Below are 218439 nucleotides of genomic sequence, written 5' to 3' on the forward strand. Positions count from 1 at the left end.
ACCACAGAGAGTCAGGGCCTCGGTTTAACGTCTCATCCGAAGGACGGTGCTCTTTAACAGTATAGTGTCCCCGTCACTATACTGGGGCATTAGGACCCACACAGACCACAGGGTGAGCACGATATGACCTTTAATGTAGTGTAATACAGCTGTTTGTGAATGTAAAAGTTCGGCAAAGTTTCCAATAACAAAGTGCACGACAAATAAGTTTATTGTCTCCTTAACGAAACAATAAATTCTGAACTGCTGAAACAAGTCGTCATCAATTACAGTGTCACTTCCTGTTACATATCTATGTAGGTTTGTAACAACTTTGCAAAATGCCAGCCTGTAGTCTTCATTGGCTGCCCGTGAACAACATCTACTTGACTTATCGTCCCTTAAACTGTGTAGTTGCAGCTGAGACTGGAAAAGTTTGGTTCATGTTGCCGACATGTGGAGATGCTTCAAAACTTCAAAACGACAAGGACTCAGGCTCGAATTAACACAGTAAAACCGACACCATTATTACTGTTCATATCACTGTGTAACAAGTGCTGAGGAAGATCCGGAGCTGAATTTCAGATATGTAATAGATGCTTTGTTTCCGACACAAGCGGTCGACCAATCACAACAGACTGGGCCATCTGACCAATCAGAGCAGAGGCAGCTCTCAGAAAGGAGGGGTTTAAAGAGACTGAATCTTCCAACAAACCATTTTCTGAAATGAGGTGATGTGCAATGTAAATGATGAAAATATGAAAGTGTTTATCGACCTTGGAAGCAAGTAGGAGACTCAAAAACAAAATGAGGAACCTTTAAAATAGCACGGGTACTTTAAAATCACTCTCTACTGGATACTTTTGTAATTTCTTTAAAATACTGGATTCATATCCTTAGAGATGCATCAATATAAGAATAATCTGGTTTATACTAGTAATTAGTTTCATGTTATGGCTGATATTAAAATTCTATATTCTAAATAAATTAAAAATAAAACACTACCAACTAAAATCAATGGTGAAAGTAAAATGTGTGAAATATTCTGTATTGCTGGTTCTATCCCAAGTCAACCATCCTAACAATTTCTTTTAATAATAATAATAACACATTCGGCTAATTTTGTGTGCTGACTTTGGTTGACAGATTTTTCTAGGGAGGATTCTCTAGATTAAAACTGAAAGCTATAACAGCGCTTAATGGCAACATGAAATAAATACCCCTTGAGAAGCACAAACACACAAAATACCTGACAAAGACACCTGATAGTCACATACCGAGAACTGTCATTAAACACACACACACACACACACACTGTGAATGAAGAGAACACCAACCTGGCCACTAAATCTAAAATGATGACTACACTGTGGCAAACAATCCAAAGGAAACTAGGTCTGAAGGATTTATACGAATCACTTTTTTCCAGAAACGTCAGATCTCATCCAGTAAACATGTTCTTGGCCAAATTAATGAGCAGATGTTCGTGTCAGAGAGTGCTTGAACTGTCTGTCGTCAATGGAGCAAATCATTCTCTCAGCCACATCTGGTTTACAAGCGTGTTAAATCACTGGCTCCCTGTGCTTATATTGACCACAGCCTCTCATTAGATAGTCATAACACTACACAGACTATGAGTTTAGTCATTTTAAACAGTTGCTTAGTCTTTAGTAGTTAAATGTCAAATGTTCCATGTCCATTAATATGAACTCAAAAGCTGTGCGAGTAATAATCATGACAAAATAAATAAAAAACCTCCTGAGACCCAGTATTTTTGCATGTCATTACATTGTTTAGACTGAGCATAAGAAACAAATGGGGGAAAATAAAACATTTTTGGAATATTTTTTTTTAAATTAATTTGTTATGCTATGTCCACTGTAGTGGACACCCAGACTCAGTTGTTAACTAAATTAAAAGACATGAAATGACATGTATAGGCAAAAACAATGGGATCTTTTTTCATTCGCCAATTAATTTTAAGCTTTCAGATTTTTTACGATTTTTTTTAACTTAAATGTAAAGATGATTCTCAACTATGTTATGAAAGATACAACGGAATGAATCGATATACCATTTTACTTTATGCAATATGTGGGTAAAATGGCCATAAATGGGAAGTCCCTTTCAATACAATCTAATTTGCATGTGGGGCAACATGTAATGAAAAAAGTGTAATAATGGGAGTCATAATTGGCAACATTTTCATTTCTAATATTTCATAGGAATATTAATATATAATTGTTTTCCCTATTCACTGTGACTTCTTGTGTCTCCCACAATGCCTGATAAACATGATTCAAGTCCTGTTGGACAGTGGACATGTATGAAATCAATGCCCTGTTTTGTAAAATAAAGTCATATTTTGATTAGAAACTCCACAATTTTTTTTATGAGATGTTGATTTATGACAAACAGTTAGCCTAGAAAATTTGTCAGATTTAAATGATAATTACAAAATATTATCATATTTCCATAGAGTGCTTAAATTTGATCACTAAATTAATGTCTGTCATTTTTAAAGACCAAGGAGAAGTTGTTGTCAAGGTGAAACCTCCAAACATTTGATATCTCTAAAAAAGCCCAGAATGTGCTCGTTTCAGGACATCCAGAATTAAAACTGTGACATGCATTTTGTCAGAGAAATTCACTTAAATATAATGTCCACTACAGTGGACAAAAGTCTATCAATGAGTCCAGGGAGGATAAATGACATTTTATGAAAACTACAATGCTCGAGGATGGGATTTGTTGAACATTGGAGTCAATGTTTTAGGGCGGCTACAACTGGCATGTGGAAATGTTGACCTTGTGTGTCAGAAATTTAAATATCATTCATTTAGCCTATAGATAAATAATAATATTGCCACTTACCTTCTCTTGGTGAAATGGGAATGGGTGGTCTTTTTTCACAAATCTCGAAAAAACTTGGGAACCAACGCCCACCAATTTTGAAAACAAGCGGGGCAATCTGACTGTGGTTGAAAGGAAGGATTTACATAAGTAGGCTAACGTTACAATAAATTAGTTCAGACTGAACTGTTCCTTGACATCCTTGGGTTCGCCAGCAGTTGTGTTTTGCTCCTTGTTGAGCGAACGATACAATGACTTCTTTGGCCACTTAATCTTCTGTCATAACGTTAGCGGTGTAAGTTACAGCAGAAAGAGAAAATCTTTCATAGACTGACAAAAAAAACAAAAAACTTTGATGCGTCAGAAACCGGTCACTTAACTCATTCACTGGGTACTATTAGCAGGAGTAAAAAATAATAATAAAAAAAAACTTCGCAAAGTAAACGTTTCGAATGTTTTGTGTCGAACCAGTAATTCGGAGAGCGCGTGATGAGTCGGTCATGAACGATTCGTTCATTTTGCATGTGATTTCGGCAAACATGCAATTTCGAAAGTTCGACGCTAGTCTCAAGGTGACCCATGATCTCTTGTCGTTTTTATAATTATACACATTTAATATACCTATATAGTTTAAAACATGATCTGTCGAAGAAGTTGAATCACTTTAATGAAAACATTTGCAAATAGTTTGTAAAAGGTCTCATCTCATTATGTTTGGACTGTGTTCTCGTTGCATTTACACTGTTTTGAACAGCAGATGTCAGCGTGATATCTCCAAAAAGTCACACCACTGTGACTCTGAATGCTTTGCTTGTTTTGCATGTCGGAACAATTTTGGCTGAGTAAATATAAGCTAACATTTAAAAAAAAATTTAAACTTTAAAAACGTGTCTGAACGGGTATTAACTTCTCGTTTATTGAACTGTAAAATAATACACACTGTTGTAGTTCTTAAAAATTTATGAGGGACATTACTAAAATCACTGCTCATAAACATTGCTCATCTTTATCTCTTTATTTTCACCATCTCTCTCTCAAAAAGGAAATGACCTCTTAAATAAATAAAAATAATTGCTTTATTAAATATGATCGGATGTCAGAAATGAGATGTTAGAATGCGCAAAAAAAAAAGGAAGAAAAAAAAGAAAGTAATTTGGGATGAAATCAGTCGGACTTTTATCTTAGAAAGTGTTCATCCAGAATCCTTCACTACCGGAAGTGCCGTGCAGGTGAAGCCTTTGGAAAAGATCCACCCATTACCATCAGGAGAATATGGATTGCTGCTAAATTGTGGATAAATACGGTTAGAGCAAGCCTCGGTATCACCATTATTCTGGATTTGTGTGTGTAATGAAGTATGCATAACTGCTGTGATAGCGTCATTCCTCTGTAGGGCGTGCAGCTCGCGCTTCTGCTCACTGAATACATTAAAAGGGGAAATGATTTTTTCCCCACTATATCTGTGTTATAAGACTGACAGTGTTTGTGTCTGCTGTAAATAGTCGCTGTCGAACTGCACTGATCATATGATCACACCGCGCAGCTGATCTGATGCTGATTTGCATTGATCGTTATGATGTGCTGGTTCCCATAGAAACAATGAAATCTATTGTAATATTAGCATTACAATTATTAAAAATATGCGTGTACTGTGTATTGATAGACTGAACAATGGTTTGACTTTTTTTAAAACATTTTTTCATATTTTTAAATGTAATGTTTAAATTGAGTCTAAAAGGCTGTTTGGTTCTATAGTGACAAAATGGATTCAATGAAGTTTGTATTTTTTCCTGGCCAATAACGGTTGAAATGTTGAGTAGCTTTTATTTTTAGTCAAGATTTTAAAATGTGTGAATAGTATAAAGAATAGTCTTCTTTCCCTGAGGAATATTTCTTTGAGTATAATGTGTGATGACTAGCCCCAGTCTCCTCTGTTTATCCTGTCAGTTCATGAAGCAGAAGAAGATGGGAGGCTGGAGTGTGTTTGTGAACGGCTGTGTTTGGGCCATTCTTCTCCTGGCTCTGTTTGGAGACTCACTAGCATCTGCGCCCGAGTTCGATCCCTACAAAGTTCTTGGAGTGTCCAGACACGCCAGCCAGGCCGAAATCAAGAAAGTGTACAAGAGACTCGCAAGGGAATGGTGAGTATTCAGTGCAGAGATCATTGTGGAGACCGAGCACAGACGTGCACTCTCTGAGTGCTGTGAATAAGGTTTTTTCATTTGATTCATAATTAGCATCCTTCTCTTTGATGATTATGTAACTCTCTCATGATGATGTCTGAATGAAAACAGCCACATTTGTTTAATTTCTTTTGTTCACATTTCTTTATCCATAGGCATCCAGACAAGAACAAAAGTCCAGGGGCAGAGGACATGTTTATCAAGATCACTAAATCTTACGAGGTACGATGGTTGCATTGTGTATGTAAGAAATAATATACAGTCAAAACAAAACTATTCAGGGTTTTATTATTTTTGCCATGTTACCTAATACATATGTATGCGTATCCATAAGAAATTATAATATTTCTAAAAGAAATCTCTTATGCTCACTAAGGCTTATTTTATTTTATTAAAACCACAGATTAAAAACAATAATATTGTGAATATTATTTAAAAATTGAGTAGGCTAAAGGTCTTTATTTGAATATATTTTCAAATGTAAATGAATCCTGTGATTAGGGGTGAGCAATATGACCAAATTCTTATTTCATGATATGAGAAATTGTATTTCACGATAATGATATATATCATTATATAGTTATGTTGTGTTATTTTATCTCATTTAAGTTATTAAAAATAAGAAAAAAAAATGTCAATGCAAATTAAAAACAATAAGACAAATACAATATAACACAAATATGAATCAAATGTAAAAATATATATATATATATATATATTGCATAGTCTTAAATAAAAATGTATTCTTATTAAAGTTTAAAAAAAAAGTTATTCAGTCAAGAGCAGCAAGTTATTTCTCTTTTGTTTGATTCACACAATCACATTAATGACACAGAGCAGCAGGGAGGAATATTAGGCTGCTGTCACTTTAAGACCAGATGCACGTCTCGATTATATTGCTACACATCTGATTTCCACCCAACTGTGTGCTTTCACTTTAGACATAACCAGCTGTGTTTACGTGAATACTCCACACGATGGGCATTTTGATATAATTGCGTGTCTATTCGACCATTCAAGCGCAATAAGACGTGAAAGAGAACTGAATTCGCAATCGCATGATTTATAGCAATTTGGCAGATCAGTAGTGTTTTCTGTAATGTATGTTTACACACACACCCAAATAAAATCTGCTCATTATAAAGACTTCTTTTAAGGGTTCACATGCAGTACGCTAACAACACGACCAAAAGTAGTTTTTGAGAGGTTTATGCATAAAATAAGCAGGAGATTACACAATTTTAAGTATTAAGCAACTGGTGTAATATTCATGTAAACATTCCAGTAACGATCATGCATATGATTCACTTTACATAGATTCTTTCCAACGAGGAGCGAAGGGCAAACTATGACCGTTTTGGTCAAATGGACGAGAATCAAAACTTTGCACGAGCGCCACAAGGCTTCAGACACTTTCATGACAGTTTCTACTTCGATGAGTCTTTCTTTCACTTTCCTCGGACGAGTCGAGATTTCACGGAGAGCAAGCACCTTCTTCACTTCAACCAATACATGAATGAGGTGCTGCCAGATAGTTTCAAGAGGCCCTACCTGATCAAGATCACGTCAGAGTGGTGCTTCACCTGCATTCACATTGAGCCCGTATGGAAGGACACAGTGCTGGAGCTGGAGCCATTAGGTAGGTTCAGGATCATCACCCTCACAGTTGATTCATGTGGAGTTGTGTGATATTCTAACACACATGAAGGCCAATTCACACTGCACCGATGGACGCCAACCAACGGCAACAATCATCAGATTACAGTACTTCAATTTTCAGACATTAAAGGAGTATTTCACTTCAAAATGAAAATTAGCCCATGATTCACTCATCCTCAAGCCATCCTAGGTGTATATGACATTCTTATTCAGACGAATACATATATAATAAGTATTATTAAAAAATATATTGGCTCTTCCGAGCTTTATAATGGCAGTGAATTGTAACCAGCAGTTTGAAGCTCAAAAAAGTGCATTCATCCATCATAAACGAACTGCACACGGCTCCGGGGGGTTAATAAAGTCCTTCTGAAGCAAAGCGATGAGTTTGTATAAGAAAAATATCAATATTTAGCATCTAATAATCTAGCTTACGGCCGTACGCAGTCTACTTGCGCCTAAAGCGCAACTCACGCAACTTGTGATGTCAGAAGTAGCGTAGTGCGTCATGGCGTAGCGTAAATATCAGCAGTACGGCGCATTACTCACATAAGTTACGCATAGACTTAAGTCGAATCCATATGTTCGTTTGGCCGGAAGCTAGTTATTTTACTTTATAAAGTTTTAAATATGAACATTTTTCTTACACAAACTCATCGCTTTGCTTCAGAAGGCCTTTATTAACCCATCGGAGCCATGGGTGGATTCACTTTTTTGAGCTTCAAACTGTTGGTTGCAATTCACTGCCATTTTCAAGCTTGGAAGTGCCAGGATATTTTTTTTATATAACTCCCGATTGTATTCGTCTGAAAGAAGAAAGTCATACACACCTAGAATGGCTTGATGGTGAGTAAATCATGAGGTAATTTTCATTTTAAAGTGAACTACTCCTTTAAACACTGAACATGCTCAGTCTGAAATCAAGAGCCGACCAAAGCCTACGGACAGCAGTAACAACACACTGATCTATTGTTGTTGGTCAGTGTCTGTCGGTGCAGTGTTAGTAATTAGCCTTAAGAATGCATAGCACACAAGTATTGAGTATTGAGTAGATGTTTTTTGTTTTTTTTATACTTATACTCTGAATATAACCTCTTGTTTCGATTTGAAGGGATTGGCATCGGTGTGGTGGATATTGGATATGAGAGACAGCTGGCTAACCATCTTGGTGCCCACCGCACACCTTCCATACTTGGTTTAATCAATGGCAAAGTCACTTTCTTCCACTACTCTGTGGCCAGGGAACACTTGAGACAGTTTGTGGAGAGCCTTCTGCCCCAGAAGCTTGTGGAGAAGGTAGGACTTGAGCTATATTTTTAATTATTCAGGTTGTCAGGTTCAACTGCTTAATACAAGCATTGGCTCTTGTTGCTACAAATATGGATTATAAATAAATACATTCAAATGAATGATACTAAAAAGAGTTAATAATTGAAGTTTTATTCAATTTGACTTCCCCTTTATCTTCTTTTCCTCTCCCTTTCCTTTCTATTTTATCGTTTCTTTTCCTTTTCTATTCATGTTCCTTTTCCTCTCTTTCCCTTTCAACTTTTTTCTTTCTCCCACTTTTCTTCTCTTTTTACTTTTTATTTATCCATCTCTGTTCATTTTTCATTTCCTTTTTCTTGCCTTTTCCCTTTCTTTCCTCTTTCCTCCCTTTCCTTTTGTCCCATTTCTTTTCCTTTCTATTTCGTTTGGCTTTACCCATTTCCTTCTTATTTTCCTTTCTTTTTCCCATTTATTTCCTATTTCCCTTTCCAATTCCATTTCCCTTTCCCTTTCTCATCCTTTTCCTCTTCCTCTCCCTTTCCCATTTCCCTTCTCTCTCTTTTACGGTTCCTTTTTCCCTTCATGTTCCTTTTCCTCCCTTTCCTTTCTATTTTATTGTTTCTTTTCCTTTTCTATTCATGTTCCCTTTCCTCTCTTTCCCTTTCAACTTTTTTCTTTCTCCCACTTTTCTTCTCTTTTTACTTTTTGTTTATCCATCTCTGTTCATTTTCCATTTCCTTTTTCTTGCCTTTTCCCTTTCTCTTCCTTTGCTTCCCCCTTTCCTTTCCTTTTCCCTTTCTTTCCTCTTTCCTCCCTTTCCTTTTGTCCCCTTTCTTTTCCTTTCTATTTAATTTGGCTTTACCCATTTCCTTCTCATTTTCCTTTCTTTTTCCCATTCATTTCCTATTTCCCTTTCCTTTTCCATTTCCCTTTCCCATTCTCATCCTTTTCCTCTCCCTTTCCCATTTCCTTCTCATTTTCCTTTCTTTTTCCCATTCATTTCCTATTTCCCTTTCCTTTTCCATTTCCCTTTCCCATTCTCATCCTTTTCCTCTCCCTTTCCCATTTCCCTTCTCTCTTTTACGTTTCCTTTTTCCCTTCATGTTCCTTTTCCTCTTTCCTTTTCCATTCCCTTTACTAATTTTCTTCCATCTCTTTTCACTTTCCCTTTCCCTGTCTTTTTTCTGCTTTCTTTTCCTTTCTTTCCATTTTCCCCTTTACATTACCCTTCCCACTTTTCCTTATCTCCTTATCCCTTTCCACTGCTTTTAAATTTTCCTTTCCCTTTTCTCTTTTCCTTTTTTTCACTTCCTGTTCCCTTTTCTCCCTTTCCTGTTTTTTTTTTCTTCTCCTTACCCTCTATCTATTCCTTTTATTTATTTTTCTATTCTTTTAAGGTGACGGATAACAGCTACCTCGAGTTTTTAAACAGTTGGCGTGAGGAGAATAAACCAAGAGTGATAATGTTTGATGTAGCATCTAATATCCCTCTTTTGTATAAGGTGAGTGTTTATTATATTAACTGTTTGAAATAGTCTGTCTTCTAAATCTATTTTCTTGACACAAGTTGTTATATACTCTTGTTCACAGCTCACCGCATTTGCCTATAAAGACTACGTGAGGTTTGGCTATGTGGATATGGGTCTGACCGAGACCTCCAAAGTTGTGCAGAGTTTCAACATCAACACGTATGCTCCCACCATGCTCCTGTTCAAAGAGAACACAGAGAAACCAGCTGATGTTATACAGGTGAAGCCCTGCTCCCCATTTCCTAACAGCCAATTGCAAGTCTTCTCACAGACTGTGTACCAGTTGTTGTTGTTTTGCTGGACAAGTCCTCTTCTGTTTTTACCCGTAGGCAAGAGGGATGAAAAAGCAGATAATTGACGAGTTTGTGTCCAATAATCGTTTTCTGCTGGTTCCGCGCCTGGTGAATCAGAAACTCTTTGATGAGCTGTGTCCAGTTAAACAGTTCCACCGTCGCAGGAAGTAAGAAATCTGACCTGTAATTGTAGCTGATGGACTTCTGTTTCTGTGAAAACTTCATCTCCTGTCTTTCTGGTCGACAGGTACTGTGTTCTTCTCGTTACTGGTGAAGGAGAGCAGTTTGTGTCTGTGAATGAGGCGTTCTTTGACTTTGCTTCCTCCAACACTAAAGAAGTCCTCAGGTTTGCTTATGTTTATCAGAGAAAACAGCAGCCTCTCTGTGACACCCTGCTCAAAAAGGACGACACAACCCCTCCACAGGTCAGTGACATTAATGTGCTTATACACGCATAATAGGCCTGTTGAGTCACCTTTTTTGATGCCATATGAATTTGGATCTTTTGTGCGTATGACTTCAGGTGATTCTCCTGGAGAGACGCAGCGCTGCTGGAAGGGTGTTGTATCGGACAGTGACGGGTGGATGGAATGGGAGTGATGATGATAAGCACCGCCTCCATGAGCTGCTTGAGATCCTGCAAAGAGACCCCTCCTACCTTACCCACGATGCCATGCTGCCTGAACTAAACAACGAGTTTGCGTCTGTAAGTCATACACAGTAATGAGGGGATAAGATTGTCTTTGTGACTTTGCCATTTCAACTCTGAGATTTAAGGATTTTAGAATATAGAGTTGAATCTCAAGATTTAATTACTAGAAATGATAATGAGAGAAATAATCAATGCAATCATATGTTTTTTTTTCTTTTTTTGTTCCAGATGTTTCTGATTCAGTGGATAAACACTGCATATGATTACCTCTCTCAATTTTACTTTGATCTTCTCTACTCTAACTGGTGAGCACAACCGTAGAATTCACAGTCCTGTTTAAATGCAGTTTCTTTCCTCTTTTCCAGTCAAACTTAAGCCTGTCATGAACCAGCCTCGTATTTCCACAGTTTTGGGGCCAGATTTACGAACAGCTTGCGCCAGCACAAACCCTCTTTTGGCGTCAGGATTTACTAAAGACACGCAGTGAAAAATTAGCGTTGAAAAGGCGTGGACAGTTATTTTTAAGGATGACCTTATTGCATATGCATTTGTTGGAGTTTCCTAGCCTGGTTAAAACCAGACCATTCTCAGTAGTAACTGAGTTATGGTCTGGCAAAGCTTCATTAATAACTCATTTCCAAAGGGGCGTCACCAACGGACGTCGCTCAAATGCCTCTGGGCGCAATTGGATAGACCTAAAACCAATCAGAGCGATCGTCATCGTGTAAAGCAATATGCTGCGTCCCAATTCGCCTAAGTTACACTACGCCATAAAAGTATGTACTCTTTTTGTGAAGAAAAGGTATTTACTTTTGAATGTGTAGCAAAAAAGTAGGCAAGCTTTGGGACATACTACTTCGTCATCTTTATCGGACAGATCTGTCGCATGCATCCTGTCACTTAAACTGCCCTGTCAATCATCTTGTCACAGTTAAAATCCTCTATTAAATCTAATTTAATTTCCTACCGTTTCAGAGAGAAATGTAGTAGCACGTTCATCTGCCAGTGGGTCTTTCATGGAGACTGTCCTCATGTTTTTGCAATTTGAATATAATAATGCATTTAAAAGTTGCTGCGCTTCACCAACGGACGTCGCTCAAATGCCTCTGGGTAGCTATTGGATAGACCTAAAACCAATCAGAGCGATCGTCATCGTGTAAAGCCCGCCTCAACGTTTCTGATTGGTGCCGCGATTTCGACGGATTAGAAATGGGCTTGAATGAGCTCTTTGCCAGACTACTTGCAGAGCAAATCTAAATTTGCTGGAAGTTGTCTGGGTTTTCCCAAGCTAGGAGTTTCCCTTTCAGAAGTAAAATTTATGGGAGGGGAGTATTTAAATGAATCACGCAAGGTGATTTACTAAGGTTTGCGCTCGTCAATTAACTAGTATTTGCACCCTTATTTAACACCCAAAAAAGCATGTTTTAAACCAGATACTAATATGTGCTGATGTTATTAGATTGCGTTCGTCATTATGGAAATGATCAGGTGTTATACATTTCATGCAAAAAAAAAAATTTATACAAATATTACAACAAATAAGAACAGACTCAACTAACTAATAATGGCATTTATCAGTCAGTCTTGTAGTCGCGGGGGTGTGGGGGTGGAGTGTCCTCGCCTATAGAGAGAAATGCAGATTGAGTTAAACGTCATGCAGTAAACGCAGTACTAATTTAGCTTCCGCATGAACGCTTGGATATGCGTCTAATGATAGCACACATTTATCTAGGTTACAGTAGAGCGAGAGGCCATGTGAAGTGGCTAAAGCTAGGCTACTACATGCATGTTTCAAATGATAAGCCATGTTTGAGATAGAGGCAAACATTTGTATGCACATTTTTGAGGTCCTCCTTTACCCTCTCGAAATGATCCCACACTTTGGATTTCCTGTCCAACATAATCACCACATGGACCAGCCGTGTTTACGATCTGACCGTCATGCACTGTGTGACTTCACCAACTCCTGTGGATTTTTTTCTGCAACCAACTGACCAATTAAAATTTGTTTGACCAAGCCTCTTCTCATCGATCAACGTTTGGTCAACTATTAGGGGGCAGCACTACTATTCTCATTGTTTTTTTCATTAGTTGTTTTTTATAAATGAGAAACCTAAGAGCTTACATCTAGTTCTGCTTCCCCCAGGCGTGAGATGATGCCCGTACTGTCTCTGATCTTCTCCGCTCTTTTCATCCTGTTTGGGACTGTAATCATTCAGGCTTTCAGGTAGGACTCCAGGTTTGGTTTGTTATATCCCAGTGCATTTCTAAGGAGAGTTGTATATTATATTTACCTGTTGTTGTTGTTTTTTTATGAACAGTGACTCTGGTGAAGAAAAACCAGCCAAACAAAAGACCACTGATTCACCAAAGACAGCGGAGAGCTCTCCAGGACCTGAGAGCACCTCAAGGTGTGAAATTGCTTGTTTGAGATTATATAATTTAATGGCAAAATTGCACAGTGACATAACATAACAGCATGTTATTTGAGCTCACAGTTTACACCTGGTATTAAGATGCGTTTTGGACGATCGTATCACAAGTGGATGAAGGAGACACATTCCCGTTTACACCTGGTGTTTTAAACAGTCTCTTTTGTTCACTTTCAACCACTTCTGTCCTGATTTCTGTGAGAGGAGGGTCTGTGCGTCGTCCACTTGTCATTCGATCAACTAAAACGCATCTTAATACCAGGTGTAAACAGGACCAAAGATGTGTTTAGCTGTTTATTAGACAAATTCCTAAGAGTTGGTTTTCCTGTTACAGTCGTCCACCTAAAAAGAATTTTGTGGAGGTGACGGAGCTGACGGACATCACCTACATGAGTAACCTAGTCAGGTTAAAGCCTGGGCACATCAACGTAGTGCTGATCCTCACTGATGCTTCTAAGCAAGTGCTGCTCAGGAAGTTTGCCAAAGAAGTATATTCATTCTCAGGGTGAGGCGTGTGTGTGTGTGTGTTTGTGAGAATGCTAAAACCTGTTTCTGGAGATCAACCTTCTTGCAGAGTTTAAGTTGTGATCCTTTCAACACTAACTTCCCAACTTGATGTGTTGCACATCTGCAAAACCAATTGTAGCATTCGTCATCTTCTTTCGAGCTTTAGACAACTGAGCCGAAGTTCAAAACTCAAAGATACATTCCTAATCTGAATTTGAATTGAACGCAGCATTAATTCTGACCCTGCTCTTGCACACGTGACTGTATTTTTCAATTAAGGGCTTCACACTAGAAAAAAAAACGAGTAGGAAGGCATAGGGTACGATTTAAAGGTGTGGAAATAGTTAGAGCTGTGTTTTCCTAAAGCATTGTAAGCCTTAGTAGATCTTGGAGAACACTGGTGCCAATGGTTTCTACAATCTACTTAGCCTTGCAATGCTGTTAGGAAATACAGCCCTGGTCATTTTGAAAACGCACAACTGGACCCATTATTCTAAAATTTTAATTGGTCAACTTAAGCCCAATCAAAAGGTGCATTACTTTTGCATCTTTCCTCTACTTCTTTGCAAAGCACAGTCACCATCTGAATTATGGATTTGCAGCATTCACTGAAGTATCATAAACTAGTGGTCTGTGCAAAGTTGATTTATTGAAGTCATGCTCCTTGCAAGATTTGTATCTTGCTCCCATAGAAAGTCTTATATTTTGTCCCTCCCATCTACATCTTTCACACTTCGTACTATTCCCAGCCCTCAGGGTGAGGTTTACACCTCCCTCTCCTGTATGATTCTGTCTCGTTCCAGGACCAAAGGAAATTCTTATTCAATATCCCACACGCACAATTGTTTAGACCTCACATTGTTGCATTTGGAACACCAGGCAAAAGAAAGGTGCCTTCCCTTGCTGCTTCATAAAATCGAAAAACATTAAGAATATCCAACCCAACACCTGAATTATTTTTATTTTTGTTGCTGAACACACGAATAACACAAACAACATACTGTACCTTTTATTTTATTTTTTTAGATATTTACAATTAGAGTCAGTACTTTCTCCCGTTACCCACGCACACATCAGTATCTTCCCTCCTGTGCTCACCATTTTGAAATTGAAAACCTGTGCGGCACTCTGTTGCATCGGGTCCAGCGGATCCCGAGATAGTCCCGCTGGATTGCAGACCTCAACCGTAAACCCGTTATGTAGTTATGAATCCCAGACAAAACCAGAAATTTAAATGACCTGCTTCTGACTAGTGTTGTCAAAAGTACCGACTTCGGTACCAAGTCGGTACTGAAATGTAAAAAATGTGACGATACCAGCATTTCCCTCTAGCATTTTGAACGCTGTTGAACGAATTCTTAAACACCTCTGATTGGCCATTGCGTTCACCGCTCAATATGTATGTCCCTGATTGGCCATTGTGTTGACGTGCTCAACATATATGTCTGTGATTGGCTACAATGATCAACGCTTCAAAAACGTTGTCTTCACTTACACAGATACACACAGATACATCAGTGGATATATTAGGTATCTGCTGATAGACGCCTGCTTTTAAAGGAGAACTTGGTAACTTTTTTAACTTAATAAAACTGTCTAGAAATCATTTGGATGGTTAAACAACCTGTTCTGGTGATATTGGTGACTTTCCCCGCTCCCCCCAGCGTTCCCAGGCGGAAAACCAACCTTGCAACTTGCGCACTGCCGTCCCGGCAAAGTGAAATTGGAAGTCTCGTGAGAAGCGAGAACTAGAACGAGAACGAGCGCGAAACACAAATTGCTTTACGGCAATTCGACATAAACACACACGCATGTATGATGTATTACCAGATTACCCACCTCGGTAGACATAGCTCCACACGATACAGTTGGCTTGCTCCGATCAAAACAAACGCACATGAGCAGCGGTAGAGAGGGGGAGGAGGCCGCCGCAAGTGAGTTTTTTACGACTGTGTTGTGAAATATACGCCCCCCCACAGCTGTAGGGGGAGCTCGTGGGGAAAACATGCGACAACAAAAGGGAAAATCAGCGAAGAAGTGACTAGAGTTCGCTAGAGTTACAGAGTTCTCCTTTAAAAGCTCCCGTGTGTAAGTGCTCGGTGAAGACAACGTTTTTGAAGAATTGATCTTAGTAGCCAATCACAAACATATATTTTGAGCGCGTGAACACAGTGGCCAACCAGAGGTGTTTAAGCATCCGCTCAACTGCTCTCAAAATGCTAGAGGAAAATGCTGGTATCATCACATTTTTTTTTATTTCAGTACCGACGTAGTACCAAAGTCGGTACTTTTGACAACAATACTTCTGACATTCAAAATATTCCAGTCATGCTGCGATCCGAACAACTCAATCCAGGATTCTCCGACCTCCACTTGGAACAACCTATGAAATGTCCTTTAGATATGATGTCAAATGACACTTCTCACTTTACAAGTTGGATCTCCGACCTTAAGTGTCGTTCCAGTGATCATTTTCAAATAAAAAGTTATTCCAACAAAAAGTATTCCAATTTCCAGTCATGCTGCACTCAACCTTGAACTTTCCCATCTCCACTTGGAACAACCAATGGAATGTCATTTGGATATGATGTCAAATGATGACTATTACAAATTCGATGTCAAAACTTAAGTAGTGTTCCAGTGGTCGTTTTCAAGTTAAAAAGTTGGACAATTCCTATTTCAGAGTCTGGAAAGTAGCATTAAATGCATTAAATGCTGAAAGAAAGTAGATCTCCAGTAGCTGTACTAAGCACCCCTGCTCTAAACGTAATTTTTGTAACAAACAAATCCAAAAAAAAGCTATCCCTACTTCCTCTTGCAGGTCTCAGACTCTTCACTACTCGTTTTTAAACGTGGACAAGCACAGCCAATGGATGGATTCACTCATGGAGTCGGCTCCTGATGCCAGGCCGTCAGACTGCTTGGACGAAGAGGAAGAGGAGGAGGACACCACCTCCAACAAATCAGACTACACTGGCCACGTCCTGGCGCTCAACGGCCACAAGAAGTACTTCTGCCTGTTCAGACCTGTGTTTACGGGGGAGGAAGCCGAATGCAGCAGGTGGTCCGACGAGGATGCGTCCACAGCCGGGCCAAGCAAACCCTCGAGGTCCCGGTCCAGTTCCCGACAGAAGGCCACCACTCTGGAGATCCACCACAAACTGGACCGACTGGGTCTGTGGATGGAGAGGCTCATGGAGGGAACTCTACCAAGACACTATGTTCCGGCCTGGCCCGGTCTGGACACCATAACGCCACAGAAATAAGACTCCCGCTTGTCCTCAGACCCATTGAAGGAGGCATGTTGTAGTGACGTGAAAGATGTTGAACTCTAGCTTTCAACATCTTTTCTATCCAAATGACTTGGTTATTATCTGATATTAAGTTATTCTGTAAAACGCACTGGTTATGAGTAGAGGTTTTCTTCATTTAGAGCACCATGTGCTCGTCTGCTGCTTTAGGGGTGAAACTCCTTTCCATCTGCAAAGTACACTGTCTTTTTGTTAGTATGGTTGTTTCATTACTGTAAAGATGCCAATATCCAGATAAAGCCACTCTGTGTAGCTTCCAACAGGGCTAAATGTGTCTTAACACAGCTGGGTATATGGCGGCTTCGGCCCATCCTTATGATTTTGTCCAGGACCTGGTGAATTCAAGCGATGGCCCTGGCTTCAGAAGCAGTTCGTAGTAAGGTAACCTTTCTGCCTTTTTTCCAGTCATTATTTGGAATATAGAAATAAGAAAAAATGTGTGTGTGGGGGGGGGGGTGGTTTAGTCAACCCATTCTCCTTATGCAAAATCTCTAACTACAAATTATCTAAACTGTGGTGCATGAAAAGGTCACTGTTGCGTTTTGAAAACTTGAGAAGATACTTAGGTTTTACTGCCATTTGTGCATGTGCTGCCTTTCCTCAAACTACATTCTTGTTTTTAATGTCATTTGCACTTTGATGACTTGCTTAGGATTCTTTAATTCATAAACGTAATAATATTTAAATAGAGGTTCTAACTGCATCTGAATTAACATAACCAGTTGAATCAGGTTACAAATGTCTCTAGATCATCAGTTGGCATTTTTGTTTTTTAAGAAAATGACTTTGTTGCACTTTTTTGTGGTTGATTTGCATATCATGTGCATTGTTTAAAAATAATAATAAAGTTTGAACTGTAGCCACATGTTTAGACTCGTATTTGTAACTCTATTGACTCTGTATTTATTGAAAAATAATAATAATTTGAAACTTTAAAGTATATAAATTATACATTCAACACATTATTAAACACCATTAATCCTCTTTCTAACTACACAGTAAAACTCTGAGGTACAAAGACTCTTCAAAACTCATTCCGAATGTTCACTTTCTTCATTATTAAGTCGTCTGGACCGAAAGACGCAGGCAGCAGTTCCTCAACGGTCATCTCCACGAAGGAACCGTCAGGTTTGGTCAAATACACGTCCCAGTTAGCACCAAACTGTATGTGAAAACAAAAAATAACATGTTTAATGAAACCTGAGTATGCTGCGTGTTTAATTAATGTGAAATACTGTGGTAAATGACACTTGCCTCCCTCATAAACTGCCTACAGCCTCCACAGGGGGAAATGAAGTGCTCGCACAAATCACTGAAAGAGCAGAAGACACTTACACTGATGCTGTATTATACTAAGAGAGCCATCTTCCAAATATGGAGCTAGTTCAAATGGTAACAGATGTTATAGTGCTTATATACAGCCACTAGAGGGCCTGTTGAATACAGTAGATGTTTACCTCGCAATAGCAATGGCTTTGAAATCCCTGTAGCCCTCAGATACAGCTTTAGAGATGGCAGTTCTCTCAGCACAGATTCCCAAGTTGAAGCATGCGTTTTCCACATTACAGCCTGATGTTGAGCAATAATGAAAACATCATGATTCATTTCGGTTTTTAGTAACATACAGTGGCCCCTGTGTAAAATTGTATGAATCAAAGGCCTGGGTTCACAGACAGGGCTTAGATTAAGACCTTAGTTCAATTAGGACATTTAAAGGAATAGTTCACTTAAAAATGAAAATTCTGTCATCATTTACTCAACCTCAAGTTGTTTCAAACCTGTATGAGTTTCTTCTGCTGAACACAAAGGAAGATATTTTGACAGATGTAAAAAAAAAAACTGTTTGTTTACTGACATTCTTCAAAATATCTTCCTTTGTGTTCAGCAGAAGAAAGAAAGTCATACAGGTTTGAAACAACTTGAGGTTGAGTAAATGATGACGGAATTTTCATTTTTAAGTGAACTGTTCCTTTAAGTAGCTTTTTTAAATGTGCCTTAGAAAAAAAATGAAGATGTGTCAGAGCAAGTTGCTTTCAGTACAAACAGTGCAAACATGCATTTTAGTCTTGGACTATAGGCTTAAACCTCGTCTGTGAAACTGGGCATGGTGTCCAAATATGTTACATCACACTGTAAACACACATGGGGTACATCTCGAACTCTTGTTTTGTACAGTTTTATTTCTATTGGCTGGTCAGAAGGGGGCCTGTCAGGTCAGGGGTCAACGTTTCTATCTACTTTCTGTTATGACAAAACTGTCCTTACTGCAGTGACTAACACATGGTCACTGAATAACACTGAGTGCTGTTTCACAGCAGATCAAGGCTGTGACAGTTGAACTGAGAGAGCAGTGATCAACTGTACTTAATCGAATCATTAGTTAGCGATAGCATTAGCTGTTTAGACCAACAGGGACATGTATGCTTAATAATTGTGCACTGGATTTGATATTAGGTTACAGTGGGGCTAAAGGTGCACAGAGGTCAAAGGTGCATTTTATTTTATTTTCCTCAACCACTAGATGGCAAAAAAAATTGTAAAAAAAAAATTGCCGTAGCACTTTCCACAAAACATTTGCTTTTTGAGATGCACTAGTTGATTCTGCGCTAATCTGATCTAATATTTGATGTTTTTTTATGTTATAAATTTAAGTAGCAAATGAGAATCGCTAAAATTATTGAATATATTTTGAGACAAAGGTCTTGTTAATGATTTTTAGTTTTGTTCAAGCTAATTAAACAAAGAAACAGTTTTCAATAATGGAAGAATATGCAAAAGTATGATATTTGGGTAAAAGGCACAATAATTAACATAATTAATAGCTGGCTGACATTTCCATTTGTTTAGATTTTTCCACACTTTTGATTCAGATGGTAAATCTCATGAGTTAAGTTGCGTGTCCACCTTATAGAGATAATCACCATATTTATAATGAAACCATCATATTAAAAAATATGATATTAATCATATCATAGAATAAAATATATATTTTTGCTTCTACTGTAAATCTATATTCAATGATTATGGTATCTCATTCAATGCTTTCATAATCTTTACTTTTTAAAATAATAATTTTGTTTCTGTATTTAAAAAATAAATTTGTTGACATTTCCATGACAGTAACAAAAATGAATTATTTTATCCAAATAAACAGAAAATAGTACGAACTTTGCTAATGTTCGCAAACATTTATTCAAAACAATAATGTGATTGTTTTGAATAAGTATTAACATATTATTTTAGCTTTAGTATTTGTATCAATATCAATATATAGCCTGCCTTATACATTTATAAGATTTTTAAACAAAATAAACCACTTTTATGCTTTATTTTCACACAAAACCTGTTGCTCACCTCATATTATTTCCAAAAAGTTTAGCAAGCGAGTGCAAAGTTTCCCGGGAAAAAGCAAAACATTTTGAGAGCGAACACAAAGTCTCTTCAGGGATTGAGAGAGAATGCAAAAAAGCATTGAAATTCTCCCCATCTCATTTTTCCCCATATTTGTGCCCTTTCACTGCCTAAAAACCATCTGAAAACGTATGCATTATGTATAATTTCACCTGCATATTATCCTCCACCAAGAAAATTTTTTTTCCATTATAATGTAGGCTACAAAACAATGGGTCTAGCAACAAGATAAACACTGCAACATTGGTGATAGTGTTATAATAGTGTCCTTTTATAATGCATTCCTCTAATGCAGCTCTTCTTTACTACAATCAATAACTGAGATGCAAGACGGTGAAAACTAGAAAATATCTGACTGCTGAATGTCACATGGACCAATCAAATTTGAGAGCTGGGTAATATTGACTAAATCATTAGTATTAAGTGTAATTCACGTGCCAGTGTAACCTGCCAATAGCCATCCTTCTGTTGGCATGTAATGGTAAAAAAATACACAAACTGGCCCTGCTGAAATGGTCTGATATTTGTACACCTTAATAACTTTTACAATTCAGGCATTCCCTCACCTGTGAAAATCGTCCCGTCGTGTGTCAGGAGCGCCGCCCCGACTCGAAACTTGCTGTAGGGGCAGTAGGCAAACTTCGTGGCCTCTAAGGACTTCCGAATCAACTCTTTTATCCCCAACAAGTTCCCATTCAACCCATTAACAAGCTCATGTCGCATCTTTTGGTCTCCCATGTTGCTATGCTGTGTGTGTAGAGTCTCTCTGTGGCTCAACAGACTTGACTGTGAATTAGTTTTTCTAGATCTGACATCCAATCCCCTTTCCCCAGATTTCCCACCTCCCCGATGTTCTGTGTTTGATGTGTGTGATACTGTCATGCTGAAAGGTTATGTAATTTCCAGTCAGAGTGACAGCGACCTTTTTTCGTAGCCACACCAAAACAGTGAGGATGAGGTATAAAGGTCACTGCCCAATAATACACTGACATTCCCAATGGAATTACGATGAAAAAGCATTCGCTTTTCACAACAGACTGCTGGAGATAAATAGGCCAACAGGGATAGTAGGCTGGGAAAATACTTGATTTATTTAGTTTATGGTCTCCTGCCTTGAAATAAAATTAAAAAGAGTTTAAATCAAGATAACCATTTAAGTTTGTTGGAATTTGATTTGGTGCCAATACAATCATGAATTTAACCACAAATGAAAGTCTGATATCCAAAACCCGTTCTATTAAATGTTTCTTGTTTGTTTGTTTTTCATTCATACATTTTAACTCCTCGTTTGAAAACGTAAAAGAATAAAACAACTTTTAATGATGGTATACATCTTATCTAATAGACATTGACCGGCGTACTCAGTATGCCGAGTCTTTTTGATGGTGTGGCAGTTCAACAACCTGTGGAAAAATAACATTCTAGCTGTTGTCATTTTCGATTATCCATTTGATCCAGGAGACGTAGTTGCGGACTTTGGTGTAGACTCCTGGGAAATAAGGGTTGGCACAGCTGATGCCCCAGGACACGATCCCCTCAAAATACCCATTACAGATGAGAGGCCCGCCAGAGTCGCCCTGCAGCCAAACACAGCACGATGTCACCACAGATCACACAGTGTTAAGCATTATACCATGCTGTTTGTTTTAGCAAAAATGTATTTGGTATGCACATTGTCCTCTCTCTCAGAGATTCACCTGGCAGGAGTCTTTGCCGCCCAGCGGGGAGCCGGCGCACACCATGTTGTCTGTGATTCTGTAGTAGTAGTAGTATTGACACTGAGGGATGATCTGGACGTCCACAGCACGCAGGACGGGGGACAGGTAATAACTGTAGACCTGAGTGACGCCCCAGCCGCTGACTATGCATATTGTGCCCCCTGGTATAGGAGCGAGTGAGGTTGGCATCACGGCTGGCTGAACGTTGGCATTGAGCTCTGCGGGCTTCTCCAGCTGGTGCACAGTTCCAAAAATGAAAGAAAATTTTAATATTACAAATTTCATATGTAACACCTATAAACATATAACTGCTTTCATCCAGATTCATTAATCCCCACTGTTACAAGGAGCGTTTTAGGAAGTCTTTTTTTCCAACCGCAATCAGATTATACAACCAGCATTATAAAAGATGATAGATTATATTCTAGGATTACTTGGTTGTATATAATCATAATGCTTTGCGAAATTGATATTGGAGAATAAGTCTTGTTGCTGTTGTGAATGTTGTTTAAGTTCTTAAAGTCTCCTCCAGCACACCCTCCCAACAATTCTTTCACAATTTGAGCCTGATGAATCTTGACATTGTCATCCTATGGCCATGATGTGCGTTTCTACATGGTTGTTTAAGAAATTAAAAGCTACACACTCCATCATTTAGGGTTAGATGAACTGTTGCCAATCATATAACATGCTAGAAACATAATAATCACTGCAATAATGATCAAATCATAGACTCTTAAGCATTTGCTTATTTAAATCCAAACAAAGTGTGTGTGTGTGTGTGTGTGTGTGTGTGTGTGTGTGTGTGTGTGTGTGTGTGTGTGTGTGTGTGTGTGTGTGTGTGTGTGTGTGTGTGTGTGTGTGTGTGTGTGTGTGTGTGTGTGTGTGTGTGTGTGTGTGTGTGTGTGTGTGTGTGTGTGTGTGTGTGTGTGTGTGTGTGTGTGTGTGTGTGTGTGTGTGTGTGTGTGTGTGTGTGTGTGTGTGTGTGTATAGTTGTAATCTAAATGATTCAACCCCCATTGCAAATCAGGTTTATTGGCAAAATTTACCAGCTGTTTGCTATGAACAAATAAAGCAAAAGTAATTGAAATAGCTCAACATTCTGTCTAATTCTGGCACACTGTACATTTAATTATGTATTATTAGTGTGCATTGTCCCTGTTAAATAAACCTGAAATAAAAATTTCCCCAAATTCAACTGAAATGACTTCCACAGTCTCAAAATTATTCAACCCCCTGAATAGAATCCCTCACAACAGCACAAATCTGCAAGACAGGTGTTGTCTCAAGCACACCTGATGCAACTAATCAAGGGCTCCATTAGTTGCACCAGGTGTGCTTAAGCTAGAACACATGAAATATCTGAACTGACTAGGTTTGTTGAGTGCCACGTTTGACTGCATGTTAGAAATTTGGCTAACATGAAAAAGTCAAAAGAATGGTCCAAAAGGTTAAGAGAAGATGTCATCACAAACAAGTGATGTTTGTGCCCTTCACAAACAAGGAACAGGATACAAAAAGATAGTGAAGGCACTAAATGTTCCTAGAACATTGGACGTTGGAAGCATAGTTCACAAGTTCAAAGTTAAAGGAACACTACCTGGACGGGGCAGAAAAATAAAGCTATCAACGGCTGCAACCAGATTTCTGAGAAGGCAGGTTCAGAAAAACCCTTGAGTGACTGCAAAAGACCTGCAGCAAGACTTGGTGGAAACAGGCACTGAGGTTTCAGCTGCACTGTAAGGCGCATACTAAACGCATGCCATCTCTCCAAGACGTACACCACTACTGACCCAGAAGAACAAGAAAAGTGCTCAAAATCGTATAAATAAGCCACAGAAGTTTTGGGATTCTGTTCTGTGGAGCGATGAAACAAAACTTCGGGCGTATGGATCAGTGGTATGTCTGGAGGTAGAAGAAGAATGAAGCATGTGCTGAAATGAACACTCTGTCTACAGTTCAGCATGGTGGTCCTCATGATGCTCTGCGGCTGCTTTGCATCCTCTGGCCCTGGAAACCTGCAGCGTGTGGAAGCCAAGATGGATTCACTGAAGTATCAGGAAATCCTAGGAGAAAACGTCATGCCGTCAGTGAGGAAGCTGAAGCTTGTTGGACCTTCCAACAGGACAATGATCTCAAGAATACCTAAAATTCCATCAAGGCTTGGTTGCAGAAGAAATCCTGGAAGAGTCTACAGTGGCCATCACAGTCACCTGACTTGAACCCCATAGAAAACCTCTGGTAGAATTTGAAGAAGGTGGTCAAACCAAGAATATTACTGAACTGGAGGCCATTTCTCATGAAAATTCCTCAGAAATGCTGCCAGAAGTTGGTGTCTGGTAATGCATCTCATTTGCAGAAGGTCATGACAGCAAAAGGTGTACTACTAAGTATTAAAGATACTTGCCATCAAGGGGTTGAATCATTTTGTGACTGCAGAAGTCATTAAAAGTTGCATTTTCAGTTGAATTTGGGGAAACCACTTAAAACGTGTTTTGTTGAGCTATTTGAAAGACTTTTGTTTGATTTGTTCATTGCAAACAGTTGAAATTTGATTTTGCCAATAAACCTGTTTTGCAACTGAGTTGAATAATTTTGAATAATAAAAAAAAAAAATTATATATCAACCCATATATAACAACCCAAACCAATGACTAGGATAAACAGACTTATTAACATAGATGCAATATATATATATTTTTTTTATGCTTAATGAACTTACTTTCAAGAGCATAATGTCACTATCAAATGTCCTGTAATTGTACATGTAATACACCAGGACTCTGGACACATTGAACATCTGCTCAAAGCCCTCTTTTTTGGAGAGGTCATGTTCACTCAAAACCACTTTGATTAAATAGCTCCTGCGAACAGATCAGACAGCAGAACCCAACAATATTACATCAGTAAACGTCAGTACAGTTAGTGTGAGGAGTTGTAGATATACTGTAGCATGTTTAGTTCCTTGTCAAGGTGAATTGTGATTGAAATACTCACGGTCTCCAGCAGTGGGCAGCAGTCACCACCCACTGCGGGTGTATGAGTGTTCCTCCGCAGTAATGATAGTTGTTGTACTGGACAGAGGCCTGGTACTTTATGGAATAGGGCTCAACCTCCTGTCCTCCAATGATTCTCTGCTGCAGTGAGCCTGTGAATGAGGAGAATAATGATAAAGTCAGACCTCATATGTGCTAGATAAACACTAAATGCCAGCGGCCTGTGCTCACCAACGTCTTTCAATAATGTATGCACAGAAAGCAACATCACGTTACACATGCATTAGATGAGACCGCAGTGAGTTGCTCAGGAAATGCAGTGCATTACCGTGAAGCGTCAAGGTGATGAGGAGCAAGGGGTATTCAAGGCATTTCTTCATGTTTGAGGGGTCTAGAACAGAGGGTGTTTAGAGGTCGGAAAACAAAAGGAGCACAATGCAGCTGTTGTATGGGAAAACAGCATCACGTTTTACATAATACATCAAATATTGAAATACTGTCAAAGCATATGTCAAACAAACAGGTTACCCTGCTGGAAAAAAAAAGTTAAAAGTAAAAGGTTTAGTTCAGCTGGTTTCAACTGGTTTAGCTGGTCCCTCAGCCTGGCTCAGGTGTGGTTTAGCTGGTTTAACTAAATGTTTTTAATAATTAATAAACAATTATTAAAATTGATATGATAATATTGAAAAATATGATATTATGATAACATATGATAAAATATGATAACAATTGTCATCAATCAATCATCATTTTAAAATGTCTTAATATGACATTATGTGTGATGTACACTTCTCTTATTAAGCAAAGATGCATTAAATTGATCAAAAGCGATAGTAAAGACATTTATAATGTTACAAAAGATTTCTATTTCAAATAAATGCTGTTCTTTTGAACTTTCCATTCATCAAAGTTTTAACATTGATAATGATAATAATAAATGTTTCTTGAGCAGCAAATCATCATATTAGAATGATCATGTGACACTGAAGACTGGAGTTATGATTCTGAAAATTGACAGGAATGAATTACAATTGAAAATATATTAAAATGGAAAACAGTTCAATTGTGATAATATTTCATTATTATTTCTGTTTTTACTGTAGTTTTAACTAAATAAATGCAGCCTTGGTAAGCAATGGAGATTTCTTAAGCAGAAAAGACTTCAAATTTATTTTATTACCAACCCCAAACTTTTGAATGGTATATAATATATGACGTTATATGTATGATATTTATGACGTTTCTTAGCTAAAACAGAAATGGACATAAAAACTCACCCTGAGCATCGAAAGTTCAATCCTGAGCAGCTAAATCCCACTAACTTCCTTCCGCACTACCTAACGTGAATATTATCTTTGCTTTTATAGTGTAACCACATCTGTCCCTTAGGCTTTATGGTCTTATTTGTACACTAACTCTACTCAAGAACAAAAACGATAACACGCAGGAACCAAAAGCTCAGTATCTACGATCGCCTCCTCTTGTTTGATGCTATCGTGTCTAAGACCGTGCTTTTGAATCAAACACATTGTGCTGCTCTCTAAGGGGAAAGCAAATATCTATAGACTCTCTCATTTGACAAAATGGTTTGTCAGAGAATAGAATATCAGGTGACGGCAAAATTGGGTGAAAAAGGCAATAGGGTGGTGTTAAACAAAGCATCTGCAACGAGGTCTTTCCACTATCCCTTGACTGTGTAAATGCACATCTGTATCCTCATGGGAGAAGCTCCACCTAGAAGAATGAGTTTGCCATCTATCTGAAGTCCCTCCTTGGATGTAATGAAAATGTGTTCTGATAGTGCATCATGGGATTTGATCAGAACATATGTTGATTTCTCTCCTCACATTGTTTAAAAATCAAATGAGATACCAAATATGAAATTCTTATAAGTGCTGCATTCTCTTTTATTGTGTGTAACTCATATTTTGTTCAGCCAGAACAATGTTATTGTTATTCTCTTTCCATTGAGATGGGTAGTTACAAAAGCATGGTGTGTATTTCTGAAACAAAATGCTTTTGTGAGGGACGCAGGGTAGGCAAATGTGCACGGCATCCTAAATAAAATCGGATGGACAACATGTTATGGAGTTGCTGGAAGAGAGGACAAGGAGGTTTACATTTTAGGTGTGGTCACAGTAGCAACATTTTGAAGGCAAAAAAGGTCCGTTGTCTGTTGTCAATAGTATAGCGATGTGTGAAGCGCAGCTTTAGGGAAATTTGAACCCTAAAATACGCATGTGCATGACGTCATCGTCTTCAGATATTCGCGTTTCTGTTGTTTACACGGAGACCGTTTTCAAAAACGTGCACTTTGAAACCCATTTTCAGGCACCCAAAACGCCGTTGTCGTGTAAACGAATGGCCAAAACGCATAACAAGTTGTACGTTTTTAGTTGAAAATGGTGTTGTGTAAACAACCCTTAGTTTTTCTTGTTTGACCGGCCTGTTTTATTTCATTGTCTGTTTCATGGTCGCTCTCCCGCTGCTCGTTTCTTTGATTGGTTTGGTTTTGTATATATTGAGCTTCTTTTCTGCCAGTCTTTTTTCTGTCTTTTTTTAGTTGTTTTTTCTGTTCATGTTTTTCTATCTCATCTCTGCATCAGTCAACTGTGGCACACGCTGTATTTTACTTTACTTTTGCAAAGGTCCCTTTAGGGGCTCCGTACTAACTTGCTCCAACCAAAGTGACTGAAACGCTTCCCAACTCACAAACTTTAATAGTGCAAGGATTTAAAACGGCAGAACTGATGACAAATGATAAGAGAATGTTATTTTCCTTTAGTGTGGATGCTAATATTCAATATTATTGTTATAGTTATCTTTATAATTAGGCTTTTAGAAGTTCTTATTTGAGACCTATAGGATTGGTTTTATGTTATAATAGAAATTACATTAGCAACACATTAGCATTTTTAACAAGGGTCTGACTAATTATCACATAGAGAGTTGGGGAGATTAAGCAGACATGTTAGATCTTAATACATGTCCATTACTCTCAAGCGGTCCACTGAGTACACATTATGTGTTATGAGAAGGTCAGAGAGGGCATCACTGCTGAAAGCCCAACTTGTTTCCTTGAATCAAACAATGTTTGATTCATAGTTCCCCATGAAAACTGAAATCAGAACTTGAGAAACCTGAGGAACAGTGTTGATGTGATGTCCTCACCCTATGTGGAGGGGTTTGGTAGATATAGTGTAGCCGACGGTCAGTACCGCTTCACGTGCTCCGTTATCCATGGCCATGCTGCTCTTCCTGGTGCTGTTGAAATTCGTCCCAGCCAACTGTAAGTACTGAACACTATCAGGAGCTCACCTTCTTCTTCTTGCCTGCAGATTTAGCTTTCTAACAAGGCAATAAAATGACTCTTCCAGTATTTAAGCTTAACTTTTACTCAGTATTTGGGTCGATAACATGATGTAAGTATTTGCTTGGAATCAAATACACCTTTGATATGATAAGCATGTTTATATGCTTTCTGAATTAAATTTCAGTTTGATACAGGGGCATTGAGTAAAAAAATGCCAGGATTATAGAACTGTCCTAATATCACAACAAAAAGGGTCTCACTAAATCATGTGATTTTTGAAAGGAAAAAAGAGTAGTTTGGAATAATCTTTTTTTAATATTTCCTTAAAAAAAACTGCTTATTAGTATTTTACATATACTTTTGTAATAGTGGAGGATCACTGAAGACGAGTAATGATGCTGAAAATTCAGCTTTGCATCAAAGGAATAAATTACATTTTAAAATTGAAAATATTTTCACAATATTACAGTTTTTACTATATTTTTGATCAGATAAATGCAGCCTTGGTGATCATAAGAGACTTCTTTCAAAAAAACGAATTTATATGACTGAGTGGCAAGGTCAACAAGTCTCTTAAAATATCAGATCATTTTACCTTTTTAAATATTAAGGTCAAACATCTTATATTTTAAGATACATATTTAAATACGACTCTAAATTATTACATTATTATCCACTCACGTGTTTAAGAAAATAGTTAATTACATCACATGACATCATTAGAGTCATTACATTTCACCTTTTTTTGAAAACGGTATAACATTTTTCAAAATCTTTATTTTTATTTTTATCATGGACATTCTTATTTTTCAATGAAATTACCCATTTGATATGCATTGATCATGCACCTTATCAAATACTGACTGTATGAATCAATCATATCATAAACCAACATTAGACGACATATCAATAATCAAATGAATTTCAGGCTGTATATTCTTTTCGACTTTATAGAATATCAAGCCTTGTATCCTTTCTTGGAAAGAAACTTGACCTTTATTTAACAGGGATACTCAGGGTGTCAAGCTTGATTTTGTCAGCTGTCAATTTGAACTCATTGTAAATGAGATTAGAGTTTTATTTCATTGCCCTTTCACTGTCACCTTGAGAGTTCGGAGCTATTTTAAATCTTTGTTTTATTGTTTTCCAGGTCTGGACTTTGTTCAGGGGCGCATTGTTGGCGGATATACCCCCTCGCCAAATTCAATCAAATACATAGTGTCGTTACAGAGCTCGAAAGGGCAGCACTTCTGTGGCGGATCTCTGGTCCACAAGTACTGGGTGCTTACAGCTGCCCATTGCAATATTGGGTGCGTGATTTTTAACTTTTATTTAAACAGATTCTCTGTCTAAACAAGCTTGTTATGAGACTTACAGGGTGTGTTAGCAGCAGAGCTGATGGCCAAGTCCGTGTGTGAGTCGAGAGGCAGAGTAAAGCAGACATGCGGTAACCTTGACCCGTCATCACCGTGTGGTAGTTAATGAATGCTGGCTTATCTGCCGCTTGGCATGGCTGAGCCCGCTAACAGGGACAAATACTGTCATTCAACTCATGTCCTCTGCAAAGAGTATCAAGAAATCAGATACCAAGCATATGTCTGGGATCTGGAAAGCTCTTTCTTTATATACAGTATTTACATTGTTTTGTAGTTCTGCGGTGGTGTTAGAATATCATTCAGAGGCTTGCGACTGTATTTGTGCTTGTCTTTAGGATGGATCGGATGATGTTGGTGGCTGGAGACTATACTCTGGGTGTTTATGAGGGGACAGAGCAATACTCCAAGCCTCTGTCGCTCATCACACACCCGCTGTACAACAGGAGCACCAATAATGCAGATATTATGCTCATAAAGGTATGCTCTTTGGCTACATCACTCTTAAGTGAGTGAGTGTATAACTATAAGAGAGTTGAGTTACTTGACACTGTCAAATGAGAACAAAACTTGAACTGAATCAAATTTGCTTTGTAATGGACAATTTTTACAACATCGACACTGTTATTGAACTGGATTGAATCAAATTATACTGACTAGAGGTAATAACGATTTGATTATGTTTACATTATTCATTCGATTATTTTCCTGTTTATTACTGTGAAGCTGCTTTGGAACAATATGTATTATATAAAGCGCTTTATAAATGAAGGTGACTTGACTTGAATCAGATTGGTCAATTATGGCAATTACAAAAATGTGACCCTGGATGACAAAACCAGTCACATGGGTAAATTCTTTGAAATTGAGATTTATACATCATATGAAAGCTGAATGAATAAGCTTTCCATTGATGTATGGTTTGTTAGTTATAGGAAAATATTTGGCAGATATAAAACTATTTGAAAATCTGGAATCTGAGGGTGCAAAAAAAAATCGGAACATTGAGAAAATCGCCTTTAAAGTTGTGCATTTATGTTCACGATTGTGCTGCATTCACTCACAAAAATAAATGTTTTATATATTTACGGTAGGAAATTTACAAAATATCTTCATGGAATATGATCTTTACTTAATAGCCTAATGATTTTTGGCATAAAATAAAAATTAATAATTTTGACCCATATGTATTGTTGGCTATTGCCACAAATATACCCATGCGACTTGTAATCCAGGGTCACATATTATTTATATGCTTGTAAATATTTTATTTTATATTAAATAGAGACAGTCTAACATAGTCAGACCATAAAGAAACAACATAGGGAAAACCATTAAAAGGGAAAAACTAAATAAACACATTAAAATGGTCAATCAGTCAGAATCAAGTATTCAACAACACCATATCAATTATTCAACAGTTAGTTCTGGTCCTTGAATGTGGTTATGTGGCTTTCCACAAGTGCTCGTTTGAGTCCAACAGCGCTGGAACAGTTTGTTACACTCCTGTCTGAGTTTGCATGTTCCAGTCACACTGCAGCAGGGCCATAAGTGGCGTCGTTGAGTCATTGACTGAGGTTAAGTGTGAAACTGCAGAGTCTCTGAGTGCTTATTTAAAATAACTAAATGTGACCATTAAAAAAGTGTGTTTATACTATAAATGTGTGTAGTATGAATGAGATCTGGACGTACTACAACTGTCATGTGATCTACCAGCATCAGCTGTGTCGCTTAACTGTCATTCACAAATCATCTCAATAGCCTCATGGGATATAAAGTGTCCATCAGATGTGCATTTCATAATCTTGCCAAAAGCAGTAGGTCAGTCTAGGCACTTTTCCACTACTGTTTTATTAACACTGTGAATTCAGACCTAAACTTCTTTTTTCACATATTGATTTGTTGACATTGACCTGATTGGTTGTAAGGTAGTGACGTCAGAAACACCAGAGATTTCAAACCGTGTTTTTGAGACTGTCTTTGGTTCACTGCAGTTTTAAGGAGAAAATACTCAGCAATGGTGTCGACTTATGAATTTGCACATGGTTTGTCTTAAAGCATATTAAAAACACCACATAGACATATAAACAAAATTAAAAGCTTGATTTCCACCAGAGAGGGGGACCTTAACCAATTTGTTCAAAATAACAGATTCACTATTGCTGTGTTGTGCGCAAATGCTGTATATTCTGCTGTAACGTTCTTTAGAAAGATATTCTTTGACAGGTCAAAAATAGATAAACAACTGGCAATTTTTCACACTTACATGCAATCAGATTTGATATGATAACGAATGCATATTTGGGGTGCTGTCCGAGGGGACAGTTTGGGCCCAAACCCAGAGTACTGCCCCCATCCTAGGATAGGAAAACTGTCATGGGAAAACTGCAAAACTGTAATGGGACAGAGGTGAGGGACGGCTATACATACAGGTCTCTTCTCGTGCTGATTGGATGACCTGAACATGCTCCTCCTGAACTTCATTTAATGTCGAGTTCTTGTTTAATGAAGCTTTTTAATGAACAAAGTTCAATATTAACATAACTAGTCACCAGGTCACCTTTTATATGCATTTACATTTATGCATTTGGCAGACGCTTTTATCCAAAGCGACTTACATTGCGTTATCCTATACATTTATACATAGGTATGTGCAATCCCCTGGGATCGAACCCACAACCTTGCGTTGTTAACGCAATGCTCTTACCACTGAGCTACAGGAAAGCTATGAAGATAAAGATATGCTTTGTAATAAATGGTATAACAGTTTGATGATGCAAGTTGTGCTTTCATACCAGCCCTGATCTGTAAATCTGTCTCTGGACGCTGGTTCTTTCAGCTCAGTGCGCCTATAGAGCTGAACAGGTATGTGTCGCTCGCCCCACTCCCCAAACAGAACACAGGGCTGCTGGCGGGCCGGATGTGCCGGGTCTCTGGATGGGGCTCCACGAGTCACAGCGGAGGACTGAACCCTCTCACCCTGCGTACGGTCAAGCTCCCCATCGTCTCCACCTCCAAGTGCAACAGCAGCGACTCCTTCAGCGGAAACATCACAGCAAGCATGATCTGCGCCGGCTCCAGAGCGGGAGGGAAAGATGCATGTAAGGTACTGTGATAACAACCAGCTCACATCCTTCACTATCCACCATTCAAGGCTTTACAGGGATGTTGGGATTGTGATGTTCCAGGGGGATTCCGGAGGGCCGCTGGTGTGTGATGGGCGGGTCTACGGCCTGGTCTCCTGGGGAAACGGCTGTGGAGATCCAAGGTTTCCAGGCGTGTACACGGCCGTGTCCCGCTTCCGCAGGTGGATTGACCAGACCATATACAGCCCATACTCACGGTGCCTGAAGTCCGTTGGTCTTTTCAGCAGGGAAGACTAAACTTCTGTGTGTTTCCATTCATGCAATGTGCAAAACAATATTCTTTAACTATGGGCACCTTCATCCTTGTGGACTTTTTTGAAAATAAAGTCTCCTAAAACATGCATTTCACATTCTCACTGGGTTATTTAATTTGTTCAATGCTTTTTTTTTGCTTTTTTTTGGGCTTTTTTTCATGAACATTTCCACTACATCTCAAATGATGTATTGTGTTGAACAGCATTCTGTGGTGGAAATGATGGATGGAAATATATTTTACAAATTTTCAAATAATGATTAATATTTTGTCTAGCTGAAACCTAATTTTAGCATTCATGTATCCTTAATACCTGTATAGTTTTTGCATAATTTGACAAAATAACAGCTTGCTTGGAAATGATGAACAATAGAAATACACAGTTTATAAATGGTAATTATCTTGGTTTTTCTTTCTTTATTTGGGGTAAAATTGTTTGTTGAGGTGGAAATGCTGAAAGAGCTTTTTTTCACTGTTTGTTCAGATCATCATAGTTTAAACTATAATAATTAATATTTTTTATGATAGATTTACATTATTCTAATATTGAAAGATTGTAGGGCTGGGACAAGAGTAAAATAAACTAAATTGAAAAAATGAATGAAAGCGTAGTAAAACTACTCTAGGTTTTAATCCAGCCTTCATATATAGCTAACTTTTGATAACAAACGTTCCCTGGGACTCTCTACCGTTCAAAAATTAATATTTTTAATCAGCAAGGAAACATTCAAATGCATCAAAAGTGACAGTACAGACATTTATAATGTTTATTTATACATTTTATTTAAATTTATAATGAAAAGATTTCTATTTCAAATAATTGAACTATATTCATCAAAGAATCCAGAATAAAAAGTGTCACGGTTTCTGCAAAAGTATGAAGCAGCACAACTGATAATAATCAGAAATGTTTCTTTATTATATTCATTATATTAGAATGATTTCTGAAGGATCATGTGACACTGAAGACTGATGCAGAAAATTCAGCTTTGCATCACAGGAATAAATTACATTTTAAAATAGTTTGAAATGCAAAAGAGTTCTTTTAAATTGTAATAATATTTAACAATATTACTGTTTTACTGTCTTTTTGATCAAACATGGTGCCTTAGTGAGCATAAGAGACTTTTTTCAAAAACATTTTTCAAAAATATACCAACCCCAAACTTTTAAATGGTAGTAGTTGAAAAGTACTAATAAATGGAAGCGAATGGATCTAAATGTGAAGGCCTCTTATGCTTACAAACTCTGAAATAGTGTGATGTAGGATCCCTTTCCTATCATTATGTGGGACAATTGCAAAAAACTTTATGTTGTGAATCTGAAGACTTATCAGTACATTTTAATATCAGTTAGTCCCCCTTTAAAATGCTTATTTGCATGGGAATAATTCCAAAAGATTTCACCAAAGGATATTAAATGCAGAAAAATTGCCATTTGTTAAACTCAAATGATGTGAATGGAAGCTATAAAAGGATTTGACGTTGCACTGTACATGTAACAAAGGATGTTTGCACATTTAATAGGAATGGGTGTGTCCACAATTACTCTTCTCTGGAGGAGGCTTTAGTTCCAGAAGCTTTTGGTTTCACTGCACACGACACCACATGTAAGATGATCTCTCCATGACAGGCCCCATGTGAACTACACACAATCATCCACAGCAGTTTATGTGTACCATATGAATACTCAGTTTCATAATAATACCTTTTATATGTATCCGGGGCATCATTTATTACATTATTAAAAACAATAGCTAACATGGAGCGTAAAGTTTAAACCAACCAACGATAAGGTCATTTGGGAAGAATGACGTTTTAGAGGGGGCTGCTAACGTGTGTATCTGATGGATCTCTGAATAGTGTTTCATGGGAAATAAAGTGCAGAACAGCACGTTCCCACAGGGAAAGCATTGTGAATGAATATGCCACGGAAAAATGAGCAAATATTAAAGAACAAGGAGTAATTTTGCGTGCCAGGCTCCATTTACTAAAATATTCAGCATGTGCAGAACTTGTGAATGATGTGATAATTACGACATTGTCCTATAAGTTGACCAGGATTCGTTTTATTATGTGAAATGAACCATAATATATTTAGGGTATATGGTTGCAATGTTGGGGGGGGGGGGGGGGGGGGGGTAATTCCAGTCATTCACTTTAGACATTCTGCTGACTATTTGCAACTCCATGTCAACTTATTTTCCTAACCCTGACACTTACTAATACTCTGAGAGTAGTTGCAAAGTTACTTATAGTTATGGAATATTGCCGTATTTATTATAAATGATTTATCCGTAAACATCTTTATTTTATTTATTTTTTAATTTACACTTGTAATCTTTAATCAAAATAACTTCCCCTCCGTCTTGCAGCAACATCTCCTCTCTGATGATGTGTTTACTGGCGTGAGGGCGGGGCAACCTGTCACTCACGAGATTCACCAATAGCAAACCACAACCATCCAATCAATTCCTGATGGACAATATCAAGCCCCGCCCTACATTTGCTCTTGTTCCAGAAGCTGTTTCACTCGGATACGTCACAATAGTGAAGAAAAGACTAGCACAACTTCCGATTCATACCAGCTTTAAAAGGGAATATGAAATGCAGCCTCTATCTTTTGATATTGACATCAGAGACTGCGATTCCAGTCACGCTCAGTTGAGAAGCTGTAGTCCATCAACACATCATTTCCAAGCACAAACTAAGCCTGTCTTCTTCATCTTTCCTCTCAATATTGAACTGTCTGAAGCCTTAGCGTTCAAACGACATCTCTGGAAAGAAATAGGCTGGTTTTTAGCAAACCAAGACTGAACTGTGTTCACCATTTCAGCTATTCAGATCAGACAGAACAGAACAAAATGGCCTCTCATTCACAGATGGGAGGAAGCAGTGCATCTCGCTTCTATGCATGGATATTTCTGCAGTGACGGCTCAGTCCTGGAAAGGTTATGACTATGCCCAGTGCAGAAGATTATGCTCTCAAAATCTTGGACAGAGGAACAAACCCCCTCAGCTCATATCCAAATTGTGCCAGTATGACTTCAACATCATTCCAGCATCTGATATTACAAAATGAAAACCTATGCACAGAGACATCCCATATTGCTTTCTCTTGTGATTCACAGGCATGTTTTAATATCATATTCTGTTTGCTCAGGCTTTGACTGAAAAGCATGTAATAATGATGAAATCACCAAGTAAAGAACAGGCTCAGAACATTTCGGCTCTTTCTACAACTAAGATATGAAGTCTTACAAAATGTAGATGCCATTTTGGAAGCAGATTAAAAGTGCGAAACACCTTGAATCAGGCCTAGCTCTGATTTGTTCTCTTTCTGACTCCTGATAAGTTTCACGAAAAGGTCTTTAAAATTTCACATTGAAGCTAAAGAGCATGATAGATAGATAGATAGATAGATAGATAGATAGATAGATAGATAGATAGATAGATAGATAGATAGATAGATAGATAGATAGATAGATAGATAGATAGAAGTCCCTGGATTTCTTTCCAAATCTTGGTGGTTCTTGACTTTATTCTGAGGGAGTTTTTTTGTCCAGGATATATTATGTTCTTGTTTTTAGCAATTTCGTCATTCTGTTCTATACTATTCAAAATGGAAAAATATTTTGTCAGTATATATGGCTTAACCAACATCCATGATGTCATTTTGTTACCAAGCATAAAACATAGGCCTATGTGTCAAGGTTAATATATCACACATTTTGAAAACATTTTAGGCTACTTGGGACACATATGTTTGAAAACTTTTTAATGATTTTTTTATTCAAGGTGAGAGTTATTTTATTGTTAGCCTACACAACGTTTTTAGAGTCATTAAAGCAGCAATTTTGTAAAGAATTATATAACCGTTTTCTCAAAATATATGAAATCAACATAAGAAATACAAGGGTTATGTGTTTAATATGTTGCCAATGTGCTTTAAACTAGAATTAAATATTAAAAGATCCTCTCGGATATATGTATTTGCAAATGACAAGTGGAAGCATCTTGTTCCATGGACAAATAGCTTGGAAATTTCCCAAGATTAATATTGGCGATGGCTGCAATGAAAGAGCTGGAGAGGAAGCCCGCGCCTCAGTGACGTTCATTCTCCATCAGGGATCTTTGTTTTGCATCGCTTCCCAATTTGCATTTGTTTCTCAGGTTTTCCATACGACGCTCCAGCCGCCGAAAAGCCCCGAGTGCGCAAAGGCGCATTCCAGCGTTGGGAAATTTGGAATAGTTAAAGCGGGCGCGAGCTGACAGAAGGAAATTACATGCGTTCGCCCCGCGTCCCAGACAACCAGTCGCGGAGACACGTGCCATAGAGGTAAACAGCTGAAAGATTCGCTCGACAAAATTCACCTCGCGCTATCGATTCAGAAGAAGATACAGTAGCCACGGTTAGTTCATACAGCATGTCGGATGTATTACCGTATAGCGAGGACAAAATGACTCATTATGGCAACGATGGGGACGAGGAACACCTTTCCTTCACCTGCCGCCTCCAAGACACCAACAACTTTTTCGGTGGCAACCAGAATAAACGACCACCAAAGCTCGGGCAGATCGGGAGAAGCAAAAGAGGTAACGCACAAAGTCTTTGTTTATTACACAAACAGATGATGCCAAATGCAATGTTGCGCTTGCCGATTATGCCTTTACTCACGGCATGATCAAGTGTCAAATGCTTAAACGCTCTGTTTGATGCTTCGGTTTTTGGATTCTGATACAGTGATGTATTGCGCCATTTCTGTTGTATTAAAATTCATGGCAACATGGAATCTCCGTCTTTGTGCCAGTGCATAGCGTGAGACAATAGCTGATCTGTGAGTTGGTCTCTCATCATCAACCCTTGTGTCTCTGTTCATTAACAGTCATTGAAGAAGAAAACGATGGCCAGGCACTGGACAAGAGCACAGAGAAATCCTCGTCGGCGTGAACGGACCCAAAGACTCCTAACCTCTCTGATGTGTATATCCAAAGACATTGTGAAGAGGCTCTCTCTCCCATCTGGCGACAAGCACTCCACACATTCTCCTTTCCCTAACTCCATTGTCCAGGGTTTACAGTGTGACGGGGCAGCGGACTGAACCGGCGGTCCGGAAGAATGGCCCAGGGGGGCTTGAAGGAATACTGTGTTTTCCAAACTATACTCCGAGATATGTGCAATGACAGGGTTCGGTCTCATTAAAGAGACTGGGCTCTACTTTTTTTTTCATTCTTTTTTTTATTCTAATGAAGCAATTTGATAGACTGAGCAAACGTTACCATTAACATCAAACCAGTATCTTCCCGCTTAACCCAGTAGCCTACTGGTGGTGTTAATGGTATACTAGCAATGTCCACCTTTTCTTCCACAGTGGACCTCCAAAGAGGTTTCACTATGTATGTAAAAAAACAAAACAAAGCTATTTATTAAATCTTTGGATACATATTTTGCAGTGTTGAAGGTTGAGCAAACGTTTTATATAGTAGACCGATGACGAGAAGTGACTTTTGCTTTGGATAAATGTTTTGTATGTAGCTTAACTGTGATTCTCGTGATCTGCTTCGTTTCATTTCATTCGTTTGATGTTCGGATTCAATCTGGAATGTCAGTTTAAAGACAGTAACCTTATAATCTTAAAGTATATTTACTGTAGATGTGCCAAATTATCCTGAGAGAAACATATATTTCTGTGCTTTCTTCACAGGTATATTAATATTGGGTGGTTATGTTTACAGGGCTCTTTCATACTTGTGATGTATTCTAGTCATGCATGACGAACCTCAAGACCTTAAGAACGTCTTCTTGAATATAACGTATTTATCTCACAGAACATTTCTACGGAATATCTGTTATAATAAAGATTTTGAGAAACATTCAAAGAGAACGTTTTTTTTTCTCTCTCCCCCTGACACATCTCTAATGCTCGGCTGAAATCTGTGCGTGTGCACAAATCCAGGGGACGTGACATTTCCGCCTCTGCCACAAGCTTTCAATGATTCATGGTTTGGGATTAGCATTGTCAAAGCGCACCATCTAAAATCCAGTCCGCTGAGATCAGGAGGAATCACGTGGCGTGTCAGAGCAAATATTATCTGCAAACTGTATGAGTGAGTTTCCCAGAGCTTCTCCTGCCAGTCTGGAGGTAAAACGCTGGCTGGATGGGCTGCCATGGCAACAGATTCACCTCCCATGAAATTTCCATTGTGTCCACCAGGGAAACCACAGCAGAGGATCTGACAATGAATATTCAATCCACATGTTTGGCTGCATTCGCAAGTAATATTGTATGCTGTGGCATGTCACACTTTTATTTGTCCTTGTTACATGTAGTTACTGTAGTAATAACGGTAACACCTCATTTTACAGTCCCGTTCCCCATGTACATACTACTTATTAATAACTGGGTAATAATAACTAGGTACTAACCCTGAACCTACCCCTAAACCTAACCTTAACCCATGTAGTTACTTTATATTAACCAGTTCTTTCTTAGGTAAGAACACTGCAAGTGCGCATACTGTAAAATAAAGTGCAGCCATAATAAATATAAATTATGCATAATTACATGTAACTAACCCTAAACCAAACCCCAAACCTAACCCTATAGTAAGTATTATTATTACTCAGTACTTAAATGCATAATTACACCATAACACAGACACCTATAAAATAAAGTCTAACCTTAGTAGCCTATCCCTGTACTAATGCACTATAGTAACCTTGATACAAGTGCCTTTTACCTATTTAGCACTATGCCAAAATTATAAACCAGCCTAAAAGGCATAAACGAGGACACTCGTACCAGTTGGAGATAGAGACATTTCCTAAAAAGCAAAGAGCAGTCTGAGGTTCTTCTATGAATTTGTGTGTTCAGATTGTGACATCATCATGCGTTTTAAAAATGTCACGAGCACCAGGGAACACCATCTCATCTCAGCTGAATAACGTTAGCTCATGCCAGAAGGCGTTATGCAATGCACAAGGGAGGCCGGCACAGTGTGGTGGCAAAGTCTGCCTGGTCCTGTGTTTGGTAGAGACATGCAAATAATCTGGCGCCTGCTGATTTGCATTTGGCTTCTATGTTTTGCTTTGGTTTCAGCGGGGGCTCCGGGTTTGGGTTTCATGGGAGCGAAGACAATATGACTCGAACATTTTCAAACGGATGCCTGCAGAGGGCTACATGATCAGAACAGGGAAATTTTGTGGTGAGATTGGAAATGAACTACAGAAGGTTTCTGGAGAGACTTGGTTGCTGTAATTAGTCTAGTATGAAAATCACTATTTGGAATGTTTGTTTTGCTGACGTAGTTTATTCAGAGGCTGATATAGACTTTCTCGTTTGTTTTCATGCTAATGGAGGTACTTCATTTACCTTGTTTGTTATCCGTTGCCATAATGCTGTCTGACCAGTGCTAATCAGTCAGTATCTAACCACCCAAAAAAGCCATTATTTTAAACACTACAGTCAAAGTCCTCAAAATAATTTAATAAAACAATAATTTAACTAATTTGGAAACAAGAAAATGAATAAATAATTAAATAAGTGAATAATTACACGTACATTTACATTATATACTGAAGGAGTGGATTCTGGAATCCACTGCTGCTTCAATGTATATCTAATGAGTGATTATAATCAAGGTAGTAATCAATATATATTTCCTTCTAAATATCAAATGAGTTTAATGACTTTGCTAGGCTTATGAGATTTTACTTTGTTATAGAAGTTACCATTGTGATTATTGAAATGTTCTTTCATGTATTCTTTAATGTCTGTATGAAATATCTGTTCAGTGACTGCGGGTCTAGCCCATGCTAGGAATACAGCAACAGTGCTTGCTTAATTAGCCCAACTTCCAGAAATGAAATGTGGACTAATTTTTTTGTTTTGAGAAAGGCCTTTAACATGTGTTACAACATATAAGGGTCATTGAAGTCTATAGTTTAAGGGACCATTTCTTTGTTAAAGCCTTATTTTCCAGTTATATTAAAGTGTCCTCCCCTTGAGAGAAATAACATATTATCTTGATGTTTTGACAAGCCTCTCCTGTTTATAGTTAGAGCCTGGCCAAATCCAACCATGGAAAAGCTGTGTGTCGGTGTGTGTGTTAGTCTTCTTGGTTACAGGTTAAGGAACAACTGCATTATTGGAGACTGACTGACTTGTTGTTCGGGACAGGCTGGAGCCCAGCAATCCAGATCTGCGACCTGGAAGGTCGCGACGTGCCTAACTTCAGGGTCCGAGTGTCAGCTGCATAATCGATGGAGATATGCCTCAGTCTATATGTATATGTGTAGAAATGACTATGTTTATCTATTTCTTAGCCAATGAGAATCATTCAACCTGAAGCAAGGACGTATCTTAGACCTTGGTGAAGGGTTTAATTGCTGTGATTTTTGTAACTGTAAGCGGGTTGGCCTACGAACTCTGAAACTGCAAACTATCTTCAGTAAAAGTTTTCTTTAATTTATTATAATTCTGACTCTTGTCTTAAATTGACTGCACTTCTGACCCCGGGTCTTAATTAATCATATATCTGGTCCTTGTGTCTTTAACTGTAAATCCCCTAACAATATATACCATAATATATCCCACTTGTTCCCTTGAGAGCTATATTGATTATGTGCTGTGGCTAAGTGGTTCTTCCCTCACTGTTGGGTTGGTTGTAGACACCAGTTCCACTCAGTCGCTTTCTCTTCTGTCAACTCCAGCCATCCTGGCATCAGAGGTTTTGTCCATCGAGCCACCAAACACCCCCGAACTCCTCCCAAGTCCTTCACCATCTACACTCCTCATGAGAGCACAAGAGTCTTCGGCCTCGAGCCCGGAAGATGGTATCGAGCCGCGCCGACCTGGGAGCGAAAGCGGCGGATCCTGCTGTTATTTCCGTCTGGAAAGCGCAGAAGACATCTTTCCCTCTCAGGTCCCTACAACCACAATCCACTTCCAAGTCCGTTCCAGTAATTTAAATCCCCGAGCCCATTCCAGTGAGTGAAATTAACCAGTCTATTCAAGTGAGAGAAATTCTCCAGTCTGTTCCTGTGAGAGAAATTCTCCAGTCCGTTCCTGTGAGAGAAATTCACCAATCTGATCCAGTGAGAGAAATTCCCCAGTCTGTTCCAGTGAGTCATCTTACCAAGTCTGTTCCAGTGAGAGAAATCCCAGCATCTGCTTCAGTCCCAGAGTCCAGTCACAAGCTTGTTCCAACCTCAGAGTTCAGTCCCGAGCCTGCTCCAGCCCCGACGTTCAGTGATAAGTCAATTCCAGCTCCAGAATCTGCTCCAACCCATGAGCCTGCTCCTGAGTCTGAGCCAAGTCCAAGGACTTCTAAAGTCTCAGCACCTCATTTAACCTCAACTCAAAGGAGGAAGCAGAGGAAGAAGAAACGGCCCTCTGCCAGTCCAGCCCCTGAACACAGCCCAGAGTTGGCTCCAGTCCCTGAGTTCAGCCTCATCCCAGATTTCAGTCACGAGTCCGCTCCAGCCCCAGAATTCAGTAATGAGTCCGCTCCAGCCTCAGAGTTCTGTAATGAGCCTGTTCAGGCCCCATAATCTACATTGGAGCCCACTCTAACCCCTGAATCAGCATCAGAGCCCACTCGTACCTGTGAGTTACCTTTAAATTTACTTCCAGTCCTTGAGTTTGTACGATAATTCCCCCCAAACAAAATGTCAGCTCCAGAGTACAGTCCGGTGAAAGATCCAGCCCCTGACTAGAGTCCAGTGAAGGCTCTCACCCCAGAGCTCAGCCCAGTACCTGCTCTACTGCCAGAATCCTCAGCTAACATGGCCATCATGCTAGAACCCAGCCAAATACTTCCAGCCCCAGAGGATTCAGAGACCCCTCTACCAATGTTGTTCTCCCTGTTACGACAGTGGCCATAATGTGTGTTTGGGCCGCACACTGCTCTCCCATTCATATCGAAGTGGAGGTATTCGTCCCAGTAATTCATGTTTGCCCAGAGACGACCAGGGAGGTCTTTCCAGAGTTTTCAGTTTGTCCCAGATATGACTATGAAGGTAATTTCCCAGTCTTCTGTCTAAATACGACCCCAGAGTTCGTTCCTAAGTTTCCTGTTTGTCCAGAGATGACTAGGGAGGTCATTTTTGAGTTATCAGTTTGTCCAGATGCGACTATGAAGGTTGTTTCCAAGTCTTCTGTCTGTCTAGATACGACCACGGAGGCCGTTCCCTAGTTCCGTTTTCCCAGATACGACCAAAGGGTCGTCCACTAATTTTCTATCAGCCCTAATACAACTAAGAAGGTCGTTCTCGAAATTCCTGTTTGCCCTAGTGCCAAAGCCACGGAGGCCAGTCCTTCATGGTCCCCTGAGCTACTGGCACCGGCCTGGTCCCCTGCTCCCCACTGGCCATCCTGTCTAGCAACACCATTCCACCATCTCCAACACTCTGCATCTGCGACAAATTAGACTGTTGTCCACTGCCATTCCTTCTACAACTACCCATTTCTCAGTTTCTCACCTGCTTACTTCAATTGTCTGCCAAACCTGCAAATAAACTTGTTAATTGGATTTTTCCTGTGTTGCATCCTTCTGTTTTTTTTTATTTAGTATATATTACATAATATATATTACATAAAAACAGCTATTGTTTTATTGCATTTATCATTACATTTAAATTATTAAATGAAGCAATGTATCTACATAATAAATTGTCATATAAAATGTTATATATGAATATATATAACACAGATATTGCTTTAAACACATATAACCCACAATAAAATATTGTTAAATTATTACATTTACATATATTATATATATATATGCTGTTTTAAACATTTCATAATATTGCCTAATACTGCATTTAAATCATTGTTAGTATATCGTTCAATCATACAATATACTTGTTAAATTATTGACATCAATGTGCGCAGTCTGTCACACTTCTCTGATCAACCTGATCAAGATCATCTGCTGGTTTTAATTGTATATCAGTGATACTGAAGTTGCAGTGGATTAGTTTAGAGGCTGCTTGTTATTTTGTAGGGAGTCTGAGTCAGAGAGGCTCACTCAGTATGTACACCATGAACACCAGAAGGCTACATACACTGTTGGCTGACTGGACTGTTTCCATGGTTACCATTACAGGTTTTTGCTCTCTTTGCTACTGCAAAGTCGTCAGTGGGAAGTGTACGAGAATGTTTCAGAGAGTGATTTTTGGTGCAGAGGCTTCAAAAGAAAGCATTCGGATAACAATTATGCTTTTTTTTCATGTGAATAATTGCCTGAAGCCCTCTGTGGAAATCTTTCAGTCTTGCCTACCGACAGTCTCTGGAAATGAAAATATGATGGCAAATATGATGTAACGGAGCTACAGCTGCTAATTAAAATATCAAAAATCATACTGCGTTCCTCTGATTGGCTTTCCGTGGAGGATGATGTAACCCTGGCCTATTGTGTAGTTCAGGCTCTGAGGAAAACAAGTTCAAATGCACCAGCCGTCTACGGCTAAACGCACACCACTAACAAACAGAAGCAAAGCCTCTCAATACTATAGAGGTCACTTCACAAGCTATTACATAGAGATCGTTTTCAGGATGGAGCAGAGTGGGCGCTTTGTCCCTCTGTGGCACGGAGCGACTGTGTAAAAGCCCTGGGCAACATGGCTGGTAACTGTGTAAGTCAAGCTCTTGAATAAAATATGTTGGCCCAGATTGAAATCCACCATTGGTCACTGGATTAGACCAACAAGTCTAAAAGACGTTGTCCCAAACAAACTATTAGAACATCGACTCTTTCACATCCTGATGGCAGGTATTGAAATAAAGCATTAAAACTTAATTTAGGGTGGTGAATCGAACGCCCCTTCTATTGTATTACTTCCCCTCATATTGAGTCCTTCAAATAAGAAACATTTCAGATTATTGTATTTACACTGTAGATTAGATAAATCAACATTCTAAAAGCCATTCCCATAATTTCTTCCAGATGAAAGGGCACCAATTAGCTATTGAGTATCAGTAGGCCTATTATAAAGAAACTAATGTATTATTAAGAATGTAATAAGGCAGTACTGGGAACATGTTATTGGAGAATGATTGCATGTCTACCGACACAATAAAGTACTCACCTCTGGTCATTCCAGTCAGAGCTCTGTACATGTTTGCCTCACTTTTACAGGCAAAACAAGTCAATGTTAGCATATCAATGTTCTTTTTGCAGTTTTATTCAACTAGCACGACTAGACATGTTTTTACGGAGCCTCTAAAGGGACATGGTGATGGAAAAAATATGAGATGGGAGGAAAATATATTTCAATGCTAGCAGACGTTTTGCGTTCCCACTAGAAACTTAGCTTCGCTTTTCATTCCCTTGCAAAAATGTTGTGTTCTTTGCGAGCATACGCAAAGTTTCTCGAGGGAATGGATATTTTTTCTTCCCATCTCATTTTACTGTATTTTTTTCCTTCACTATGTCCCTTTAGAGGACAAAATTAAAAAAGATATCCCATAATTTACTCAGCACAATCTGAGTTATTTAAAAAAAAATCCAAGCTTTATAATGGGAGTAAATAAACCCTGAGATTTTGAAGGCCAAAAAGGCTTGAGTTTGTTACCCAGCTACTCCCATAGATATCATATAATAAAGGCTAGATGTCTCGTGCGCGCTGCTGGCCAATGGAGGTCGACGTCCGCACGTGGCGGCCATCTTGCCACAGGCAGCTCGCTCACTCGTAACATTGTGTTTTAATGCTGCATGTACTTTTTAAATAACCATAACTTGCTCAATTTTCTACCGATTTTCAAACGGTTTGGTTTGTTATAAACGTCAGAGATGTAGTTATGACACTGCATACATGTGAATAATTATAACCATGGAATTCCATATGAAAATATTATAGCCACGTTAATAACATTTGTGAAACAAAACCGTTTGTAAATCCGTCAAGATTTCAGCGAGATAAGAGGATTTGTGTTCGTGCTGATCACTCACCTTACATCAGGTACCACAGAGCCCGCCAGAAAGCCTGCCTGTGACAAGATGGCCGCCGGTGATGCCGTTCGAGACTCCGCCGTAAGACATCTAGCCTCATATGGATATCTATGGCTACTCCTACATCCTACGTCATGCATGGGGTCAGAGGTCACTCTTCCACCAGAAACCAAGCTGAATGCGGACGGCCAAAGTATACTTTGTTTTCTTGACTTAGTCCCTCACACCTGTTTCTGTTCAGTTTGGTTACATTCCCCATGTATTTAAGCCCTGTGTTTCATTCTGTTCCTTTGTCCGGTCTCCAGTGCCAATCATGCCTATACGCAAAGTATGCAAATTGCATAGGGTCCCCAAACCATCAGGGGGACCCCTTGCTCTCAAAGATGATTTAATGCCTAAGTCTGTGTGAATAATTGGTTTACAATGATAATGAAAACATAATATCGCATTCAAAGCGGTGCGCTGTCGCCTCCAAATCAGTCAAATCATGAACTATCATAATCAGTCTCCTGCCGGACTTGCTCGATACTAAAGAGGAGTTAAAAGCGTATTGAACTGCGAAAGTGGCTTTCTGTGTGTGCATGGACAAGTAGGCTATAGGCTACTTAGGGCTTCTGGTGTGCGCTTAAATGGAAAAATACACACAAAAATATGTCAGTCTTGGGGAGTTTTCACTTAAACACATTCAGTTATGTCTTAAGTGAACATAAACAAAACTGTGCATTCGGTCTTAAAGTGACAGCAGCCTAATAAACCTGCTGCTGTCTCTCATTTAATGCTAATCAAACAACTAAAGAAAACAAGAGAATCATTAACTGCTCTTCACTGAACAACTTTAGTAACAGAATCAATGTCTATTTAATTAATACGGTGATGTCTGTGCTGTGTTTTATTTTTTACATTTGATTACTTTATTCAATTTCTGTATAGTAGGCTGTTATTTTAAGTAGGCTAAATTGTTTATTTCCTTTCTATCTTTTTTCTGTTGTGTTTGTCCAATTGTTTGTAATACATTTTTATTGCATTACTGTTTCAACTCACTGTTGTTTGTTGACTGTGAAACTGCTCTGAAAGAACAGATTAAGGGTTTGAGGCTTGAGGGTAATTTTGGGGTGTTATGAACGCACTGATATAGGGGCCCCTTAAAAGTTTATCTTAGGGCCCTCAGAAGTCTAGGACAGGCACTGCCGGTATCGTTGATGTTTATGTGGTTGTGTATCTTTTCTCCTTGTGATTCTCCAGCATGTTTCCTAGTTGGATTTTGATTAAAGACTTTTCGTGGATATTCCTTTCGTCATGTGCTTCATTATAGACACATCCGTGACAGCTGTATTGCATACACATGTCTTCAACTGAATCTGAGACCAGATATGTTTTGTTTTTTTGTGAACTGAATACTCTGTCTGTAGTGAAGGTGCATTTCGTAATCTTTCTATCTTTAGTTGCCATGGACACTTGCGAAGTTCCTCATTATGAATAGCAAAGATGAAAAGAATAGGTTTTCCCTCTTTCCCACAGTTACGAATACTTTTGGGAAGAAAAAGATGCCTCTCAACACAAACTGATGTAATCTTCAGGCACAAGCAGAGCGACACTCAGTCAGCCTATTCAACAAGAGAACAAACCAGAATCAATTACTCATTAAATTAACAAGAGAGCCAGACAAGCAATCTTGATAGTTAAACACTGAAATACTCAATCAATAAGCAAACAAAAAGAGAGCTTATAATACAATGTAGATCTAAATATATAAATAAAACCACATTCTGTTAACATATTTTTTTAATTGAGTCAGAAACCACTGATCTAGTTAGAAATCTGTGCAGCATTATTACTATTCATTTGAGTAAATAAAATCTTACATTTGAAATAACTTTTTATTTTTGCTTTTATAAATAATTTACAACAATGTTAGCAATAAATGTGTGAATTCAATAAATGAACTGAATAAACAGCTTATATTTGTGTATTTTGTGAAATGTTTGAACACATAATTAGAGCCTTTATCACTTGAATTTATACTCTAGTTGCTCTTCTTCTTTTTTGTGCTCTACAGAAGAACGTCTAACAGACAGAGCACATTAATAGACAGTTTCCCCATTTTTTAAATATGCAATGTCTCATTCCAGCCAATTTTGTTCTTCTGTCATTGAGATCTGCCTGTCTGTGAGAATGTGAGAATGTTCCAGAAGTGTGGGGCAGCATCTACAGGCAACGCTGAGAATTACTCATCAAAACTTGCTCTTGTATTGCAACATTTGGGAGGTATGATCTAAAGGAGCATTCTGTGATTTAAAGACTTCTCTTGAGTTTTAACGAGCAAACATGCTGAGATTTAGAAAAATGAAAAATACAAACACTAATAGTAAATGCACAGATTGCTGTTACATATGCAAAGAAGAATGTGTGATGAGAGTTATACAGGTCTTTGCATAGCACAGCAATATAAAAAAGAGACATTTAAATATATTAAAATAATGAATTTTCAAATTGCACTCATGGATTTGTTCAGATAGCTATGTACAATTATAGAATTACATCCTACACAATAAATGTTGTATTACATTCGTGCTGATAAAGAGAATTTGTGAAGGAGATGACTGAAGGACAAATGTTTTATTACTACACTCAAAAATCTCCATCTTATTTTTTATACTGTTAATAGAAATGGTTTCAGAAACGTTTGATAATGTGTGTTATGTATAGCAGAACGTTTAACCAAGTAAATCTGAACTTGTTTCAATCGATCCTTATAGACTCCTCATGTATTCCTCCATAATAGCCTGCACACGATTACAGTAAAACACACACATATTTTAAACAAACAGTTGAAGTTTAGGCTTATGTTTGGTCGATGCTAAAAACGACTTGCCTTTTCTTGTTCAATTAATGTGCCGAGAGGAGGAGCGTGGACTGGAAGATGGGGCAAAAATATTGATATATTGATGTAGGCCTACCCACGCAAACCAAAAGACTTGTTCATGACAAATGACCCGTCCCGGAGAACCGTTTTGAAAAACAGCATGATAGTATTTTCTTATTGTGATGTAGGCTACTGTCCGAGTGAAATGGCTTCTCGAACAAGAAAAAAAAAATTAAAATAAAAATTAAATTTTGATTAAATTTCTTAGGTTGATACATTTTTTGTAAAAAAAAAAATTTGTGTGTGTGTGGTAAAATTACAACTCTGTTGATAATGCCACTGATGCATAATCATTTCGTCTGTAGGCCTATATGTTTAACACCTTTTCTTTTTCTTTTGTGTGTGTGAAATTTTAGGCTACATGTTTGATGCAGCCTAATTTCATTCCTGTAGTTGTCTATCTGTGTATTGTTTGATGCATTATAATAAAAACAATAATTGGATAGTTGTGGTTTGTCGATCACGTTTGAGTGACAGGTTGCCCCGCCCTCGCGCCAGTAAACACATCATCAGAGAAAACGACGATGCAAGAGGGAGGGGAAGTTGTTTTGATTAAAGATTACGAGGGCACATGAATAAAAATAACAAATTACAATAAATCATTAAACGTTTATTATAAATACAGCAAAATTGTATTAAAAAATAACAAATATAAAAGAATTGTCCATTTAGATTTTATGGTGACTTTAACCTTACAGCGGAACGTTAAATAGGAACCATGTACACACGAGTCTGTTTCCGCCCGGAGGTGTGTGTGTCGCAGCCCTTAAGAAGCAAGGACCGCCACACGCCATTGTATCAATTTGTTGCATTCAAGTCTTTTTACTTTAATTTTATTAAGAATTTATGCACAGTTAGATTTAACAGTCCACTGTTAAATCATCGACTCTAGCTTTTAAGGAAAAACTTTTTATTTACAAGTAAGGACATGGCAACAGATTCGTGGGCCCAGGCTGTCGATGAACAAGAAGCCGCAGCGGAATCGGTGGGTTGAATCCTCAAACTGAACACAATAATTATAAGAAACTGAATAATTTAATCAAAGATTTTACGAAACACAGCAATTCACTTGGTAATTTAACAGTGCCGTTATATGTGTAATCAATCCATTTTAAATAAAGCTGTTGTCGCAGTAACAACACAAAGCATGCTAACTTGGGTTCAGATCAGTTTGGGCGCTTTAACCAAATAGCCTACAACGTGTGTGTGTGTGTGTGTGTGTGTGTGTGTGTGTGTGTGTGTGTGTGTGTGTGTGTGTGTGTGTGTGTGTGTGAGAGAGAGAGAGAGAGATATGCTGTATAATGTTAGTGTAGTATTACTGTACTGATATTTTAGTTAATCTTCTGTAACTTGTATTGCATATCCTCGACAAATTGTTAATAATACTTTTTTTAAAGCTGTGCATATATGCAATCGTAAAAAGTAATTTCACTTTCATTTACAGATAAGCAGCTTGCAAATAAATGAAAAAGATGACAAGCCGAAAGATGACAAGCCGAAAGCTGAAGCAAATGGTAAGAATGCTTGTTCCTCCATCAATACTTGAAAGCATTGCTAAGTGAGATTTGTATTTTTGGGTTTTGAGCTTGTGGATTCCAATGATGAATGAGGTTGTTGATATTATTATTTTTTTCTTCCTTTCCCTTTATTAATAAGGGGCGAAGACAGAAGGAAATGGCAATAAAACCGAGGAAGAGGATAAAGGTGATTTATGAGAGACCACAGCATCATCACATAGTCTCATTCTTCTCTTATCTAAGTTCAGTTTGGTTTGAGTGTGTGTGTATATTCTCTTCATGGGAGTTAACTGAAACTGATTTGAATTGCAGACGACAAGGCAGCACAGTCACTGTTGAATAAACTGATCCGCAGTAATCTAGTGAACACGACCAATCAAGTTGAAGTCCTCCAGAGGGATCCGAACTCTCCACTGTACTCGGTCAAGTCATTTGAAGAGCTACGATTGTGAGTTTGACTGTTTTTACACCTTCCTGATTGCATTGCAGCTTTAATGTGTGCAGACTAATGTAATAACTGTAATTTTATATTTTTATTGACCAACTAAGATATACTTGGAAAAACACAGATCTACTCTAAGGGTGTGTATACACTAGTTCACTTCTCTTGGTTCTTTTGGCTTGGACCAAAAAAAAGAAAATGGCCGCTTTTCCACTGTCAAACCAGTGCGAGTCAGGGCTAACAGCGTGATGTACGGGATGGCCTCGGACCTCAAGCACAGAGGCCAAAATCATGTTTTGTTTCCACTGTCGGGCCAGTAGCCCCGCCGTACTGCCCTAAAACCTGCCCTTAACACGCCTCCAAAGAACGTCACACAACCTCACCATTTCTGACCCTGGCACATATCTCCTTTGATGAGGAAAAACATGTATGCTTGAGCATTTTGTCCTTTTTAGGGTCGCATCTTGTGACATCATGTCCTGTTTTTGGTTTGTCTTGGATCTGTTGCAATCTTTTTTCTGTCAAACCTCACTAGACTTTGTTTGGAAGTGGACTGAGACACACCGTTTCAGTTCTCGGCCTGTTTTTTTGGTGCACATCAGGGTTCGGATGGCAGCGGTTACACTTTTCTTTTCTTTTTTTGTGTGTGTGTTTTACTTTTTTCTTTGTTTCCCAGAAAACCTCAGCTGTTGCAAGGAGTGTATGCCATGGGTTTCAACAGGCCCTCCAAAATCCAGGAGACTGCATTGCCCATGATGCTCGCAGAACCGTACGTTCTTTTGTTTAATCTATTTTTCTTCCATCCTAATGAGAGCCGAGTTTGAACACAACACCTTCTTCCCCTCCAGTCCACAGAATCTCATCGCTCAGTCTCAGTCAGGCACGGGTAAAACGGCTGCCTTTGTGCTGGCCATGTTGAGTCATGTGGACCCTGAAAACAAATGGCCTCAGGTATGTAACGCATAGGGTTGGGTATGTTTTTTTTATTTAATTTTATTTTTTACGATACCGGTGCCAAATCGATACTTTTAAAACGGTACCGGTGCCTGAACCGATACTTAAAAAAATAAAATAAATTTAAGAGCCTCAAAACGATGGTAAATGACATTAAAGAATGGCTTTTTTATTGAACAATTTATTCAATTTAAGTATACTTTAAGTAGCCTAAATAGAAAACACAACAAATTTACATAACAAATTCACAATAAAACCTAAGCCACCTAACCCAACTACAATAATTAAACACTAAAAAACAGTTACAGTACTAATAACAGCTAAGTACTCTGTATTCTTGGTTTGCTACAAACCAGCTTTAAATTTCAGCAATTCTTTTCACATTTTTTGCCTTCTCTGGCCGTATCACGACACCTCTCCTGACTTATTGCATGTTCTGCATAAGGTGAGCGTTATTTTAGAACGCATCACCTTAAATGCCGTGACGTCGTGGAAGAAGAACGCAGTCATGTTTACAACTGTGACTATGAGCGCTCATCAAGATTAGATGTACGCCGGTCTGTTGTAAGGACATCGACTTTTCACACTAAACATGATGCGGAACAAAACAAACTTTGATTGATTGCCGGCTTGTGTATTTTACAAACTACAAATGTATTGTTTTGCTAGTACTTATGTGTATTTAAATGTCTGAAACCTAAAATAAACTATGTGGTTGAAAACACTGAATAGTTGTGATGTATAACAGTGCTGAACGCGTCTCTCTCTGGCTGGTTGATAACGCGAACAGAACGTTGTAATTACACCAGTGTGATCGATCGATCGTACGCGTCGAATGGTTAACTAGCGATCACATGCGGTGATGATGCTTCTTACGTCCGTTTCGGAGAACCAGAGGGCAAATATTTCAACCGACAGCTGACGAGCTGAGGAATTTAAGTGGCACCGAAATCTGCGTTTTGATTCAGTCCGGTTACATACCGGTTACTTGGGTGCCGGGTTTCGGTACCCAACCCTAGTAACGCATAAGAATCAGTGGATGAAATGCATGCAAATAACATTAGTATTAAACTGACTCTGTCTCTCTTTGCCCAGTGTCTGTGTGTGTCTCCCACGTATGAGCTGGCTCTGCAGACAGGCAAGGTCATTGAGCAGATGGGGAAATTTTACCCTGAAGTCCAACTGGTGTATGCCATCAGAGGAAACAAATGTAAGTGCTTTTATATTTTGGAATTACGGTTTACTTCATAACTCTTTAGCAACACGTTATCTACTGCATGTTTTCATGACTTTCAGAATTTTTGTTGTTGACCCTGTTTTAGGGCTGTGCAATATGTTAATAAAATCAGTGTTGTGATATGGTTTAGTGCGGTTGTTAAATCACGCAGGCTACGATTGAATTACAATTATGCGCTACCCATTTCAGACTTCACATTTCATGTGTGTAAATGAACACCGTGCCGCGCTTCATTCTGAAACTCACAGCGCAAAATATTGATTTGCCGGCAACAGGTCAAATAAAAGCTTGATGGTTTTCTGTTTGAAAATAAAATTAAGATGTAAATATTAGTATTTTAATTTTACAACTTTTTAAAACTTTTTTTTTTACAGTACAATAGGATTACAATATATTTCTTATTTGGTTTAATATTTGTATGTAACAGTAATCTCAATCAATTTATTGAATTGGTTAAAAACAGCAGGAATGTGGCCTATGAACTCAAGTGAAAAGTTTTATTTTTTACTTTTTGTTTTATTTTGTAAGTTCACTTTATGGTTAAAGAGGTTTTAGTTGGTTCTTGGAAAAAGCAAACAGTTTTTCCCAAATCATTCAGTCCTACAACAATTTTGCACTCAAAGTCCTCAGTGCAAAAGCAATATTTCCGTAAAAAAAAAAAAAAATGATGCAGATGTTTTCCTCCAAAAAATCCCATTCACTTTATAATAAATTATTTCCAAATATAGTTATTCAAGTCAAAGTTATATAGTAGTTATCCAAGGATAATTTCATATTTATTACTTCAGATTAGCATGCAATAGTTGATATTGGCTGGTGTGACTGTATAATTGTGCATGTTATTGAGCCGTGTGTTTTGTTTGGTCCAGTGGAGCGAGGAACAAGACTACAGGAACAGATCGTGATTGGCACTCCTGGTACTGTTTTGGATTGGTGCCAAAAGCTTAAATTCATCGACCCCAAGAAGATCAAAGTGTTTGTGCTGGATGAGGCTGATGTCATGATCGCTACACAGGGCCATCAAGACCAGAGCATTCGGATCCAGAGGTACGTGATTTCCCTCATAGTTTGCTTAATGTCTTCAGTGGCCTGAGACCACATATCTCAACGGGCTACTTTCAATAGGTCAAATATATTAGCAATACTTTTAGCTGTTGCTATGTGTAAGCAACTGAGCAACGCTGTATTGAGCGAACACGAGCATCTCTCTTATAATAAGCATTTTTGACATGACGCGCCACAACTGTTTGAGGCTATCTACACTGGACACATCAAAGTAAACACTATAAACGGGTATATTTGTCTCTCTGAATAGGTGCATGTTGATGCTGTATGGCAGGGGTGTCCAATCCTGCTTCTGGAGGGCCACTGTCCCTACAAAGTTTAGCTCCAACCCCAATTAAATGCACATGAAGCAGCTAAACAAGGTCTTACTAGGCATACTAGAAACTTCCAGGCGGGTGTGTTGAGGCAAGTTGGAGCTAAACTCTTCAGGACAGAGTTTGGACACCCCTGCTGTATGGTATTAAAACGTCCATTGTAGTGCGTTGCATCACAATGCCCTGTTCTCAGTTTATTCTGAATTAGGGGCCGTTCATAGAAACGGTGGGTAAACCCAGCCCGATCTGCTGGCAATTTGATTTCGCCCTGCAGCTCAGGCTGGAAACCTGTATATTCTTCTATCCTGCTTCCGTTACAAATCTGCGGGGACCAATCACAAACTGGCTTATCCACCTGGTGTGCTATTGGCTCTCGCACGACCGTCAATCCAATTCCTTTTAACCTCTCGACGATGCTCAATGGCTTCTTTAGTTTAGCAAACAAATCGCTCGAGTGGGTGTAAATACCACTCACTTTCATGTTGTGCAAAAAAAAAAACTGCAAAAATCGCTGATCAATGCTACAAACCAACACGTTTGTTGACATGTTTCCTGCCTGGAGTTTTCGCTGCAAAGTACGTCACCTGGATCGTTGGTCTGATTGGTTGAAGGACTATCCAATTGCATGCAGAGTCATTTGAACTATGCCTGTTGATCACGCCTCTGTGCAGTGAAAATATATAGCAGACTCCCCAGACTAATGTTCAGTCTTAAAAGATTGAGCTTGGTCTGGTGATAGCCAGACTAGGCCATTCTCATATTGCGTGGAATGCGCAGCCGCGCCGCTTTCTCCTTTCCACAAGCGCTTGCGCTCCCATGGCGTCTGTCGTTGCTATGCAACCATGAACTGCGCTCTCCGTGATGACGTGGAAGTATCAGCAAAGGATTAATTGATTTCTAGCCCTTGCATTAGCTTTACTACTAGATATATTTATGGACATGAGAAATAAAAAGCTATGATCAGCTGTTCGGCCGAGCTTTCGATGTTACGGAAAGGTCGGTTGGTTTTTGTCACGTGACCTGCGGTCATCTCGCCGAGGCATATGTGCGCCTGGGAACACGAGCGACTATCGCTTCTATTTTGAGCGAGCTTGCCACGTGCCTACACTTGACATAACGAATTTGCACGCGCAAAAAACACGATGTGTGAACGGTCCCAAAGTCAGGAATCGATACGCGTAATCGAAATGCGTGCGTCTAATTGAATCCCCGGTTTTTGGAAATTTGTTTTTGGTTCTCGACACCTTATCCTACATGTAATGCATCAGTCATGGTCCCACACCAGCTAAACCCCCTCTGGCTCCGCCTGCTACAGTAGCCACGCCTCACTCACGCTATTGGTTGAGCTGGACAGAGACTGACAGATCTGAGCGAACTGCTCTCGATGTTTAGATGGTGCCTGGGAGACTCAATGTTTACACTTTTGGGGAAGATAAACTAATGAATGGCATACTAATCATAGTCAACAATAAACTGGGTTAAGAGAATGTATTTTTAAAAAAATGCATTAATTGATTAATGTCTTTTGAATTGCATTAAGTATTACAACCTTGTTTTTTTTTATAGGATGCTTCCTAAATCTTGCCAGATGCTCCTGTTCTCTGCCACGTTTGAAGAAACTGTGTGGAACTTTGCTAAGAGGATCGTTCCTGACCCCAACATTATTAAACTTAAGCGTGAAGAGGAGACTCTGGACACCATCAAGCAGTATTATGTCATCTGCAACAGCAAGGAGGAGAAGTTCCAGGCTTTGTGCAACATCTATGGAGCCATTACTATCGCACAGGCCATGATCTTCTGCCACGTAAGTACAATATCATTTCAGTTATTTCATTTCCTTTTAAAGCACCGAAAGAATTGGCCTAACTAAAGTAACGCATACATATTTCTAAGTTTAATGATGTGATTTTTTTCCATCACAGACCAGGAAAACGGCCGGGTGGCTGGCAGGAGAGCTGTCCAGAGAAGGCCACCAGGTGGCGCTGCTCAGCGGAGAGATGCAGGTGGAACAGAGGGCAGCGGTCATCGAACGTTTCCGTGACGGCAAGGAGAAAGTCCTTGTTACCACTAATGTCTGTGCTAGAGGTGACTGTCATTTTACCTGTTATACAGCGCCTAAGGTGTCCAACTCCTCTTTAGTTCAGGTTTAGCAGATTTTGCCTAATTGCTGCTTTTTCAAACTTCTTTTTTTTTCTACTAGGTATTGATGTGGAGCAAGTTTCAGTGGTCATCAACTTCGATCTGCCAGTGGATAAGGATGGCAACCCTGACAATGAGACGTATTTGCACAGAATCGGGCGTACTGGGAGGTTCGGCAAGAGAGGGTTGGCGATCAACATGGTGGACAGCAGATTTAGCATGAACATCCTCAACCGCATCCAGGAGCACTTCAGTAAGTTCAACCTTCAGTTCCCATATTTACCAAATTAAAGACATGTCCAGGATTAAGCGTAATCGGCAAGGCTGGGACATTCGGTTGATGTCCCTCAATTTAATGCAAAAATCGTGTTTATAATTCATAATGGGTTAGTCCAATTGTGTATGGGGCATTATTAAAATACATAAAATACCTTTGAAAGTAGTGTCAAAGGACAGAAACAACATACACAATAACACAAGGCAGTCACTTAATAACCCAACATTATATCCAAAATATGTTCTTTATGAAACAAGCTTTTAATATTATTAATATAATCGTATCAATGACCAAAAATGAGCCGTAGTTTGACACTTTATTTTTTATTTGTATTATTTTTAAACCATTTTGGTTAAACTGAAGCTGTTTAGCAAGGACATTTAGACACATTATATTGATCAACAGTGATAATTTATAGTATTATGAAAGATTATATTTTCAAATAAATGCTGGTCTTTTGAGCCAGAAATTTACCATCACAGGAATAAAATGCATTTTACAACATGTTAAAAATAGGAAAGTTTGCATTCATTTGCATGCTGATAAAACATTAACTTTTGATCCAGATCTGATCCGATCTGTTCATGAATTTACATCTGCACTTTTATATATTGCCATGTTCTGAATGTGGGTTAATTCACGTGTCTGTCTTTCACAGATAAGAAAATCGAGAAGCTGGACACAGATGATTTGGATGAAATTGAGAAAATCGCTAACTGAGCGTCCGTCTTTGTTCTTCTAATAGGACTGTGCTCACGCTACATTTTAATTCAGAGGCTGGAAGAGCTGTGCCAGAGAGGATGTTTACATGTGCAGCAGTTTTATCTCAGATGGTGTTTTTAATGTTTCACTCTTTGTACTTCTTAATAAATTCTGAATGTGTAGTCTTAACATCACTTGTAGGAGAATGTCTGGGAGACTGACACAAGGAATATGCCTTTCCATATTAACGATTGCATCATGCACCTTTTAAATTGACTTTTAAACAGCCTGTCTTTCACACCAAGTGTGGAAGAAATTACATTGACTGTTATATTGGTTTTTAATATGGGACTCGAAACCAAGGACTCATTTTGCTGTTTTTGTTTAGTTTTTTTAATTAAAGTATGCATGTTTCTATCTGTCATGAAAAATTAGCGTTTTTGGTCAAGTATATTTGTGTTGTATAAAACTGGGTGCAGCTACATTTGATTTTGACACTCCAAACTAGGAGTCAAAATGCAGGGTTTATTTAATCATGAGAGATTGCTGTTATTGTATTGTTCATCAATACTCAATACCTCACAAAGTTAAACATTTCTACTGAAAGGATGCTGGCTGTTATTGGCTTTGAATTAAAAGAAATAGTTGCCAAAGTCCTAAAATCATGTAAAAGCCAAAGATTTGTGCCTCCATTGGATTCGTCAGTACTCGATTTAACATGGAATAATGCAAACCGGTCTATTCATTGTAATGAAATATTGTCATGTATGTTTAATAAGTACAAAGAGTGAAATAGTTAGTATATTCAACAGATGCAGTGTAATGAAAGCAGATGTGTCATGGAAGAAGCATTATTTGTGATCCCCATCTGCATTGAACTGTAAGCGATCAGGTTTAAGTACACAAATGCAACTGAATTAGTAACCGCAGAAGGCTGTGCCACATTCCCATTTACAGCCGCCTTAAAAATGTAAAAGGCAGATGTGAACGCATCTACAATCTCACTGTATACTTCAGGGTAGACATAGCAAATGATTATTTTATATTATGGAATGTTTTAATTTAACCACTCTAAACTCAGCCGACACTGCACTCAGCTCCATTATATACCTATATTTTATTCATTGGCATGTGAGGTTGGGGTAAAGTGTGTCAGTCGCATCTTTGAAGGGAAGACTTTTTGATGATGAAATACTAGGTTGATCAATACATCTTCTGTTGCCTTGGTCATTTGTCTGTTTGGTTCAAGCTGTCAATCATATTTGACCTCATATTAAATAGAGGGTTTTATTTTTTTGGCATTTTTTCTTGTGAACAACATTGATAAGTCTATGATAAATGAAAGAACTGTCTAGAAACCAACAATTGATCTGGTGTTGCATCAGATAATAAATGGAGTTGTCTATTATCAAACACATTCCTGCATAATCATTGCTACACTTTTTTTTTATGTATGTAACTGAAATAACCATAATGCTCGAGGACAATTCAATGATGTTTCCACTTTGCACCACGAGGCTGGTCACAGTCTCATGTTCACCTCAACGAAGATGCTTTTGTAACAATTTAGCTTCATTTATCACTGTCTATTACATGCTAAATGTTTCTAAGATATTTTTTGGTTTTCAACAAACATGCACTTACAGATGACAAATCAGCCATTTGAAATTATTAATAATTTCAATATTTCACCTCAACTTAATGTTGATGACTAAAAAAAGTATGCATCGCTTTGGAAGTTGTGTTATGACAGACTCGGTGTGTGTTTGGAGCTGGTCAGTGACTGTCTGGATGTTACAGGATGAGGAATGTTTGTGCAGATCCAGCATCTCTCAGGTTTGCTGCATTTGTGCTGATATTGATGTCTGAATGATGTATGGTAGAATAAAACTATGAATCTAAGTATCTTTGTCATTTGTTTTATTTTTTCTAATCTATATAATTGACTATAGGCTATATATATTTAAATATGCCTACCGAGTGACATGCTATTGCATTTGTGTTGCGTACTGTATTGCATGTGAAAAGACGCATGCGACAGCTTGAGCAGACACACAAATGTGCTCGACTACAACAACTCTTCCTCCTCTCAACATGGACTGCGTGTTCCCGGGGGCGGGGTTTATGTAAATTTTAGGGTTGGTGATGTCACTAACCCGGGAGGAATGTGGTGTAGTCTCTACCAGCCGTTTGTTGTAGTCCTTAAAAAACGATTTCTTTAAAAGCAAATATCTCCCTTTGCTTTGAACTTTGAGCGTTGTAACTTTGCAGATGTTGTTTATGCTCAAACAGAAACATTACACACTAACTAAAGTTAGAAAAGTGGAATCATAATCAAGGACCCCTTTAAAACTTTATAAAATAAAATAACTAGCTTCCGACAGGCTGTACGCATCAATTTACGGTGAAAGAGTGACCTCTGACCCGAAGCATGACGAATTGATGTCAGAGAGAATAGAGCAAAACAAAACGCCGCTCATGAATTAAGTCTGAAACGAGAATTTTTCATATTTTATATATATTTATTTTTTTGTGTTTCACGTCATTCCATTTAGCTAAAATACTGTATTGAAAAACCAGTATCCAGAAATGTATAAATATGTAAAATTTGTACAGGTTTTAAACAGGCAAGTGCTGGATAAAAATAAAAACACTACTATCATACATACATTTTTTAATTATTTATTTTTACAGTTTTTAAAAATCATTTAAATAATTATATCAGTGTCCAGTCAGCCAAGATCTGTAATAAAAAAAGTATACACATATTTAATACTGATGTACTTAGCTGTCCTTAGAAGGACAACATATTGCCCACTGTACAATGCAGGATCTTGTGGAGGAAATGGATGCTTGTAGAGAATGGCTGTTAGAATGCGTGTGTACTGCACACTATGCACTGTTTAAATATAGTACATATATATATATATAGTATTGTATACTACTATTTAAATATAGTATATAAAACAGAATGCATTATACAACGGTATACATTTCAAACAGCAGTGTGCTTCACTGATCACATGACCTCATCATGCTGCATGATTAATTTAGTGAGTGCAGTCCACATATCTTTTCAGAATTTAATAAAAACGTTATATTAAATGTAAACATTATAAATGTGTAATTTTGTGTAAAAATATCTATATAACAGTTTGATCAAATCATGAGTCATAAAAGATATCAAAAATCTAAAATAAATTTGATTTCAGTGCATTAGTGCCCATCCACCTTTTTAGCAGCACTGGTTTCGGAAACTTTTTTCCATTCATTTTTCCCATAGGGATAAAAAAAAAAAAAAGTCTTTGTTAATAAGCGATGAAACAAGCCAATCAGCAATGAGGTGAACCATAACCGTACAAAGTATTAAAAAAATCTGACAAAAAGACTTAGAGCACAATTTACATCTCTGATAGGTGGAATTTTTGTACAGCATCATGGCTAATATAATTTTTCACCACGAATCCATGTTAAACACGATTATAAAAAAAATTAAAAAATAATAATAATTAATTACGTTTATATAGCGCTTTTCTCGGCACTCAAAGTGCTTTACATAGAAGGGGGGAATCTCCTCAACCACCACCAATGTGCAGCATCCACCTGGATGATGCGACGGCAGCCATATTGCGCCAGAACGCCCACCACACACCAGCTTACTGGTGGAGAGGAGACAGTGATGAAGCCAATCAGTATATGGGGATGATTAGGAGGCCATGATGGACAGAGGCCACTGGGCAGATTTGGCCAGGACGCCGGGGTTACACCCCTACTCTTTCGAAAGACATCCTGGGATTTTAAATGACCACAGAGAGTCAGGACCTCGGTTTTACGTCTCATCCGAAGGACGGGTTATTATTTCAATAAGTTGAAATAATGTGGGATGATGGCTTCAACAGAAGAGAATATCATTAATTATCAACCTCGTAGCTCACAGTAGGTCTGTCTTTAATGGTTTATAAGTCGTCTGTACAAATACATTTTACCTATGGAGAAAATTAATGGAGTTTTCCAAAACCCAACTGTTGCACTCAGGCCAATTCAAGAGCTTTGCTTTGTGGGATATGTTGTTCTGTACAGTGTGTTGTGTTTGAATTGTTCTGGGTAGTATAAAATGTGCATAAAGAATGAGAACATTCTGACCCAAGCTCCCAGTTCTCACCTGCATCTCTGTACTGTACACTGGTCAGAAACAGGCCGTGGGCTGGGGCGGTCAGGTTATTTGGGAATGCCAATGAATCCCGTGCCTCTAGTAGCTCCTGAATCTGACTAACAGACAGTCTACCCTGACCAACAGCAACCAGCGCCCCAGTCATCCTCCGCACCTGTGAGGGGAGACGTCACACACCAGTGCTGTTATATAACATCACCAGACACGTCCTTTCAAACTAGTGGAATAAAACAGTGCAGAGTCACACATTTAACACTAGGAGGCAGACATCCCATAATGCAACATAACCATCATGTTTATAGGGAAACAAAGCCTGTACTTACTTGTCTGTATAAAAAAGACCTACTTTTAAAAGTGAGTTCCCAGAACTGAATATCTCTGAAAGAAAACAGACACAAATACAAAAATTAAAGAGGACCTATTGTGCTTTGCATTTTCAACTTTCTTTAGTGTGCATGAAAAAGCTCTGCAAAGTTACAAAGTACTTCATATATATATATCAGTAAGCACTGTTTATGAACTCCCTATAATGACTTGGACGTAGCAAAGTCACTTGGAGGCAAGCCTGCAACCTTAGCCAAAGAAGACAAGAGGCCTTTATTTAATTTTTTTATGTTAATTGAGGAGAGGCTTCACTACGCTGAATAAACGTTGAGGAAATAGCTTATAATTTAATGAATCGACAGCCCATTGGCTCTTGCCCTTAAACATTTTTTTGGATTTATCAATTTTTAGTTTACGCCAAAAAAATGCTATTTTACAATAAAAGTCACGGATATTTGCGTCAGGTATGATTAATTTTACGGCACTTCTCATTCATTTCTATGGTATCCACAAACAGTCAAGTCAAGTCAAGTCAAGTCAAGTATATTTGTATAGCGCTTTTCACAATACAGATTGTATCAAAGCAGCTTCACAGTATTAAATTAAAATAATACAACAAAGTTTGTTTCAAGAGGAATTTATTGATTGATAAAATTAAATTAAATATCCCCAAAATATCCCCAACTGAGCAAGCCAAAGGCAACAGTGGCAAGGAACCGAAAAACTCCATCAAGTGACCTAATGGAGAAAAAAAAACTTGGGAGAACCCAGGCTCAGTCGGGGGCCAGTTCTCCTCTGACATTTATGAGCTAAAGACCGGATTGTATTTTGAACTGTAGGATTAAAAATATTATATGAATGCCTGGCTGAAGAGATGCGACTTTAATCTAGTTTTAAACTGGGAGAGCGAGTCTGAGCAACGAACAGTATCAGGAAGACTATTCCAGAGTTTTGGAGCCAAATGTGAAAATGCTCTCCCTCCTTTGGTGGTTCTGGATATCCTAGGTATGACCAAAAGCCTTGAATTTAGTGATCTTAAAGAGCGCGATGGATTATAGGGCGATAGAAGATCCGTTAAATAGACTGGAGCTAAGCCGTTTAGGGCTTTATAAGTCAGTAGCAATACCTTGTAATTAATACGGAACTTTATAGGTAACCAATGCAGTGATGATAAAATTGGTGTTATATGATCATATTTTCTTGATCTCGTAAGAACTCTAGCGGCGGCATTTTGGACTAACTGTAGCTTGTTTATTGAGGATGCAGGACAACCAGCTAATAAAGCATTACAGTAATCCAGTCTCGAGGTCATGAATGCATGAACTAACTTTTCTGCATCAGAAACTGATAGCATATTACGTAGCTTAGCAATGTTTAACAGTGACTGACTGTTGCACAACTCTGAACGAAATTCAATGACGTCAAGGCTGTGATGTTATTAGTTATCAAGGCACATGTGATCCAAGCTAGCCGTTACGCGTTTTCCAATGGATCCACAGATCCTCATATCTCCCAATAATAATTCAATTGATTTCAATTCACCTTTATTTGTATAGCGCTTTTCACAATACACATCGTTTCAAAGCAGCTTTACATAAAATGCATGTGTCTACATTACAATTTAGAGTGATCTGTTATCAGAGGTGACATTGTCCATGTTTTGTATTTCAGAAATGTACACATACAAACACGCAGTAAGCTAACAATATATTAATTTAAACAATAAATTAATTTAAGGCAGAAACAATGAAGAAATTAATACATGTCGTCAACAAAATTACTAGGATATATAGAAAATGTTGCATAATAAGACCATCTCTAGTTGTATTCTTGAGTTTTCTTACAGGAACGAACTCTTCACAAACAATATTCCTCATTTAAATAATTACCGTCCAAGGAATATGCAAAAAAAGGGGCGGTGCCTGATTGAGTTGCTTAAGTAGTGTGCTGAAACTCAGAAACACACTCAAAACGGTTGGCCAATCACAACACACTGATCCAGCTGGCAAATCAGAGCACATTGTGCTTTTTGGAAGGAGGAGCTTCACAGAGACCAGAACTAAACAGGGCTGCATTTCTCAAAAGCATCGTAAGTAGAACCGTTACCACCAATGGTCTCTACGATCCACTTGAGCTTACGATGCTTTTTGGAAACAGAAGCATCGTAAGCTCAAGGCAGACTAGGAAGAGAGGTGCTGCAACAATATAAAATGATAAAAATGGTAAAAGGGTATATCTTTAAGCTTTTTTAAACCACTATACACATTATCTCCAATGTTGAAGATGCCACCACAACATGAACGCATTTCCATGTGGGCAGTCAATGAACAACAGTATCATGGGTGACGACTGAAGATGTGACCTCCTTTGTGTCGTCTCACTCAGTGTATTAATTCTGTCTAGTTGGTACAGTATTTCTCCCATCAAAACTAAATGTGACAGCTATTTTGCCAAGTTGCCTGCATCAAATAAACAACTGGAGATGCAGCAGGAGCACTGGAGCGGTCAGGCTAGATAACATCAGCAGAGCAGACAATATTTACTGCTGGAGAGGTTAAATGTGTCATACTGGCTTTTCTAGCAGGAAAAAAATGATGGCAGAATATTCATGATGAGATTTCTTTGGAATGTCTTCATAGAAGCGCTGAATGAGATCGTCTGGCTCTCATTTAATCATGGCTTTGAATGAACAAACAGGCAGTGTGCGTTACATGAACAGAGATAAGCATACAACACCAATGCAACGAAAACCTCAAAGGACGCACATGTGTGTCTAATATATAAGCATGCATTTCCAGAACAAGAACTGTGTTTAATAGAATATCTAACTGCTTACTGTACTGAACTAAATTTTTAAAAAATATGCATGTGAAACAGTATGCAATGATAAACATTTCATTTTTTTTTTGTGAATGTCCATGGTTCCATATCTAGAAATCACACTTTTTAAATTTGCAGATATTTCCAGATTTTCCAAACTTCTGCTCGAAGCTGTGTAGGTTTGTAACAGATTTGCATAATGTCAATCTATGCTCTTCAATGGCTGCCGTGAACGTCTACTTTGACCCTCAAACACTGTAGTTGCAGCTGAGACTAGAAGAGTTTGGTTAGTGTTGTTCAAGTTGAGATGATGCTGTTTTCTGTCAAATCCACTTCGCTGCACTTCCAAAGGAATGAGGACTCAGGCTCGAATTGATACAGTAAAAGCAGCTCCGTCGCAATTAGTATTACTGTGTATTACAAGTGCAGAGGAAGCTGAAATTCAGATTTGATAAGGGCCGTTTGGTTCCCAACATGTGCTGTAAGCAGTTGACCAATCACAACAGACTGGGCCGTCTGACCAATCAGAGCAGAGTAGACCAATCACAACAGACTGGGCCGTCTGACCAATCAGAGCAGAGCAGAGTAGACCAATCACAACAGACTGGGCCATCTGACCAATCAGAGCAGAGTAGACCAATCACAACAGACTGGGCCATCTGACCAATCAGAGCAGAGTAGACCAATCACAACAGACTGGGCCATCTGACCAATCAGAGCAGAGTAGACCAATCACAACAGACTGAGCCATCTGACCAATCAGAGCAGAGTAGACCAATCACAACAGACTGGGCCATCTGACCAATCAGAGCAGAGTAGACCAATCACAACAGATTGGGCCGTCTGACCAATCAGAGCAGAGTAGACCAATCACAACAGACTGGGCCATCAGACCAATCAGAGAAGAGTAGGCTCTTGGAAAGGAGGGGTTTAGAGAAACCGAATCCTTTATCGTAAAAAACTGTAAAAAAAAAAAAGCTAATGCTGCAATGGATTATATGAGAAAATGTAAGTTTTTTTTGTTTTTTTTTGTTGGATAAACGTACACCTATTGTAGGAGACTCCAAAACAAAATAAGGAACTTTTAAAATAGTATAATGGGGCACTTTAATATCAGTTAAGCTAACTGGCCCCTGTGAACTAGCCATTCCTTGACCCCTTGATTTTAATTTTCACAAACAATAAACATTTAGGTTACCTAATTAGCTTATGGTCTTTGCCTCATAATCAATCTGCACAATGAATCTACTTTCAATGGCTGTGAGATTCTTTTAATGCCACTGTGTGAATATGGCCCTATTGTAGAAATAATTTCTGATCTCATTAACTTAGTGATTGTACAAACATTTCATAACCAACTCAGTGTTATTTTCAATAAAAAACCTGGACATCTAAGCTTATTTGCTATCCATTTAATAATTAATTAATCTTTGTATGACATAACAGATGTCTCTGACGACCACATGGGGTAATATTCATGATGTTTCTATATTCATGATGCTCCTCCTGGGTGAAGTCCTCAGTCTCAATTAATTATGATACAGATGGATTTGGCATTAAATTAACTACTTAACTTCTGTAATAAAAAAGCCTTGTTTGGATATTGGATTTCTTGTTTGAATCCAAGTCAATAATAAATGTATAGTTTAACTGCATCACTTTAAAAGTTACTGTGTCTTCATTTAAAACGCACAGGGTTTAATTTAGGCTCTAGTTGTCAGGAGAATGACCTGATTTCTTGAGTTGTGATCAAACTGAAATATTAATTGACATTATCTCTCTCTCTCTCAGACACACACACACACACACACAAATGAGCTACAAACGAGGAGGCTTTCATAAGTGCTTAATAAAACTTTTAAAGGGGAAGTTCATTGAAAAGTCAAACTTCTGTCATCATTAACATAATTTATTCTGTCTTAGCAAACTCATATTACTTAGGACCAAAAATGTTAAAGAGGCCAGAACATGTTAACATATTTTCATGTTCACAACAATAATTTTTTTTCATATAATGTACATTATTGCAGTACCTCTTTTCCTAGGCTGTCTGAAACGCTCTGATTAGGTTTTAGTTTCTACAAATCCCCTCCATTCGAAAAGCCCAGAGTGCTCTGATTGGCCAGCTGACCCAGTGCGTTGTGATTGGCCAAACACCTCAAGAGTGTGTCGGAAATGTAACGGCCCTTTCCATAATCGTGAGCTTCAGCTTCACATTGTGACAGACGTTTGCGGAAGAAATATATAGACTTTGATCAAGGCATTTTAGGCAGGTCTGGATCAGTGGTCTCTGTTAGATCGAATAAATCACTTTTGGGGAGACTTCGTAACTTTGCAGATCTTATACATGCACAAACAGATCCATTACACTAAAGGAAAAGGAAAACGTTCAACGTTCACATTGCTGTTAATGACAGATGGCATACAAAGACAAATGTTCTTGTTTTGATGAACTGGCTAAGTCCACCTTTCAAGAGAAAAAAAACTTCTCACTGTGTGAATTTCTTGGGGTTTTGAAGCAAAATGCCTAGATCTGGTTTTGATGCAGACATTCAGTGACATACTATGAGTGAGTGTGTGTAGATGATAAAAGCGGCTGATCCCCTGCAGATCTTGACATTAGTGTGAAACAGAGCAGATGGTGTGTGTGTGTGTGTCCAGACTGCTCTCTCCCAGCTGAGAGCTGCATGTGAGAAACCCAAAATGACCCGATGAAGGGATCCCAGTGTGAGCTTTTAAACATATTCCCCTCAATGCCAGTTGAAAAAAAGATTGAATCCAAAATTTGGTGATAAAATAGCGTAACGAGTGATTTACAAGAATTTTTTTTGTAGGTCGGTCATTTTTGACCGGGAACACCACAAATGTGACTTTATGCCATTTTGTCCCAAAAAAAAACTAAAAACAATTTCACAACAAATTTCCTGGTTAAACATTAAAGCACACTAGTGTGATAAACAGTGCACATTTTTTTCATATGTTATGTAAAATTGACAAATTTATCCACAAATAATGCTTTTTTTTCACTCAAAAACTGAAGTACGTAAGCTTGGATAAATAAGGCCTTCGATCGATAAGTTCCACAAATAAATACAAAACCTGTCCTTATTGAAAGAAAACAAGCTGACAAAAAGATTGAATCCAATGTTTGGTGAAAAGATAGCATAACGAGAGATTTATAAGCAATTGTTTTGCAAGCCGGTCATTTTTGACCGGGAACACTACAAGTGTTATAGGGTTTTCAACGCAGCACAAGGGAAATATATATATAAATATATATAAAAATAAGAGTGGGCAGTTATGGCCTAATGGTTAGAGTCGGACTAGTAGGAAATGTAGGTGGGGGAGTGAATGAACAGCGAATCATTAGCCACAAGTGAGGTGCCCTTGACCAAGGCCCCAAACCCCCAGTCCCTTCCCGAGCGCCACAGCAAAAATGGCTGCCCACTGCACCAGGTGTGTGTGAGAAATCAATACTCAATGCTGTGTGTGTGCACTTGGATGAGTGAAAAGAGCACAAATACCAGGTATTGGACACCATGCTTGGCTACACGTCACTTCACTTCATATAATGCAGTCAATTGACCCTTCGCAGGGAGTTTGACTGAAAGGCGATCTGACCAATCATAATCCGCCATCCGCCATTTTTGTCCGACAAAGCAGTCAGGAGAGTTAGTAGATAAGCGTTGGAGGATTTGAACTTGAAAAACGGAGTGTACTGATGTCTTTCCGCGTTTAAAACAACACTTCTTCTTATGTTCATTCATGTTTATTTGATGCTATACATTAACTAGAAGGAAGAGATGATCGGTTCACGAGCAGCTTTAACTGAGGCTCTACAGCGATCTGTCAGACACATTAAACAGCCACAAAACAGCCACAAAACAGTATGTATTGTTTAAAAAATTTTTTTTTACAAATTTGAACGTTGAGACTTTGTTACATATCAGAAGTAACCTGGTCTGTCCTGTCTGTCAGTGTGTTGTCAGTGTCCTCTCTGCTCCGTGATGTATGTTTCACTGTGTGAGAACATGATGTGTGGTGTGAGAGCGGCGTGGCTTGTCGGACATAGCAACAGTAACTAAAGGGTCATCTTTGTGAACGGTCAATTATCCCAAATAATCAAATACTGATTGCCTCTTTTGGTATTTGCCCAAAATAGTTTTGCTACTAAAATGTTTTCTTCAGTACACTGAAGTGAGCTGAAGAAGTATGGAAAGGATAGTATAAAAATGGCCATTCTTCACTGTCTCTGACAGGCTATAGTCAGTGTGTGTCCCTCAGCTCATTACAGCAAGAGTGAGCAGCCAACCCGCTTTTGTCAGCATCGTGCTTTAGTCCAACATCTGTTGCCTAGCAACAGTCTCATCGCACATGCCTAACTCAAGAGCCGACTGATGAAAGACCAGCTTCAAACACTGGCCATCCTCTGTTGTATAGAGCAGTTTTGCCTTTCATACTGTGTGTTAAGCATTTCTGACATTTCTACATGATATTAAACATTGTAAACATTGCGTTAGCTTGGAGCCAATAATGACCAGAGGTTGAAGAACATGTTACTGACTATAAAAAAATCATAATTGGGATTATTGATGCACAAATTTACTAGGTCCAGGAGGGTTTATAGCTGTAGAATGAATTTGCATTAGCGACAACTGACAGCATGTTGTAATTTCAGATCCACTATTCATGGATTAGATGACCTTTGGCCTTGATGTTCAGCCATATTATCTTTCTAGGAAATCAGAAGCTATTTATATGATTCTGTGCCAAATGGCCACATCTGCACAATTAATCCCTCTACACATGCAGTTGAGAAGTGGCTATTAAAATAAAACGCCAAGATTTCAACTGCATTTCCCAAATGACAGAATTAAATCTGGCAAATTGCGAAGAAAGCGGCACTTAAAGGCTTAAAGGCACAGAATGTAATTTTCACCACTAGAGGTCACATATTCAAAACAATAACATGATGACGCTGTGAAGGAGCGTGGAATGGTGGGAGTTGTCGTCTTCACCTCCACAGCCAATGGAAATCTATCCGACAGGACTCACAAATCAAGTTCATGGATGAGGTAATGAAATAAATTTGTATAACAGTTACGTTTTGATCACATGATTTTATTTCATTCTTATGAATTAGCCGCAAGTAACGTAATGTTTAATTCTAAATTACTACTCATACATGTAACTTTATTTGTCTAATTAAATGGTGCAGTCAAACTAAAAGCACATTTGAATGTATCCACAGCATTTGCAAAAAGGCGGACTTACTATTTATGTACAACACATACTGTATTTAATTCCACTGCCATAGACTTGTTAAACAGTGTTAGGAAATGCCACACCGATATTGATCCTAGTTTTATTTCTCTTGTCCAAAACTCTTCTGATTCACTCATACGTTTACATTTCTTTGAGTTTCTTTGGCGGCAGAACCTGCTAAAGATAACAAATAATTGTGGTCCATTAGACATGTGCCGGTATTCGGTAATGCGATAAATCGCGGTAATGAATATGCACGATATTGTTATCGTGGGCACTTCAAAATACCGTGAAAAATAATAGATCAGAATTTATATTTACAGAACGCGCATTAACTTAATTTCCATCAACCGCTTAAACAAACACTGCGTATATGCTCCGCGAAACACATGCGCACTCTGATGTAAACAATCCCCACATGTAGAAGCACTGTGTGCATGCGGCGCCGTGCGCACTCTAGTCTAATGTAGTCACAGAACGTTACATTTACCTCAGGAAAGCCATTTAATTACCAACACATTAGTTGACTAGAAAAAATAGCTATAGTCAGAGAGGAGTATTTTGCTAAATATGTGCACTATATTACATTTGTATTATATTTTTACTTGTGTCATAATTGTTATTATAATGAAAACCAAATTATATTTAACTTAATTTGTTCATTTTTAACCTTTAATAATACCAGCTGACAGGGCTCTCTGTATGTTTACAGCATTATGTGATATGTATTTTTTCTTGAGAAAAATTAACATGTAGGCTATCTACTGTAGCCTACCTAATATTTATCCAAAGAGTCAATATTGAATCAAGATTTAAATCAAATCCCAAGAATTGAATTGAAATCGTGAAAATTGTGTAAAATTCTGTTTAGTTACCAAATGTTTTGACAATCACAATTACACCTATTGTGATGCAAGTTTTTTGTGTTTTTTTTACATGGCAGTAAAAGCGGAAACCGAGGATAAAGCGGACATGACCTTATTGACAGATGACGCAATGAGGAGGGACGTTACACTGGTTAACACCAGAACTACTAAGGCAGTCATTTTGACTGGTTTAAAATTTTGCAATGTAATAACTTTGTTGAAATAAAACTAGATAATGTAACTAGAGGACCCTGACTTTTCCTAAATGTGTCTATATTTTATTCTATCATTGTTATTTTATTAAAATGACAAGATACAAAAGAGTTTTGAGTATTTCTACCTTGAATGGCCATAACAGTCACACCAGTATGACCGTATGAATACAATTTTCATTGTAATTTTACAGCATGATATTTTTGCCCACTAAAACAAATATTGGTTACTAAATCAGTTTGTTTTCTCGCAGTTTATTATATTTTCATATTCTTTTCCCGTGACGGTCAGAATGACTGTTTTGGCCAGTTTGGAGCATATGCATTTCATATGTGCCCATAAAGGTTTTACCTATGCATTGAAAATACATATTGGCAATGTTTTTGTAAGTTATTGTATTCTAATATCCAAGGAAGAATATATTTGTTTTCATTTTACAAAGAAAATAATAGAAAATGTATATATAATTCCGGTAGTTCTAGTGTTAAAACTGTGAATTTCTCTGGATTTAAACATTAGGGATAATTTAAGTACACAAGTACACAAAACATATAACACTGTACTAGTGTTTTTTGGATATTTTAATGCAAAAATCTTGCACATTCTTCCCGGTGCAACTAAATTTTGTTATAGGTCACACTGGTGCCACCACCATGTTGCATAGCAGATAAGAACTGCCATTTCTGTTCCATATGAAAAACATGAAATGGCAAATGAAATGAAAGCCGTGTAATATATATGTTTTGGTAAATATCGAGTAAAATATATGTGATTAAAAGGCAGCAAGAATGTCAGTGAATAATGACTTAAAATTCAATCTAGTATCATTTGGTTTCAGAAGACTATAAGAGATATTATGCACAAGATATTTGGGCATTTTATTATGGTCCCTTTTTTCAGCAGCATTGCATGGAAAATAGCAGCGTGAACATTCTGCTAAACTTCTCATTTTGTGTTCCATGGAACAAAGTCTTTCAGTTTGGAAAGACTTATTGTTTTATTTATTGTTATTGAAAATCATGTCAACCAATACTGTTGGTATCATCACAACACCAACCAAACCAAGCTTCCTCCAATCTATGGTGCTGTAGCTTTTGACCTGGACAGAAGAGAGTCGTACCTGTGAAAGTGTCTCTGACTGAAGGAGACCCCAGGCTCCAGCCGTGCCGACTCCAGGGACTTCACTGGGTTCTTAAAGGGTTCTTAAAGGTGCTGAAGTCATGGGTTCCTATCAGCAGTGCAGAAGCCTCTTGCATTGCATTGATATCTAGCCTCCTGTGGAGAGAATGAAGTAATAGACAGCATCAAACTCTGTTTTATAACAGACTGTGTGGTGACTGGATATAATATAGTAAAACAGTAATATTATTGAAACATTACTGAAAATTTAAATAACTGTTTTCTATTTTGATACATTTTAAAAGGTAATTTATTCCTGTGATCAAAGCAGAATTTTCAGCATCATTACTCCAGTCTTCAGTGTCACATGATCCTTCAGAAATCATTCTAATATGATGATTTGCTGCTCAAGAAACATTTCTAAATATTATCAATGTTGAAAACAGTTCTGCTACTTCATATTTGTCTCGCCGGAAGTAGTAGGTCATCTTTTATTTTATGAAGTACTGTGAATTCGGACATACTTCTTTTGTCACATACTGTTTTTCGCCTTATATATAGTAGGGAAGTTTGTGATTTCGGATGCAGCCAACCACCAACCAGCCAACTGAATGAATCAGCCATTTGAACGAATCAAATGAATGAATGACTCAACTTACTCATTTAGACATTTGCCGCCACCTACAGTGTTAGTATCTTTTTTAGCGTATCATTTCATTAAAAAAAAAATATATATATTTTGGTGATAGTTCGCCCCAGAAAATAAATAATTAAATCAAATGGTTTATTTACTCACCTTCATGTAATTTCAAATCTGTATGACTTTCTTTGTGGAACATAAAAGAGGATATTAGAATCTAAATACCAATTCAGATGCAGCTTCTGAAAAACATCATGGTCGTTGTAAAGGTTTATGTGTAATAAATTATGTCGAATCAAATAAAATATTTTTTTCTAAAAGCAGTGTTTTTGTTATGTCTATTTAATGTTTTTTTTTCTTTTTTTTTTTCATTTAACACAATACTGACTTAAAATTATTTTTGGGGGATCATTTATCAGCCAAACTTTGTCTCCATACGAAGCGCATTAAAATAATGTAATGCACAGCTAGCCGTGGATTATCACGCTTATACCATGGTAATTTGCCAGCATTGACAACTTAAAGCTGTTATTGATGTTTGCAATGCAATATTTGACTAAAAAGGTCAAACTGATGTTTATTTTCATCAGTTATAGCTTGTAGATCTAGCATTCTGCCCACTTTGAATCAGACACAGAGATAAAGTAGTGCGTAAGATTACATTTATTTAAATGAATGAATTATAGCATTTATTTTATTCATTATTGAGGGGGGGGGGGGGGGGTACCTGCGTCTGTTCAGTGTCTTTCTCTATTGACAAGTTTATTACGTTTTTACTATTAAGTTTATTATTACATAATAGTTGAAAAGTTTTAAACGTAAAAGTTAAAAAATGTCATAATATATATATATATTGATCATAATTAATATATATATATATTAATAATTTTTCATTGCATGCTTTAAATGATTAAAATTGATTAATGACTAATTCTAACTTAAGACACATAGGTCAAGGAACACTGAGATGAGCACAACCTCGACAAACATCCATTTTTAAAGGACTTAATCCAGTTTATGTGTGGGGAATAGCAGTTCTTATGAATGAGATGGAAAGCCAGATGGAATGTGTGTGTTCATGGACCAGACATAAGACGACAGTGGGTGTTGTTCTGCGTCACTACGAGCCTGAAGCTTATCTTGGCCTACTTTCTCACTAAAACTGAAGACAGTGGAAAAAATTGCATTAATGTTCGCTCGTCACCTTGGAGACGAGGCTCTCGCTCCATCGTGGGCTTCAAAAAGACATCTGAGGCATGCACTGCCGAAACAATGCATGCTTTCCTCATCTGCGTTCTTTGGTTTCAATGTTGGCCTAGATAATCATTTGCTTGCCCTTGCGATGGGTCTTGTTTGTGAGTGTGTATAATTCATGTGCAGCCTTTTCCAGTGCTTGTTCCTATTCCTCTCTGAGAGGATTTAGCTTCTGTGACACAGGCGTAGTGATGCGGTTTTAGACAGAAGTCCTCTGAGCACGTGCAGAAGAGCGGGGGTGGCACTCACGTGTCTCGTAATGCCCAGCATAGATCCCTCTCCGTTACTGGCATTTCTGTGTGATGTCTGAGACCCAAAGCAAAGCGGTACACATATGTCCGTGATATGGCCTGATAGCGTGCGTGGAAGTCGCTGTGGACACGGTAAGCCCTGGTGATTCTGGGGGGAAAAAGACAGAAAAGCAGACACTGATTCAAATCTGGTAATGTGCACATGCTCATGTGTTTGTTTTGCAAACTCACCCGCCAATTTCCACTGAAAAAGGTTCAAGTTAGTCCAGAATAATCAAGACACTGGAGGAAATATCATAACACTGGTTCTCATGAAAGAAAAACAATAGTCACTCAAAATTCAAATGCATCTTGATGTAATAACAAACAAATCTGGTTTATTTGAACAAAAGAGCAACACGGAAATATGAGTCTCTTTTGCTCACCAAGGCTGCACTTATTTAATCAATCATATATTTTTCTTATTATTATTATCAATGTTGAAAACAGTTTTTGCTGCTTAACATTTTGGGGGAAACAGTGATACCATTCAAAAATTAGTTGGAAGATTAACAAAACAGAAACTTTTATTTAGCAAAGATGCATTACATTGATCAAAAGTGACAGTGAAGACATTTATATTGATACAAAAGTAAATAAATGTAATAAATGCACATAAATGCTGATCATTTGAACTTTCTATTCATCAAAAGGTACTGAGACTATAATATATATTTATTATTATTATCATCATCATTTTTTCTCCATAAAAATTTAATTACTTTACTTAATAATTTCCATAACTTTTCCAGGTCTAGAAATCCCGCTTAAAATTCACTCATACAGTATGGTTGTCCAAGCTCATGCTAACTCTGGTTCTTAAAATGTTAAAAGGACAAATTAACGATATAAGATTTCATCTTACATATTGATTTTTAGCTGTTTTGGCTTATTTCATTTTTTTAAAAATTATTTTAAAGGATTTTAAGCCATTCTGCGGCCTCCTAATTGGTCCCGGCCCCTTTCATTGAGAACCACTGCCATAAACACACTGAATAAAGAACCAAACCATTTCTAGAAACCTGATTAATCAATGCAACCACTTAGCAATGCACTAAAAACCTCACAGAACACCTTCAGAAACCACACAAACTTGGGAACCACGCATAGCAACACCCTAGTAACAGGACAGCGAGTTTTGCACAGGCAAACGCCTCACATTTTACTCAGAACACATGCAAATCTAGTCCTTTTTACAACATGAAATACTACAAATAAAGTAATAAGTTGAAGAACAGTGAAACTTACAACAGTATTTACATCATCTGTAAGGTTTTTGCGACGCTGGATGCTGCTCCAAACACTGGCGCTCTTCATCTGACTAAGTGCTCTTATGGATTAAACTGGTGGTCTTGAAACCCCATGAGTTCTATGTTGATTCACAAAAAGCTTTAACTCTTCATTAAACATTCATGCAATACAGTCCCATGAGGCCTTTTGAGAGGACCAGTCTATCACCGTCAGACCTCCCTAAAGCACATGACAGAGCGCTTCATTACTATTCATGAGAGGACAGTATGGATATTCTGTGAATATACTCGTGAGTTTAATGGTAACGTGACAAATTGACAAAAAAATCAAGTTCAAAAGTCACGGATGTTGACATTAAACACACTTACTGTGATGAGGTCATGAGTCAAATGAAGAGGGTTTATGATACGTTATGTTAACAGAAAGGGGACTTTTACAAAGAACCGTCCACAGATGCAGGATAAACTGCTAATGTTCTGCTAACCATGTTACAAATCATACTAAGGAAGGATGCCCCGATATAAAACTTTCTGTAAATTAAAATTTTTATAAATATTTTAAATCTGCATTTATAAACAAAAATTACATCAGTATCAAAAGGTGTGATATTTATTAAGGTGATAATTCATAAAACGGAATCGATTTCCAGATGCATATTTGATCTTTGTGAGAGCATATTTTTATAAAGAAATAATTTACATTTACATTTAGTCATTTAGCAGACGCCTTTATCCAAGGCGACTTACAAATTAGGACTAAATTCAGCGAGTCGCTGAATTTAATTAATTTAATTAATTTCATTAATTGAAATGATCAATACAGTGTCAAACCCATAATTATACATAATTGAATTATGGGAGTTTAATAGAACATTTTTACATATATTGTACAACGATAAAAAAAGAAAAGAAATAATATTTACCCCCACATTTTAAATATTTAGGATAATTTTGTCACATTTTGTGGCATTTTTGTGAAATTATGTGCTTTAAATAAAATCAGGCATCAAAACAATTTAAACTAGAGTAAGTAAGATAGAGATAACTGTTTACAGTTTTGAAATACATACAATATATAATAAATTATTCAAATACACTACAGTTCAGAAGTTTCAGTATTTTTTGACAGTAAATACATTTATGTTACAAAAGCTTTCGATTTAAAATGAATGCTGTTCTTTTGAACTTTCTATTTATCAAAGAAAAAAAAAAAATCCATCAAAGTTTCCACAAAAATATGAAGTAGCACAACTGTTTTTAACATTGATAAAAATCAGAAACATTTCTTGAGCATCAAATCATCATATTAGAATGATTTCTGAAGGATCATGTGACACTGAAGACTGGAGTAATGATGCTGAAAATTAAGCTGTGATGACAGGAATAATTTACATTTTAAAATACTGTATATTCAAATAGAAAGCAGTTATTTAAAATTGCAATATTGTTTCAAAATATTACTTTTAAAATGTATTTTGATCAAATAAATGCTGCTGCGCATACATTTTTTTTTTTTTTAAATCATCTAAGAATCTCCTTCAGGTCTACTATTTTCATTTAGTCTGTGTGGATCCAGTCTTCAGTGGCCAGTGAGTTCTAAACATAGCGAAGCAGAGAGAAAAGAGCGCATCTGCCCGCAGCATCTCCAGCTAAAAGCACCATTAGACTCTGACAGCGTCTCTTCAGGGTCGCTGGGGCATTTTAGGGGCAATTTCCACCAGTTTGCGCCTCCACTCACAACACCAAATAAAGAAGATGACATGCTCAGGCTCCCAGAGGAGTCTGTCAGTGGGTATTAATGATTCACCAGCAGTCGTTAATCGCTGCTAACAGGAACATGGAATAAAACACAAACAGACCAGACTTGAGCACTGTGCGCCCTCAGTTTTATGTGATACAAGGCAAATGTAAAATGAAAATGGCACTGAAACAGTTACTAGATTAATAAATTCCCGTAGCATTCCATGAGAATCCCAGGCATCTGTGCATGATGAGCATTAGAGACATTGATTATTGATGTGAATGGTTCATGGTTCCTGTGACCTCAATCAGACCTGAGGTTCCCCAACCCACAACCACTAAAATATTCATCACTGCTCATCCCACCAGCCACACAAACTACACAAACTTATACAATTTGGATTGAAATAACAAACAAACAAAAAATATGACTTTAAAGGAAAATTAAAATTCTGTCATAATTTACTCACCCTGATATCTTTCCAAACCTGTAAGACTTTTGTTCATCTTTGAAACACAAATGAAGAAATCTGAGAGATTTCTGTCCCTCCATTGACAGTCTACGCAACTACCACTTTGACGTTTCATACCACTTTCATATCAGCACAAAATGATTTTCTTTAAAGGATTGACTTGGTCACTAACAGAAAAACACCACACCAGCACACTACAGAAGATGTGTCAAGGTGACTTTGTCAAAGCAATTTACAGAGCATTTAATACAAGGAAGGTCTGCCTAGAGCAACATGGGATTAAATGTCTTGCACAACAGCGTCTGGGGGTCCTAGTCATTCCCATGAATCCTCCCTTCAGGGGTTTGAATCTCCAGATAACTGGCCCTGATCTTTCACAACTAAGCAACCTCCAAAGACTGCAGCAGATCTGAATTAGCCATGTGTGTGTGTGACATTGACAGTGACAGCAGTGTGTGTAATTGTTTGAAAGACTTTTAAATGAAAAACTTTGAGTTAATGCTTTATGAGTGTCATGTTTTCAGTGTTTAATGGCGTGTTCACACTTGGCAGGATTGGTTCGATTGAAACGAACTGTTAATGCGGTTCATTTGCCCTGGAGTGCCCCAAACAAGCAGACATAGACCCCTGAAAAAGTGCTTCCAAACAAACTCTGGTGCAGTTCGACTGAAAGTGAAATATAAACGCAACCCAGACTAAAGGTGAACCAAAAACAGGATGTGATGTCACAAGATGCGACCCTAAAAAAGACAGCATACTTGGTTAATCTCATCACGGGAGATCCGTTGAAGACGTCAGAAACGTCTTCTTCTCGCAGCGGATCATTGTTTGTGTGTGTATCGGAGGGATTCCTGGTGCTGTTTTGACTCCTTTACACATTTCATAAGCTCTTCTTGAGTTCTCAGCTGGTACCAGCATGTCAGCTACGCACATACGACGAGTGTCCAGCACACTGCACTATGTTGGATGTTGGCAAAATGTGCGTCATGAAATCTGTCTAATCAGGTTTTGACCTTCTCCTTATTCCTTTTACTTTGTCTCTTTAGGTTCAGTGTTAAAAATAATTTTTTTGGTTTGTTTATTGTTTGCTTGCTTGTTTACACTTTATTGTCCCCCTTAGGGGAAACTAGTTCTGCAGCTAAAGGTACCAGAGACATGCAGACAGCACATAATACACATGACACAGTCATAGTTCATATAAAAATCTACCTATGAATAGTTCATTAAACCAACAGCCACCCAAACAAAACAAAAAACTTTAAAACGGTTTGTTCTTCCACTCTAAAACGTGGCCCAGGAGGCAACACTTGAAATTCTTTATATAAAGTATGATCTAAATTTCTTACAATCGAATGTGTATTATTCAAAACCTGTCTGTGATAAATGTCAATGACCTTTCCTGACACCTTAACAAGACTATTCAACCTATTTGTTAATGTAAGATTGCCAAACCAAGCTACAATAAAAACACTGATTCAATAAAAGACTTATAAAAGAATAATGTCAGCATCTTGGAGCATACATTAAATGTTTCTCCAATTTAGGAAACCTGTTTAAAACATTTTGTATTTTTGCACAAAACATTTTTTTTTTTATATATATATATGATAATATGTGTCTCCGACTCGAGGTCAGAAATTATTCTAATATGCTGATTTGATGCTCAAGAAACATTTCTTGTTGTTATCAATATTTAAAACAGTTGTGCTGCTTAATATTTGAGTTGAAACTGTGATCATTTTCCCCCAGGATTCTTTGATAAATAGAATGTTCAAAAGAACAGCATTTATTTGAAATATAATTGTTTTGTAACAATGTAAAAGATTTTAATGTCACTTTTGATCAATTTAATGAATTCTTGTTTCATAACAGTAATAGTAATTTCTTTGACCCCAAACTGTTAAACAATAGTGTATATAAAAAATGTGGTTCAAAAACAACAGAAGCTTGTTTCCACCACTGAATAAAAAAATAAAAAAGCTAAATGCGACTTTTTCCTCGCAATTGCAAGTTATAAAGTCAGAATTGTGAGTTTTTTGTCTCTGACTTTATAATTTGCAATTGCAAGTTTATATCATGCAATTCTGACTTTATAACTTGCAATTGTGAGTTTATATCCTGCAATTCTGAGGAAAAAAAGTCAGAATTGTGAGATAAAAAGTCGCAATTACCTTTTATATTTTTTATTCAGAGGTGGAAACAAGCTTCCATAAAACACATACATCTTTTTAACTCCCTTAAAAGACTCCCACCTTATAGGTTCTGCTTTCAAGTGGAAGTTTAAGGCCTCCACCAGGGTTTGCTCCGGCAGTGGGGGTTTGTCTGCTCTCCGCTGGATATCCACATGTGCAGAGTTACACAAGGCATGCACACCAGTATCTGTTCTACTGGAGATGGACACTGACACCTCATTGACCGGCTTTAGTCTTCGCACTGCACTCTACACAGAAACAAACAAACAGCAGCGATGAAATTAATGGTATCTAGACACTTAGGGCCAGATTTAAATTAGCGTGAGAGTGTAATTCCCCAAAAAAAGCAGAATGGAGTGGAAAATTCTGCCTCTAATCTACTGACGACGCGCAAATTAACACCAGAACTACCAAGGCAGTCATTTTGACTGTTTTAAAATTTTGCAATGTAATAACTTTGTTGAAATAAAACTAGATAATGTAACTAGAGGACCCTGACTTTTCCTAAATGTGTCTATATTTTATTCTATCATTGTTATTTTATTAAAATTACAAGACACAAAAGAGTTTTGAGTATTTCTACCTTGAATGGCCATAATTCAGTCATACTGACCGTATGAATACAATTTTCATTGTAATTTTACAGCATGATATTTTTGCTCACTAAAACAAATATTGGTCACTAAATCAGTTTGTTTTCTCGCAGTTTATTATATTTTCATATTCTTTTCCCGTGATGGTCAGAATGACTGTTTTGGCCAGTGTGGGGCATATGCGTTTCATATGTGCCCATAAATGAATGAATGAATGAATGAATGAATACATTTTATTTTTATTTTATTTTTCTTCTTCAGAACATGGTCATTAGTAACAAAACATATTTTAACAAAAAATAATAAAATTCAAAGTCACAGCATGTTAAAAAAAAAAAAAAAAAAAGGATAAGGAAGAAGCTAACTTATATTTGCCTTCCCCTTTTACACATCTAGCTTTGAAACGGCTGCTGTTTACTCTTGTAAGATATCATAATTTATCCTTATTGAGAAAAAACTCAAACATTTGAAGTACATTTATCTGAAAATAAATCACACAATACAATATAAAGAAAAAAAAAAGAAAAAAAATAATAACAATAATTTAAATATATGCAAAATGGCAAGAAACGTATGGTAATTCAAATCAACCTCTTGAAGAGGAAATGAGACAATAGTCCCATGTCCACCTTAATTTATATACTTTTCTAATATAGACATTTTAAACCTTCTTTTGAATTGCACAATATGTTTACTTTCCTTAATTGTTACAGGTAAATTATTCCACAGCTAAAGGTTATTATTCTAAAGGTTTTACCTATGCATTGAAATGCATATTGGCGATGTTTTCGAAAGTTATTGTATTCTAATATCCAAGGATGAATACATTTGTTTTCATTTTACAACTTTCGACTTTGTATCTGTAATTACAAAAGCTGTTCTGTCGTTGTCGATTAACTAATACATTTTCACATACATTAGAATTAAAATGTAGTATTCTGGGCCCGTATTCATAAAGATTCTAAGAATCCTCTAAGAAAACTCTTAATTTAGCTTAAAAACTTTTACGTAGGAGTCTTAGCTTAAAAGCGATTCGGGACCGATCTGAGAGCAACTCTGAGTAAGGAAAAGACAAAAACTTTCATCTTAGTAAGGAGGCGGGGTTGACCCCGTTGCTATGTATGACACAATCTTTTGAAGACTGTGATTGGTTGGTTGTCCAAGAAGAAGAAAAAAAAAAAGTGATTTTAAGTATAGGGTCTATTCTAAGCCTTCCCTTTGAAATTACATGCGTAATTTTTCCTATTTGACCGTTCTCACACACACACACACACACACATTTTATATGTGTATATAAATCCTTTTTTTTTTTTTTACCATGCTGTTAATTTCCTATAAGGTATTTGATTGGCTTAGAATGATAAAAAATTTTCCACTCTTTCCAATTACACTGATTGCTGGCATGTCTATTTAAGTGGTGGTTTGAATGTTGGTTTTAATGTATCAAACATGGAATTTTCCCAGTTGCCAAATATCGTAATGTAGTGATTACTTTCATTTCTGGCGCTGTGCTGTATCAGAGATGTTAGCGTGTCTCCAATAAGATCAGTCACAAACATGATCCCTGCACGATCTAATCTATAGCGTCTTATTAACTCACTGTTATTCATTGTCTGCAACACATTTCTTCTCCCTCTTCGTCTTTCTGTCATTTTCTCCTCTGCTAAAGAAACTCTTAAGCCTCTTAAAAGTCCTCGTCCGTGCTCCTAACAATTTTGAGCTTAAGACCTCTTTTAAGGGTTAAGATGCTTTCTGAATTACTTTTTTCTTTACTAGGATTTTTTCTTTAATTTTAAGAGTAAACGCCCACATTTCTAAGAATTTTCTTAGAATTTTGTCACTAGGAGCTACTCTTTGCATTAAGATTCTTTATGAATACGGGCCCTGATGTTTATTATTACCTATCCTAACATTACAGACCCATTTATTCTTAGATTTGATATAGCTTATTGAAATTATATGCAAATAATGTATGAGCGGTCAGAATGACTGCTATGGCCATTATAGTAGTTCTAGAATTCCGATAGTTCTAGTGTTAAAGAACACAGATGCATTTAAAAAGTATTTTGACTATGGCTAGCTTTAGTATGAAAGGTAAAAGTTGGTTCTTAGATAGGTTGTTTTAGTGATGAATTTGTATTAGTATAAGGTGTGTATGTGTTTAACTGTGATTGTAAACTTTGTAAATGTGAAACGTATTGTTGTATTTATAATACTACACAATACCAATGTACCTGTTGCTAGGAGTGAAGCTTGTGCTTTACGTCAAGGACCGCAATGGAAACAAGTTTTTAACTTTGCGTTACCCTTGACAAATTTGTGTTTCATTTCTTTTTTGTGCAACAAATCCAATCCAATCCAATCTATGCAAGAGCAGCTAACTGTCTTGCCAACAGAAAGGAGGATGACATGTTTGAAGAGGATGACATGTTTTGAGACAAGCACCAGAATCAGAGAATTTGAATGCAGTAAAATAGAGAACTGGATTGTGTATAAAAAGTATAAAACAAACAAACTGGCATCAGTCATGAGGAAAAGCCATTTGAGATAGTCAACTGTTTTTGATTGTCAGGCAGAGACTGACCTCTAAATGATTCTCAACCCCTTCTCCAGCTTGATCGGCTGGTGTTCTCATCACGCCACTGAGGACAGAAGGACAAGCAGACATGTGGTGTTAGAACTTATAACAGCTCAGTAAGGAAGAGGCGTGACTGTGCTTGGCATGGAGACAGACCTGTATTTGGTCCCTGCGTATTGGAAAAAGATTAAATAACGGGTGGTGGAGTGTAACGTTAGCATGTTTCCCGGTGTGTTCGTTTGAAGTTTGTCAGAACGAGAAGTTAACAGGATTTTAAAAGCAGTATACGGCCCATAAATAAGTGAGAAGGGTCTCCCTATTGGAATAAGTAGCCATTAGATGTCGTATACCCCAAATAATGCCGTACCACACACACGATACAAGTCATGTTGAAAATCAGAGGCGTGTGTGTGTGAGCGCCACAAAGGACAACACAGCTGCTGTCTGACGTTTAGAAGCCGAAGCGATGCCTGTTTTTAAAAAAAGGCGTTGAACTGCCAAATTACTTAAAACACACATCTTTTCAGCCTTGAGACGTGTTTGCCTTACAAAGAGTATTTATTTTTACACCATGTATGGCTTTATTTGACAATATTTATTTTCTAAATGTTGGAAATTTAAAGGCGGAATTGGAGGACGACAAAAAAAACTTTCAAAAAAATCCGCGGGAGCAGGGACAAACCTGACGTAGACACTGACGTAATGATGATTGACAGAGCTCTGGTGCACATTGTTAAAACATTTAAAAAAAAGATTTTATGGATACTAAATGTGAGTTTTGTGGAATGTAGAAGCAGACTGTTGTTCGTTTATTTTTTTCAACTTCATTTGTTGTAGAATATTTTGGAATGAAATGGAAGATTTTTAGGTGAAAAGGGTGATTCATAATAATTTTATTTATTAACTGCATCAAAACTTACAGTGCACTGGCGGAGCTAGGGGGCGGCCACCTGGTCTAAGCTTGGCCACCCCTTTGGCCACCCCTCTCACAACTGCTGTTTCTGTCTCTTTTTTTATTGACAAAAATTGCGTTTTTTAAAACGCTGAACCGTCTCTTTAAGACCACAAAAAACGTGAGACTTTTCAGACGCACACCCCAACTTCACCTCAGCGCCAGGCGCAAGTCAAACGAGTGCGGAAATGTGCAAGTGCCGAATGAGCTAGAACATCAGACAGGGATATGCATATAGTAAATATAGAGTCAATCTTTCTCAACTGGTGGGTTGCAAGACCGTTTTGAGTAGGCCTAAGTCGAATAGTGTGCAGTCAACAACAAACAACATCTCTTTTTTTCTGATGCTACTTCTATTTTAGAAGATGTGTGTGAAAGCTTGTGACACTGACACTTCTGTCAGATGCTGAGAAAACGGGCGTTGTCCTTATTCAGTTGGCTATCTTCGGTAAGATGAGATGTTGTCAGGCCAAATGTCAGTAAAACTAACTAACTTTCCTGTCATACGGCTGACAGCTGTTGTATTGTGCTTGCGGTACGCGCAAATGCGGCGTGCTGTAGCCGTAGTTGTCGTCAATTAACTGATTGAATCAAAAAGGCGATTAAAGCTGTCAAAACTGCATGCATGTATTTGTTATATATGCGTCACATGTGTCTGGATTAAAATATTCTGCTATGTGAGATCACAATATAAGGCCCAAACTGATGTTTTAATGTCCAAATAAATGTGAGCACTGTGCATTTGTACTAAACGGTAGGCATTCATTTTGCGTTAATTTGTAAAGGACAAACAAAAATGGATAATTTTTTAATCCATAAAATAACTAATTTTACATTCTGGCTACATTACATTATGAAAAACATAACATTTTACATTATGTGCTGTTGACTTCCGCCTTGTTCACATTCTTGCACATGGGGATTCAAAAGAGAACTAATATAGAAAGTTAAACTTTTTTTTTTGACAAACTCAGAATTGGTTGAAGAGTTCATTGATTATATAAAACGCATTGAAGGTTGAATAATCTTTGGACTACAGTATTTATCTGCATGTTATCTCATCCATGAAGATGCAACAATGTAGAACAAGCTATTGGAGATTTTGAGAACCAGAACCAAGCTAACTGAGCAAGTTGAACTTTAGCTGTAGTGTGTGCCCTTTTATTACTATTTAATTCATTTTAATATGAGGTGGTGGGTAATAATAATAAAATAAAATAAATCACTCAGTATTCTATGATTCCCAATTCACTACTATCTCAATTACAATTAAGTACAAATTAACTTTATTCAGTTGTGTAGGCACTAAAACAGTCCAATACATTATCAAATTATTTTTTATGATAAAATAATTAAGATTTCTGTGCCACCCCAGACTGGTTGCTGGCCCTTGCCTGGCCACCCCTATGAAAAAATCCTGGCTCCGCCACTGTTACAGTGTACCTTTAATAAATGCTGTAAAAATTTAGATATTGCTTATTGTTAGTTCATTAACTAATGTTAACTAATGGGACCTTAATTGTAAAGTGTTGCTGAAAGAAAAATAATTAAAATATTTTTACTTGTGTAAAAAAAATATTTGAAGGATGATCTTATAAGGAAAGTTAAAAGCATAGCTCACTCTAAAATGAAAATAATTTACTCACCCTGGTGTTGTTCTAATGCTGCCTGTATGCCCTTCTTTCTTTTATGGACCATGCACAAAAGGATATTAAATACTTTTTAATATTTAAAAAAAAATACAATTTATGTAACATGATGTACCTTGTTCTCTGAGATGAATATATCCATTGTGTTCACCGTAACAAGAAGTTATCACATTCACATCTGTCAACTGTCACTCTGACTGTTATCAGACAAAAGAAGTTCTGGTCCAGAGATATTTAACTCAGTGAAGAAAGCACACAGATACTTCACTTTGTATTTCTAGGCTTTGTATTTCATGTTGTGTTTTTCTTCATCTTGATTTCTCACAACTTGAGTGCTTTTTCATAACTGCAGTGCTAATGGAGTCTCACAAATGTGTGCATTGTTTAATGAAAAATGTCATTTTGGTTTGTTTTCACTAAACTCTATCGTACACCCTAGGAACACTTGAAATATTTGGCACGTGTTGCACTTGCATGGGATCATTTTGTGATACTTTTGAGTATTTTTTAAAAAGCTTAATGCTGGTTCAATGCCAATATAAGGACGAGCTCGAGCGGGACATTTTCATTATTATTTTTCTCCTTATGTGGTCCATAACAGAAAGAAGTGCATGCAGCATTAGAACAATGCTTAATTTTCATTTTTAGGGTGAACAATCCCTTTAAAAACACACAGGCTGTGTTCGAAATCGCCCCCTATACCTTAAATAGGGTATATGGGGCGAGGTAAGCTATAGGGTTTGAGGGGACCAATGGCGATTCTAGGGGGTGGCCTGGGGTGGCCGGGGCCACCCCTGAAAGCTCATTGGCCACCCCTGTGGCCACCCCAGATCTGATAGGTAGGTCAAGTTCGTCAACACAAGAAACGAGAAATGTTGTCAATCAGTGATGACAGCTGATCAACTGATTTAGGGCCAGTTTCACATTTTTAACTAACACAGTTAACGGTCGTACTGAGACTGTGAGAGCTGATTTCTGCTCAGCGGACGTTTGGCCATGCAGGTCAGATGACCCATGAGATAAGAGCACGCGCGCTGCACGGTGCACCTGCTGCTGCTGGTTCGTGAAACAAGAGGACGGTCACACAGTTGCAACAATACAACAACGATAAAAACGCTGGAATCAGTCGATTGAGAGGTATGGTCGGGACCCAACGCAACAGAGTGCGGAACGGGAATATAGATCTGATGGCCGGGCGCGGGCGGTAATGCACTCGTGTGTCGATTCGCGGGAGTCGGGACTCCCGCAAAATAAAATTATCTATAAATTGAACAAATAAAAACGAATAAATTGTCATTCATCTGTTGCACAAAAGTAACAAGAACAACTAAAACAAAATAGAAACGATTTACAGGCCAGAGTCTCTATTTATAACATATTTGCAGCGTTGAACAATGTAACCAATCACAGACATATGTGTTGATTTCTTGAACGCAATGGCCAATCAGATGCATTTAAGATAGAATCCCCTCACCGCTCAAAATTGACTTTTTGTTCAGTGCTGAATTCTGCATACTGGCAAATCATCTATTATATCAAACAAAGTGTAGATAATATGAAAGATTAATTATGCAGCCAGTTTCATTGATAATAACAAACAGAGATTTGTGAGATGGCGATGAACTGAGATGTCAGCTTTTTAGGAATTATTAAGTGAGAAATCCGTCCCGCGCAGGTCTCTAATGTAGACTTTAAAAACAAACCACTGACATTATATTTACATTAACAGTAGCCTAGGCTGCAATCTAGTGTATGTGAACCTTTTTGCAGATAAACACAAATGCATTTTCGGACAAGTTAATGGCCAAGTTAATTGAGTAAATCATATCCCCCACTATGGCAATTAATAACAGACTATAGTAATCACATTTCCTAAATAGGCCTGTGACTGTATCTTACATTTGATGAAATAGTACCATTATTTAAAAATAAAGTTTGCACTTTGTTACTATTATTAAAATCCTCTATTGTTCATAAGAGTTTAAAGGTTTACATAACATTACTTTATAGTATATATGGCCACCCCACTCTAGTTTTGTGTCCCATCTTGGCCACCCCAGTAAAAATGTCCTGGATACGCCACTGGAGGGGACAGCCATTTGTAGTGGTGTCCAAAACCATAGTGAAAGTTATCAAGTGCACTCATTCAATCCCATAATGCACCGCAATAACGACGAATGCTCAACGGTTAGAAAATACCCATAATGCACTGTGAGGGTCGTCGTGCTGAATGAATTCCAGCGTCTGGTTCAATGTGGCTAAATCATTCAGATTTAAATTCCTTTTTAATTTAATTTAAAAATGTCCTCTGTCATAGTTTCCATGACAGAGATCAAGACAAATTCCACTGTCCGAATTCACTCACTCGTTTTCCTTCACTCCTTCAAGCAGACTATATTAGTGGAGTAGGCCTAATGTAGGGAATAGTGAATGGGAGACGAAGCCACAGTCAAACCAAATATTACACACACACAGTAAAAATGTGCAATATTTGAAAGACGCTCCCTTATCATCTTTTTGCCGCATCTTTGACGACGGTCCCTTAGCTCTCTCAGCGCTGAAACTGATCCACATAGATCTGTAACAGTGTGTCACAGTGCCACTGTTTTACCGGGGAAAGGGATACACTTGCGTTTTACATTCAGGCGTATTACAACCACCGGCAATGCTGTGTTACATTTTTAACTGAAAGAAGGAATAACTGCAAAAATGACGGTGGATTTTGAGGAATGTATTAAAGATTCTCCCCGTTTCAGGTAAGAACACACTCATGATCCACAGCTGACGCCTGTTTGCATGTGAATGCTCAGAATATTCTCTTTGAACAACACACAGTTCATAACATCGTTGGCGGTTCTCCTCTAATATGTTTCTCTGTGCGCTTAAATGGTCAATTGAGGGTTAATTGTAAAATACAAAAGATTTTTGTTTGAGGTCGTGGGTTTATGTTATAATACGACGAGTCTTAAACCATGTCGGGCTTTTATGCTCCGTTTATAACAATGTGATTTTAAACATGTACACATATTGTGGCTCAAAACATCCATAGCCAAGGTATGTTTTTAGGGCATCACGGGCGCGTGCTACAGTGTTGGGCATCATAGGCGCCCCAAAATGCTGTCTCGCTCGTCATCATCTTGTTACTAGGTTATGAGGACATTCGCCGTGTTCTTGAGGGACCAGTTGAATGAATGAGGGATTTTTAAGGACACGGATCTCTAGCCGCAATAGCTCAGTTTCGCTAGTTTCTTGTATAGGTGTGTTACAGATGTTGGTCGGATGCTGTTCTGAATCATTTACTGAAATTCATTAGATTAATCGGTCCAGCCTAAAGCGAGAGCATCACATGAAACCTAATGCAGTGATGATGTTCAGATGAATTCATGAAGGGGGGCGTTGTTGTGCTTACACGCCAAGTATCAGGATTACTAATGCAGAAACACTGGCCATTTACACATGTGCACAGCTTTCTTCAATATACACTCATCTGTTACAGTAGCATTCATTATCTCAGTAATAAGGCTTGCGTGTGTAATGCAATATGTAATAATGCAAAATTATATAGTCATTAACACTAAGGCTTTTACCAGAGACAGTCATTTAGTAGTCATCGTCACAATTATAATAGTCATCAATGGATTTAAAAAAAACATTATCTTGATTTTTTTCAGGGCCATTGATTCAACTGCAATAAATAAACTAGCTAAATATTGTTAGCAGATGTTTAAATTGGAGTCAAAAAGTTTGTGAACCACTGACTTAAAGGGATAGTTCACCCCTAAGTAGGTAAAAAGTAGGTAAAAAAAACCAGCAATGCTGAACAAAGCAAATTACAACACAATATAATATAAAATAAAATGCATGACATACATATAAATATAATCATGAGCATTATATAAAAACACAAATGTGTAAAAAAATGCCAAAGAATGAATATGCATTTTAAAAACTGTAAGGGAACATGCAAACAAACATTGTTTCAAACCTGAGAAAATCTGAAGAATATCCTGATTGCTCTTTTCCATTTAATTACAGGAGCTAAAGTGCTTAAATTACATGAAATCATAAAACTTTGATTAAAATGGTTCATACATTAGTTCAAAAGTCCTCAGGAGTATGCAGTAGCCTAGTGTGACTGAAATTTAATAATTTGTTATTCAAATCTTCTCTGGAGCATTCATGAGAGTACATGAGAAAAGTTGACTTGACTCAACAAAAAACTGATCCGACTGATGTTTTATTATATTTCAGTTCATTGATACAATCGTTGAGTCGAAATTAATGAATATAGAAGTCTATGCATCTTATAATTCCAAAAGGCTGGAATATAGTTGTTTGGACTCCTTTTATTATACGTTTTACTTGGATATTTAAAAAAAAAGATTCTTATGGGTTTGATACAGATTTTTTGCTTTTTGATGAACGATTCCTTTCATTTTCTAGCCTGGTGTCTAACGTTGCAGGAATTATGGCAGTTATATCATTTGTAGTGTCCTTGTTCTCAGCACAGTGAAAGTCTTGGTTTCAGTAGTTTAGTCAGCACACGTGCAGCTTTCAGCATGGGCAGATTCACTTCAGATGAAATCTAATGAGGTGAATCACAGCTTTTGACAGTCATGGCTCTGTGATTTGCCATCATACATGAAGGACACAGAAGATGCTGAACTTGTTCTCCGTCTGTTCAGTTCAGTTAATCTTTTATCTTCTTTGTCAGACATTGAGGCATCATGAACGTCATTCTACAGATGTTAAGTACTATGCGGTGAATGTGATTTTACCAAGTACAACATGTTCCTGGATCAACATCCATCATGCACATAGACATTTATCCAGCACACTGTCTGTGATGCTCCGAGCTCTGCCCTCTTTGTGCCTCTGAGGCATCAAGGACTTTTGAAAGGCAGGCATCAAGGTCATGGAGATGAAGTCTCTGCAAGGGGGTTGATGTTCTGGGCAGACATCCAGTATTCCCAGCTTCACTCACTAACACTCTAGGGACCATACATGAAGACCCAGACTGCAGATTTCTGTGAAAAATTACAGTTTATCCCCATGATCCTATAGGACAAGCGATTTGGAGAATGGATGGATGGATTTATCTTGTAGTGTCCTTTACATTTAGCACATTCAGACACGCTTGTATTTTTTGTCACCTTCTGACATTTTCAAATAGTCTATTGAAGGAAAAGATCCAGTGAATGTACTTTTTTACACTTATATTTTTTAAAGAAATTATTAATACTTTTAGAGGCCTATAAAAGTTGCAGTTTTCTACATAAGAGTCGACCACCATCATGTTGGCTGCCATTTTGAGTGCAAGGTCACATGACTAACACAAACTACTGGCAGACTTATCTCAATCTCAACATTTTCCAGAGTACTGACCTGTCCGAATACACACGCTTGCAGTTTTTGCATTTGACCACTTGTCTACTTTCAAGACATGTTTGTTGTATTTGGCCCAAGTGTTAAGGGTTAGTTCACCCAAAAATGAAAATTATTTCATTAATATAGTTATCATTAATTTGTCACCCTCATGTGGTTCCAAACCCGTAAGACTTTCAATCATCTTCATAACACAAATGAAAATCTTTTTAATGAAATCTGAAAGATTTCTGTCCCTCCATTGAAAGTCTATTCACCCAAAACTCTTGACTGTTCAAAATGTTCATGAAGAGAACGTAAAATAAATAAATTTGTTTACTGATCAATTTTTATGTGAATAGAACTGGACTTCCCTGTTTGCTTGCTTTCATCACTTTTTACTTCTCTTCTCGTTACTGAAAAGCTAATCAGAGGGATTTGTATCACTGACTGACCGACACCAATTCAACATTGGCCAAAAAGCCGCTGACAGTATCGGTCTAGTGAAACACATTGCAAAAACTGAGCTGACAGATGCTCAAAGACGGCTCAAAGATGGACAACCTTCAACTTGGTGTGTCACAGCCTTTGAAGCCATCATTTCTACTTGTGGCGGCAATAACTCATAAGATTTAGTTTTAGCTTTGTCTCTTACAGTAAAGTTACTCATATGTCTGGGTCTGAATTAAAGGGAGAGTTCACCCAAAAAGAAAAATTCAGCCATCATTTACTCACCCTCATGCCGTTCCAAACCGATAAGACTTTCGTTCTTCTTCGGAACACAAATGAAGATCTTTCTGCTGAAATCTGAGAGATTTCTGTCCCTCCATTGACAGCTACGCAACTACCACTTAAGACACTTCAAAAAGTTCATAAAGAGATCGTAAAACTAATCCATATAAATTCAGCGGTTTAGTCCAAATTTTTTGAAGAGACACTATCGCTTTATATGATGAACAGAATGAAATTAGGCTTTAATTCACATTTAAACATTGATCAGCGGACATAAACAGAAGCTCAACCGAACCTGCTTGACATGCGAGAACAAACCTCATTGGTTCTTCCAGAAGCTCAAACGTTCTGCGTAACACGAGAATAAACCTCATTGGTTTTTGCACGTCAAGCGAACATGCTTGAGCTTCCGTTTACCACAAGGGATGTGTGCGTTGATGAATGTTTATATGTGAATAAAAGCCTAAATTCAATCTGTTCATCATGTAAAGCGATCGAGTCTCTTCAGAAAATTTTGGACTAAACCGTTCAATTCATGTGGATTAGTTTTACGATCTCTTATGAACTTTTTGTTGTGTCATACCAAGTGTCAAAGTGGTAGTTGCGTAGCTGTCAATGGAGGGACAGAAAGCTCTCAGATTTAGAAGATTCAGATTCAGAAGAGATTAATCGATCATTAAAGACAGAATTTTCATTTTTGGGTGAACTAACCCTTTATGTTTTGCACCCTTCCTGTTGACTACAAGACACAGAAAGTAATTTCTGTCTAGTTTCCTCAATCTCCAGTTAGAAAGTAACTGGAGCATCTACAGAAATGATCGACTCCTTGAGGACACTTTCACACTAAACATGTTCTTCTTCTTCCACTGAGTCACTCCAGCCAGAAAGTGAACAGAACGAAATTGGCGGGCACCACAGTGTATATGTGGACATGCTGACGGACAGCCGGCTGCTGTTGTGTAACGCTGTGAAACTGGGACATGGAGAGTAGGAGGCAGGAACCAGAATGATCTTCCTAGTCATTCAAGCAGGCTGTCAGCTTTAGGAAAGGTGGAGCTGTAGATTGCTGGTTTCTTCTACATGCTTCAACCTGCAGCTAGGAAACTTCAGAGTGCAGTGTTAAGAGAGATCAGGTGTGGCTGCGGTACACACTGCGCTGAAGAAGTCACAATCAGTTGAGTGAAATAGGCTACAGGCATCTAGGTGGGACAGTGTTGCACCTGAATTCCTGTACTTTTATAGTATTTCCTGAATTAGATGAAAAACTTCCGTCTAGACCGTTGATGAAGTGCGTTGTGTAGGTGTGTAGTATAAATGCATTTCCGTATAAACATTTGACATGTTGCCATTGTTCATATGTTGATGTTTTTTACCTGAGGCATAGTAAAACAACCACAAAAATAGTACAATTTAACGATGAGGAACAACTTTCTGTGTATGAAGTTTGTCACGCGGATTCAAAACTGACTTCTGAGGTGATGTGCTTCATATATTGCTACGTTATTGACAATAGACGATGGACCTTTTTCACCTGTGAAATTTTGCATACATTTTGCTAACTTGAAATTTTCTTTAGATGACGATAGTTCGCCAAAAAATTTCAATTCTGAAAACTGTTCACTCATCCTTATGTCGTTCCAATTATTTTCTCTCTGGGGAACACAAAAGCAGATAAAGTATTCCCCTAAAATTAACATTTAAAAAAAAATGAGACATCCTACCCACTTGACATAATACGTTTTCGCATATCCTGTAGTAGTGAAGTGCGTATATTTGGACACAGAGAGTGTCTCGCGAGTCGTCAGTACACACAGGACTACATTTTGATTTCAATGTTTTCTTATTTAGAAATTAACCTTGGAACTGTACAAATGCAGACGCCTCTAGCCATGCAAGATTGATATAATTGCTTTCCTAATTGTATCTGCACGATTCGTACCACAACACAACATCTTAATGTTGCCATAAGGGTTAATCAAAGCCTGCAGGCATTACTCTAAATTGTCTTTCCCTATGGTTAGGTTTTTCTTTCTGGTCAACTACTGGAGCAACAGTTTGAAAAAATAGTTTTGCTGAGTAAGTTCAGAGAATGTCTAATAGGAAGAGAATTGGCACTCTCTGGTTACTTCCGGTTTCTGGACTGGCTGCAGTAACACGTCTCTGTCCATGCGGGGGCGCTCGCAGGCGAGTGCAGAATGAGTGGAGGTCTATGGCGCTATACCCCTCAAATTCCACTTTTCTCAGGATATAATTTTTTGTCTAGTAATTTGAATGTTGTATTCGAAAGGAGATGCAAAGAAATTACACATTGCTGGGTGTTAGATTTTTTAGAGTCACTTATTTGCTTTAAAAAGTCTTTTTAAGTGTCAATGACGTCATACACATCGTACGACCAGAGATACTGCTTTACGGCAATCCTTCAGTCACTTTGGTGCTTTCGCGCTCTGCACTTTCTTTTCTCTCGAGGCTTTGACAACACAGCTGACACAGGTAAATACACGTGCTAGAAGAGTTTTTGTTTAGTTTGTTTCTGGTCCCGATGCCATCAAGCGGTATCTCTGGTCATAATCAGTCCTTCACTGACCAATCAGCGTTCATTAGAAGAATGCTAGCGTGTTATGGGCAACAACAACTCAACCTGTAAGAAATCGAAAGGACATAAGTACTCGTTCATTCAATTTTCGACCTATAACCCATGTTGAACTTGCAAAACCTACAATAAAATCTGAGATTTCTCAACGGCAATCGGGTGAAAGAGACAAATTTAGCCGTCTAGCCCCATAGACTCCCATTCAGTCTGCACTCGCCTGCGATCACCTCCAGTGGAACTCTGGTGGAACTCTGGTTAGATCATAAGCACATGTGAACTCTATCGCCCCCTTGAGGACGGAGGTATGGTACAGATAATAGCTATAACAGTACAACTTGCGATTACAAATTTGACCGTTTAAAAGTGACTGGCCCTGTATTGTGAGGTCTGCTTTTGTGTATGTGTTTTCAATAAAGCATTGTCAGTAAATATCAGCATGACAGCATGTGGCTAACAGTTTTGCACGGCAGACTTTTCACAAACACAAAGGTAAAGTCAATCGCACACCTGTCACAATACCCTTCATTCATTCTTAACCCATGACTGTCAGCGGCCTCTTCTTTGACAATGCAGTAGAACCGGCATGTGGCAACTCCTGTCACACCTCCCTTTCACAGAAATGTGCACATTTACGTTAGCCACAAAGGTCAAGGTTTCACTCTGATGTGTGCAGTCGGTTTACATTAAGCCTCATTACTTCCTCTGTGGATTAAGACAGAGCCGTCAAACAACTAAATCAGTTTTGCCTCAAGAAGTCAAAGAGGGTGACTTGAGTAAACAGTTCTGACAAACTTAATTCACTCTGTTGTTTCACCCGACAGTACATTCAGCGCTGTGTCAAAACAAGCTCTGAACATGCAGAACAAGTGATGGCCTTTTATACAGTCTCACAATAGCACAACAGTGTATTTTCTGTTTGGTCTCTATAGTGACAGGAAACTACCACTTTTCTCCTGAATCCTACAGTGAAGGAAACAGACAGATATGGGGTCGTGACCCTAGAACTCAGCATGTGTTTCTAATGGATGGGCTTCCATAATCGGCTGACTGGAATGCATGAGAAGAATGTATGGTTTAAGATGACAAGGAACTGAACCAGAGAACATTTGCCATAATGCTCTAACCATCCTTTATCACACTTGTCTGTAGTGCACGTATTACATTATAAAAATAAGTATTGCTGTCTTTAAATCACGGCAACACTTTCATTGTTTGTAATGTATAGATGTATAGTATAAAGTGTGGGGGAAAAGCCAAGAGATACCATGAAGGCTCAACAAAATGTTTCTAAATTTGCAGAAACAATATGCAAATGACCCAGTAAATCTCAATAAATAGTTACATTTATTGATAAATTTATATTTGTGTATATATGCATGTTGGGCTGGGCTCAATTCTTATTTCACCAAATGAGAAATTTTATTTCACAATAAAGATATATGTCATGATATAGTTATTTTTTGTTATTTGATCTCATTTCTGTTATTAAAAACAAGAAAAAAGAAGCAAATTACAAACAATGTTACAAATACAATATATCAAAAATATTTTAGATTTTCAGGTAAAATAGGTTTATTTAACATTAGGGCTGGGTATCGATTCAGATGTTACAATTCGATTCGATTTCGATTCGCAAGCTCTAATTCGATTCGATTTCGATTCTCGATTCGATTTTCGATTTCGATTCTCGATTCGATTTTCGATTTCGATTCTCGATTCGATTTTTCCAATTTCGATTCTAAATTAATTTCGATTCGACTCACTCAATGAATATTAAATACAAATCCTATATTTATTAAAAAAAAGAAAAAGAAAAGAAAAAAAAGTGAACAAGTTTTCAAGTGTTTAATTAATAAAAAGAAATTAAGAGCTACAAACCTGTATATTAAACTCTTTTTATTTTAGGTACACTTGGGTACATTAAAACAGAACCCAACTCTATATTTCAAATGCATACAATGAATAGACAGGATTTTGATGCAAGATGAAAAATTTATGCTGAAAATTGGACAAGTCAGAACAGTCGCATGTCTTGATCAAACAGGTTAACAATCCTCACATAAACCCACATATAAAAACGTTGCATATAATATAATATGTGCCCTTCCTGTCTAACAGCTAGGCCATAGAAATTGAATAAAATTATCAAACAGTCTGTGTTGCATTAATTATAAATTATATATTGACTAATCAAAGTTACAAAAGTTCTTTATTCAAGAGCAGTGAGTGTTTTTCTCTGTTCTCTTTGTTCTTTGATTAACTTAAATGACAGAGATAATTAGTGGCTACAGTGTACTGTCCCTTTAAGACCAGCCGCTGTTGACAGAGACGCGGAACTCACACGCGGACTCATTCTCTCACGAGGCACAACTCTTCACGTTCGTCATAAGACTGCTCTTATGTTATAAAGATACTCGACAAAAATACATTTTGGCATAATTGTGTGTGTTCTTCGTTCAAGCGTGAAAGATAATTCTATTCTGTGCTGTCTTGTGCGCACGCACGATATCATCGCAAGTTTTTCTGTCACAGTCACGACAGCATTTTGGCAGCATTTTGGTCATATAGCCTAATTGCGTATAGGCTTGTCATAGCGATTGCGATATGATTAAACGTGCAGCACTAATTGAGGTTATTTTATGATTTAGATAAAACTACCATACAATCTCACAGCATTAGCTATAAAATTGAGTTTGCAAGCCTATGAACAGTGGAGGAAAACTAATACATAAAGATGGAAAAAAATCGATTCTTGGCGTTTGAGAATCGATTTTGAATCGACCACATTTTAAAAAACGATTAATCGAAAAATCGATTTTTTTGCCCAGCCCTATTTAACATGTAGTTAGAATTAGTACAGAAATGTAATAATCATATGTAAAAATTTCAGTGTATGAATTAAATATACATTTATTTTTATTTAAGCTAAAAAAAGTTATAAAGTTATGTTCTCTTTTGTTTGATTCACACTAATATGATACAGAGTGTGTGTGTGTGTGTGTATATATATATATATATATATATATATATATATATATATATATATATATATATATATTTTTTATTATTGATTGATCACATTATCTTATTCCAGTTAGCAAGTCTAAATCTATTATTTCTATGGATAGATGATTATCTTCATTACAGACTCTAATTTAAATATGGCTGCTTTTATAATTATATAACCTCATTCTTCTACCACAAATGTCAGCTGGATGTAATCCATTGTCTCCAGCATCACCTTTTGAGAATTATGAATGCCTCCTCTGCTTCATTATGTATAAGTCAATACGAGCCGATATCATTGGCAGTGACTGGCCGCCATGGCAACAGGCTTTGTGGATGTAGGCGGATGACTCCCCTTTTCTGCAGATTTCACAGGAGTGGCCTTTACTTATTCCACATCACACACCGATGAACTGTCATAATCCACAGAAGATAAATGAAAAATTCACTCCACATATCCCAGCGACCTTTGTGATTTGCACACATCGATCTCTTGATTTGATTTATTAAAATCCCATAACACTATTTCATTAGAAAGGTCAGGACAAAATGGATCGCTATTAACCTGATACATAAATCTGATTCCCTAATGTTTGATAAAAAGTACTCAGTGAATTGAATTATGATTGCATTCTGGGCCTTAATGCTCTATATCTTGTTGGAAACCCTTTAATCCCAACGGATTTATCCTATGAAAACAGGTTTTCAGAGTAGGTATGTTTGCATCAGGTCAATTGTTTGACCAGGATTAAACCTTGAATCTCATCTCTCTCCACATACAAAAGAGCTTTAGAGAGCATTAACAGGAAATAATATATGTAGATTTGATGGTAATAGAAAGCAAACAAACAAACACTGTGGGGAATTCTGTTGCATTTGCTCTTCTGAGTTCATAACGCAACTCATACATATAGTTGCATATATGGGTCAGTGACATATCAGAGTGGCCATGATAAAGGAAAAAGCTAGTTTTAAACACATGTGGCAAGTCCTCAGAAATATACTTTTTATATATTACTGCCTTTTTGGGTAGTTGCACCACATGACATTTTAACTTATGACTTGTTATAAAAATGTCAGATCATCTGATCTGAAATCTTGACCTTTGCTGAAATATTTGATCGCACTTTGCTGTTTTGCTTTTCTTCTGCATGTTAGTCAAATACCACGACTACGATTTGGCAGAATTTTTTTGAAGATCGTGTCAAGCTACGCTTAAGTAGGTTGTCTTTTCAAGAATTTCATTCATTTAATAAAGCTAGTGTCTGTTATGTGATCAGAACAGTTATACCATCCTGACAAAAATATCAGAATGAAGTTTAATTCAGAAAATAACACCATGCTCATCATGTAAGTCATTTTCTCTTTCAGTTGTATTGTATTTTGAGTTTCTGAATAAAAGAATAGGACAAACACATGAACATAATGTCATCGACTCGTATTGGCCATGCATATTTTTGTTTCATTAAGTTATTACACTTAGATTTATTTGACAAGCCAACATTCAGGTTTCCACCATCAGTCAGTATACCCAAGCGTTCTCTATAAATCACACCCAAGAGGAAGACTTGTAATAAAGTTACAACTCAAAGATCTGTTTTTCTTGGGAAAACTGTTCCACTTTGCTTCAAGCACATGCTGGGAATACCAGGACGTCCTCTTTCATGTCAAGATCATGAGAGTGCCACTGAAAAACTTCAAAGCAGCATGAGAAACTGAGATGTCACTCTGCATGGGCTGCTGTGTGAAATATTTAGTGGTAGTTAGCGAAAGGAATATAGTGTTTATGTAATTTTGTCAGGCTTTGTAATTATGGTTGGTGTAATGATCTAGAACTCATGAAATATTTTTCAGAACTGTGACGAACAAACTGTTCAACACATTTTCATCATCTATGCATGTGTCGACGTCTCCAAATGCAGTTTAGTGGTCATTGATCTCCTCAATAAGGCCAATGTCCATTGGCATAGTCCATACCTGCCTCATTCAGAATAAACACGTTGGGCAATTTGTACTTCATTCCAATGGATTACCCATTTCTTGAACTGTTTACATGCTGTGTCTCGCAGAACATATTTTGGAGATTAGTGAAACATGCAGACAGATAAATGCATTTTTTCATTGCGCCACGTTTGGACTGTTGTTATCTCTTTAAAGAGAGATATACCTGTCTGTTGATCTGTTATTGACTTCGGTTCAAGCTCAGTGAGTCAGCTAGTCCTGAGTTCACATAAAATGAATTGGGTCATTCACTCACCCTCATGTCATTCCAAACTTGTATGAATTTCTTAATTTTGTGGAACACCGAAGGTATTTTGCCAAATGTCTCAGTCCGTACAATGGAACTTAATGGGTTCCGATGTTGTTTTGGACCCCATTGACTTTCATTATATGCACAAAAACGGTTGAAACATTCTTCCAAATATCTTCTGTTGTGTTCCATAGAATATAGATATACAGAAACCAGAATGGTCAGATACTGAAGACAGTGAGTTCTATTATCTCCTGTATCTTCTCAATCTATTGACACTATGAAGGTGTACATTGTCGCTGTTTTGGCAGGAGACTCCTTATCCGGTCCTACACAATGCCAAAGGCATGTTCCCATCATATGAATCTAGTGACTCATGACAGTGATGTCTGTTGAAAGAACCCTGTTAATCTTGGTTGTATACCCATATCTCCACTATAAAGGGCTCATTGTAGCTCATCCAATCAATTCCTGACTAGTCCTGCAGTTGTTTTTGGTGTAGTATATCCCCTTTCGATCAGGAATACATCACCTTAGCTTGTCTGGGCCTCCCCTCTGGTTTAGTGCTCTTGGCACTTTCCCGGTAGGCCCATGAGTTAATCCCGGGATGTCCCGACAGAAAGACTAGCATGTTTCTTTTTTTTTTTTTTGGTCCTCTATGATGGATTCCATGACATCTACGACATTGACCAATAGGAGCACAGAAACTCTTCCATACACAGCTTTTAAACATGGTGAAACGAAAGAATGACTATGGCATTGGAATTATGCAATGGAGGAAAGGTTTGTATAGCTATGGCAACAATACTCCTACCCGTATGATGTTTTCTCAAGGGACGACCACGACAGAGTGAAAAAAGATAAAGGCTGATGCTTCAGCAACCCAGTGAGTACTGGAATTAGCATTAAGCTAATACTTCAGTTGTTTGTTTACGCTCTTGTGTCCGGAAGTCGGTCACTAATTTAACCTTCTTGATGACATCACGCATGTCGTTAAAGACAGAAAGAGGTGATTGGTCGGGAAGCAACATGTAGTCTTGACATGTTTCTTGTCCATGACACGACAAGCATTTAGCAGTCAAGATAGCATAATCTGACTCTGACTGTCATAACAGACAAAAATATGGTGTAGTCTGATCCCAGCATAAGTTGGGAATGCATATTGACTAATATTCCTGGAATATGCATGTAATGTATTAAAGCTGTTAGTTTTGACTTCAGTTAAGTGGTTTGTGACTTCAGTGTCTGATTTCACAGACAAGGTTTAAGCCTGTAGTCCCAGACTAAAATGCATGATTGAGCTGTTTAAACTGAAAGCAACTTGCTCTGATATATCTTAAAATATGTCAGTGCCATTGTTTTGTCTCAAGATGCACACCAGTACTGTTTTTTCTAAGGCACGTTCATAAAAGCTGCTTAAATGTCCTAATTGAACTGTAAAGTCCCACTACTGGTTTAATCTAAGCCCTGCCTGTGAAACCAGGCTTTGAAGTATTCAATGTTTTAAAAAGTCCAGGTCACCAAGCAACTCTATTATGGCCGATTATTTCCCATAAACCAATGACAAAAGTACACATAACTCGCTTATCTGTCCCACGAGAACCCTGGAAGTACTAGTTTTCAAGTGTCCTGTTTGTGGACAGGAGGAATTTGAATTCCTGCTTTATATCATTTTTAAGTGGTTCTGGTGATAATAAACAGCCATCTGAGTCTGAGTTTCCCTCTTTTTTTGCAGCTATTGCCAGTTGTATCTTTTTTTGATTGTTGCTTCTGATCTGTTTTATTTATAGGCTTGTGACAGATTCATTTCTGGGTCACTGGATTGTGTGTCCCTCTTGAGCACTTTATGAAAACATGTTTGTGTATACAACCTCTGATTACTTCCCAGATCAAGCGCTGCATCTGGGGCTCTTTGCTCTGTGTGAGTGTCTCCAGATCACTGTGAAGGATACTGGTGAATAATCACTAACAAGCATCACTACTACTTTTGCTTATATTTGGGTTAATTTTTGGAACTAATATCTAATCATGAGTGTAAAACTAACCCGTACCACACAGTGTTGCTCAGATTAGTGGTCAACCGATATGGATTTTTCATTTAGGGATGTACGATACCTCAAATCATGCAGTATTCACTTAAAAGACATTAAAAACTGAAATATCCCATAGACCTGCAGGAAGCCACCCAAGCAACCGCATATAAAGCTTGCACGTTCTTATACCTCTTCCTGGGTTGACATTTTATTCGGTAATGTTAGGCAGTTTTGTGTTCTGTTGAATGTTTGATGATCGCGTTAAGCAATGCTTCTGTCGCTTGTTTCTGCTGCTGCTTCTCCTGTGTTTTGATCCAGAGATTCTTTCAGAAGACGCGTAATAGCGCCCCCTACCATATAACAGTGAAAACATGGATTGCTGGAAAATTCTGTCAGTGGCGGGGAAGTGCCATTGGTGCAGAAAGAGTTAACTGTGTTTACTATTTCTTAAAGTCTTGGAAGCTGAAACTTGCAATTATGGTAAAGGCAGAGCCATAGAGAGAGAGAGTTGCGACACTCTTTGATGTCGCCGCTATGGCTGTCACGTGGTTCATGTAAGCCCCAATAGTTCCAAAACGTACGCTGGCTGTCATGTTCTTCTATGGGACAGACAGCAGCGATTGCATTATTGAACGGTAAATATAAAATAAAACACACACCCAAGTACTTTTTCAGCTGTTATTGCATTATTGCATTTTGTTAATGTCAGTTTTGCTTTTGGAGATAAGTTTTAAGCTATATTTTTGGAGGGAAAAGCTTAGTGTTCATGTTCGCATGGGTAGTAGCACTGGCTTTAGCGGCTCTAACTTAACTTTTCCATATCATTCATCTGATGATGGACGTCTCATGATATTTATTTTAGCACAACTGGGCTGTATTAGGCTATTGATTCCCGTGATTTTGCTTATAAATTTTTATTCAGCCATTAGCCTACCTTCGTGATCACGCAAAGAGGTCTGCCGTGGCGGTCCGTTCAGAATTCGCTTAGAAGCTAGCTCACTTCTTCTGATGAAAGTGGCCATCCCCCAGGACCACAACGTGAAACATGATCATGTTAAGACTAAGAATATTATTTTAAGATTAAGGCCATACACATTATCAAAACTATAACAGATTAAAAACGAATTTAAGCATGGCTGATACAAATGAAGGTTTTCAAATAAAATATTTTTTATTAAACAATGACAGACAACAAAAATGTGTGCTTGTGTGTGTGAACAAGAAAAACAAAAACCAGGGGCAGGTGATCCATGAAACAGACAGGACTGGTGATGGCCATAACAATCCTAAAGGTCCAGCATTGTTCTCACAAGCCGCTTCACTCAAGACAATAATAACATAATGAAAAGTTAGTATATCCCAAAAAATTAAATTAAATAAAAGTTGCTATAAAGGTGGTAGCGACTCATTACCGAACTCTTAGCTGACGAAGTCGCGCTAGCTAACTAACGTTAGCTAGCAGGCAGTGCTTGAAAATTGGTTGAAACAACCAACATAAAATATAAATAATTACGCTGTGCATGTACAAATGAAGACCAGTATAAGCATCGCAAAGGGCCTCTGATACAATATAGACAGTTGACAATTCAAAAGAGGTCGATATTTCGGCAACTTAACTCTGGAACAACTCGACGCGCAGCAATGTAAGTGAATGGTGTCCAACGCCCAAATGACAGTGTTTGGAACTATTCCGATCTTCATATCCCGGAAGTAGGCGGTTAAAAGCGCCGCCATTATTTACAACGGAGGTCTATGGGAGTGTCGCAACTCTCTCTCTCTATGGCTCTGGGTAAAGGGTGTCACATTTCACACACGTGCTTGAGGTGTTTGGCCAATCACAACGCACTGGGTCAGCTGGCCAATCAGAGCACTCTGAGCTTTTCAGAAGGACGGGCTTTGTAGAAATCAGAGCGTTTCAGACAGACTGGGAATAGAGGAGATGCAATAATTTACAGTATATTTTGAACATTAAAGCATGTTAACCTATTCTGTTACACCCAATAATTAACTTTTAAAATAGCATCATATGACCCCTTTAAAATTCGTTTTTGTTAATTGAAATAGTCATTATTAATTACTAAAACTAAAATAAAATTAAAACTAAGAAATATTTAAATGAAATGGAAAGTAGTCAGTGAGTTAGTGAGCGAATTCAGTCAGGTCATTGTTATTGTTAACTAAAACTACTTAAAATTGTTTTTGTTAATTTAAATAAAATAAAAATAAATATGAATGACCAAAACTGAAATAAAAATAAATTAAAGCTAAACAGAAATATTTAAAAGCAACAAAAACGCATAACAAAATGACTAAAATTAAAATGAAAAATATTATAAATATTAAATACTAAATAATACTAAAATGACTTGTGCAGCAAGGTGTCAGGTTTTAAGCGAAACTTCATTATTTACTATGACATCATCCTGTATTATGCAGAAGCCATGTGGAAATGACTGTACACTTTCAGGCCTTCAAACCAAAACAACTGGTTTTGCTTGTCACATCGTTCCCACTGCAGTTATTTAGCATTTCGAAACCGTTTCACATGAAAACATGTGATAGCCCATACTCTCAGTAGCTTTCTAAAATGCAGCTTGTACATTATTGATTGTTGTTGGTTTTTGCCACAAATGATGAATCACCAAAATGTAGGAGGAGAAGAGTGATATTGGCGTGATGTAGACACGTCTGATGCGATATTGAGAGTTTGTCTGGTGGTCATGAACAGGCCAATATCTCATTCTCAAGCAGATGTAGTCCTGAGCAATATCTTATCAATACCAATCTTGTATAAATGTTACATATTGTGCTTTTGCGGCAGAAGAGTAAGAATGACGGGACTGGTGATGTAATTTCACAACCTGAGTGTTTAGATGTTTTGATAAAGGAAATGTGGAAAAGTGGACCAGGAAATTCCACGACTATGATGCAAGGTTGTTATGTTTTTCCCTATAATGATCTGTTTCATCACCTTCAAATACCAACTCCTCCACATTTAATAATATCAACAAGCGATGGAGGTTGGTCTTGGTTACACATGTATTTAGGCGTTTTCTCAGCAATGCTATATTGTCAGGCTGTCTGTTAGACTTCTATTAATGATCCAAAGTTTTCCTTCAGCTATTGGCTGCCAAAGCTGTTTTTGTGTTTAAAAATCTGGGAGATATATAGTTTCCCTCTCATCCTCAGTATTCTCTTTAATCTCAGTATTTATGTATTTGTTCTGAAATATCTTATAGAGTGATCGATCATAATAGCCTTTGAAACAAACCGCTAACAGTGCAAATTAAATGTCATTAGAATTTATTTGTATGGTAGATTGCTGTAATCAGGCTGAATACGCGACAGATGACTTATCCAGACCTCACAAAAAAAAAAATATAAAAAAAAAAAAAAAATTTGTTTAACACAGTATGAACCTCTACTGTGGGAATTTGACAAGACCAAAAATATGTTAAACTGCGCAATAGTCGCAGAGCTTCCAGGGCTGTCAGTTTTAGACAACATGGTTTAAGAGCAGGTCCTGGCAGACCAGCAGTGGAAAACTAGAACAGCTGAAATATTGTCGTTCTGCTAATGGATGGTCTCGCAGGTGGGAAGGAAGTAAACGCTCGATATACTGCATGCTCGCGCGCTCTGATGCCTCAGTTCAGAACCAGCTCATGTGTCCTGAGAGAGACTGGACTGGACCCGGTATGTAACAGTGGACGACACAGCTTGATTATAACTTGACCTTGGCGGGAAGAGAGAGAGAGAAAAGTGAGTGTGTTTCTTGAGGAAAGGAATGAGTTACTAAAGTGAAAATTGGCAGCCAGAATTTCTGAAGTACTTAAAACCATTTTATGGCATTTTATGTGTTCCCTGAAGTCCACTTACTGGTGGTCAAGGTTTTTTTGTACCAAAAAAAGTCGTAGTTTAGTTCTGGGTCAAATACTCCCCCCCCCCCGGATCTGTAATAAAAAAAAAAAATGCAATTCATGCATAAATTGACCCCAATTCAACTTCAATGATGAGTATGTTTTTATGCTTGGCATAATCTTTATATTTATTTCATAGAAAAGTGTCTTATAAATTAAAGTCATGTGTTACAATGACCATGAAAATAAGATAATAAATTATTATTTTAAAAATAATTCAGATCGTTTGACCTTTTAATGACAAGGCATGGTTAGTTCAGGCTGTAAAATGTCATGCGGTGCAACTACCCCAAAACTTGATGATATTAATAAATAAATAACGCATAATATTTGTAATAAAAAATATATTTATATATATATATATATATTTAAAAATTTGAGATGTACACTCGCATGTCTTCAAGGTGTAAGGAAATTATGGAAAATATTACGTGTTACTCGATAGTTACACCATATGACATTCATTAAATTGAAACTTTTGTTTGGTATAAAAGTTTTTCAATTCAGATGAAGCCAACATGAATATAAAGGGTATATTTCTAAACTAGATTACCTTTTTTCCCCTTTTCATTTGTCATTTCATCAACCCTTTAATGAACAGGCTGTTTTGCTACTATACCTTTAAGACCTCTATATGTAAATGTCCTCTTATGTTTGGCTAATCTCCACATAATGGTGACCTCGTTCATCAAGGTTTGGGCTAAGTTGCTGAATACTAACAGACGTTAATGTAAACATCGACTATCATATCCTACCGTTCTCACGGTTCTGACGCCAGTACCATGAAGATAATATGCTGTGCTCAGAGAAAACACATCTTCCTGAATAACATGCTATTGAAAATAACTTAAACTGAATTGCTAAGGTTTACCATTCCTAGCCTTATGAATGGTTACAGCATGCCTTGAACTCCATCCATCTGAGTGCATCTGATGTTTACTGGGATTGAAACACAACCAATTGTGCTGAGGCTTTAGTCCTCAAATACGCAAACAGACTTTGACACATATTTTCCCTATAACTCCTAAAGACAGATATGCACTGTTGTTCTGTCCCTGCGGAAGAACATACATATGTGCATCACAATCACGCACATACACACTGCCATATCAGGTTTATGTGTTCTTCCAGAAACGACAGACCACCCTCAGAGTTTATGTAAACCTTCACGAAAAGAGGACGAACACGTGTTCCCTCATCCCTGGCTCATAAGAACCCAATCCATCTCTTATAGCTAACATCCTTGCATTTCCATTTCTACTGGAAAGCTTTATTTTTTTTATTTTTTTTTATACAGCTCAACAGCTTATTTTATGTGTGTTCACATTTAATGTGAAGAGCATCACACCAGATTCCCAGTTTTGATTCCAAAGTGGTAAAAAAAAAAAATGAAGTCAAACATTTAGGGATCAAATAGAGCTGCACGATTGTGGATGAATTGAGAATTATTATATATTTTTTCAAACAGAGATAACCATTCTCCCACGATTCTGAACAGACAACTAAACAAAATATGGCAGATTGGCGTCACACATCCCACACTTAACTGTATTTTCATGATCAAAGTGATAGTTTCACTTTATTTCACCAGTCTGGAAGGCATGCTATCCCCACACTAACCAATCAGACCTCAGGTTTCGCCCAAAAATGCTGCAATAACCAATCAGAAAAAAAAGTTAAAGTTACGGCAATCATCGTTTTCATGATTGATCGTCGCTGTCATGTCCGAGTACTCGAGTACATCCCTATTAATGTACATTTAAATGTATCACTTATTGTGCACATCCATGATTTTACATTGTACTACTACAAAATTAACTAGTTGGTGGGTTGTTTGAATGACTAGTTAACTAATCGGTCTGTATAATGAAGCAGGTTACATGCACATACATGTTTTTATATTGTACTAAAGATTAAAAAAATACCTGCATGTAATTAAAGCTGTAGTTTATTTCTGTAATTACATCTATAATTACACCGTTCACTCTTTCCTTACACCTGTGGGATTACATATTTAAGAATCTGTTTAAGATCTGCTGATCCTACATCCTTACATTACTATGACATCAGAGGAATGATTTTAGCAAGAGGTTCCTGCCAGTCCTGTTCTCTTTACCTTTTGTCTTTAAATAGCTCTTGGAGCCACTGTCCCATTCTTTGTTTGAATATTTATGCTTATTGGATTAGGACTGGTAACACTCTGGGAGTCTGGGATGGGTTACTATACCTTGATACTTAATTTTGCCCACTAAAAATCTATATAAACTACAATTTGCAATAAAGAATCCTGCTGAAGAGACAACTGAGTCTCCTGGTCTTCGCTTCTCAGTTTCCTACACATCTTACCCACCCTTAAACCCAACCATACCTCCACCTAACCATACCTGTATCTCGACTCAATAGCAGCAAGTGTTTTGCGATTCAACAACACAATAAGTACATTGTGCCTAACATTTTTTTTATGTAAGAACATAGTAGTTAAAGACACCTAATATGAAGTGCGACCCAACATTTTATTTGAAATAAAAATGAACAACCACTTGTATGATCTAATCAGCAACAGTAATGCAATATAAAATACTGACTGAGTATAAAATACAATTATATTAGAGAATGAGTTGTTTGTCATTCGCAGTGCTTTGCTCAAGTCAAGTGAGAACAGTTTCAGGTTATCAAATGGATATAAAAATCTGGTCATTCACCATCTATATCACTTCTCTCACTTTCTCTCTTTGGCTGTTTTGGACAGTGCTAAAGATTGCTTCCTCTCGGGGCAGCTCTCGCAGCGAGGAGCAACGTGTCAAGGTTTATCCGTCTGCTCCACGTCCCCGTGCCAAACACAACACCCCGCTAAGAGAATTAGTCTCTCGCGCCAGAGTTCTGGCACTGTCCAGTCAGAGAAGTGACATGCTGGCCAGTGCTTCTCTCTGGACTTCCTGTGAGTTGTCTGTCTGTCCCCAGAGAGCCATCCAATGCTGCGTCTATTGCCAATGGACTGAAACTGATGTTTGGTTTTGTTTGAGGCTCTTTTCAAATTTTTTAGACAGGATCCGTCTTCCAAAGCTCAGACCAGTCGCTGTTTCTCATGATTAAGACCCAACGCTTGATGTGCGCATTCTTTCAGGCATTCTTGACGGCTTGGGTAATGTGCTCATCTCTGCTGCTCGACTGCGGCGCAGGAATGTGCTGTGTTAATGTGTACAACTGTATGTTTTCAAAATTAAATAGTGTGTTGTTTGAACGACTAGTTAACTAATCTGTCTGATTAATTAGGGAGGTTTTAAATTCACCAGACCCGGTCAGATGTGTACCTTTACAGGTACAGAAGATGCGTAGATGGTCCACAATGTCCTAGATGGAGCACAACAGAATAAAACAATGCAGAAAAGCCATCTAAAGGCCAATTCACACTGCACACGGCAACAGACACTTGTCTGGTTTTGTCAGATCACTGTGTTGGTTTGTTCGCCAATTGCAGTTTGAGAAGTGATGTAAAATTATAACAGCCTTCGGTCTGAACCGTCTTGCCTTCTTTGCTTGCTTTCACTTATATTCTCGTGCACTGACTCGTTCGCAAAGCTGAGTTCTGTCTCTCACCGGCGGCGATTCAACATGATGAATCGGCCCAAAATACCCAGGCGGCGTCCAACTAGAGCCAATGGTGCAGAACACACAGAAAAACTAAGCCAATGGACGCTAAAAACGGCCCAACATTGCCCGAAAGCCAACAGTCGGCTTGGTGTGTCCCGGCCTTTAAAAACACAGCACTTGTTGGGACAACCGAGGACCCCGAAGTGATTTCATTGGGTGGAAAATTTTTTGATAGGTTTTCTATTCAGTGACTGATTTGAAATTCTACAAATATTGCTTTGTGGTGTATTTAGTCTTTTACAACTATTAACAATATTTTAATTGTGTTATATAACCAAAAAGTCATAGTTTTTTTATGTTATTTTTTTGTTTTCGTAGGTTATCTGCTAAGCATGCTTGCTTAGCCTATGTTAATGTTCAATTATTCAGTATGTTTTTGGCTTGGTCATGCATAAAAAATGGACTCAACAGCCCATCCGAATTGTTAAAAAAAGCTGGACGTTCAAAACCCACAATAAAACTTGACACAACAGCCAAAAATAGGATGTCAGTGGCTGCAGCGATGGTGTTTTAAAGGTGATGAATTTAATGATGCAACTGTTGTGGGAGAGTTTCGCTGTGTAAACTATAAACCAGATAAAGCATAATAGCTTTTTGCATGCTAAAATATCAAATATCAAAAATATACATACGAAGAAATCTATATAAACTTGTTGACCTAACTAATCTGCAACTAGTCATCTATTGTGACCCATAGCTAGTAAAAAGTATGCCTGTTGTCTCTTAATCATACTCAGAACAGGATTATGAGAAGGCATCATTTTTACTAGTCAGAAACAAGTTGCCAGGTTCTTCTAAAAGTTAACTTGTTTCTGAAAGGTTTGCACAGCTCAACCCAAGAAAGGATTTTTGTAGAATTGATCATCGGTAGGTGGAGATGCCAAGGAATTCTCAACCCAGATGGCAAAACCATACTGCAGCTGGATTTGTTATGAAATGTTGATGCGCTTTTTACAAATAATGTGTCCTTTGGTAATTTTAAAGTTGTGGTTAATGACCGTATTCTACTGGATTGCTTTAAGCAGAGGGTGTTTTTTAGTCTAGATTTTTTCAGTCTCCCCTTCTGAGATATTTGAGGTTTCTGGAGAGAAATCAAACCACAGTCGTTCTGGCAGGAGTTTGAATCGTCTGGCTGGTGAACATGCTGCATGGGTGGGCCTGAGAACTCTTAGACGTCAGTGCTTTCTGTCGGCATGTTGAACTGCCATGTATATTGTTAAGCACCGTAAATTGCATCGAAAGTACATTTATGACTTATGATCAGGTGTAATTATTGGTTTGTGGTTCTCCACATCAGCAGACCTAAAGCAAGCAATTGAAAATAAGATTGCATATTGGGTTTAAAGTGGCTAGAAAGCTTCTACCAAAGTTGGGGTTCCATCAGATATGATATGACAAGTTAATGTTTTCACTGGTAGAAAACATGCCTGGTTTTTTAGTTTGATCTCACTTAGTCCCAGACTATGGTTGTTAAAACAAGCCAGTAAAAACACAATTTCCCAACATCCTCTTAAAAAGCAATTCCCATGTTCGGCAGTAGCCGTAACGGGAGAGGCTTGATTATTCACCCTGCAGATGAGGCTGTGAAAGACTCCATTAGCGGTGGAGGATGTGATGAGTCGATACTTCAGCGCTGCTCTGTAATTTCTCACTGGATGACCAAGGTTATAAGTACCAGGTTGGTTCAGGCAAATTATGTTCTTTCATAGAAACCATAAGTAGTTTGCCATATTAATGTTTATTAATATTTGACAAAGCTTGTCTGCCATAGCAAAGTCATGTGGTGCAACCAATAAAGTCATAAGGTGCAACCAATTTGCAGAAAAGAAATGGAATCCTTATTAATGTATCTCTGCTAAATAAAAGTATTAATTTCTTTCCGAAAAAAAAAATAACGGGGAAAAAAAAACGTTTTGATCCCACAGTACTTCTGAATGGTAGTATACTGTATATCTTTTACATTGGTTTTCATTGTTTATTTTAATTTATTTATTTTATTTTGCTGACTCTATATGTCAGTTACAAAGGAGCTTATGCTGAGGTAAAAGAAGTGAAAATCTTATCATAATTTGACCTTAATTTTAACTTTTTATTTCAAGACAAGGTTTGTTAAGTTTGTAAAAAGTCATGTTATGTGGTGAAAACTCTTGCTTTTGTAAAAAAAAAATAAAATAAAAAAATAATTTTTTGGAGAATAATGATTAAGACGTGTACACGCATGCATTCAAGGTGTAAGGAAAATGTTATTACTTTTTACTTGGTAGTTACACTGTGACATTTTCAGAGTAATCACGTTTAAACTAAACAAAAGTTTTTCAAAATCATATGAAACCAAAATGAATGCAAAAAGAACATAAAAAAAAAAAAAAAAAAGGTGTTGTAAACTTTGATTTTTAAAAAGATGTTTCCTTTTCTTTATCCTGGACACATTTATTTGTAACTGACCCAATTCTGGTCAACACATGTTGTGTGTAAAGACAGTATCTTGATCTTACAACATGATTTAACTTAAATTGATTTTATGAGGTAAAATTGTTTTGACAGACCGAACAAGCCTGATGCTTATTTGTCCAACACATAGAGTATGTACACAGCATGGGCAGTGAAACAGTGATGTAATATTTGAACATTCAGGAACAGCAAATTGAGGATCATTAAACGGTACAAATGTACTGCTGTATAAACAAGAAAGCTTGTGTTTTTATTTCAGAACAGATTGTGTATTCTGTGCAGATGTATAACGGTTTTAAGCCTCGTACTGTTGCCTAATACTTGGCGTAGGTCTTTAGCTAACTTAGGGAAAAGGTGCTATTTGCTCCCCTGCAGTTTGCAGAGGAAAGATTGAGGGCCAAAGTAAACCTCGCCTGGCCAACACTTTTAGTACTTGTTTTTCTCTCACCACAAATGAGGTCTTTGCACTTGGGTTGGTTTTTCTCTGAACCGTCGCTTAAGCAATCAGTCCCGCTCCTGAGGTAACTATTTGGTAAAACACCTTAGGGTTCTGTCACCTTCTCATCTGGTCATTCTCCTGTTCAGACGTTTGGATCTCATTCCACAAAGTGGACGAGGGTGATACTTCTCACAAGAGACGCCCTCATGAACCTTAGACTACAGAAGATATCGCTCAAGACAGATGGGAACATCTGGCGACTGTCGTTTCTTCTCAACTCTGGATTCTCTCCAACTCCTGTGGCCCGTTTTCCCATGTTCCAAGATTTGGGGATTGGGGAACGGCTCACTCCATTAAACACGACGGCTACACTCCCTTGCTAACAGATGCTGCACAGCTGATGGGCGGCATCTGATCCTGTCATCCAGTGCAACGGTCGACTCTTCCTCTACAACATCTGAAAGTCATTATAACACCATTATCAAACGTGCTTCTCCCAGTGTGACCAGTGAAAGGGGTGATAAACGGGGTCATACCTCAATGTTACAGTTAGCATGTTGACGTACGACACCGTGATCTGGGAGGCTCTCACGCTCTCTGTGGGTTTAGAGGGTGAGATCCTTGTCATTATCTCTCAACGCCGCTCTCTGATTTAGAAGGCGGCGTAATACCAGGGTGATCAAATAAACTCCAGTGATGTGTGGAGGTTAATGCTAGTGAGTTTACATGGCCACCCGCAGATTCCTTGATCTCACACACAATGTGACGCATCAAGTCATGGCGTTTTGGCTCACTAACCCTATATACGCAAGTGATAATGAACATCCAGCCGGTTGTTATCGCAATGCGGAGGGGTCTTGTATCACCCTGAGGAGGTTTATTTTGCGATGTACGTTATCTCGCTTATTGCGTGGCTGCTTGTCACATAAGTAGATATTTAGACACAAAATATTGATTTGAGTTGAAATATTTTATTAGCTCATTTAAAGCAAAGCTTTCATGAAGAAAAGCAGTCTAGTAAGAAGCCTAGATGGGCGGACAAGTTCAAACAAGACAAGCATGTTAGGGGATAATGTACAGTCGTATCATATCACACAGCTTTTCACCATTTTAATAATAACGGGAACATGAAAAATTGATTTGAGAAGACATCGTACCTGTTTATTATCTTATAATCCATTGCAGTGTACAAATAACCATTCTAGCAAAGAGATTTCCACAATATTACCATAGGTGTATTATTAATACCAAAGTCCTCTAGTTTCATTTTACAGTAAATACAGTTGATAACTGAGACTCAAAGTGGCATGATCTGCATTTGATTTAAACGAGAGAGTGTGATATGAGAGACACAAAAGAAGCGCCGACCTCAATTTCCCAGGTGAGCACTCATTATTCAGCACTGCTATTGACGACGATCATTATACGGGAATATCTGACCTTCGGTATGTTGCGACTGACCAATCAGGAATAAAGCATTATAGAGAGCTGTGTTATACATTTAAAACGCCTTATCATAGGGTTTTAAAAAAAAATCAAGTATGTAAGGGGTTAAGAGTACAGCTTTCTCAAAATAAGCCTGCATGCACAGTAAACTTGGTACACAATCAACAGTTTAATTCCAACAGCATTCTAGAGCAGCGTTTTAATGGGGTGTTTACACAACACCGTTTTAAACTAATAAGGAAAAACATTTGACACATTTTAGCTGTTTATTTACAAGACGACGACATTTTGGGGGCCTGAAAACACAAACTTTTGAAAATGGGTTTTTCAAAACAATACTGTCGTTGTCTCCGTGTAAACTACAAAATCTCAACTTTGTGAAAACGGTGACATGATGCATATTATGTGTTCAAGGATTTGAACAAGCGGGTAAAAAGGATAACTATAATGTATGGCGGAATAGCACTGGGAGCCCTTCGACTCGGTGCAGTAAAAAGTCACGTTGCCTCTAATGACAGAAGTGAGAGGGAGAGGGGGAGAGGATTTTTCAGGCGTGACTTTTTACTGCGCCGAGTCGAAGTGCTCCCAAGTGCTATTCCGCCATGCATTATAGTTATCCTTTTTACCCGCTTAGAAAAGCGCCACGTTTTATTTTGTGTCACCATACTCGGTCGTGTAACTACTCGTGTAACTGTATTTAAATATGGAAAACGTGGAGGTGTTTGGTCGCTTCTAGCTTCATCTCTGTTTGGTCCCTAATGAATGAACTGGGCTAAGCTAAGTGCTATCAAAGTGTCGCCGCGCGCCAGAGCGATTAAGTGCACGCACTGAGACGAGAGAGGTATGCATCAACTCGTCTTATTTAAGGGAATAACATAGTTCAATATGAAAAAACAGTGGAGTGTTCCTTTCAGTCTATAGCCATGTAGTGTTTCTTACAAAGTGACATCGCCACCTACTGGCCTGGCAGCAGAATACAGCGGTTTCTCGGATCCGTGTGAACGAGGATCGCTGTGACAATGTTGTCGTCTGTACACAAAACTTTCAAAACCGCAACTGTTTTTACTACATCGTTGTGTTGTGTAAACTTACCCTAAGCCTCCCTAAGCTTTTCAAAAGATACATGTCACAAAAAATGTAGAACTGGTCACATATTGCATGCATTGCCATTTTAATATCCGTTTACCTTAAAGAACTTGCTTATTCATTTATGCATGTTCAGTGAATTAAATATCCTCATAAATTGTGACCTAAATATTTTGGTAACGTCAAGAGCAAATGTTAAGAATGTGATAGTCCTCCATTTTGCCGAAGGCGTTGTGCTCCCGAACCAACCAGTCTTCCCTCTTGTTGTGAAACCAAACAAATTTATCTTGTGTCTCCGACTTGAAAAAAGTCTCCTCTGTTCTTTCAGTTTCCCCAGATAAAGCGCCTCACATTTGTTGTTTTGGTTGCTAATAAAGTAAAGCCTGTAAATAGCGGACACATGTGGACACAGATTGATATTCAGTGATCCGTTTGCTATGGGCCCTGAAGGCCCCAGTCATTCAGCGGATGAAAACAGCCCCTGTGTTGGCCTATTGAGTTTGTTTGCTAACAGTCCAGGCTTTGTGAGCGGAAACAGCTCAGGGAATGTGCTTAGCTGCGCTAGGACTCCGAAGACAGCATGGCATTTTAGTAGACTCGCAGGTGTCTTTATAATTCCCCTTCATATATAGAAGATCTATAGCTGCATTGCAGCTGTTCGGCTGTTTCACTCTCCTAGAGATGTTGCTCACAGTGAGCTTGTGTTTTACAGTGAGAATCAGGATCATTCAATCTCAGCCGCAAGAGTGAAAACAAAGAACTAGAGTAAAAACAGAGTAAAAGACAGACTGAAGGTGGTTAATGTCTGTTAGTTCTTTGGGGGATAATTAAAGAAAGACAAAGCAATAAGATGACTAAAATGGCATTTTGCAACAGTCACATTTTTTTTTTTTTTCTCGAAATTGCTTATCTTGGCCATCAAATGGAGCACATAAAGTTTTACGGTTTCTCTCTCTCAGCAAATCATTAAACCTGCAAATACCACTGCATTAGTTTAACTGTCTGTGAAATCGAGGATGTTTGCAGCCGAGCAAGGACATTCCAGCAATGAAACTACAGGACATCATCTTTACTAGAAAGGATGAGACCCACAATTTTTATTGTTTTTTTTATTATTATTATTGTTGCCATCTCACTTTACATGTCGAATTTAGCTGAGGGAACTTGATTTAATTTTATTGGATTTGAAGTGTCATGAAAAGAAGAAAAATGTTAAGCCAGAGGTCATAACCAGAAGTACATGTGCATCATTTTTACTATGTTTATATATTAAAATTTTGATATAATAATAATAATAATAATAATAATTAGTATTATTACACATTATTAATAGTAATTCAAAATAATCAAATCATTCTAAATGATTAATACATACATGTTATGTATATTTAAAATAAATTTAAAACACTTACCAGAATAATTCAAATCATCATTCAGGGCTGGCCAAAATATATTTTTACAACCTGTGTGTAATTGTATGTGTGTAATATATTCACTATTGGTCAACAGTTTGGAATGATTAAGATTTTTAATATGCTCACCAAGGCTGCATTTATTTAAGTTAAAACAGCAATATTGTGAAATATTATTACAATTTAAAAGTACTGTTTTCTATTTAAATATATATTTTAAAATGTAATTTATGTGATCAAAGCTGAATTTTCAGCATCATTACTCCAGTCTTCAGTGTCTCCTGATCCTTTTGATCAAGTTCATTTGCCTTTGCGAAATTTTAAATTTTTAAAATCTTACCCCAAACTTTTTAATAACAGTGTATCGTGTTTATATATATATATATATATATATATATATATATATATATAATTTATTTATTTATTTATTTATTTTATTTTAAAGGAAGCTAAAACAGTTTTAAACATTGATAATAATAAGAAATTACCTTAGAGTGATTTCTGAAGGATCACGTGACACTGAAGACTGGAGTAATGATCCTAAAAAATTTTTTTTAGCTTTGATCACAAGAATAAATTACATTTTAAAAATATATTACAAAGGAAACCAGTTCATTTAAATTGTAATAATATTTCACAGTAATACCGTTTTTACTTTACTTTTGATCAAATAAATGCAGCCTTGGTGAGATTAAGAGACTGCTATATGTATGTGTGATGTGAGTAGACAACCACCAATAAAAAGATTATATAAATAACTGTACAGTTGCCTACAGAACTAGTGTTACACTTTTCGAGTAAATCAACCTGCATATTATATTGGAATAAAATAAATAATTTTAACATGGAGAAAAAAAAAAGTAAGATGGGATTCTTGGGTGATTTCGTGTTGTCTTTAAAATGTCGTGCCGATTTTACACCCATCTGCACATTGATCAGTGTTACAATGTTATCAGTGCTTGTTTGTTATATTTTGGTCTTTAGATCACAGTTCCCTGAGGCTGACAGAGATGTTGTGTGTTGAGATTGTCCACAGTGCTCTTTTGATGAGGAATCCTCCAGGCTCTGCGTCTCGCCTCAGGGCTGATCTGAAAGATCAGGCTGAGAGTTATGAGCATAGATTCATGTGATGCAGACACACATGCGCGCACATATTCATGCCTGCGCGCGCGGGGCTAAGAATAGCTTCTAGATGTATGGGAGGCTGCGCAGCCGAGCTTAAGATGAGAGACACGTGAGACCCTCCCCCATCAGCACCATCACATCAGTGTCCACTCACTCAAGTGAACAGGACAATCTCACACACTAGATAGTGCTTAAGTGAACAGACACAAGCATGCAAACACAGCTGTAGTCTAGGCATCCATCTATCCCTCATCTCAGATAAGTTAGTGTCTCTGTGATCTAGTGGATTCGACATTAAAAATAGACAAGGATTCAGGACACGTACGCCTGTCACAATCAGGAGTTTTCTGCTGAAGATGAACTGTCAGACAAATAATTGCGATTAATAATTTCATCGTTTTTTTTGTCGCTTACAGTGAAAGCATTATACATAATTTTTTATGTTTTATTTTGTAACTTGAAATTACATATATATATTACTTATATACATATATATATATATATATATATATATATATATATATATATATATAATTTGTTTTTTTTAACCTATATAATAGGCTCATATTATTTAAAAAATATTCTATGGTGAAGTAAATACTTCATAAAAAAACAAATGTAATTTCTACCTGAATAAGTTATTTCAAGCGAAGAATTTAAAAAAACACATTCTTGTATAAGCACTCAATTCAAGCTTGTAGAAATTAGTGTAAATATCAACATTATAAAATTAAGTAAAACCTACTTAACTTTCTGATACTGGTGTTCCCATCATACACTGGGGCATGCATTTTTAATAAGGATGCATTTTCACAGTTTCCCAGCTTTATTTACACACTTTTATCATTGGTTTAGTAACCTGCTGTTTTGTGACATCTGGATTATTTGTGACATAATATTCTAGTCAAAATGATCCAATCATACTCAAAAATGACCCAACAAATGTTACTATTATTGTGTACCAAGTATTGAGGTCTCTGTGTCCGGCTGGCTATTATTTCTATAATGTAGATATGTTGTCTACACAATATCTACTGTATTATTTACTTAGATGTTTTAAGTAAAGCATAGCATACACTTTAAAAGCGTTGTTTAATTAAGTGTTATGTTGTTTGAGTAAAATGTATTTGCAAAGTAAACTTCAAATAAGTAGAAATTACTCAAACAAATGTATTATTTTCTTTGTTAAATGTACTCAACTTAGTTAAGTAGATTTTACTTAATTCAATATGTGAAATTTACTTTAAAAAATCTGCATGAAAAAACTTGCAAAAGAAAAATTAAATACGTTTTACTTGTTTTTTTCCTTGACTCTTTAATTAAAAAAAGCTAAGAAAATCTAATTTCCGTGACATCTCACCCTTACTGTCTGTTAACACACATTTATTTCAATGGTTGATGCTAGCCACAGCTACCATGGTTTTTTTTAGTCAGTACCTAAACTCGCTGGAAAAGCACACATACTGGGGAACCTGAAGGACCAGCAGCTCTTCAGCTGTTTGTAGATGCTCAGGATCCTCCTAACAATAGATCCCGGGAATGTGGCCTCCTCACTGCTCATCACAGTTCACATGCCGTCCAGTCATCATGAGTCTGGTTACAAGTTAAGGCTGAACAACAAAGCGTGACCTCTCTCGCCCCTAGGATGAAATAAGGATGTTCTAGCATTACAGATGCACATTGGGATTGTTTTGACAAGTTATTGCTCAATCGTGTAGCAGTGATGAGTCCAAGAGATGCTCTCAGTGAAGGTCCACACCTTCTGGAAGAGCTGTTTTGGACTGGAGTTTGGCTCTGTTGTCCCGATCTCTCCCTCTCCCCTGAGAGAAACCACAGATGGAGTAACGTTAGATCGAGTCCATCAACACCCCAAAGCTTCACAGTCCTAGCTTATCTGGGTCGACATCTCATTCAGAAATGTTAGTCTGTTTTCATTTATGCTGTTTAATGATCGTATTATTTTACATGTGCGTAAGCAATGCTTCTGTCACTTGTTTCTGCTTCTTCTTCTCCTGTGTTTTGATCCGGAGATTCAGTACTCTTTCAGAATATGTGTAATAGCGCCCCCTACCGTATAACAGTGAAAACATGGATTGCAAGAAAATTCTGAAAATGGTGGGGAAGCATTAATGAAAAATGTCATGGCATAACCAACAAGTAAAAAGTAATGATCATTTTCTTAAACCTTGAATACATGTGATTCTTAATCATATTTTTATTTTATTTTTTTACATCAATATCATTGTTTTTCGTAATTCGCACCAAATGTCACGTGTTGTATTGGTATAAAGCTGGAACACAAGGAGAAAATGTACAAGAGCAAACGAGGACCTAATGAGTTAATTAATTAGACAACAGGTTAAAGGTTGTATCAGTGATTTCAGGCCCCCAAAAAAAGATCACATTTATCTAATCTTTCCTAACGATCCGCTAGCTGCCCGCCCCATAAGCATGTCGTCAAAAAACCGCGTCTCTGTAGGCAGCCTAGGCTCTGAGATCTGCACACAAAAACAATTGGTTTCACCAACCACTCAAAACCAAAACAAATAGTGTTCCAACCAATCACCGACAGGGGGAGGGTGTTGTGAGGTTTTGTGCTCGTGCACGGCTGCACGCGAAGTCAGAGCTGAAGAAGAAGCTGGCTCAAAACCTCAACACCCTCCCCCTGTCGGTGATTGGTTGGAACACTATTTGTTTTGGTTTTGAGTGGTTGGTGAAACCAATTGTTTTTGTTCTCCAGATCTCAGAGCCTAGGCTGCCTACAGAGACGCGGTTTTTTGACGGCATGCTTATGGGGCGGGCAGCTAGCGGATCGTTAGGAAAGATTAGATGAATGTGATAAAAAAAAAAAATTGGGGGCCTGAAATCACGGATACAACCTTTAACAGAATACAACAGTCAGACATACTGGAGGAACTGGGTCAGCTGACAGGAACACTGAAAACACAATGAAACCAAAAACCGAACATAACTCTGACAACATGACGTTTTACAACATGAACTAAATCTTAAGTGACTTGTTGACCTTGACACCAGGGTTATTATAGTTCATTAAAACCATAAAAAAATTATTTTGTTTCAGCTAGTTGCCAAGGAAACATTTATCATGTTCATTTAGTTTAACTTGATGTACTAAAATAACTGAAATAAATATGAATAAAAACTTCTGAATTTTTTTTTATTCTGTTTTAATTTTAATGTTATAGTAATTTTGTTGTTTAATACTTATTTTTGAGTTATATTTTGAATTAGTTTTATTTTTGTATTTTCTGTTTTTATTTAAATTTTATAATTTTTGCTGTGTATAATCTTTATTTTATTTTCTATTATTTTTTATGTCTTTATAGTTCATATTTAGTTAATAGTTAAACTTAATATAATATTTATTCATTTTGTGTCAGTTTTCAGTTATTTAATTTTATACATTTTTATTTAATTAATATATTTTATTTTATTTATTTTTATTTACATTTTATTTTATTTCAAGTAACAAATTTTTTTTTTTTTTGATTGTATTTAAAAAAATTTAAAAAAAAAAATTGATCCTGCTCCTTTCATTGACCCCAATTCTCTCCTCAGTAGAAACAAAACATTTGCATTGTGTCACAGTTGTCAGTCCGTTCCAGAACTGGTCTCAGCCAGTTACAGCTGACCTTTCCTGTTTAAAGTGTTTAAAATAACTTAAAACTGGTCAGCAGTCCGTCCCAGAAGGCTAATGACTGCATCAGAGATGACAGAGCTGTTTAAATGTGTGTGTGTGTGTCTGTGTGTAGTATTGATTGCTCATAACTCCATAACAATATGTCTTGTTAGGACCCCCACACAAGCAGAGCAGAAGTCCCCCCACTGCGACCTCTGTGCCCCACTTAGCGGTTGCCATGACAACTGACCTTTATGTCTCTGGTCGTTCATTTTTTAAGTGTTTGTTCAGCGTGTGGGTGTGTTTTGGTCTAGTGGTTGTGTGGTCCCTGGAGGCCAGGCTGCATTAGGGACAGAAACTCTCCTGTGGCCAGAGATGGCATAAACGGTTAGAGGCTGGCATCACGTTTTACAAGAAGTACAATGTGACCGTATCTTCCAAAGCAGAAGATAATCAAATTACCCAGAAGAGGCATATCCAGATATATGGGTGTTTTTGTTTAGTTTTTGTTCAGGCTGTTGTATGTAATGAAGCAATAAGCTGTGACATACCATGCTTTACTATGATTCTTATGGTAGAAAGTGGTGTTAAAGGAACACGCCGACTTTTTGGGACTTTAGCTTATTCACTGTATCCCCCAGAGTTAGATAAGTCCATACATACCCTTCTCATCTCCGTGAGTGCCGTAACTCTGTCTGACGCACCCACCGCTAGCCTAGCTTAGCACAAAGACTGGAGGTAAACGGCTCCAGCTAGCATTCTGCTCCCGATAAGTGACAAAATAACGTCAACATTTTCCTATTTACATGTTGTGATTTGTATAGTCACAGCGTGTACGAATAACAAGGTCACATGAGACACAGCCATCTTCTAACCGTATACATACTGGGAACTATATTCTCAGAAGGCGAAGCACTGCTACTTGGGCGGAGTGATTTACTCCAACTCCGAGCGAACTCTGTGCTCCTCACCACGGGGCTTCTCAGGCGCTGCGAGCAAATCACTCCGCCCAAGTAGCAGTGCTTCGCCTTCTGAGAATATAGTTCCCAGTATGTATACTTATTGGGAGCAGAATGCTAGCTGGAGCCGTTTACCTCCAGTCTTTGTGCTAAGCTAGGCTAACGGTGGGTGCGTCAGACAGTTACAGCACGCACGGAGATGAGAAGGGTATGTATGGACTTATCTTACTCTGAGTCGCGTGTTCGCAGCTGATAAGTGTCACAGATGTTCAAATTATTTACCATTTGCATTTTGTTTTTTTCGACTCTATGATTGGTGGAATTTTCCGTACAGCATCATGGATAATGTTGTTGTTTTTTTTTGTTTTTTGTTTTTTTACAAATTCTGCTGTTAAATACGATTATTTTAGAACTAAGTTAAGCTCACAGTAGGTCTGTCTTTAAAGGTTTGTGAGATTTTGACCTCCAGAACTCGACTGTTGAGCTTGATGTAGTCTCAGCATCAGCGTTTGATGCATAAGGCACACAAAATTGGAAACACTTCAGGAGTTTTGAAGTCATCATCTGGTTGGTTGAATTCCACAGGATTTCCTGGAGACGTGTGTGTCGCGTTCTTTAGCGGTCTGCCTGGAAACAAAGATGCCGTGATGCCAAACCCCCTTATGGAAAAAGAAAGCCATGTGTTTACAACTCTGACAATAATCTAAACGCTGGATTTTCAAAAGCGCCGCCATTGTTGCAGTAAACTTGCACAATGTTCTTGAATGAATTATTTGTTAGATGCACGCCATTCTGTTAAGGGACATCACCTTTATATTTTCACGCCCCTAAACATGACTTGTAACAAAACGAACAGTGATTGGTTGCGTTACATGTCACTCTGGGCGGTCCTTGGCCAATGAAAGCTGACCTTCTGAGAGCTGGCTATGGCAGAATAAGCTCGATTAAATCAAAATGTGTTGTTATGCAAAATTAGAATAGTAAAGCAAAGTTTTGTTTATACTTCCTCAAAGATCCTACATTTTAAGATTAAAATATACTTAAAATATGTTTGTGTTTTTTTTGTTTTTTTGTGGTGTTTTGGGTGTTTTTCCTAATAAATGGGTGAAATTTATTACAAAAAAGTACCGTAGCAGTACAGTGCTGGTAATACCACGATGCTTTGATATATATACTGTACCATAGTTTAGAATGATTATCAGGTGGGATGTCACAGATATATGTGCAAGGCTGCATGCAGAGCCACACATATGTTTCGTGCTTGGACTCCTCTCGGCCCTGCTTGAGTTGATAATGTGATAAATCTAAGTAACAGAGCATGCTGTGTGGGAGGAAGAGCTGTGGAGGGACTCGCATGAAAACCTCAACAGTGTTTCTTCAAATTTCCACCAACTGTGCTGAGCTGACTAAGAGCAATAGCTTTTAGCTGGAATCTAAACTGGATTAGGAAGGCTTTTAGCGAGCATGAGATTAGATGTATGTCTTCATGCATTTATGAAATTAATGTTCATAAAGTTGTAACCTAATCACAGAGCATTCTCGCTGCAGAGAGAAAGAGTGTGAAGACGTGAATTGATAAGTCTTTCTATTGTCAGTCTGTACTGAGAACAGATAGGCTCTGGGATCAACTGTAGGTCACTGAAGTCAAAGGGGCAACAGCATAATAATGTGCAGTCAGACAGTTTATTTAGCTATTTATTGGGTGGCAAAAAGTAAAAACTGTCCTGATATCATGAGTAAAAAATATTTCTTTAAAAATGTATTTAATTAAAAATATATATATTTTAATTAAATTGTAAAAAATATCATCGTTTAATGTAACATTTTCGTTTATTTTTTTATTACATGGCAAGGTTAGTTCTAGTTCAGGTTGTAAAATGTCATGTGGTGTGACTCCTCAAAAACTGGACTTGTATTGTTATGCCAATATTGGAATAGTAAAGCAAAACTTACTGAAATGTGAATGTATACATCAAAATAGTTATGTGGTATGAATATCCTATTGTTTTTTCACACGTTCTTCACAGATCCTAATTTTTAAGACTAAAATATACAAATTTATGTTTTTGAGTTTGACTTTTGACAGTGGTTAAGATAGATTTAGTCTGAAAAATGTTTCTGACAAAATAGTAATTGCTGCAGTCTTTTTAAAAATGTTTAATTAGAATTAATGTGTTTTTTTTTTAAATGGTTTAAATGAATGATTCAATGACTCACTCATAAATACTTCACTTGTTTCATTACTGGAAGAATCTGTGTTTTTGAACGAATCTCTTGTATGAATGATTCAATTACAAATACATTTTTAGTAATCACTTGTCGCCACCTAGTGGCGTAACAATGTAATTGATACAATCGTTATTTTAAGCGCCAAGTTACTTTTCAAAAGGGGATTTGCTCCATTTCGATCTACCGTAGACATCAGTGTTTATATCTAAACTATAAACTTTTATCCCATGTGTTTGAATCGAGATCGCGATCTTTTAACGATTAATCAAAAAAAAAATTAAACAAAACTACCTCAAACAATTTCTTAAAAAAACCCACAACTTTTCAATAAAGTATTTTTATGACATGCGGGCACGGTTAGAATGTCAGCGTGAGTCCCCAAAAACTTTTTGCTTGTCCTTTTGATATCACCAATCGGAAATGACTGTGATTAAATCTATCATCTAATGAATAATGTGTTTTTCTTGTGTCTTTGCAGGGCGAATATCGATGAAGTGGAGACTGATGTTGTGGAAATAGAAGCCAAGCTAGATAAGGTATGAATAAAATCTATTTGATATAATTTCAGGTGTGAAAAAGAAATGGAAGAGCAAATATCAGATGATACATGGCATGAATCAATCCAAAGAATATATTCATCCTCTGTTAGTCTCAGGCATACGGTCATCCAGTCCAAAACTGCACATCGCCTCCATTGGTCTAAGGATAGATTGGCTCAGATTCTGGTCATGACTGAAGATATTGAATTACTGGGGTTTGATCTTTGAGACTTTTTCTAAAATGTTTGATCAATGTGTTGCTCCAACAATACCAACTGCAATGGATTAATTAGTCAGGATATCATTTTTTGTTCTCTTCTTGCCAGAAGGCTAATTTAGTATAAATGGAAAGACTCTTTCCCTCCAACATATGGACATTGTATTAAGGATGTCATGTATGATATACAGTTGGCAACAAAATCTGATATTCTATGAAAGGATCAGCTAGGAGATTTTTTACCATTTGGCAGCCTTTTTTAAGTTTTGTGGAGAACATGGTCCCTGAAGAACTGGACTGAATGTACGCTATGATTTAAAAATATATATATTTGTAACTTTTTTTTTTTTTACTGCATATTTATATTGAATTTCTTTTAATATTATGTTTTTCTGTTTTGAAGGGTGTTTTTTTTTTTTTGTTCTACCTCTTTTAGTCTCTAGAGTTCTTATGCATGTAACATCACTTTTTCTTGCTTTCTCAATAAAGAGAAAAAATAAAAAAAGATTAACTTCAGGTGTATCCCAATTGGCATACTTATGCACTATTCTGTGCCATTTTGTTGTATAAATAGTGTGAGCATGTAATGTGTGAGCATTGAAAATTCCCAAAAGAAGTGTAATTTAAATACCCGAATGATCCGCTTATTTAACCCGAAAATCAAAGTGTGGCATGTTGGACGCTTCATGCACTCAACTGTTGCAGGAGGGGGAAGGGCTGTCAGACTCAGATGCTGGATAACCAAAAAAAAAAACATAAAAATCTCACATAGTACACTAGATGGTTATGTGCATAGTGTATAGTTTGTCATTTGGGACGCAACTTCCATTTCATTTGATCAGTGTCGCCTCATTTAATTGAGATGTTGGTTTGAGGCCTTCTGAATGCTGAGCTAACTAAGGACTAGCGCATTAGTGCATGGATAAAACAGCATAACAAATGTGCGCTGAGCTAAATCCCAGCTCGTACGCCATACAGGATTAATGGAGATTGAGGGAGAAACCTATTTAGCATTAGGATGCTGAACATTTGCTTCAGGAAACTGCAGTCTTGTAGCTCTCAGCTGCTTCAGGGTATTATTAGAAGCTTCCAAATCTGCATACAAGGGCAACGTCTGCCTATTATTGCAAGTTTTTTGCAATATGAAAAGCCCCAGACTTTTAATTAGCACAGAATTAGTGTAAGATGCTCAAATAAAAGCTAGACCAAAGAGGCTTTTGTGTGTACATACACTACACTAACAATATATATATATATATATATATATATATATATATCTGTTTGCTTATAGCATGCTAACAATCACTGTGAGACTTTTAGCATGCTAATGCCGTGAACACACTACACGATCTTCAAAGTCTTCGGATCGCTGTTCTCCTGACTCTACACAACTGCCTGGGGTAGCATTTAGTTGCTGTTGTGTGCACATTACACAACGGATCGGAGACTGGATCACACATTACACAACATTTCAATAGGAAGCATCACAAACAACTCTGTCTGGTCTACAAACTACTTTTTACAACTAAACACACGCGATAAGTGATGCAGTAGATCATGCAAGACTGGATTTCTTCTTTTTAAAAATTGTAGCCCACGGAAAGCTTACAATCCAAGTTGTCTGTGAAAAAGAAGAATATGGAGGAGAGAATAGTGTGATGCAGGTCTGACGTCACTTTGTAGGCCAAACGGCTGTTAGCATCGCACTGGTTCCCTCAACAAAAACCCAATAGGATTTTCCCATAGGCTTTTGGAATTATCGCTAAAAACAAGCTCTGTGATCAACAAACGTTTATGATACTTGCACGTTTTGTCCATCAAGATAATTATCACAGATGAACACAACTTTTATGAGTTTTGAAGCCTAAATGCAGTCGCCAGAAGTAAAAAGCTAAAGGTAGGCTATAAACGATCTACGCCACGGTCCCACGAGTTCAACATCACCATCGCTAAGCTTCCGACAACTCTTTCAATTTTTAAAAACATTTTCCCAGAATGTTTGAGTTAGAATAGTTTATAAGAGCACAATTATAAGCGTAACGAGGCTGTAAAGCGGTTTTACCTGTTCGTCGTGATGACGTTTAATCTCCTCGACAGCCTCTGTAATCCCATCTAGCCACTTGTTAGCAACCGCCTTTTTCAAGACACGCAACAGCTTAAAAAAATCATGAGTGGGGTATTACTGATGTATTTTATGTCGTAGAATAAAACGTGAACGTGTCTCGAGCTTGTGTTCACCACTGACCTTATTTCAGCCATTTAACCAAAACCCCATTCAAAAAACCCAATGGAAACGGAAGTGCTAAAATACTAACTTCCGCGTTTTGGCCTACAAAATGGCCTACTATCACGCCATAGTTGCTTGCAGAAGCCATGCTTGCTGATGTTCTTTTGCAAGTCTATTGCTGCGTTCGAATTTGCATACTATCCGTCCTAAATAGTATTCAAAATCAGAGTTAGTGTGTCCCAAATCGTAGTGTGTTGAAAAGAATATTCCAAAGATACCCGGCTGGTCTACTTTTTCCGGTTAGAATCCAAATATTGTCCCGCTAATATTGCCCAAAACCCATTGCGCTGTGGACGAGGACTCGATTAGAACTACAAGCACGAGTAAAAAGTGTTAAAAACTACAAACACGACAGATGTCACGAGACCGACGGTTTAGTAGAGCGGTTAAGACAAAGGGGTATGAGTGATTAATAATCAGTAGCCTATCTAACCTGACGAAAACATATTTATTAAATGTTATCCACATTATGTTTAATTTAAAACAGCATTGTGAACTTTAGTAACGTTGCGTTTGGCCATTAACTTTTAAATGCATCATTGCAAACATGAGGGTTCTCCGAATGAAAGACACATGACTGGCAGATCAACATGCTTCTGCTTTTCTCTCCAAAACAATTAATTTGGAAATTAGGAAATTAAATTTAATTGCGACAGAGCGTCCGTTAAAGACTCAATTATGACGAAGTAGTATGTCCCAAAGCTTTTGTGTTTCTTGAGCTTTAAAATTGCATGAAATCAGCACATTTTGCTAATTTTTATTTGAAGTTCCACTGTAGTCAATAATTTTATCCTCATTTAGTATACGCGGTTCTATGAATATGCAAATGAGCCCCGCCTCCACTCACTCACTCAGCTCAGAGATCCACTCGTTGAGGATCACACGTTGATCTGATTGGTTACAAGGTAGTTTGTGACGTCAGAAACACCAGCGATTTCAAACCGTGTTTTTGAGACTGTCTTTGGTTCACTGCAGTTTTAAGGAGAAAATACTCAGCAATGGTGTCGACTTATGAACTTACACATGGTTTGTCTTAAAGCAAATTAAAAACACCACATAGACGTATAAACAACATTGAAAGCTTGATTTTCACCACAGGGGGACTTTAACTGGTTGTATTCAATGGTATCATCCCAAACCGAATCAGTGAGAACAACAGCATGACTGCAATCAATCCAGCAGATGTTTAAGTTTGATCAGTGACCAACCATGATGATTCTATATTAACTTCATTTCAGCCTTATATATAAAAATGTTTTAGTGTTTTTGCTTGATACCTAAAGCAATTATGTTTTGGCATCAAAAGAATAGACCCAAATGACCACTTATCACAATGAAGCCGATTCCCAAATGATAAATTCAATTCAAGCCCTCCAGTTTTTTATTGTTGAAGAAATAAAGAAATAATTTTTGACACGAACACTTAGCATATGCAATAAGCACATGTGTGGGCTGTGCATACAGAGTACGCAAAGTAAAAAAAATGTGTGTACTACAGTCATGGCCAAAGTTTTGGCATATAAACAGTGTTTTCTGTCTCTCTGTCCATCAGCTGGTGAAGTTATGCAGTGGTATGATCGAAGCGGGTCGTGTGTACGTCAGTGCTAATAAACTCTTCGTCAATGGCATTCGAGACTTGTCTCACCACTGCAAAAAGGAGGAGATGATCTCAGTAAGTTTCCCAGACAAGTATTTATTTCTAAATGATCCGAGTCAAATGACTCAGATAATAGTCAGACCTTCATGAGCTGTGTTGATTTTTCGGTTATTTGCTTCATTTCAGGAATGTCTTGAAAAGTGTGGAGAGAGCCTTCAGGAAATCGTCAACTATCACATGGTAAGACACATTTCCCCAGGCTCGCTCGGCATGGCCACATGTCCCATAATAAAACACACACATACACATTTCAGTCAGGGCCCATAATGATTCATCATATGTTGCCATAACCTAGCTCTCTCATGGGTGTTTTTATTATGAAACCATATTACACGTGCCGTGGGGCGTAACTCAAACCAGAGAACGTGGATCTCTTTACACGGTGTGTTTCACATCATATGTGGCTGATTTTTTCCACATGCCACCCAAAAGCCGTCTGCAGAGTCATAAAGAGCCTCCTGCTTCACAGGTTGGTACATTTTTGAGAGTTACAAGAGAGTATAATAAGGACAGGAAATGTTCAGGAACCTTTTAGGTGAAATGGGAATTGGAAATGTTGCAAGCCAGATTTGAATTTGCATTGGTCGCATGAGCACCACAGCTCAATGTAAAATGGTTTGTACATTTGAAACCATGTCTCGTTCATTTCAGCAGGTGTCTGATCACATTTATTGGTTAATCTGAGGCCGAGTACGTCATCACTCAAGACTTTTGGGGTGTTTTCCTGTTCTTGAGGTTCAATGTAATTGAAAACAGAGAGTGTGGCAATCAGTGTGTAAAGCCCTACATGTCTCCTGTTACCACAGCCACATTCACTTTTAAAGGAAGAGGAAATACCAGGGCTGTGGTATAAAGGACTTGCAGCTTTTTTAATTATCAGTCCAAAGACGACTGATCCCTTCCTGCTTGTAGCATCAGCAGTCTCCGAACAGTCGGATGTTTCCTCTGTTCTCGCTGCTTTTATGGTTAATTAGACTGGTTTATTCTTGTGATAAACCGCTTTTGTTACACATGACTGTGGTGAACATTGGATTCCTGGACTTTACCAGAAACACATCTAGGTCAAACCCTCAAAAGAACATGTTTACAAAAATTTGGCGGAAACTTTTGTCACTTCACTCAATTGGCATTACAAAACAACCAGCAAAAAAAAATAAAAGTGCTTGTATCCAAGATCCAAATTATCAGTACAAAGTACAAAGGCTCACCAGTGACTCTTCAGTTTTGGAAAACTGCATACTGTTTGAATTCCATACAGTAAAAAAAAAAGAAGCAGCAGCAGCATAATAGAGGTTATGCGTGTGACGTCACCGAGTGGCAAAAAGACTGAGCGGCAGCATTTGTTTTCAGCGTGAATTCCGCGAAAAACACACAAAACACATCTAAAACGGGAAAGAGCTTTGTGATTGACTGTACAACTAGATTTGACAAGGAATCTGAGGTATATTTTTACAGACTGCCGAAAGCTACAGAACAGAGAAGCAAATATATCGCTGCAATTCATAAACAACTGGACACCAGACTGGATTTACAGTTATCATTTGGTGTCAATATGCTAGCCTGGAAATCCAGACTTAAATCTGAAAGATTAATGGCCTGGTGTCGATCAATGAAAATCGGCCAGCTCGAGGGGCGGCACCAAGCATGCATTTGAAAATCTCACTGCATGGAATTGGATAACACTACGACCAATCACAACTAGCCCCATACGCTTAGCTACCAGCGGAGCTAACTGGTAGATTAGACTCTTGCCGTATCCGGTCGGCAAAACAGCAAAAACGCCCTTCTTGCAAAGGAACGATTCGAGCGGCGTCTTCTGTTCCTCTTTTAGATAAAAAGCCAAGTCTAACTCATTCATTATAGCGGCCAAAGCCGTTTCAAACAACTGGTGTTCATCCATAGCCATCTTGCAATGTTTACTAATGACTTCGACATCACAGCGCTGTCGTCATCTCGCCTCTGGCCCGCCTATATCAGATAACCCGATGTGATTGGTGCAGCTCGGATACAAGGGCATATTTAATGAGCATCATTACTCGACGCCAGAGTAACTCGCTGAGCAAATACAACTTGTGCTCTCGCGAGAACTCTGGATTTCCAGGGTATGCTGCATTTAGGGGTAAAATCATACCCTATTTATTGTATTGACGACTCACCAATTAAATATTTATTTAATAATAGTAATATATATAATAAACACTGACTAAAAAACTACAAGTTTTAAGGCTGGACGATATATATAACATCGATATAAGAGATCACATGGATTCAGACCTACCTATATTGTATTTATATAAAGCGTTCACAGGCAAATTTGCTTTATGTATTTCCCCGGCGTCGAAATCAGGCAAATATAAATGTCAGGAAACACGATTCCTGGCTGTATGTCAATATCCATGGATCACTGGATCTTTGGTAAGTTGTAAGGAAGACTATATCAAGTCCATCCTTTAGTTTAAACTGATAATCGTTTGTTTTACTCGTGTTTTCAATTAAAGTTGGTGTTTAAATAAAATAAAATAAAAATTTATTTTATTATAGTGATCATAGGTGGGTTGCACGATGGGCAGTGTGTAATTTAGTTGGTTTAGAACTTATGTATGTATTGTATATTGTGTGTGATATGTTGATAGGATGTTGTATGTATTGTATGCATGTCGTATGTCATTTGTATTTAAACCGCAGTATTGTATGTGTCCAAGACAAATTTCCTTCGGGACAATAAAGCCAATCTTATCTTATCTTAAATCCAGTCCCTCAGCAGCTCTTCTGCCACTCGGTCCGGCTGAGGGGGCGTCAATGCATACACTTTAAGTGTTTTAAAATAAATTTGTGGTTGTTAAATAGTAAAAAATTATTTTACAAATTTGTTATTTTTTCCTGCATACAATTGAGTTTGTAAAATATTGTAAAAAATTTTCATAAATGAATAATGTTGATATCATTTAAATAAATAATAATGCACATTTCACATTCATGGTAGGTAATATTTATCACCAGTAATAAGTGTTTGAATATGTTGTATGTCTGGCATGGTTCCTGCTTGATTGTTAGAGATGTTTGTGTCTCAGCACAGGAAGTGGTTCTCCTCTGTTTATCCTTGTGCCACCCAGAAAAGGTGTCTGTCTATGGGAGGAATGACAGATAAAGCCTGTGTGCTGAAAAGAATATTACTTTAATTCACTCCTCTTGTTCCTGCTCTCTCCTGTTTTACCAGGGTCAAAGCAGTTAACCTGTCACTCTATAAATCTGAAGTCTGGCCATTTCACTCTGGGATGTAGATAATCTGTCTCATAAATCCAGGACGCCCATCGCTGCCAAATCCCTGGATGCTGCGAATCACTGTCTCTATAGATGGTGTTTTTTAGTTGTTGTTTTTTTGTAGTGTAGCAATAAATTGTTTGGAAGACGTAAATCTATAGTAATTACAGTTATTGACTGAAGACCTGTGTGTCTTTTAATCAGGCAGTGTTAATATGTCCCTCTTTTACAGCTTATTGAGTTGTTAGAATCCAGACAGTCATGAATTGAACCAACTTGTCGAAGTGACGCCTCACTACCTCCCGACTGAGTGTAATTACTGATATTATCTATTTGGCAGGGGACAGTATTAAAGAGGCCATAGAAAGAGAAGTAATGAGAGAACGTGATGTGTTTTCTGCGATTTTAGAGGTGATAACACATGCCCGCAGAAGCTGTGCTGTTATACTGATAGCCTGACAGATTCCTTTATGTCACACACTTTTGAATATGCGCACATCAAATTTGATGCCTCAAGACGTATTGCAGCAAGTTTGTTGGCTTTTGTGAGTTCTGCTCACTGTAATATTAATGTACTGTAATTATTGTTTATTTGGAAGTCCAGTTTTCTTCTGAGTCTATCTTGCCAAGCCCAAACTACCAAGGATGCAAGACCAAACTTGCAGGACTTGGTATTGAGAAATGCCTTAGGTTTTTAGTAAAAGTTCCTAATGATAGATTATTATCTTGAAGGCAAGCCTGCAACCGAAAAAAGCATAACGCCTGTTAACTCTGTGGTACGCAGGAGAGGAGACGAGCCGGTTTTTTTTTTTTTTATGAGAAAATAGCTTATTTAATGAATCGACAGCCCATCGGCTCTTCAACATGTTTGCTCTTAAACATTCATTTTGGATTGATCTATTTTTAGAGTATACAACGAAAAAAGTGCTGTTTTATAAGAGAAGTCACGAACAACTGTGCGACAGGTATGATTCAGTTTACGGCACTTCTCATTCATTTAAAAATGATCCGCAAACAGTGATTGACTGTTGCACAATTATGACTAGTGACGTCAAGGCTGTAATGTGATTGGTTATCAAGGCACACGTGATCCAAGTTAGCCGTTACGTGTTTTCCAATGGAGTCACGGACCCTCGTATCTCCCTATAATAATAATAATACCAACTCTGGATGCAAACACTTTCAGTCCCGGTTTACACCTGGTATTAAGATGTCTTTTGGTCGATCGGATCACAAGTGGACGACTCTAAATACAGGTGTAAACGGGGTTTAAAAGGTTTTGATCTTGTCCACTTCCAGAGGTAGTTGAAAACGCATTTGACCGGATTGATTTCGTAGTGTAAACGCTCATGCGATCGAATGTGTTCGAACAGCCACAAAAGACTCTGCCTACTGACCTAATGCGTAAACATTATGGGAATTAAAGTTTGTCGGCTGGAGACCTAAGTTTGGTTTGAAGACAAAAAAATGTACCAAGCACAATGTTCTCCATCATTCCTGATTTCTAACACACACTCACAGCGTTCGGCTGATCTTGCGGCTGTCAGAGCAGAAACTAAAGCTGTGGGTGCATTCATATGTAAATTGTGCAAACTTATTTTGTCCATTAGATCAAAAGATTTAAAAAAGCCCATACATTTACCCGCCTATAGACCCTCACCTCGAAGAAATCAGGACAGAAGGGGTTGAAAGTGGATAAAAGAGACGGATTAAAACACCAGCTGTGAACGGGAATGTGTCTCCCTCGTCCACTTGTGATCCGATCAACCAAAACACATCTTAATACCAGGTGTAAACAGGGCATTAGAAGCTTCCACACAAGTTTTCATAACTGTTATGAAGTGTTTCAAACATGTTATGAACATTTCTTTACAGTATCTGGTTGAATGTGAAGATGCAAGCAGTCAAAGTTACCAGTTCTAGCTGTAATACAACTTTAACTGCCATTCCTAGTTTCTTGTGAGAGCAACTTCCTGCTAAAATCTCCCAAACCCCCCCTTTTGCTGTATTATGTAACATTCCCATTTCCAGAAGTAAGAATCGGGTAATACTCTTTTATTGTTTCAAGATTTTCATTTTTGCTTTACCACAACTGAGGGTCTGAAACCCAGTTTACTTTCTTTCCACTTGAAAGCAACACAGAACCCATTGACCGGCGTTATTGATCTCGTTCTCTTCCTGTGATGTCCCAGCATGCTTTCTGCAACACATTTTTCAAATTAAACTAATTCAACTGTACAGTTCACGAATGGCCCAGTCGTTTGGCAGCTGGGCTCTGTAAAGTGGTCTCGTATGGAGCAGTTTTTTTAATGCAGGAAGTCAAAAGCTGAGCTGGCAGTTCATCCGCACACGGACCTTTCCAACAGCTTGCAGCTGAACACGCTGTCTGTCTCTAAAGCGTGTCACTGCCATCACTGCTCCACAGAAGAGGAGGTTTCCATCTGATGTTCCTCGTGCCAGTTTGGAACATTTGGTTGCGACTGTTTGGCTCTCTGTGGGCAGCCATTCTCTGCCGCCTTTATTGTATGTGTTGTATTGTATTGGTGTTTTTTTCAGAGATGGGCATTTTGTTGTAGACTTTTAGAAAATTCTTTTTTAAAACAAACTTTTCTCTATTTCATTTACTAACAATGTCTAAAGACGTGCATGAACAAGCATTCAGCCTTTTTTTTCTTTTTTTGAAATATCAACATTTCTACCATGTGTTGACATGGCAGTGATGAAAAAGACATGGAAAAAACGATTTGTCTTGCTATGGCTAGTTTCAAAGCCACCATTTTACACACAATAAATATTTTCACAACTTTGACATGATTTGACTTAATTACAGTTTGCGTAATAGCATAGATTCACAATAAAACGCAAGAATCTTTGGGGTGTCTGCAGTGCTTTACGGCGTCCGGACAGAAAAACTAGCATGTTTACTTTTTTTGGGTCCTCCACGACGGGTCCCGTCACATCTGACGTTGACCAATAGGAGCACAGAAACGAATGGGAGATGATGGTATTGGTGCTGCTATAGGTGGAATTATGCAATGTAGGAAAAGTTCGTGGATATTTTAATATGGATATTGGATAAGTTTTCTTTGGAGGATTGACAGCCCATACTTTCCTCTTCATGCAATCCAGGAACGTGTCCACTGCTGGGTTTTCTTTCTTTTTGGGGGGCTTTTCTGATGACAAGACAGCCACTACAAAACATCAGTATCAAGGCCCCACTCACACTCCAGCAGAATCGGTTACTGCAGAACAACTCATTATGTCGGTGTGAAATAAACAGTTGACAGAAATTAAAGTTAAAGCTCCAATCTCATCCAGAAAATCCAGAAAAAAAGTTGTTTGGTGCCTCAGTGACTACTTCACTCAGAGAAGCTGTCAATCTCGGCTGTCAATCATGACGTCCCGTTTTCCTAAAATCAAACCTTTTTTTGTTTGTTTTTACGAACACTTGAACTTACATCAGTGTGAATAAAAACGACCTAAAATGAAAAATTATTAGAAGTGTAATTTGATTGTTTGTCTCTCGTCTCATTAGATTACATGGAGAGGGCGGGGTTTATGGGCGATCGACACGCTTTGGCTTCACTTTTCAGGACTCGTGCGGCACACTTGGTTCAGATATTCGTCTAGCGCATGTTTGCATAGAAAAAAAGTTAAAAGCAGCGGCTCCGACAGCGCTTTATGATTGGCCGAAAGCAAACTTCATATGTCAGCACGTTCTGACCTCATCTGTGCTTATACCGGTGATCTTGAGTCTTTGGTTCACACACAGCATCATATCGATAATTTACTGGTAATGTTACAACTTCTTATACCAGGAAATTGCCAGAACTGAGTTACCGGTATTTTTTTAATATCTTTTGATCTCTTAATGATAATTTATCAATAATTTACCAGTAAAGACTATATGTGTGAAAGAGACTGGTGACTAATTGTTTGCAGGGGTGGAAATGACACCTGGGATGAAAAAGTATATAAATAATTTTCATATTATAAAATAATCAATTTCAGATTAACCGTAAAAATTTAAAAAGGTTTTATTTATTTCACTCTTTGTTTAGCTTGTGAAAGATAATATGAATATGAAAATCTAATATGAATATAATTAAATTCATAGTTATAAGATGGAATTTCGTATTTTATTACTGAAAGCCTAGAACTAGCATAAAAACCATTTGGAAAGTATCAAAAATAACAAAGGCATGATGAAAAGTTTTAATGTGACCTTCATATAACAAAGAAAAATCTGTCTGTTTAATAAAAATCAACCCCTGGTACATAAAAGTGCCTGAAGTTGAAGAACCACCCATTCATCGCTTTGTTTTTTCTCTCTCGTTCACTCATCCTTCTTTTTTGTTTGACTGCAGAATCTCCTCTCTTCTCCATGTCTGTGACTGAGATGCTTCACTGACTCCTAAGCTCTCTGCGCTAGCGTCTGGCGCTACATAAAAGACCTGTGCTTTCTCAAGGGCGCTAGCACACATGTACGGCCGGGCTGCAGGCCACGATTAAACCTCATCTCACACACACACTCGCTCAGGCTCATTCAAATCTTCCCCAGTTTCTCTCTCCGCCTACAGTCACTCATCTCTTGACGTCCTCTTGATGTCTCTCTTAGAATGTCACCCGAGGTGATGCTATCATGGTCTTCCACACTCGCTACAGACAATCTGAGGTAAAACAAGGATAGATGATGAAGTGAAATGCAATTAAAGAGGGATCTCACACAGTGGAGAGGAAGTGAGAATGTGAAAGAAAAGGTGCAATGCTAGCGTCTAGAGATGTGACCGCAATGTAGAGTCATTAAGGGCTCGGTAAAGCATGCTGGTTAATTACCCTGCTGAACAGTGTTCAACACAGATGCCACTCTCTGAACTCTTTAAATAGACTTTAACTAATATCATCTGAAGAAAATCAGAAGCAAAACAAAAGAAACGGTAACTTTAGCACATTACTGAGTTCTGGGTCTCAGATGTTTCTCAGGGATCCCTCACCAAAACTAAAATTAAGCCCTTTTAACAAAACAGACCAAACCATTTTATAATTACAGGGGTCTCACAAGATCTCAATTCAAAATTCAGTGCATGAAACCTAAAGAAATTTGTTTTAATAAACTCTATAAACATATGAAATCACATTCACCATAAAGCAATAATGAAAATAAGCTTAAACGCACAAATTAACAAATGACTCAAATACATTTACATTTAAATGAACATTTATGCATTTGGCAGACGCTTTTATCCAAAGCGACTTGCATTGCATTTCAAGGTACACATTTTTACATTCTTATCAGTTCTTGCTTTCCCTGGGAATCGAATCCATGACCTTGGCGTTGCAAGCGCCTACGCTCTTCTGTTTGAGCTACAGGAAAGAAAACACATATTGTACCAAAACCTACATTTCCCATAATTCCCGGCAAAAGATATAAAGGACATCAGGAAAATGCCACGCCCTTTTAATAACAGGCCTTTATTCCAAGCTTCAGTCATGGATCCCTGCGGAACGATGGGCAAGATGCACAATCATTCAAAACTAAATTTAATAAAAATGTTAAACCCATATCTTTGTCTATACACTTACTAGCGTGTATTTACTGGCGCTGGCGCTCTTTGATCTTTATTGTGAGCATAAAGAGACACGCGCACCTCTAATTAAAATGCTTTTGGGTAAATAATATTAAAGAAACTAAATAAATACATAGAAATTTATAAACAAGCAGACAAAAAAAAATGGATCCCTCAAAGCAAACGAAATATCAATTTCGTATACAAAAAAACTTGAACAATTCAAATGAAATATTTATTAAGTGTGGCCTCAGTCATCACAAAACACAACAAACCTTTTTTGATTTGAATTTTAAATCACAATTTTTTTCCGAAAAAAAAAAAGAAAGAACATTTTCACCAAATCGTGCAGCTCTAGTGTGTACAGTATGTGCATGCTGGGCTGATGATTCATTTACCGTCATGCAAACCTTAGTGTACACATAAAAACTGGAGTATACTTATGGGTTTGAACATTTTGCAGAACCCTTGGGTCCAAAGTATGAGCAGTAGTCAAGCATCACTAATGAAAGAATTGGGCCATTTGAGGCGGATGAATAGAAAATGCTGAATCTAGTCTAGTCCTTTATAAAATGCAAAGGCTGGGATTTGTCGGAACTAAAATGCAAAAGTCTAAAGCTTGTCTGCTTCCCCTTTTCCCTGCACTCTCTCTTCCTCTCTCACGTGCCAGCTTTACCCTCAAGACATGTTGCCCTCCTGTTCCATGTGACACGCTCGGTCACATGTTCTTCGGTTGCAGCTTATCTCTGCCGTAAAGCTGCTGCTCTTGTGACCGGAATCGAGATGATTGCAGCGTAAAGCTTTTCCTCTAGCCCCGTTCTGCTGACATCATGTATGATCCACACTGACATGCCTTCATCCTTACAACCTTCCATCAGAGGTTTCCTCGCAGGACCCCCAGGGTTTGATTCCATGAGCATGTGCAGACTGTAGTCAGTGTGTTTGCCTGTGATGGCCTGCATGATGCCGATGTCTAATTCCCAGCTCCCCGTCCTTTGCGACGCATCTCTGACCTATTTAACCCTTGACCTGCAGTCACCCACCGTGAGCGATCGTGAGCGACCGTGAGATGGTGTTGGGCTGTGCTGCAGTCTTTTGGGTTTACACACACAGATCTACAACTGCTCTGCCATCTGCTGGTGATATGAGAGTAGTGCACCCTCTATCAAAGTCTTCAGGATCACTTGAGAAGTCACAGGCAGGTGAACTGGAAATAAACAGTTGGTCAGCAGGAGGAAGATTGAAGATCTGCTAACCTACGGCCAATTTTATTGATTGATCCCTTATAAAATGACCTTCCTAATGCGTTTTAAAGCCCTTTAGTGTCCAGTGTTGCTGGATAAAAGGCACAAAAATGGTCTCCCTCTAAAGGATGCGTTTTGTCATAATTTGATCAATTGATCAAAAATGCTGTAAAAATGCAGCAAAAATGCAGTAATATTGTTTTCTATTTTATATGCATGTATTTATGTATGTATTTAATTTATTCCTGTCATCAAAGCTGAATTTTCAGCATCATTACTCCAGTCTTCAGTGTCACATGATCCTTCAGAAATCATTCTGATATGATGATTTCATGCTCAAGAAACATTTCTTATTATTATCGATGATGAAAACAGTTTTGGGTGGAAACTGATACATTTTTTCAGTATTCTTTAATGAACAGAAAGTTCAAAAGAACAACGTCATCAATTTAATGTGTCATTGCTGAATAAAAGTATTAATTTCGTCAACAATAACAACAAAAAAATATATATCTTACTGATGTCAAAATGGCAGTGTTTATATATAGCCCATCATCAATAGTTCTGGTTGACTCATCCCAGTGACTTGAGGTTCTGTTAGAATTGTTCACTTTTGCTTTTTCTGCAGGTTATATTGTACATATGCCAGTGTGTGGTGACAAGCAAGTGTTTTAAATGAGTCATTGAGTCGCTCACAAGTTTGAAATGAAAACCAGATTGAATCACATGCTGAACTGAACGGCTGAATGATAATTCGTTTTGTTCACCAATGAGATGTCCCAGTTGATTTATTCAGAAACAAAATGCTTCAGTCGATACAGTTTGTTCACAAGGGAAATTTCAAGTTTAATTTAGTAAAGGGAGAAGTTTTAGTGAAAGGAAAAGGAATGATTCGTTCACTTAAAGTTAGTTAAAGTCAGAAACGACACACTACATCATATCAAACAATTAGGGAACATCTGGCACACTAAATCCCGCTCATTTCCACTGACTCCATTTTAATGCAAAGTACTGTTCAACCCGCTCAATATTTTTCTATTCTTTCACAGATCCTGTTCGACCAGGCCCAAAGATCCGTAAAGCAACAGTTGCACAATTTTGTGAAGGAGTGAGTCCTTTCTTCTTTTTCCTGCCCTTGTTTCTGATTTCTATTCCATTTCCACTCTCCCTGTCCTCTGTGATGTGTGCGTCTTACCCTGTCATTTGTGTCCACGCAGGGATGTTCGAAGGTTTAAAGAGACTAAGAAGCAGTTCGATAAGGTTCGGGAGGATATGGAAATCGCCCAGGTGAAGAACGCACAGGCGCCTCGCAACAAACCCCATGAGGTGGAGGAGGCCACCAGCACCCTCGTCACGACCCGCAAGTGCTTCCGACACCTCGCCCTCGACTACGTGCTTCAGGTATTTCACAAATCAATAACATCTAAAATTGTAAATCCCCCAAAATGATGAAAACAAGGAAATGTTAAAGGAATGGTTTACCTAAAAATTAAAACTTCTGTCATCATTTACTCACCCTCATGTCATTCCAAACCTTTTGAAGAATGTTTAAACTGTTTTTGTTTGTGTAATGAAATTCAATGGGGTCCAATGTTTTTTGGACCCCATTGACTTTCATTGTATGGACAAAAAAAAAAAAAACGTTTAAAAAGTCCAGTCACAAACTCTGTGTTTAGGCCACAAACATTAAATTTTCTGTCTCCATAAAAGCTATGCCAGTTTCTTGGATGCTATTTTTACTTGGAAATGGCTGCCAGCCTCCAGTCCTCGCGGCAGCGGTCTGACGGATTGGACCTGACCGCGTCTTCCCATCTTTACTCGGCCATCATTAGCTCTCATTTCATAACATAACGCGACCTACTTTGTACTCTCCAGGCTTTGTGTCCTGCGAAGGCTGTGATTTTATGGTTTTTCCTCATTTTAGTTACCATCCATGTTCTGTTTTTAGTGAACTCGGTTGGTTGACAAAGATTGCTGTAATGGCTGTACTATTTTGGTTAAGTGGCCCAAGGCTGTTTTGGTTTAAAAAAAAAATTTGTATATTTTTCATTTACTATAGAGCAGTGTTTCCCATCCCTGTTCCTGCCTGGAGACACACCAACAGTGCACATTTTGGATGCCTCTCTTGTCTGACCCGTATATTTCAGGTCTTGGAGTCTCTACTAATGAGCTCAGGAGTTGAATCAGGTGCGTTTGATCAGGATGAGTTGACAATGTGTAGTGTTGGGGTAAGTTTACATCAAAACAATGTAGTAAACGTTGTCAAAACGATCCCCGTTCACATGGATCCACTTAAACGACTAAAAATGCTTAAAAACGCATGTTTTCCCCCGAAAAACCACCGTTAACATTTTCACAAATTTGTGTTTTTGTAGTTTACACTGAGATGATAACGGTATCGTTTTCAAATTCTTTTACTTTGAATCCCTGTCGTATAAATAAATGGCAAAAACACATTCACTTTTCGTTGTTGAAAACGGTGTAGTGTAAATGGACCCTCGGTGTGCCTCCAGGAATAGGGTTGGGAAACACTGCTGTAGAGAAATGGTAGTTTCTGTTTTAAAAGGATGTTTAATATGTGAACAACAGGACAAAATTGGCTGTAGTGTTTCTAATGGCCACTGTGTGGAGCAGGGTCATATGTAATCACATAAAATTAATGAACAAGGCTAAAAATGTGCTGGTTATGGGTTACAAGTGCCAAGAATGGATTGTGTGCCAGGGCCCCCGAAAGTCTCAGGGTGCCTGTTCTTCACCAGGGTCCTCTCGCCTCATGGGACAATAATCATGCCAAAAATGGCTAGTTTGAACCTAAATGGCTGAGTGGGCTGGCAACCAAAGGTGGTAAGTTTGAAACCCAAGATACTTTGTATTTGCACCTGCTAATATGTGCTTCTCTTGATATCTTTCTCAGATCAATGTTCTTCAAGCCAAAAAGAAATTTGAGATTTTGGATTCGGTGAGTGGGTTAAAAAAAACACCACATTAAACCAGCGTTCTCCTTCTCCGTAGTTTGTGTGTTGATGGTTTTCTCTCTCCTCCACAGATGCTGTCGTTCATGCAGGCTCAGTACAGTCTGTTCCAGCAGGGCTTCAACCTCCTGGACGAGATCGACCCCTACATGAAGAAGCTGGCCGCCGAGGTGAGAGAGATCTGCACATCTCATTAACTCGCGCTCATTAGGGCCCCTGTGCACCTGCTGTCCCGGGACACCTGCGCCTAATGCTGGGCATGTGCTGACGGGCCCCAGGCTCCACATTAACACAGGCCTAATGAGTGAAAATGAGGGATAATGTCTATCCTTGAGGGTGACGGGCACAATGAATCTGTCTGAGACAGGCTCATGCCCGGTACACATTGGGCTGTCCCAGACGAAAGATGACCACTCGTGGCGATTTAAATGGTGGATTTAAACAGTCTTGAGACCAAAGAGAGCCTGTGATAGGTTTCTGACAGTGTCAGGAATTTAGCATGATCATCTCACAGTGTGTTTGCTGCTACAACCATCTACTGACTAGCCAATAAAATGCATCATGAGCGTATTGATCAACACGACATGGCTCTAAAACTTAAAACTACTTTCCTTAAGCTCCATATGCAAAATTGGCATGCCAGGTTCACCTGTTTTCCCTCGCCATGACCGTGTCCGTATTCTCCTCTTTCACGCTCTCCACTTTTTTCAGTGCACATAAAAACCACAATTGCCAAAGTGCAATTTATCTTGCTCTAATTGTTTGATTTACTTCTATACTAACTTGCATCATAGCCTACAATTCATTAGGTGTCATTACCGTACAGTCGTACATTCATGTCGTACCCAAGTTTATTAAATCCATGTCGCACAGTGTGATTTGTGATGATCTCATAGGATTAGCAGCATTAAAGACAAGCTGAAATTAAAATTCACCCTATTTATTTAATAATTGAAATGTCTTACTGTGCATGATTCATCAGTGCATGTTATTCTGAAGCAAGAAAGGTTTATTTTAATAATTTTATTAGACTTTAGTAACTTTCTCAGCATTTTTGGTGATGTAATCAAGGCCATTATAATATTTTATATTTATATATATATATATATATATATATATATATATATATATTATTAATTAAAATGTAAAATAATAATAATAAACAAAATTATAATTAAAAATAAAATGATAAATAATCATACATAGTAATAAATGTATATAATAAGTTTAATAATAAAAAAATCATTGACTGCTTACTGTGTCAAAGAGCAATACCAATTAAAAAAAGCATTAAGTTCTGCATTTTAGCTATTTCACGCATTATCAATATCATAAAATACTGGCATTGAGCTTTGCACATGAAAGCACTGTTCACATGATTAATTATGGTAAACGTATATATTATAAAACTAAAATAAAGCTTATATACTGTATATATATATATTGTAAAATGAGTGTCATAGATATAAAACAAAATCTGCTTTATAACCCAATGTCGTTTGTGTTTCAGTTGGATCAGCTGGTCATAGATTCTGCTATGGAGAAGAGAGAGATGGAGCACAAACACGCCACCATACAGCAAAGAGTGAGAACATCTGCTTTCTCTCCTGTGTCCTTCCTCATTTTACACATCTTTCCATATCCTCCATCTTTCCTGTCCGCATGATACCATCTCACTCTTTCTTTATGTCTCTTTCTCCTCTTCTTCTAACTGCCTCTTTCCATAATGGGTGATATGACGTTATTTCAAGACATCAAACGAACAAAACAACTATTTCACAAACACATACAATCTTCCGTCCTCAGATCCTCAGTTTAATTTGACTTGACAGATCTAGGTGACTTCTGAATTATTAATCCTAAAATAAAACAAGTTTTTCTGCTGAGAATCAGGTGTCAGGTAAAGTTATTTCCTCTGAAGCAGTGACACACTTCCTGTCATAATATTGTCCTCTCACTCAAGCCCTTCGCTGTCATGTTCGTGCTCGTCTGACAGTTCGCGTAAACGTCAGCGTGTCTGAGGAACTCGGCCGCTAGTTCAATAATAATTCAAGAAGAAAGACTCTACCTTCATGTGTTTGTGCTTCAGCTTCATATGTTCACATCTGTTTGTTTGCAGTGCCTTTGTTCAAAGTGCTTCATCACCATATCAATAAAGGATGATGTCCTGCCCTGTCCAGATCTCTGCGGGAATTTGGCCCTCAAGACACACACACACACTCGCTAACGTCCATCTGCTAGCACACTGCTAGCCAGCAGGGCATCGCTGCCAACAGACCCGAGCCAGAAACTCTGACTTTTCCATGCGACCCTGAATCTTTATCTCAGCTTGTCTTTGTACAGATACCAGTATTGATAACACATTTCTAGACAAAAGCAGGTTTAATTGAATCGGAGTTGTGTGTGTGAAGGCAGAAACCAATTCTAAAATCGATCTAAACACCTCACAGTGATGGAGAGATCATCAATCATAATTTTGTGACAGCGCAGGGAGTATTTGCATTGATAATTAGGATCTGGACGGGGCAGTTTGCCTCCGTTAATGATCTAATGTCCATTACCAAGATAATGGATGTGGTTTATTCAGAACTGTGCACAGTTGTTTATGAATGCATGCATGCAGCGAATTGGAAAAATGATCAAATCTGAACAATAAGAGACTAATTTTCTTTCTCTTTTTCCTCACTGTCTGATCTCGCCGTGCCACCCACCTCCAGACTTTGATACAGGTGAGTCCAATTTTCCTAATCCTCACCCTGGCATAGACAGACCAATGAATGGTGGCAATGCTCATTTTGCTCTTGATTTGGAAAATAACCAGAGTCCAAAAGGAAAAAAAATCGAACCAATGGGAAGTAAATTGAGGAAATCTACCAGCCACTAATATGCAGCTACCATGAAACTGTGTTTTGGATTATTTTATTAAAAAAACATATTTTGTTAAGGAATTATATAGCTGTTTTTGACAAACAGATCTAGTCATTGTCACTCAACTGAAAAGATCATCTTTAAAAACACTAGTAATTTAATAACACAGCTAAATGCAATCTTAATCCAATTTTAACAAAAAAATTCTTTTTCCATACCATATATTATGTTGTGACGCCTTAATTCACTTAACTAATTTTAGTTTTTGTGTTATATTTGCATTTTAGACTAAATATTTTAGGTTTCATTTAAACAAAATAGAATAAAGTTTATCTGTCATTTATTGGTTCTTTCTAGTTGCTAAATAAGTTATCACTAATAATTAAGTCAAGTCAAGTCAAGTTTATTTGTATAGCGCTTTTCACAATACAGATTGCATCAAAGCAGCTTCACAGTATTAAATTAAAATAATACAACAAAGTTTGTTTCAAGAGGAATTTATTGATTGATAAAATTAAATTAAATATCCCCAAAATATCCCCAACTGAGCAAGCCAAAGGCAACAGTGGCAAGGAACCGAAAAACTCCATCAAGTGACCTAATGGTGTCCTAAAACTCCATCAGGTGCCTTAATGGAGAAAAAAAACCTTGGGAGAACCCAGGCTCAGTCGGGGGCCAGTTCTCCTCTGGCATTGGATAGAGGCCGGATTGTAGTTTGAACTGTAGGATTATATGAATGCCTGGCTGAAGAGATGCGACTTTAATCTAGTTTTAAACTGGGAGAGCGAGTCTGAGCAACGAACAGTATCAGGAAGACTATTCCAGAGTTTTGGAGCCAAATGTGAAAATGCTCTCCCTCCTTTGGTGGTTCTGGATATCCTAGGTATGACCAAAAGCCTTGAATTTAGTGATCTCAAAGAGCGCGATGGATTATAGGGCGATAGAAGATCCGTTAAATAGACTGGAGCTAAGCCGTTTAGGGCTTTATAAGTCAGTAGCAATACCTTGTAATTAATACGGAACTTTATAGGTAACCAATGCAGTGATGATAAAATCGGTGTTATATGATCATATTTTCTTGATCTCGTAAGAACTCTAGCGGCGGCATTTTGGACTAACTGTAGCTTGTTTATTGAGGATGCAGGACAACCAGCTAATAAAGCATTACAGTAATCCAGTCTCGAGGTCATGAATGCATGAACTAACTTTTCTGCATCAGAAACTGATAGCATATTACGTAGCTTAGCAATGTTTCTAAGGTGGAAAAAGGCTGTTTTTGTAACATAAGAAATATGATTTTCAAAAGACAGGTTGCAATCGAGTATAACACCTAGGTCTTTTACTGTAGAGGATAAAGTAACAGGACATCCTATGATGTTAAAGTTGTATTGTGCGAGGTTTTGTGGGCGGTTTTTTGAACCGATAAGTATTACCTCTGTCTTGTCTGGATTTAATAAAAGAAAATTACGCGTCATCCAATCTTTTATATCTTTAACACACTCTGTCAATTTGGAAAATGTAGCGTTTTCATCCGGCCGTGATGAAATATATATTTGAGTGTCATCAGCATAACAATGGAAACTAATTCCATGTTTCCTTATAATATTTCCAAGTGGCATCATATATATTGAAAATAACAGAGGGCCTAATACAGATCCCTGCGGCACTCCATAGTTTACTGGAGTTATGATCGATTTTTCTCCATTTAAATAGACAAAATGGTAGCGGTCAGATAGGTATGATTTGAACCAGCTTAGTGCTTGTCCTTGAACACCAGTATAATTTTGTAGTCGATCTAGGAGTATTGTGTGATCTATAGTATCGAACGCAGCACTAAGATCAAGTAAAACTAGTATTGAGATACACCCTTGGTCAGAAGCTAAAAGTAAATCATTTGTGATTTTAACGAGCGCAGTTTCAGTGCTATGATGCGGTCTGAATCCAGACTGAAACTTTTCATAGATATCATTTTGTTGCAAGAAAGAGCCCAGTTGAGCGGACACCACTTTTTCTAATATTTTAGACATAAATGGAAGATTTGAAATGGGTCTATAATTTGCTAGATTATTATGATCTAATTGTGGTTTCTTAATGAGAGGTTTTATAACTGCCAGTTTAAATGTTCTTGGAACATGACCTAAAGATAAAGACGAGTTAATAATATTGAGGAGAGGCTCTTCCACTACAGATAACACTTCTTTCAGTAGTTTAGTTGGTATAGGATCTAATAAACATGTTGTTGTTTTAGATGAAGTGATACGTTTATTTAACTCTTTTTGTTCTATAGTTGTAAAGCACTGTAATTGTTCTTGCGGGGTGATAATTGAAGCTGAATTATAAGGCGCGATTGAAGATTGAACGTTTAAAATTGTGGTTCTGATGCTTTCTATTTTCTCAGTGAAGAAGTTCATGAAATCATTACTACTGAACTGTAACGGGATATTTTGTTCGGGTGACGTCTGTTTATTTGTTAGTCTAGCCACGGTGTTAAATAGAAACCTTGGATTGTTTTGGTTGTTTTCTATTAGTTTGCGGAGGTGCTCAGCCCTGGCCGCTTTTAGGGCCTTTTTATAACGTGACATACTGTCTTTCCACGCGATTCTAAAGACCTCTAAATTAGTTTGTTTCCATTTACGCTCTAAAATACGGGTTTCTCTCTTTAAAACATGCGTAGTATTGTTATACCATGGTGCTTTATTTTTCTCTCTGACCTTTTTTTAATTTAATAGGTGCAACCACATCCAATGTTCTAGAGAGAATGGTGCTCATAGTGCTAGTTAGTTCTTCTAGTTCATCTGTTTGTTTGGGTTCAGGCAGCAGCTGAGACAGATTAGATAAGCAATTTGAGAAATTATCTATGGTGGATGGGAGGATTGTTCTGCCTGGTTGATAACGCGACGCCGCATGACATATTACAGCAGTACGTAATATGCAAGTTACCATGTAGTGATCAGTGACTTCATCACTTTGTGGAATGATATCTATATCGGTTGGATCGGTTCCGTGTGATATAATTAAATCGAGTGTATGATTAAGACGATGAGTTGGTCCGGTGACGTTTTGCTTGACCCCAAATGAATTTAATAAATCTGTAAACGCAGCTCCTAACGCATCATTTGGATTATCTACGTGTATGTTAAAATCTCCAACAATTAATGCTTTATCGACATTGACTAATAGGTCTGAGAGAAAATCTGCAAACTCTTTTAGGAAATCAGCGTAAGGCCCTGGCGGTCTATATACGGTAGCCAAGGCTAGAGATAATAGTGATGTTTTTCTAACATCTAAGAGCGTAACATTTAGTACAAGTACTTCAAATGAAATAAACTTATAACCCGTTTTCTGAGTAACATTTAGAATATCTTTATAAATGGTTGCAACACCTCCGCCACGGCCAATCAGACGGGGCTCATGCTTATAACAGTATCCAGGAGGAGTAGACTCATTAATACCGAAATAATCATTTGGTTTAAGCCAGGTTTCAGTAAGGCAAAGTACATCGAAGCTATTATCTGTGACTATTTCATTTACAATAACTGCCTTAGGTGTGAGTGATCTAATGTTTAGAAGACCTAGCTTTAGAAATAGTTTTTGTTTACTAATAGCAACATTTTCTGTTTTAATAACAATTAGATTTTTCCTAGATCCTGCATTAGATTTATTATTTGATCTCACTAAACGAGGAATAGACACGGTTTCTATGCAATGTTCTACACTAGTATTTATATCAGTTGAATTGGTGCAGCAGAGACTATGATTTGGACTTTTGGTTACTAGTCAAAGGGTATTTAACATTTTAGAGATGTTATCTGACAGAAGAGCCGCTCCGAATCTGCTTGGGTGTAAGCCATCAGCACGGAAAAGCCTAGGACGCTCCCAAAACAGATTCCAATTATTTACAAAGAGCAGTTTCTGCTCATTGCACCATGACATTAACCATTCATTTAGCGCAAATAATCTGCTGAACTTTTCATGCCCTAGTCGGTACGTGGGAAGCGGTCCTGACACAATGATCGTTGTTTCAGGCGATGTGCTGCGTACCGTATCGATTAGATTCCTGAAGTCTTTCTTCAGAATCTCCGTCTGGCGCAGCCTGATGTCGTTCACTCCCGCTTGCAGGACCACAGTTCCGACGCGCTCGTCACCGTTCAGGATCTCGGGAACGCGAGCAGCGATTTCAGAAACACGAGCACCAGGGAAGCAGTGACTTTGCACCTTACTTGTACCTAACGTAGCGTGTACGTGCCGAACGATGGAATCGCCGATGATCACAGCATCGCGTTCTGTTTCGCGTAGAGGGGAGAAGCGGTTTTGTGTCGATAACTCGAAAACCGGGAGGGTCGGAGAAAGTCTTGGTCTAAACCTGACTCGCGTCTTCCGCTGCGGAACCACCCAGGCTTCGTGGTGGCGTGTTGGAGCCGGAGTGAACGAGACCATGGCTGATTGCGACCGATGCTGAGGAACGCACGGAGTAGACGCGGTCGGAGTCAGCGGGTTAGTAACGTTAAACACTGATTTGTGTGCGTCGGCGCGTGATGTTTCAAGAGCCAAACACCGGTCTCTCAGCTCGGCCTGTCTCAATAAAAGGTTGTGGATCTGTTTCTCAACAGCTTCCAGCTCAGACTGCAGTGCGTGAAGCTCAAATGTGTCCTCACCTGCACCAAGCGGTAGACTACTTACATCTGATATATTCGCCATTTTAACAGATGGACAGTGAGTTAGCAACGAAGCTACCAGTGATGCTATCAATATTAATACTAATTTATATTATAAGTTTGTTTGTAAATGAGTGTGGAGAAGACGCGTTCAGCCGTGATCCACGGACGTAACCTTTAAGAGTATGCAGCGTTGGATCACTAATAGGCTTGAGACGCGTCTGCTCAACAGTCCGCGTTGTAACTATGAGGTTTTTTAGTGGTAGGGGTGTAGAGTAGACGCACGATAGGCGAAAAAAAAGTGTTTGTTTATAAGTGAGTGTGGAGAAGACGCGTTCAGCCGTGATCCACGGACGTAACCTTTAAGAGTATGCAGCGTTGGATCACTAATAGGCTTGAGACGCGTCTGCTCAACAGTCCGCGTTGTAACAATGAGGTTTGAGCAGTAGTGCTTCTCAGTGAGGAAGAGTAGAAAATGTTCGTTGTAAGCGGGTTTAAAGAGAAAAATCAAGAATTATAAATCAAATCGATAGAGCTCCAAAAACAACAACGCATTCAGACGCAACGCATGATAATGACAGGACAAGACATTATTCACCGTGTTTGTTGAGTGTTTCTTATTCACCTGAGCTTTTATGAACTCAAAGGCGCGAGAGAAAATAAATAAATAAAAATAGCTGAGCGCAAGGGTGGCGCGTTAACAGGCTAGCGAATTACTAGCGTGTTATGCGTCAGGGTTGGGTAAGCTGTATTTAGTAGTAATATAAACAACTAGAAATTGTAGTAAATGATGGTTCAAAACAAGGAAATACGAGGCTAAGACGGAGCTTACAGCTCCGAAGCAAACACACTCACAGCAGGCAGCGAGAAAAATCAAGAATTATAAATCAAATCGATAGAGCTCCAAAAACAACAACGCATTCAGACGCGACGCATGATAATAACAGGACAAGACATTACTCACCGTGTTTGTTGAGTGATTCTTACTCACCTGAGCTTTTATGAACTCAAAGGCACGAGAGACAAATAAATAAATAAAAATAGCTGAGCGCACGGGTGGCGCGTTAGCAGGCTAGCGAATTACTACCGTGTTGTGCTAGTAGCAACGGAAGCCAACGGAAGCCATTAAAAAACATGTAATCTAAAAAACTTTTGTAATCTTAAATAACTTTTTTCAGTACTGAATATTATAATCTTGTGACACTAATAATTTAATAAAACTATTAAATGTAACTATTTTTTTTAAATTGATAAAAAAATTATAACGTTTTTCCTTTTTTGTTGTTCGTGTACAGACGACAAAATGTCAAAATGATCCCGTTCCCACGGATCCGCAAAAACGATTAAAAACACTGCATACTGCACCCAGACCAGTAGATGGCGATGTCACTTTGTAAAAAAACACTACGCGCACAAATTCTCGCTTTCTTTTTTCTTTTTCTTTTCTGTAGTTTACATGGAGAAGATAATGGTATATTATTTCAACTTTTCCGTTGAAAATACATTTTCAGAGCAGCGGGTGTCTTTTGATGTATGTTTGAGATGTTTACAGCAGCAGCATTGTAAATTACATATACTTTAGAGAGTACGTATTATCAAAAATAAGTCTTTTGACAAAAGCTGGCACCAGAAATTGATTTCCATGTGTTTTGAGGCTGTCAGAGCCACGTGAGGCCGAACCTTCCTCCTCGCCCGCGAGCTTTTGCGTCACTAGGACACTTGGGAATTTCATCTCAGCAGAGCTCTAAGGAGCTTATGAAACTCTAATGAAATCCAAAAACTGATTTTTCTATGGACTGCTTTAGTATGTGGAACCAAGGCTCTTCAACTCATATTCATGTTTATACCACTTCAAATCTTAGTAAACTCATATTATAAGCAGAAGATAATGATGACACAAGTCTGCAAAAATGTAAATATCACAAAACTCTAAAAGAAGTATTTTAACATAAATTTACAAATTTAAAAGAGTTGGTTTATGGATAAAAGACATGATTTTAATTCGTAAATTGATTAAAAAATACATTCAAATGTAGTTCATCCACACAATGCCTTGATGATCTATTCTAAGATAATTTTTTTTATAATTTAAACTTTTGGGGGGCATACAGTCACATGGTACCACTGACTAGATATCATAATAAAGAAAAAAGCTTCATTACACCATAATGCATTGAAAATCTGCATGCGATTTTTGCATTCCTATGTCCGTTTGGACCCGGTGGAATGTAAGCTTATAAAACAGTCTTTAACGTAGTATTTTTCTACTAAAACCATATCGTATCTGATCAATAACTTCTCATTAATGAGCCAATGTGCAAAAAATCTCAAGGTTTTAAATGTCACCATATTACTACACTTGCCCCCTTTTAACCCTCTGGTGCTGTTTTGTAATTTTTGACCGAAAAATTAGTTTTCTTTTAAATCATTTTTTTTACTTCATTGGAATGGTAAGATTCTTGATAAAAGTTTTGGCACTTGCTATGTGAACACAAACAATAATCATGGACATGATTCAAAAAGGTTAAATGGTCCTGAAAAAAAGTCACACTTGTGCTCCTCAAAAATGAGCAAATTGGAAATGAATGGGAGAGGAATTTCATCTAGTGGAAGCGTTTGGTTCTGCATCAAAACAAATTCTTACTGAAAGCTCTTTTTTTTTTTAGAAATCAACCTCAAATTTGGAACAACTTCTTTAGATTTTTGGCTTTGATTTTCTCACAGTTGTTTGGAAAATATATATATTTCATATAAAAAATTCAAAATAGTACTTTTTTTTTTATGCTGACCACAACTGTATGTTTGCCTTCCGTGTCAAAATGGATGGGGTTTTAAAGAAAAAAATTATTGACAAGAAAACTCTTAAATTGTTTGACATAATCTTGTATTGATAATTATATATTAAAAAATTCGTATTAAATTCATGTGGTGCTTCTAACATGCAGCTCCAGGTGTGTCTGTGTTGAGAGACTCGAGTCAGCCGAGGTCTGGAAGTGTCTCAGTGGGCACTTTGCCTACTTCTGCCCTGGCCAACACCGCTAAACATAGCAGATGGCAGAGACCCCATGCTTAGGGAGGGCAAGAGTTGGCGCGCCAAAAACATGGACAAATTAGTGCCACCAACTGTCCCGAACAGGCGGAGCTTGATTCAAGAGTGCTGCACACTCAAGTGCACACGTGTGAGTGTGATTGTCTGCAGGGCAAGACTGTTATCTAGAACATGACTTGCAGATGAATTGAACCTCCTGTTTCTGTAACAACAACAACAACAACAAGATTTTAGAGGCCAACATGAGGTAAACATTTACATGACAAAATCTGTTAGGAGCCGCAATTTGATGTGCCATCCTGTTTTTGTCCACATCCAAGCTGCTTTTGCCAGTAATATAGACTCATTTGGACTTATTTGTGTGGGGACAAGACTTTAATAGCTTTGTATTAATGGTACAAAAGCATAATAAAAGTCCTTGTTCATAATAAAAGTTCTTATTCATTTTCCCCTCCATCTTTTTCATCAAACAATTTTATGTTTTGTGACCAGTCATAACATAATTTGTGCATCGAACTTGATTTTTTGGTAAACTGTCTCTTTAAGAGTGACTCTGTTGCCCAAATATTTATAGAAAAAGAATTTGCCCGAAAGAAGTTGTACACTATCGTTTATACATTTTTATATATATATATATATATATATATATATATATATATATATATATATATATATATATATATATATATATATATATATATATATAATTTAACAAGGATGCATTCAATTGTTTACTGTTTTTACTGTACTTTTGATCAAATGAACATAAAATTTTTTAAACTCTTACCACCCCCGTTCTTTAGTACATTAGTTTATGTATAAAGGAAAAGCAGATGTTAGAGACAGCCAGAGTACAGGGACAAAAATAATTGTGTAACAAAAAAGGGAATTTGAATTACAAAGAAAAGTAGGTTGCCAAACAGCTAAAGAAAAGAGCGAGGAACATTTGACCTGCGGATGAAAGAGAGTGAGAAACTAATTTGGGAGAAAGAGAACAGCTGTAAAGTCAATAATAAGCTTAAAGTGTGCAGTACGTTTCGTCCCGTATGTTCTACACACTTCCACAAAACAGCATGTTGTCCGGTGACATGTTGACCCCGAGGGGTGATTAACATTTCTACCAAGTTCAGTCACACAGCCTGTGAGAAAATGTTAATCACAGAGTGTTATTTTAGTGCCATTGAGATACTGTTTTATATATATTTGGAATGTTTGGCAACTAGCTGAAATAAAGATTTGTTTATCTTTAATTTAATGTTTATTTTAAGTAACGGTGGGGGGATTTTTTGTTTCATGACGGGGTCCTGATCACCCTGTCAGGATTTATTCTGAGATGTACATTATCCCTTACTTAGATGCAGGTCAAATGTCCAGATATCTGCTGTACATCTGATTAAACACCACTTTTGGAAGTGGCTCAGAACGGATGCGTTAAAATTGTATCTTGTGTGGATTTTTGTGTTTACACGTGTGCAACAATTCCGATGCGAGTAAAATTGTAACAAAAAATTGTGCCTATGTTTCAAGTTCTGTTTTGTGTTATAATGCTTTAAATATGAATTTAGGTGGATGGTGAACCAACTCAAGTGTAAGGATAAGGAGATGCGCTTCCCCTTTAAAAACAAATTTAAATAGATTTCCTTGAAATAGTTCCAAGTTACATGTCACTGCACAAAGTTACATGTCACAATGCAACCAAATACGAAAAAGCACTGCAAATACTCACAACGCAACCAAATACAGAAAAGCACTGCAAAAACTCACAACGCAACCAAATACAGAAAAGCACTGCAAAAACTCACAACGCAACCTAATACAGAAACGTGCTGCAAATACTCACAACGCAACCAAATACGGAAAAGCACTGCAAATACTCACAACGCAACCTAATATAGAAACGTGCTGCAAATACTCACAACGCAACCAAATACAGAAACGTACTGCAAATACTCACAACGCAACCTAATACAGAAAAGCACTGCAAAAACTCACAACGCAACCTAATACAGAAAAGCACTGCAAATACTCACAACGCAACCAAATACAGAAACGTGCTGCAAAAACTCACAACGCAACCAAATACAGAAAAGCACTGCAAAAACTCACAACGCAACCTAATACAGAAAAGCACTGCAAAAACTCACAACGCAACCAAATACGGAAAAGCACTGCAAATACTCACAACGCAACCTAATATAGAAACGTGCTGCAAATACTCACAACGCAACCAAATACAGAAACGTACTGCAAATACTCACAACGCAACCTAATACAGAAAAGCACTGCAAAAACTCACAACGCAACCTAATACAGAAACGCACTGCAAATACTCACAACGCAACCTAATACAGAAAAGCACTGCAAAAACTCACAACGCAACCTAATACAGAAACGCACTGCAAATACTCACAACGCAACCTAATACAGAAAAGCACTGCAAAAACTCACAATGCAACCTAATACAGAAACGTACTGCAAATACTCACAACGCAACCTAATACAGAAACGCGCTGCAAATACTCACAGCGCAACCAAATACAGAAAAGCACTGCAAATACTCACAACACAACCAAATACGGAAAAGCACTGAAAATACTCACAACACAACCAAATACAGAAACGTGCTGCAAATACTCACAACGCAACCAAATACGGAAAAGCGCTGCAAATACTCACAACGCAACCTAATACAGAAACGTGCTGCAAATACTCACAACGCAACCAAATACAGAAACGTACTGCAAATACTCACAACGCAACCTAATACAGAAAAGCACTGCAAAAACTCACAACGCAACCTAATACAGAAAAGCACTGCAAAAACTCACAACGCAACCTAATACAGAAACGTACTGCAAATACTCACAACGCAACCTAATACAGAAAAGCACTGCAAAAACTCACAACGCAACCTAATACAGAAACGCACTGCAAATACTCACAACGCAACCTAATACAGAAATGTGCTGCAAATACTCACAACGCAACCTAATACAGAAACGCACTGCAAATACTCACAACGCAACCTAATACAGAAATGTGCTGCAAATACTCACAACGCAACCTAATACAGAAACGCACTGCAAATACTCACAACGCAACCTAATACAGAAATGTGCTGCAAATACTCACAACGCAACCTAATACAGAAACGCACTGCAAATACTCACAACGCAACCTAATACAGAAATGTGCTGCAAATACTCACAACGCAACCTAATACAGAAACGCGCTGCAAATACTCACAGCGCAACCAAATACAGAAAAGCACTGCAAATACTCACAACACAACCAAATACGGAAAAGCACTGAAAATACTCACAACACAACCAAATACAGAAACGTGCTGCAAATACTCACAACGCAACCAAATACGGAAAAGCACTGCAAATACTCACAACGCAACCAAATACACAAACGCACTGCAAATACTCAACGCAATATGGAAGGGGTTCAAGGGAACCCCAACAAGTGACGAACCTGCTTATTGTTCAGTGTATTCGTCAGTGGTGATGTCAATGACCTGGTGAGTTTTTTTTTATAATTTTAACATCCAGATCATATGTGCGTTGTATTTGCAGTATGTATTTAGTTGTGTTGTGAGTATTTGCAGTATGTTTAGTCAAACTGATGATGTTTTCTTAATTTGCAGGTATTTTTTTCTATTTGCATGTGTTTTCTTCAGCTGCAGCGCGTTGAACTCTCTCAGCCACCATACAAATCCACAAAAAAAATGTTTTTTGCTGTTAGTAGTAAGTTCGCTGAATGACCATACTATTAGGGGACACGCTGTGACACTTTTCCCAAATGGGCCTGCACAGACTCCTCCAAGCCCAAGACGTGTGCTATACTGACCTCGCCCAGTAGAAACTACCAAGCAATGCATAGCGACACGCTAAAAACCAATCAGAGCACCATAACATCTGACAATCATAAGCAGCATCCTGCCATTGTCTCAGTGAGTTTTTCATAGACAAAATCTTCAGAAAATGTAAACTATAGATCCAAAACATTTTCTTTATAAATGACATATGAAGACAGTGAATGCGGCCAGCTGTGATTCCTGAGCGAAGCCGTGGGCGGAAGCATCCTGTTGATTTATCAGATGATTTATCTACAGAGATGCCTGAACAGTGTCTCTTCAATGTGAAGAGTTACGATCTCTCTGGCCGTCCCACCACCTCACGGCTTTACTACCTCCTCGTGTTGCATCTGTCACTCCTAACACATGCACACACATTAACTCACTCCTCTCACACTGGTCTTTTATTCACATGTAACGCGCTTGTGGCACCCTTGGGGTTTCTCTTTCTCAGTCTCTCACAGAGTTCCGCTGTTTCGCAGACTCAGCTGCACGAGGTGTGTGTATGAGCATGCGGTGCTAACATAGAACACAAACATGGAGAATAAAGGACTGTGAACCAGATTGCATTTCGCAATTATTTCATAAGCTATAGGGGAACATAAGCAATTTAGTTTCTTTGTGTTGAAGGATTTGTTGTTATTATAATTATTATTTTAAATGTAATAAAAAATATAAAATCAATTTTTTTTTCGCAAAAAAAATGGAGTTACTCCATTTGACGTAAAAAGATTAAAATATCACTTATTTTCTAACTTTTTGACCTGACATAAAAAGTTCATATCATTTTCCGTTTCATTGTTTTCTTGTCACAAACACACACACAGAAATGAACATTTGCATATTGGTTACACCAAACTGAACTGAATTTGGTGGACACAATCAACAATCTATTTGTAATATTTTGTAAGACATTATTTATACACACACACAAACATATTAGTATTAATATTATATAATATTTATTACAAGCATGTTATTATTTATATATCATTTTACAACATATTTGAAATATTTTATATTACATTTCTTTCTTAAATAAATGCTCTACTAATGTTATAAGCGAAAAATTTTGCCTCAAAGTCATTTTATGAATATAAATTGATCTTATGGCACTAATTAAGGTTCATCCAGTTTAGGTGGGAGTAACTTGTAATTGTAGAAACAATAGGAGCATTTTATCTTAATTTGTTTTAAAATTAAGGATTTACAAGTGGAATACCTCATGCAGTCCATCCACTTGTTAGAGAGTGTGAGAGCTGGAAGAAAAGGCTTCTCAGGAGGGGTTTAGGGGGCAATAACGCTTGCTTGATTAGACAGCAATGGTCCTGCGCGCTGTCAGACAGATGGACTGGGCATTTTAAAACGCGACTCGCGCGAGTGGGGAGCGCGCTTGAGCACCTCGCGCTCATAAATCCGCGAATGACGCGGTGCTTCTGTACGTGGCAGTGGAATAATGTTTGCGGTCGGCTCTCTGACTGAGGTCAGGGGGCAAAGCGAAGAGCAGGGCACATAAATCGACAGCTGTATGCTAATCGTGCATATTGAGCGGTAGATGGCTGATGCGCAGGCTCGCCGCTGGCATTCGCGCGTCGCACGAGGGCAATGAAGCGCGTGCCTTTGACTTTGACGTGAGATGACTTCACTGGCTGAGACAAGACTGAGCTCTTAGGGAAAATTGCTTGTTGCTCAATTATTACTGATGCTTCTGGATAAACACTTTTTAAAGATGAAGATATTCGGGAGGTTGAAGTATGCCCTGGTGAGTTAGAATAAATGATTTGTGCTTTATGTCAATATAAACTGTTGAGATAGGCTATTATTTGTTACACGTACTGTATACACATTTTATTACTGTATTTAACTTTAATATTTTGAGTAATCAGTAGGCCTATATGTTATGTATTTTTTAGTTAGTGTTTATTTAGTATTTTACTTATTAATATCGTCAGTAGCCTACATTATTTATTTAGTAGGCTACAGATGTCTTCAACCTTTTTCAGGCCAAGGATGCCTTAGTGGATAGAGAGATGAAGCAGGGACTATAACTATACTATAAAACTGAGTGTTGCATTTGAAATATATATAACCTATAAAACACTCTTATAGTACCATATTAACCCTGTAAATCATGACATGAAATAACAGGCTGATATTATGAAATAGAACAATTTATTGAACCTTTAGACGAAACATTTTTTTAAAAAATTTAAAAAATGTTTGCATATATGTTCGAGTTTGAGTATCATATTTGATACATCAGGCTTTTATAGCTCATATGATATAGGAGAAAATGGAGCTCATACTAAGGAGGGAAAAAAAATATTCAGAGACCCAATTTGTTGTTATTTATTTGTCCAAAACAAATAAGATGAAATTCTGAGAGTTTGTAATGTGAATCAGTATGATATCTTTGTATAACAGACTACTTACATAAAATGCATATAAATATCAGTTGTCTGAAATTGACATGTTATATAATTATGTAATTCTTGTTTTTTTACACGTGTTTCTGTAATCGTTAGGTGTGGTGTAGGGGTTGGTTCAGCCCATTAGCCTGATAGAAAATCATTGGAAATCTATGCAATGTCCTTACTAATATAGTGAAACAAACGTGTGTGTGTGTGTGTGTGTGTGTGTGTGTGTGTGTGTGTGGTCGGAGCACAAAACTTGAATGTCATTGATGTTGGAGGAGAATCATTCATTGAGCATTTTAGAAAACACCGCTAGCATCTCAGTAGCAACACAGTTGGTTTATAGATTGAGCAATACCTCAAAGTCAGAAAAGCCATTAAGCCGGTCATTATTGATTGAAATCAGAGGGATTAGATATGGCTGCTATGGTCATGGGGATTATGTTTTGACTGATAGGGATTAAGTTTTGTCTTTTGTCTGTCTCGCAGAAGACTTAACAGAACAATAAGGGTCCTCGGTACTGACTGACAAGGTCTAGTTTCTGTGTGTGCACTGATCTGCCTGAATCACGTAGAGCTGCTCTGTTTTGCGTGACAGGATTTTGCCTACGATGACTCCAAAGCGGAATTCAACATGGATGCACCCAATGGTGTCGTGATGGAGGGATACCTGTTCAAGAGGGCGAGCAATGCTTTCAAGACATGGAACAGGTAAGAACAGGCTCTAAATGTATGACTTTCCATGCATTTTGTGGAGAAAATCTAATATTGTGTTTTCCTCTCGTACCAGGCGATGGTTTTCGATACAGAACAGTCAACTGGTGTATCAGAAGAGACTAAAAGTAAGTGGTTCAACTTTGCTACATTCTTCTATAACCTGTATCGAACCCTATATAGAGCCATAAAGAGTTCTGTCAGGTGCTTCGTATATTAGAACTTTGTTAGGGGTTCATTTTATGGATTATTTCTTTTGTTGATAACATTTTATGAAACAGCTCATAAACATTCTTTATCACTTATAAAAAACATTAAAGTATTGTGCAATCATTTAAGACATTTCTCCTTATATAGAACCTTTTTGAGTAAAGAATGCTAGGGTTCTATATAGAACCCCACTTAAGTGTAGAGTGTAGGATTCAGATGTTTACTTTACAGATACTTTTACTGCTTTCAAGTGCTACAAATGACTATTGTGACCTGACATTGCAATCTGCTGTGTGTCGTAGGACGTTTTGACTGTGGTTGTGGAGGATCTGCGCCTTTGCTCTGTGAAACCGTGTGAGGACATTGAGAGAAGGTTCTGTTTTGAAGTGGTGTCACCTACAAAGTGAGTACTGTGTGTGTGTGTGTGTGTTTGGGTATGTACGGTATCTAATATGCGAATCAACCCCCATCAGGAGCTGTATGCTGCAGGCTGAATCGGAGAAGCTCCGTCAAGCTTGGATTCAGGCGGTTCAGGCCAGCATTGCTTCTGCCTACAGAGAGATTTCTGAAAACTATTACATAGAGGTCAGTCTTACTAACAACTGCTCTGAGAAGCTGTATATAATGCGTCAGTGTCACACTATGCATGGCATATAACATCAATGTGAACTGTAAAACTGATGAAAAGTCATTTCAAATTTCAGATCAAAGTTTGGAATCGGGTCAGTGACAAATAGGAGTGTCTAAAATAAAGAATTAAAAAAATTGTTTAAAAATTTATTTTAAATCCTCATTTACAGCTCTTAAAAATTTACTAAGTTTTGATTGTTTTAATATTTTTTTACCATTTCAGGCAAAGTATAAATTGAATGACTTTAAAAATGCCATGTGGTAAAATAAAGTGAAAATTATAATCTTCCTTACACATTGAATACACTTGAATGTACACATCATAATCATTCATTTTCAAAACATTTTTCAAAATATGTTTCAAGGTAAATATCATAAATTATTAAGTCAGAACAGTCTTTTACAATCGGAAATAATTTGTCTTTTTATAATTATCAGATGTGATGTCATTTCCTGTTTTATGATTGTTTTTTCGCACCACGACAGGACAAAATATATTCATATTTTCAAATATTAATAAGCAGTGAAGCACTTATGCCCCCCCCCCCGACCCCCAAAAAAACCGTACATGTCTTAATTATCAACCCCCCCCCCCCCCCCTATCTTCATAGGTCCTTTCTGTGATGTCATTTCCTGTTTTATGATTTTTTTTCTGTTAGTTGCACCATATGACAGAACAAAGGTCTGTTGAATATTAATTAGCAGTGAAACACTTATGCCCCTAAAAATACGTGAGTGTACACGTCTTAAGTATTTTCCAAAAAGTTTTGAAATATATTTTGAAGAGAGATATTCAGACAAGTATTATAAATAATTAATTCATATAATATTACATTTGGGGGAGTTTCATCACATGGCATTATACGATCTGAACTAACCTTGCCTTGTCATAAAAATATCTAATTATTATAAGAGGCTTACTGTCCTTGAGACACAGTCATGAGGGTTTTCTCTCTGTGATGTCATTTCCAGACTCTTTTTTTGTACATTGGTCGCACCACATGACAGGACAACTTTGTATAAATTATTATTAAGCAGTGAAGCACTCGCCGCCAAATAAATGATCAAAAATAATTAATTCCTCATTTTATGTATGAATAGCATGCCATGCCATTGACCCTATTACATAAATTGCATTTTACATAGTTTTGTATTTTACATGCGTATCAGTAATAAACTCTTTGTTCTGTTTGCCAGCGTCTGGACAGGACAGCTTCTCCCTCCACGAGCAGTATTGACTCTGCTAGCGAGCCGCGGGAGCGTATAGTTAGAGGAGACAGTATCTTACAGCGTGTGCAGTGTCTGCCGGGAAACGAGATCTGCTGCGACTGTGGCCAGGCCGACCCGCGCTGGGCCAGCATCAACCTCGGCATTCTGCTCTGTATCGAGTGCTCTGGCATTCACAGGTGAGAGCTCGCTTCCTTTTTGGATGTTATAAGTTATAACACAAAGCAATATAAAACAGGTCATTGTTAGTTCAGACATCTTACAGCCGACATACAGGGCGAATTCCAAATGGCAATTGTGTGCCCTTGAAGGTGAAACATTTGTAGGAACGTACCGAATGAAAGTGAACAACTGAATCCCTTCAAGTCCGTTAGCATAAAATATTTAGCATATTAAATGTTTAAAATGTATCAAATATTTGTATCATATATGGTCATGTGACCCAGGGTGGCGAATCCTCGTGATTCATTTTAAAGCTAGATGGTGGGAGAGGTCGAGTTAACGTATAAACAATAATTCAGGTTGTGTTGTATGCGTGTTATATTACACATAAATATGTTTGTTATGCATTTCATATAGTTTAAATAATTTTCATAGGTTATAATTGTGTTAGATACATAAGGTAAATGTGAATGCCTGCTGTGGCCAAAGACGAGAAGGCAAGTTTTAAAGAGGAAACATACACACACACACAGAGCCTAAAACTAACTTTTTGCCACACCTGCCAATGGTCGGTGACTTAAGAAAATGTACCGGCCATAACAATTTTTTACCGCCCATGAAACTCTTTTTGCAAAAACAGGCAGTAATGACACCAAAATTTGAGATACCAGTGAAAATTCACAATTCTCTAGCTATTCCAATTTCGATACCATAGCTAAAATTACTAGCCTTACTAATATAAATTTAAAACATTATTAAAGACAAGTAAACAGTCAGTAATAAAATAACAACCAATAATCAAATTACAAGCAAAAGCACAAATAAATACAATATAATAAATATATAAATGAAATAAACAATGCTTTTCAGGTTTTTCAGGTAGGTCTGAGTAGTTTACAGGCACAGAAATTTAATGAAATACGCAAATGTAAAATAACCATGTATAGATTAAACATCCTTATTAATTAATCCTTATTAAAGTTACAAAAGTCATTCCATCAAGAGCAGAGTAATTTTTTTTCTTTGTCTTTTGTTGTTTGAATAACATTAAAAACACAGACAGTTGCAGGAATATTAGGCTGCTGTCACTTTAAGAGCGAATGCCGGATCTAATATAAGACATAACATGACTATGTTTACTGGGCTACTCTCTATTTTTTTGACAATATTGTGTGAATTTGTCCACCCAATTGCAAGAAGACATAAAGGAGAGCTCAGTTTCAGATTCGCGCACACAAAACTTTCCACAAAGAGCACGAGTAATGAAATGAGCTCCCTTTCAAAGTCTTGTCAAAGCTTAAACTTTCTTTAAGATGAAGCGCTGCCGCTGGCCCGTCAACTGTCTTGAGCGTCGTTCGTGCATTGTTATAATTCATAAAAATGTTACCAGCCAACTGGCGAGTGACACCGTTTTATATACTCGCCAATGCCGATTTTTACTCTTATTTGCTGCTTGGCGAGTGTTCATTTTAGGCCGTGCACACACATACACCCACCTAAAGGATTATTAGGAACACCTGTTCAATTTCTCATTAATGCAATTATCTAATCAACCAATCACATGGCAGTTGCTTCAATGCATTTAGGGGTGTGGTCCTGGTCAAGACAATCTCCTGAACTCCAAACTGAATGTCAGAATGGGAAAGAAAGGTGATTTAAGCAATTTTGAGCGTGGCATGGTTGTTGGTGCCAGATGGGCCGGTCTGAGTATTTCACAATCTGCTCAGTTACTGGGATTTTCACGCACAACCATTTCTAGGGTTTACAAAGAATGGTGTGAAAAGGGAAAAACATCCAGTATGCGGCAGTCCTGTGGGCGAAAATGCCTTGTTGATGCTAGAGGTCAGAGGACAATGTGCCGACTGATTCAAGCTTATAGAAGAGCAACTTTGACTGAAATAACCACTCGTTACAACCGAGGTATGCAGCAAAGCATTTGTGAAGCCACAACACACACAACCTTGAGGCGGATGGGCTACAACACCAGAAGACCCCACCGGGTACCACTCATCTCCACTACAAATAGGAAAAAGAGGCTACAATTTGCACGAGCTCACCAAAATTGGACAGTTGAAGACTGGAAAAATGTTGCCTGGTCTGATGAGTCTTGATTTCTGTTGAGACATTCAGATGGTAGAGTCAGAATTTGGCGTAAACAGAATGAGAACATGGATCCATCATGCCTTGTTACCACTGTGCAGGCTGGTGGTGGTGGTGTACTGGTGTGGGGGATGTTTTCTTGGCACACTTTAGGCCCCTTAGTGCCAATTGGGCATCGTTTAAATGCCACGGCCTACCTGAGCATTGTTTCTGACCATGTCCATCCCTTTATGACCACCATGTACCCATCCTCTGATGGCTACTTCCAGCAGGATAATGCACCATGTCACAAAGCTCGAATCATTTCAAATTGGTTTCTTGAACATGACAATGAGTTCACTGTACTAAAATGGCCCCCACAGTCACCAGATCTCAACCCAATAGAGCATCTTTGGGATGTGGTGGAACGGGAGCTTCGTGCCCTGGATGTGCATCCCACAAATCTCCATCAACTGCAAGATGCTATCCTATCAATATGGGCCAACATTTCTAAAGAATGCTTTCAGCACCTTGTTGAATCAATGCCACGTAGAATTAAGGCAGTTCTGAAGGCGAAAGGGGGTCAAACACAGTATTAGTATGGTGTTCCTAATAATCCTTTAGGTGAGTGTATATAAAGCATATGTTAAAAATGTAACTATACAATATATATTTATATGCAAAAATGTAATTCTTAAATTGTAATAGCAGCAAATGGGGTGATGGAAACCGCTCTGCATTGTCCTGGTAACGTTCCAGGTGAAAATAATGAGGAAATTACGTTATTTTCCGTTGCTTCCTTCACCAAGTGTGTTCCAGACGTTTACATTGTCTCACAAGTGCCCTGCCTCCTCCAAAGTGCCCACTTCAAGGGCCCTTCAGAGGGAGAGGGGCAAAGGGATGCTCATTTCCGATTAGAATTTGCCCACTTACTATCTAAACATCTGAGAAGCCATCTGTTTCTATATTGTTTTGACTGAAGATCGACAGGCCTTAAAGCCACCTGCGTCAGTGCGTTTATCCTGACTACATCACCCATGACAGATTGAACCCAACAGCAGAATGGCTTTACGTGAAGGCAGGCCCTCATCCCTATGACTCTCGTGTACACACTGCGTCATTCCCTCAGGGTGAAGCACCTTTTCTGCTTCATCAGTTCCTCTGCAGATTACCGGCGCCAGCCTGATAATCAGATTAAATCTCTCCTACCTCCTCAAAGACTGCACTCATAATACACAGAGGCATTAGATTTGATTTGCTCAGGCACAACAGGGGCTGCAGATGGAGATCTGACAGATTCTGATGGGTTTCTACAGGAGCCTGACACAAATGTGTCCTGCCATTGGTCCACTTTGAGTTATTTTTAATCCGCTTATGTCACGGCGAAATATAACTGAATGTATAAAATGTATGTGTGCCTAAATCAGAATAATTCCATATTGAATATTCTTGAATATAGGGTAATTTTTATGATCTCTATTCTATGTCTGCAGGAGTTTAGGTGTCCACTGCTCTAAAGTTCGCTCTTTAACACTCGACACGTGGGAGCCAGAGCTTATGAAGGTAAGACCTGAGTGATGAAGTAAGATCTGAAAGGGTGAATCTCATTTCACCTTAAACAAAAAGATATCAAAAAAAATATATATATATATTTTGATGAAGAAAATAAAATGAAGAAACTTTATTTTCATTAATATATAATACAAATTATATTAAAATAATCTAATATTAAGCACATGTTCCCCAAAAAATATTCATAACCCTTTTCAAGACTTAATTCTCATTACTATAATGCAGATAAAGATTATTATTATTTAAATTGTTAAGTATGCATGTATCATTGTAGTATTTGTTTTATGATCTTTCATTTTGGCTGATTTAAATAAATGTAAAAAAATATATATATAAAAAAAAAATTAATCAAGTTTACATGCAAATAAACTGCATAAAATTAAGTTTTATAATAACAACAATAAAAATAATAATGAGAATTAGCCTACAACTAAAAAATAATAAGCGTAATGGGGGATGCTTAATTATGAAAATCATCATTTTCTTTATACATTCACCCAAACAGTGTTGGAGGTACGCATTACAAGTAACGCGAGTTACATAATCAGATTACTTTTTTTGCAAGTAACGAGTAAAGTATGCATTACTTTTAAATCTACAATAAAATATCTGACTTACTTTTTCAAATAAGTAATGCAAGTTACTTTATTTTCCCATTTATTGACTGCTCTCCTGTCCCCATGTTGAGGGAAATCGTGAGTGCCGAGGCGTTGTGTGCGCTGTGTGTGAACATGATGGGTATTTTAGTTCTAGACTAAATGTGAACATACATTTACTCATCCCACTAGCACAAAAACAGATTCAGTATTCCTCAAAATAAACAAAAACTGCCAAATACAAACTCGGAATTTTACGAAAAACTGCATTAATCAAATGTTAAATAACACAAATATACTTTATGTATTTAATCTTACTTTATTAACTAATGTCTTTGCTGCTGTCCCTCGATGATCTACTTCAACCATATCACTTTTTCAAAAGTAACTTTCCCCAACACTGTATAGTTTCCTAAAATCATATACTTCCTATACTATAGTTTCCTATGCTTCCATTTAATCAGATACATCAATTTTATATATGCTTATTACATGGTTTTGGTTATAATATTTTTGACTTTTATTGATTGAATAATGCTTTGACTGTTTTCTCTCTAGCTAATGTGTGAGCTTGGCAACTCTGTTATCAACCATATTTATGAAGGTGCGTGTGAGGAACAAGGACTCAAGAAACCCGGTCCCAACAGCTCAAGGTCAGTGTGTGGCCAAATCTCTGCCATTGCATTGTATTAATTACCATAATCTATCACTTAGATTAGGGACGCACGATATATCGGCCACCATATCGGTATCGGCCGAAATATGTTAATTTTTAATGTTATCGTTATCGGCCTGATAACAAAAATTGGCGGATATATTAAAGCCGATAAATAATGGATTATTTCCTTCAGCTGAGACACTTTAGATGCGCACTGTTTGACGTGATGGTTTTGAATTGATTGAAATATGATTGAAATCACTTAAAAAAGGAAAATACAGTCAAGTCTGTCATATAGGCTACATAAAATTATAATGAGAACATTAAAATTGTGTGCTTGGGATATGGCTTTTGAATAGTGAGACTTGTTTTTGTAATCAGGCTCTCAGAAACTATATAAAAATGTGGATTTAGATTTATCGGCCAATATATCAGTTATCGGCTTTCAAATATAAACAATTTTCATATCGGTGCATCCCTAACTTAGATTATTTTTTTAATTATTTTTTTTATGTCATTATATTTTTATATATTGAATGTTTCATTAATAGAAGCTCCCGTTTCTGCTTCTGATGTTTTATTAGGCAGGAGAAAGAAGCGTGGATCAAAGCGAAATACGTGGAGAGGAAGTTTCTGAAGAAGATGTGTGGCTCCGAAGCCCTGGTGGAGGGGAGCAGGAAGTCACGTCACTGGAGCGTGAAGAAGTGCAGGAGACACAATAGCTCCATCAGAGCCCCTAAAACACGCCGGAAATACAGGCACGACGCCGGGATCATGTCGCCAGGCAATCTCTCCGCTGGTAATGGTCCTTTCTGAACATGTTTGTTCTAATCTAGTAAGTGAGAATTGGACAAGGTTGTGTCCAGTTCTCATGTCCAATCATCTCAAATTGACATGATGTCCTTCTCTTTTTGTCACCTTCAGCTGCAGCAGCCGCCAAGTTTCGGAGAGAATCTTTGTTTTGTCCCGATGAGCTTGATTCACTCTTCTCTTACTTTGACACGGGCTCAGGGCCTCGCAGTAAGTTTCTTATGAGACTTTACCTTCTAAAGAAGACCCTGAGACAACCATGTCTATCACATATATCTCCTGCTGTCAGTGTTGGGTTACTTTACTAAAAAGTAGCTTATCGTGTTACCTAGTTACTTTTTATGGTTACATTACTTTTGTTTTTTAATAACAAAAAAAACTAATATTTTTGGTAAATGTAAAGTCCCTCTCACACCAAAAGTGAAATGAAAAAGTCTCAGACTGAAGGAAACGCAAATTCACACCTGTACAGTAGAGGGCGCTGTTTAAAAAAAACCTTTCAGCTGCGCTGCCATTCTGGTGTGCGTTTCCCGAAAGCATCGTTAGCCAACTGTGTTCGCAAGTTCTTTCGTTATCAGCATAGTTTAACTATGTCAGTGTTTCCCGAAACCATCACAAAGTTGTGTGTTTGGAAAGACAGCTCTCGACCTGTGGTTAGAAGCAGTTTCTTGTTTGCATGACATGTGGACTCAATAAATACTTATCTTGAGCCAAATAAGCAAGCTGACATTCAGTACAACCTGTGTCTTTTATTCAGAATACATACAAATGTCATTTACGTCTTTTAGTTTGTCAAGAGATTTAAAGCACCATTTTTGAAGAGTGCGCATGTGCGAACGTGTTCTGCTATGTAAGAACGAGCCTATGATTGAATCTGGAAATAAAGAAAAATAACTGAGAAAAATTAGAAATAGTCCTCAGATGACATGTCTGTAATTTATATCAAAACATCTGCCGTTAATTCTATCTCAAACAGTTTCAATAAAAGAAGTTATTACTCCTCCACGTGCGTGACGTCATAAACCAACATGGTTGAACGACCACTTTCCGACAATATGGTTTCGGGAAACAGTCGTGACTAGCTAGTTGATTTCTTCAACGATACATCGTACTATGGTAGTGAAGCAGCGAGTTACGACGTCGTACGGGAAACGCACCCCTGGATCGCAGAAGAATAGGATGCAGGAGAAGAAAGTTCAACTCTTTCTTCAGCAATAAAAACAAAAAAAATCAAACACAAATGTGATGTTAATAAAAAGTAATTTTTGCTTATTAGTATGGTTGAATTGGATTATCAAAGGTCAGCAGCAAAGACATTGCTTAATAAATTGAGATTAAATACATAAAGTATTTTTGCTGGTTTGCTTAATATTCTGAGTTTGCATTTGACTGTTTGTATTGATTTTGAGGAACAGTGAATCTGTTTATGTGCTAGTAAGATGAGTGAGATTTATTTATATATATTTTTTTATGTAAATGCTCACATTTAGTCTAGAACTGCAATAACCATCATGTTCACACGGCGCACACAACATATCTGCATTTACTCCTGATTTCTCTCAATATGAGGACAGTAGAGGTGTCAGTGAATAAATCGGAAAACAAAGTAACTTGCTTTACTTGTTATAAATTTAAAAGTAATGTTATTTAACTAGTTACTTAAAAGGTAATCTGATAACGTAACTCGCGTTACGTGTAATGCGTTACCCCCAACACTGTTGATTTTCATAGAGAATGGCTTCAGTAACATGTAGCCTGTTTCAGATCAATTTTATGATGTACTATGTGAGGAGTTTAGCACAGAATGTTTGAGAAGGTCATGGTGTGAGTAACGTGTCCCTCGCTTGGCACCCGTTGGCCCCGCAGGTCTCAGCAGTGACAGCGGGCTTGGCGGCAGTACGGACGGCAGCACGGACATACTCGTTTTCGGCTCAGTGGTGGACAGTGTCACTGAAGAAGGTGAGAAGATGTCCGACATTAGTATATCTATCTGTTGTGCGTTTCTCCTTTATCTTCCATGTTTTACTGTTTTATTGCAGAGTGTGAAGACTCTGATGAATCCAGCGGAGAGGTTGATATCGAGCAGGAAGCGTCGGATCCAGAAGACGGGCGGGAGCTTGACCCGAGCGCGCTGCTTCATAAGGCGTCACGGGCGAGGAACCTCCCGGTCATGGCGGAAGCACTCGCACACGGTGCAGATGTCAACTCCGTCAACGAGGAGGACGAAAGCAAGAGTCCATTAATACAAGCCGTCACAGGGGTGAGACTTTCTGTACTGAAAAAGAAAATTGGTGTAGGATTTATTTTGAAACCATTTACACTCATAAATTATTACAGAGAAATTGGAGATAAAACATTAAATTAAACCTGAAGGTTTGAAGTAGAAAGACTAAAATAGTATTTTTGTCAAGCATTATCCAGTAATTTTGTTTCATTTACAACTTTTTTTCAGTGTATACTCCTTGTACAGCTAATAGTGTCAATTATCAGTGTTTACTTTACTCAATGTTTCTCCTAATGTTTGATATCTCCATCCCTCTCTTAGGGCTCTCTGATAGCCTGCGAGTTCCTGCTGCAGAATGGAGCAGATGTCAATCAGCGGGACGGACGAGGACGGGCACCTCTCCACCACGCCACCTGCCTGGGTCACACGGGGTAAGAAATCACTCAAGACTGTGACAACCTTGCACAAAAGTTTTGTTTACGAAATCTAGTGATCTGTATGGAAGCTTGTTTCCGCCACAGAATAAAAAATAAAAAGGTAATTGCGAGTTTACATCTCACCATTCTGACTTTTTATCTCAGAACTGTGTGACATAAAGTCGCAATTGCAAGTTATAAAGTGACAATTGCGTGTTATAAAGTCAGAATTGTGAAATAGAAACTCACAATTGCGAGAAATAAACTGGCAATTCTGACTTTTTCTCAGAATTGCATGTTTATATCTCGCAATTCTGACCTTATAACATACTATTGGGAGATATAAAGTCAGAATTGCATGATATAAAGTCGCAATTGCGTGTAAAGTCAGAATTGTGAGATATAAACATGCAATTCTGAGAAAAGATGTCTGAATTGCGAGATATAAACTCATTAATATATATATTCATTGGTCCGTGGCGATTATTTAATAGGTAGGTGTTCTCTGGGGCTCTGCCTTCTTTGATTTGGAGATCTTATCCGGTTCATTTCTTCTTTCCAATCAGTCGCGCGGTCAGACATCCCATATATAGTGCTAAACACTGTATATACACTGCCTGTCCAAAAAAGGCACTGTTTGGATTTAAATATGAAAATGCTTAAGAGTCTATGATTTTATCATTATTGCAGTGATTATTATGTTTCTAGCAGGTTATATGTTTGGCAACAGTTCATCTAATCCTAATCGATGGAGTGTATAGCTTTTCATTTCTTAAACAACCATGTAGAAAGACACATCATGGCAATATTCCAGGATGACAATGTCAAGATCCATCAGGCTCAAGTTGTGAAAGAATGGTTGTGAGGAGCATGAAGAATAATTTTCACGCATGAATCGGCTCCTCTGAGTCCAGAGCTTCAATTCACTGAAAGTCTTTGGGATGTGCTGGAGGAGACTTTACAGAGTGCTGACTCTTGCATTGTCAATACAAGATCTTGACCAAAAACTGATTCACCTGTGAAGTTTTACTTAACCCTTTGTGTGTTGTTTGTTTGTGTCCACAGACAGGTGTGTTTGTTCCTGAAGCGAGGAGCCTCTCAGATGGAGGTCGACGGAGACGGGCAGGACCCGCTCAGTATCGCCGTTCAGGCAGCCAATGCAGACATCGTCACATTGTAAGTCGAGTACTTCACTTCCCTTGTGGATTCTCCCAGAGACTCAGACAGCAACATAGTGTCGGCCCAGATCCGGCCCACATGTGGTACGCGTTGAATCGGATGTGGGGCCGACACTATGATGCTGTCGGGGAAGCCACTTCACACGAAACCCATGTTTTTGTTCTCTCTGTCTCTGTTAGATTGCGGTTAGCTCGGATGAATGAAGAGATGCGGGAAGCGGACGGGCCCTTCGGACAGCCAGGTCAATATCCCAGCAGCAGTCCCACAGAGCAGCAGTACAAAAAGTGTATTCAGGAGTTTATCTGCCTCACGATTGACGAATGCTAGGGGGCGCTCTTGAGCGCTGGCAGACTGTGAGGAGGACTACATACTAAGTTTGTAGCGCGTAACAGGAATAGCTTTAGCAAGGATCGAGTGATATCCTCAACTTCCTCCTCACCTGACCAAGTATAGTTTACACGTTGTGTTCGTTATGTATGTGGTTAACACAAAATATTGAAATGGAACGGCTATAAATGGCCATCATTCAAATGTGACGTTAATCGCGATGTAATAATAAATTGATGGATTAACGGCCTTGTCTCACTGAATTAGAGTTCATTAGTAATTCAAAACAGCATTTCTGAGTGTTATTGAGTCATTATGTGCAAAATATGACTGTGCGCACTTTTCCTACCGACAGTATTTTTTGTTTTTTACAACAGAGTTCTTTTCTTTTTATGTTATTTTGCCTCATGTTAATGTTGTTGTGCTTTTTATTTATATTCCGTCCTGAGGATTAGTGCAATTATAACTAGAATATGGAAATATGTACGGGCGTTTACGTTTGCCTAACTAGATCTTTTTTGTCTTTCGCATTTCAAAAACACATCAGACCCCCTCATATGCTAACAAAACGGGTGTTTTGACCCCTTTAAAGATTTAAAAATATGTCAGCTATTCGAAATTATTTATAAAACGTATCGCAGCCGTCTGTTTTATATATTTGTACTTGTATTGCCAAGCTCCCAAATGACTGTCATGTGATTTTTAATGAGAAATGCTTGTCTAGAAGCAGTCTGTCTGTGAAAGCAGTCAGCATTTGCATGCGTTTACTCGCTCGCATACCAAGGCCAAAGTGCCTGTCTGCATTAGCAAGCATGGTTCCTTATTTTAGCCACCTGATTCTGTCATAATGTAAAAATGCATGACTGCAGATGACATCTGCGCTGTGTTGTCCATTTTTTGACCACGTTTGGTTCAGATGATCCCAGTTTTAAGAATACGCCATCAGAATCCTATCTATCTCTACAAACGTAGCTAATTTAAACAGCTAGCACTATGCTAAGCTGTTAGCTTGCTAACTAAGACTAGAGAAAACACAAAGAAAGGGTGATGTTTAATATAACAAATTGTAGCTTTGACATTTTAATGATTAAGAATAAATACACTGTGAATAAGAAAAATGAAAGAAAAAACATTCAGTATTGTGAATGAAACAAATTGATTTGGGGTGTAGTGGGATAGGATTCTGTGTGACGCTTTGGCATTCGTGACTGGATTTTTACAAGTAAAGGTGAAGTGTGTAAAAAAAAAATTTGAATGTTCAAACTGAACATTCTCTCAGTCTGCCATTGGTCAACAAACAAATAGTCTCGCCCCCAAATTCACACCATTGGCTGTGCTATGGCGGACGGGTTCGATTCTCAAACAAACAGCAATGCTTTGATAATTCCACGGAGCATTTACGCTTTATTAAGGGGACTCGGCCTACGGTTTACTTATAGTTTCTGACACAGAAACACATTTTAACATTGAATAATGACACACTTCACCTTTATACAGATAGGCTATCAAGCAAGTGCAAAAGACTGGCATATTAATCGGAAATCTCAAATGGAAATAGCTTGAAGAAAGGAAAATGTAATTGTACATTTTAAGTTTTTGTTTTAAAGAAACATTCGATGGACTGAAAGTGAGTTTTAATCATCTGAAAATAGAGACAGTGTATAGAATAGATATTCGCCAAGAAGGGACCAGTTCAGTCATTGTGTCTGGATGTGTTTTAAACAAAGTTTAGCTGAAAAAGTACGTAACTACTGTGCTGTGAATATGCTTTGACCTTTGAACTCTTTTCAACTGCTTGCTCTCTCTCTCTCTCTCTCTCTCTCTTTGTTGAACTGTGGTTCTTGCGTTCGGACCTTTAACTCATTTTCTCTTGCAACATTCGGTGCAATCTGTTTTCACACTGTTAGATGACGTTCTGTGTTTGGAGACATTCTTGTATTGTTTGTACAATTGTTTGTTATTGTTTGTATGACAGAAATCTATAAAAAGAAGCTTGTCTTTTGAAACACTGACAAACAATAAAACAGGCAAAGTCTTGAGCTCATATTTCTGCTCTGCTCTTTCTCTCTTACGACACGTTCTGCATCAGCTTGCTGGTCCTCACCAAGGCTTTTGCAGACAGTGAGGTGTTGGGGTGGGGATTTTTTTTTTCCTTGGTGACACCCATAATGCAATTTCCCATGCAAGGCATATTTTCTGTGTTTTTGTTGTTATTGATATTGTGATGGTAACATTGTCTTACTAGGTATTATTCCTCTTTTAGAACCCAGTATACCCGTGAGTCCACTGAGGGTAACGCGCAAGAGTTTTCGAGTGAGTGATGTTACAGACTGTTCACTACTGGGTTTGGGTCTTTCACTTTATGGGTCTCTTACCTCATTTAAAAGGGATCTGTGATTACACTTGTGTGCTACTGACTAAACTGACTCAAGAACATCATAAATATATCTTGAAAATGCTGCTCGTCAGTATGGTCTCTGAGCTCTCTCCCTGAAAAACACCATCTGTTTTTGTCACATGTTCTCTTCACACTAATCACACACTGGTGCTTTAAAAAAAAACACATGGGTTAGTTGATAAATTTCCTTATTTTTTATTCAACACAATGATTTTAGTTTCACATTTATATTGTATGTATGTATTTACATTACCTATTAAATGTTTGGGGTCGTAAGATTTTTTTAAAGTAAAAAATATTACTACTTAACTGTTTTCTGTTTGTTTGAAAATATATTAAAGTGTAATTTATTTATCTGATCAAAGCTGAATTTTAATATGCTGATTTGCTGCACAGGAAACATTTCTGATTTGTTTCAGGATTTTTTTTTTTTTATAGAAATCTGTCGCTTGTGATCAATTTAATGCATTCATTAATGCAAGTATTAATTTGACCCCAAACCTTTAAATGGTAGTTTATGAATGGTAGTTACAATATATATTACTTACTGCATTCATTGTTAATATTACATTTATTATTATTGTGCAAGCTAAATTTTATATTTTAGATTCTGTTACTGGTTACGAATTCTTCACCATGTTTAATCACCTTTAACAGTGTACGTGTGAGTTAAATAGTTATGCTGTGTGATAAATTATTGGTTACTTTACCAGATTGGATAAATCTGGTTAAGTGCCAAAATTCATTATAATCTCTCATTTAATGTAAGGACATAAAACTCCATTTATAATAATTCAAATAAAATTAAATGTGGTTTTAGAGGCAAATTATGTCACATCGCTTCTGTCACTGCTCAACATTTCATGTCAACTACCCATTTATTGATTATTTATTATGGGGAAGTTTTCAAAAGATAATGATATGATACGATATATGATGATATGATACGATATGTGATATGATATAATACGATAAATGATGATATGATACAATATATTATTATAGTTAGTTCCCAGCAGGTGAATAGAAACAGAGCAGGGACTCGACTGGTGTTTTTGAATAAATATGTCTATACTCAGTACAGTATGATTGGAGAATGCTAACTTGTTTCCTTTTGCAGACGTCTCCACGTGCACTGTCATCTTTCGGGAGTTTCCGCACATGGCTTAACACTCCTCCAAAACACTAACCAGCGGTCACTGAGGCCTATGATGAAGGGTGTCTTCAAGATTTTACTCATCTCAAAGAATAATATATGAATTGTTGAAATAAGAGCTTGGGTGATCGGTTTTAATAACATGGATTGTTTTGTTTTTAGATTTGGTCTACTCCTAAAGCTCTGTATTTTAAGCTTTTATGGTTTTATTTTGTAGGGGTTGTGGTGTTATTTTAAAAGTGCACATCCCTGGTGTGGTCTGAGCAGACTTGAGCAGCTTTGATTCCCATAATAATTAAAGGGAGATTTATTCCTTATATTTGTGGTTTGTGTGGTTAACTATGTAAATAACATTTCTAATTCACATCTAATTCACATTCTGTAATTTATTTATTAAGACAGTGACACATCTGGTGCTCACGTGCTACAGAAGAATGTATGAAATAGTTTAGTAATTGAGCATTTATTATGTTCCTTGTTTTCTGGAAATGCTTTAGGGGTACTTAGATTTTCATTTAATGGGTTTGGAATATACATTAAAAAGGCTTTTGGTTTTAGAAATTTTACCGTCTGCAGCATTAAGGCTTTAACCATCAAACTGTATTAAAAAAAAAAAAACATCCAAAATCTAAAACAAAATTTGTAACATTATTTATATGATTAAAAATAAAATCATTAGTAGGCTAAACCTCTAAAAGCGGTGAAAGGGAGACGACAGCAAATCTTTTTTTATTCCCATTTGCTCCAAGTTTGAGTTTGGGTTTATTCACAAATACCACTACCAGCAAGTTCTATAATACAGCGGGGGTACAGAATCAGAATTTGGTATAGTGAGTGGGTCCCCCAAAGAAGCTAAAAAAAAGCTTATAGGTGGGGGCCCATAGTTTATGAAGAAGTGGTACAGACAACCATAGCAAAAGAAAAATCATTGATAGCGTTTCCACGACTGTCCAAAAACGGAACAATATAGCGAGATTTTTATTTCAGCAGTCAAAAAGTGAAAATCCATTTGCAGCTTTATTGTAATCTTGGTCGTACAATCAGGGTCAATCACCAGCAAACACAACAGTGGAGACAAAGCAACTCATAATCCGAAAACAGGCGTAAGGTCAGGGCAGGCAGCAAACTTACATAAATCAGTCCAGGGCAGGCAGCAAAGAATCACGAAGAGAATAAACAGTCCAAGAGTAATCCACGGGAAGACAAACACAGGAAGAAACGCTCAGAGATGTTCACCAAGGCAAAACAAAACTTCGCAATGAGGAAGAGTCTGAGAGCAGCTTAAATACTCCACTGATGAAAGTCAGGTGCAAGGGCAATCAGTGCCAGGAATGTGAGAGGGAAATGTAGTTCAAAGAGGTTTAATATTCGGGAGTGACGGCATCTTTCTATGGCCAGTTTTAAAGACCCCATGAAGTGGCCTGAAGAGCGCTTTATTCTTTGCTGTGTTGTCGTGTGTCCTAAAGAGTGATGCAGGGATGACGTCAGAACCCAGAAGTGTAATTCGCCGCTGGTTCCTTTCAGATTTTCCTATGGGGTTTTTATAATGGGTTTTTTAAAAAAATAGAACATTTTTATAGTAGAAAAATAAAGCCTGTGGTAATTGTAACTTGACGATTCTTTGACGTTTTGTTCTACAACGTAAATTACACACACTTGCACCCCAAACTGCCTTATCTATAGGCTAGCCTACTTATTAAAAACGTACATTTTCAAAAGTGAACATAGCTGCTTAAAAATGTGTGTTTTCCCTATGGGTGTGTGTAATTTATGTTGCAGAACAAAACGTCAAATTATCACAGTCTTTATTTTACACATAAATCGAAAAACCCTGTTATAAAATCCCTTAGGAAAATCTCAAAGGAACCAACGAACCTAACATAAAATTATTTACAAGGATGTTGTGTTTCATTAAGTAAAAAGGAAAAGTAACAAACCACTTTTCCACCGTCTGGCCCAATGTTTCTAGGAACCGTTCCAGTTGTGTTTCCATTTAAGCCTGGTTACACGGCACAATTACAAACCGTTCTCAGCCCAGAGGAATGTGATCAGAAATATCTGATCATCCTCTATAACGCGGTCATTATGTAGGGAGACTATATCTGTAATAGAATTTTTTAGCTATATATATCATACAAAGTACACTCATTTCTTTACTACAAAATGCATCAATTCAAACCTCAGCAAGAATATCACAGCCCAATGAGTTGATGCCAAATACATGTGCCTTTGTTACAATCTACCTAACAATACAAAACAATGTCTCTCTTTATGTGTCTGACCATTTCTCAAATCCACTTTTTGACTCAGGATTGTGTGCATGTGTGTGTAAATGATCTTCCTTAGCAGTGTTTATGCTTAACGAACACTCAACTCTGGTGTACCTGTGTAACATAGGTGAGGTCTAACAAAAAAACTGTGTTAATGTGTGTGTGAGATTGTGTGTCTATGTGCGAATATTCTCAAGCAGAGTAACAATGATGAAAAGTGGCTGTAGTCTAAATCAGAATCATTTTCCTTTTCCTACAAAACCACAAACATTTTATTGGGTGTATTTTCATATGGCAAAGCTTCCCTCTGAGAAAAAAGGAAGAGAAAATATTAACCTAGTACCACTCCTTATAAAATCAAAAGTGAAAGCAGACAGAAATGATGTTACCTTCATTTTCTCTTCTCTGAAGTCACTGCGTGAACACTTGTGACTTCAGGACTCGTGAATGTCCTGTTTATGGGACATTTTCAGTATTGACTTAAAGTCACAAATCAAGTTGACACATGAAACTGACCCATTTACAGAGACTGGACACTTCATTTCATACTCTTCACAATTTTATCTGATCTGGAGAGGTGAGTATGCCATCCATTTAAATCATTATATATGAGAGAGAGAGAGAGTATAAATATGGAGAGAGATAGGAGAATCAGCTACATGTACAATCAGCTTTTACTCTGTGTTCTTTTTTTCATGCCGATTTTAACATTAAGTAAAACAATTTCAGATGAGTGGGGGTGGTAACAGGAAAACCCCTTCAACAGCAACACGGCGCCTGAAGCAGGATTACCTCCGGATTAGGAAAGACCCTGTGCCTTACATCTGTGCCGAACCTTTGCCCTCCAATATACTAGAATGGTACGAATCTGTCTGATTTATACAGTCAATGTCATGTCACTGGTTTTGGCACTGATATAAAAACAAGAATGAACGTAATACATCTATTTGCTGTGCGGTCTTGGGCAAAAATATAGTGAAATGATCCTTTTTCCCTGAATGTTCATGTCTTGAAATGTTTGTTAATGATCTCGCTCATGATGAAATGTTTCCCAGGCATTTTGTTGTTCGTGGACCTGAGAAATCCCCTTATGAGGGTAGGCGTGAATACTTTCACTTGAATGAAAACCTGATCTTAAAGTGTTTCTTATATATTATAGGCCTATTATTTGAGCTTATTTCTTATTTTTTGTAATCAATGTTGTTTTTGATGCTCATTTAAGGTGGCTACTATCATGGCAAATTGTTATTCCCCCAAGAATTTCCTTTTAAACCACCTAGTATTTATATGATAACCCCTAATGGGAGATTCAAGTGCAACACACGGTAAGGTCAATAACAGCTTGACTTTGTAAGCATACAGTTACTGTAAAGTCACTGCGGCTCATTTCAAGTATCTGCTACCATGTCCCTAGGCTATGCCTGTCCATAAGTGACTTTCACCCGGACACCTGGAATCCTTCGTGGTCAGTCTCTGCTATACTCATCGGATTGCTGAGCTTCATGATGGAAAAGATTCCCACATTGGGAAGCATTGAGACGTCTGACTTCACTGTATGTACACTGAAAGGCAAACACATTTTTTGCTGAAAGTATAGGCTATATATCCATTACGGAGCCCCGAGAGGACATGGTTATAGGAGGAAATATGGGATAAGAGGAAAAAAGCTTTAGTGTTCTCTCGCCAAAATATTGCATCCGCCTAAGAAATGTCTGCGTTCCCCTGAGAATTTTTTGGCGTTCCACGGGAAATTTGCCATTCTATCGCAAAAGTACTGCATTCCCCAAGGAAATTTTGCGTTCCGCAGAGAAATTCACATTAGCTCTGGAAATATATCGTTTTCCCTCCCATCTCATAAGTCTCATATTGGCAAAAGTTTTGTAAGTGAGCACAAAGTTTATTGGGGAACGCAAATGTTTTGCCAGAGAATGCAGAAGCATTTAAATGGTTAGTTCACCCAAAAATGAAGATTCTGTCTTTAATTACTCACCCTCATGTTGTTCCAAACCCGTAAGACTTTTTCATCTTCGGAACACAAATGAAGATCTTTTTAATGAAATCTGAGAGATTTCGTTATGCAGCAAGTTTGAGCTTCTACGAGAACCAATGAGGTTCATTCTCGCGCATCAAGCAGGTTCAGTTGAGCTTCTGTTTATATTTGCTGATCAAAGTTTACATGTGGATAAAAGCCTAAATTCAATCTATTCATCATTTAAAGTGATCGAGTCTCTTCAGAAAATTTTGACTAAACCACTCAACCAATTAGTTTTACGATCTTTTTATGAACCTTTTGAAGCATCAAAGTAGTTGCGTTGGTGTCAATGGAAGGACAGAAATCTCAGATTACATCAAAATCATCTTCATTTGTGTTCCGAAGATGAACAAAAGTCTTATGGTTTTAGAACGACGTGAGGGTGAGTAATTAATGACAGAATTTCCATTTTTGTGTGAACTCACCTTTTACATCTCATTTTGCTTCCCATCTACCATGCATTTACCATCACCATGTAAACGTACGTATTTTTACGAGGTGGCGATATCGCATGATCTTTAAAAAAGTAAGCATAAAGATCCACCCCTAACCCTAACCATAAATGCCAATTTATACTTATGCGTCGGTTGCGTGTAGAAGGTGCGGCGTAGCATACGCATTGACGTGTACCATACGTCGTACCCTTCGCCGTACCCTGACGCGCACCTCCTCAAAAATTTAACTACGCGTCGCGGCGACGCGGACCGCAAGATCTGTGATTGGTCGGCTGGATAGCATCGCGTTTCCTCCTACGCATTTCCGGAATGATCTTCTGCACTCTGCACCGCCCGCCCGCCATTTTTAAATTCCGAAGATCAGTGAAGAGTCATGGAAATAGACCAAGTGACCGAGAGATTGCTTGAAGAAGTGCGGAAATACAGCCATCTGTATGACTCCTTCAGTCGCCATTGCTCGTAGAAACCTAAACTCAAAACAGCCGCGAGGAATGTAAACACAGTGGAACTGGAACATTAAAACCCACCCGCGCCAACTAGCGTTTCGGCGGTGTAACTGCAGAGCAACACAGACATTCGCAGAAGTATAAATGCTCACGACGGCGTCGCCTACGTGCGTAGCCTACGACGTACACTACGGTGTACACTCGACGCAGAAGTATAAATTGGCCTTAACTGGGGCATAATTTGGATAAGCTCCACCCATTAGATCCACAGAGGTGGAGCTGGACAAGGTCAAGCTCCACCCATTTGGCTCTGCAGTGAGCATCACTTGAAATAGTTGTGGATTGCCATGAGATTGTGTTGGTAATATTCATGCTCCCATTGTATGGATATTTTGTTAACCTAATTGGTTATAATTCATTCTTTTATTATTTTTACATTTGTCTGTCAGAAAAGACAGCTATCTGCGCAGAGCTTGGCATACAACCTGAAGGACAGAGTTTTCTGTGAGCTGTTTCCTGAGGTTGCGGAGGTAAACCTTACTCGGAAATAAGCTTGTGAATGAAATGTGTGTTCATTTAATGTGACACACTAATGTTTTACAGGAGATCAAGATGAAGCAAAGGACTCAGAGAGACTTAAGTGTGCGACAACAGCCTCTGTATATTCCAGATGTGACGTCTAATAGAGATGAAGACCTCTTTGGAGCTCCTCTGCATTACGGTCACGCAGCCAATCAGGAGGCAGTGGCCCAACAAGCTCCCGCACACCGCCAGCCAAAGCGAAACCTTGAGGGAGCACTTATAAACTTGTGTGTTATAGCTGGCTTTGTTGTCTGTGTCTACACAGTCAGGTTTGTGCTACACAATATAGGCCAGGACTGAAAACAGACTATACAGACGTAACCTGAAAGCTCTTTCTTAGGGTGTGTTCACTTGGTTTGTTTGGTCCAGACCAAAAAGTGTGAACACACACTTAGGCATCTCTATTTTCTTTTAACCAAACTGAGCTTCCTTTCAGAACATTATCTATTTGACACAACCTTGGGTAATGCACCGAAAGAATGTGTTTTTTCTGAAGTTCATGGAATTAGGCTTTGGGTGAATCCACTTAAAAATGAAACCAACAGTGTCTTCTCTGATGTGACGAAAGAGAATACCAGCTTTATTTTATGTTCTCGACTGAACTGGCAACTACAGACTAGCTGGATGGATGAATGAAATTGGTCAACAGCACTTGTTTATCTGTGACAGTTTTTCCTCATTCTTGTGCTGTTTTTAACTTTCAAGTCCTCACACAATGCACTCAAAATATTTTCCCAACACTTACGGTTTGGTAAATGGGAAAGGTTTATTTCTTTCTTAGTTATTTGATATTAACCCAGCTGTTTATGTTTCTGTTAAAGTCCTTTGTGAAGCCTTACTTTCAGATGTATCAAAGTATGTATTTATTTTCTTATTCCTAATATAAACTGTTAAATGACTATGATATTTTGAATAATGTTAATATAATAATGTAATGAAAAATAATAATGTTTAAAAAATCTCAGAATTGTCTGCTTCTTGATTACTTCTCTTAAGGTGTCGTTAACCAGAAAATGTTAATTCAGTCATCATTTACGTATCCTCATGTTGTTCCAAACCTGTATGACTTTCTTCATTCTGTGGGTCTTAGTTCACCCAAAAATGTCATTAATGAATCGCCCTCATGTCATTCTAAACCTGTAAGACTCTCGTTCATCTTCGGAACACAAATGAAGATCCTTTTAATGAAATATGAGAGATTTCCGTCTTTCCATTGACAGTCTATGCAACTACCACTTTGATGCTTCAAATAGTTCATAAAGAAATCGTAAAGCTATATGAACCTCATTGGTTCTCGCTGTATTTCAAACGTGCTGCGTAACACGAGAATGAACCTGGATCTTGCAAGTCAAGCGAACATGCTTGAACTTCCGTTTACCAAGACCTATGTGTGCTTTGATGAATGTTTATATCTGAATAAAACAATTCAATCTGTTCATCATATAAAGCAATCGTGTCTCTTCAGGAAATTTTTCACTAAACTGCTCAATTCATATGGATTAGTTTTACGATCTCTTTATTAACTTTTTGAAGCTTCAAATTGGTAGTTGCGTTGCTGTCAAAGGAGGAACAGAAAGCTCTCAAATTTCATCAAAAAGATCTTCATTTGTGTTCTGAAGGTGAGTTAAAGTCTTACGGGTTTGGAATGACATGAGGGTGAGTAATTAATGAATCATTTTCATTTTTTGAAACTGAACCTTTAAGAGAAAATAAACAGTTGCGCAAGTCGACTTACGCCAAAAGAGTAACCCTTGAACTGGGCAACAGCGTTCGTCATTACGTTGTGCATCAAGTGTTACTCTTTTGGCGTAAGTCGACTTGCGTACGGCCGTCTGCCGGAAGCTAGTTATTTTAGTCGATAAAGTTTTAAATATGGATATTTTTCAAGCATCGCTTCACTTCAGAAGACCTTTATTAACCCCCATGAGCCGTGTTGAGCACTTTAATCATGAATAGATGCGCTTTGATGGACTTCCAAAGACAAACAGCCATTCACTCTCATTATCAAGCTTGGAAGAGCCAGGACATTTTTTATATATATAGGCCTATAACTCTGATTGTATTCATCTGAAAGAAGAATGTCATATACACCTAGGATGGCTTCAGGGTGTGTAAATCATGGGCTAATTTCAATTTTTTTGGTGAACTATCCCTTGAAGTCATCAAACCATTGGAAAGGTGGGTAACTGTATGGTCAACCTTTTATGTTCTCTTGTTCGAAAATGGCGTTTGTTGAAATATCCGCGCATGGGGTCAATGCTTGCTTAGTGTTGTTCTTATAGTCTGCAATTAAATGTTTTTCCCTCCTTTCATCAGGACAGGTCATCTAAGTGTTTGGCAGAACATTTTTCTTCAACTTCTCTGATCAAACATCTTATTCCCCTTGATGTATTTGTATAGTTTTTCTTCCATGAACTGGAAGTTTTGCTATGGTATGGATTTTAAATGTCATCTGATGTCAAATGTCATCTTTTAGTGTCTTGGAAATGTTCTTGCAGCCTTTTTGATGTAATTTAAACAACCTCTTCTCTTGGCTTTTGTTAGACCTCTCTTGTCATGGCCATATTTGCATAAGCTAAATTGATCCATGTGTCACGACTAAAGCTAATTATAGAGTTCCTACAGGCTTAAAGGGGAAATGAAACGTCCATGTTTTGGCACTGGTAGTAGCTACATATATTAGAAAAATCACCTTGCCAAAAATTTTATTTTAAAAAGTTGTTAAAAACCACAGATATGACAAAATTATTTTCGTAATTTCTAGCTAGCGAGTCGCCATTTTGGAGTGACGTCACAGCCTACGTAACGGGGTTGGTTGGTTCCGCTGGTGAGTGAAGAGAGTGAAGCGTTACTGGACCGGACTGAATACGCCAGCTATTCCCAAACTGTGGTCCGCGGACCACTAGTGGTCCGTGAGGGTACTGCAGGTGGTCCGTGGAAAGGCAAAATAAAATATAAAATAATATTTTTTTTACCTTAATTTTACCAGGTAATTCCCATAAAAAAAATAAAAAAATAATAATATGTAGGCCTATATTGATATAACATTTTAATTAAATTGTCAAGTTATTGTGTGATTACTAAAATAGCCTAGTGGTGTTCGGCCTTGACATTCAAGTTCAGTGCCGTTAGAACCACAACATTGGTTCGGTCAGTGGATAGCAACAACAGGTTCTCTGAAGAGAAAAGGGCAGAGGCAAATATGTTCTCATTATCACATCACACGCATAGCCTTTAATGGTGCGTTCACACCGGACGAAATTTCGCTTCAAACTTTTGTTTTTACGCGCGTCAATTTCGCTCTCGACGCGCGAATTGATACAAAGTGGTCAAGCGTATCACTACGCGGTAGGCGCGAATTTGACATATGATCCCTTTTTGAATTTGACGCGCTATTCGCGTCCGGTGTGAATAGGCATAGGCAGTAACGAAATGTTTATAAATGGAATGAATAAGGCCTGTTATTATTTTAATTTCCAGTTAGTTTCTTGATCTCGCGTTTCTGAAATGTTTTCCAGATGTGCTGTTAAGTGGACAAACTCAAGCCTAGGTACTTTTTGAGGACTTGTAAAACTAAAACTCTGAAGATTAATAATCCCCTAAAATCGCCAAAGGTTTTGAAATGTTGACTATATTCCAGTGTTCTGTATAGATTTCATACTCCATTGCTATGGAAATAAGCCTGTTGTTCAAATGAACCTGATTATGCCCTCGGGCGCTTGAGTAAATAAATAAATTAAATATGTGGCAGCCGTTGTGTGCAGTAAACTTTCTTTTAACAAGCCTGTTGTACTGATGTGATGACCAATGATAGTTTTAGAGCTAGTAAGCCTATTTAGAGGTGCAGATTAATTCAGGTAGGACTCTGTGTAGACATATTTTATTATGTGTATTATGAGGTGGTCCGCGAAAATTCTTGATTACAAATAGTGGTCCACACACACAAAAAGTTTGAAAACCCCTGGAATACGCAATTGATTTGAAATGGAGGAAGACGAACTTGAGAGACCTGTTGAGCCTGTGTGTCCCATTACTTATGCATTTGAGTCGATACGGCGTGGGAACCGAGCAGTGGTACGTCGCTATGTCGAACAGCCGATGATACATGGCCGTAGCCAGCTATGAGGTCACCGAGGTCCGGACCTCGGTCATTTTTTTACATTCAAAAATAAAATTTCAAGCTCTCTGAATGATTAATTAGCCGTTTAAACCACCTCATATGAGTGTTTGCAATTAATTTTGCTGCGATAATCTAGCGCAGTGAACGGGGCTTGAGAGCGCGTTGTGAGGGCGCGGGTGCGATCCAGTGTTGCCAGATCCATCTGCTAATGGAAAGGTGGCAGTAGTCTTCTGGACTTGTTTTTCTGATTTAATGTCACACTTTAGGAAGTTATTAAAGTGGAAAGTTGCATGTTAGGGTTCGTGATATATTAATCTTATTTCCAAAACACAAGCTTTGAACTTATTTCGGATTATTATAAAAAAAAAAAAAATTGTTGCTTGTTTTTCGTAGCAATATCTGGCAACATTTTACTGTCGGCATTATTAAAAAAAAGCTTATAGAAAAACTGTAATTGCTGACAGGAAGATACCACATTCGGTAATACAAACGCAATGATCATCGTGATTATCTGTAAGAAATGTATAACACTATCAAAAACAATAGCACAATACAGATCTGTATGTTACAGAATGAAGCAGGAAGACGGCTTTTTTTATTGAAGAGTAGGATTGAAGAGTAGTCCACACACACACAGACACACACACACACACACACACACACACACACACAAGCTATAACGTTAGCAAATAGCCTGTAAATAGTTTGTAACGTCTGTAAAATGTAAAACATTATATTGAATAAAAAATTATTTCACAAACATCTACAGTGTGCATGTGCAGTTTGTTAACATAACGTTAGACGTCGTCTTTTTGTCTGGTACTAAGTTAGCGTTATTTAGCTAGTTCATGCTTACAGCTGTTAGCTAACAATGACTGTACCTAACGTTAGTTGTTCGCTGGTTCGACCAGCACATGCATCTTGTCAACGAGCCAGTGTGATGCAAACATGTATGAGAGGTTTGACATGATAATATGATAGCAGATGAACGCTTTTTATGCGTAGTTTAATGTTAAGTTTTATGCCTTTCACTGCGTTTTACTGAACTCAGCCCAGAGCCTTTAAAGCCAACCAACCCCGTGACGTCACATGTTAGAATACTGCACAATGGCGGCGCCCTGGCCGCGAAAGATATAACGTTTTTTTCTTTTTTCTTTTATATGTTTGCATTTATCATGTTTCTTATATAATTTTTGATTATAGTGGAAATCCATTTGGTAAATCATGTAAACTTGATTGACTGCTTCATTTCCCCTTTAATATACAATTCTGTACCCCACCATACTAGTAAATGTTTTTTTTTTAAAGCAGCAGTGTTTAATAGGGGTTGAATAACTATGACACATCTGTATTATAAAACAAAATGTTTATAACAAAAATGGGTTACAGTTTATTTTAATGCCTTTGTTACAGTGTAATTATATATGTAAGTACTGAGTAATATTAATTAAAAACATGTTTACTATTAAGGTTATGGTAGGATTAGGACTTGGTTGAGGGTTAGTTGCATGTAATTATGCTCAATTTACTGTTATTACTATGGTAAGTACATGTAACATAATGTAACAAGGATACTAAAATAAAGTGTTACCCAAAAATGTTACATAACAAATTGGCATTAACACTTGTAATATGCTTAACGTGTTATGTCTTTTTTTAACCGCTCTGGTTCTGGATTAGAAAATCTTATGAGCTTTTGTAAATTCTTAGTTTATATCGCAAGTGTATATTGCACGATTAGCCTACATATCATAATAGCCTAATGAATGTTAACTGCTTTAATCGTAGTGGTAGCCTACGTTATAAAAATTACATGGTTGTCTAATATCTTCCAGTAGCCTACAGTTTACGTGAAATGGTCCGTGTACGTCAATGACGTGTTTCCAGTAGAAACGGGAAACATGCTGGGCAGTGCCATGGTATTTCCCATCATCAACAGTTGCACAATTGCTAATCTCAGTTCGTGTTACAAAACGTGTAAAGCCGTGTGCGCATGCGCAGTGCTGCGCCCGTGGACAGGAAGCCTGAGTCTGACTGAAGCAGCTGATAATCAGGCTTCGGATGTACCGGGAGCTCGACAGCCTCTTTCTGCCTGGGTTTAAATCAGGTTTATTTTAAGTACAAGGACAGAAATCGACGATTTTATGAGCAGTGGCACTGGTCACGCTTCATAGTGACTGATGGAGCTGTATTTTTATTCCGATCGCTGTTTATTTTCGAGTTAACTGTTGGGCCGGAGTAGCTCTGAAACAATGAAGGCCTAGAATCCAGATCCGAGGGATTTAAAGCTCTCCTCTGTCCCAGACACAAGGATCAACGACACGCTCAGGTATTAATATAGCAATAGGCATCCATAATATATACATCCACAATGTCTTTAATGACACTATTGACATTTAATGCGTTTGAACGTGCTTTTGTGAAGGGGATTGGATTTGCTGAACTCTGCTAATTTCTCCAATGATTTTTTTTTCATGTATTGTGAGTTATTGTGGTACTTAAATTTTTGTTTTGCATTTAATATGTTATATTGTAGCACTAACTTTAACGATTGGTTGCCTATCAGCGAACAGATGATACAATGTAGCGAACTTATAACGTCTGCAGATTCTAAGATCTCGGCAACAATGTCACTAAATTCAACGACTGCGATATTAATGTTCACATATCAAGGAACAAGCTTAGTGCTTTTGAGTTAATTTAGTATTTTTTTATTTCTTTTTTGTTGCTTCACGACAATAGCGCAGTTTTCTCGAAAAGGGTGGAGTCGTTCGGTGGTTGTAAATATATACATCGGTTTGGTTTCACTGTAAAACTCGTTTAATAGACAGTTTGTGCAGCTCTTTGGTAATCTTTGATATTTCGGTTCTGTTTTGATGTATTTTATTTGATTTAAATGTTTAGATTCGACGCTCCTCTGCCTGCTCTTCTCTGTGCAAATGTGCTTGTGTGAATCAGGGGATTTAAGCTTTTCCAGAAAGAGAGAGACCCTCAATCCAGAGACTTGGCCGGCCAACTAACTACCAATTTAAAAAAAATATGTAATATTATTAATAACGTTTTTTATTGTCGTTGAAACCCCTGGATGTAGGGATTACACAGATATGGGATGAAACTTGTCTTACAATTTGCCTCCCTTTAGTTTTTCAAGAAGCAACGTCGTCTCTAATAATTATTTAGCGATTGTCACAGAATTTTCTCTTATTTTTTTATTACATTGTTTCACTATCCCCAAAACTACTTGCTTTGAAGACAGCCTGGTACTGAATAAAAATATACATTAAACTTGAGAATAACATTACTAGCCTATATCTCAAATCTTTACAGAAAGATTCATAAAGGAAATCCTGCACATTTAGGTTTCGCTTGTGTCCCTACCAGTTGTTGTTATGAGTTGTTGTCAGCATATTTATGAAATCTAAAAGATTAACATTACAGGCTCTGTTTTTTAGTAATTTGTGCATAATTTATTGTATGCCTACTCTGTCACATATTATAAAGAAATTGTTTGCAAAGTCCTTGTGGTAACCAAGACCAGAAAAAGCTAAACAAAATATGACTACTGAATTTAAAGGGTTAGTTCACCCAAAAATGAAAATTCTGTCAGTAATTACTCACCCTCATGTTGTTCCAACCCCGTAAGACTTTCGTTCATCTTCGGAACACAAATTAATATATTTTTGATGAAATCTGAGAGCTGGCTCACTCCTTGGCTGCTAGGTAATTGATATCTGCCATCCCAGAAAAGTTTGTAAAGACATAATTAAAATAGTCCACGTGACTACAGTGGCTCAACCTTAAAGGTGCATTGCGCAACTTTTCATGTTAAAAATACCTGTTTTCTAACCCGTATTCTTAAACAATTGCCTGATGGGCTGAATGAGCCCTTCTCTGATCACTGCGATTGTCTCTATAATCCTGTGCAGTAAAATAAATAAGAGGGATTCGGGTCGGAATTTGAGACTGGGCGTGACGTCATGCACGGCACGCTCACCTGGCTGTCTGGCAGGTTTGTGTATTCGCCGCCATTCTCCGTAGAAGATGGATTCTAAGAGACCGGCTTGTAGTTCATTTCAAACACCAACGCAAACTCCACGTCAGATAAAAAAAAGAAAACTTTTGTTGTTGCAGTTTCGCTTGCCGCCAGAGGGGGCATAGTTCTGCTAAAACTCAGAGACTTGTGCAATGCACCTTTAAGTTTATCAAGCGACGAGAATACTTTTTGTGCGCAAAAAAAATTAAATAACGACTTTATTCAACTATTAATTTTCTTGACGCTGGTCAGTTTCAACGCTGGTCATGTGTGTGATGCTGGCCAATAGTGAGCCTACATTCTGACATACAACCCAGAAGACGCCACTACGTGAACTCACTCAGGCCTACACAGAAGAAAATGAAAAGTTCTTAACATTTCAAAGTTCTACAGATGGTGGCGCCAGCACCTGATTTGGTAGCACTGTGGGAAAAAGTATCAAATCATAAAATTACTATTGTTTTGCATTAATAAGTGCAGTTACTAACATTACATGTTTGTGTATTGGAAATATAACCGTAAAGCACTGAGCTTGAATTGATGTATAGATAAATACTTTTATTAACCACAGTAACATGCAAAATGTTCATCATTTTTATAGGGAAAAGTTAAATATTCTACTCCTATTAAATGTAGGCCATTGTTGCCCCCCCCCCCCCAACCCCCCCCCCCCCCCCCCCCCCCCCCCCCCCCCCCCCACACACACACACACACACTTTTTTTAGTCTTAGTCCTATGTCAAATATACTTTTTAGTTATCATATTTGGTCAACCATGTCCTGTTTTTTTAGTCAAGTTTTAGTCTACTTGTCGGCCAAAAACAAATTGACGTCATATCAGCCATCGGCTGCCTCGATTTCTTAATTTCGGCATCGGCCAGAGAAAAACCCATATCGGTCGACCTCTGCTTCACGGGATGCGAATGCGCAGCTAAGGGTTCACCAAAGTTGAACTTTGGAATGCAGTGAAATGCAAAACTTTTCACATGACCTTGCGTTTCCAGTCTGACCCATTCATGTGCATTTGAATGGAAATCAATCAATGGAACAAAATTGCAGTGTGACCGCCTCATAATATTGGTCCGAGCTGATAAACAGTCTGCGCAGTGCGGCTCAAACGAGTTTTCGCTTCACTCTTCCTTTGCCTTTTGATGTTTTCATATGTAACAGAAGTGGCAGCTCTTATCAGTTGGGCAACGTGTTGGTTGCACCAGTCCACTGACAAAATTAGTCACCCCGGCAAGAAAAAAGGTCGCAAGAGCCTTTATATCATCCTCTGGTGTCGACACTAAAATAGTTATAGTGATGGTTATCTTTATAGTTATTGTTAAATATATGTTGTGAACGGGCCTTTAGAGTGTAAATGCAAACATCTATTTTGACATGCAGTATCAGACAACTGCAATGAGCGTGAGCTTATTTTGTCCATTAGATCGAAAGATGTGAAAGGAAAAAAAGAAAAAAAACATGTATTTACCCACCCATAGACCCTCACCTCGAAATCAGGACAGAACATCAAGGACACCAATAAATCAGGACAGAAGTGGTCGAAAGAGGACAAAAGAGATTAAAATACCAGGTGTAAACGGGTGTCTGCTTTTGATACGATCGACCAAAATGCATCTTAATACCAGATGTAAACAGGGCCATAGATGTGTCTATTTATAATAAATATTTTACCGATTTTTGCTTGACTGTTCACTCGTGTTGATATCAGTGTTGTCATTTTAAAAGTGCTTTTTATTCTTTCTGTTTTCAACAATGTCAAATCTCATCTAATATTCGCAGGCATGGCTTCACAGCTGCAGGTTTTCTCCCCTCCATCTGTGTCTTCCAGTGCCTTCTGCAGGGTGAAAAAGATGAAGGTGGAGAGCTGTGCTTGGGATGCTTCCAATGAAGCGTACAGTTCTGTGGGCCAGTACAGCTTCAACCCCGCCGCGGGCCTCCCTTTCGGCACCTCCGGCCTGATCTTCCCCCCAGCGTCCCGGGGCCAGGTTGTGGTCCGTGCTGCAGACAGCACCGGGAGCCTCCCGCGTGGGTCCAGTCGCAGGACCTCCCACAACACCCACCACTCGGATTCCCACTCTTCCCGTGGGCACAGGTACGGTGTGAAGAGGAAGAATGAGGAAGTGGAGACTTCCGGAGGAGGTGGAAGTGGTAGCGGCAGCGTTCAGATTCTGGAGGAGCTCTCGGCTCCTGCCTTCTCCGCTCGGACCGGAGGAACCGGAACCACCGCCCAGTCCATCCCGCACTCGGCCACCACCACCAAAAGCAGCAGCTCCAATGGGGAAGGGGACTACCAGCTGGTCCAACACGAGATCCTCTGCTCTGTCTCCAACAGCTACGAAGTTCTTGAGTTTCTCGGCCGGGGCACGTTTGGGCAGGTGGCCAAGTGCTGGAAAAGGGGAACTAATGAGATTATGGCCATCAAGATCCTGAAGAACCATCCATCATATGCACGTCAGGGACAGATAGAGGTATGTTATGATAGTATCTGTGTTTCTGTACTGGATATTGTTTGCAATCTTGGGTTGTTACCGCTTATCAAGATTTCATTGTAGCCTAATTTTACTGCAAAGTCCCTGGTAAGGGTGGGAACCACCAGAGGCCCCACGATGCAATGTCACGATTCTTAAGCCACAATAAAATCCTGTGATTTTAAACATTTTGCGATTTAAATATCGCAATAAAAACAGAAATATCATGTGTTCCCAGTCTGTACATTTCACATCCATCTCCTTTGTCCCTTCCTAACTCATATTTCAGACATTTTTTTATAGAAATTACAGTTGCTAAATAAAACTGTTTGCACATTTTAGTGTTTGCACTTTCAATTCATTGTATTTTTTATTAAAATTTTTTTTTTACAATACATATTGTTTTAAGCAATTTTACAAAGAACAACCTTACCAACAGCATAATGAAAAAGTCAAAGGTGACTATACTTTACTCTCCTTTTTTTAGTCGTGGAATGTAATTATGTGCGGAATCATATTTATATTGTTGATTTTGAAAGATGCATACATTTGCCATTAACAGGTAGTTAAAAACTTGGATGAAGTCATTTCCAATGTGAAATCGCCTACACAATAACAAAAATGGTTAATTTCAAAAAGAGTGTAACTGGTATCACTGAATGTAACCGTTATGTAACAGGTGAGCTATCTGTAATGATGAAGCTGGCTGTTTTACATGTCATTCCTCCCTCATAGCATTAGACACATTTTACTGCTACTGTGGTCTTTCTCGTCAATCTTGTTGCACTATGAATGTCGAGCGTGCTGGCAGTGTAGATATCACATTATGGCAGCTTCTTTGATTCTAATCTGGATGGAAAGGCTTGCTGGGGCTGTAGCCCCGACAGATATTTGCATAGTACCGGCACAGCCTCGTAGGATTTCCTAATAATTTTCCTGTTTTTTACTGTCACTAATAAGGTAATAATAAAGATGTTCAGGGAAATTTATAAAGTGCGTAATAACTCTGCTCGCTTTACAATGTTACCTTGTAAATTATTTAGGGTAAAATTAAATAAAATGCAGAATATTTAATTTATTATCTTCTTAGCACCCCCTTTGAGCTGTTAAAGCCTGCTTATGGCGTGACAGGTTGTCAAAAGCACATAGAACCCATTATAATCAGTGATTCTGTCTACACTGCACTGTACACAGCAAGTCGCCTGACTCACTCGATCCAATCCGCATGCTTGCGCTTTTGACAACAGGAAAAATGCATTTGGAACGTTCACTTTGAGATGTCCAAGGACTCGCCAGTGTTGCAGACCGTTGCAGACCATTTTCTTTTGCAGAGAGTTTCAGCTCGTAAATCTTTGAAGTAAACTTCGCCTTTAACGCCACCTTTCAAAAATATTGCTTTATGTACCCCCCCCTCAGCTTACTGTGTGTTCGAGACATGCAGTGCCGTGAAATGTTGCCTTTTTTCTCCCTAGAATAAAAAGATTACCTTTCTAAGAACCTGGCACATGTTTTAAACTAAATTAATTGTTTTGTCCCTTGTATTAATTGTGGACACTTTTCGTCATTGATCCTCTTCTAGGTGAGCATTTTGAATCGTCTCAGTGCGGAGAACGCTGACGAGTTCAACTTTGTGCGCTCCTACGAGTGTTTCCAACACAAGGGCCACACATGCTTGGTGTTTGAAATGCTGGAGCAGAACCTTTATGACTTCCTGAAGCACAGTAAGTTCAGCCCACTGCCTCTGAGGCACATCCGGCCCATCCTGCAGCAGGTGGCCACGGCCCTGATGAAGCTGAAGAGCCTGGGTCTCATCCACGCTGACCTGAAGCCTGAGAACATCATGCTGGTTGACCCCATCAGACAGCCCTACAGGGTAAAGGTTATCGACTTTGGATCAGCCAGTCACGTCTCCAAAGCCGTCTGCTCGACTTACCTCCAGTCACGTTACTACAGGTGAGAAGGGATTATCTGTAATCTGTAGATGTTTAATGATCAGGCATCCCTGTAGAAGAGATTACCTGATGGAATCCTAAATGGTTGATCAAAGAGAAATGCAGCCTATATTCATAGATTATGATATTGAAATGTTTTTTTTTATTTTTTCACTTTCTGTTCACAGAGCCCCTGAGATCATCCTGGGTCTGCCGTTCTGTGAAGCCATTGACATGTGGTCGCTGGGCTGTGTGATTGCAGAGCTCTTTCTGGGCTGGCCGCTGTATCCAGGAGCATCAGAATATGACCAGGTCACATATATTATGTTACTATTGTTATTATTAGGGAAAAAAGCTAATCCTTAACTAGAGGGCTGTTCCATAAAACAAGATTAGAAAACAAGCCAGGCTTATTTTGGTTAGTCAGACTTATTGTCGGTGGATTCCGTTTCATAAAGCAAACTTAAAATAGTTCAAACTCAGTTACCCTGGCAACTTATGCTGGGAAACTAGCCTGGTCCAGGGCAGGCTAACTGTCAGGCTAAGCCTCAGCTGTTACACAGATCCTCTAACACTGACCGACAAGAACACAATGATATTACCACTGACACTCTCTCATACCATTATTGGACTTTATTAACCACTATCAGTCCAAAAATAAATACACAGTATACAGAAAATCTACTTAAATAAGGCTACAATGATAAATTAGACGATAGATGGATAGATGGATAGATAGATAGATAGATAGATAGATAGATAGATAGATAGATAGATAGATAGATAGATAGATAGATAGATAGATAGATAGATACAATATATACTACAGATTTTCTTTTGGCTGAATGTTTTGTGCCCAAGATTTAATTCGATTGTTTTAAAGATTTATGAATACATTTCTCTCTGGTTTTGTTTGGCAGCTGTAGTACATGTTTATGATTATTAGAAGAACATTAGAACACAATAAAAAAAAAAAAGCTTTTTAAAGCAGAAGTTAAAATCACACAATTAAAAATAAATAATTACAAAAGCACAGTATAAATTTTAACTGGTAAGATGAATCTGAGCTTAGTAATTGACAGTATATTAACCTACATTTTATTTACACCATTACAATAGTCCCTTTACAGTTATTGTTATCATAAAAATACACTTGTAGGTTTAAAATTCTAAATAAGGGACATCTAATGTCCAACTAACAAATATTTTAGCATATATATATAAATATAAATAAAATGTACTTTGTCTTTCAATTCAAACACATTTAACACAATTATACAAATGGACAGTTCCTTTACAGACATCACATTTTCCCCCAATAAATATTCCTTATTTTTCCTTCTACTTTTTTTCTTTTGTGATGATACCCACCAACACATAGCCTAAAAAACACATAATTAGAACAATAACCAAAAAGTACATGGTTAGACACTTTTACATATGATTTAAGGGGAAAAAGACAAAAAACAATAAATAAATATTAATACAAATTTCACATATTTATATCAAACTCTTATAATGACACATAATTCCTAATAGTTATTCAAGTAATATTATTTAAATATCAAATATTCAATATTAAATAAGTCAATAAATAAAATAACAAATAACTAGAAATAAAAGGGAGGGTTATATAAAAATGTAGTTAATGTATTCTAATATATGTTCCTTTATTTTATGGAATATTCTTTGATTTTAGAGTTGCACATATCTTTTCAAAATGTATACATTTGCTCTTAATTTCATGTTATCCTCTCCATAGTGTACTTTAGAAACTAAATCTAACCACTCATTTAAAACTGGGGATTCTTGCTTTCTCCAAAAAATTATTGCATTAAAAGCTGTAATTCTCAGCATTCTAAACAAGTAGGTCATCTTTATTAAGTAGCTTAGGTCCTATACCCAAAACTATATTTTGTATCTTTATATATTTAGTTTCTTAAAAAAAAATCTTCCCTGAATTAGGCTACTTCTGTTAAAAAATTTTTTTATTAGAAATATAAAATATATGAGTGTAATGAGCTATAAGTTCACTGCAACTTATCCAACATCCTAAAGATAAATTATTATAATTAGAAGATATTTCTGGTGTTATAAAATATCGCATATTAATTTGCCAAGCAAAATGTATATTTTAGTCAGAATTATTGCGCTCCTATTTGGCGCGCAGCAGCGCTCGTTCAATATGAAGATTAGCAGTAAAATTGATACATTTGCACGACTTTCTAACATTTACAGATGGAGAATATAACCGTAAAATGTAAGTTTTGCACTGAGGGGGAAAAAAAACACGTCACAAACGCATAAAACAGCACAAAATATACGCTGTTTGGTGGATCGATTTGATCCACGATCGACCTCTAGGGCTGCTTCAGAAACGCGCGCACACGCAATTATCTAGACTAGATAAACCTGGATCAAATTAGTGAGATTGCGTGAACTACCTTTTATGGAACCACTTTAGCCCCAACTTATTTGTTAGGCTCATTCAAGTCTGGTTTTGGAGTTTAATCCCCGCTTTTCTAAGCGTCTTTTATGGATCAACCCTTAGGGCTGCCTCTTAATAGTCGACTAAACTTGTATTAGTCGGTTAGTTGCAGAAACAAAAAAACTCCACAGGAAGTAGTGAAGTCACGCAGTCCGTGAGGGACAGATTGTTAACGGCAGGTCCTTGTGGTAATTACAGCATATCAGGCAGGAAATCCAAATGTTCGCCTATCATCAACCTCAAATATGGCATATCGTTCAAACATGTTAACCTAGATAAATGTGTGCTATTAGGCCCACATTTATAAGTGTTTGTACGGAGTGTGGAAGCTAAAGTATAGCGTTTACTGCATGAAGGCGCCAGCGCGATCACTTGCATTTTTTTTTTTCTGATAACAGTGGAAACAACTTAAAATATTTTTTTGGTCATACAGATAAGAGTAATACATCATTAGAAATTGTAAAGGGTCTTTTATTTGTGCACACTCACAGTAACAACAAAACGTTGTGCTTTTGTAAAATAAAGAAAACGAACAGAATGCGCTTTCTGCCATCTTGTTCTCGGTGAACTGGAGTGCGTCACAAAAATGAACCGAAACTCAGCATATGGGCTACTTGCATCAGTATTGATTTTAGTTCCTTGTAAAGATCATCAATATTATCTATAAAGCAGTTCTGCAAAAAAAAAAAAAATCATCCAGCTCAGTTTTCATATAATGCCATCAGTACAGTCAGATCAATAATATTGTTGAATATTAAGTGTCCCAAACACTTAAGCAAGCCAGAGGCGACAGTGGCAAGGAACCCAAACTCCATCAGGTGACAGAATGGAGAAAATCCAGGCTCAATTTTGGGGTCTAGTTCTCCTCTGGCCAACGAACGACCACGGTGTGAATTCAGAACCGGATCGATAGCATTCAAATTTTCATCCAGTTCCTCCTTCTTGAAGATCGATTCATCACACCGATATGGAGCCAAAGCTGGTGATAGGGTCTGTGTGGAGGACCTGTCTGGTTCTCGTGGTCTTTGCTGAGGATCTGTGCCGACGGCTGTTGTGTCGACGAGGTCTTCACAGGGGATTTTCTTGTAGACACGGCCTCTGCTGACATTCAGGGCTGCGTTTTGGTTGTCTAGTTGCAGGTCCACATCTGATCTGGATATGGACCGGATCCCGCTGACTACGGTAACCTCAGGATAAGGATGAGACAGACAGACTTATATTAGTGTAGATGTCATTCTTTTTGCGATGTAACAAGTACATCGGGTGTTATAGGAAGTGTCTTGGTTCCGGTTGTCCTAATTTATGCAGCCTAACAATCATTTAACTGATTTGAAAAATAAAAATTTATCATTTGTTGTGTATGAAAGGTGTTTTAGTCTATAATTAAACTGAGTGTCTGCTTCCCGAACGAGGGTAGGAAGAATTCCAGAGTTTGGGTGCTAAATAGGAGAAGGATCTTCCACCTGCAGTTGATTTTGATATTTCTAGGTATTTTCAATTGGCCAGAATTTAGAGATTGCAATAGACGTGAAGGACTAGTAAGAGTTTGCTTAAGTACTGAGGAGATAAACCATTTGGTGTTTTGTATGTAATTAGCAAGATTTTAAAATGTATGTGATGTTTAATAGGGAGCCAGTGCAGTGTTGGCAGAACTGGGCTAATATGGTCATACTTCCTGGTTCTAGTAAGAACTCTAGATGTATGGTTTATTAAAACTGCAGAGGTGAATTAAAATGATTGTGACAGATATGAAGGGGGAGGAGAATTCATACTTGTGTCGGGTTTTCATACATGCCTCTTGTTACAATTACAGAATTGAGATGTTCTTCAAGATGGCTTGCTTTGATTTGTTTCTGGGTCCTTTGTTGAAATCTTCTCTAGTCTTTGTACTAGACTTGACATTTCCTTTTTCCCTCTCCAGATTCGGTACATTTCTCAGACACAGGGATTGCCTCCAGAGTATCTTTTGAGTGCTGGCACAAAGACAAGCCGCTTCTTTAACAGAGGACCAGACTCCAGCTATCCCTTGTGGAGGTTAAAAGTCAGTACTCATCGTTAAGGTTTTTTTTTGGCGGGGTTAAAACAAAACTAACTCTGAATTACAGAACAGTTACTCTTTGGTGAATATTATACTTGACTGACACTTCTATATTTTTCTAGACCCCATCTGAACATGAGTCTGAAATGGGCATCAAGTCAAAAGAAGCGAGAAAATACATCTTCAACTGTTTAGATGACATGATGCAGGTAATTACAAATAGATCTCTAGGATGGAATCTGTCAATTCTAGATGTCTAATACTAAATCTCTCTTGTTTTTTGATCGGTTTCCAGGTCAATTTGCCTACTCATTTAGAAGGGACGGACATGTTGGCGGAGAAGGCGGACCGACGGGAGTTGATTGACCTGCTGAAGAGGATGTTGAGACTGGACGCTGATAAAAGAATCACACCCACAAAAACCCTGGCACATCCGTTTGTGACCATGAGCCACTTGCTGAGCTTCCCACACAGCTCTCAGTATGTCCTTTTGAAGAAGACATGGAATTCTAGCTTTTGTTCATTTTGAGAGATATGTGTGTTTAAATTAGTTCTCTTATGATTTTTTTTTGTAGTGTGAAGTCGTGCTTCCAGAACATGGATATCTGCAAGAGAAGGAACAGTAGCTTTGACAGTGGAAAGGCCCTGTTTGCTGCTAACGCTGTTCCTGGAACTGCTGGAAACCTGACTGTGACCTTCAGCAGCCAGCTAAACCAGCACAGCCAGGTCCCGTCTGCTGCTGGAGCTGTTCCTCTCCTCAACTACCAGCCAGCTCTTTACCAGCAGGCTACCATAAACATCCCAGGCCTGGCCCAACCCAGCATCCCCATGCAGACCCGCCCCACACAGCTGTGTGCTCAGACTGAACCTTTCCAGCAAACCCTCATCGTCTGCCCCCCCACCACTATCCAAGGTGAGCTGGAGCAGGGTGCATTATGGGTGTCTAAGCAAGACTTGACTTGTTGCCTTGCCGCCCTATCAGGCAATGACTTTTATGCACAAATGTACCTCCTGAAACCGATTTCAAACAAGACTTCTGAGGCAGTATAATGGTTGAATGATCTACAACGAAAAACAAAATGGAGAAAGATGCTGATAGCGAAGTGAATGTTTAATACTGCAATACTACTTTCTCTCTAGAAATATTCAAATGTTGAACAAGTCATTAAAGAACAAACTGACTACCAAACGCAACTTTCAGATGGCGTTTTTATATTTTAGCTCATATATCACAGAATTGAACACGGAATTGTGGGATATCATGGGCAGTGAAGGATACATCTATGAAACATCTCATTAGACAGTATGTGACGAGATCATTTGATTTGGACATGCCTTGTTGCCGTCCTCCATTTGCTGCCTGCAGAAACAGCATTTTTCAGCTTTTGGACGCAGGCCATTAGTTCTAGCTAAAGCATTGTTTCATAATGTTCTCGTTGAATATTCTGTCTCAAAAACGTCACATTTCGTAATTAAAATGTTGCAAACTATTCATTTTTGATACCAAAAATGAAGATGCTCTTTTATTTTTCCCAAAGGGCTTCCATCTTCTAATAAAACCTCTAGCTATCCTGTCAGGATGGAGAATGGTGTTCCTGTTGTCCAGCAGAACCAGTCCACGCAACCCCTTCAGCTTCAACCCAGCATGCTGACACAGGTAAGACATGCAGCACATCTGTTTCTCAGTGTATAATATCTCACTCTGGCGTAATATCTAACTGATCACTGCAATCTGATGAATTGCAAATGAATCCAGTTGAGTTGGAGAGGAAAGGTCCGTTCTTAAAGTCTGCATGGACACCCCTTCTGCTGCTGGCAAGTGCCAGTAAATGGCACATGAGATCACAGCCTTGTACCCTTGACCTGAGTCTGACCTTTTGTCTAATCTTTCCATGCTTTTTGCCCCTTTCCCTCCATGGTGCCCCTCCTCCATAGGGCTCCTGCACGCCTCTGATGGTGGCCACACTGCACCCCCACACAGCGGGAGTGGCGTCCCAGTACCCGCTGCCCCTGGCACTGGGCTGTGGGGCAGGACGGCCTGCCCTACTGGAGCAGACAGCCACAGTGCTGGTAAAGAGAGACCCACCCAGCGCTCTACCACTAACATCACTTCTCAATGCCCCTCTTTCCAAAATCCTCCTTAAATGCATCCTCCTTTCTTTCTGATCTCTCTGTATTTCTTTCTGAACACTCTTTGATCTTACCTTTCTTTCTTTCATTGTTACTTGTGTGTATTTATATTTTTTTTCTCCTTTTTCTGATCTCTCTTTGATCATTCTGGGCCTTCTATGATCTCTTGCTGATCTTTACAGATCTCTTTGATCTTTTTTTTCTTTTAATCTCTCTATTTTCCAGTCTTTTTTTTATCTTTTTTCTGATCTCTCTTTGATCATTATGGATCCTCTGTGATCTCTTGTTGATCTTTATTTATCTGTTTTTCTGATCTCTCTTTGATCTCTTTTCTCCAACTTTTTCTGATATATATTTTTTTTTTACTTTTTCCTCCTGATATCTGCTTTTCTTTCTAATTATTACTTGCCCCTTTTTTTCTTTTCTGTATTTCTAATCTTACTTTCTGATCACTCTCCCTATCTCTTCCCTCTGAGTCACTCCCGCATCATTCTTTCTCAGTGCAGGTCTGATACAGGCATGGGAGGCATGTGCTGACTCTTCTGTGCTTTGCTTGCAGCTTCTTGTTGTGTGAATTTTTTTTATTATTTTTTTTTATTTTTTATATAAATCCCTTCTCTGACCTCCTTCCCCAGCCTCACTGTCTGTTTGGCCCTCCGTCTTCTCTCAGGGGAGGAGACTGACCTTGTCTACAGCTCAAAAACATTTGCAGCCATGTTCCTCTCTCTCTCTCATAGCCATGTCTGTCCGCAGGTACTCTAGTGCTGCCCGTACCAGCATGGCAGATCTTTTGGGCAGTTTTGCTCTGTGGAAACACTCATTGTTTTCTGACTATTTAACAGCCACGGTTCTTCCCAACAGGTTGCCGGATTACTGTCTTTCATCCCCATCTTAATTTTTTTTAATGCTTGTGTATCATTGTTGCATGCTGTGCTTGTCTTGGCTTTTAAAATCATACGAAAATTTTTGTGCATTGATGGATTATTTAATTCATTCGTTTTATTTATTGGGGTGTTCACTTTAATTGAGTGCAGTGATGTCACTGCGTGTTTCATCAGCATGTTAGATGAGGTTCTTCGCCATTCTAGCATGACACAAATGATGTATAAATTCAGATTTAAACGGCCATATATGCATCAATGTCACTCATTGTGTGGTGAAAGCTTGGTCATAGCTGTTTTACCCTTTATTCATTTGTCAGTAAAACTTGTTTAAGTTTGATTGAAAATCAGTGGTACACTATGACTTGTTCAAGTATTGAACAGTGTCAGTGTCACTAAGGCCGGTATTTTGTAATCCTCCAGCAGGCCTGGCCAGCGGGTACCCAGCAGATCCTCATACCCTCTGCATGGCAGCAGGTTCCTGGCATGACCATCCACAACTCCAGCCACCAGCCCGTAGTGACCGAATCGCCTCTGGAAGCCCTACTGTCCGAGAACTCTACACAGCAAACATCAAGCTGGAGGTAGAGCTACACGATAATAATGAATAAAGACCTACTAATGTCTACTGTAGCCATCAAAATAACACTTCAAATAAAGATTGTATGAATTACCTCATTACACCAGTAGGTGGCGACAAGTGAATTAAAACAATGTATTTGTCATTGAATCGTTCATTGAAGATATTTGTTCAAAAACACAGATTCATTCAGCAAGGATACAAGTGAAATCTTTGAGTCATTGAATCATTCATTAAAAAAAATAAAAATTTTAATATTAATAGTTATTTAAGTGGCTGCAGTCAGAAGGTTTACTCTTTTCTTAATTTTCTTCCGGTTCAGTGGCCGGTAACACTATTTCAATAGTCCACTTTAGACATTCTACTAACTATGAGTAACTTTGCAGCTACATGTCAACTAACTGTCATTAGAGTATTAGTAGACTGTCTGCTTAATATCTGCTAACACTTTATTTTGTTGGACCTCCAACAGACGTTCTATGGACTATAAGTAACTTGGCAATTACAAGTCAACTTATTCTCCTAACCTAACAGTTTACTGACAGTCTACTACAGCCTACTAATACTCTAATGAGAGTTAGTTGACATGTAGTTGAAAAGTTATTTATAGTTAGTAGAATGTCTAAAGTGGACTATCCAAATAGTGTAACCAAAAGGCCACTTTCTTTCATGTATTTCGGGAACAGTGAATGAATTTACGTGTTTTAAATCAGACGGATGCGATAATCTGAATTGCAGCGCAAACTAACATGTCAAAGCCCATCAAATGTTATAGATCAACTAATAAGATTATTATAAAGGTGTTTAAATGACCAAACTTATTAATTTACACATATTTGAGAATCGTAATATCAGATAGTTCATGACATTAAAAAGTTTGTGGATATTTTGAATGAAAAATAAAATAAAAGCGACGCATCAGTCATGCAGTGCTATTGTGGCTGCACTGGATCACATGACAAGCATTTCACATTACCATGGAAGTAAGGCGATACGTTCTAAAATAAGTTTCCTTAAATTCACACTGGGGGCCCAGCTAGAATTTATAAAACATACATGCGTGTAAAAGGGCTAATGCTGATTGGTTGGTTGTGTCCTGCAGGGTGTCTCAGAGCAGTCAGCACAATGGCGTTGTCCAGCAGAACCCACACATCCTTGGCAGTCTCAATTCCACCCAATCCCTTAGTCGAGGAACCTCTACGGTCACGAGGTCACAGAACAAGAGGAGCAGGATCTGTTGTGACACTGGCAGCAGGTATTGGGCCACTTTTGACACTCAGATATTTCAATAGTATAAACGAAGTGACATTAACAGTAATTGTTGTTGTCATTTTGAACTGTCATTTTGTTTGTAAAGCTTGTGCTATATTTAAAAGAAAAACATGATTTGATAAACCATGCTTAATGTAGTGTATGTGTTCCCTGTATGTGGAGAGATCTTTTAATATACCGTCTGACCATTTCTGTATTCACAGCAGTGCTCAGTCATACAGTGCTATTCTCACTCAGCCCATCATCATCTCTGACACCCCAAGTCCTGCTGTCAGTGTCATCACCATACACAGTGACTCTGAAGATGAGGACGAAAGGAAGTTCCACCCCGTTAGGTGAGGTCACTACCTGCTAATATACATACACAACCAGGTTTATGAGAAACTTATACTCCTATTCAGCAAGGACACATTCAATTGATGGAGAGTTGATTGTAAAGACAAAAGATTTCTATTTCAAATCAATTCTATTCTTTTGATTATTATTCTATTCTATTATTATTATTAGTAGTAGTATATATTCTTTAATTATTAGAAATGTTTCTTGAGCAGCAAATAGGCATATTAGAATAACTTTTTTGAAGGATCATATGACACTGAAGACTGGAGTAATTTAGCTTGACCATAACAGGAATAAATAAAATGTTAAAATGTATTATAATAGAAAACTTGTTTAAAAATTGTTATTCGCATTACTGTTTAAGTGTATTTGGTGAGTAGAAGACTTTTTTTAAAAAAAAAAAAAAAAAAAAAATCTTACCAACTCCAAGCTTTTTAAACAGTACTGTATGCTGTACTTATAATACTGTATTATTTAAATAAATACTGACATAATGTTTTTCACAATCAAAATAGCTCAATCTAACTTCAGTAAACCACACTGAAGTGTTTGAATATTTTAGCAAATGTGATTAATGTTACCAGTACGTATGTAGTGCTTGTTTTGCCACATTTAACCAAATGTATAATTTATTTTATTCCTTGCATTCATGTGAAATTCAATGGCTTTTTAAAAATCACAATTTTTTTTCTCTCTCAGCTGTGGCCCCAGCCACAGGACTAATGTGATCAGCTGTCTAACCGTTCATGATTCGGACTCTTCCACCGCCAGTCCTCTAACTCCCAAGCCCCAGAACAGTCATGTGGGGTTCCAGTCCTCACGCCTGTCCAAATCCATGGCAGTGGTGGCTCCATCTGTGAAAGCGCAGCCTGTGGAAAGCTCAATATCAGCCAAAATCCCACTTGCTGTAGGCGAGTATCATCTTTTTTTTTATTCAGTGTAGCTTGGTCAACAGCTATTTGGTGTACTTTTATAAAACAAATATATATTTTTTAAAACTACATTGGCTGTGTTTGTTTTAGGTCTTACTCAGAATTACTACATGAAGCCTAAGAGAGCCGCTGCCGCCACAAGGCAGCCGAGCAGCTCAGGAGAGAGAGTCACTGACCCCCAACAGGAGCCCAGCAGATCTCAACCACTTAACCTCAGTCAGGTGACCACATCTGTCAGTGCACAACACCGCAAGCACCGTTTTGTTACCATTTCGAACACTGCATTTTTGTATTATGTATTTGCTCAATAACTGATTTGTAATGTTATAATAATGGTGATGATGATAAATATTTTATTCTTCCCTTTGGGTAAATTCAAGCATCCAGTAGCTCACACAACAATTACAGACAATAGAAACAAACACCCAGATTTGAATAATAAATAAATCAACCACAACAACCAAATTAAAAAGATGTGCAACAATGAAACGTGCATGTTTAAAAGGCACATTGTCCTAAGAATAAATAATGAATTAATTTACAGACTCAAATATTGCACATGATCCCTAAAAGTCCAATAATAAAAATGAATAGCACAATGAAATAAATACCAAAACAGACAAGAATACTGCCTCAGGATGTTCAGTATTTTGTAAAGTTGTAATGATAAGAGCGGGGTGAGGGGGATCAAGAACTGTTAAACAGCCTAATGGCCATGGGGATGAAAGATCTTCGAAACCTCTCGGTTCTGCTGCGCAGTGAAATCGTCTGCTACAACTGCTCCTCCGATTGATCAAGATGTTATAAAGAGGATGTCCAGTATTGCCTGCAATTTTCTCCTCATGGATCTCTCCACTACCACTCCCACAAAATCCAGACTCCTGCCAAGCACCAAGCTGGCTTTATCCACCAGTTTGTCGTTCCTGTCCGTCATATTGCCTTCCCAACAAACTGCAGCATAGAAAAGGACACTAGCCACAGCTGACTGATAGAACATGCACAATGCAGACATCAAGAGGGGGCTCTGTCCCCTTTTGTAGAGGGCATCCGTATTTAGGGATCAGTCCAGCTTATTATCCAGTTACACACCCAGATACTTATAGGACTGCACCACCTTAATGGCCTCCCCACGTATACAAATAGGCTGCAATTGTGTGCTAGATCTCCAAAAGTCCACCACCTCCTCCTTAGTCTTTATGGAGTTCAGAAGGAGTCAGTTCTTATTGCTCCAGTCCCTGAAGGTCCCTTTCCTGTGCATCCCTGATACACGTCACAATAGCTGTATCAGAATATTTCTGTATATGGCAGGACTCAGAGTTGTGTTTGAAGTCTGATGTAAATAGTGAACAAGAATGGAGCTAAGACAGTCAGTTCCCTGTGGTGCCCCAAACGCTGCTCAAGACCGGCACATAATAAGGTCTAAGACCGACTGCCAAGAAGTATGTTGTCATGTTAATCAAATTAAAATGGATTAATACAGATCCCCTTAAAATAGTTTTGCTTATAAAATAGGCTTATGTTAAACTTTATTTACTGCTTAATACAGTGCCTGTATGTACAAAAATAAAGTATTGAATAAAGTGTTTGCCTCATGAAAACGTCTGAAATATAGTAGTCAACATTTGAAATGGATCCAATCCTTTCATCAAAGTTATACATGAGTTTTGAACAATACTCGTTCTTGTCTTAGGACAACTTTGAACTTTTTTGATCCACTTAAAATGATGACAACTGTATCTGTGTGTTTGACAAATATTGCATCTAATCCACTTCATCGGTAGTCAAAAGTAGAAAATACACGGATAACGGACACGGATTGTTTGATTTTGGTTCATTCACACTGCCAGTGATTTTCCGGAATCTGTGAGTGCGTTCACACACATCCCATAAAGACACGTGATGTCAGGATGTGTTGTAGAAAGACAAGTCTAATTTTCCGCTACGGCTCTTTCCATTGAAGTCGTGGACTTGGTGGAATTTTTTTTACGCAGTGTCTTAAGTTTACTAATGATCTGCGCTTTCGATCTCGAGAAACCACGCTCAAGCATTTTTTTCCCAGATTCGGTCGTACACTAAAGCATCGCGTACCGTTTCCACAAAGCTGGCGAACGATCTCAGCTTCAGCGCGGATAGTAAGGAGCTCCTGGTCTCGGCTTCATTCCATTTTGCAGACATTTTTTCGTTCTTTCTTTGTTGATGACGAACACAAACTTTCTTCAAAGAGCAACAAAATACCTCTTACGGCATCGGTCCTGGCTTGTGTTCACACAGGGCGCGTTTCGGGACTGATCCCGGCAATGTTACTATAGGTCCTCATCCCGGCATCAATCCCAGGACATGTTTGCGTTCACACAGAAGGCACTCTAGCAATTTTACGGCAATTTCCCGGGATCAACACGCTGTGTGAAAGGGGCTAAAGTATACGCAAACACTTCGAAAAACAGAAAGTGTCCGACTCCACGTCTGCAAGCATCAAATCTCGCCGATCAGTTAAGTCTAGCCGCTTAATGTATGGTAAATACATGTGCTTCAATTTCCTTTTTTTTCCTCCTTTTTCCAGACCACTGTCTCGTCATCCCAAGGACCATCCGGTGGCTCATCGTCCCTGCGCCGACAGCACACGTACCCTCCGGCTTCCTCTCATTACTGTCTCCAGGAGGCGCCCTCGTTCACCAGCACCCCCAGCCTGTACACCTACCCCACTCCCGCATCCCACATGGAGCACTTGCTTGTCCAGGGCTCCTCCCCCTCCATTCATGCCCCGCCCACCAGTCACTATGCAGCCAGTCTTATCCCAAAGGACTCCATTGGAGGTGTGGTCCACAGACTCTCCACCCACTACCAGCAACATTACCCCGCTCACCCTTATGTGACCACGAGCACCAGCACCACTAGAGGAAGCGGGGCGTACAACAGCTATCAGCTCAGTCCCCGGAGGGTCCCTCAGTACCCCTACATATGAGACGCACAGACCACGTCTTACCTTTTTAATGACCGACAGACCTGCCGTCAACTGCTGCAACTGTTTTTAGCTATCCTATTTATGTTTTAGAACGTTGTTAATATTTAGAAATATAATATTTGCATTTTGAGAAATCCAGTGTCTGGTTAGGTAAGTTTATTTTCTTAGCTCAAGGAACGCTGATGTGTTTTTAATTCGCAAGCAATAGCGGAATAATGCTGACATAAAGGAACGGGATCGTGATAGTGTAATATTATCTGTTCAACTAAAATCCTTACACTAATCCTTGACATGTTTTATACTCTATTTTGATTCTGTGCCGTGTTTTTGTTGTCGTAGGATCTCTTTGGTTTTTAAATTATGTTTGATTGTGAAGCTGACTGGTTCTAAACCACTTTTCTGGAGGGTCAACAAGTGGATGGAAAGAGAAAGAGAAAAAAAATTATGTGCCCTGGTCGTATTGTTATTTAAGTTAGCTCTTTATGTGATTCAAAATCAAAGTCCTTGTAGAATCATAGTGTATGTTGTGAGGAATATAAATGGATGAGGAGTAACATCAACTTCCTGTTTTTATTATGCTAAAATTCTTTAATCATGTCAGTACTGGCTCATGAATTCTCATGGAGAAACTAGTGTTAGGATATTTAGCAGAAGAGATGGGATGTCAAAGCCAATGAAAATGTGATGCTACTTTGGAAACCATAATCACACACCAACAAGTGGTTTTCTGACATTGTGTTTTTTGTTTGTTTGTTTTTTTGCAGCATTTATGAGTAGTCTGCTTTTAAAACTAGAGTACACCAAAAATGTTGCTGACCCTTGACCTCTGTTTGTGGTCTTAGTGACGGACAGCTAATGTGATATTTGAAATTCTGCTCAAAATGACACTGTGACTGACCTCTATAGTCCTCCTTGTTCTGGTCTCAATAACATGACGTGCCTTGACATTCTCTCGAACATGTTTGGCTGTGTTTTTGAGTTCAGAGAACATTTAGCATCAACCAAGAAAGTACTGTACACATTTTGTAATGTCAAACAATGACAAAAAGAAAGAAAAAACACCTCCATTGTAATGCCATCAAATAAACAAACATCATTTCAGTTTCATCTGGCTGCATTTTTAAGCTTTTAGTTTTAGTGTTTGTTTTCTGGGAACTTTCTTTCAGTTGTTAGCTTGTGTAATGCTACACTGTAAAAAATATACAATATGCACTGTAATATATATATATATATCTCGTTAGATTTAGGGTACGTTTACCTTAATACGATGAACTAAAAACGGAAATGTTTTTCCTTGAAACTGACTGTCCATTTTTCATTATATTGACCATCACATTTTTTTGCCACCTTTTGTTTATGTATTAAATAATTCGATAAAAAAAAATATGTATATAAATGTAGACAATTGCATTTGACATGATCTGAATAATAGACATTACATTTGAACAGATTAGTCTATGTAGGTTACTGAGCCATATCCATAATTTATGATATTAATAAAGTTTACACCGTTATTAGAGTTACACTGATTTGAAGTATTGACCTTATGTGCCAGAGAAACAAGCGCGCAGCCATCTTTATAATATTGTTTTAATATACAGAGAAACCTAAAAAACTTGCTCTGTTACTGATGTAACCTCGGTTCCCTGAGATAACGGAAAGAGTACTGCGTCTTAGCTTAAGATGCTAGGGGAAAACTCCTTTCCCCGAAATACTGAAGCCTTTATAAAATAATGCAGTGCTACTGCACAGCCATACAGTGCTGAGGCTTACTCGCACGCTATTGGCTGGTCAGTGGGAACTGATAACAGTCAGGATAAGAATTACCATGGATTCAGGTTTTTATCGACTGAAGCGACAATCGCTAGTCGTTCGCACCTTATCTCAGGGAACCGAGGTTACGTTAGTAACAGTATGTTCCCTTTCGAACGGTAAGTCGTACTGCATCTTAGTTTAAGACGCTAGGTGAACCTATTCAGTCACGCCGTGCTATGATGAGTGCAATGACATGTACACCACCCAAGCTGGGACGCTAAGAAGAGTCCCAAGCTAGAGTTTACTGACATATCATATAAGGGGGCAAAGACCCATAATGTGAAGGGCCGGGCTCACCAAGGCAAGCCACAATCACGATGAAGGGACTTGTATGCTTGCAGCGTGGCATGTGGTATCTGAGTATGGACCCTAAGCACTAACTGTGAAGCGCCGGGCTCGTAGAGGCCAGCTCACCTTCTATTCGGTTGATCACCAAAGCTTACAAAAAGCTGCACCACTGCCTGTACTGGGCGGCGCGCTCAATGTATGCTCTCAGAGCCCTAGCTGGGCAGAGCAGGTGCAACTGCTGCTCGTCCTCTGCGGAGGGGAGAGCAGAGAGCGTGATCACCTGTGCTTCGAACGGGGTTGAAAGCACTTTGGGCACATAGCCGTGTCTTAGTTTGAGGATGACTTTAGAGTCACCTGGGCCAAACTCCAGACAGGAAGCACTCACAGAGAGCGCTTGTAGGTCACCAACTCGCTTAACTGATGCTAAGGCTAGCAGTAATGCAGTTTTCAGTGAAAGTGGTTTTAATTCTGCCGTTTGCAACGGTTCGTACGGGAGCCTCTTCAGTGCTCGAAGGACCATTGATAGGTCCCAGGAGGGCACCGTAGGGGGCCGTGGGTGGTTAAGCCTCCTGGCTACCTTCAGGAAGCGGACAATCATGTCGTTCCTGCCCACCGACTGGCCAGCCATCGGTGCATGAAAAGCTGTGATGGCTGCCACATAGACTTTAAGCGTGGATGGAGAACGGCCTGCATCCAACAGCTCTTGAAGAAATGAGAGTATCTGTGATACTTCATACAAGACCAGGTCCTGGTTTCTGGCTGCGCACCAGCTAGAGAACACAGACCACTTAAGAGCATAGAGGCGCCTGGTTGACGGAGCTCTAGCCTCACTGATAGTACTCAGGACACTCGCTAGGAGGTCCCAGAGCTCCCGTCGAGGGGCCACACATGTGCCTACAGTTTGGGACAGGGGTGCCAGATCGTCCTGTTCGCCTGGGAAAGGAGGTCTTTCCTCAGGGGAATTGGCCAAGGGGCTGCTGGGAAGCAGCTGAATCATCTCAGGGAACCAAGGTTGGGTCTACCAGAGAGGGGCCACTAGTAGGACTGTATGTCTGCCCTCCCTGATCCTTTTTATGACTTGGGGGAGGAGCGAGACCGGAGGAATAGCATAAAGTAGACGGCTGGGCCAGTTGTGGGCCAGCGCGTCCCTGCGCTTCGAGAAGAATGTTGGGCAATGACAGTTGTCTTCAGAAGCGAAGAGGTCGACCTCTGCCCTCCCAAAAACACTCCATATCATTTGAACCGTTTGGGGGCGGAGAGTCCATTCCCCAGGGGACACTTGGCCCCTGGACAGCATGTCTGCTCCCTGGTTTAGTCTGCCCAGCACATGCGCTGCTCTTAGAGAGCGCAGGTTGCCGTTCGCCCATAGGATGAGATCTCTGGCCAGTTTGTACAGCCATCTCGACCTGAGCCCACCTTGGCGGTTTATGAAGACCACTGTTGTGTTGTCCGTACGGACCAGGACTTGGTGACCTGAGAGACGTGGTAGGAAGGTCTTGAGGGCTACCACTACTGCGATCATTTCTAGGCAGTTGATGTGCAACCGTGCCTCCGTGCTCGACCCTGAGCCGAAGGCCGGTTCGCCCTTACACAGAGCGCCCCAACCCATGTTAGAGGCATCCGTGGTGACTATCATTCGTCTCAAGACTGTCCCCAAGCTCATCCCAGACTCGAAGAGTGGGTGTCGACCCGAGGTTTCAGCCAGTACTGCAGGGGGCGCTTGGCAGCATACCCAGCGGGAGTACTGATGAATCTGAGGCCATAAGACCTAGCATCCTCTGAAACGTTCTGAGGGGTCTGTCGTCTGACAGCCACGCCCTCATTTGGGCTGAGTCTAAAATCGCACCCAGGATAGAGATCCTCTGCCTGGGCAGCAACGAGCTCTTGGTTGTGTTTATATCTCAAGGACAGTCTGTGACGGGGCGCTATTTGGATGTGAAAGTAAGCATCTTTCAGATCCACTGAGAAGAACCAATCCATTGGGTGAATCTGTGCTAGGATTTGCTTCAGAGTTATCATTCTGAACGGCCATTTGATAAGGGCCTTGTTCAGATGTCTGAGGTCTAGAATCTGACTCGCTCTGGGTTGGCGGCACCGCCTCTATAGCCCCTTTTTTCAATAAGCTCACCACTTCAGCGCGGAGGACATTACACACGTTTCTCGTTACTGAAGTGTGTTTTATGCCCGTGAGTCGGCACGGTTTTCTTGCGACTCAAGGCAGCAGAGCTGGAGCATTTGGGCAGAAGGTATCTCATAGCCTGGGACGCTTTTTGTGCCGTTGTGAAACGCTCTGCAAAGCCATCCACCGCGCCAGCGGATGTGTAGGCCCTACCCGCTAAGGCCGAGGTCGTCCTGCAGGGCTTAGACGGGTGAGAAGCCTTAGCTTTCCAGCCAATCATCGAGGATTGGCAGAGGTGCGCCACCACGGCTTCCTCAAGCGGAGGCAGCCGCGCGTAGCCTTTTCCTCACCGCCGTTGATGGTTGAAAGCACAGACGAGAAGAGAGACATAGGCGTGCAGAGTAGGGGGCGCGCCACGATTTCGCCAGCACCTCGTGGACTTCTGGGAAGAACGGGACAGTTCTCTGGCGAGGGGCCTGCTGGCGCCCCGGCAGAAACCACTCGTCCAGCCTGCTGCGTGCAGGCTTTTCAGGCAAGGCCCAGTCCAAGCCGAGCTTGCTGACGGCCTTATTGAGGACGCAGATTAATTCTGCGTCCACATTTCCCACCTTGGAGTCGCTGCGGTGCTGAGACGGAGAGGGGGCGGGGTCTTCGAAGGAGCCCGACCAGTCCTCAGCGTCAGATGCCTCCAATGAACACCGAGTCATTGCACGGCTCCTTATCATATCCCCTGAACGAGATGAGACCCCCGGCATTGAGGGGGGGTGCTGGCCGTGCTGGAAAACATCACAGGCAACATCTCTCTCTGAGGAGACAGTGAGGCATGCAGGAACCGGGCCGGCGTGAGCTCACCGACCTTCTGATACTCAACCCTCTGACTCCGACGTTTTTTCCACCGAGGTTCTGCAGGAAAAGGGAACATGAGAGCGCGAGGGGTGGGGTTGCACTCTGAAAAGAGTGCTATCCATGAGCGCAGTGAGAGCAGCTGGACTCGCTGAGAGCGGCGTCAGCGCAGGGCTTTCCCAGGCACACACACTCACTGTGACCGATGCAGAGAGGCTCTGCATGTGCCACATGTGTGGTTCGGCATTACAACGCTGTTTGCTTTTTTGTGAAAGCTTATTATTATGAAAGGATACGCCAGTGTTTCGCCGGAGAGCACAGGGGAGACAGTGCGACAGCTCGCGGGATCGCTGGCGATTGAGCGCGCTGATCAGTCAGCCCGCTGGCTCGCTACTGGATCAGGCCGGCTGCTGGCTCGCTGCAGGCTCCACTTGACTCAGCGAGATGGCGTAGGCTTCGATGTAGAGACGATCAGCAAGGTCCGAAGATCATCGCTGAAGAATATTAAATCTGAATCCATGGCAATTCGAGTGTCTTTTATAGGTGGATTCCCCCTGGAATTTCCGCTCGGTTTCGGCGGGCTTCGCACCGATTGGTTCGCGCAGTTACGCCACTCTTCCATTGGTTCGTGCAGTTCCCACTGACCAGCCAATAGCGTGCGAGTAAGCCTCAGCACTGTATGGCTGTGCAGTAGCACTGCATTATTTTATGAATGCTTCAGTATTTCGGAGAAAGGAGTTTTCCCCTAGCATCTTAAGCTAAGACGCAGTACGACTGACCGTTCGAAAGGGAATGGAAGTTCAATGGCATCGCTGTCGAGGAGTAAGCTGGTGAAGTGGATTTACTTATTGTAAAGTTAACAAAAGTTATCATGAGGATTGTAATGTTTAACGCAGATGTCTTAACAAATGTCAGTAGACAGGGAAGATTTGAAAACGAGCCGTTCATTCATAAATGCGTAAGATCGCTGTGAAAATACAGACCGGAAGACAAAAGACAACAAGGTAGCGCTGAAAAAATGTTTTGGCATTTTTTGAAAGTTTAAATCACGCCAGCAGAAAGTTTGTCTGCAGCTTGTAACGTTACGGAATAAAGATGAGTTTCGATCGGAAACTGGCAAAAGACTTTGCAAAGGATTTCAAAAACATGAATGGAATTGTAAGTATACTTTATACATCATGTATAACTTATTACAGCCTAAACCATGTTTTTGTGGGAAACAAGCATTAATGTGCTGTCGTTATAATTGCTGAAATTCGGTTTCAGAGATTAACAGGGGTGCGTTTCCCAAAAGCAATTTCCACTGGGGGCCGCGCGTTGAAAATACATGGTCAAGCCAGCCGCACTTTTTTTTTTAGTATGAGCGTCTAATCGTGCACTTACGGTATAGGTGCTGGAAGAGGTCAAAATTGATTTTAAGACTCTATTTCTGCTATTTTCCATCTTATTAGGACACAAATAATACAATATCATGATTTTTTTTTTATTGAATTATCATACATCAATAATTTTTTTAAATTTGTATTGTTAATTTTAATGTTTTTATATATATTATACATGAATTATTATACTTTATTAATGTTCAATTTAATATTAATGTTAATTATCATACTCTCATTTTTTTGCATTTTTATTGTTTTATGTTTGTATATATAAAGTATACATTCATTATTATACTTTATTTATTAATATTTATTTATTTACTTACATTTTTCATGTTAATGTAAATGACAACATTTTAATCTTTTAATCTGTCGATTATCTTTGAATTGCATATATGAGCTATAAAAACCTGATCTATGAAATATACATTCATACCTGATGTATGAAATATGATACTCAAAACACACACACACACACACACACACACACACACATTTTATATACATACTGTATATAAGGGAACAGTTTTGACATTTGACGTTTACCTTCTAGCACTTACATCATGTCCCATTTTCAAACACTCATAAGTGTGACCCTGACTATTACTGTATTATTTTCAAGTCATTTTACTGTATAGTTTTGGAGAAACATAAAAGCAGACTCCCCCCAAATGTCAAAGTGCATTCTAGCACTTAAACCATGTCCCATTTTCAAACACTAATAAAAATCTTTCCCTTATAGGTTTGCTCATTCTTTCATTTGATTCCTGTTCAGAGTGATCCTGACTATTACTGTATTTTCCAGTCATTTTTACTGTACAGTTTTGGAGAAACGTAAAGGCAAATATTGTGAAATGCATCAACTGAAAAGTTAACAAATGAATTTAATCCAGTCATCAGTAGACCTCTCTGTTAGGACATATCAGATTTTGGTCTGATTTTTTAAATAGTTAAAACCTATAGTACAAGAGGTGCAGACAGAGGACGTGGGAGATTAAGTGATGGTATTTGAATAGAGTTTACGGAGTAATTTTAGTGTCATGATCTTAATTGCCCTCTATGATAAGTATACCTTTGTCTAATCAGCATACAATCAGATTTTCAGTTACTAGAAAATAAATACAGTAATAGTCAGGATCACTCTGAACAGGAATCAAATGAAAGAATGAGCAAACCTATAATAGAAGGATTTTAATGAGTGTTTGAAAATGGGACATGGTGTAAGTGCTTTAAATGCACTTTCACATTTTGGGGTGAGTTTGCCCTTAATTTTCTCCAAAACTATACAGTACAATGGCATGAAAATGATCAAAACATAAGGAAATTAATATTGAATATATGAATGAATGAATGAGGCATTTATATAGCGCTTTCATATGTACTACTGTACACCCAACGTGCTTTACAATCATATCAAGGTAACACTTTAAAATAAGGCAATAAGGTACAATAACTAAGTTAACATTATTTAATGTATTAACTATTCATGAGAAATACATTTGTTGCTGTGTTTGTTAATCTTTGTTTACGTTAGTTAAAAATACAGCTGTTCATTGTTAGTTCACAGTATATTAATGTTACAAGATTTTAATGAAGTATTAGTAAATGTTGAAATTAACATTAACAAAAAATAATAAATGTTGTATATGTGCAGTTCATTATTAGTTAATGTAAACAGTTAACTAATGAAACGTTGTTGTAAAGTGTTTCCAATTAAGACATTAATACAAAAAAATAAAGTATAAAAGAGAATAAAGAAACAACATGAATTAAGATGTTTGTGACTGCTATCCAGATGTAATGCCAAAGGTGAGTAATCCTGAAAAATGAAGGGAAAAACAAAGGTGTTTAATAATTTAACAACATACACAAATGGCACAAATGGCAAATAAACACTGGGTGCTCATTAAAATAGATATATTCACTATTTAAAGAACAATCTCGAAGAGGTCAGTGCGGAGAGCTAGGGTGGGTATTTAAAAAAAATGGATATATGGAAATCAATCGGTCGTACCCTTGGAATGGTAAGTATTAACGATGAGATCATTATGCAGGCTAGCAAATAGTGTAACTAAATTACCTTAGGTATCCAGCGCTAGTTTCGACAACATTGTTGCTTCCTTTGAAGTTGCAGTGAAAGAGGCGTAGTATGTATGTATATATATAAAGGTGTTGACTTGCCGTTGTTTGTATTCCATTATTGATTTCGTCAGCTAAATACACTGTTAGATTAGATCGATTACACTAGACTAGCTAGATTCACTGTTTAGATGCGCTCGAAACATAGCATGCTGAGGACATCTGCTGGTAAAAGACGTGTAAAGGCAACAAGAACAGCAAAATCTATAACATCAATCAATATCATTAAAGCATTTATTTTAGTATTAGTATATATAATTTATTTATAGGGGATAGTGCTAAGAAGAAGTGGATCAACATCCGGGATGCCCATCACCTAAGCAGAAAAAAAGCAGCCAGCAAAATTTCAGAAGCCATACAAATATGCCGGGATCCTGGAATTTATGATTCCACGCCTTCAGTTCAGGGAGTAAGTTAATTATCAATAATCAGAACTTTACTTTTGCTTTACACTCATGGAGTTATTTTATTATCTAACTATTTTTAAATCTCATATGAATTGTAATGCAGACCACATCTAAATTATTTTTATAGAACATCCGGTAATCTACCAGATGAGGCAGATGATGCAGAGGAGGAAAAAGATGCAGATGAGAGACAGCTAGAGTCAAAATGGCAGAAGAGGGCAGAACCAGGGAAAAAATCCAAGTCCGCATCCAAAAGAAGTGCCACTTTTGCACCATCTGCAGTTGATGCTGCAATAATGGAGTATTTGGGTAGCAGGAAACAGCATCAGGAGGATGAGCTAGATGCATTTTTAATTAAATGGCTACCTCCATGCGACAGATGCCAGTGCACACAAAAGCTAAGGTAAATTTTAAGATTCATGAGCTTGTCCATAGGGCAGAAATGGAGACAATGTATGAAGACAGTGGATCCTCTTCAGCCAGTGAATTTGAGTACACATTTTTATAGACTTCCACATACTGTTACAACTTAAAAATGTGCAGATTAAATGTCTGTAAATGTTGTGATTGCTTAAAGAATAAATGAGTCAATTAATGTGGATAGCAGCCTTTTTAGTCATTCTAGTCAATAAGTCAAATAATATTTGTAGTGTTGAGTACATTGGATTTTTTTTAATTACTTCATATATATCATGAACAGAATAGAATTAAATATAGAGATTGTGCAACAGTTAAATTCCCTATTGAGGCATTCTGCTGCTATGGTACTGCTCCAGTAGAAATAAAATAGTCCTTGTAGGCCTCCCTTATCAGAAATGCTTCCTTTGATGGATGATTCCCACACTGCTGTAGATTCTGTAGTACTGCTACTGGATTTTGCCAAACAGTCTGGTGCTTGGTGTTGGTTTGTTGGGTCAGTGGTTTTGATGATGTAGTTATGCAGGACACAAGTGGCCTTTATAACATTGTCCACATTTTGGGGCTGCAGCTTGATCCTCTTTTGGTACCACTCCCACTTGGATGCAAGGATCCTGAATGAGTTCTCCACCATCCTCCTAGCCCTTAATAGCTATAGCTATATATTTGTCTAGCCTCGTCTAGGTCCTTTCCTTGAACGGGGTCCGAAAACTTGGTCCATATATCAAACACGTTTGCATGAATTAGTATGAAACTCTGTAAACATATACGTCTCATCGGGCCGAACAACTTCCGCACTCTATGTTATTAGCTCCGCCCAGCAGGAAGTCAGCTATTATGGGTTGTTTGGAAAACGCATGCTCTGGAATTTGATATACTCCTCCTAGGGAATTCATCCGATCGGCACCAAACTCGTTGTGCATGAAGTCAAGACATTGAGGATGATAAATTGCCAGCAGATTAAAGGAAAATAAGGTCTTAAGCCTTGTATTTTTTTAAATAAGTTTTATTAATAATGTAAAGGCATAGAACCAGTTTATTTGTAGTGCATTGACAATAGTTTTATATAATTAGTTTATTAATGAAATGAATAAAAATACCTTTTTTAGGTCGTGATCTAGTGGATCACGGCTGAACGCGTCTTCTCCACACTCATTTACAAACAAACATTTTTCGCCTATCGTGCGTCTACTCTACACCCTTACCACTAAAAAGACGGATTATATCCAAGACTTCAGTCATAAATTAGTATTAATATTGATAGCATCACTGGTAGCTTCGTTGCTAACTCACTGTCCATCTGTTAAAATGGCGAATATATCAGATGTAAGTAGTCTACCTTTTGGTGCAGGTGAGGACACATTTGAGCTGCAGTCTGAGCTGGAAGCTGTTGAGAAACAGATCCACGACCTTTTATTGAGACAGGCCGAGCTGAGAGACCGGTGTTTGGCTCTTGAAACATCACGCGCCCGATGCACACAAATCAGTGTTTAACGTTACTAACCCGCTGACTCCGACCGCGTCTACTCCGTGCGTTCCTCAGCATCGGTCGCGATCAGCCATGGTCTCGTTCACTCCGGCTCCAACACGCCACCACGAAGCCTGGGTGGTTCCGCAGTGGAAGACGCGAGTTAGGTTTAGACCAAGACTCTCTCCGACCCTCCCGGTTTTCGAGTTATCCACACAAAACCGCTTCTCCCCTCTTCGCGAAACAGAACGCGATGCTGTGATCATCGGCGATTCCATCGTTCGGCACGTACGATGATACGTTAGGTAAAAGTAAGGTGCACAGTCACTGCTTTCCTGGTGCTCGTGTTTCTGAAATCGCTGCTCGCGTTCCCGAGATCCTGAACGGTGACGAGCGCGTCGGAACTGTGGTCCTGCACGCGGGAGTGAACGACATCAGGCTGCGCCAGACGGAGATTCTGAAGAAAGACTTCAGGAATCTGATCGATATGGTACGCAGCACATCGCCTGAAACAACGATCA

General features: G+C 38.2%; 10 protein-coding genes across 14 annotated transcripts; 7 read left to right on the forward strand and 3 right to left on the reverse strand.

Moving 5' to 3' along the window:
• Positions 1–4004: 4004 nt before the first annotated feature.
• On the forward strand, positions 4005–17526 carry dnajc16l (DnaJ (Hsp40) homolog, subfamily C, member 16 like). Of its 2 annotated transcripts, none has more exons than XM_082156413.1 (15): positions 4005–4135; positions 4780–4973; positions 5171–5237; positions 6333–6654; positions 7786–7970; positions 9341–9445; positions 9534–9692; positions 9802–9932; positions 10013–10190; positions 10289–10471; positions 10646–10722; positions 12564–12644; positions 12739–12828; positions 13184–13354; positions 16178–17526. In XM_082156413.1, exons 2-15 carry the CDS (start codon positions 4783–4785, stop codon positions 16620–16622), a joined length of 2385 nt encoding a protein of 794 aa, XP_082012539.1. In that variant the 5' UTR covers positions 4005–4135; positions 4780–4782; the 3' UTR covers positions 16623–17526. The 2 variants fall into 2 exon arrangements, with proteins under 2 accessions (XP_082012539.1, XP_082012540.1); XM_082156414.1 differs by having other exon boundaries at positions 4038–4151.
• Positions 17527–17541: 15 nt separating this feature from the next.
• cdab (cytidine deaminase b) lies at positions 17542–20934 on the reverse strand. Its single transcript, XM_082156607.1, has 4 exons — positions 20645–20934; positions 18125–18236; positions 17922–17979; positions 17542–17829 (listed from the first exon to the last, which is right to left on the reverse strand). Exons 1-4 carry the CDS (start codon positions 20814–20816, stop codon positions 17692–17694), a joined length of 480 nt encoding a protein of 159 aa, XP_082012733.1. The 5' UTR covers positions 20817–20934; the 3' UTR covers positions 17542–17691.
• Positions 20935–21146: 212 nt separating this feature from the next.
• Positions 21147–25321, reverse strand: LOC309488330 (trypsin-3). Its single transcript, XM_082156552.1, has 5 exons — positions 25121–25321; positions 24794–24944; positions 24519–24660; positions 21776–22030; positions 21147–21655 (listed from the first exon to the last, which is right to left on the reverse strand). The coding sequence occupies exons 1-5, from the start codon at positions 25170–25172 to the stop codon at positions 21500–21502; spliced, it is 756 nt and encodes a 251-aa protein (XP_082012678.1). The 5' UTR covers positions 25173–25321; the 3' UTR covers positions 21147–21499.
• A 2328-nt stretch (positions 25322–27649) lies between these two features.
• On the forward strand, positions 27650–32965 carry LOC309488328 (trypsin). The gene is made up of 5 exons (XM_082156550.1): positions 27650–28081; positions 29256–29415; positions 29817–29958; positions 32318–32584; positions 32667–32965. Exons 1-5 carry the CDS (start codon positions 28033–28035, stop codon positions 32859–32861), a joined length of 813 nt encoding a protein of 270 aa, XP_082012676.1. The 5' UTR covers positions 27650–28032; the 3' UTR covers positions 32862–32965.
• Positions 32966–36932: 3967 nt separating this feature from the next.
• Positions 36933–38750, forward strand: camk2n1a (calcium/calmodulin dependent protein kinase II inhibitor 1a). Its single transcript, XM_082155642.1, has 2 exons — positions 36933–37472; positions 37763–38750. The coding sequence occupies exons 1-2, from the start codon at positions 37304–37306 to the stop codon at positions 37825–37827; spliced, it is 234 nt and encodes a 77-aa protein (XP_082011768.1). The 5' UTR covers positions 36933–37303; the 3' UTR covers positions 37828–38750.
• A 10736-nt stretch (positions 38751–49486) lies between these two features.
• ddx19b (DEAD-box helicase 19b) lies at positions 49487–59310 on the forward strand. Its single transcript, XM_082155055.1, has 12 exons — positions 49487–49741; positions 50201–50270; positions 50413–50460; positions 50586–50721; positions 51392–51484; positions 51564–51666; positions 52765–52879; positions 53776–53953; positions 55852–56089; positions 56208–56370; positions 56486–56677; positions 57360–59310. Exons 1-12 carry the CDS (start codon positions 49685–49687, stop codon positions 57419–57421), a joined length of 1455 nt encoding a protein of 484 aa, XP_082011181.1. The 5' UTR covers positions 49487–49684; the 3' UTR covers positions 57422–59310.
• Positions 59311–60071: 761 nt separating this feature from the next.
• On the reverse strand, positions 60072–83622 carry pusl1 (pseudouridine synthase like 1). The gene is given in 9 exon segments (XM_082156546.1): positions 60072–60146; positions 61566–61728; positions 61898–61952; positions 72183–72261; positions 72264–72337; positions 74325–74474; positions 80081–80268; positions 83198–83255; positions 83348–83622. Coding segments are annotated over 9 exon segments (843 nt in total). The 5' UTR covers positions 83413–83622; the 3' UTR covers positions 60072–60135.
• A 4711-nt stretch (positions 83623–88333) lies between these two features.
• Positions 88334–175390, forward strand: acap3b (ArfGAP with coiled-coil, ankyrin repeat and PH domains 3b). Its single transcript, XM_082156603.1, has 26 exons — positions 88334–88548; positions 124602–124659; positions 128719–128838; positions 128950–129003; positions 139945–140003; positions 140113–140296; positions 141810–141854; positions 141942–142037; positions 143378–143452; positions 144585–144596; positions 159314–159426; positions 159506–159557; positions 159942–160042; positions 160113–160224; positions 161467–161675; positions 165231–165300; positions 166464–166558; positions 167148–167362; positions 167488–167583; positions 169240–169332; positions 169413–169633; positions 169919–170028; positions 171079–171189; positions 171372–171433; positions 173783–173832; positions 175038–175390. Exons 1-26 carry the CDS (start codon positions 88502–88504, stop codon positions 175104–175106), a joined length of 2529 nt encoding a protein of 842 aa, XP_082012729.1. The 5' UTR covers positions 88334–88501; the 3' UTR covers positions 175107–175390.
• Positions 175391–177647: 2257 nt separating this feature from the next.
• On the forward strand, positions 177648–181819 carry LOC309488320 (ubiquitin-conjugating enzyme E2 J2-like). 2 transcript variants are annotated; one of them, XM_082156540.1, is made up of 7 exons: positions 177648–177920; positions 178059–178203; positions 178399–178439; positions 178566–178668; positions 178758–178896; positions 180726–180806; positions 180880–181819. In XM_082156540.1, the coding sequence occupies exons 1-7, from the start codon at positions 177791–177793 to the stop codon at positions 181156–181158; spliced, it is 918 nt and encodes a 305-aa protein (XP_082012666.1). In that variant the 5' UTR covers positions 177648–177790; the 3' UTR covers positions 181159–181819. The 2 variants fall into 2 exon arrangements, with proteins under 2 accessions (XP_082012666.1, XP_082012667.1); XM_082156541.1 differs by having other exon boundaries at positions 177779–177920; positions 178073–178203.
• A 5163-nt stretch (positions 181820–186982) lies between these two features.
• On the forward strand, positions 186983–208147 carry hipk1b (homeodomain interacting protein kinase 1b). Of its 3 annotated transcripts, none has more exons than XM_082155643.1 (16): positions 186983–187307; positions 190799–191487; positions 193067–193440; positions 193607–193730; positions 197828–197947; positions 198067–198153; positions 198240–198424; positions 198520–198857; positions 199483–199601; positions 199880–200014; positions 201379–201539; positions 202638–202790; positions 203011–203142; positions 203846–204057; positions 204169–204299; positions 206639–208147. In XM_082155643.1, exons 2-16 carry the CDS (start codon positions 190801–190803, stop codon positions 207038–207040), a joined length of 3360 nt encoding a protein of 1119 aa, XP_082011769.1. In that variant the 5' UTR covers positions 186983–187307; positions 190799–190800; the 3' UTR covers positions 207041–208147. The 3 variants fall into 3 exon arrangements, with proteins under 3 accessions (XP_082011769.1, XP_082011770.1, XP_082011771.1); XM_082155644.1 differs by having other exon boundaries at positions 201382–201539; XM_082155645.1 differs by lacking the exon at positions 199880–200014 and having other exon boundaries at positions 186984–187307.
• Positions 208148–218439: the final 10292 nt, after the last annotated feature.

The sequence above is a fragment of the Leuciscus leuciscus genome (genome assembly GCF_965113295.1).
Source record: "Leuciscus leuciscus genome assembly, chromosome: 23".
Taxonomy (NCBI): Eukaryota; Metazoa; Chordata; class Actinopteri; order Cypriniformes; family Leuciscidae; genus Leuciscus; species Leuciscus leuciscus.

What these genes read in the sequence shown, in the direction of transcription:
- dnajc16l (XM_082156413.1), top strand. Translation starts at nt 4,783, where the DNA reads ATGAAGCAGAAGAAGATGGGAGGCTGGAGTGTGTTTGTGAACGGCTGT. An exon ending in GCTGGAGCTGGAGCCATTAG is followed by an intron (nt 6,655 to 7,785) that starts GTAGGTTCAGGA and finishes TTCGATTTGAAG; the next exon opens with GGATTGGCATCGGTGTGGTG. An exon ending in GGACCTGAGAGCACCTCAAG is followed by an intron (nt 12,829 to 13,183) that starts GTGTGAAATTGC and finishes TTCCTGTTACAG; the next exon opens with TCGTCCACCTAAAAAGAATT.
- cdab (XM_082156607.1), bottom strand. Translation starts at nt 20,816, where the DNA reads ATGGGAGACCAAAAGATGCGACATGAGCTTGTTAATGGGTTGAATGGG. An exon ending in AAAGCCATTGCTATTGCGAG is followed by an intron (nt 17,980 to 18,124) that starts GTAAACATCTAC and finishes CTGCTCTTTCAG; the next exon opens with TGATTTGTGCGAGCACTTCA. An exon ending in GTAGGCAGTTTATGAGGGAG is followed by an intron (nt 17,830 to 17,921) that starts GCAAGTGTCATT and finishes TTTCACATACAG; the next exon opens with TTTGGTGCTAACTGGGACGT.
- LOC309488330 (XM_082156552.1), bottom strand. Translation starts at nt 25,172, where the DNA reads ATGAAGAAATGCCTTGAATACCCCTTGCTCCTCATCACCTTGACGCTT. An exon ending in CATCACCTTGACGCTTCACG is followed by an intron (nt 24,945 to 25,120) that starts GTAATGCACTGC and finishes CCTCATTCACAG; the next exon opens with GCTCACTGCAGCAGAGAATC. An exon ending in GCGGCAAAGACTCCTGCCAG is followed by an intron (nt 21,656 to 21,775) that starts GTGAATCTCTGA and finishes GTTTGGCTGCAG; the next exon opens with GGCGACTCTGGCGGGCCTCT.
- LOC309488328 (XM_082156550.1), top strand. Translation starts at nt 28,033, where the DNA reads ATGGCCATGCTGCTCTTCCTGGTGCTGTTGAAATTCGTCCCAGCCAAC. An exon ending in GCTGCCCATTGCAATATTGG is followed by an intron (nt 29,416 to 29,816) that starts GTGCGTGATTTT and finishes GCTTGTCTTTAG; the next exon opens with GATGGATCGGATGATGTTGG. An exon ending in GAGGGAAAGATGCATGTAAG is followed by an intron (nt 32,585 to 32,666) that starts GTACTGTGATAA and finishes GTGATGTTCCAG; the next exon opens with GGGGATTCCGGAGGGCCGCT.
- camk2n1a (XM_082155642.1), top strand. Translation starts at nt 37,304, where the DNA reads ATGTCGGATGTATTACCGTATAGCGAGGACAAAATGACTCATTATGGC. An exon ending in GATCGGGAGAAGCAAAAGAG is followed by an intron (nt 37,473 to 37,762) that starts GTAACGCACAAA and finishes GTTCATTAACAG; the next exon opens with TCATTGAAGAAGAAAACGAT.
- ddx19b (XM_082155055.1), top strand. Translation starts at nt 49,685, where the DNA reads ATGGCAACAGATTCGTGGGCCCAGGCTGTCGATGAACAAGAAGCCGCA. An exon ending in AAGAAGCCGCAGCGGAATCG is followed by an intron (nt 49,742 to 50,200) that starts GTGGGTTGAATC and finishes TTTCATTTACAG; the next exon opens with ATAAGCAGCTTGCAAATAAA. An exon ending in CAGAGCATTCGGATCCAGAG is followed by an intron (nt 53,954 to 55,851) that starts GTACGTGATTTC and finishes TTTTTTTTATAG; the next exon opens with GATGCTTCCTAAATCTTGCC.
- acap3b (XM_082156603.1), top strand. Translation starts at nt 88,502, where the DNA reads ATGACGGTGGATTTTGAGGAATGTATTAAAGATTCTCCCCGTTTCAG. An exon ending in AATTTGAGATTTTGGATTCG is followed by an intron (nt 141,855 to 141,941) that starts GTGAGTGGGTTA and finishes TCTCCTCCACAG; the next exon opens with ATGCTGTCGTTCATGCAGGC. An exon ending in TAATACAAGCCGTCACAGGG is followed by an intron (nt 169,634 to 169,918) that starts GTGAGACTTTCT and finishes TCCCTCTCTTAG; the next exon opens with GGCTCTCTGATAGCCTGCGA.
- LOC309488320 (XM_082156540.1), top strand. Translation starts at nt 177,791, where the DNA reads ATGTCCTGTTTATGGGACATTTTCAGTATTGACTTAAAGTCACAAATC. An exon ending in TTGAGACGTCTGACTTCACT is followed by an intron (nt 178,897 to 180,725) that starts GTATGTACACTG and finishes TTTGTCTGTCAG; the next exon opens with AAAAGACAGCTATCTGCGCA. An exon ending in TGTTTCCTGAGGTTGCGGAG is followed by an intron (nt 180,807 to 180,879) that starts GTAAACCTTACT and finishes AATGTTTTACAG; the next exon opens with GAGATCAAGATGAAGCAAAG.
- hipk1b (XM_082155643.1), top strand. Translation starts at nt 190,801, where the DNA reads ATGGCTTCACAGCTGCAGGTTTTCTCCCCTCCATCTGTGTCTTCCAGT. An exon ending in CACGTCAGGGACAGATAGAG is followed by an intron (nt 191,488 to 193,066) that starts GTATGTTATGAT and finishes ATCCTCTTCTAG; the next exon opens with GTGAGCATTTTGAATCGTCT. An exon ending in AACCCAGCATGCTGACACAG is followed by an intron (nt 199,602 to 199,879) that starts GTAAGACATGCA and finishes CCTCCTCCATAG; the next exon opens with GGCTCCTGCACGCCTCTGAT.